The sequence below is a fragment of the Opisthocomus hoazin genome, chromosome Z, assembly GCF_030867145.1.
Source record: "Opisthocomus hoazin isolate bOpiHoa1 chromosome Z, bOpiHoa1.hap1, whole genome shotgun sequence".
In the NCBI taxonomy this organism is placed as follows: Eukaryota; Metazoa; Chordata; class Aves; order Opisthocomiformes; family Opisthocomidae; genus Opisthocomus; species Opisthocomus hoazin.
In genome coordinates, this window is record NC_134454.1 from 90,414,209 (window position 1) to 90,696,906 (window position 282,698).

A 282,698-nucleotide genomic window follows, 5' to 3' on the forward strand; every position below is an offset into this window, starting at 1 on the left:
GGTGTTTTCAAGGGATATTTGAAATCCTAACCCCGTCAGAAAACGAAGCCGGGCAGTAACGCCCCGCTCTCCGCTTCCCCAGCAGTGGGAAAAGGCTGCCGGAGCCGCGCTCCTCGCTCCTCAGCAAAGCACGGAACGCAAAGCACCGAGCATTAAGCCCTTCTGTTTTACACCGCACGCTGATCTGGAAGCAAATATTTTTCCAACAACATCACCAAATTGAAAGCGTTTCGCAAATCTGAAACCTTCTCACAATATCGTTTCGGGGGGGGGGGAAGCAAAAACGCTGCCTGAGCGCGCGTCGATCTGGCAGCGACAGAAGCCGCCGCTGACAATTCAGCTGGAAAGCGCTAACCCACCACGCCAACCCGCACGCCCGGGCAGGCTGCGGGCGGGCGCCGAGCCCCCGGCGCTGGGCCGGGGTGGGCCAGCCAAGCCCCGGCACCAGACACGCGGGCTGGCCGCGCAGGAGCCACCAGCCACCCGTCCCATCCAATGGCCCCATCCTGTCCTGTCCCATCCCACGGCCCCATCCTGTCCCATCCCATCCCAACCTGTCCCATCTCACAGCCCCATCCCGTCCCATCCCAACCTATCCCATCTCACGGCCCCATTCCATCCCATCTCCCTGTCCCGTCCTGTCCCATTGCCCCGTCCCTTCCCAAACTGTCCCATCCCACGGCCCTGTCCCATCCCATCGCCCCGTCCCATCCCATGGCCCCATCTCGTCCCATCCCATTCCATCCCATGGCCCTGTCCCGTCCCATCACCCCATCCCCTCCCGAACTGTCCCATCCCACAGCCCTGTCCCATCCCATCACCCCGTCCCATCTCACGGCCCCATCCTGTCCCGTCCCATCCCGACCTGTCCCATCTCACAGCCCCATCCCATCGCCCTGTCCCTTCTCGAATCGTCCCATCCCACGGCCCTGTCCCATCCCATCACCCCGTCACATCTCATGGCCCCATCCCATCCTGTCCCATCCCACAGCCCCATCCTATCCTGTCTCTTCCCAACCTGTCCCATCCCACAGCCTCATCCCATCCCATTGCCCTGTCCTGTCCCATCCCACAGCCCTGTCCCATCCCATGGCCTCATCCCATCCTGTCCCATCCCGTCCCATCGCCCCATCCCATCCCATGGCCCCATCCCATCCTGTCCCATCCCGTCCCATCGCCCCATCCCATCCCATGGCCCCATCCCATCCTGTCCCATCCCGTCCCATCCCATAGCCCCATTCCGTCCCATCCCATAGCCTCGTCCCATCATGTCCCTTCCCGACCTGCCCCATCCCACGGCCCCATCCCATCCATGGCCCCATCCCGGCACAGGGCCCCTCACCCAGCTTTTTTGGGGTGAAACCCAGAAAAGCGGCGTCTCATCCAGCTGTGTCCCCCTCTGCCAAGCCCCCCGCCCTTCGCTCCAGCAGGAGCGATGCCCTGGCACCGCGAGGGCGGCCGGCACTCGCTGCTCACCGCGTCGCGGCTTTATGAGAACGTTTTTCCGAATGGGCACAGAGCGCTACAACTGCAAACACAAAAACCAGAGGCAAAGCCATCGCAGAAAACAGAGAATGACAAGAGTCAGAGGCACAATCCCGTCGCAACCGTGCGACGCCGCAGCGCGGATACAGCGCCTGCGTCGGTGGTGCCCACCCGCCGAGCATCCCCGCTGCGGGCTGGCACCCCCGGGCACCACCGCACCTCCCAAAATGGGCACCGGGCAGCGGGTCCCGGCCAGCCGGGCAGGGTGGCCACAGGGTGCTCTGCAGTCCAGCTGGGGAAGAGCCCTCCCCTCCATGCCACTCGCCTGGGGCGAGCTGGGACCGCAGCCCCGCCGTGGGCACTGTGAGAGATAGATCGTCTCGCAGCAGACACAGGGACGGAGCAGCAAGAAGAAAGGCAGAAAGCAGCAGGTTCTGCCTTGCCAACCCAGCAAGGCAGGCTGGTTCTTTTTTTAGCTGCTTTGTGGCTGAAGGAACTTCCAAGAAAAGCAGGAAGAAAAAAAAAAAAAAAGGCCAACATTTTGATGGAGATTAGCAGAAAGAGAGAATCGTTGAAGGGCCAAGGATGGAGCCTCGAAGGACTGTGACATGTTGGCGGGCAGGGTTTAAATCTAAACCCAGATGATTCTACGATTCACAGCTAATAATAAAAATTATTTAAAAAAATAAAGAAAGAAAAAAGCTTCATACTGCAGAAATACAGAGCCAGACACCCTCAGGAGCAGGAACCGTGCCCGCATCCCGAAGCCCCGCCGTGTGCGGTCACAGGGTGCTGGGGCCAGAGCTGGACCCGGAGCCTCACCCGGGGGGCTGCGCCCGCCCGCCCAGGCCCTCCGCGGAGGGGAGCAGCGGCCCTCCGAGGCGGGAACGAAATATATGACAGATGGTTGGAAAAAAAAAAAAAAAGCAATTATCAAAGGGGAAGATTTTGGAACATATCCTTTGAAATAAAAATTTGTTTAGCATTTCTAGCAGCTGAAATAATTTTCAGAACATCTGATGAGAGATTTAAGTGCTTCATTTCCTCCTCTCACTCGCCAAGCCATCCGTTTGAAGACTGTCTGTGGCACATCTCATTCTCTGTTTTATTGGTATTTCTCATTGGGTAACGGTATTTTCTCTGCTATTGGTATTTTTCATTGGATAATGGTAGAATTAGAGATCAATGGAAGAGAGGTACGAACCACAACATTCCCGTCCGTTTGAATGTGCGGGTGCTTCTGAAACCCTCCGCGGCTTTGCGGAAGATGGAAGAAACGTCTTCTGTGGTTCTTTAAATACAGCTACATGAAAGTACGTCTTATTACATCTCGCCTTTCTTCCCCACTTCTCTCTGTTCTTCTGTTCTCCCTCCACAAAAAAAAAAAAAAAAAAGAAAAAAAAAAGAAAGAAAAGGGAATTAGCCATCTACCTTGTCCGTTATCCATAGGAAGTGCCAGATCGCTGGAAAAATTAATAATATCATGTACCTGAGGGCGAGGAGGTGCCCTTGTACCACAGGCTGCAGCCCGCTGCCCAGCGACGCGGTGGAACTCCCCCTCTGAGCTCTGAGATGTGATCTTCATTTAAAGCAACTGCCACTTCATTATCTGGATGCGAAGGACAAACCACAGTTAAAAATTTGCAATTTCTCTTTAGCCTGAGCATGTTAATTTTCAGTTTCAAACTTTCTGGCATTTTCCTGGCGGCTGCAAGCAGCTCCGGTTGGAGTCGGGGCCATACTGGTGTGTGAATGCCATTGCATTCACCAGAGCTGCCTGCAGCCACCACTCCAGGTGATCAACGGTCAGAGGGCAGTCCAATAAGCATTTTTGTGTTCAGAAGATGCTCCTTAAGAGCAGCAAGAATTTAATACGGAATGCTTGCTAAGTTTTTGAGGACTCAAGTGAAACAAAACAAGGTTTCTGCCCGCTGCACTCGCCCAACGCTGATTTTCAGCATTTTCTGAAACTCAGGACTAATGGCTAAAGTGTCCTGGTGTTCGACAACTGCTCCACAGCATTCCAGCCTGCACAAGGAATCCGGAGCGTAAAGAGTGAATGAAGAGCTTTACGGCCTCAAAGAGTTTCCAGCGAAGCAGACCTGGAGTCACGAAGCGTTCTTCCAGCCTACCCACGCAACCCAGCCATGGGCAAGAGCCAGCTCATCTGTCACAACTTCAGGACTCAGAGTACAAGCAATATTCATAATAAGATACTCACCAATAAAAACCCCGCAGCAGTAGTAGGCACTTTCCCCAAATTCAGGTTCAGTTGCTATGCAAACAACAGCACCCAAGCTCCAGACGAGGTCCCAGCTGCTGCGGATGTTCTGCCCGAAGACGGCGGCCACCTCCCCACGGGGCCCACCCATGGCGGGTGCTGCCCGCCGCGTGAATTGGGACGTGGTGTCGGCAGCGGGCTCCCCGGTTCTCCTGCGCCGTCCGCCTCCGCGCTGGGGATCTCTGGGAAGCGTCTGGAGATGCTTCACGTTCAATGGGATGAGTCTCGGAAAAGAGGATAACAAGGCCCTGAATGAGATTAAAGAACTTTGCTGCTTCTGGTGCGAATTTGGAGGAGAAATACACTCTAATCTCCCACCGAAGGGTGATTCAGCGCCTCTAAGTCTCTTAAGCCGCGTTCGCTCGGGCTCAGCCGCGAAGCCCCTCCAGCTCTGCAGCTCCTTCCCGCGGAGAGGCCGAGGGGAGGGAGGGTGCACCGGGGGCTCTGCGCTGGAGACCCCTGCCCGGCTGAGCACCCTGCGGCACGGCAGAGCTGCTGCACCCCTCCGCTGCTCAAGCCTCGGGGTGCTCGGGGCTGCTCACCGCTCCCGGCCCCCTCCCAGCGCCGCGGGTCCTTCCCGCCCGCAGCCCCGCACCGTGTCCAGGGAATCACCGCCCAAAAAGGGGGGCAAAGCTTGGGGACCACGCGCTGAACCGCCGTGAGCCGCGTGCTCCGACAGGGTCAGCTGCAAAGGCTGCTCTTTGTCTGGGAAAAGGAAGGATAACTGACCTTACAACTGCACATGACTCACGAGAGACGAAGAAGATGCATTTGGAATTCCCAGTGTGGTTATATCGAGGTCGAAGGACTTTTTTCTATTCAATCATTACTCTTGCAGCACAGAGCTGAGTAGAAAAAATCCCAAACGTCAACGGGTGGATCTCAGCACTGTGGAAACCAAAGGAGAGGCCGCGCAGATCAAAACTCACAGCTTATATTTTTTTTTTTTGAGAAATAGTGTACAGGAATCAGAAGGGGCCAAAGCGTGCGATGCCTGCCGGGGTTTGCTCTGGGAGCTGCTGCCGGTGGCTGCGGACCCCCTCGGGGCACGAGGAATCGGTCCTGCTCCTCGCGCTGACCCTCCGGAGGAAATCGCACCGAGCGCTCCTCGCTCCCGGCTACAGCACATGCGATAGGAATTCATCCCCCGGCATGAGAAAAACAGCTTTCCCGGCCGGGCGGGGGGTCAGGATGCGGGGGAGCCCGCAGGAAGCCCGCTCCCCGGCCGGCGGCAGGCGCAGCCCCGCGACGCCGGGGAAACGTGCGAGAGAGATGAAGCAAGCGCTTTCAGGGGAAAAGGGAGGAAACGGCGCGCTGGAGTCCGAGGGATGATTTAGCAACCGCTGAAACGCAGCCATGGCGAGGGGGGGCTGGGGGATGCTGCTCGTCCTCCCGCTCCCTTTCCCGGGCGGACGTGGCGAGGGGCACGCGGGCACATCACGGGAAGGGTCCTGCCACGGAAAAGGAAATCCTATTTTTTTTCCTCCCTGATTTCAGTTAGCTGAGAGTCAGTGCACAGGCAGCGAGGAGCTCCGCGGCCGCAGAATTCAACGCCCTTGCTCTGGCTGAAGGGCTCGCTCGGCATGGCCTGGCCGCAGAGCACGCGGTGCTCCCAGCCCCGCGAGCCACCGCAGCCCTCGCGATCCAGCATCCGCCCCGGGAAAAACTTCACACAGTCTCGGGGCAACCTCCCAGCTCTGGGACTCAGGTTTTTTTCTTTTGTTAGGACTCTGATGTAGGCAAATCTGTGGTTTCCTAGGACTGAGATAAACTAAAGATGATTTAGTCAAGGAGACTCGGTCCTGAAAGATGAGTGCCAAGGGGGGTCATGTCTGGGAGTGCACTAAATCTGTATGGATTGTGCTGCGCAGCTCCAGCAGGACCCGAACAGGCAGAAATGTGAATCACTCCAGGGGCAGGAGGTTCTCATTTAAGGTTTCCACGCCTGTCATCCTTCCCTTCCAATTTTTGATTTTATTTAAATTTTTTCCTGCCATAAAGACTGAAGTGACTGTCTTCATCTATTTCAATCATAGATTTTTCTGATTAGACCCCCAAGGAAAGCAGAAAGTGCACTGGGCATCTAAGAGTGACTCGCGGTTCCTTACCCTGCAGACGTGCGTGCTCGCAGACACGCTGTGGGAAACCAGCGTGGGCTGGAGAAACGCCTCTGCCCGCTGGCAGGAGCGTGCCCATCCTGCACAGGACCGCGCTGGGAAGTTTGAGGGTTCCGGCTCCAGCTCCGTTTTAACCCGACATCCCCGGCAAGTCTGAGGAGGAAAGGGCGTTTGGTGGGCAACGCAGCAGCTGCTGCAGACGCTGCATTTAGGAAACAAGGCGCTGGGCACCAAGCCTGGGCCTCGGTGGGCTGAGGCTGGAGGCACAAGGGGCCACACGGGCCGGTCCTGAGCGCCAAGGTGCAGCCAGGGCTCGCTTTCTTCCGTTGGGAGCTTCCCATCCACCCGAAACTCCCGAGAGGCTGTGAGCATCACCCAAAGAACCCTCCCCATTCCAATGAGCAGCTGCAGGGGATGGAGTGGGGCAACATCTCCTCAACAAGCTTTTAAACTCTTTTTTAAACACTTAGTACTGATTTCCCTATAATTTTGTTTGCCCATTTCTTATTTGTAGATACCAGGGAGGTCTCTGTTTCTCACCCCAGACAACGCCGGCCCCGGCAGAAGCCTTGACCCTCAGCACGTGGTGCCAGCACGGCCGCTGCTGCCACAGCGGTCAGAGGGGCTGCTCGTGGCACCATCCCATGGGAAACACGTCCAGCTTCAGACTCGGTATGACAGCAGAACATAGAATATAGAATAACATAAAATATTAACTGAAAAAAAAAGCATGCCTTTACTGGCAGTGGGGGACTGCCTCCTGGAAGCGGTCGTGGATGTGCTGTAACGCAGTACGGGGGGCACAGAACCGGGCACCCCCCCCCCGACAGCAGCAGGAGATATTAACTGCCCCACTTGGAGAAGTTTTACTGGTTTCTGGTGCCTGACTTGTCCGCAACACTCAGAGCTCTGAATTAAAAATGGAAGTGCTATTAAGCAGTACAGTTGCACATCAGCTTGTTGAATCTAAGATTTCCTTCGTCCCCACATCGTGCAGGACGGTGCGTTCCTCTTCCTCGAGTGTCAGAGGATTTTACGTGCCTTTGAGAGGAAGGGACACGAGGCACAGTGCTCTACCAGGCAAACAATGTGTGTTGCACCCTGTTCCTGAACATTCTCAGAGCCTGGGCTGGGCTACAGCAACCCCAGCGCAGCCCCTCCAGCCCGACCAGCCCGTAACACGCGGTTTAAAGCCCACCAGAGGAATTGCTGCAGACCCCTCGCTGGCGGTCCCACCAACACCCCTCCAACCACAGAGACCATGGAGAAGCATGGAGGTGGTGTGGGGGAAGCTCACCCTCTTGGGAGGTTTTCCCTCTTTTCATGTGTCCAAGGGGTTGACGCACGCGGCATCCCTGCCATGCGGCGCTTCGAGACCTGCCGACGGTGGAACGGGCATCCCTGCACTGCTTTGCCAAGAGCTTCCCGTTCGGACACGGCTACCAGCCCCGGTCTGCTGCTCCTGCAGCCTCCCCAGAGACAGCCGGAGCGGCCCCGGTGGGAAGCAGCCAGCGTGTCCACCCGGGACAACGTCGGCCAGCCCGAGCCAGCCATGCCCAGAAACAAGCGGCTTTGCCCGTGTAAGAGGAACCACTGGGCTGAAAACCAGGGCGCCCGGTGAGAAAGCTGAAAGCTGCTGCCTGGTGTGGGGCTTCCTATCTGCAAACAGGCTGAAAAATAAAAGGGTCTACGAAGAAAATTCGTTGAGCTGAGCCAATATCGGGAGAAGTGAGTCCAAGGAGATGAAGCATGTTTAATGTAATTACACATCCACTCCTTGTGATGTACGAGCATGCGAAGCATTACTAATCCCCAAACAGATACCTGCAGGGAGGACGATCACAAACAGCTGTTTGGGCAACAAGAAGTGAACCACACGAACTCCCAGTTCTGCAGGCTTTCGGCAGAGACGCTCGGGAGTCAGAGCTTGCCCAGTAAGCACAAGATTTGCAAGGAATTAAGCAGTGCTCCGTAAGAAAGTGCACTAGTTCCTTATATAAATCGCACCGCCAGCTCATTTATTATTGCAATAACCTTCAGCATTTCCATTATTGGAGAGGACTTCCCCTGAAATGAAAAATGACTTCCCTAACTCGGCGCGTGGAGCTTGCCGTCATACTTGGTTTGGCTTCCTAGCTCAGATGGCACGGAAGACGACGTAAGCCCTCATGCCCAGAGAGTGCTATTGATTGCAAACTAATGCGTTGTGTGAGCCCATTGTGTATTCAGGAGTTAATAAATAACAGAGATAACAAAGCAAACAGTATCTCTCCTCTTGGCTTACTCAAGGAATCTCCTACTTGGTGGCTGCCGGTACCGTTGTTTACACGTAGGCCATTTAATTACCAGAAGCCATAAGCTTTTACAGAGAAAAGTACTTCAAACCTATGTCTTATTTACACCTAGTTTCCGAGTCCATCACACTTATTATCAAGCATTCACTGAAGTGAATAATTAGAACAACTTACCCGAGTTTTTGTTGCTTGCAGAAAGCTGCCTGGGTGAGGAGCAGCCGCTTCCTCCGCCTGCTACGAGCTGGAGGACGGACAGACGGGGCTGCTGGAAAGGCTCCTCGGAGCACGGAGGGAAACCTCACCGTCATGAAGGGCTGGCAACACACGAGGGCATTTGTCCAAACAGTCTATCCGTGCACATCTGAACGCGTGGGTCGAGGCATGGTCCCGTGTCCCGGCACTGGACCCTCGGGGCATCTGCTGCTGCTTCCCAGGGGGGAAACAGAAAAAGAGCAAAACATTGGTACACATCTCCCAACAGAGACATCCACGGCCCTGGGCCGCAGCGGTCAGACCATCACACGGTTCTACCAAAGGTACTGGAGGCTATTTCACAACTGTTTATAAAACACCTCCCATTTCTGCACACGCAGCAACGCGCAGGACGAGACCCAGGCGACGCACAGCGGTTTCTCTCCTGCACCGTGAGCAACGCAACGTGGGGCCGTGCCCTGGCACCCGGGAATAGCTTTCCTGATGTGTGTATTGGACCAGCTTTGTGTCCCCAGCCGGCAAAACGGGAGCCTTGCTGCTGGGCTGAAGTCCTCAGTTGGTGAGGGTGTAGGCTTTCGATCATTTCTAGCATTATTAAAGTGGTTTTGGAGCACACGAAGCACAGCAATCAAGTTAGCGGCTCTTTGAAACAGGGATGGATCAAGTATGGCTCATACCCATCCAGGACACGCTTGCCACAGCAAACACGTCCCTGTGGCCAGCAAGATTTCCCACAGGGGTTCTTCACCGCCTGGACTTGTTCAAAACGCAGGACTACGGCCGATCATCAGCTTGAACAAGACCACGTACGTTACAACCACCGAGTGCTACGATGGGAACGCGGTCCTGCACGGCGTCGAGCTGGCCGTGCCCCAGCGCTGCCACGTGCCGAAGCGGCTGAGCCCCGCGGCAGCCCGGGCACGTGCAGCCAGCCGCCAGCGTTTCCCCTGCCGCCGCCGTCCGTGCACGCTGTAAGCGGTGGGTACAGGTCAGGGAGCCGTTAGACAGGGGAGAACTCAGAAAATCGGGATTGGTTTCCAAGAGAGAGCTGATCAGTTCAGATAAAAACAAAACCTAGCCACGTTTGTATAAACAACTCGCACGTAATTATTTTTGAACTATTGGCCAATGTACATGAAGCCATGTGTGTCCTGCTTTCAGGAATTAATGTCTTTTACTCGTAAGCCACCTACTGCTGTTTACTTTATTAATGACATTCTGGTCATCTCTCCTGAGGGCAGTAAATGAAAGCTAAATTTGGCTCACTGTCTTCATTTCAGTGATTTAGTCTATCAGGCACTGGCTTTTTATAAAGCTGCACTAAACGTGGACAAATATAAAGAGAATTATTGTTTGCTGCTAATGAGCAATCATGTGGCAACAGCTCTGTTTTGCTGCAGAAATGAAGAGAATTTTCCATTGTTCCTTCCCAAAGGCAGGGCTGGTGTCCTACGTGTCTGGTGGCTCTTAGTCACGGCCTCCAGTAATCGCCGCCGAGCGCAGCCATCGCCCCACACACGTTGCAAAACCCCCAGAACCACCCATCGAGAAGTTTGGGGGAGGCTGGATAGTTTCACTGTGAGCAAAAATCAGCGAGCCCTCCTAAAAGAAAACATATTGGCATCCACTAAACAGGTCACTGCTATGGTAGATGCGAGAATCCGTCTCAAGCTACACATTTTCTCTAGTCCTTTAGATGTTCGATAACGCGTGGACCACCCAAGTTAATTTAATGCAAATGTACTTTAACAGATTCCTTGTGTTTCTCTTCGCAACGTCTCCAGCTCCTTGCAGAGCATCCGTCTATAAAGGAATGGGATCTGACACTACCTCGAGACTTTAAAGACAGGGGTGAAACGTACAGTAAACATGTATTATTTCTTCCTCCCTCCTCACATACTTCTCCGGGCTGAGACGTTGCTAGCGGTTGGATCCTTCCCACCACTGCTGCACGGAGGAGATCCCAGTGGATCCAGGAGTGGGCACCCTCCGGCTGCTGAAGCATCCGGAGCAAGCAAATCACAGCAGCATTTTCACTTCACACAACGGGAACCAGCTTGACTCACCAGAGCAAGCGTTTCAGCTCGAATAATGATTGCCATTAAAGGGATGACAAGCCCGCCGTATAATGCGTGGTGTGTAAAGAAAGGCATTTACAGTATGGAAAACTAATTGGTTCAGGAATCAAATTTGAAAAATGCAACATCTTCATACAGCAGTGGGAGTGCAAACACTCCTATTTTAATGAGCTTCCTCTAAAGGAGGCTAATGTGTAATATTTCTCCGTACGAGTTTGCATTAGAAATCTGCTGAGATGGGAATACTCATTACCTGCCACTATCTGAGCGCCGCACAAAGATGCTGCCTTCTCCCGAGCGACCTGACGTGATGATCAATGGCTTGGGGAAGGCGTCGTGTGATCGAGGCCCGACACAGCCGTCGTGACACACAGGTGTGCGGCGAAATGCGTGCGAAGACGCAAAGGCTCCTTCGAAACTACGCACGGAGAATATTAAACGAATCTGGGAAACGCTTAGTCCCGATGCCTCTGCTCAGCCCCGTCTTTTCCACTTGCTTTCTAACGAGTCTCATCTATACTGTCGCAAACATATTTTTCTCATCACCTCTCTAAATCTGGAGTACGCGCTCCAGGTTCCGTGGGGCTGAGCACCTCCCGCGCCCATGCAAGATGCAGCTGCGCCGGCCGGGCTGACGCTGCCAGCGGGACACCCCAGCCACAGGAACCACCGCGGTCCTCGGGATCCAGCATCCACCCCAGGGAAAATGTCACACAGTCACGGGGCGACTGCCCAGGGCGGGTTCTTTGTTTTGTCGGGACTCCGATGTAGGCAAACCTGTGGTTTCCTGGGACTTCGGCTGCGCGCGACGGGGTAACCGCACCGCCAGAGGCAGGGTGAAACACCAATCGACATCTGAGAATAGATCTCATTAGGGATCGTGCCTACAGGTTACTCGCTCTTATCTTTCCTTGTACAAAACCCCGGGAAGCCAATTTAGACCGACCTTCGAAAAGCATAACTAAGGTTCCACAAACGATACCTTCACAGCCGTACCCTACTGTGGCCAGCCACCTCTCGCTCCAAGGCGATGAGCAGGGGCTTTTGGCGTTACCGGAACCTGCAGCACCTCCCTCCGCGCGGCTGACGAGCCCGCGACGGGCGGCCCTGCCTGCGCGCTTCTCCGCGGGGCTGCCAGGCCGCCGGAGTCGCCGCGGCTGCCCAGGTCGGAGGGCCCGCCGAGAAACCATCAAACCGTTTCTACGCCCAACAGCTCTCTTCAAGCTGATGAATTTCTGAATTTCATTTCTGAAGGCTAACTTTCTGAAGGCTAACTTCCCAGCAACAAACTACAGTCACCCAGCACATGCAAATAAAATGGTTTGAGACAGAGGATGTGAGCACAAAAAGTCCCGCTGTAATTGAGATGTTCATTGCATACAGAAAACACCATAAAAAAGGAACCTTGAATATTTCTGTCGGCCACTTCAGTGGGCATTTATTAAATAAATACTGAAACAATAAACACGAGCTCCTGCTACTCTGACTCTGTAGAGCAAAGTGAGGAACCTGCCCTGCCAAACCCTGGGAAGCCCCTGCCTGACCCCGCTGGCCCAGGGAGACGGCGTGGGGCCACCGCAGGGACCCAGCCCTGCGCGTGTCCCCCCACTGCGGCTCTGCTCCCCAGAACCGACGTCAGCGGGACAGTTCGGAGCCGTTAAACATTCTGATCCACTTCAGAGAGATCACAAATCCATCAAGCCGCAAAAACCGCGGGCGTTTTGCCAGCAGGAGAGCGTACAAGGGTGGGAAAGGTTGGTTGCTTCTGGTGGGGCGTTTGCCTGTTGTTGTTTGCTTTACAGCAGGGAGGACCCCAGTGTCCACCCCCATATCGGAGGGGACAAGAGGAGCTGTGCAATGCAGCGGGGCTCTGGCTCTTCCCGCAGCTCCGCCCGCACCCGGAGAAGCGGAAAAGGCGATGTCTGTGCTAGCAGGGCCTCGTACACATTTATATCCCTTGCTATTTAGGACTAAAATCCCCCTCATGGTGATCATACACATTTCCCCAAGTAAAATTTAAGAACTTTTTCCTTACCTTATCTTCAAAAGCTGGAGCCAGAACTATTCATGAATATGCTACCACGCTTATTAGAGTTGTTGTTTGTTTGCATTTAGCTAAAATAAATTTGCAGAAAGGCTTGCCAGATGCTTTTTTTAAAAACAGGGGTAGAAGAAAACCCACTTGAGCACTCATTTGCATGCCTTCATTTGTTTTCCTTTCCAGCTTGCTTTTACAAATGTTGAAAACCACCGAGAAATCTGACTTTGCTAGGGCTCCTTCTCCAACCAGCAGCGCTGCGCCGAGCGGTACGTCATACCCACGTGTCACCACGAGAGCTATTTATTCATCACAATAAACCATGAATTTTTGAGCAATACTTGAGCTTTTCCAAAGCAGACACTGCTCTTTACCCGGACGCGGAGTTTGGAAGTGCTTCTTCCAAACCACGTTGCAAACCCAGCGTAGCTGCTCAGAACCCAGGGGAAAGCCCCGCTGTGAAACGCTCATGGGGCTGCCCGGCTGCCTTACCGGTCACCCCACCCTCACGGGCATGGGAAAGCGCAGTCTTGCCACCCCGCAGCCCCCACCACAGTGATGGGGCTGGGGTCTGCACCAGCCAGCGCTGGCTAGAAGGTGGCCTGGCTCCTTTCCATCACATCTGGCAGTCTGGGGATGGGGGGCACTCGCCTGCCCGCAGCCAGTGGAGCCCCAACTTCTACTCCCCGGAGTGTTGATGGTGCGTGGACAGCGGCGTGGCAGCCTTCATCGAAAACTGGAGCCATCCAGACGAGACACGAGGAAGCATTTCTTTACCAAGAGGGTGGTCAAACCCTGGAACAGGCTTCCTGCAGAAGCGGTTGATGTCCCACACCAGTCAGTGCTGAAGAGGCATTTGGACACTGCCCTTAAGAGCATACTTCAGCTTTTGGTCACCCTGCAGGGGTCAGGCAGCTGGACTGGATGATGGGTGTAGGTCCCTTCCAGCTGAAAACACTCTATTCTATTCTACTCTCTTCTATTCCTGTTGGCAGCCATGACTACAAAAGGCAAGGGAGCATCTGCCAGACGTTTTGGAACGAGGTGACAGTGGCCGTGCTGCCGGCACCGTTCCACAGGCTGCTGCTCCTTCCTTTCTGTCGCTGGTCGGGGAGCCAGGGGCGGCAGCGGCCTCGTCTCCCGGGCAGGGCACAGCGAGGGCCCCCGTCCCTCTCGGGGCAGCAGGCAGCCTCGCAGACGCAGAGCTCAGAAGAGCAATCGGAAAGGTCAGCAGCATACATTAAACCTGCCTCCCGCCGCCTCGGCATATGCCGGTGGGTCTTCTGTGGCTGGTCACCTCGGGCAAAGCTGACCTGGCAGCCGGGACCCGCCGCGTCCCCTCGACTCATCCCCTACCTGCCCGCAGAGCAATGCCAAGAGGGACACCAGAGCGTCAGCCTTCGCGGCAGAGGGAAAACCAGGCATTTTCCTGAGTGGGTGGCAGGAAAAGAGATGAGAAAGAACAAAGACAGGACACTCAGTCCTGAGCGACGGCAGTGGTTGACTGATAGCACCCAGATATGACACCGCTATGGAGCCCCTGGCATGCATCCTCCCGCACCCCACGGGCACCGCGCTCTGCAGGGCACCATCCCTGCCCACACCAGGGTCCCCCCAGCAGCCCGAGGAGGGGGCTCCGGCCCTGCTGGGACACCCCAGCTCTGCCAGAGAAAGCCCCCTGCACACAGCTGCCAGCACTGTGAAGCAAGAAGCAAACCCATAACACGCTGCAAGGACAGCAGTCTGGGGGGGGGACGGACAGCAAGGCAGCTTTGACAGTGAGAAATACTCATTTAACAAGAAATGGGAGCTCCAGATCCTGCTGCCAGCCAGCATTGGGAATTCACTGAGTTGCAAGGGTTAAGGGAGAGCAGAATTTGGCCAGTGGCTGAAACAGATAAGCCATATGTCTGCACACTCCCGAATGTGGAACAGAAATAATTACGTGACATTCCGGCTGATAATAAACCTACTATATTATCAGCAGAAATTAGAGTTTTTCACGGTATTTATTTCTTCAATGAAACACATTGCAAGAAAATGGGTATTGTGTTGAAGCTTTTTGTTTCATAAGGAAAATGCAAAGAAGCTGCCACTGCGAGGCTCCTGGGCTTTCAGGGCAGCCGAGCCAGCCGGTGTGGCGAGCTCTCCGCCGACGTGGGGCTGGAGCCACGCAGCAGGAGTGCGGGGCTCTGAAAGGTGCCCATGACCAGCCCTGCCTGCCCCCCGGGGCCCGGCTGCCCACCCGGGCGAGGGCTGGCCAGGCTGCGGCAGGGTGCACCCCAAGCCCGCACCCAGCCCCTGCACGCAACGGCGAGGGCATCCTCCGACCGACGTGCAGGGCGGCTCTTTGTGCAGGGCGAGCCGCGCGCCAGCCATCGCCAGCTACACGTGTTTACATTCCTTCTGCTTAATATTTCTGTAATCTTCTCTGGCATCATACGCTAGTAATTTTTCTCCTCCTACTTCACACTTTTGATAAGCCTTCTGGTCCCACAGCAGATGCATTGTGAATCTTCTCCTTCTAAGTATCTTGCATATGTTTCATTAAAAGTGTTTGTTTCTTTGATCAGCTTGAAGTTCTGATGTGAAAAAAAAAAAAAAGAAAACCCAACTTTTTGGACTTAGCTCGGCAGCACCCGGCCCCGAGATGAGTAGCAGCGCCTCGGCGCAGGCCGTCGCTCCGGTGCCGAACGTCAGCCGCTCGCCCTTTGCCCGTGGATCGGCCGGGCCTCCCGCGGCTGGCTACAACGCGCACTGGCACCCGAAGATAGAAAGCGGGCGCTTCATCCGCCACACCGTGCGACTGCACGGGAAAGAACATGGTGGGAGGTGCCAAATGGGAGCAGCAGAAATCGGGAGAGATCTCACCCGCCGTTGCCTAGCGATGGGAAGCGCGGGCAGGCTGGCATCTCCGGCGGCGGGGGCACCAGCCCCCCGCGCTCCCACCCACAGGGGAGAGGGCAGGCGTGGGGCACGCCGGGGGGCTGCCGGCACAGCACCGGGGGCAGGCCCTCTCCCCATCCCCTCCCGCAGCTTTCGGGGCACCTCTCGGGGGTCCTGCCCCGTCCCCCGGCTGTGCCAGCAGCCAGGCTGGGGGCTGCAGGGCCAGCGGCCACCCTCTGCCCCACACCCAGGGGCACAGAAACTCACCCCCGAGTTCCCAACGTGAAGCTGCCACCCAGGCCTTCACACCTCCGCTCCCCAGCGGGAAACAGGAGTAATAATTACAATAATAACAGCAACAATAATATTTCCTTTTACACTCATACCTAGACTAGCGAGTGTGGCGCGTGCAGGTCCCACAGCCACACTGCTGTTTGCCTTCATATCCCTGCCTGCCACTTGCCCCACGTGATTTATTTATTGCCACCTGCATCACCATCCCTGCCACGTGGTGCAGACATGAGTCCTTTCCAAGACAAACCAACTGTAAAAATCAGTTCCTCCAATTATTGCTCAAAAAGGTGCAATTTAAAGGTAAGAAAAGGGTTGCTCCTTCTTTCTGCCTCGCCGGCAGACCCCCACGTCTCCCCGTGCTTTCAGCCAGGAGGAGTCAACGCGCTCTCACCAACCTCCCCTCCGCAGCGGGAGGCCGGATGATCCCACCAGTTTCTGCACGGACACCATGAGAACATCCCCCCCAGATGTCCCCGGCATGTGCCGTCGGGAGAGCCTGGCCGAGCTCCGGGGCCGGTGAGACACCGGCTCGGACAGCGCGAGCACCGAGGACTTCGACTCCGCTCCAGGCAACCCCGCGCAGCGCCGGCAAAATTCCTGCCTGGATTAATAGCACCGCATACGTATTTTTATCGAATCACTCCTAGCACAGCTGCCATTCATAAAATACCTAAGCCTGCACTTTTACTCCTGTTGGAAAACACATTTAGTTACAAATCCTACAAATGTGTGGATGTTATAAATAATGCAGCATCCCACAAGCCCGAACACATACAGTATTTTAACTTCCACCCGTGGGCAGGGGTGCTGAGGGCGAGGACGGGTCCTGTCCTGCGTGGTCTCGGATAGGAACTCGCATTTTTCCCACCTAAACCTGGGACTGCACCTGGCAAAGCCCTGCCCTTCACCCAGCCCTACCAAACCAGCCGGGAGAGACCCGCGGCGTTTGGGCAGGCATCGCCCAGCTCCTCGGGGCACAGCGGGGTCTGCGCCCACCGCCCCGCTCCCTTCCCCAGGGTGGCACGGCCGCTTCTCACGGCAGCTCAACCTCACCTTGGCTTCCTAGCAGTGAGAAGTTCGGAGGGAGCTCTGTCCTTGGCAGTCCATCACGGTGGCTCCAGCGGGGAGGAACAGATGCTACTCGCTGCTCACGCTGTCCTGGAGGTTCCCAAACAATTTGGGTGTGATGGAGGCGGTGCTGCGAGCCGATCTCCAGCCGCGCCGCAGGCAGCCCCGGGAAGGGGCTCCATGCCCTGGCCACTGCCTGCCAGTCTCCCGGTGCGGCTCCTCCAGCCAAAGCCCCCGGTGCGGACCCGTCAGTGGTCCCGGGAGCAGCTCCAGCGCCCGTGTCTGCTCCTCGGTGCAAAGAACGTGGCCTGCTGCAAGCCGTCTGCCCCGCTGAGCCCATCCGGGAGCAGCTCCGGGGGGTCTGCCCTGTCCCCTTCCCACCTGGAAAGGACCATTTTCAGAGAGTGTTGGCTCAGTATTATAAAAACCCCATATGTACTTACCTCACTTACAATATTAAGACCAGTGCAATACTCAAGCTTAAATTTAATTAACCGCAATTCTTTGCACAGAAGTGCAAATCTACTCCCATCCCCAAACACGTGATACAACCCTTGAAGGAAGCGAGGCCTCCATCCGCGCAGCACGTTTCGGCTGGCTCTGGCTTTCAGCTGCCCCTCTTGTCCCCGTGCCCGCTACGGCCACAGGTGGGTTCGTGCAGTGAAGGCTCTCCCACCCGTAGCTACCCCGTTTGCACCCAGGACCGGGCGCCTGCGCCCAAATTGCTGAGGAAGAGGCAGGACAGCGCAGTTTGTCACACGCCGGCGGGCGCAGGCGGAGCCCTCCCTGCCACCGAAAGCCACCATGCCCCTGAATTCAGGAGTTACACACAATTTTTCTGATGCCTTTCATGAAAAATGATGTCTCCTCACCCATCACAGAAGATGTTTTCCCCGGCAGGTACGCTGTCGAACACGTTGCGCTCACAACATGACACACAGCCTAAAAAAAAGTCACAGAGAGACTAATTACTGGAGGAAAATGACACCACAAGACCAATTTCCCGGTGACGGGGATGACAGCGCGGCGCCCGGCCCCCCGGCCGCTCTGGGCAGCGCGCCCGCGAGGTGCCGTCACGGCCCGCGGCTCTGCTCCCCTCCGCAGCGCGGCGCCCGCGCCAGCGAGGCTCCCGCTGCCCCGGCCCCACCGAGCGCTCCGCGGACTCCGAGGTAGGAACGCAGTTGAATTCACGCTGCAATAGCGACAAATACAGTGAAATAATCCTCCAACTGCGAGACTTGGTATGAAAGCAAAAATGCCACAAAGATAATTTACACGGAAGCCGAGGTATGGTTGACTAACTCGTTCATATTTACCTAGATTGTGTATAATAAATGTAATGTACATCATTTATATCTACATAGTTCTAATTTAGCTGGAATCGGAAAATAATGCAACATGAATTCATATAAAAACTATTTTGTACGGGAAAACTCAAATGGTAGAGCATATTGTTTTATATGAAATATTGAGCTGCGCAGTCGTATTTGTTATACGCTTTAAGCAGACTTCAGTAGGAAAAACATATTTGTTCCCTTTGGAGCTTCTTTATAAGTGTATAAAAGCTTTAATTTCATATGGTCATAAACAGTGGAATTTCACAAAAATGCCATGAACATTTTTCTCCCTTTTTCCATCAGCATTGAAATGCGATAAAGAGATCTTCAGGAACGCACACCACCTCACACTTTGTTTCTTTTGGGAGAAGTTACTCAGAGACCTATTCTACCTTGTTAAAAAAAAATAATTTTTAAGAACTACCAACAATTTCCAAGAAACATTTTTGTGGAAAAAAAACCCCAGCACATTCTGCCTGCTCTGCTGCCGCGCCCGAGGCTTTGAGCCCGCGTCCGTGCCCGGGCTGGGCTCCGGCACGTGTTCAGCCCTGATGCGCGCGTTGCACCCAGGGCCGCGGCGGCAGAGCCCAGCCCCGGCACCCAGCGCGCCCGCAGCCCAGCGAGCCCCGGCTCCTGGCCACGGGTTGGCTCCCCCCGCACGCAGCCACTGCAACGCACTTGGGGAGTCCGCAGCTCGGGACAGGGGTGCCAACAGGGACTGCCACCTTTCCTTGCTACAGATAGTAGCAGCACCACGCCGTTACTCCTCAGGGGTTTCCCAGGTGGCTAAATCCCAGCAGACGCGTCCGGGCACCCTGCACCCGTGCATCGCGTCATCCCACCGCGTCCCTCGGCTGTCAGGCGAATGCTGCTGAGCAGAACCTGCTCACCCGCGGGGACGGCTCACACAGAATCACAGGATGGTCGGGTTGGAAGGGACCTCTGTGGGTCACCCAGCCCAACCCCCTGCCCAAGCAGGGTCACCCAGAGCAGGCTGCACAGGACCGCGTCCAGGCGGGGCTTGAATATCTCCAGAGAAGGAGACTCCACAGCCTCCCTGGGCAGCCTGGGCCAGGGCTCCGTCACTCTCAGAGGGAAGAAGTTCTTCCTCCTGTTCAGCTGGAGCTTCCTCTGCTTCAGTTTGTGCCCATTGCCCCTTGTCCTGTCGCTGGGCACCACTGGAAAGAGTCTGGCCCCGTCCTCCTGACCCCCACCCTGCAGATATTTAGAGGCATTTCTAAGGTCCCCTCGCAGCCTTCTCTTCTCCAGGCTGAACAAGCCCAGCTCCCTCAGCCTCTCCTCGCAGGAAAGATGCTCCAGTCCCCTCCTCATCCTCGTAGCCCTCCGCTGGACTCTCTCCAGTAGCTCCTCATCTTTCTTGAACTGGGGAGCCCAGCACTGGACACAGCACTGCAGATGGGGCCTCACCAGGGCAGAGTAGAGGGGAAGGAGAACCTCCCTCGCCCTGCTGCCCACACTCCTCCTAATGCACCCCAGGATCCCATTGCCCTTCTTGGCACCCAGGGCACGCTGCTGGCTCATGGCCAACCTGTCCTCCACCAGCACACCCAGGTCCCTCTCCACAGAGCTGCTCCCCAGCAGGTCAGCCCCAGCCTGTACTGGTGCTGGGGTTGTTCCTCCCCAGGTGCAGGACCCTGCCCTTGCCCTTGTTGAACCTCATCAGGTTCCTCTCTGCCCAACTCCCCAGCCTGTCCAGGTCTCGCTGAATGTCAGCACAGCCTTCTGGTGCATCCACCACTCCTCCCAGCTTTGTGCCATCAGCAAACTTGCTGAGGGTACATTCTAACTCTTTATCCAGGTCATTGATGAAGAAGTTGAACAAGGCTGGGCCCAGTACTGACCCCTGAGGGACACCACTAGTTACCGGTCTCCAACTAGACTCAGCGCCGCTGACGGCAACCCTCTGAGTTCTGCCATTCAGCCACTTCTCAGTCCACCTCAAACATCAGCAGCTCCTGGGACATTTCCAGACTTCAGTAGCCAACACCATCCCCTTCAAGGAGACAAAGTAAAAGCCACCCCTGCGAACACCACCAGCTGCGGACACTCAACAGCCTGCACAACACTGGCCTAGGTATGGCCAGAGCCTCCGCCGCTGCGGATCGGTGGGGACAAAGTCAGTGAAATCCATTGCCTGGAGGAGGATTCTCCCATAAGCTCCATCTTGAAAGGCCTCCTTCTGCCCTGCTGCCTCAAGGGAATACTGCAAGTGCTTTAGAAACCAGTTACGTGGAGGTATCTGAGACAAGGGGTGGCTTCCAGTATCACATGGTGCAAAAAATACCTGAAAGAAAGAGCTGAAGCAAACCGCAGGCCAAATTGACACACAGAAAATGCTAACGAGGCCCAGCGACGGGGCGCGTCGGTCACGCACCCACCCAGCAGACGGCCACGCACCCACCCAGCAGACCGCCTTGGGCTTGCGTCCGGCCAACACACTTCCCAGGTCTGGGAGGTAGACGCACCTCTCTCAGCTCCCGCCGGGGGACGGGGACACCCCAGGGTCCCCAGCCACTGCCGCTCCTGCCCCCGGCCGGCCGACAGCCCCCCGCACCCAGCGGGAAACCCCGACTCCTGCCAGACTGTCGTGTACGCTCGGTAACGCGGTGTTCGGGGGGGGAAGGGAGCTGGTGGCATCGTTACAGCCTGCGCCGCGTGCCAGGCTGCCAGGATGCTGCCAAAGATAACGGAGCCTTTAAGATGTCTATTAAAAACTCCTGGTATTATGAGACGCAACAGAACCAGCCTTGTGCAGAGGTAGAAAGTAATTATGCAATTCTTATGTAAAATATGCATGCTTATTTTCAGGGAATGATGCATGGCCTTAAAATGACGTCTCGATTTCTTCCCGTTCAGGAGCACACCGGAGATGTCTCACTCTTCCAGCTCTCCAGGGCTAGAGCTGGCTTTTCCACCAGTGAAAACCAGAGCCAGGAGGACTTGTCAGAAAAAAAAAAATAATTCATAGATCAAATAAATTTTTAAGCAACCTGCATATCTGCGCGCAGTGCATAGAGCCGATCCAAAACACGTGCATGTAACGCAGACAAAGACTAACGTAAAAAAGAGTAGTTCCATATTAAAAAAATATATATTAATACAGATAAGGTGTGGGACACTGAAACAGCGCCCAGTTCAGAAGTGCCATGAGCAGGGTGCTGTGGCTGCTGCGGGGAAAGGCACAGCGGCCGTTCCGCACCAGACCCCCGGTGCCTCCATCAGTGCAGGGAACCGAAAGCCGTTGCCCATTGCTCACGCCACAGCTGACACCTCGTGCCCAGGCTGCGATGGATTCCCAGCCACCGGCTCAAACCCCCGTCTGCCGCAGCCTGGATTTGCCCACGCTTGAGCCGCTGGGTGAAGCCACCCCTCCGCCAGAAATTCCCATTTTCCAGCCCTTCGGGAACAGCGTCAGAGGGGTCGATAGCTCCTTAACACCCTCTGCTAACAAGTGGGTGATGCCAGGTACAACTCACCGCGGAAACACGTGCCGGACCTGCCCCGGGAGCTTGCAGAGAACGCGCTCTCCCAAGCTATCACTCGTTATTTTACATTATGCATAACATATCACCCGATTGGGAAGAACACGGTTTAGCACACGGCACTAGCTAGAGCCACACGGTGAACTAAAATGATGTATGAAACATGTTTCATAGGGACTTGTAACGCAGATTGCTTGCAGTTACAAGCAAGGTCTAGCTCTTCAGACAAATGGACTGATGAAATACTTATTTTAGATCTCCAGATAGATCTTGCCAGCTCTCATAATAGTCCACAAATTCATCCCACAATTACAAATCTCCCTTTTCTTTGATTTCGCACCATCTCCTTCAGGAAGGAATTTCCCCAGGCTAAAGCACTTCAGCAAATATTCCACAGATGTGCTCACACATCGTTATGTTCTGCTGTCTCCAGTCCCTCCTTCACCCCATGAGTCCTCCTCACCTCACCAGGTTAAGTACTTTCCTCTGTCCAACCTCCCTTTGAAACCCACCTCATCTGAGATGCCAACAGCAAGGAGCAAGGGAAGGACTGGGGGGGAAGCACCGGTGCAGCATACCCGGGCAAGCCATGGCACTGATGATCCCACGAGTGACCAGCCAGCACAGGGTTCGCCACCCAACTCAGCGAAGGTCTGCAGAGAGACCTCGCAGACACGCAAAGCAAACCCCGCCGCAGGCAGGCACAGGGGAGGGGGCTGGGAGTCCTGTACTGGGACATCGGTGGCCACGGGCTCCTCCAGCCCTGCAGCACCCGTCCCATCAGCGTGGCTTGGCAGGCTGCGGCGTCACCAGGGGGTACCCAGGCACTAGCACAGATGGTTGAGGAAGGGCAAACAGAGCAAAACCGTTAGTTTTCTATTCAGAAAATTAATATAATTCACAGGTGTTAGTTTTAAAACCAAGTACTTGCTGCTTTCATGCTAAAGGTAGGTACTCAACTAAAAACCCTAAATTGTTCCCCTGCTGAATTCATCTCCTCCTCTCGCTCTCTGCCAGTTGTAAGAAGTTTCTTCGTATTCCTTCTCTAGTTGCCACTACTCACAACTCTGCAAGGAGAGAACACAACCCTTATTGTTTCTTGATGGTGTAAGGACTGAATATAAGAATAATTATTTCCACGTACAGCAAGAGTCATAATCACCGCATCTACCTCACAACAGCATTTCTGTTCTGAATAGAGCAGGATGGACACTTACCATTACAACGTTCATTTTCAGTTGTAAACTATCCTTTTCCAAACCACTTTTTTTTGTTTCCTCTCACAAGCAGTTTCCTAGTCTCCAGGTTCCCTTCTCGTTAAAGTCCTGTGGCCCTTCCCAGCCCGGGACAGCGACTCTTTGTCCGTCGGCGGGACTGCGTCGGCTCCGTTTATCGCCTTTCCTGGCTCGGGAAGCAGCCCCAAGACGTCAGGCTTCTGCAGTCACCAGTTTCACACCCAGGTGTATCTTGCAAAGATACAAACCATGAAAAATGAAAGAGCAAAAGATGAAAAATTTTTCCTGAAAGTTCACTTCTGAGAAAAAAAAAAAGGCACTTTCCCCGTCCTTCTAACCTCTCGGTTTTATCGCCTGAGCCCGCGGAGAGGAGAAGCGGTGGTCTTGGTGAGTAAAATACATGTTGCAAAGGTTAGGAAAAGTCACCGAGCAATTTTTATTGTCTGTTTTTTTTGTCAAGATGCTGAAAGTTGAGAATTTCCCCCAGTGCTAATAACACAGTATTAGTTACGCATGACTGCTTTACTGGAGTTAAACCAACGTGACTCCTGCTCACTCAGACCTGACCTTCTCCAGCCGCCAGCTAGTTCAGAAAACCAAAGGCTTCACAATCTGCAGTACAGGTCAGTGCTCAACGCAGGCCACGCGCTGTTTTGAACTCTGAGCATTTGCAAAACATACCACAGGAATATCTGCTCCGAGGGGAAAATTGGGGAAACGGTGGGAGTGGGTGCTGCAGAGGTACAACTACGGAATTCCTGCTCGCCCACAAACCACGTGGCAGCAGCAGCCCGACACCCCGCTGCACAGACACCCACCGGCACACCAACACCACTCAGGTGGGTCTGGTGCATTGGCTTTGATAATCTGGGGGTTCCCGAGCGAAAAACCACCACCGAGACTCTGCCTGGGCGGCAAAACACGGCCGGGAGTTTTGCTCTGAACAGCGCTGGAGCTCTGCTTTGCCGACCCGGGATTTGGCAGGAGCTTTCACGCTCAGGAGTCACCCGTTTCCACCCCTCGCACCACACACACCAGCCTTCGCATCCAGTACAACTTTAAAAACACATTTGCTCATCATTAGCCCTGCTATTCCACGTGGAATCCCTTAAATTACAGCTGCTGCTAGAAAATTAAGATGTATATAGGGAAATCATTCACAAATCCTGTATCTGTTACATCTGGAAGTTCTGGAGTGTTGATTAGTTAAATACATAATTATGAGATAGCCTTAAAGGCAAAAAATTGTAAGCAGTGACTTTGGCTAAGGAGTCTCTTGTTGGTGTTATCATACAAAATATAAAATGCTGCGAGTCTAAAGAAGAAACTTATCTTAAAGAAAAAAAGTTGAAAGGCTTGCACTGAAGATACGACTTCTTCAGAACATTTCTTCACAAGTTAGATAATAATAAAATACAAATTAATTACTCCCACCAAGCATCCCATTTAGGCAAAAGCCTGCGCTGCTGAGGACTGTTAGCACCCTGCTCCCCAGTTACACAGCTTGGCAGCATACCATTCGGTTCCATTTTTGTGCTACGGCTTCTAGACTCCGCACGCTCGCACCGATTTCCGGAGAAACCACTCATTTCCAGGTCTGACACGCCAGTAACGCAAACAACGCCTTGGCACAGGCCAGACCAGGCGGCACTGAAGCCCAGCGACCCAGGCCGGGCGCTGCAAGGCGATCCAGCGCCGGCAGCGCGGCGGAGTCCGGGCCGCAGCTCCCCGAGGGCAGCGGGACTGCCGACCAGCTTGGCGTCACGTCCACGCCGCCGCTCTCCCTCGCCCCGAAACCTACAGCAGCAACAGCAGTCGGATTTGAAGTCCTTCCTGATATATATATATATACACATTTTTTTTTTAACTAAAAAGCATCTAGCAAGGCAGATATTCTATTTTCCCAAGAGTGCCTGCAGAGGGGGGCTCAGTGACCACCTACGGGCAGCCCACCTCGCGCCCAGCTTCAGAGCGGAGGCCAAGACTCACGCAGCGCGTGGATGCAGGGCAGGCAAGGTGACAGCACAGCGACCGAGTGCATCCAGAAAAGTGACATTTTTGCCTTTAAAGGAATTCCTCCATTGCAACATTTGGCTTTGTATTAAATCAGGAAAAACCAAATACTAAAGATATTTGCATAATGGAGACTCCCAAATATTTCAGTTTGAAAATATCAACATAACTTTACAAAAACAAAGCGTTTTGACCATTCTACGCTATTTTAGATAGCACAAATATGCAATCCTAAAATCAATTTGAAAGGTAATATTCCATTTTGTTTGTGCATCCTTCCAAGATTCTTTCACTGAAAATTTTATGAAAAGTGCAATGTTCCCATAAACTCTTTCAGCTTCCACAAAAGTATATTTTCCAATAAAAAATTGTTCAGTTGTTCTTTTCTGCCAGCTTTAACCGCTCTGACTTGTTGAAAAAAGCCCTGGGAATTTCTAGGGGATAATTGTTTTAACCATTCAGCCTCACAGCTCATTATCACGAGCTCTTTACCTAGAGGAAAATCTCTGCTAACGCGAGGAGTCACTGGGAACTCTCAGGTGCTTTGTGCCTTTGAAAAATCGAGCTCTTTGATTGAATTTCTGAATATGGGGGGGGAAGGTTTCCCCCTCTGCCTCCTGTATTGGAAGCAGAATTCCATTAAATCACATCATATGACAATTTATTGTTTATGCATGATATTGGGAGTGCTGATCCAACACCCGGAGTATGATATTTGAAGTCACATCTTTATTTCACTCCACAGTAATAAGGGACTATCGTACCCTGACACATTTATGGCCTCGAACGGAGGAGTCTGTTAGGTGCCAGGTAACTGTCGGCTCAGTCCGCAGGCCCCGAGACTTAGAGGACAGAAGCCGTGTGGATTAATACGAAGCTGTATCTGATGATCAGCAACCCATCACAAAACCTAGCACACAGACCCCGGCATCAGCCCTCGCCGTGCTCAGCCTCCACCTCCCACCTCCCCACGAGCAGCCGCTCACGCAGCCCCCCAGCAGCAACCCCCTCCGCTCATCACCCCTCTCCCGACGGCGGCAGGCAAAGCTACCCAGCATTTCTCCACCGCACCGAAAGCCGTGCAAAGGGGACACGAGCAGATCCTTGCCAAGAAAAATGAAGATCTCTGCAAAAAGCTTACTCATTTAAACGAATGACTCACAAAATAGAAGTAGTTTCCTGTCCGTATTTTCTTTTTTCTTTCAGGGAAAACTGATTATTGCAGCTTTTTCATACCAACAGCTTTTTAACACATATTTAGTTATAAATTCCTTTTCCCCCTAAAAGTCAAAACTCAAATTAAGTGCTATAGGGTTCACAGAGGAACATTTTGGTAGCTTTCAATGTTTTTTGCTTCACCTTGTCAATCCATAGGATATCCGGGCAGTTTTTGCCCCGATTTGGGCTCAGGGCACGGTTGGAAGCTAGAACGCTGTGGTGGGACCAGGAGTGCGCTCCCTGCCCAGGTCTGAAGGAAGCTCAGGGCTTATGGCTGCAGCCACAGCGGCACTGCCAGCACTCACCGAGCACGAAGAGAGCCAGGACAGGCACCTCCGGCAGCGCGTTGGAAGACGCGGGGCTGCACGCACACGCAGTGAGCTTCCTGCAGCGAACCTGGGGTGGGTGACGTCCCCCTCCCCGGGCCGAGGCTGCTGCTGACCCCTTCGGAGCCGGCCAGGCACAAGGACGCGACGCTTCCACGGGCAAAGGTGCTCCTGCAGTGCTCCACAAGCGAGTGGATGGGAAGGATCCGATGAAGGGCTAGATTAGGGCTTTTAAAATAATTGTGATAAACGATAGCATCTGCATGCACTAATTTCCCTCAAGATGTGTTAGATGAATTTTAAGAGATTAACATCCGGACTAGCAAGCCTTAGCCATTTGCATGACCAACGCTTTGCAGCCAGTTGAGCTCTCGCTGTTTCGCACGTGCTTTCCAGCCTTTAGAAATCCGGGAACAGCTCGGATGTGGGGGGAACACGCGGAGGGAGCCCAACACTGGCCTTTCTGACTCGGGAAATTCATGTTACGTGGGTAAACCGATAACGTGGGCACAGTTCAGTGTCTGCCGGAGCTGAACTGAGCAGCTAACCAGGACACCCAACTCTCGGGGTTTGGCACTAATATTTTATAATATTATTCCTCTGCATCAGCATAGTGCGGTTGCACGCCATGCTGCTCACACCAAGGGCCCAAGGATCCTTTCATCACGTCTGCTGCATGCTGGGAGTGACTCACAGCTGAGGACAGGCAGTTCTCAGAGCTAAGTGGGACCTGACCTGGGCTTTTCAGCACCGCGCACATTACTCACTCCCACATAAGAGACAGCTGAAGGGGATGGTTCACTATCGGTTCACTTTCCTTTTGACAGACTGCAGGGAACAGAAGGTGATTTTTACTGTCCAGAGATGTGTGAAGCGCTGCAATCCACTGCTCCTCCTCTTTCTCAAGATCTGGGACTAAATCTCCAATGCCACCAAGTTGACATGGGTGTTTGAACACACACCGTTTTCTCATCTGGTTCAACGAGCTTCATCACAAGGAACGAGATGTCTGTGAGATACGAGCATCTGGAGGAAGAAAGCTGAGCTGAAATTCAGCCCAGAGGAAATGGAAGTTGGAAGAAATATGGTAACACTTAGCAGAGCAAGCCAAGACCATGACTCTCTCCTCTGCTGAGGGAATCCACACTCCCGCTGCCAAAACCTGGTTACCGCAGGCAGCCTACTCTGCTGGTAGAGCTGGACCGTCAAGGAACAAAGAGCTGATCCGTGTCTTGGTCCTGTCCCTTCCAGATCTACCATCCCCAGCAGCTCACGCAACATCTACAGGATGAATCAGTCCTTCCACCTAACCAACAAACCCATCAGCCCTCTGCTGAACAGCAAGTGCAAGGGAAGCGGAGCAGGTTTCATAACGTTGTCACAGAGGTGCCCGAGGCCTCTTTTGCTGTCCTGCTTCTGGACCTCACCAGATCCTTTCAGACCCTCCGAGGAAGGAGGTTTTGAAAACAGCAAGACTCCCAGGACTCAGAGGAGAGGCTCCAGAGCAGCCACAGTCAGGGCTTCCCGTTAGGCCCGTGGAGAAACAGAGAGCCTTGAGCAAGAGATAAAGCAGGGGTTTCGATGAAGAATGGGAACTTGACCCTGTTACTCTCCAAAATGCCCCTGTACCTGCGTGTACAGGCACTTAGGTTAGGAGGGAGTTACCAGGAGCTCACCTACACCAGTGTGGGCTGCTGGCTCTGCAGAGAGGTGAGCACTTCTGCACGCCCTGCAGCAAGCTGCTTCACCACCACCTTCACACAGTGCTTCCAAATCCAAGGACATCAAAAATTTAGAGGAAAGGGAAAGAGTGAAAAATAAGAAAAGACGTATTCCCATGCCAAGATGAAAGACACTCAATGGCCTTAGCTGCGTACCACAGACCTACCGGCACCTGGAAAGGGCTCCACGTTCCACCCGCTCAGTGTCAAAGGTGTTACGGCCAGGGCCACCTCCTGAATCCCTGCAGGCTTTCCAGCTGGCCACTTTGTTCTGAGGAAGAACAGACACGAGGTACCAGGATGACTCCATCTGCACTCGACTTCACACCTCCAACACAGACCCGACAGGACAGGCCTCAGTTTCAAAACTCGTGTTTTTTTCCTGCCCATTCTGTGCATTTCATCCCGAGTCTCCAGATGAAGCAGACTTCTTGCTCAGGGAGAACTGATGCAGCCCTGAGCCACAGTGTCCAAACATAATGCTTAACTGCAGTTATTGGTGTCCAATAACAATTATCAGCTCGTGTTACATATTCAATGCATTGGGCTTTGTTATAATTTTAAAATATTTCCGTAATTTGACCATAAGGATTTTTATTTTTTATATATATTACACACACACAAACATTTATATAGATGTGTGTATATATGTATACGCACACCACGACTCTCACACCTGTATGAGCACATTACTGAGGTTGCACCAGGGTCCCTGTCAGCTCTCTCTTCAGTGCAGGCTGTGACCCCAGGCCCCGAGCTCACCCTCAATGCCCCTGTGTGGTCCCCAGCAGCTGCAGGGGTGTCACCTCAGAGCTCTCTGCGTACAGAGCTATTCATCAATAAGTCGACAAGATTTGTCAGTAAGTCAGTAAGGGCTCCGCTCTTTGCAAACTCACAGATCTGTACCAAATTAATTGTCATTTTGCTAATTTTGAGGAGAGGAAAGCTGACTTATGTAGAAGAACTTGGGCTTGGGAATGGAAACTGACAGCAGAAGAACGGATTTGTAGAGTTTCGGGGTTTTTTTTTTTGGCCAGATTCAGTCAACAACACACTGACGACAGAACAGAGTGACACAGGTACCTGCCCAGCCCGGCTCAGCAGTGGCCTGATGGGTCATGGGGATGAGCTGGATGAGCAACTAACTGTTAGCAGCAAGAGCATGCTGCAGCGAGCCGCTGGGCCCGGATCCAGCGAGGGCCAGGCGTCCAAAGGAGCAGATCGTTTCACAAGAGGCGAGGCTGGTGTGCAGCAGAAAGCACCGACGCAGTATCAGCAAAGCCCCGTTTGCTCCGCGGCCTGAGGGGCTGAGGTAAGGCAAGTCTGCTTTTCTTCGGCCAGCTTGGGCACGAGAGGAGCTGCAGGGGAGAGAAGTCCCATAAGAGAACTGCACAGGCAGCACACACCAACCAGGAGGATGAGGGGAGGATGCAGACAGCTCGTGTGGAGCAGGGAAAGCTGCAGCCTACAGAATTAATCTTCAGCTTTTGGGATGCTTCTGAGTTTTCTAACAAAATATGTACTTTAACCACAGTCACAGAGGCTTCAGCAAAGTGGATGAGGACAGGAGCCAAGAGAGGGTATCTGGAGCGCCCTCACCAGAGCCAGAAGGATGAGGGTTTTGCAGGAGCAGCAGCACGAGCGCATCGGAACAGTCTCCCTCTGCCTGGTTTTCTAACCTCGCCTCCACAGGTCGCAGCAGTGGAGGCCAGGAGTTACGCCGGAGAAGGCACCAGCACAGCCTTTGCCACTCACAGCTGTGGGGTTTCTCGTACTTGGTGGCCCCGTACAGCCCCAGTTCCTCACATCAAGCCACATTTAACTCCCTCTTTTGGGCTCATGGCCCAAAGAGAACACATGTAGAAATAGAATCTTGTTCTACCTTAAGAGACAGGGCCAAATACATCAGAGCATATGGTTTTTAACTATCACCTCTTATTTATTACCCTATTGCTTTCACGGGAGTACCTCTCACTCAACTTTTGAATGCTGGGAGCAGCAATACTGCAACAGAGAGCTCTCCTACCTGGCCAATGCAAGGAACAACTTTTCCTTCCCCAATGCAATAACAAAGCCAACCCCAGCAGCATCCCCCCAACAGCCTCAGACACACCTCGGAGCCGGGCAGGCGTTGCTGGGAGCCCAGGAAGACCTTCCCCACCCCGCCATCGGTACCAAGGCACTTTACATACCCACCGTCAGAGCAGTCCTGCTGCCACGGAGCTCGCGGAGCACGGGGCTGGGAGCAGGAGATGCCGGCTGCAGGCAGTCGCCCTCCCAAGGAACACACCAGGATGAAGCTGTCGGTCTGAATTAGAAAAAGCAATTAGACAATCTGTCAGAGTGCCTAGTTGAGAGACAGGATTCAAATACCTCTGCAATTTAGGTAAATTAATTTAAAACTACACAGACAGGCAAAACCATACAAGTTAACCTTTCAACCGGATACATATCATTTCCTCTCCTTTGCATGTCTCCAAACCCAGAGGAAATTTCCGGGATCAAATGTAGCTGCCACAGCACAGCCGAAAGGAAACACGATGGTAATGGAGCCAGGGCTATCCACCATCCATCCACTGGCAGCAGTTCTGGCTCTCCCAGTGCTGTATTTTCAAGGAGTTCCAGAGATTTACCCGTGTCTCCCACTGCTTTCACCCCTGCACAGAACGCAGGGCCCTGAAGCAAGCCGCTCCGCCATCTCCCCCTCCTAAACCGAGCCCTTTTTCCTGTCAGAGCAGCAGTGTCGGCTCTTCCTTGTACGCTAAGAATACCGGCAGCATTCAAAACAAGAAATAACACGTTACAGGTGCCATCGGCTCAGTGTCTGTACGTGCTGTCTGCTCCGCTCCTGTCAGCAGCCAGAGCTCAGCACGCGTTTACGAGCGTTTTGATTTGGTTTCTCCACTGCTTTCAATTAGAGGCTTCTTCGCATGTGACCCACCGAGGGAAAAACAACACTTCGAGTCAGAACTAAGGTACTCCCCGAGACAGATATGATTAATGGGATGATCTCGTAGATTACAATAGTTAGAGGCAGTTGCTGCCATCTCCCACTCTCCGAGGACCGGTTCTACTCACATCCAGCACAGACAGCTGCAAATTCCTCGGCACCGTAAGTATCCGATGTAGGACTGCGGTCGACGCTCTCAAACTCCTGTGATGTGCATCTTCCATGATCACGTATTGTCTAGACTGAATTTTACAAATTTAATCTTAAATAAAGGGAATTTTTGTGGAGCTAGTCACGCACATGCTCGCCTTCACATGAACAGATGCACACCCACGGCAGACAGCGTCCCGCAGTGAATCACGGCCTGACGGAACGACGACGGAGCCTCCCCGAGAGCCGCGCGGTCGCCGAGACGGCGTGCGCATACCTGACGGGCAGCGGCTCCCGGCTGCCGCCGGCCATCCCGGGCAAGCAGAGGGCCGCAAGCGCGCGGCAGGAGGCACCGCCTGAACTTCGGGGCAAGCTTCTCCAGCTGCATGAGCGGACACCACAGGGAGGATGAATAGGGATAGCTTCTGTTCAGTTAAAACTCAGGTTTCTACTGGATGAAATACGGCCACAGCCCTCTGCTGCTGGATTTGGGTTATTTTTCTCTGGCTCTTTTCATTCTGCACCACTCTGAAAATGAATGAGAAGATAGAATACGCTTTATCAGGGAGAGATCATTTTGGCAAACATCTGGCAGACCCCCAGTTTCAGATTCTGGCCTAAGAACACAAGATCAGTATTTCCCATCAGGCGATCAGCACGAAGAATCGCCCTGCGAGCACCGGCACCCCGGGCTGCAGTCGCGGCACAGCGGAGGGAGCGAAGCCGAGCCCTCGCTCCGGGGGTTTGTTTCCGATGGGCTCGTAACAACTCTGGCAGCACGCGCTGTGGGCAGCCACCCCCAAAAAAGCTTTGGGGCTTTTTTCGTTTTTAGAAGTGTTCAGATCCAGCCATGGGAGGTGGTGGGGAAAGCAGACAGCAAGCCAGGACAAAATTCGGCGCGAGACCAGACGAGCTGCGCAGGGCATTGCCCACTCGCAGAGTGTCAGAAGGCACAAGGCTAGGATGACATCTCAAAGGTGGCTGTCAGGAGGATGGGGCCCAACTCCTTTCAGTGGTGCCCAGCGACAGGACAAGGGGCAACGGGCACAAACTGAAGCAGAGGAAGCTCCAGCTGAACATGAGGAAGAACTTCTTCCCTCTGAGGGTGACGGAGCACTGGAACAGGCTGCCCAGGGAGGTTGTGGAGTCTCCTTCTCTGGAGATATTCCAGCCCCGCCTGGACGCGGTGCTGTGCAGCCTGCTGTGGGTGACCCTGCTTGGGCAGGGGGTTGGGCTGGGTGACCCACAGAGGTCCCTGCCAACCCCTGCCACGCTGGGATTTTGTGACATTTCCAGGTAGCGCAATTGACTGAACCCAGCAAAACCACCCAAACCTCTGCAATGCGTCGCGGCTCTGAGCGCACGCAAACGGACCATGACACATGCGCCAGCCCAGTGGGACACCGAGCAGCCTCCCGACCCGTCCCACCCCTGCGACGAGAACGTGCTGTTCGGTCAGAGAACCGAGCACTGGTTTGGAGCATTTTGAACTTTTTATTTAGTTATTACTGTGCATGATAAAAAAAAAAAACCCTTCACATGTGTTAAGTTATATATGCAGAGTCTTCCTTCAGAGCTACCGGTACCAGCTGTCCCACTGCTCCAGCAGCCACCCCTCCCAGCTCCTGCTCCCCATGTAGAACCGGGGCATCCTGGAACAGAGCAGCAACACAGAATCACAGGATGGTCGGGGTTGGAAGGGACCTCTGTGGGTCACCCAGTCCAACCCCCTGCCCAAGCAGGGTCACCCACAGCAGGCTGCACAGCACCGCAGCCAGGCAGGGCTGGAATATCTCCAGAGAAGGAGACTCCACAGCCTCCCTGGGCAGCCTGGGCCAGGGCTCCGTCACCCTCAGAGGGAAGAAGTTCTTCCTCATCTTCAGCTGGAGCTTCCTCTGCTTCAGTTTGTGCCCATTGCCCCTTGTCCTGTCGCTGGGCACCACTGCAAAGAGTCTGGCCCCGTCCTCCTGACACCCACCCTGCAGATATTTAGAGGCATTTCTAAGGTCCCCTCTCAGCCTTCTCTTCTCCAGGCTGAACAAGCCCAGCTCCCTCAGCCTCTCCTCGTAGGAGAGATGCTCCAGTCCCCTCCTCATCCTCGTAGCCCTGCACTGGACTCTCTCCAGTAGCTCCTCATCTTTCTTGAACTGGGGAGCCCAGCACTGGACACAGCACTGCAGATGGGGCCTCACCAGGGCAGTGTAGAGGGGAAGAACACCCCCGGGGCTCCCCCGTTCCCAGGCCCCCGGCACGGCGGGCCGTCCGCCCGTCGGGAACGCACCCGGGCAGCGCGCTCCCGCGCTGGGCACGCGCGCTCCCGCCACCGCCCGGGCCGCGCCCCGCCGGGCCGGCAGCGCCATCTGCTGGGGGCGGGGGGGGGGCAGCGCCCGGGCCGGGCCAGCGCGGCGTGCGGGGTCGCCAGGCGAAGCCCCCGGCCTGCCTTAAAGCGAGCAGAGCCCCGTCCAACGGGGCCTGGCGCGTCCCCAGCGCCGGGGCAGCCACCCCCTCTGCGTTTAGAGCCATTCCCCCTTGCCCCGCGGCCAGCAGGCCCTGCGAAACCGTCCCCAGACGCGATGTTCTGCGCGCTGCCCGCAGCCAGCGTTGGGCAGGGCCACGAGAACCAGGTCCGCGATGAGGCCCTGGGGCAAACCGTGGGGCCAGGGAAGGGTGACGGGCACCCAGCGCATGCACCCGCACAGCCGGCCTCAACCACCGCGCTGCTCCGGCTGCAACAGGCTGTTCCTTCACACAGGTTTCCAGCACAGAAAAAAATTGTCCTTTCACTTTTAGGCAAGGTCCGCCATTATCAGAACGCCGCAGCCACTTCGACTTGGAGAAGCGATATCCGCCCAGAGTTACGCGCGGATGAAGGACATCTCTGTCCCCCCAGCCACAGGCAGCAGCGTCCAACCCGCATTTCAGGGCACGAATTCAACACCGCATCGCCTGCGCGCCCGCGCTGGGGCTGTTTCAGCAACGCCCCGCGTTCCAACGAAGGAAAAATCAAGAAGGGAAGAACTTCCAAAACTCTGCTAATACTCATGGCCAACGAAGCGGGAGTCGCTTTGACATCGGTCCTGACGCACAAAGCCCCAGAACAACAGAAGTTTGAGGATTACCTGTACTCCTGCCCCTTGATGATCTTTTGATAGTGCCAGTCACAGTTCTATAAAAAAAAATTAGGCCTTACCATGCAAATTAGTTCATTTGCACATTGCTTAGCGAGACTGCACGCTCAGGAAGGGAATTCAGGCATCTCTCCAGCCCTGCTCAGCCTTCTGACAAGACCTGCCCTGCTGACAGCAGTGCAGCATTGTCAGCACCTTTAAAACACGTCCCACTGCAACCAGGCTGCCTCCCGGCCCCCCCGTGTGCCCCCCAGCAGCTCAGCTGCGACGGCAGCCCGCGGGCACGGCCGGCGGCGCAGACCAGCGCCCGGGGACGAAGCGCTTCGCAGAAGGATCCGCTCGGCAGCCGGCCATCGCAGCAGAACGCCTCTCCGGACAGCCAGCTCCGACCCAGCCTTCCCCCGGCACGGCTCCCTACCTGCATTCTTATTTCTGAACGACGACCTTGCCCATTTTGTTCTGTTTCGGGCAGAAAGCGCGCGGAGCCTCGACGGTGGCAGCGAGGAAGGGCAGGGGAGCAGCGGTGCACCCGCTCACACCACATCAATCTCATCTCCCGTTCACCGCAAGCCCGACTCCATCGCTCCGCGTTTTCGTGTTGCGCAGTTCTTCAGGGGGACTTCAGTGGAGATTCAACGTCAAGACAACCCTTCCGGTGCTGAAGGCTACAGGTGAAAAGAAACGACACCTACTTGTATGCCCTAAACCACCTCTGCAGCGCGGCGGCATCCAGCAGGGGATGCTTCCCCGAACTGCGAGAGAAGCGCTCGTTTTGAGCGTGACGCGTAGAAGAACAACTCGCTATTTTCAGCGCGTGCGAAAGTGCACAGCGTGAAGGAAGATGCTTTGTTAAGAAACACCCAAGCGGAAAAGACCCTTCCATTTCAGCCACAGGAAAAGATACAGAGTCAAATGGTTAAGAAACCTAAAAGTGAATAGTTAATAGTCACAGAATGCACTGATTTCACCCCAAACCAGGCTAGGAATTCAATTCAGTGATAAATACTCCTGTTCCCCAACACAAGCGGATTTTACACTACGCAGAGCGCTGATATCCGAGTCAGTACCCAGCTATTTTATTGGCACATCTCAAAGGTACTCTGAAATCCAGTTACAAACGGGCTGTTGAAGAAAAAAAGACCTAACTTTTTCAAAAGTGGAGTTTGCTGGAGGTTAAATTGCTCACCCTGTGGGCATTGGAAGGCCCCTCTCCTTTCATTACTTCTGCGATTCCCTGTAGACACAAAGCATTTGAATGATGTACCTAAAAAAGCCCCGCGTCCACAGAAGCACCCGCGAAAGTCCCCTCGGGGTACCTCCCCTGCCCAGGACTTTTCGGACCGGACACTTGCCCCAGAGTCAAGCCTGTGTCAGACATTGGTACGGGAGCATCACGAGAAAGCACCCATGGGTTCTTCACCTACAAATTCCACTACGGAGCCACTCCACTGCTCCCAGCACTGCAACGCCGACCCAAGCGAAAGGAGGAGAAAAGTCTAAGATTTCTGCTTCTTTGTCACCTCTGATGGTACTCCCCGTTTCCTCCTCACTCCATTTTAAAAGGATTGGTCACATCTGGTCTCCCAGTGCCTACAGAACATCACAAGCATCTCCAGCGAACCGAGCAGTCCGAACTGTGGTGTTTTGAAGGAATCGGGCAGATTAGAGATGTACCTCCTTGACCACAAGCACCTTCTCAGGCTTCAGCTTCTAACCCTTGTTACTTCTTACACTTTCTCCAGTAATTTAGAAGCCAAATGATATTTAGAGGTTAGTCTTCTAACGCCTCAAACCCTTATCAGAAATAAAAACATTGAGGACTATAAACATGAAAATAAACAACCTCCCTGTTTGAGAGAAAGCTGTATTTGCTCTCTCGAGCAGTCTTCAGATCAAGTCCAGCAGCTCTCCGGTAACATATGCTTATTAATCTCCATACCCAAGTAACACGCAGGATGAAGACAAGACAAGCCTACATCAAAGGCTCCCAGTGTACAATCTCTGCTAGCAACCCAAGCCCCCCTCCTCCGCCTTTTCAACGCATCCACGCAGGAACATTATACACGGCAATACTCTAATTACGGCCTCACACTGCGGATTAATCCTGTTACACAATCCCGGACGTGATACCCTGGCCGAGACACTCAGCCCTCGGGAACCCGATGACTACAGAGCTATTTCAGGTTTAAAGCCGCTAAGCAAACCTCACGACCGGCTCGCCAGCCCCAAAGGAAGCGAGAGAAGACTCCAGGTAAAACTGCTCTTCCCGCTACCAGCTGCGCTGGGACACGTGCTGTACAACACCCGCAGATTTTCAGCCACCTTCCAGTATTTCACCGCAAGTTCAACAGCTCAACCTTCGCTAGAAACAAAGCGGCAAGGGGGGGCACAGCTGAAGGGGGACAAGGTGACGGGACTGCTGGCAAAGCTGGGTCAGACCTTGCCTCTGCACCAAAGCACAGCACTCTGCACACACACACCCCTGGCCTCAGTAGGGCTTCCGAACAACACAACAGCTTATTTCACCCTCCTGCCCCAAACAAGCAACAGCCTTCGGATGTATAAAACGTACGGAACTGAGCAGGGAACAGATTTAACCTAATGACAGAGAACATCAGTCATCTGTAGCACCGACCAGCACCAAACCTCAACTATCACAGCCTCTGCATTACCAGAACATGAGCACATTACGGCCCCCTCCTAGGGCTCCTGTTAGGAAGCCAATCACCTTCTCAGAGCGACTTTACCCATCAAGAACAACACTCAAAAGCCAGAGGCCAAGCAGCTGCATCATGAGCACTCATTCTGCAGGGTCCACACACACCTGGGAACACCATCCAAGAGGAACATCACTCCAAACAGTATTGCATCACAATTTCAGTTCTGTGCTTTTCAGCTCCTTGTGCACAGTTCTACCCATTTTGCATTCAGTGAAACATGTGACAGTTACCTCTAAACATTTATTTAGATCTATGTACATAGAATCATTATGGAAGGTATGCATCATGCAACCAAGGAAATCACAGAAGAGTCTCATAAACAATATAAATTTGACTGATCCTTTACAAAGATGAGAATCACTAGGTTATCAAATCTCTCAGGTATAAATATTATGAGGTAAGCAATACTTAGGATGAGGCACTTCAACAATAACCCAAAAGGTAGTTACTGTACAAAACTATAAACAGGAACAGTTATTCATATTGTCCCAATTATATTTAAAAATGATTTATGTTCTATATACAGTCTGTTACATGCCTTACACCCCCCACTGAAGCAAAACATTAAGGAAGTAGGAAAGAAACCGAATCATCGCATGCCACCGACTATCATACAGGTAGATGACTATCCTAGAGTACGCAGTGATACAGTGGGGGAAAAAAAAAGTGCCTCTAAAAATGTTTTTCTAGACAATCCCCAGTTTTCCATTCGGAGAAAATATCTATGCTAACAGCAAGCTGACTTGGTATTAACATACAAATCTGCCAAGCCAGAAGAGAACCACCCTACTGTGTTCAAGGAAGGAATGCCAATTAGGACAGGATTTAAGCCTTAGTGGGATTTATGGTAATTAGAAATGTAACAAATTTAACTTTACAAAGAAATTAATTATGCCAATTAGAACACTTAGCAAGTTTTACTGGGAATTTATACAGTATTATATGTATATGGTGCTGATCAATGCCCAATTTATTAAAATTACTTAGGGCACACTTCCAAGAAAATTTACCAAAGTAGTACTGGAATTCCAATTAAGATGTAAAATTAGTATTTGCAATAAACATTTCCTTATCAAGATCCAGAGAGAGGAAAAACACCCAATGACAGAAATAAGGAATTTCTGTTCAGGTGGGGTGCACAAACATCTAAATCCTCCTAACTGCACAGCTTGCTAGAGTCTGCCTGGGAAATGAGGTCAATATTTTCTAATATTAAAAAAACCCAAACACTTCACAGACCCAAGAATTCTCCGTGCCGAACAGCTTGCACCAGCATGCCATTTGTGACAAATCTGCAAGTCAATGGAACAGTAACTTAAAATACACTTCCTCCTCCTATGCTTTTTGAAAGGGGAACAGAAGTTTCCAAAACAGGTGAAGCTATTCCTATTTGAGACGTTATCTGTATTTTGTGGGAACAATGATCCTAAGTTCACTCAGTCTAACAATAAAGTAGCTCGGATTTTATTTTTTGATGGCCTCCGAAGGCCATCTATGTTGTACTTACATTTGACATTCTAGTCTCTGAACAAATGCAAGCCACATTATGTCTTCTGTTTCTAAAGATAAGTCAGTCGAGTTTTGGATTTTAACTGGAACAAAGGAAGAGCCACAGTTACTAGAAAAAAAAAATTAATCTTGGCAAAAGTAGTGGATTTTATTTACAAATACATGTACGAGGATTACAACAGAAACACACTAGGGAAACTCCATCTCAACAAAAGCAATGATTTATTGGTAATGGCATTAAATGAAACAGATTGACAGTCTCTGGTTATGGTCAAGCAATTATCCAGGAGTTGTAGGTAAAAGTGAAGATCTCTGATTGCGATAAGGCCTTCCAGTGTCTTTTGCATCCTAGTGGCTCTCTCCTTTTTTGCCAACTACCTGGTAAGAGAAAAAAGAAAAAGAGATAACGTTTAACCAAAAAAGTCCCACCATGGATTTTTTAAATTAAGTCTCAAAATAAACAAGTGCAACTCAATTTTCAACCAAGTTAATGCATTTAAGCATGCATTATTGTAGCACTTACAGAAGCTGTGAATCCCTCTACAGGGTTATGAGAGATGCAAGACACAAGAAACCTTATCTTTAGTACTCATACAGACAGCAAAGCATCAGTCTCACTTTCAGTTATAAGATAGTAACTGCAACAGAACAGACCACACTTCAAAATGTGTTATATACCAAACATTCAACCTTAATAAACTATACAAAATATTATAGTGGGAGGAACACCACTGGGTGCTCATTTGCCTTGGCATCCTTGCCATGTACCTCACTGAGAATGTTTACCTTGCAAATCAGCTCAAACCTATAAAGAAACCTTGCAACCACCTGATTTTCAGTTATTCCTTGTCAAAACATTATTCCTTACCAAGTCTCCTTGCAATCTCCAATTCTGCAAACTCCACCTGGAATCAGAGCCAGCTTAGTGCTTCCCTTTTCTGAAAGGATCACCACTGCCACCAGACTTTGGTGAGTTGATCTGCCAGCCAACAGCGAGTGCAGCTCCAGCACTCTATATACTGCTCTGCAGGTTTAAAGTTAGCTGAGTTCACTGCAGAAGGGTATCCAGTTCCCTTCGTTAACTGAACACAAACTCCTGAGAGCAGAAAACGATGCCATTTCAGTCACTTTTCTGAAAAGATTCAGACATAAATCCAGAGCTCTTGAAGACCCTTGAAAAAATATCCATTTATAAGCTAAACCAAAGTAAAAGAGAAGTAAGTCTTAACATTTAGGACTTCAAACTGCAGGAGGGACCTTGGGCAAGGCACCGATTCCCAGTTCGTTTCCATCTCACTGGAAAGCAGCACTTACAGCTCAGACAAGGTACAGTCAGAATTCACATGACCAGAGATTTGAAGATCACACTAATGGAGCAAATAATATACAATAAAGCTGAAAACGGAGGAGTAAAGCCTCTCTTGTGTTCTAAGCCATTGACTCCTATAGCAAATGTGCTCAGTATTAATCACCTCCACAGTTACGTGACAAAATACCACACAAGATTCACACAGTCAATACTGCAACATAGAACTAGGGGGAAAAAACAAAACAAACAAAAAATGAAACCCCAAAACACCCACAGCCCTGAAATAGGGAAGTCTCACGGACCCCCTGGAAGTATTCTTCCTGACCCTTCCCTTTTTTCATTTCTTGTTGAACTTCAAGAGGGAGAATTTTTCCACTGTCCAGATGCTTTTGGTTAGCCAAGTTACCACCATTACAAAGTAACTGAGATCTACTGATGGAAAGTACTTTTAAAGACCATTCGCACTTCCAAGGAACCCTTGACCAGGAGCATTTACCAAGCTTTAAATTCAACCTAATGCTTAAGAGGTCAGGAAATTTCCAATCTGACAACATGAGGAAAAAAGTAAAAAAAAAATTAGAAGCCAAATCACTTGCATTAAGATCCAATTAATCAAGTTAAAAAAGTTAAACTTGTCAAGAAGCAGTATTTATTCTTTGTGTATTTCCAAAGCACCAAACTGTGTTCACACACAGATTAAGCAAAAGAGAGAGAAAAAAAAACACGATTAAAAGATTAAAGATTAGGTGTTAGCAAGTGTGGAACATCAATGAAAAATATTGCTGTACCAGTCTGAGGCAGAAATGGACAACTCGCCCATGTGTATTATCTGTGAAAATCAACCACACTGATATGGATATTTTGTCACTGCAGGTCAACCCAACCCATTTTCTGACCACCCCACTCCACTTCCCCAAAACCAGCTGCGCTATTTAAACTTAAACCAAACAATCATGATTATTCTTTTCTTAGAAGCAGAACCATTTTCCTTCCTTTTACAGAAAAAACTGCCATCTACTGCATTCTAAGGTAGTGGTTACAGCCTGTAATTCCCACACAAGAGATGATGGTTTTGGAGCAGCCTTTTCTTCAACCATTTGGCTTTTTCCCCAAGCATCAGGCCAGAGCCTGACAGTGAGAAAAACCACAACCAACTCCATGGTTCATTACCAAGAGTAGGATGGGAAACACTTTATTACTGAACCTTCTGGAACAGAGTTGGTCTTGTTTGTTTGTTTCAAACACATATAAAGAGGTCGAGCAAGTAAAATTAGTAGGATGCTGTCAGAGAACTCTAATGAGGCCACACATGTACAAACACTCACCAGCTCCTCACTGCGTCTTCCCTGAGCAGTTACCCAGTGCCACTAAGGGACAACAGAGAGCAGTACTTCACAGCCCTTACTGGCTTGCCTACTCCTTACTGAAGCGTTACAACAAAGAACACGGCGGAGCTCCGCTAAGATATTAAAAAAAAGTCGAGTCTTGGTAGAGCATTTCACAAGCTGCATCTCAAACAGCTTTACAAATCTCAATACAGGCTGAAAAAGGAGTTACAGGAAATCATTTGTAAATGTACTGTATGGTATGCCTTTAAAATGTCAAGTTCAGGCTAACAGTGGGAAAGAAATGTGGTAAGACCGAAAGGTAAAGGTGTTTAAGGTAAGATTTGGAGCGGGCAGTGGAGGGGAAAGATGAGTTGAGGAGTCAGAAGGTAGAGAAGGCTTTTCCTGATGGCAGAAGGTGCAGAGAAGGCAGCTCTTGCATCAGTGCTGAGATTGTGGAAAGGGCGAAAGAGATGCTAGATGAGCAGAGGGAGCAAGGGAGTAGTGTAAGACCGCTTCAATCTTATTATTACTTTTTAATTTCTTCTGCCTTTTTAGTTCTTTAGAAATGGGAAGTTAAGCTGAAAAACAAACAAACAAAATGTTACAAGAGCGAGCAGCAGGATGTAGTGCAATTAAGCAGTTCTGAGTAGAAAGAAAGCCTTCATTCAAAAAGGGACAAAAAAAATCCACACCACCTGTTGATATTCACCTATGCCCCAACCTCAAAACTGAGTGGCACTAAGTTTTATTCATTAGTACCAGAAACAACCAAGAACTAAGTTTTATTCATTAGTACCAGAAACAACCAAGAACTACAATGGACAGCAACAGTTGCATGCTCTTCAACAAACAAAAGCACGTTTCTAAGTTCACCACAAGCTGCACAGGAGCCTACCCAATAGTAAACTATCACTCAATAGTAAAAAACCCATAGAACCCGCACCTTTACTCTACAGTTTAGCTATCTGCCCAAAGCAGTCCAACTGAGCATCACAAGCAAACCTACTACAACCCAAAGTCTCCTACAGCAGCTGGCATGATCAGTTATGCCTGAAGTCAGACCCTGCGTGGCCAAGAAACAGCAGTATGAACACTTCTAGTGTTAAGGATTTTTTTTTTTTTCTTCAAACAAGCATGCCTTTAAATCAAAGCTTTCCCAAAAGCATTTCAGAATATAATAAAAATATCTAGGAAGGGAACATTCATCCTAGTTGCCTGCTGTTGAGGGCCTCCTCATTTAAACAGGGCAAAGAACAGGTCATTCCCACTACTCTCTGTGCTTAGCTCACTACACTGCAGTCAGTTCTAAGCAGACATTTTTTCCTCAGTGTTCCTTTTCCATCACTCCAAAGACGTCCCTCCTTCCCAGAGGATAAAAATCAAGTTGTACAAGGAGAAGAATACACACAACCTGCTAAAGCAAGTTAGAAAGCAGCTTTTGTAACCTTACTCACTCAATCCAGCAATACCAACTACATGCAAGAAAATGAAAGATTTCTTTTTTAACAGTGAGGCCAATCAATTACTGCAACAACCTCCACAGGGACACGGCAGAGACCCCATTGCTGGAGGTTTGCAAGATGCAACTGGGCAGGGGGCTAGACAACCTCATCCAGGCTCCCCTCCCCAGGCAAAGCTGGATCGGGTGATCTTTTCAGGTCCCTTCCAACCTGGGCTGTTCTGTGATTCTATGTATGCCCAAACTAACTTGAAGCCAAAATCACTGAGGAAGCACTGACTTAATTACACCTACTTAGCACTTCTGTTATTTTTCAGAGTAGATGAATTTCAGCTTTCTGTTTGATAGTGCAAGTACTGGAAACAATGCCTCGTTTATATTAAACACACCAACCGACTCCCTGATCAAGAAGTGACTCTCCTTACAGCCCTCTTGGTGTTAGCAGAGCACCACACACACAAACATGAGTCTTCATCAACTGTCTGAAGGACCTGGCAGCTGCAGTTATGCACCTTAATAAGCAACCGCTAAGCAGTAAGCTGCTATAACTAAAAGCAGGCATTCTGATCCCACCCCAGTTAGGAAGCAAAATACATTAGCCAGTCCCTTAGCAGCAGTCATTCCAACCAATGCGTTGGTTTTATTTTTCACTTTGCAACTGAACATGCATACAGTCAACTGAGCAGTGATGTGATCAATCATAAAAACATGACAGGAATCACATTCACATCCACTTTTTAAAGCCCTTCAAATAAGACACCTAACAGATTCTTACAAACGCTTCTCAAACTCAGGGAAAAAAGCATTCCCCCATCTTGTTAATCATATTGCAATACTATTGCTATTGTAATTAGAAGAGAAATATGAACAGTAGAGACAGAATGAGATGAGGGAGCAAGACAGATGAGAGCAGTGAGGAGTGGTGTGGGTAACTACTCTAGGAGATGAAAAGAAAAATAAGGTTTCCCAGTTAATCTACAGACCTAAATATAATTAATGCCCAACGCTATATTAAGGTTTCATGACTGACAGGATCACTGGAAGAGAGGAAACAAAAGTTAAAATTCCCAAGAGCACTGCAACTCTGCCAGACTACACATCCCATTTGTTATGATGAAATGTTTTCACAGCCTAATATTAAAACTACATGTTCAGGAAGCAAAACAGGGATATTAAATTTAGTATCGATGAGTATCTGAGCGCGGATTAGCCACTTCATAACCCAGTATCGCCTGCTGCTCCATTTCAGGCCATTCTGACCAGTTCGTTAACATCCTGACATGAGCAGTGCGATGCTAACACCACAGGACTCTTCGGTGCATACATCGTCTTGTGGGTTTGCGCCCCTCCCCGTCCATTTAAATGGATGTCACAAGACACAAAGGCACTCCTTGGTGGTGCCAAGACATTCACCTGAAAACTCTGAGGAAACCAAAACTGACATAGTATTTACCAGGCCATAGAGCAGCTTCCAAGCACCCACGCTGCATCTAGAACCGAGAGGGATCTCTAAATCCCTTCTAACTGCAGCAGAGGGCTGAGACACCTGGAGACCCATGTTATTTTTAATGCCTTTATAGGCTTGTGTGAGGGCACATCTGAATTAAAGAGCCCACTCTCTGGAGCTCAGATTGTTACAGTCAGCACTTCAGTACTGCGCCCACCAAACTAACATTTTGTCCACGCAACTTAAAACACTGTCTCAAACCCATGTAACACTCTACAGAAACCCTGAATCGCTTTACCAAGTGCACCCCCATCAGGATTATCAACTAAAAAAAAAAAATCACTACTTCAACAATCAGAAGGTCAGCTTTAAAGAGTGCACTTGTTGAAAAAAAGCTTCTGGTTCTTTTGAAAGCAAAACTAATTAACAGAGTTTACAGAGAACTGAAAGTGAGATAGAGCTCAAGTACTGAGTCAAAGTCCCATGCCCCACACTACACTACCAGAAAAATTAAGGATGTTAAAATAGTAATTGCACAGCTTATTGGAGGGGATCCCCTAATACCATAACTACTGACAAAAAAAGCTGTATAGTACAAAAACATAAACAGATTGTAAATCAATTAATATATTTCTAGCTCTGGAAGAATTAGAAGTGCTACCTTAGAAAGGTCTCAAATTGATATCCAATTAGTTTTAGTACATTAGAATAACTTTTTCAATTGCTTCAAGTTTCATTGAAAGGCAGCAAAACCTGTTCAACTTCTGTTTATAAACCTAATTATACCTGCAAAAATATTAAGTTCTACATGTAGAAGTTCAGATCAAGCTCTAACATAAAAATTCCAAGGACGTGACACGTTGGCGAGTGTTAGTCTTTTTAACCTTCTGAAGTTATAGGTAATTCGTAGAATAAATTCTGTGATGCTTTCAATGTTACCCGTCACCTACACAGCAGTTTGTAGGCAGGTGTTACAGCAGTACTTGCCCTTTTACAAAGCCTAGTAAGTTTTAAAGCAGTTTATTTTAAAAAGTCTTATTACATTTCACAACAGTTGTAAGTAGCTTTAAAGTTTCAATCCTTTCAAACCCATTTCACCTTCTCAAAAAAAAAAAAATGACTCCAGTGCCTTTCATACTGTAACAAGTTGTCTGCTTCTTCATTTCCTCTTTATAAAAGAGATGTTTAATAGTAGACATCTTGTGACCAAATATTTTTCAAATCTCAAGCTTACTTAACGCTGCGCAATGAACCAAATTCTTCAAAGGAGAAGTCACATCAATCACACGGAGTCTAATTAATTTGTACATGCAATTGCTTCTCTACTTCCTGAGCACCATCAGAAAAGAAGTTTCAAAATCGAGACAAAAATCTCACAAGCACCAAAACCCCCAACGTTGTCTATAGCACATATAATTTGACAGTCCCTCAACTTTTCATATATACATTCTTATCAGTTATTTTTACAAAGCTGGTGAACAAAAACTTGTAAGCAAAACCAAAGCTACACATGTTCTTCTGGACGCCAAAACTACCTTCAGTTGTGGAACTGTAGTAACAACCAAGTGCATTTGTTCTGTCAACCCATTTTTAAGTAGGTTTAAAACATTCAAAAGTGCTTTTAAAAAAGCGGACTCACTCGCTTGAAGTCATTCATATTTGTTGCTTGGACTGGAGTTCCAATAAACGTGAAATAGGTAATTCTTGTTGTCTCTTCATCTCCGTGATTGGATTGGACGAACAACTGAAGAAAAAACCCCAAACACAAAGACTTAAGGTAAACTGTCCATCCCTGAATTAATACATAAAATATTAGGTGCCCAGTATTTTCGAACTAACCAAATTAACACTTTTTCCAATTATATAGACCTCTGAAACCTTTAGAGAAGCTACTGTCCTCTTATTTTAAATAACAATTATACAGAATGCTACTATTTTTCCTGGTAGTTTGTTAAAAAGCCACACAGCTTGGATTTTCCCAGCTTCCACTGTCGACCTGCGACCACATTCAGCAAGCAAAAACAGGATCTAGGAAGTCACAATTCACTATTCACTCGAATCTGACTTGCAGTATCAATTCCACCATGCTTGCTGAAGTCCCAAGGACTGTTTACCACCTAATCACAGAATGATTTTTACATGTAAATTACTACTACTACACGCATAATTATGTTTTTTACAGCACGAACACTAGATTCAAGTTATTCTAGAGTTTCAAACAAATATCAAGCTTCTTTTGAAATACAAAGTAAGGAATTGTTGCTGGAACCACTACACTTTGTAGAGCAGACAAATGAGAGAACAATTTCTTTGTGTGAAATAGTATTAGCAAGGAACTTGGAGTCAGAAGAGCAATGAGGTGTTTGTGAATCTTTCCACACTTTATTGTGAGCATGGAGAAAGCAGGAACGAGAAAGCAAGCGAGAAGTGGCATGGGGAGCAGAGGGAGGCCAACAGGTGGGCAAGGGACAGCACGCATCACGCCCTTTCCACACGCCGTTGCCAGTATCGATGACGATGCCCGTTCTGCCTCAACCACTGCCTGTGCCACAGACCACTCAATGGTGGCAGGCACGCATCACTACATACAGCCATGGGATGGTGTGGGTGGGAAGGGACCTTCATTTAAAGCGCATCTGCTCCAGCCTCCCTGCCATGTGCAGGGACATCTTCAACCAGATGAGGCTGCTCACAGCCCGATCCAACCTGGCTTGGAGAAGTTCCAGGGATGGGGCATCTCTCACTGCTATGGGCAACCTGTGCCATGGTTTTGCCACCCTCGTCAAAAAAAAAAATAATCTTCTTCCTTACATCCAGTCTACATCTCCCCTCTTAGTTTAAAACCATTACCCCTTGTCCTATCCCAACAGGCCCTGCTAAAAAGCCTGTCCCCATCTCTTAGAAGCCCCCTTTAAGTACTGGCAGCTGCTCTAAGGTCTCCCCACAGCCTTCTCTTCCCCAGGCTGAACAGCCCCAGCTCTCACAGCAGAGGGTTCCAGCCCTCGGATCATTGCTGGGGCCTCCTTTGGCCCTGCTCCAACAGCTCCAGGTCTGTCCTGTGCCGAGGGCTCCAGAGCTGGACACAGGACTCCTGGTGGGGGGGGGGTGGTGTCTCAGCAGAGCAGAGGGGCAGAATCCCCTCCCTCACTCTGCTGCCCACACTGCTGGGGATGCAGCCCAGAGCACAGTTGGCCTGCTGGGCTGCCAGTGCACATTGCCAGGTCACGTCCAGCTTTTCATCCACCAGTACCCCAAGTCCTTCTCGGCAGGGCTGCTCTCCATCCCTTCATCCCCAGCTTGTACTGGTACCAACAGGTGCCCTGACCCAGATGCAGGACCCTGCACTTGGCCTTGCTGAACCTCATTAGAGTCACACAGTCCCACTTCTTGAGCTTGTCCAGGTCCTTTGCGGGGAGGCAGTACGCTTTCTTTGACCTTCCTCTTCTGGCTGACATACCTGTAGAAGCCCTATACTTAGAATTTTTTTTGTAACAACACTAGTACTTGCAAGTGTGTGATAAACAAGCTGGACTGCTGATCTAGACCAATACAGACATTCACCCCTCCAGGTGGCTTCACCGTAGTTGGAAGACCATGTATTTTCCTACACAAACAACATGTTCGGAAGGTGAGGGTTGAAATGCTGAAGAAAATACTCTTCAGACAGAAACAGAACAGCATGTCAAGGACTGACTTTTGTCAAACAGGTGACCAGCAATGTGTTCAGCAATTCTGTCTCAGCAAGGGTACAAGAAGTTCAACAAGAGCAGAGAAAAACGAATGCCACTGAAGTAGCAGTAATGCAGAGACGCAGACAACAGATGAAGAAAAACAGCATTAGATATGATGAATTATATGGATTAGAAACTGCAATGTACAGAATTACTAATAAAAAAATCCAGCTCAGTTCAGTAACAAACCTAGCAGTGATGTATATAAATGAAGTATGAACTTGCCAATGTTAACATGGAAATGGTCAATAAGTATTTCTGACTACACATGGCAGAAAAGCAGGACAATTTGTGTATATGACAACTGTGCCTCCTCCAGTTCATTAGGAACCAAATGGAAGGTTTTTATCCATAGGACTACATAAGCGAGCAGAACTTCATCATCCGGACTGAAAACACAGGTGGTGGACAAGATGACTGGCCACCTCGTTTTTAGGTCCAGCTTCAGCTAGGAAATTAGGGGGGAGCTACTCTAGTGCCCACATGCAAAGACTGCAAACAAGCAGAACATCTATTTAATCACCTTATTATTTGTCTGGTGCTTGCACATCATCCTGTCTAAAGCTGACACAGGACTTTAATAAAGAAAAAATATGCAACCTGCACCTGTCAGCACAGCTCTGTAGAAGGTAAGATGAAGTTGGTCACAAAGGTAACTCCATAGAAAGACATGAAGAGCAGTTATTTAGGTTCACCTCCCATTACATTTAAAATAACTGCTCGTAAAACATTGTTAAGTATGAAAGTAGCTGACTGATCTACTATGTGGTCCAACTGTAGTAATTCAGAAATCTACCAGAAACGTTTTCACAGAAGAAAAAGTGTGATGAAAAGACTGAGGGTGGATCAATGTTTTGGAGCTACCTGTAACTCAAACTGGTGATTTCTGTGGCCAGCCCACTCAAATATAGCTTAATTTCATCAGTTGTAAGTCCATACATTTGCAAACGCATAATTCGGGCCACAAAAAGCATTTCCATGGAAAAGAATTCAGGGTTCATATTTGAAAAACAGTTCAACGCAATATTGCAGGAGACAAGGCTAGCACAGTACCAGGATAAAGCCAAGCATAAAGCAATTGCACACCAATTTAGTCATCACATATATTGCACTAGAACCTGTATTTTTAAAATGAAAGAGGAGAAACTGCACCTGCATTTAAGAGCCAAAAAACCTACGTGAAATCTGTGGAAAGTCTCTTAAGAGCAAGAGAATTAGAGAGCTCCTTAAAAGACAAAGGTGCTTTGATTACAGCATTTAAGAACCCTCACAGAAAGCAGGCATGGAGTTTAAAGACACGGCAAGTACTTCACTTGATATTCAGAGAAATCTCTCATTTCTGCAATCAGATTACTGAGAAACTGGATTCCTTGTCTCCTCAACTCTTCAAACGGAGACAAGGTACCTATCAAGAAGATATGTTAGTAACAACACAAGCTGTGTTAAATGGCACACTAGCTCATGAAGAGGTAAAAAGCAAACCTTACGTCTCATACTAGGTCATAAGAGACATGGCACACGCATGGCTTTGCCTCACTTTCGATTACTGAAATGCTTTTGGCATAAACATACAGTATGCAATCAGCAGAGAGAAGCTAAGAACAGTTGCAGTGAAATCAACAAACATGCACAGCTTTAAAAACCTATGAAGTTCTCAGCCTGCACAGACCTCAGAACAGAAAATTTACTTACAGTTACACTGTTAACATTCTGAAATTTTACATAGCGAAGCTGGACAATGCCATCTTCTTTAATATCATCTGGTGTCAGCTCCAGGGCTTGAGTTGGTTCACTTCTTTCTGCTTCTTCAAAATCCATAGATCGAGGGAGGTTGATAAAGATTTTTATGTACTTTGGACCTTGCCCTGTGTTAAAATATAGGAGTCGTATTCCACTGTTTAAATATACTCTCAAACTGCTTGAGAAGCCCTCGCTTATTGCGGTCTCTAGACAACACAAGGAAAGGTGAGCTTCTACAGTTCTAATATATTATCTGTCAATCCTACATCACCACCCTGGTTACTGAAGGGCATCCATCTGCCTCCATGTCAGAGATGGAATTCCACAGAAAAAAGCCAATAAAAAGTCTAAAAGTAATAGTTTTAATGAGTCATAGCACCCGAACACTTTACGTAATTTTGTAATGTAAACTAAGTCACCATAACAACAAAGTTATGCCTTTCAGTAGCTCTCACATTAATTCCTGAAATAAACACAAGTTTCTCTTTGCAAGGTATCCAACTATAGCAAGTACTCATATTTGTGTCATACCAAATACCCATGCATGAGGTTAGTGAAAAATCAATGAGATCATTTGTTGTCATTCATTTACAGTAAATTTTCTGAAGCTACTGTGGGATTTTCAGAAGGTAAAAGGCTCCAGGAACAACAGTGTTATTTTTAGAAAATTCACCTAAACATAGACAAGGTTTTGGTTTCAAAGATGTGATTAAACAGACACCTCACTCACCATTATCTGGCCCCTGAAGTTTCATAGAATAAAGTTTGACAGGCTGACTAAAAGCTACAGTAATAAGCAGCTGTGGAGAAAAAAAAAGTTGCTGTTAAATAGTGTTTTCCTCATTCTTAAGAACAAACACAGCACAGTAATTAACTAGAAATAAGTTTCAGTTTTGAAATAAAATTAAGTACTTACCTTCACTATATTCCACACATGCACTAACTAGTCTGTCACTTTAAAATATCAGCTAATGCTACTCTGCTTGGAATCTTTTCCATAAATAAAGGGATGTGAAACTGGAAATGCTACAACGACCTCCAAACACTAGTTTTACCTATGGCCTACTACCATCTCCCACTCCTTCTTACACTACCATAACAATATATAGCAGACAAGTTTTTGAAAAATATGTGTGCAGACCAGATCATCATTAAAAATATCTCACTTAAATATCTACTGTACCTGCTCATCACAGTCTGATTCCAAGTAGGTAGAGTCTTTACGTAAACAATTGTCAAATCCGTGCTCATCACTCTCATTAAGACATTCACAGCCGGCTTTATTGATAAATGGCATTAAATCCATCTGAAAGTAAAAGCGAGAGCATTGCTGAGTGCATAATAAGTGCGCCATGAACTCATCTGGGATTAGTAAACACTGGAATGAATGAAACTCTTCATTCAACAGATTAAAATAACGAGACACAGAAAACCTCAGGGGTTTATATCAAAAGACATTACAAACAAAAACTACAAATACTATAGTACTCAGATGTATCCTGTTCATAACTGAATGACATTTTTCGCCTCCATTCAAAACCCCATACCCCTGCAACACATGCCTGGCATTCTGAGAATAAGAAATTGGGCACAGGGAGAATTTTCAGATACACTTTTGATAAACAAGGCTACATCATCCTAAGTCACAGTACAACACAGACAAACTGACATTAGACTGGAGCTACGATCAACTTAAAAACAAAATGGAAATCAGCCTCCCCACAATTTACCATATATTGCAGAACAAATGAAAAGACCATCACTATAGTTCTTATTGGACTTTATATGCAAGCTAGTCTTACTTTATGTCTTTTTCAGCACTGCATAAAAATTAACTTTATGAAACCTTTTCCTAATCCTTTCTCCCCATACTTCAGTAAAAACACAGAACAACAGAAAACAAAAGCTACACAATTCACCATGAACCAGTTTGTTTTATTGCTCAGCTCTTTGGTAAAAGGTCAAACAAAAAGCTTTACCATATATGCATTCTCAGATTAAAGCAGACTGTTATCCATGCTCCAAGCCTCAACCATTTAAAAGGTAGTATTATTGCAGTGGCAGAATAATCTGTAACAATTTCCAGATAACCAGATTTTTTTGCCTGCAGCTGAAGTAAACCAAGTCCAACTGAAGCATAAGCCAGGCCAAAAATCAAGTATTTCATGTATTTGGGCCTGAAGACAGAGTATTAACATCTCACACCGTAACAGTACAAATACAAGCACAAGCTGCTGAGAGAACAGAACTCATCGCCTGTATCCCAATTCTACATTGCTCTGAGCAAAAACCACTTTCCCCCTCCCAACATCCAAATGCAGGCTTAGCTTGCAACTCACATGCTCAGAAGACACAAGGTAAGAAAAAGGAAGGAACACACAGCTGCACAAGAGGATGAAGATGCTTTCCCGGAGCCAACGGCAGCCCAGTCTGGGTCAAGCATATCCTAAAGCTGCATTTCAACCTACCACTTCCAGGTCAAACAGAATTCCTGCTTGGCTCATACGGCCCTGAAGATACTGAGGCCTAGGTTTGCAGGGGTAAGACACCATCTCCTGCAAGATTAACTTTCAACAGAAGATGGTGTGTTCATCTCAAAACCAATCTAACCAAGCAGACCTCAACTTGCTGCTGGCATGATTTTCAGTGCGTTTAGGGCTCCAAAGCTAACAAGCTGACCCTTTGTCTTCTGACATTCCCGTAGTGCCACAGAGGATTTCATGATAATTATAAATGTAAAGCGTTCACAGATAAAGCGAAGAGTAACACGTGCCATGGAACAGTTAGGAAGTAGCTGAACTGCTAGAAATTCAAGTGACCTGTGCCCTTGGCAGTTTATTACAATGAGAAATACTCCACTGGATTTGCACCTTGCTTACACTTGCCTGATAGGATATGGCTAGCTATGAATTTAAAATACATCACCTCCAAAAAAATCCGGTTTTACATTTAATAATGCAATCTGGGGTTCTATAGATACTCATCACAGCTAAGTTTAATGTACTAGATTTGCTAATGCAAAGTAATGTGCACACTACAGCAACTAGCTAAGCACTGAACGGTGACATATGACTTAGGCGAAATGTAATACACCATACAACTAACTGTGTTTATACTTCTGGTAGAACAACAGACATTTGCATTTGAGGAGTAATACTACACCAAGGATTGCTTGGAGAATACCACCTAAGACAACAGCTCTAGTAAAAGTGTTTTGTCACATTAGACTTCTCATTTACATGTGTTTGTTAGTACAGCTGTCAGACAGGCTTATAATTTGCAACGCACAATTGCCTTGAGGTAACACGAAAAACACGCAGAACATGGTGAAAATAATTTCCTTGAGAGCACCAATATTTCTAAGCGGATTGCTCCCTTACTGAGATTTCAGCCAAAAATTCAAGCATCCCTACAAAGTTTTGATTTACCTAGAAGACAGGCAAACCATGCAATGATAAAAAAATCTGTTCATGAATATCAGTTTTTAAATTCTTCAAAAAAGTTAAAAATCAAGCGTTACTTACAAGACATTTTGATGCAAGGTTTAAAAAACATTCAGTCTAAGAACATATATTTAGAAATGTTCACTTTTCTTTTTTGCAAAGTACTAAAAAGTTACAGGTTATTTACTTAGTTTACATTATCTGCGAATGCCTGATCCGTGATCACTGGAGTGATACACAGTACCCCTACAGAAGCAAAATGATACACATTAAGCATTAAATTGAAAGCAAATTCACAGTTGCTCAGACCAGGCACGTAATCTTTTCCAAGTATTCCTCTGACATTTTTTATTTTATATTCTTCTACGAGCAAGAAAAAAAAATCCGAAGAGAGCACTTTGTAGTACCATCCACTTTTGCAAACATTAGCAATCAGGCAAAAGAAAATATACCAGGAAATATCGCTTATCTAACAATACCCTCCCAAAGGCACTCTGTTTTCAGCTCCATCTTCATCTACAGCAGCTTGCCCTGAACTGTTACAAAGATTAATTCCTTTGGCAACAGAATCTCTCCTCTCCCCGGCCTTTTTTTTTTTTTTTAAAAAAAAAAAAAAAGATGAAGCAGAGAGGATTGAAAAACAGGTAAGGAACAAGAAGAAAAAAGGAAAAACCTAAATGAACCTACCACCACACAAATAACAGAGGATTTCTTCAGGAACAAGCAGAGCAACTTTTCAATGTTTTTGACAGCTGTGCCTAACAATGTCTTTTCCCCTGGACATTTTTACACTTTAAAAAAATGTTTTGGGAAGACAGGTTGGGAAGTCCGAGAAGAGGAAAGCAGCAGGATAAACAGCTGCAGCAAAAAGTTCATCATAAAACATGAAATTCATTATTTTAATGGCTACGCGTGAAGATTTTTCTTAAAACATTTCACAGTTCTATAACCATACCTACTAAATCCATACCCGTTAATTTCTTACTTGTGTCTGAAAAAGGAAACCCAGACACATGCTCTCTCAAAGCCAAGGGAACTAGCAGTTTTGCCTAAAGTAGTATTATTTGACTTAGGGTATGTTTCAAAAGCAACAGATCTTTTTTTTAAACATTCAAGTTACATAAACATTAAAAGAAATTAGCTTCAGATAAGAGATGCATACATATCCTTTTGGAATATCTGTATCTTCACTGTTTCCAGGATCATTCTCCAGGTGCTGTTTAATTTTTTCTTCTAAACCTACAGCATCTGCTCCTTGATATTGGTCAATTCGCACTTTGTTTCGGAAAAACAGAAATGTTGGTGTTGCTGATATATTATTGGTAGCTGCTGTTCCCTGGAATGCATAAATTAGTTACAAGTGTTACATAACAGTATTACCAATATTAGGCAGAAATTTTAGCTTGCTTCACGTAGATAAGAAGGCACACACTAGACAATAATCAAGCTACATCACCTCAAACATCACAAACAATCTCTTCTTTTATAAACAGCTTTCACTCAGATAACAATTTTAAGTTAATTTAAATTCTTCAGATCCTCCTAATCCTTTACACATTTGGGCATTCTTTGAATGCACTTTGTGTTGTTAGTAGATTTGTTGGTACACCGTAAAAATCACATTACTCATTGGCTCTCGCAAATGGAGGGTGGCTTTGTTTACCACTTATTTTACAAGTTGTTTTTTTGTTTGTTTTACACCTGCACTTCTTCCTCTCCCAAGCCACATTCATGCACACCCAGGAACTGCAGCCTGCTGCTGTAGAAGGCAAGCTCCATCTGATTTCTACCAGTGCTCAGACCTGTTATCCACTCATAGTAGTTCTTCCAAAACTCTCCACAATTTAGCATCATTTGCAACCATTGTTACCACTTTAATGTTCATCTCTCTCCATTACAATATGCAGTAATTCAAGACACTTCCTTCCAACCTGCCGTTCTTAATTTTTGTTAACAGCCCTTAAATCAACCAATAGCTCATGTGCAACACTGTCTCTTAAAAACACTTGAGTAGTACTCAGGAGGAATCTAGGCCCACTAATCATATCAGTTCACCGCATTTTTCGTTTTGCTCAATAATTATGCCAATATTTGTTTGGAAAGACTTACTCTTTTTAATTCATACTAGTGCTATCTTCTACATTTAACAGTATTATCTAAACTGCACAGGCAGGAGGAACTGTTAAACTGTCTGTACACAGCTTAAATGAAGGACATCACAGTGGTAATTACAAGAATATTCTTCTAAACAAAAGCGTTGTTTGTTCACATCTTTGAGCATATTCTAATTTTGGAGAATTTCACAATATGGCTATTTGTGATTCACCAAACATGCCAATCATCACAGGATACTACCCTTGGTATACTGTCTGAACAGTTTTTGTTCAAGTTTCCCATTCACTACATTACCTGCTCTTTCTCTTAAAACTGAAAATATGTTTTTGAATACCAACCTGGCATTGATGTACATCTACTTCCAAAAAAGTTGCCTGGGGGTATTTGTTACTCAGAGCATTGAAAGCTGGGGCTATCCTTAAACAAGGGCCACATCTGTGAAAACAAAGTACAGTTTAAGTTAACTGAATTTTTTCTGAAAAATGGCTGCCCCAAATAGAATTAGCACATTCACATTTTCACCGATATCCTTGATACACATAAAAATAACCTTCCTACCTGGCTGACAGATGGTGAACAATCCTGGTGATACAATTAAGAATGACATTTAGAAACACATCACCAAGTGTTAATTCCCACTTCCTCAGACAGCTTCAATGTCACATGATTAGCTATTAATTAATACTAGCCTCACATTTTCATCTAATAGGTTTAGCTCCAGCACCTTTTACCACAAGCCAAAGTCCTGCTAACTAAAGTGACATAAAGGAGGGCAGAGTTGACTGCTTTTCCTGGAACAGCAAAAAAATCTCTTAACAGAAAACTAGTACTATCTCTTCACCTTACCTCCTGTGAAAGCATAGTATCTATAGGGAAATCTCGACATAGGACTTGAAATATCTAGCAGTAATAATGTATCAAACCCTTAGCAGGAATCACTAAACTCTCACTGCCTTAAATCTCACTCACTACAACTGTAACCAGTTGCTACCATACTTATTTGACCCTGGTAGAACAGACCTGACTTCCGCTGATGTAGCTGTATCGCCTTGGCTGAAAATATGTATTTGTTCATTATTATACCTTTGCTGGCATATATGAAGTGTACAGACACAAGTATTCCTGCAAAGGAATATTCTCACAACTCAGCTTGCTGTGAAAGAAACAATTAAGTAACAAAAGAGCAAAAAAAACCCAGTGGAAACTCCCTCCAACAGCATATCAGCTTAGGCCGTATCTAAACCCGAGAGCTCTGTCAGCGCTAATCAGCCAACTCATATGGCTGCAGAACAGCACCAACGAGATCTGCTCCACCTTCCCTACTCTCTCAACAGCGAGGGTACAGACCCACAGCAGCGCAGCCAGCCAAACTCATATGTATCTACACGCTAAGACATCAGGCCATTAATCTAACTGGAACCACATATATTGGGTTGTCCGTAACCAAAACATTTTCATGCACGCAGTATTACTAAGATCACTAACAACTTCACAGTTATCGGTGAAGTTGACTGACCTTAGAAAAAACAACCACCCCAGCCCCATAACTAAGCAGCAGTAATCAGACATCCGATGTGTGTATATCGATGCTTCTCCCAGCACCCATTCAGACACACAGCTAGTGACTGCCGGGGCCTCTTCTACCCCAGCATAACTCCTTCCACAACACCAGACCTGAAGCCTCCTGAGCTCCAAACAGCTATTGGAAGTGGAATAGTTCAACTGTACATTGAAATATGGGGTGGAAAAATGAGGAAAAAGAATATAGGCACTAAGAACTAGGACTTCAACAATAACAAGGTGCACTTTGAAACTCAGGACCACCAACACAACCACAACTCTCCCAAATTCTGCAGGTTACTGTGAATAACTGAATTGTGATGAACTCCTCTGGTCACCAAGTCAGCCAGATGACACCACAGCTGTACTTCAAATCCCCACTGTGTGGGGGAAAAAGGGCACCTGCTTGCCCTGGGCAAAAAGGACAAGGATTCAGCAAAGCTTTAATAAAGCGAAGATGTTTTTAACAGGAACCGAGCAAGACGCAGCTGTCTGCGCCCTGTTAACGGGGCCTCTCTGACCTGCAACCGGCTTGTGAGCCAGCGCAGTGCCCGGCCCCCTCAGCACACCCGAACAGCGGCAGGTCCAGAGGGCAGGGGAAGGTGGCTCCGCTGCCAAAAGGTGAATTTCACAGCAGAAATGGGAAACATCACCCTGACGCCGCGACTATATTCACACGCTACGCACAGGGAGGGGCACTACCGCTAAAAAAATAATTAGTTCTGAGTTCTCACCGGCAGCAGCTGGCTAGGGACCGAGGCGACACAGCCTTTCGCCAGCTAACTGCGCTTCTGAAGTTTAAACTCTGCCTCGCTTTGAAAAAATAAATAAAACCACCAAAGCTCCCTCCAGGGCCGCAGCGGTTCCCCGGGCCCCAGGCAGCCTCCTCAGCCCCAGGGCGGGGCGGAGCGGTGAGGCCCAGCGCCCGCTCTCCGCCACCCCAGCGGGAACGAGGCCGCGGTGGGGAGCGGCCCCCGCCCGCCGCGAATGGAACCGGGCGCCCGCGTCCCGCCCGCACTCACCCCCGCATGGTGAACTTCACCACGGCCAGGCGGGAGCCGGCAGCGCTGAGCTCGGGCTGGAACTCGGTGTCGTTGGCGATCACCTTCACGCCCACCATCCTCGCCGGGCGGCGACGGCGCCGGTGCCGGCCTCGCTATCTGCAGCGTCACGGCGGGAAGCTGCGCCCGGCATGCACCGCTCGGCTCAGGGCGCAGGCGCGCCCGCCACGCCGCTCCCCGGCCGAGCCTGCCGGGCGGACACTTAAAGGGCGGGGCGGGGGCGCGGCCTCTCGCGAGAGCCGCCACGCCGCCATTTTGGGAGCGGCGCGGTGAAGCCGCCGCCCGGCCGTCAGCCATTTCAGTTAGGGGCAGGCGCGGCGAATGGCGGGAGTGGAGGCGCGCCATGTTGGTCTGAGGTGGTCATAGAGGAAATTGTAAGAAACGTGAAACTGTAACAAAACAGCCTTAATATTTTCTAGTTTTTAAGTAGTCCTTAGTACTGTAACTTGTATTCCTGCATGCACAGTGATCTAATGATATAACTGTTACGCTAATTCCTGTTTTCTCATTAAAGAATATAGCGGATGAACATAGGCACAAGCTATCACTTAGTCGTTAGACAAAATAATTAAGTGAAACAAAAGTGGTCTTGGTTCTCAGCAAATAATTGGGATAATTGTGGGATAAAAAGAGACTCCTAAATAATTCTACTCCAGACAGCTTGGCCTTGGGAGGGCAAATACACCAAGCTCCAGAGATAAGGAGGCACCCAGAGAGCAACAAGACCAGAGCCAAACAACCTGAAGGACACGATGGACGTGATCCTAGAGCTGAGTCTGCGCAGAAACAAAGGTCAGTCAGTGAACAGCGTGATGAAGAGGATGGGCCTTCATCTTGGGACCCCCGAAGACCACCCAAAGATGCTAACAGACATGCGTGAAAAATATTTACATATGCTAACTAGTTCTTAGAAATACAATTAATATTTACATGTGTGATTGTATTTAACCTGAAGTAATAGGGTGGCTGGCGCACACATTTGGAGGAGAAATCCCCCGTGTGCCCGGCGCCGCAATGAAGAATCCCTGCTCAACAGTGTACATTGTGGTGTTAGGATTTTCCTACCGGATCTTCGAATCAGCGGGAGGTGATGGAGAACGGTGGCGGCAGCCGCTGCCCAGGCGCAGGCCCTGCCAGTGGGAGAAGGGTCATGTACCGCAGGGAGGAGCAGCTGCTGAGCTTGGTTGGGCTGTCGAGGTGCTGGCTGCCATCCCCTCGCAGGAACAGGGAGGAGAACCTGCGCACAGCCTTCCTGCTCCGGGGCCCACGCCAGCACTCTGGCTGGGACTCGTTCTAGAAACATGGGAATTAAAAATAAGCCGTGTTTTATCCTTCAGGACTACCGTTAACAAGAGCTGAAGCAGAGGAAAAGAGATCGTGCTGCTCTGCTGTGGTTTCTGAGGATGAGCGGAGCAGTGCTAGCTGCTGAAGCTGCCTTTGAGACTGCTAGTACCAGGTGTACAAAATCGGCAAAGAAACTCACTTGGTTGTCCAGGTACCCCATCCCACCTCTCCAGCAAGCGTTGCCTGCTGCGCCTGAAGCTCATGAACTTGTTGTGTATTGTAACAACGCAGAACCGAGGAACTGCTGCCGCTGGAAGGCACCCCGGGAGGCTGCTCTTGCCCTGGCAACTGTGGGCCTGCCCAGGCGGCTCCGAGCATCTCCAAGCACAGGTTCTCTCTGGGAAACCTGTCCCAGTCCCTGACCACCCTCAAGGTAAAGCAGCTCCCCTACTGTAAAGAAGGTCCCCCCTGAGCCTTCTCAGTGTGTACACTGGTGACACAGATAAAACAGTATAATTGTTTAAAGTAACATAATGAAAATGTTTAACGCTTTTATTAGCACCTTATTTTAAGAAAAGTTAATGCTTTCCGTAATTCAAACAACATTTATAGCAGCTAGTTTAAAACAATCCCTCTAAACGTGAGAGCACGAAAAATAATATAAAGATGTATCATTGATATGATATATAATTGATATGATATATAATTGATATAATGATATATAATTGATATATAATATCATTGATATAATGATACATCATTGGTATAATGCCGTATGACTTTGACCAACATTGGCTTCAGGCATTTATTACCATAGGACAACTGGAGAATCTCCATTCTCCCAGCTGAAAGTAATTCACATGCTAAATGGGCTGCTGTTACAGACAGGCATCTGTTCTTCTTGGATGGTGGGGTAGCCATAGTCACTTGCCAGGAGTCACGTGGCTGCATGTCATTTGCATATCTCTATAGAGATGTATTGATATATCTCAGCACTAGTTTTATCACCAAGAATACACCAACATAGTAACAACATTTATCCATACTTTTTATGTTTCGCAGTTGAACTGAAATGGCTTACTAATTCAACAGCAATAAAAATTTGGAGTTGCTTTCTCTTTAGGGAACTGGTGGTATGGGACATATCTGATACCACGTCCCCATATAGGTAATGTGTTACTTGCCAACACACAGTACAGCAAGTTGTGAACTAATTTCACTATTTTAATTACTTCTAGCCAAGAGATAATGACCTCTCTGGTTTCAACTGCAGAAATAACTTTTCCTTTCTGTCCTAAGCAGCTGGGATGTATTGATGTGTGCTGTTAAACAGCTGATAGGAAAAAGAAAACCATCATTGCACTGCTGTTAGAATCAGCACCTTTGATGATTTGTGTGTAACTAAACCCAAGTATTCACACATACAAAAACCTAACAGTAAAAATCTTGTTTCAGTTGCAAAGACAATAAAAAAATCAAGTCAGTAACCTACCACACCTCCTTAGCACGATCCACTGACTAGGCCCAGAGAACAAATCCAGCTTATGTAGGTTGCTGTCTCCAAGACCTCTCCTTTGTTTCACCTAAAAGTTAGAAAATGTGTAGGATAGGAATTCCCTCATGCTAACTTATTTATTGTCCTAGTTTTGTCATTGACTATTTTTTGTGACATGGGACTCTTTTTTTTTTCCCAAGTTTCTTGATGCTATGTTTTTTTTAATAAAGCAAAGTGAGCGTGATAACAGCTGAAAAAATTAGGAGGCCTAAAAGCTCAGCAGCAGTAAGCGGCAAAAATAGGGACGGATTAGTGACATCTTTGTATTAACCCCGCTCGAGGATAAACTAAGTAAAACCAGAAGTTAAACCCGCAACTTTCTCGACCCCGCTCTGTCACGCTCAAGCCCGGACGTATTTCCGAGATAACACCCCACAGCTGCTGGCATTTACGAAGCCCTCTCATAAGCCGCTCCTCCCAGCTCTCCTCTCAGCGCCGCGCCCTTCTGCGGGGCTGGCCCGGTCCTTCTGCGGGGCCCGCCGTGGGTCCAGGCCGCTGCGGTGGGGCCCGCGCTGCCCGGCCCGGTCCAGGCAGCCCCTCCCGCCGCGGCCCGGCCCCCTTCGCCGTGCTTAGGCCCGTCTCCCTCTCCCGGCCTCGCCACAAGGCCCGGCCCGGCCCGCCTCCCGCCCGGCACCCCGCCGCCGCCGCGCCCACCGGCTCCGCCGCCCGGTTTCCATGACGACGCCGGCTGCCTCTGCGTGCCGTCAGTGACGACGGCTGGCGGCTTTGCGACAGTGGCGGCAGCCGGCCGTGTCAGCTGGTCGGCGCGCCGGGCGCGGGTGTGGGAGCGCGGCGGGGGCGCGGCGCCCGGGGACGGGACCGTGCCCACCGCCCCGGCGGGGACAGGTGAGTGCCCGCCGGCAGCCTTCGGGTAGAGGGCACCCTCCCCCCTCGGCGGGCGGGTGGCGGCGCCGGTGCCCGGCAGGGCTCGCTGCCCCGGCCCCCGCACTGCCCCGGCCCCCGCACTGCCCCGGCCCCCGGCGGGCGGCGGCTCTCGCCACCCCCCTCCCCGTGGCGGAGCGGTGACGGGGGCCGCCATGTTGTGCGGGGTCTGCGGCAGCCTCCGGCCCGACGGGGGGAGCCCGGGGGGCGGTAGCAGGTGTCGGCCCCGCGGCGGCCTGCGGGCTCCTGGCCCCCGCCGGCTGAGGCCCGGGGCGGAGGCGGGCCCGGCCGCAGGGTCGTGCGCTGGGAGGAGGGGCCCTTCCCGCCGCATCCCCGCGCGCGCCCTGCGGCGGGAGGCCGGGGCGGCTGCAGCAGCGCGGGCAGCGCCGGGTGCCGGCTCCGCACCGTAAGGCTTGCGGGGCTCGGGCTTGTGCTGTCAACAAGTACCAACCCAGAATGCACCGCCGGCCGGTGCACGCCGCGGGCTTGCGCCGTGTGTGCTGCCGTGGATGTGTCACGGGAGTCGGTCGTGGGCGGCCGGGCAGGGGTGAGGTGGAGAGCGGGCTCTGTGAGCGGGAGCTTACCCACGGAGTGACTCTGCACAGGGGGGTAATGCTGTGTGGGAACGGCGGTTTCTTTTAATGCCACGTTTTCGTGGCCCCTCTATAATAATCTCTTTCCTTTTTCCATGACAGCCGTGATATTATTGGCAGCTAGGGATATGGTTTAGAGTTTCCTTTGCAACTGCTTTGGATAACTGTCCTTCATGTGATTGTGATGGTTTGAAACGGGAAAAATGTATGTGGATTTAATGTGTCATCAAATGAAGTGCCACAAAAACCTCCAAATGGCTTTCCAAGGTGTCTGCTAACTATAATGAAGGAGTTAAGAGTCCCAAATTATTGTTTCCTCTTCCTTCTTGTTTACAACCTTCTACATATACAGGGAGTGGCGGGTTTGGTTTTTTTTGGGGGGAGGGTGAGATAACCAGTCTTTCCTTTGTTAAATATTTTTAGATCAGATGTTTGCAGTCATTCACTCAGCTGGGGCAAGGGGCAAGCAATAACCTTTTATTGGATTGTAGCTGTTGTTATTGCCACCTGAAGGTTAAGGAAGAGTTTATGTCTTAACTAGTTACTTTTCAGTTTCTATTTTGGAAAACAAGTTTGTATTTGTTGAATTATTTTTGATCTTGAGTGTATTGGGAAGGTTTAACAGTGATGTTTACGATGCTTTTATTTAGATTGCTGTAATGCCTAATGGCCAGCTCAAGACAGAGACACCTGTGACAAGTGTTGCCTCAGGGTGCTTGAAATACAGTTATGTTTGGAGATCGTTGTTATAGATAAATTGACTTAGAGGGATGTAGAGATACCTGCTTCACAGTGTTATGCAGAAGCTCCTGATTTAGGGGAAAAAGCAAAGATGAATTGAGGTGATGAATTTTTGAACAAAGTACATGGGGATTAAAGGCCAGGTGCCATTAATTTTTTAATCCTTAATCAGCATAATGAGAACCACAGTCTGGTTTGTTAACGGTTATTATCTGGATTGAAATCACCTTTTCACCTCATATAAACTTCCATGTAGCCTAACGGTTGGGACCAAGTTGGAAATAGTAGGTTAGTACTCTCCTGCAGGTATGCTTAGTTCTGTTTGAATGAGCGGGGTTGGTGAGGTCAGTGTGAATATTCATAACAGTATGATGGAGTGTGCTGTGCTTACGAAAGTGGGGCCTTTGAAAAGTCCTTGCACCTCCTTGGTTACGCAGGGCTGAGTCTCTTCTCGTTGGTAGCTGGTGGGGGCTTTTTTGTGTGTATTGAAACAGGTAAAGTGGAGTATGAAATGAATGAGGTTGCCACTTTAACCCCCCAGCTGCTATCCCGTTTTGTGTGTGCATGGGGATGACGTTAAAGCTAATGGTTTACCTGTCTTTTTGCTAAGTCAGTTTCCTGACTTTGCTGTCATCATGAACAAATTGTTTGTTGGTTGTACAGCTAACAAAATTGATTGCATTCCTCACCTGTTTCCTCATAATACTCTCTTAGTGAAAAAATACATTTCTTCTTTTCATCAGTAGTTTTTAGCATAGTGTTGCAATAATCTTTTTGTAATTGCAAGTCAGAAACCTGTACTGTTAATTGGATAAAAATAAAAGTATGGTTGTTGTTCTCTAAGTTTTGTGTTCAGTGCTTATCAGATGCAAGCTGAAATGATAAGGATTTACTACATGTGTCAGTGTAAGACCTGACCTAGTAGATTGTTTCATAGTATTTTGTGTCCTGCAGATACAGTCCAAAATTTTTTAGCTTAAAAAGAAAAATATCAGGGATTTGTGTGCTGGAAAAGTATTACCTTTTTAAAAGCTTTCTCAGACGTCTTGGTTGGCATGGATTTACAAAGGGCAAGTTGTGTGTAACGGCCCTGATGGCCTCCCACGATGAGACGACAGGCTTGGTGATGCGGGAGAGCAGTGAGTGTTGCCGCGCTGGCAGCGTGAAGCCCAGCTGGAGGGTGGTTGAGCACTGGAACGAATTGCACAGGGCGGCGAGGCTGTGGAGCCTCCGTCCTTGGAGATACCCAGAACTCCAGCTGGACACGGTCTAGGGCAACCTGCTGTAGCTGACCTGGCTTTTGCAGGGCCTTGGAGGGTGTGACCTCCCGAGGTGCCTGCCAGGCTCGGCTGTTCGGTGATGCAACCTCGTTTTGTTAGATTCATCATAGCTGAAGAAAGCAAACGTATTTTGCATTTGATCCCTTTGTAGTGTGTCAAAACTAATTCCAGAAGACTCTGAAAATTACTGACAGGCCTTCAGAAACAAGTGGAATGTAATTGACATAGCAAACTTTACTGACCATTTGTATTTAATAATGGAATTGTTTGTTTATTCACTGTCCATTGAGAGAAAGGTGTAATTGTCTAAATATGTGGGTTCTGATAGTGAAAGATTTCTGCAACTCTGAGTAAAGCACTTAATTTTCTTCTTCCTACCTCGTTAATACTTTTTCTACATCCCCAAGTATTAAATGGAAAAGGCATTTGTAATTAAATTTCAAATAATCAGATTTTTATAAAATGCATTGGATAGCTTAAATGGAAACAATGATGTAACAGAAATGAGCCTTTACCATAAATATATGATTATCTTTATGTAAATGGTTTTAGGAGGGCTGTTACAATGCTTGACTAATGTCTTGGAATGAAAGATCCTGTATGCATGACAAATATTAGGCGTAAAAATTGCTGTTCACTTGAAAATATGGAATCCACTTAGAAGGTTTGTCCTGATGTCATGGATGGCAGCCATCTCTGTACTTATTGGTGGCAAATCTGAATAATAACGTAATTTAAATTCTGCTGAAAATACAGAAAAATGGCATTAACATGTGGTAAACATTGATAGGGAAAGGAATGATTTATTCTTAACCTTTCTGTGTTGCTTTGTTTGAACATAAGCGCAGTTACATTTTTTTAAAAGCAAATGTTCATTTGGCAGGCTTTAATGGTTCATTTTGGAGCTGTTACATGCTGAGAGCATATATGATAAAGAAACAGTCAATTCACATATGATATTTTTTTTTGGCAGATTATTTTAGTGTCCACACATATCCTAAGATTATTCATGCACGTGCTTTAATTGAAATAAATGTGTTTGGAAAAAGCTCTTCTTGGCTTTTGCTGTGCTCTGTTAAGACAAAGATAGATTTACTTGCCTTTTTTACTTCTTTCCCAAAAGAAGCGTTTCTTTCTCCTGGCCTGCCTCGCATCTTCCCTGTGTGCCTGGTGTCTGTGGATCCGTCTCCTCCAGGCAACGGGCTCGAGCGCAGCACGGGGCTCGCTGAGCTCGGTCTGGGCAGCGTCGTGCCACAGTGCTGCGATGGGACATGAAAGTGCTGAAGAGTTCCACGACTCTGGCAGGGTCTGTGTGTGGCTGGTACTCTGTCTCTGGGAGACACCAGTGGGACCACTCCAGAGCAGAGCGATCCGTAGCACCTAGGGGTGCAGTGCTTCCCGAAGCGCCCAGGTACCTGAGAGTTCCGGTGAGGTCGCACGTGGCAGATCAGCAGTGTGGTGGTTTGTGCACATCGAATAAACATAACCAAGTTTCTTTTTGGTGACAGAACTGAAGTTACTCTCCTGTTTTTGTACTTCTAGGAATATTACCAATGTTTTAAAGTAGTGTGTGCAAACTGTTAGGGCTGAGCCGTGTAAGGGGGCAGGGAATTTGTGTGCTTCTGTCTGCCTCATCGGTGCTTTGAAAGTCACCAGCAGATCAAAGGAGTTGGGTAGTGTGGTTGGTCAAACGACGATGCTGATGGTACCTTCTGGTTACCTCGCACGGAGACATCTTCAGTCCTACGTTCTGTTCTTCCTTCCTTCCTTCCCGTTGGCTTTGTTTTCTACTTGTGCAGTCTGCAGCATCACTGTCCCTGCTTCTTCTTAAACCTTTCCTCATGCATCTACCCACTGAAATATTTGAGGGCAAGGAAATCTGTATACGTACCAAATGCTGTACTGGCCACAACTGTTTCCCTGCATGTAGGGCATGGAAGTAATACCAGCTAGAGAATTATATCCACTCGCTAGTGATCAGCATGGAAGGAACCTGGTTTTAGTGTCTCAGGGCAGTGCAGAGGGGAAATGTCACTCTCTGTAGCTGCTGGGCTTCTTCCCGTAAGTTAATTTTGTTTGAGTGCTTATTCTAGCCGTAAAAATCCTTATTATGGATGCTGTTTTGGGGTGAGTGACTTGAGGCTTAGAAGGTTTAATGAGGTCTTGAGGCTTCCCATCATGACTGAAAGCTGTGGGAAAACTTGAGGAAATTGCAAATAAAATGTTCCTGTTGCAGGAGCAGTTTGTATACAGGAGGAGGAAGGCTTGTGGATGTTTTCCTGTCTGTTGCTGTCACTTGGAAAGATAAAAGTGTATGCAAAAACTGGACGGACAGGAATGCTAATGATTTTTAAAAATACTGGAATTAGTTTCCAAGCCTGATTTGTGGCAGAAGTTGGTAACCCGTATGATAAAGGCTTGGAGTCCTGCTGTGGTTTGTATGCAGAATGTTTTTGTTTAGGTATTATTCTGATTTGCTGCTGTTAGGTTTATTTTATGTTGCAGATGAAGCTGAGGATGAGAATCATTGCATGACTCTACCTTTAATCTGTTACAGAAACAATTGTTATAAAGCTTTCTGACCAAGCATCTGGCCTTTGTCTTTGTGGCTGTGACTGTCCTCCCTGGTCATCCCCCTGACTGTACTGAACAGCAAGCTGCTGTTAACTGCAACATTTTCTATGCATCTGCCTTGGACCTTCATCATCAGACTTTGATTTGAAATTGCTGTTATGTTTTCTGATTGTAATTTGGTTCAGCAAGTTAGCTGCAAATAATTTACCATAGTTCACCAGTCCTGAAAGTGTTAGTTAGTGTTTAGAAGACTATGGCTTGGTAAAGGTGTTCATGTGAGTCTTTGATTTAGTATTTAATACATTGTACTTAAGAAATCAGTTTCATAGCTTTACTCAAATAGCAATTTATCCCAGATTATGAAGTTTTCCTAAATACCAGTCGTAAGCAGTGCAGCTGAAAGTCACTTGACTATTCTACCAGATTAGCATATTATTTTAATTTTTTGGATCATCTGCTAATCTAAAGAATCGCTCTCGATTTAAATACAAAGACCATAACTGAGATGTATGCATATGTAACTCTAGATTGTATTTCGATGATACAGCAGACCTAGTAACAAAAGCCTGAAAAAGGCTGCGGTACCATTTTTGCCTTGTTTGTTATGGGGAAAAATAAAAATCCATAGGACCAGACAGTGGCCAATGTGGCTGAGGGACTGCTCTCTGTGGTTGGAAGGTGGTGATGATGGCGGGAATTTCCTGATCACTGCGGGAACTCCTGCATCTGAAGTGGCCCCCCAGGCTGGGGGACGAGGGCTGGGGAGCAGCTGGGGGGTCGGGAGCTGGGCGTCCTGGTGGGTCCGGGGCTGTGTCTCCGCACGGCCGCGGGAGCTGCATGCTCGACTGTGCTGGCAAGGCTGTAGGCAGTGGGCCAAGAAAAGGAATCACTGAGTAGAGGGGAAGGTTACGAGGCCGCGCTGCAGTCCTGCGTGCGGTCTGGGGCTGCCCGGCACCAGGAAACCATCGACATGTTGGAGTGAGCCATGGAGGGCTGTCGGGGTGGCTCAGCGCTTGTGTCTGCAGTTAGGTAAAGATACAGTGTCAGGAACGTGGAGACCTGAGATAATTTAGGTCAAATGAAAAAAATACATCATATTTTATGTTTCTGTGTCTGGCAAAACATGGCCTGCTACTCTGGGCTGTTCTGGTGCCTCCTCAGAGAGGCGGTGGCTTACAGCTAGACGCAGCGGTTATCCGCTGGAGGCGATCCACGAAGAGCCGGCTGTGTTCAGAGGGACGGTGGGAGACTGGGTTTGGGATACGGAGTGGCACCTGTCAGGGTTGTGCAAAGGAGCTGAAGAAGAGGGGCTTGGACTCCAAAAAAGTGAGTGGAAATAACTTCCTGAGGCCCTGCAAATGATAGTGATGCTGTGATTTACATTGCAACTCTCACCTTACGAAAAAGCAAATGTTAGGAAGAGAAAAGATCCTTTGTGGTGGGGCAGGGAACAAAAGAGAGCCTCTGCTTTTGTCAAGTCTTTTCGGGAAGGACTTTTCCCACGTCCCTGCATCCATGCATTTGTTGTCTCTTTGAGAGAAGTAATTTGAGAGTGAAGCAAAATAAATACGAGCATGCTTTTGTACATAATATACGTATACACACGCACCCCCCTTCATACCCACAGTAACGGTAACTCATTCTTTTATTGGGTGTTTGGAGGAAGGAAACTGGGATTCTGGCACTCGTGGAAGTGATACAGCAAAACTTAACAGGCACAAAGAAGTCAGAGGGCTGTTAAGCGGGAAGAACTCTCCTCAGTTTGGTGTCTCCATTCTCCAGTTCAAAGTTCCAGTTCCCTTTTCTGCAGAAATAGTTTATTTTAGCGAGGTATAGATAACTAAAACATGGGATTTCATTTGTAATGGTTCACTGTGTGCTTTTTGACCGTTTGTCAATGGTACAGTGTTTATTTGCTGCTGTAGTTTGTCATCATTGATGTAAAAAAATTATTGATTGTTTACAGACAATAAGTGAGTTTTGTTTTTTGCAGGGGATCCATTCAGTGGTTGCTAGTGATAGAGGAGGGTTGTTCTTTGTAGACTGAATTCCCGAACTGTTAAAATGAACTTGTGGTATTTTCTGAAAATGAAGTTTTTAATGAAGGCATTGCGGTACCATAATAAAAAACTAGAAGGAAAGAGGTAGTTTTTCTTTTTGCTCTCTCTCCTAATGATTGGTATGAAATATTCTAGGATTTCTGTTTCTCTTGGAGGAAAGTTTTGAAATGTGAATATCTGTAGTGCTTTAGAAAGTATTTTGCTGTTAATGTTTTCAGTGCTTTCTCTCACATTTTTCTGCATGGAAATGTAAAATACATTGGGTTACTTGTATGTGCTAGTATATTTGCATGTTGTAATACACTTTGCATTTGTTTTGAAAATTCCGTTTGTTCAGTATGTATTTATAGTGCTGCCGATTTTACAGTGTTTATAAGTAGTCTGGAATAGCATTTAAACTGACTGCAGTATTTCAAGTAACAATTTCAATTTTGTGCCCTTCATTCTTGAGTTGTTCAAAAGTGCAGCCGTTTGCATTACCAAAACAAGCAGGTGACGGGTAAATACTGTGCCTTGGTCCCTGAACTGTGAGCAGGAGGAGATGAGAGGAATGAGAGAGATTTTTATGTTCCTTATCAGCATTTTTACCCCTAGATTTTTGAGCTCTGACATTATTGATGGATTGCTTGATTCATCATTAAAATTTAGTTCATAGATTACACTGATCAAATATTATTTACTGTCATGAAATAAGCCGTGGTGGCGGTGTGGTCAGACAAGTACTTGGAGCTCCCTGCGAGCCGGGTGCCTGCTGGTCGGGGCGAGAGGGGTGCTTGGAGTGCGTTACCTGCGGGGCTGCCGGCCGGGCGTCTGTCGGGATTCATTTGGGCTCAGTTCTGCATTTCCCATCCACGGTAGTGGAGCTGCCGAAGGGAGCTTTTTGCAGGTAGCAAGGGAAGAAAGCTTTGTGAAGAATGTGTACTCTGGTATTCGAGTGCTATAATATATACAAAGGAAAGAAATTTCCATCTCTCCCCACCTTTCCCAGCGTGCCTTTCATTTTATTTCACAAGTGGGTGGTGAAGGAGTTAAATGGGTCGTTTTGTTTATTCATTTTGATGGGGTTTTTTTGACTGTTTTTTGTAGTACATCTAGACATTTTATTTCTGGTTTTCACTATATTTTTATGATCATTTCACTATAAATCAAGTATTTTTAGAATCGTAGCTCTTCAGTAAGGTCACTGTATTCTGTAAATTTTCTAAATTATTCTGCAGTTCTGTATTGTGGTCATGCAGACAGAACAATTGATCTACCGTTGCATAACAATTAACACTACGTTTACAGGCATGTTTTACAGCAGCTAATTCCAGGGTACCTTGTAGCATGTTGATTAAGTGTTTGATTGTTGGTCTTTATATTTGTTCATTAAATAATAACACTTAATAAAATAAGTAGTTGGTAATAGAGATAGTCCAGCTGGGTGGAAGAAGTGAGTTGGCATAAAGTGGCACTTTGTAGTAAGTGATATTGCCATGTTGATCGTACTGATTTTGTGAAAACCGTAATGTGTCTCTTGCTTTTTGGATGTTTGAGGCTTGGTACGTCCAGCTGGCCCTGTGAGCTGTTGTACAGTTTGTAATACTTAGCTATGCATTATTCGGCTCTTGCTGTCTTCCCTTCCCCCATTTTTCCATGTACATTATCAGGTTCGATTTCTCTGCCTGCAGAGTTGCTTCCTGTAGGAGCATAGGCAGCCTTTGTCTAAAAAGAAACTACTTTCTTGAAGAAATTGCATTGTAATTTTTATGTAGATGAGAGCTAACATTAATCTGTGTTGAACTCTGTGGAATCACGTAGGTTGGAAGTATAGTAAAAACCAAAGTTTTGCAACGGAAGGTGTTTTTGATGCGGAAAGCACTTCTTGGGGTGTGGGAGTCACCACTGGGGATGGCCAGGGTAACGTAAGATCGAAAAGCCAACTTTGTGGTTGATGCAGGCAAGATCTCTGTGGTTGCCCGTGTTTATATGAAACGGGAGTTTGTCTCCAAGGGGAAGCACTAAGCCTTGCGTGATAGTTTTCAGTAGACCTGCAGGTTAGGGAATTAAATTCTCACAGCCTCCGTGGAAACCTGGAGCTGGTGTTTGTCCTTGCTTTGGCAGGAGGACAGGGGGGATTGTTCTGTGGCGTGGTGTCCAGCAGCAGCCGGGCAGGGGGTCAGCGTGAGTCTCCTCGTTTCCCGGGTAGTTCCTTACAGCCCTGGCCGTTGTCTGGTCGGGGTGTCGGGGACGCGGAGGGGACCTGCGGTTATCGCAGTGGGGAAGTGGAGTTGTAGTGAGCGTGGCTTACAGTCAGGATGACCTTTACTTTTTTTCCGCTTGTCGTAACTCAGAATTTTTTTCCCTCTCTTGAAATGCTGTAAAATAAGTTGACATGTCTGTGAACAAATGCAAATATTGCTGGATTGCTCATGTATCTATGATAGGCATCTATAGAAAGACAGCAAAATATGCATTTTGAAAAATATTTCTTGAATGAATCCTCCCTGTGTTTGTTGTGTTTATACTCCTCTAAATCAGAAATTCTGCTCTGGTTTGGGCTATGGTAAGTTCAGAACATAACCCTCTACAAGATAATATATAAGGAGCATTTATTTATTTCACACGACCATTTTGCCCACTCATTTATCACAAAATGCTCCAAGCAATAGCTTTCCATAACTCAAACTTTTACCGCTGCGTAGTAGAGCAACTCTTACAACTCCAAATCCAGAATAAGAGACCAATAAGAAAATAGCAGTTATTCTGGCATATTTTCTTCATAGTTAAACATACAATTTTTCAGTTGTTTGAGAGTGTAATAGTAACTGGAATGGGTCTTGCATACGTCTTATATAGATTAGCCATTGGTACAATTGAAATATAACTTAAATTCCAGCATTTTTATTTATGAAGTGCAGGGTATACCCACAAAGGATCTCCAGAATAATCATGAGCTCAATCGGTTACCTGGAAAGCAAAAGAAAGTCTTGTATTTGCAGTTTCCTCTTCCTGCGCGGGACCTTGTCGTGCCCCCTGCCCTGGGGGGTGCAGGCAGGCGGGGGGGCAGCGGGCAGGGGTGCAGGCAGCCCCCAGCGCTGCTGCTTGCGTCGGCCCCTGCCCAGCCGGAGCGCTGACGCTACGCTGACAAGCTCAGTGTGCGCAACCTCAGCTTCGAGGATCTTACGTTATGGAAACTTTGAAGTGGTTGGCAAGCTCGGAATGTTTCTAACAAAAACAGTGGTTTGTTTTGGTGTTTAAGTCTTACGCTAATCCTCCTAACTGTGTTTTATTACTACAGCTTCAGCTTCTGTGAGGTTTTCTTTCTCTCTGAAGTTACAATTCAGCCACCTTTGTTCTCTGTTTCCCAGTCACCAAGAAAGTCTTGGCTTTGTGACAGATGAAAACTTCTCCATGTCAGTTGTGTCAATATATTCCTAAGATAATAAACATTGCTACAAAGATAGTGTTGCATCTATTTCTCGTTGGATAATGGCCAGGATCAAGTTGGTATGGCAAACCATGGTGATCAGAACTACAGAATCACAGAATGGTCGGGGTTGGCAGGGACCTCTGTGGGTCACCCAGCCCAACCCCCTGCCCAAGCAGGGTCACCCAGAGCAGGCTGCACAGCACCGCGTCCAGGCAGGCCTTGATGCAGATGCTGCGTAAGCACATCTAGTGCTACCGGAGTTCCTCAGCAGCCCGCTGTTGGGGTACCTGCCTGGTCCCTTGTTGCTTTCTATTTCAATACAAATTGAGTTTGTTTGTGTGTTTGTTTAAATAAAGGCATTTTGGGTCCACAGCTGAACTTGACAAAACTTGTCGAATCTGCTGAACCAGCAAGTTTGCCCGAAGTCGTACTGCAGTGCCACGGAGTTTTATTTGCAGGGCTTTTTTTCTTGTTTGGGTTTCAGCAGTGCAGCAGAGCTCGCACAACACCAGGCTCGATGCCCGCTGTGCTGTGCCACGCGTCCCCGTCGGTGGGAGCTGAGGTCGGTCTGTGGGGAAACGGGTCACTGGGCAGCTTAAAGCTGGCTGGGGCATGGGGAACCTGGGGAGGGGAGAAGGGGTGTCCATTGTCACAAAATCATCAGCATCAAAATGACTGGATTACGTGAGACTGTCAGCATTTATGCAGAATAAATAAAAATGCAACCTTTATTGAATAGAAGATGACAGCATGGATCCTGCAGTGCCGTGAAGCAGGGGGTCACAGAAATAAGTCAGTGCCTACTTGTCAAGTCTCGGTCTCTAAAGCCCTTCTGTTCTGGTTTGGGATCCAGCTTGTGGTGCTTGGAAGCAGTAGAGAAATGAGAGAGCATAAGAAATAATCTGTACTTGCTGTATTTATTCCTTTCCTAGCTTGCTTTAGCTCTAAATAGCGTTGATAATTCTAGTGAGGATTTTTCCCCTCAAACCACGTCTCCTGAGATTGCATGTTCTAATTCCTTTTCCATCACCCTGTCTAAGCATCTTTTGCTTGCTTGTGGCTCTGCCTGCTGTAGAAGGCAAGCTGTAGAAGTAAATCTTAAGCCACCAGTATTAGAAAGGTGACACTGAAAATATTTACTACTCAGGCTTAGCAACTAGAAGCTGAAAGGTTCGAAACTAACATAGGTTTTAGTGAGGCTGTTTCTAATTAGTTTTTGTTTGCTTAGTTAGCCTCTTTAGCTGTGTGTGTGAGGTGGTATGAACTATCAGAGCAAGAGTATGAATTAGGGAATGGCATTAACCTTAAAACGGTTTTCTGCCTCTAATTTCACCTGATGCAGGATACTACATGTTCCGACATAAATACACATTTGAAAAAAAGATGTCCCTGTAGCACTGTCCTAACAGAACAGTATTTTTGAAAAGCACGTAGTCACCCGTGGAAAGCTCCGGAGCCTATATTTGACTAAAGGTGGTTGCATTAGCAAATGAGGATGAACTCTACTCTCAGGCATGTAATAGTTGCCGTAGCCCTGGGACTTAAAGCATTTGTTACTTCAAAATTCCCAGCAAAGGAATGACTTTGGCAAAAGTACCTGTGTGCCTAGGGAGGTGCTCGTGGTGAAAGTGCTTATACATGTAGCGAAATGCCACTTTGAAAAACGTCTTTTGCAAAATGTGCAAGAAATCCAAACTGTGAAGTTATAATACTACCACAGTTCACTGTACTGTTCCAGTGACTCTTAAAGAATGTTATTTAATCCATATATGAAAATAATGCATTCTCTGATGAGAGATGATTGTATACAGTATTCTATTTGAAGAATGGCACACAGAGTGACTATGTGTCTTTTGTGTAAAACGTTTATGAAGTCGCTTTGGACTAATACTTTAAGGTTTTGTGAGGAGAACGTGCGAAGTGCGGGAATGGCATATCTGCTGAGACGTAATATTTATTATCTTGGTTAAATTGGCAGGTGTGAAAGCAAAATGGCGGGGAACAGCCTTGTCCTGCCCATCGTCCTGTGGGGCCGGAAAGCCCCCACGCACTGCATATCCACCCTGCTGCTCATGGAGGACGCCTCAATGATCGTCACGGGCTGCCACGACGGACAAATATGTCTCTGGGACCTGTCCTTAGATTTAGAGGTAAGACGAAAGTCTGCATGACCGTAATTTTCTCTGTGTTTCAAGTATGTACTGGTGTTGCCAGTGTGATTTTATTCTTTGATATTGTAGTCTCCGTTCTGGTCTTCAGCTCTTTCTACACCCCATTTGCTTGTCCTGTCTGCCTCTCTCTCACAAGGCCTGGATGTGACACTACATGCTTCCCGTAGTGGGTATTTCAGATTAGAGACATTTTTGCTCTTGAACTTTGCTGCTTCTGCAGAAATTTTTTTTAGCAATTACTTCCTCTTTTCTGGAGCTGCTCTGGACGAGTCATTACTTTCAAGTTTAGCTGCTTCATGTTGTTTTGTGAAAACAGATTCCAGTGATCAGAGGACTGTACTTGGAGAACTCTTTCAAGTTATTATTTTATTCAACCATTGGGTTTTTTTCTGTGAAAACTGAAAGGGAAAAAAGGCTGGTGGCAGAGATAAAGGTTGATGATGAATTGCTTTATGCCAGTGACTGCCCTAGAGTTGAAATCTGCTAGTGTCTATTTTGAATGTCATCCTGTAGTTTGCCTTGGTACAAAGAGTTTTAAACTCTTGGAATGGAATAGCAAAACAATCCTTTCTTGTAAAAAAAGCAGTTCAGGAAAAGCTTGTACTGAAAACCTAAAAATCTCAGTGTCTGTGAGTTACCCCCATAAATTGTGTTTATCTCTGGTGTATTTAAAAGAAGGAATGTGAGAAAGTGACTGGTCCTTTCTAGAAAGGACAAACAAAGGGCAGTCATCTTTTTTATCTTTAATCTGTGCATGGGCTTTATGTAAACTTCTTTATGTATGTACAGTGTTATGAACTGTACTTGATTGGGGGGAGGCTATTGTTGCAGTAAAACACATTTTTTTCATTCAGGGTTTAAAATTATTGATAGTACGAGTTTGATGCAAAATGCATTTTTTCACAAATTTGCATTACAGTATTAGGTAGAAGCTCTTTTTTGCATAGTGTAGCAGAGTTCTCTGCAAACGCTTTCAAGATTATATATCTGCTGCTATGCTAATTGAATGTGTCTGTGTATATACATTAACACATATGTTTGCGTAATACTTAAAATGGAAATCTGGAATATGTATGTTCTGGTGAAGTAATAGTGCCTATGTTATGTTTACTTCACGTTTTGTTTCCCTGATTCTAGATTAATCCCAGAGCTCTGTTGTTTGGTCATACAGCCTCAATTACTTGTTTGTCAAAGGCCTCTGCTTCCAGTGAAAAGCAGTATATAGTGAGCGCATCAGAAAGCGGGTGAGTTTCCTGGGGATTTATTAATATGCAGATCTGTTAAACAACGGAAATTGAGGGTGGAGCAGAGATCACAGTACACAGTATTTTTTTACTTAATCTGTAGTCTATAGATATTCCAAATGATGGGACTTCGCCACTGTAGATAGTGAGCGTGGTGTGAATTTTGGGTTCATGGCCTGAAAGGAGCCTGGGGAAGTGCCCGAGGTCCTGGGGGGTTTCCTCTGTCACTTCTTGCACCCTGGCAGTCGGTGGCCGGACGCTGCACAGTTGTACGAAAGCAGTGTGTGGAGGATTGGATGTGATTTACCTCTGGATGGGCGATGAGATGTGTGACGTTGCTTCTTTCAGCCAAGGCACTTCTGTGCTTTCCATCAGCTTTTTGCTCGTGTGAGTTTGTCGATTCAGCTGACGGTAGACCCGAGTTTTGCTCCTTTTTGTCTGCTTATCCAAGATCTGTTTCTGGAGTGGAAGCAAGCTGGAGTTGCACTGGAGCTTGTTGGCAGGAAATTATGCCCAGTACATGTTTTGCAACTTGGAAACTTGTCACACAATTTATCGTTATTTCTGTTGCAGTGTTTGATTTTTATCCTTAAGAAAAAATACATCAGAAATACATTTACTGTTTTAAGAGGTTTTATTTACTAATTGGAGCAACTGTTTAGAGGGCAGAAGGGGCAAGAATTTCTCATGCGATTGACATTAATGGGGATTTCCGTCAGGTAATTCAAAGGAATAAAAGTCATACTCCGTAACTTTTTGGTGAAATGTACTTTGTACACTCACATTGTAGCCTAGATTTTGGGCTAATTTATTGAAAAGATACACAGTTTGATAAATTATAGGCCAAAGCTTTGGAGCCAACTAATTTTGTCATCCATAACTCCCACCCACCTCTTCTCCTTCCTATCCTCTGCTTTGGGCTGAGTCTGTGATGAGCCTTGGCATTTCACTGGTTTCCCTCTACCTTTGTAGGGAAGAAGAGGTTGTGTAGATTCAGATAGAAGGACTGGAAATTCAAGTGGATTTTGAGTTTCCTTTATCTAAATATAATTCGAATAGTCAGTAACCAATGGTTAAGTTTTTCCCCAATGTAAATGATTTGTAAAGCCTTGGAAGATTGAAGTAGTTTCCATGTAGTTTTAGTCTGCCTTTTATATTTTAGGGAGATGTCTCTGTGGGACGTGAACGATGGGAGGTGCATAGAGTTTACTAAACTAGCCTGCACACATACTGGCATACAGGTTAGTACCTTGTGTATGTTCCAGAGGTCCTATTCTATACTGCGAAGCGTGGATGACTATAGAGCAGTTATCAAAGCAAGGCAGTTTTGTTTCTTTTTAAGCTTATTAATGACATTGCATGCATACTGAAGTGTGTCATAAATAGTTTATGTTGTATCATCAAATGCCCTGGAGCTGGAAGTATGTGCTGTGCTTCAGGATTTGAAAAAAATGTATCATGATTAATGAGAGAGGCTGGAAAGAAGGGAGGAAAAGGAGATGATTTCTGGAGGCAAACTGCCAGGGGAGGTGGGAGCGTGAGGATGAGCCTAGCAGGGCAGGCTGAGGCAGGTTTCCATCAGCTGCGGGAGCTGGGTGTGCAGGACAAGGATTGCCTTGGGAAGATAACAGCTCCCTCTCTCCTCATCAATGCAGAGTAGTCATTTTTACACGTACAGGCATTAGAATATATTTACAAATTTATGGTTGTGATTAAAAAAGAAGTAATCGATGCCTCACATGGCATATAACTTCTGTATTTTGTTTATATCCATTTAGTTCTATCAGTTTACAGTTGGGACACAGCGTGAAGGGAGGCTATTATGCCATGGACATTATCCAGAAATTCTTGTTGTGGATGCTACCAGCCTTGAAGTTCTTTATTCTTTATTATCAAAGATATCTCCTGACTGGATCAGCTCCATGACTATCATTCGATCCAATAGAACACAAGGTAATTATTTTTGTTGCTTTTATTATGGCTTTGCCTGGCTATAAGAGAAACACTGTTTTCAACTTTCTCAAGAACCTGGGGAGGAACTGGAATGTTGCTTCTTGTGATCTTGGGCGACACCCAGCAAGCACTAACCTTTCTGAAAAGCAAAGCATGCATGGTTGTTTCTAGTCCCTGAAAAATAGGCTAGGTTGACATCTATGCAGTGTTGTCTCTGCTGTTCTGTCAAATGGGAGTTCTGACTCTGGCTAAAATGTAACTGCTTTCTCATGAGCAGAACCTAACATCTAGCCAAATCACTGAGTGTGCGTGCTCGGCAGGATCCAGGCTCGCCTATGAAATGGATTCAGTTCTGTCATCTTCAGTGTGTGTGTGTGCTGAAACCTGAAGGACAAGGAACCTTCTTGCCGAAAGAGTGATTTTTTTTTTTTTTTTTTTTTTTTTTTTTTCTTTTGCATAAAAGCACATCCCACTAGGGTGATAACTTGTTTTCTCTAAGAGAATTGCAGAAGATGCAGAAGAGTTCTGGAGAGCGCTCTGACAGCGAGAGCCTGGAAACTGGCACAAGAGCAAAGGAAGGGGTGCAAGAACTTTAAATGCTAAGGCTGTCATCTGCGTTACTAAAGTGACGTGTAGTGTACGTACACATAGAGATCATTTGGCAAGCTATACATTGTAATTTTTGACAAGATCTATATGTGTACGAGTATTTCTTGTGATTAATAGCTTTACAAAAAGCGCTGTCGTAACATTTTCAAAGCTGTTATTATAGGAAATGTGTTTAAGGAATGTGCTGATTAAAGTACACAATAGGATTAAAACACCTGAAGACTGTAGAGGGAGGAACTTCTAAAAGTGATGACAGTCGATGTAGTGGAGAGGTGTGGGAGTAGGCTCAGGTTCAGTGGTGGATTCGCTGACATGGGTTGAAGCGATACCTGTCCGTGCATCTGTGTTGCTCTGCTAGGTTGTCTTAATTTGCTAGGCTTTAAATTCTGGCAGCCGAGGCAGAGAGGTGGCTCGTTCAGGTTGTCCTGTTGTGGAGACTGTGATTCCCTGGAGGTTTGGGAAACACTAAGGAAGAAGGTCCTGACAAAAGGAGAGGCTTTTACCTGGAGTTAAGGCTGCCAGCAGTTGGTAAACTGAGGATTCCCAAAGTCCTGGAGTGGGAAAGCTCAGTTGCTATCCCCACAACATCTAAGCTGCTGGAACAACTGGAAGTGAACTCTGGTATTACGTGTTTCCTGATACTGCCTTTATTTCTTTTGTAATCCTTTTTATCTTGTTATCAAGAAATTACCCCTTGGGTTTTGGCCTTGCACCAGACTAGTCTGGTAGAAACAGGAGTGTCTCGAAAGTTTGTCTAGCACTCCATATACTTTGTTTTTTGTGGAGGCTATGACTCTAATGGAGTCCTTCTGCAGGGATGCGCTTTGGGAAGCCGCTGCCCGGAGATGCCTGGGCAGCTGTACAGCTGGGGCGTGCTCCCCACCGCGCCGGCGTGTCCTCGCGGGCTGCTGCGGGCAGGCACCGCGCGTCCCTCCTCCTGGCAGAACAGCCCCTTCCTTCAGGGACAGCGATGGGACAACCCGCAGTGTCCGACAGCAGTACTGGAAACCACTGTGACTTCCCTTCCCCCCATTTAATTTAAGCCCTCGTGTTAAATAAGAGAGATGGGAATGAGACTAAAACCGTGGAATCTGTGTTTGTGTGTATGTGCTTCTGGAATACCACTTTGCAAAGAGAGGTTTGATTTTGAAGCAAACACTTCAGGAATGTTTTGATAAACTTTAATGTTGAGGTACTCTCGGTATATTTTTGTACTTGGATATGCACAAGCGTACAACAAAATGAAGACGTCCTTATACTTATCAGTCTAATGTTTGTTTCTCCCCAGAGGATACTGTTGTAGCAGTTTCAGTGACTGGCATCCTGAAAGTATGGATAATAACCTCTGAAGTTAGTCGGATGCAGGTAAACAAAGGCTTCTGAATTAATGATATTTCCTGTTGTGATGAAGGCAGAGCTTCTATTAATGCTGTTTCCTGTTCTTCCAGCTACCTAATGATATTACAGTTTTTTTCCTCTTTGCCATTTGACAATCAGCTTCCCTAATTTTGCTCTACTGATTCTTGAGGGTACCAGCAGAACTCAAATCGTTCTCGTGTTTGACTCTGCGAACTGATTTCAAAATTAAGAGTAGGATAATCTCTGATTTCTACAAATCTGTGTTTTTATTTGTACCATGTAATGATTGATGATAATATACAAATATTCTTGTTAACATAGAACATGCTTATTTCCAGATGAACATGCTTATTTCCAGATGAACATGCTTATTTCCAGAATATTTATAATGCAAAAGGAACGTGGGTTGCATTAGCTTGGAAGATCAGTGTAATGGAATTCTGTGCTTTTGACCCCATCAGGGGACAGAGGGGGTATTCACATTTTTTTGTTTCATAGTTTCAAACTTGATGAAATTATGTTTGTTCTCAAAGCGTTTTCTGGAAACCCTTGTCATGCAGCTAATAATGTTTTAGCTAACATCACCTTGCACAGTTACACTTAAAAAGGGAGCTGTGAGCAATGGAAAGTGTTGGCTGTTATGAAAGTAAGAAACAGAAAGATGTAACTAAACAGGAGCTTACAGTCTAGTCTGTTTGGGACATGGGGAACCTTCAGAGAATGAAATGTGAGCTGAATCTGCTTGGGTGTCTGGGTGCAAGGTGGTTCATTGGCAGTGATGATACTAACTGGGCACTGTTAATCTGTCCAGCCAGGGAATTTGTTAGACTGAAGTGACAAAAGGGGATACCACGTGCTCTTGCAGATCTTTATATGAGGAGCAGTAGGATAAGAACTGCTACCAGCGTGTTTGGGTTTTCCTTGGAAGTTGGCCAGCTGGTGCCTCATGAAATAGTGTAGTCCCTTTCCTATCACGTGGCCTCTGTCATGTTTCTAAGTTCAAAGTGAGCGAGAAAACAAATCAGCTGGGTGTTCTCTTGTTATCTGATTTCGATCTGCAGGTTGTTCTGTGTAGAGACTCTCAGTTTCAGACTGGGGTGGTGGTCACGCTGTCTGAGCACTTCAATGGTGTCTGTGTAGCACAGAGTGCTTATTGCCCACCTTGAAGATGAGGAAATAATAATTCGGGAAAATACTGTATTGCCAGAGATCTATAACAGAATAAGGAGTTGTGATCTAGGATGTCCGAGTCCCCACTTCTGCCTTCATTGCCTGGCTGTCCTGATTTGCTCTGCCCTGTCTCAATAAGGTTTTTTGTGAAAGCGAAGAGCCCTGTGAAATGGGTTAAAGCAGCTGGCATTGCAGATAGGTCCTTCTGTAGGTCTCCTGTTTGTACCTGCAGCAGGATATCTGCAGCCTTCGCGTTGTTTCAGCCAAGTTTTTGTAACTGTAAGCCAGAATTTTCAAATGATGAATGGCTGGCTGTCCCTCCTTCCTTCAGGGTGTCCCAAGTCAGGGTGAAGATGGATAGTCCATCAGATGGACAGCTCACAAGGGAGGATTAGCTCACAAGGGAGGATTAGCTAGGGAGCTGGTTCATGCGTGTTCTGGATCTGGACAGCTTGGCAGTCACCACTGTCAACACAACCAGAAGAGAAGGCTTTGCTGTGGGTGGGCCCAGATTAATCAAGGTTCAGCACCGATGTGATAGACCCGTCTGATACTCAGACTCAGGAGAGGGTGTTTGGCCAAATGGTGAAGATCCTGTGCTATTGGACAGTGCTAGACTGATCTCAGAAGAACGTGGTCAGCAGTGGCTGAAGCTTAACCTCTGGCCAAGGGTCGGTCGACAGCTGAAGACTTTGAGACATGATCATGCTGGTTGATGTGAGGAAGGGAACAGGCTCAGGTGTTCAGCAGTTCAGCTCTGTGACTCCACTGACGTGCTGGTTGGTACTTGCACCTGATTATGGCTATATACATACGCTCGCTAAATAAAAGCGATAACCTCTTGTTGGCGTCACTTTTGGCTGTCCCTACAGGTCAGTTTCTTACCTATCACTTCTTTAGTTCTGCTCTGCTGCATATGTGCTACCCTGGTACTTGTGACAGTTTGCAGACTTGACTCTCACAGGACAGTTGATATTTAACATAGGATATACCCATAGGAGTATCAAAACAAAACAGAAGTATTTTTTTTTTCAGTTAAAATTTACAGAAACACTGACAAGCTCTTGACTTGAGCAAATTTAAAACCATAAAGAAATGCCATTTTTGAAGATGTTGTTATTACGGAAGGTAGTATGCCTCTGTTTAATTTCAGAGTTATAAATTTAAATAAAATGCCATTAATTTATTGTTGATTTTGTTTGTTTGTTTAGGATACAACACCAGTGTTTGAAGAGGAGTCAAAACCTATTTATTGTCAAAACTGTCAGAGCATTTCCTTCTGCGGGTTTACCCAGCGGTCGTTGTTGGTAGTGTGCTCCAAGTACTGGAGGGTAAGGCGAGCTAGGGGAACGACACCTGGCTGCTTTTCTCTGTAGAAGCTGATCTGGTTAAACTGCCAGTCAGACATTTAGATCAGGATGCTCAGAGTGCTTTTGGTGTGGCTAGACTGAAACCAAAATTAGCCGCTCTCTGGGCACTTTAATCTGTAATTGCTTAATGACAACAGACTTTTCTGTTTCTTTTCAGGTTTTTGATGCTGGAGATTATTCCCTCTTATGTTCGGTCCCTAGTGAAAACGATCAGACCTGGACTGGTGGCGACTTTGTGTCAGCTGATAAAGTGATCATATGGACGGAAGATGGGCAAAACTTCATATATAAGTTACCAGCCAGGTAGTCAACAATCAAATACTCCATTTATTTGTTTTTTTGAGATAAAAACATGAGAGACTTTGAAGAAATATTGAGTATCTTTGGCTTTTGTTTTGCTACAAAACCATATGGATGTTGCACAAACTAGTATTCCATGAGATATTTTAAAGTGCGTGTCCCCTAAATGTATCGGTGCTCAGTAATTTGGGTTGCCTCAACCAAGCTTGCTTCACTATTTTCTGGTATTACACTAACTCTTTTTCACTTCCTCGTGGAGCTGTGTGATGGGAAGAGGTACATTTTCTGTTGGGCAAGAGTCATACGTTAAAATAAAATGTGGTTGAACTATTTCCTTAACCAAAATCAGGTCCAAATCAGGAAGAGGTAAGATTTTGCTATATGGAGTAGAACATAAATGATGATTGTATTATTGTAACAGAGTACTCTTTCAGCCCTTTAAGGGAAGGCATGAACAGCTGAGTGTGCACGTGTAAATGTCAAAACATAAAATTAATTTAAAATTGGGTATCAAAGAGGTTAAATAAATGTGGAACAACAAAAGTAAAATAAAAAACTTTTCTAGTTTTCTTCTGACGTTTTCATGACATGCAGCCATCTCTCTGTTCTGGGTAGAGATGCAGCTTCATCTTGGAGATCCTTAAATGGGATCAATACAAATCAGGCGAGGACTCTTTCCTCACCCTCTTCTGTGATTAGAGCATAAGAATGTGAGCAGATTTTTCTGGTGATCTGTCAGAGGAATCCTTGGGTTTGGTGTGTGTTGGTCCTGAGTGAGGCCACATGTTAAGTCCAAAGCAGGGCTAAAGCCAGGCTTCCTTCATTCTGTTTTCCTTCTGTTCTGAATCCGGGGGGAAAGGGAGCTGGACACATTTGGAGCAGCTAGTAATTGACACAGCGTACCCTGTACATTAAAATTAGAGTAATGATCTGCTATACACTGTATTAACAATTGAAAAAATATAATGTTTAAGGGCTTGGGGGTTGTTTTTGCTTAGTATTATTTAGTTAGCTAGTGATGTAATAGTCACTCTCTAGTAATACAAGGAATTTTATTCCTTTCTCTTTGTTCTTAAACCCAGCTGTCTACCAGCTAGTGATTCATTTCGCAGAGATGTGGGGAAAGCAGTGGAAAACTTAATTCCACCCTTATTGTACAGTGTGTTGGACAGAGCAGATAAACAGGTAAAATTTATTTCTTTGAGCTTTCTTTTATGGACTGCATTTCTCTTTTAGAGTGTGGAAACATGCATACGTCATGACCAGTTCTTCTCTTCCAAAGCAGGCCTTTAGGATTTCTTCTCTTCCTAGAGCAGGCAGACAGATGCAGTTTCCCTGCTGTTTGGTTTGGTTCTCATTGGTTTTCAGATAAATGCAGAGGTTAGTCCCTGGTCAAGTGACTCTTCAGCTCCTGTGTACTAACAGTTTATCCTGCATCAATGCCTGGGGAATCAGAAGCCAAGTTGTGATGTGCGTGATGATTAGGCAATAACTGAGCAAGAGCTTTCAGAATCAAAGCTTTGAATTTGAAAGCTTAAATCCTTGCAAAGTAAAGAAAATCAGATTTGGTAGGCCAAAGTCCTCTTTGAGCTGTATTTGATTTTTGCATTGTACTGTGAACTGTGTCTGCTGTAAACTAATGTATCTAAGACTGCTGTATGATACACGTAGTACTTACACCTATACTACTATGCATAAGTAACTGTCCTAGTTACAAATGCTGTTACTGTAAGACTGTTGTAGAAATCCTTTTTTATTGTAACCATTTAAAGTGTTGCCAAATTTGGACATTGAAACCTTTTTTTTTTTTTCCCACTATGTTGTCCATCAATGTTAATATTTTTTTGCTTCTGTTGTGGCCAACGTTCCTTACTGTGTAGTGGAACTTCAGCTCACCATTGCCGTTAAAATGTTAACATTTTTAGAATACAGACACATAAATAAAATATTCTAAATATGAATATATTCAGAACAGATCCAAATTGATATAAAAATCTCTTTTCCTTTCCCCTAAACCTGTGACTTGTTTTGTAACTACCCACAGCTGCTTCCAATTCGTGTTGCTATATTTATTCTTTCTGCTGCATGAAAGATAAAGCATAAAGTAGCTACTTTTTGTCCTGCTTTTAAAAAGGTATAGTGGATTGTGTGGGGAAGGTAAATTTTGAGGTTAGTACATGGTTTGCATGTGTTCTGAAGTTGCTAATTTTATTTTTTTTTCCCCAGCTACTAATATGTCCTCCAGTTACTCGATTCTTCTATGGACACAGGGAGTTTTCCTATAAGCTGCTAATCCAAGGAGACTCTTCAGGGAGGCTGTGTATTTGGAGTGTGCCTGATACTCTTGAACAACAAGACAGTGCAAAAGGTATATCTAATTAACAGGCTTGTGGCCAGGTCTTTTAGCAGGCATCTCTATTTTTTGTTATGTATTTGGTTGCTGGATAAAGCACTGCTGCTTTTCCTGCAGATCCACAAAGTTGTCTTTTTTAATCGGTAGCTTCTCGTAAGAGTTATAGTAATTTAATATTTTCATATGTGATCAAAATCTTCATTTACTCTCAGTATTTTTCAGGTATTAAGTTTTACTGCTTTATTCCAAAGACTAGCTCTGGTCATTGCTGTCTGCCTGTGTAACTTCCTCTGGTAGTTTAAAGCATACGCTTTTCCAGTTCTCATGTGTATTATTTCCATGTGGTGCTGCAGCTGTGCTCATGTAGTCAGTAAATTAATCTCCAGTATGTACCTTTTACTTTGTTCAAAGTGTTGTAACATGGTGTATTTAATCTTTGAGATCTTTTCAGAAGAGCATTCCTAATTTTCATTCTTGATTTTTGGGGGTGTTTGTTTTTTTTCTTTTAAATTCTCCTCCTACCTCACCCCTTCCTCTTTTTTTTTTTTCTTTTCTTTTCGAGCAGGACTGCAAACAACAACTTCAGTATCCCTCCAAGAAGCTTTTGATAAACTGACTCCTCGCCCTGCTGGGATTATAGACCAGCTAAGCTTAATACCAAACATCAACGAACCGCTGAAAGTTACAGCCAGCGTGTATATCCCGGCCCATGGGCGGCTGGTTTGTGGCCGTGAAGATGGGAGCATTGTGATTGTGCCGGCCACACAAACTGCTATCGTCCAGCTGCTGCAGGGAGAGCATACGCTGCGGAGAGGTATGCAAACAGCTTTTGCAAAGCATGGCTGGATTACAGGGGGCACCTGTCCTGAGACTTGCTGAAGTAAGAAATCACAGAATCACAGAATAGTAGGGGTTGGAAGGGACCTCTGTGGGTCATCTAGTCCAACCCTCCTGCCGAAGCAGGGTCACCTACAGTTTCACGAAGAGAACCTTGAGTCATTTTATGGGTGGAAATCATAGAACATCAGACTTGTTAAGAAAATGGTTATATTATGTAATTAGAAACCCAAGTAATAAATGAACTGTGGCCGGCTTGCGTCTGTTCTGGGGGAGGTCCCTCCACTGGAAAGTCCTGGATATTCCTCCTGGGTTTTTGAGAGGCAGCAGCAAAGATTTGGTGGGGGACGTGTCCTGGGCAGTGCCTTTATCCCTGGGTATTGGTGTGCCTGTGGAGGTCTCCTTGGGAAAATAATGCATCTAATAGGGAATTCCTCTTTGTGTATGGTGGAGCTAGTGGAGTGTTATATGTTGGCCTGCTGTTGTATATTTTGGTTCCAGATAATGTTACTTTAATACTTTGTGGTCATAGTTGCAGGACAAATATTTGTGTTTTTCTTTTTACAATTGCTGATAAATGAAAAAGACATGTAAATATTTTTCTGTAAATATAGGTATGAGTTTGTCAGTTACATACAAGGCTGTCAGTTGTACTCTTTCCTTTGTATAACTGATTTACTTCATACAACTTTATACAAATGATTTTTTTTCTTAATGTGAAGTTGGATTGCTTCGAAGTTGATACGTTATTCTGCAAATAAGTGTTTGTGATTCGTACCCTCATAAAAATGCAGAAGTGCCTGTGCATGTTCTACATAAGGTTTGCTGTGCTTGCTAGAAGGCATAATCATGTAGAGCAAAAAAGTTCAACTGTATCATGCAGGTGTTGCATAGAATACTTGATTCTGGTATTTAATTTACTGGGCCCACTCTTTCAAATTTGCCATCTAAAAAGACAATTTTTCGAAGCATCTTTTGCAATAGTTTGAAGGTTAGAATGAGAACGATTTCACTCATGTGTTTGATCTCAGTGAACAGAAGGCTTGCTGTTCTTGCTCTGTGTTCACAGAAATTGTTTTCCTTTCTAAAAACCTATTCTGTGCAAGCACCAAATGCGTAACACTCCAGACTTGCATGCCACTGTTGTGGCCAGTGCAGAGTAAGAGTACGTGATTTTCCTGGTACTGGTCTTTTTGGTTAAAACCTTGGATGAATTCATGTTTGATGGGGAAGGGAATTTATTTTCTCACATCTTCATGGCCTTTTAAATTTTTTTTTTTAATGGGATTTTGCAGGGGGGGAAGCTGTTTTAAGACAGCTGGATTACTTTAGAGTGAGATTGTACAGCAAGACAAAAGGAGTTATGCAGTCTAGTGAAAAAAAATGAGCCATTCAAAAAAAAAAGACAGGGCTCCTTTGATAAGAACTTCTGTCAAGAATTGCAGTACATCTGTATTTTTTTTTTTTAATCAAGGACAGTGTTCTGGATTGTTAACTGCTCTAGTGAATTGTATTTTTTTTTTCTCTCCTTTTCTTTTCTTACCCCTGTCACCCATTGCCCAATTTCTCAGGTTGGCCACCTCACCGGACTCTACGAGGCCATCGAAACAAAATTACATGCTTACTGTATCCTCATCAGGTTTCTTCTCGTTATGATCAAAGGTATTTGATCTCAGGTGGTGTGGATTTCTCAGTCATCATATGGGATATATTTTCTGGAGAGATGAAACATATCTTCTGTGTACATGGTGGAGAAATTACGCAGCTTCTAGTTCCACCAGAAAACTGTAGCGTAAGTTTTACGTAATGTGTCTGATAAACTGTCTCACACTTCCTGTAAATGGTACAGCTCTTCAAATCCTTGAGAATGTGAATGTGATAGGAAACACTGAAGATGTAACCCTGCCCCGATCTGTAACTCTCGCAGACGCTTAAAAGGAGCTGAATTGTTCTGTTAATCTTGGTTTTGCTCGCATCATGTTTTAGCTACGTAAAACATAAAAAATTGTGGAAAAACTGGACATTAAAACCTAGCTAGCTAGGGGAATACTTGGCATTTTATGATATGCAGCATTAACAGTGGGAGAGGATTTCCAGGACCTGGAAGCCGTCTTTCCCCTGCAGGTGCTTAGCGAATGTGATAGGCAAGCATTCCCCACCAGTTAGCCCAAAGGCAATTTTGTCTCTCATAACTTGGATGAGTGGGTAGAATTTAATGAACAAAATGACATTGATTTACTTGAGAACCGTGGTTTCTCTTTTTCGCTTAACAAAACAGTTTCTAATACCTGTTTGCTCTTTATGATGTGCAAGAGGTTGGACTCACGAGAATTGCTGCAAGTGCAATTCTGTTTCTAGGGCCCGCAGTGAATTTAGGCATAGACTTATGTGCCTGGTTTTTGGTTATAAAATAGGTTGTTGGTCACCATGCTTGGTCCAGTGAAGAAGAGACAATTAAATGTAAACTCTCTGCATTGTGTTAAAGATTTATTTTTTTTTTTTCCCCTTGTTTTCTTTTATTAGGCAAGAGTCCAGCACTGTATTTGCTCTGTTGCCAGTGATCACTCGGTAGGTCTTCTGAGTCTGCGGGAGAAAAAATGCATCATGCTGGCATCCCGTCACCTTTTCCCGATTCAAGTCATAAAATGGAGGCCTTCCGATGACTATCTGGTAGTAGGATGTTCAGATGGGTCTGTGTACGTCTGGCAAATGGATACTGGTAAGGTTAAGTTCAAAGACGTTGATTAAACAATTTTTTAATACATCTGTATTTGGTTATAGTTCTGTATAAGTTGCATCTGAGATGAGAGTTAAATTTTTTTGCACATTTGTATATGGAAACTTAGCACTCCACTATTCCCAAAATTTGTAGATTATATAAGCTTTTGTTAGATACATATTTTAGTATTGGGTCCTCTCAGTTTATTAGCATCCGTGCTTCCTCGGTGACATTCTTGAAACGTTGGTGTGAAGTGCCGCACCTCAAATCTACAACAGTTTCCTCATCTGCGGAGTGAAGGAATTGTTTGGGTTTTTGTATTGTTTGGTTTGTTGTTTGGTGTGGTTTTTTAAAAAGGGACTAGTGCTTAGTTTAGAAGAAACCAAAAACGAGCCTTAACAGAATGGGCAACAAGGCATAAAATAAAACCAGCTTTGTAGAAAATTTTGTGATATTTGAAAAGGAGAAAGTGAGGAAAAAATGCATCAGAATATATGTAGTATGTTATTACCTGTTAATTCCTTAACTGACTTAAGAAAAAAACCACAAACCTGCAATAATGTCTGAATATTATTTTCAGCTTATTTTGAAAACTAGAGCAGAAATGTTTTTTATTGAAGCTCTAGGAAGCAGAGAGGAATCTGAGATTCATCGCGGAAAATTCAGTCTGCACTGGTAGTTGGGTGGGAGGGGGAACTCGAAATGGTTGGGAACAGCCTGCCACTAAAAACGCTGAGCAGCTGCAGTCGTCGTGCTCTGATCATACAGAATCACATTGTTGGTTTTCTAAACTTGTCTTGACTTCTGTCAGCGTGGTTTTTCCTTGCACACTTCATCTTCATGAAAATCTAGGAAAATTCCATCCCTTTAGGAATATTAGTTCTAAAATAGCTATTTACACAATGGAAAGTTTTATGCATTGCATCCTGTAGTGTAAATTCTTCTGGCCCATTGTTGTGATATTTTGGAGGTTCTGAATTGTTTCTGCTTAAACCCATGCTTTTCCAAATATTTGCAGGTGCGCTGGACAGGTGTGTGATGGGAATAACGGCGGTGGAAATCCTGAACGCCTGCGACGAGGCAGTCCCGGCGGCTGTGGACTCCCTGAGCCATCCCGCCGTCAACCTGAAGCAGGCCATGACTCGGCGTAGCCTGGCTGCGCTGAAAAACGTGGCGCATCAGAAACTGCAGACTCTTGCCACTAACCTGCTCGCTTCCGAAGCATCGGACAAGGCGAGTTGTGCTTCAGTTTGTGCAGTACCTCAAACTTTTATTTCCATAAGGAATTGAATAAAATACGGGAAGCCTCTGATGTTGGAACTGAAAGGGCCTTATCCAAAGCTCTCTGAAATTTTAATAGGAAGATCTAAACTGGCTTTATCTGGCCTTAGGTCGGTCCTAGGAGCTTACTTTCCTGGAACCAGAAGTATCAGCCTGCTTCAGCATCATTGTGCAGTTTCTAATGCAGGTGGTGTTATCTAGAGTTACATTTTAAAAATACATTTAATTTATGGGTTGTTTTCTGGTTTGTGCTCTCAGTGGTAGTGGTTTTCCTTGCTGGAGTCTAAGGCTTCTAAACTTCCTCTTCACTGCCTATAACTGGACTGCTTTCACTGTCCTTTACTCTAGGTTCAGTAAGAGCAAAGGTTATGCACCAAATAAACTTATCTGTTTCCAGATAGGTAGTAATATATTTTTAGTATCAACCAACACAATCCCTTCCATGTCTCGTGAGACGTCTTTCCCAATTTGTGTTACTGTTTATGATGCTACCGCCCACTTCAGCATGCATTCTACTGTTGGGTTTTTTAGGCCGAGTTCATTTGAGATCTGGATTTAGCTGCATTTCATAGAATCTGGAGTATTTGCTCAGTTGTGTATGTTCTGTTAATTTGTAGTATTGATGGGTAGACAAGGAACCAGCCTGTGTGATCCGCATCCATCAGAAGCCAATCTCCCCCTTTTTGTTTTGTCGTGACTTTGAGGAACGGAATCGGCATTGATCTGTTTTTTCTTTCTTCCCCCCATATTGAACATGTTTTATAGGTTCCTGCAGCTCTTGCTAAAGGTGGAGCTAGAGCTTGATTTTCTTTTATTTTGGTAGTAGTTGCTGTGTGACAGTTCAGAAAAAGTATTACTAAAATATATGTACAAATGGATATAAATGGAGCCAAAGTAACTTGAAATATTTCTCAAACCAAAATTAATTTTCAGCATTTAAGTGTTCAATGCTAGAAGATATTAATGGGCTTAGCTGATTCCTAAATATTTCAATGCTTAATGTTTAAGGACTTTTAAATTGTATTTTGTGATTTAAGTGGTGAATTCAGATAGAACTGGCTGTAGTAACTTGCTGAAAGCATTCATTACTGTTCCGGAGTGCGGTGTGTCTGTGAACAGAGAGAGTGCGTGAGCCACGGCGCGTTTACGCCTGTTCATTTAGAAACACAACTTTGATTTGTGTGGATGTTGCTGAGTACAACAACAGGCTGCTTACCAAGCTGAGCAAGAAGTGAGTGCTCGTGTTAAGAACCCCGCTAAGCAGACCTGTCTGATAATATCACGATGGTGAGAGTTCTTCAGGTGTTGGAGCAGTAGCTGGATGGTGAGCTTGCTCTGTGGTCCCCAGAGTCAGAGGGTGACTTTTCTCCGTCCTGGTTGGTACTGCATAAACTGGAAGCACCTTAAATATTCTGAGATGTGGGGAAGTTCCTTTTTTAGCAACTAGTAATTGAGCTCTTCTGTATCGATATCTCGCAATAAGAGATAACTTGGATGTCAGACTGTGTAAAGAGTAGTTTTTACGTTTTAGCGTGGATTTGATTGTTCTGAAGAGCAGATGGGGTACAATATGGCATGCATCCCAAGGAAAGCTAGTACAGTGTAAAAATTTGAAGGAATTCCAGTGTGGAGGTAGAACGGTACAGGAATTGGTTCTGAATAGCCTGTTAATTTTAATGTGCCTAATTATTGTGAAGTCTGACGGATTTGGACTGACCGTAAGAGGTGGCAAACAGCATCACGTTGTAGAGATGGAGTGAAGAAGCAAGCAGTGCATTTCAGATGCAGGCTGTGTTGTTGGTGGTGGGTTAGGCGGTGGGCTCAGCAGCACGTCAGCGCCGGCTGCCAGAGGAGAGCTGGAAGGAAGAGCTTGCTCCTGGGCTTTGCGTCGTGCGGTTCTGTTTTGGCCAGACGCAGGGGAAAGGTGTCCTGACCTCGTGTGAGGGGTTGGTGAACTTCGGTGCAGAAAGAATATGACCCCTGACTTTTAAATTCTTATCGTTCTGTTAAAGATTAATGGAAGGAAGTGCAAAATTGTCTTTCTGCTTGCCCCCAGCAGCTGGCTCTAGCGGATGCTGCTTTGAGCAGGGGGTTGGGTTAGGGGATCGCCGGCCGGAGCGATTCCGTGGCTGTGTCCTGCTTGCCTTTGCCCTTCCAGCACTCCACCGCTCATCATCACCTTTTCCCTAATAAAGACCCGTCAGAATAGGCAGGTATTAAATCTGTTCAGCCTGTTGGCACCGCTCGGAAGCGTTACCCGCGCCCGAGCAGGAGGTGCCCGCGTTTGGGTTGCGCTGGGGCAGGCGGCTGGCGCTCGGCAGCCTGGGCCGTCACCGGCAGAGAGCGGCAGAGCCCCGCGCCGCACGCCCGCTGCCGCCGCCGCCTCTGCCCTGCGTGGAGGCATCTGCCCTGCTCCGCCTGGATTCTGTCTGGAACAGAAATGTCACCTGCAGACATTTAGAAGGTTCCTTAGAACAACACCATGGTGTTTCTGCCAACACACGGGCGCGGCTGTTTCCGCCGCCTCCGGCGTGGCGGTTGGCGTCCGTCGGGACGAAGGCTGCGCTCGTGCGTGCTGTGCGCGTGGCCGTGCTTCACGCGCAGGTGCCTCGCAGCTGCTGGAGGGGTTGCTGCCTACGCAGGCATCATACATAGCACAGCAAAACCTCTTCTGTACCGGAGGTCAGCGATGATCTATAGCTGAAATATTTTGGGTTTATTGTTGCTTTTAGTTTTACCACTGTGACCACTGCCAGAGACTATTTCATAATCAATTAGCTACGTTTACATTCTGAGGAAATAACTAGATTTTTTTAAATAAGGAAAATGTGAATAAATCAGTGCATTGCACAACACAATTTGTAACTCTTATTTATTGACATTTAATAATTGCTATTCTGGTTTCAGTTATCCATTATTTGCTTCTCACGGCAAATTTATTTAGTGAGCATAGTTTCTGCGTTCTCAGAGTCGACCAAAGGGAAAGGAGCAGAATGTGGCTGATGGCTGTAGCGCTGGTTGCCTTAGGCCCTGGCTGTTTGTCAGGTGAGCTAGCCACTGCTGCAGCTCCTCCGAGAAACGCAAGAGCAGGGAGCCAGGAGGATGCTCTCTGCTTAATTTTTCTTTCAAAATCCCCGTGACCAGATGTGAATTTTCCTTCTGGTAGTGCCCTAACTTTGTTACGTGAGTGAAATTAATTTTAATTTGAGGAAAGACAGGAATTAAAAATTATTTGATTCTAGTGAAATAGTAGATGGTATTGAAGATTTTGCCAGGTCTGCATTTCATTGTTGCAGAATCTTTTCATGTTTGGAATATTGCGTCCTGTGTGTGCTTTTGGTATCTGGTTTGTTTGTTTGGTATAGAACGAGTGCATTGGAATAACATAAAATATTTATGTGTATTTATTGAGATGTGTGTATTTGTTGAGGAACTAGTGAGTGCAGCAAGCAAACCAGTAATTGTACTTGCTCTTCTCAATTTTAACACCATACAGTAAAACATACGTGGGTATTCATTCCAACCAAGTGAAATATTAACAGCCTTAAATGAAGAGTCTGTAAATGAAATAAAGTGTTAGTGTGCTAGAAAAATGAAGATTAGAGTTTCGGGTAAGACTAACGTGGTGGGTTGCTTGCAATAAATACACTTCCTGCATGTTGTATGTAGACGGATTGGAGGAGCGGTTTCTTACTCTGTTGGTTCCCCTGGCCTCTGGCTGTGAAACAGTCAAGGGGAGAGGCTCTCCCTGGGTTGCTCCAAAGTAGCACTCGGAAATGAACTGCGAAGCAGCCGTGGCTGGACAGTCAGCGGAGGGCAGGTGAGGGTCCTGAGCCTCTTCTGGACAGATCGGTTTCCAAATACAAAGCTCATGTAAAACTTTGGAGAGGTCTGTTTTGCTCTGAAGACTTTTACTGTAAAAAGCAATCTTATGCTCTGCAGGGATGTACGGTAATTAATAGCCACAGAAAAAGCAGAGTGCTTCAGGAGAGACAAATCTGTCTAAATGAGAACCTTGAGAATTAAAATAATATGCTAGTTTCAAAGCCAGGTTCATACAGTGATACAGTAATTGAACGTGATGTGGTGGATATTGTATTCTTTCATGCCAACAGCATTTTGGGGGTCTTTACAGCTGTAATGGAAAAGGACTATAAGGAAAATTATTTCAGTTTTCGAACACATGCTATGACATTTATGCAAAACTGAAAGCAGCCGAGTAGTTGTAGGTCTAGAAATGCCTACTGTCTTGAAAAAAAGTCCTTGAGAGAAGGTCAATGGTACGTATGCATGTCCAGTTTTCCAATTAAGAGATGTTAAAGAGAATATACATTTGTTTCTCTGATTTAGTGATAAATACATTTGTTAGTGTTCAGAAGTATAACGGAAAGGGGTTAAAAAATGCAAGATAATGAGCGTTGGTAGAAATAACGTAGTTTTACAGCTCGGCAGATGTTCAGTGGTGACCACTCCTATGGCCCAGGGTATTTAAGGCTTCATAAGATGCACTCATTCCTTCAAGTCAGTGAACAAAGGAAGCAGTCCATCAGGATGTGTATAGGATAGGGTAAAAACCTGTTAAAAGTTAGTGTACGTATACAGAATGTTCAAATTTTTGGATGATATATAGAGTGTATGCTATTTGTATACTCTGTATATATTTATAGTGTTAAGTGTGGGTATGTATGTGCGTACCTATTTGTATATATATACAGTGTATATAAAAAAACTGTACGCCTTGCTGATTTCTAAATAACTATCCTGCTGTAAAATGTGGTTTAAAAAAGGCCACAGAGAATGAAGATTTTGGAGACTACCAAACTGGAGGAGTTTGTATTAATGTAAGGCTGTTGAGTTATAGAAAAGACCTAGGAGCCTCGACTGTATTGCTTTTATTGATCATGTATTAAGAACTTTCGGGTTAATTCTGCATTCAGTAAAGGTTGATATTTTCTGAAGAAACCCTTCAGCCTGTATCAGCTGTGGAAAAAATACCTTTTCTCCTGCCGCCTTTCTCAGACTTGTGCAGGGTGATAGTTTTTCTGTGCTCCCTTAGACTTAGCTGTCAGCTGAGCACAGGGTTTAACTTCTGCAGGGACTCGCACAAGCGTCAGGAGTGCCTCCCCATCGCCTGCTTCTCCTGGAGGTTTGTGGTGCTGTGCATCAAACGTGACTATTCAACCTTACGTCGTTCAGGCTGTTAATTAAATTGTAGAAGAGGAGAAATAATATTTTACTTACATTTGAACAGGGTTTATTTCTGTTTAAAGATTCTCTTTTTCACTTGTTTGAGGAAACAAAGTACTTGAGCATAATTTTGTGTTGGTTATGGAGAGAATGAAGTTCAATGTATTTTAAGTTTGATAACAAAATATTGAAATTTTATTGTTCCTTGGAGTATACCTATTATATTTTAGAACTCACGAGGAAGAAATGTGAACTTCTGTCTTATCTGGAGAGCTCTAGCTGGTAAACTTCTGTAAGTGAAATTTCTGTATTTTTAGGGGTGCAACACTTGATCACAAGTCTGGCATTCCTGACGTTGTGAAAAGTGCTGTGAAATTCTTCACTGGTATTTTCATAATGTTTATTATAACATGCTTTGTACCCACGTGAGTTTCCCAACTTTGACTATCCAAAGCTTCCTCAGTTTGTGAATTCACTTTGTGCAAAGTGTTGAAGTACTGCAATTAAAATTTCAAAACTCTTTTTTTTCTTTTTTTCAGGGGAATTTACCTAAATATTCGCATAACTCCCTGATGGTTCAAGCTATAAAGACTAACTTAACAGATCCAGATATACATGTGCTCTTCTTTGACGTGGAAGCCCTGATTATTCAGCTGCTGACTGAGGAGGCCTCCAGACCCAACACGGCGCTCATTTCTCCGGAGAACCTACAGAAAGCCTCTGGCGGGTCTGACAAAGGAGGCTCCTTTTTGACTGGCAAACGAGCAGCCGTCCTCTTCCAGCAGGTCAAGGAAACTATCAAAGAGAATATAAAAGAGCATCTTCTCGATGATGACGATGAGGATGAAGAATCAGTAAGACAGAGAAGAGAAGACGGTGACCCAGAATATCGCTCTAGCAAATCTAAACCGTTAACGTTATTAGAATATAACCTAACCATGGACACAGCAAAGCTTTTTATGTCCTGTCTTCATGCCTGGGGCCTGAATTCTGTTCTAGATGAGCTTTGCCTTGATCGCCTTGGGATGCTTAAGCCACACTGTTCAGTGTCCTTTGGCCTGCTGTCTAGAGGAGGCCACATGTCTCTGATGCTTCCTGGCTATAACCAGCCCGTAGGCAAACCAGCGTATGACAGCGTGGAGTTAGGAAGGAAAATGTCCATTACAGAGGGACTGGGAAAGGGGACGTATGGCGTGTCACGTGCCGTCACCACGCAGCATCTCCTGTCTGTTATCTCGTTGGCCAACACGCTGATGAGTATGACCAATGCGACCTTCATCGGAGACCACATGAAGAAAGCTCCGACCAGGTACGGCAAATACGCACTGGAACTTGTGGTAGCTTGGTTTCAGAGTCTCTCTTTTGATACAGCATTTTAATTTGTTTATTAATGTGGGGTTTGATGTATTTAATGGCTGTGAAAACCTTTGGTAGCTAGATGGAACCGAGTGTATTTCTTCTTTCTTGAGTGTAGTATTTTTGTATGCCAAGATGACTGTATTGCTTTGAATGGAGTTAGGTGACTTGCAGTGTTAATAGAACAAGGAGTTGTGTGAACACATGCACCAGTAGGTCTGAGGCCATGTTTGTCCTCCTTTTTAGTGCTTGTTGTCTTTAAAGAGTTTTTATAATGTGTAGGTGAAATTTTAAATAAACGAAAACTTACAGATGAACTTTTTATCACCAAAAAAATAAGCTTACTTAGGAATTGTAAATACGAGACTTTATTTTTTTCTCTCCTGTCAAAGTGACTTTTTTATAGGATTGCTTTTCAAAGTTTGTTTGGTCACAGTATCTTTAGCAAATAACTTTTTTTTTTCTTCTTTTTCCCTATCCTTCTCCTTCTCCCCCATCATATACATTTTGTGTTTAGACCGCCTAGGCCAGGCACTCCTGAGATGTCGAAAGCGAAGGCACCCCCTTCAATTTCGAGTCATGCAGCCCAAGGACAAATTAAGCAAGGTAAAAATTCACTTGCTTTGGGACAGTTGGATACAGCATTTCAGCTCTTAAGACTGAGGTTATCACTTTCCTGTGAAGTGATAAAAATATTGCTAGCTTCTGCGTGGGAGGAAAAAGTAGCGTAATATTCAAGATAAAAATTTTAATCACGAAGAGCTATTTAAGAATCAGGATGCTAATACGGTAATGACGTCATTCTCTGACAATGAATTGTTGCATATTTTAAGGGCTCCCAAACATTCTGGTGCTGAGGTGATGGTAAGAGGTTTGAAGTCTGTAGCTGTGGGCTACGCAGACTAATACAAAAATGTTTGTGTTATAAGCTAAAGCATAAAGGTAAACACGTCTGGTACGTATACATTTCCTCTCCTTTTTATGAAGGAGGAAGATAATTTAACTCTACTGCTGCGATTTTCATCGCTTGCCGTTATGAAAGATGGCAGTGGGTGACACTGAAAGATCCTTGATTAGTTTGCATTGTGTCTTTCATAAGTATGATGGTGAAATACAAGACACAGAACAACACGTGATGTCAAAGAAGGGTATACACAAGATTAGACATGAATTTTCTGCTGGAGTGGAGTGGAGCCGGGGAGAAGACCTCTCTCCAGGCAGCAGGAGCACACAAATGGTCCTGCTGGGACTGGAGAGGTGGAGCAGGCTGTGGCGATGCCTTGCTGCTCACTCTTTAAATTACAGCTGCTGTGTGATGGGGAAAAGGAGCTGCTACTCTGAATGCCAAAGCGATTGTAAATGTAAACCAGCGTGATGTGGCCCGTTCTGACTCGAGCTGAGAGCTCAGGAGCAAGTGAGCTGTTGGGAGGCTTGTGGGGCGACTGGTGGGGAGGCAGTGAGGGCAGGGCAGTCTGTCAGCAGGGCCTGGAGGAGGAGGAGGAGGAGGAGCAGTGCTCGCCCCCGGGATACCAGGGTCCCCTTCGGCGTGGGACCAGTGGAAGGTTGTGTGTGGCTTGAGGGGAGCCTATGTCTGCAGCCTTGGTCATACCTGTTTTGCTGGGTGAGAAAATGAAGAGGGGAGGTACACACATTGCTGCTCTCTTTACAGTTCTGTGGGATTTTTGAATGTGAGCCCAGCTGCGTGCATGTACTGTAGGGCAGAAGAGGAAGGGTTTCTCTTATTTTCCATGTGTTTGGCATTGTAGTTTTGGGGTTTTTTTTTAATTAGTCTATAAAGCAGATATCCTTCAGTACTTACTTAAAATTTCCTTTGAAGATGGCAATTGTCTTTCTTTTTAACTTTTGCCTGTGAACTATTAAAACTTTGTCTTTTCAAGCTATAGGAACATGGAGAAAGTTGCGTTTTGTAAAAGGATTGCATTTTGCAGAATACAGACGCTTTGTGGTAGTAAATCCCACCGTGTACAGTGATCAGAGGTACACTGAAGGTGTATGTACATCCTTAAATATATCTGTAAACTATGGAACTGCTCTTGTATTAGAGAGCTGGTAAGCACAGCAGGTAACTCGCACATCATCTGTGTGACTTTCTTCAGTCCTGTGCACAAAAGGGTGCTGTTTATGTCTGAGGAGGAAACTTGCCCAACCGCAACGTTTCTGTGTATTTATTATTTTCATAAGTACAAGTATTAATTTACTGTGATCTGTGGTTGGAAAGGGAAAATCGGTTTCAGGAGTGATATGTGTCAAGCTTTTTTCGTGATCAAGGCTGCTACATGAATAAAGAAGTAGCAGTCAGTAACAAAAAACAGAAAGAAGAAAAATCAGGGCTTTTGTCTCTACATGTGGGGCTGTTTTGTTTTGGGTTTTTTTACAGCCATTTACTCTTCCTCTTTGAAAGATAATTATTTGAAAGGCTAGGATTTCTCAGAGATGGTGTCTATATGGCAAATTCCATGCAAGAAAAAACAGATTCATCACAGAGAGGGTCTGTGCCTGTGCTTGGTTTTTAAAGCTATAGTGCCATTATGGTTTTTCTTTCCCGATTGACAACTACATAATTGTTCTTTGAAACAGCTTTGCTACTGTTGGTGAGAGACACACTTTAGTTACCAGTGGAAATATTTAGAACTTTATGAGAAATAAGTGATAAAAATGAAATTGTTGTTGTCAAAAATACAGAAAAATACTCCAGTTCCTAACCAGTCGCCTTTTTGTGTGCCTGGTGGCATGTCTGGCATGCTCCTGGGGGAAGGTGGGTTTGTTTCTCAGGGGTACTCTACACAGGTAGTAAGTTTGCTCATTGTCTTACCTTTACATCCCATTGTGCACTACTTGCAGTGTCTTGCTACTCATAAATTTCTAGTGCTGTTGTTCTTAAAAATCAATTAGCAATACAATTACTGCATTTTATGACATCCTTGATCTCCATCAATTTGACCTGTATTGGTCCTGAGATGAGCACAGCTCTGTGCTACCCAGCCCTGGGCCAGCTGCCTCCATTACAGTGACTGTTGTAATCGCTGGCCTTGGAAGAACGCAGACACCTACAACGAAAGGAGGCAAAAAACCCATTCGGAGTAAGATTTTAGTTTCAGTATGGGGTGGGTTTGTGTCTTTGCAAACAATCACAAAATAAATAGCTTTTTTATCCATCTACTGAAACTATGTTTTGCTGCCATGAAGTGATGTCCGCTGGTCATCCTGTCACTGTGCGCGTGCCATCGTGATGCGTTTGTGTGGAAAGTATGGAAGAAGTAGTTTGGATGCAGATGTCCCACAGTGACAAAAGAAGTTCACCGCGTGAAAAGCAAACAGACCATTCAGAAGACAACGCTTAATCGGTTCAGGAGCTTGAACCCATTGTTGTTCTGCAACGGAATAAGAGAGGGGGATTAATTTGAAGATGCTTGTGCATGACATATGGTAATTTCTCTGTGGGGAGGAAGTGTCAGATAGTGACCTCTAAATCTCCACGTTGACCTCGGGCTGTAGCATGTGTATGCCGTAAGGTCTGCGCAGCTTTTCATGTGATAATATTAAGTCCTGAAGCATTAGGGGAAGTACAATGTTTAGAACTGCTTTTAAATTACATTTGCACCAAGAAATGATGCAGTTTACAAAATAAACGTCACGGATACTGCTTTGAGTCGCCTGCTGGAACAGCGCTCGCCTGTACTTGCTTGCCTGTAGCCTTACGGGGAATGCTGTGTATGCTGCGGCTTTAGATTCTTAGTGCTTTCTCTGGTGTAGGTTTAAAATTATTGGAATGGGGGCACATATAAAATGAATGTATATTAGAACTAACCATCAGTAACACATTCTGTGACATGTCAGAGTGACAGGTGGGGCAGCCCAGGTTTAAGAGGGGTGATTTCTGGGGTTATTAAGGAGTAGTGCGAATTTCAAAAATCTGTCTAAATATAGGAAAAGCACAAGAAGCGGTGAAACTCCTTTTTTTAAAATTCATAGTCAACCGTGCTGTCAAACCAAATCTTTCTATCTAAAGACACGTTTGTAATTGCTGTGTTTACGGGCACGTTTGTCTTTCAGAAGGTGCAAGTTTCTGTTGGTGTATCTGTGTTTCTCTGCAGCCGCATGTCTTCCTCTCACTGGCATTGCACTTCTTGTAAAACCTAGAATTTTTTTTAAGTTTAATACTATCACAGTTTCCTCCAGTTTTGTTTTTCATTCTTCAGTAATACTAATCTGTTTTTCAGAAGCTGCTATCCTCACTCTCCTATTTTTTCTCTTTATTTCTTCTTCTTTCCTCTGCAAGTCGCTCCTGCTGTTTCTTCTAGCACTGAAGCTGGGCACTCTGGCTCTGACACTGCTCCTACCTTACATACCTGTTTCTTAGTCAATGAAGGTATTCTTTCCTCACTTTTCTATCTATTTGTCTTTTACTTTCAACTGATGTCCCTTATCATTGTTATGACATGACTTTAATTTGATCTATGTAGGAATTTTTTTCTTTGCAGAAGAGAGAGGCAGTGAGTTGTTTGTATGCTTTGCCCTTAACGCTGGCAGAGGGTGGGCAGACCCAGTTTGTGTGCCTTCAACTGTCGGTAAATTCAGTTTTCAAATAGCATGTCGGAGATGTTTCGGGTCTGCTTTGGGTTCATGGTTGTCTTCTGGCAACAAAACCTCAGCCCCTGTTCAGTGGGGAGAGCAGCCGTGCTGCTGCCCCTCGGCAGGGTACGGCGGGGCGCAGCGGCCGTGCGCGGGGCCGCGGGCCCGCTCCCTGCTGCTCAGCACCGGGGCCCAGCCCCGGCTGGAGCCTTCGCGGGCCCGCCGGGATGAGCGCGGGACAGCCTTCCGCTGCGGCGGGGGGTCAGCCCCGTAGTCCGCGTCGCAAACGGGGAGACTGAAAATGCAATGCTCTGCCTAAAAGGAATCAAACGAAATCAGTTTCATGGCATGTACATTTTATTTTTGGTGCTTATGGAAACTTGGTGTTTCTTTAAACCACTTGGGGTTTGTGTTGGGGATGTTTTTTTTCTAGTAAATAATTATGAAGAATGTCTTTCTGCCAAAAAGACTGGCACAAAAACAAACAAGCAAACAAACCCTCTTGTATCCCTGTAGGCAAGTTGCTTCAAATCAGAATTTTTATGTCTTTGTTACTAAGCCATAAATTCCTGCTTTCATGCATCTCAAGTGGTAGAAACGGCGCACTCTTAAATTTGAATTTCCTCTTTCTAATCCATTTTTCTTTAAGGAAAATTGATGTAATGATATCTTTGCTTGTAGCACCATGAAGAGCTTAATTAGTTAAAATATTTAGGTTTTTATGCTCAGTATTGCTGACAATCTAAAAATATGGATCTATATGCTCACCTGAAGTATTTCTCCAGTTTGTCAAGTCAGTGTAGAGCATAATACTGAAGGAATTCTTTTGCATAGAGCACTTCCCGAGCATTTTTACAAGCTCTGTTGTTTGAGCTGGATATGCTTATCTTTACTGGATTTACCTGAGCGATATTGCAGCCCGTAGTGCGAATGCACCTGAAGTGAGCACGCTGAAGTCAGGTTTGGATGGGAAGATAAGGACAGACAAACTGTGCTTGTACATATTCACACAGCCTTTCAAACAGGACAGAAAATTCTGTGTCATCTTTCTAGTGGTAATTCATACGCTGAGTTTCCTGTAATTGAATTACATCACACTTTCATGTAGGGCATTAAATATCATGCCAAGGAATGCTAATTATTGTTTGAACAGGCCATCTAAATCTTGAGCACAGAACCAGGCTTATGCTTTTGAAAAAAGTTGGCCGTTATACTTTTGGGGATTTTTTTTTGTATTTAGTATGTATGTTGAGTATATTCTGAAGGCTGCAAGTTTAAAATCCAAGCATGCGACTAGATCCTGGAGCCTTTTTGAGAGGGGATGGGGAGGAAGAGGGATGTTTGTGTTTAATCAGGACTGGTTTGAGGCAGTCTGCTGCTGATGTCTCGTTTGACCCTGGCGTGTGTCTAAGAGATCAGAGCAGCGAGTTGACGAGGCGTGATTTATGCCGGGAAGAGCTCATTCCCGTCGGAAGCAGAAAGCGCGTGCCCTGTGCAGCCTGACCGGCGGGCAGCCGGCGTCGGGGACGCCGGGGTGGGCCCGAGTTCCCGTGGCAGAAGAAACAATTCTGTTGTTCTGCTGCAAAATTGGTTCTGGTTTTGTTTTGTTTTTTCTCATCTCCCTCTTCGTCCCACCTTCTCCTGAAGACCTACTGCATACCAGGCCAGTGGCCAGTGTAGATTTAGTGGATGGCATTTTGAACTTAAAATTTTGCTTCAGTGTTCAGTATGTTTATCTTGCTGTCGTGCTGTGTTTTAACAGGGTGGAGCCAGCTGGCTGCTATGCACTGTGTGATGCTCCCCGACCTGTTGGGACTGGATAAATTCAGACCTCCTCTTCTGGAGATGCTGGCCCGCAGGTGGCAGGATCGATGCCTGGAGGTGATTTCAGCAGTAATTTTGTACAATGTTTGGGTCTTACATTGTCTTTTACTAATCATATTTTCCATTAATATAAAAAAAAAAGATTTCTGACACAAGTTTCTGCAGTTCGTATTTCAGATTTAGTAAGTTAATTTTCCAGGTAACCTGTCAAATGTTGGAAGAATTTTTTTTAACGTTTTGGATGCTGTACATATTTTTTAAAAGAAATTATTGGATTAAAAACTTTCATTATTCCATTAAGAATCTTACTAGGATTAAAAAACCCCTACACTATATTTTTCAAGAGACTGCTGAGTTGCTTTATTTTTTGGAGTGTGTATACAGCAGTCAGTAAATGGTTTGTCACCCAGCGGTTTGATAAATGACTAGTGGGCCTTAACACCGCACCTGTGCTGCTGTGGCAAAAAATTCGTTGACTGTGCAGCTTTCCAAGTAGGAACGGAGTAACAGAGCTGGCTCGTAGATGGTGGGTCCTCCGCGGGCCTGCGACTTCGTGGGGAAGAAGTTTTTTGCTACCTGGTAGCCTGTTCTTTTGCTAGCTAGGGTATACGGCGAGGTGGCTTCCGGAGAGGGTCATCGCCTTGAAACTCATTAAAATTTGTACGTGACGGAAGTCTGGTTACGGGGCATCCTTAGGTGTCCACAATTTTTTTACTTTACCGTGTCAGATCACTGAACTTCTTCGTGCATTAAGTCTTTTGGCCCAAAAATAAGGTGTGTGTTTATGAGTGTGTGTTTATGAAGGCTTCAGGTGGAACAAGTGGTATTCATGGTGAACAGATAGCACATGATGGTATTTTGTATTTGTGGGTTTAAAAGCCCAGATTTTTTTTAATCTTTGGGAAAACGGTATATGTGTTTTCCTTGGCTTTCCTTTGCCGGCCTCGGTCGGCGCTGCTGTCCGTGCTGAGCAAGGCCCGGCTGTGGAGGCTGCGAGGAGGTGGGACGCGGGTTGGCTTGTGCCGGGGGCTGCCTTGCGACGTTCATCCCCTCGGTTTCTCGAGGGGCAGCACAGCTTTGCTGTGTCCTGAGCACGTCCCGTCCGTGGTTCTTTTGCTTCTGGGTTTATGGTGGAGAGGGCTGGGGAAAAAGGAGGGTCTTTAGAAGCTTAGTTTAATTTTCTCTAGAAGTTTTTTTCTTTTGTTCTTGCTGAATTCTACTGAAAGCATACTGATAAATATTTGATCTTTGTGTCTGTATGTCATTCCTGTTGGCTTTACAGGTACGAGAAGCTGCCCAGGCCTTGTTGCTAGCAGAGCTGAGGAGGATCGAGCAGGCAGGTCGGAAAGAAACCATTGACGCGTGGGCTCCTTATTTACCACAGTACATAGACAGCGTTATATCACGTGAGTAATGCTGTGTTAAACCTGAGAATTACTTGGTTGCTAGACGAAAGAAAAAAGGCATTTTGTACACAAAATTACGAACAGTACTACCAATCTAGGGGAAAATTCTATATAACCCTGGATTTTTCCCCTAGAAAAGTGTCTTGAAATTTTCAAAGTAATTCCACAATCATGAAATCACTTAAGGTCACTAGTGTTAATCAGGTAAATGGAACAGTTCAGTACATCTCACTGGGACTGGAGTGTCTCTTGCAGAGGCTGTCCCTGCTGTTGAGGGACTCGGCTGCAGTTTAGAGGTTTGGAGGAAGAAATCTGCTATGAAAAGGGCTGATAAAATGACAACGTGGTGAAGCACTGACATGCCTTTATAATTAGACTATAGAAATTGGTGTAAAGGGATCCTTAGGCGTTGCAAGAGTAGAAAAGGGTTCTGAAGGGAGCTAATGCAGAGGTGTGCAGTTATGTCCGTCAGTGTCTGCTAAACGCTTGATGCAGGGCCTGCCCAGTCGGGTGTTCAAAGCCATCGGTTACCAAGTGCTGCAAGGAGATACTGCATAAAGATTGTTCTCCAAATAAGCAAAATAGCTGCTGACCACTATTTAATCTGCTGGGTTTTCCTCCAAAATAGCTGTTTTCATTCTGTTTGTTGTTATTAAAGCAGGAGTTGTGCAGACACGATAAGAGTATATTCTTGGAAGATCTGTCAGCGTCACGAGATACTCCATTCAGTTACCCATCTAGAAGCCCGACTTTATAGAATAAAGTCTAAATGCATCTGCCTTATATAACAAACCAGTAAAATAATATTTTCATGAATGAGAATGTTTGCTTTTAAGTTGTAGGTGTTCATCTTTCTTACAATGAGATCCTTTTTTCTGCTGAAGAAAGTGCTTTCTATTCAGAGAAAGATCTCTATTAAATACCCATTGATTTTTGAGAGATGTGTAATAAGCTTATTAAATCTAAATTGAATGCATAAATTACATGGAACACAGTCCTTTAAAGCGATGTTGAGAATTTGTTGGCAGGACTAAGCTGTTGTTAATGACAGCCTTTAGCCATGTAGCATTTGCCTTATTACGGGATGTTGTTGCAGTGTTAGATGTGCAGCCAAGCAGTGAATAATAAGTGAAAGTATGTTGTATGTACGTGTCAGAGAGCCTTGACTGGTACTGGTAGATGTTTGTGCCATTGGTATGTTAGGATGGGATTTTTTTAATTGATCTTCTTCGGAGGTCAGTTATACTCGGTTTGTAGAACACGGCTATAGTTGCCCTTTACTCTCAGGAGTAGCTGCTATAGCAACTGTTGATGGTTGCTAATTTCTCTTCTCTGGAGTGATACGGAATGACCTTGCTGGGTACGAGGTTATGGACATAGTTGTGTTGGTGGAGTGTATGTAAACCACTCTGTGTGCCTGCTGTAGCCAGCTGACTGCTTCCAAAAAAACGAACTTCTTTTTCACATAGTTGGAAACAACTGGTAATTCATGTTAGTTCCAGTAATTTGCTGTTTCTGGTATTCCTCATTGCTTAAACAACTGCATTTGAAAGTTTTAGAGAAGAGTATGCAATTCTGTTTTACATGTGCATTAGTTGGAAGCATAATATTTTGCTCTGCCTCTTGTCCTTATGTTTGTGCTCAGGTTAGAAGCAGGGCTTGCATTTTTACAGCAATCGTCAGGGACTGACTGGTTTAAGAAAAAAATTGAGTATTTTGTAAACAGTCCATTCAAGTATGCATACAGCAGTATTTTGGCCTTTATGTTAGTCATGAGCAAATCAAAGCATAGTATTTGTTTTACCTCCAAATTAGGATGGGCTTATCTATCAGATCAAGGGAGTTTTAAAACGCAGGAAGAAACATAAAATAGAGAAATCAGCTGAGCATGGCTGAATGAATGACTGGAATGTAAATGTTCAATATTGTGAAAGCACTGATACTGAAAACCTTTCAAACAGCTCATGACTAGCAAATAGGAATAATTTGTTTTATATTAATAGTGTTGAAATCTGTATGAATTAAGGTTTGTGGTTCTCCTGAACGACAGGGCTGAAAAGGCGTTTAATAGTGTTATTGTCTGTCTGAACATACACGAGGATGCTGACACCCTGACGAAGAATAATTCTGATGTCAGAAAGGAGGAACAAAATAAGGAGCTAAAAATGTTGCTGTTGTGGGTAAAGAGTAAAGCGTATATACTAGTTACATTGTAAGACATGATTGAAAAGTTATGTTTTTTAAGGTCTGGGGAGGAGTTGAAGGGGAGAACAGTTATTTAGGATGGCCGAAATGGATGCAGTGGACTTGCTGAAATGTAGAGTTTTATGCTAGAAAGATAAGGAGAAGAAATATGAAAGATAAAGAAATACTGCTTTGATTACCTCATCCTCCACTTCTCCTGATTTTGTCCCTTGATATAGGGCCATAAATTATTAGCAGCACATTTTTGTGTCCAGCGTATGTTGTTACTCTGCAGTTGTTCTTTACATGCATGATGTAGAAGCAATGCTTCTCTTGCACATTCACAGGTTTGTTTTGCTTAAAGCAAGTGGTAATCGCTAGTAGAAGCTTGCTGCTGGTATAAGATGCTTTGTCACGTGCATGTAGTTGGCTCTGGAACGAATCAGGTGTGTGGCACCAGCAGACAGAGATGAAATCTTTCTGCGTTTGTGCATTCAGTGTGCAGATCCAACAGCAATTTTGGGACATGACCTTACTGGCACGGATCAAGCGACTGGCGTGTCTCCCAGCGTTTTGATGAGATGCGTGCAGGAGACTTGAAAGACGGGCAGCCTTGCACAGGGTTATCTCTTAATAATCTTTTAACTGATGCGAGAGAGATTATTGTCTCCCTGTAGACGGTGGGGTGGAGGAGCAGGGAGAAAGCCAAGCAGATCTCATTTTCTCCTTTGCGGGTCTGCCAGCACGCTGCTGGGCCCGATGCGCTGCCGCCGCTCCGAGCTGCCTGCTCACAGCTGCCTGCACGGCTCCGCGTCGCACCGTCTGCGGCTCGCATGTTTGGGCACAGGAGGCTTCGTTTCACAGTGCCTTGTGGGGGGAACAATAAATCTTCGTTTTTATTTGGGCCTTCAGCTCCAAAACGGGCATGTTGGCTTGTTGACCCCGCATCGAATGGGAATGGATGTATAAGTGATGCTGTGAATTAAACCTAGGGGTGATGTTGCAGGTGTCAGTGTTTTTCAGGCTCCCCCAGGGAGGAGAACAGTGAAGCTTTCAAAGCTTCATCTTGTATCTGCTAAGATTGTCATGCGACTGTAAATATTTGCCATGACCTTGCCTGCTCCTCATTTTCACAGCGTACAATTGTTTCTGAAATGCTGCGTGGTCCGTGGGGCGTTTGCCTCGAGGATGTGTTTTCAGGTGGAGGTCAAAAAGGGAATCACAGAACCACAGAATGTTCCGGGTTGGAAGGGACCTCTGTGGGTCACCCAGCCCAACCCCCTGCCCAAGCAGGGTCACCCAGAGCAGGCTGCACAGCACCGCGTCCAGGCGGGGCTGGAATATCTCCAGAGAAGGAGACTCCACAGCCTCCCTGGGCAGCCTGGGCCAGGGCTCCGTCACCCTCAGAGGGAAGAAGTTCTTCCTCGGGTTCAGCTGGAGCTTCCTCTGCTTCAGTTTGTGCCCATTGCCCCTTGTCCTGTCGCTGGGCACCACTGGAAAGAGTCTGGCCCCGTCCTCCTGACCCCCACCCTGCAGATATTTAGAGGCATTTCTAAGGTCCCCTCTCAGCCTTCTCCTCTCCAGGCTGAACAAGCCCAGCTCCCTCAGCCTCTCCTCGTAGGAGAGCTGCTCCAGTCCCCTCCTCATCCTCGTAGCCCTCCGCTGGACTCTGGAAAAATGCTACTGCCTCTTCCTACCTGCTTATTTTTAAGAGCAAAGGTGATCTTCAAACGGATTCTGCAAATTAAATTCTCTTTTTAAAGGGTTTCCTTTGCTGAATATTGTGTTTCTATTTTGTTTATTTACTGATTTTCTGTAGGCCAGTGTAATGTGTGCTTAAAATGCTGAAGGCATCAGTGTGGGGCTCCGTGCAGTGGGACACCCGCAAGCTCTTGGCGATGGGTCTGTGCACCAAGCCCGGAAGGACAGATAGCTTTTTTTAAAGATGTGATGTTACTGCAGTGGAAAAATGGCCACTATGGCTTTAATGGAAAGCAAAAGGTTATCTTGCCCCGGCCTTTGTGCGCGTGTGGGATGCGGATGGAGCCGGCACGCAGGCAGCGCGCGGGGCGGCTGGGAGCTGCCCGGATCGATCGCAGCGGTGTGGAGTGAATTAATGCGAGGCAGGCAGGCTGCCTGTCGCGGGCTGCGGGGCGCGGGGCGGTCTCGGCAGAAATCTGTTCTCCATATATTCTGCCCCGAAATGAAGTAGAGGCACTGCTCTTGCTTCCCGTGTTGCTAAACCCCAGTTCTTTCGGGTAAATGTTTGTGCCAAGTTACTGTTTCTTTTTAAGTGAAAATCTTAAATGTGGCAGCATGAAATTAAAGAAATTTAAATAGATATCCTTAAATTGTGTCTATCTTTAAACTACTTCAAGTAATAATCCATGTTATCCCTGGAAAGCAAAATGAATATGGAAAGTCTATAATAAGGAATATGCAATTGTCAGTTTTCATGAATGCATTCCTCGTAGGCTTATATTTCTGTTAGAGAGTTTTATTTAAAGCCAGATTAATTGAGTAAAACTTAATTAAACTTACATCGATTTAAATGGAAGTCTTCATTGAGTAAGGATAGTTTGATTGGACCCCAAAGACTGCTATTTATGTATGTGGTTGATCTTACCCGTGCAAGGTTTGACTAAAAAGAGCACAAGGAAGTAAAGCAAATAATTTTCTGCTGCAACATTTTAATGTATTAAATGAATAATGAGTTTAGGATGCTGCAGTAAATAGTAAATGGTAATAATGGTGTAAGTTTCTAATACAAGTATATCTCACTTAATTTTCTAGCATTTTCTAATAGGTCAACTGGCTTATTTCTAATACATTCAGGGTTTTAGGATCTTTTCACTTCCAAAATGTGGTTCTAAGAGACTTTTGGTGAATTGTGTAGAAAAAACTTGAGGCCGGGAATATGTGTTTCTTCTTACTGGATTTTCATTGGAAGGAAATGATAGTTTATTGCCTCAATAGTTGTGTGATGGCTGTTTTGTCCCCCTCTTTTGGCTTTATCCATTTGCTGTTTTTTGGGGAAAGTTTAATCAGTGTGATTTAAATAGATTTCTACTTCGATTTTTATTTTAATTGTAGAAAATTGTAATGAGCTTTTTTTATGCACTGTACTTAGAATTGACTCATGCAAAGGCCCTTATTTCCTTCCACTGCGTTATAACTAGTTTTGCTCAGCCCTTTAGAAAAGTGTAGCACACCTAATATGGAAAATCAGCCTCTTTTCAGCAACTCAGGGCTAGAAAGCAGGGAAGGAGGTGAGGTGATAATTAAATAAATGGAAGGCTTTTAATTTTTGCCTAGCCTAAGCCTACCATTTAGGCACTGCTAGACCCTTGGCTTCTACTGCATTTGGGTGTGCAACCACAGAAAATCCTCACTCCGAGATGAAAGCTCATCAGTCGGAGCCTTCATCCCATGCTGTTCAAAAGGCACACAAACCCTTCCCCCTTCTCTGGGGGTGGAAAGAAGTCGAAGCATTTGAAAGGGTGGAAGTGATATTTAGGGAACAGCTAGGTGCTTGAGACTGGCAGCTGATTGTACTAACTGCAGTGCAAAATGTAAAGCAGTGCTTAAAAAATAACCTCCCTCCCTCCCCCCCCACCCCACTGGCTGACCCCGGTGGGTGCGCACAAGTGAATAGTCGTGTTGGGACATCGTCGGTGCTTGAAGATGCAGACCAAGAAGTGTTTTGGCAAAGTGGTGCTGGAATCCGAGAAGTTGCCCCCTCCCTGGCAGGGCTCAAGGCCAGGTTGGACGGGGGTCTGAGCACGCTGGGCTGGTGGAAGGGGTCCCTGCCCATGACCGGGGGGTGGAACCAGATGATCTATGAGGTGCCTGCCAAGCCAAACCTCTGTGAGTCTGTGATCCTGCTGTCTGTCCGGAAGCTGGTGAAGACCCCACGGAGAGATGCCCGCGGGCTGCAACAGCTGCACCAGAGCAGTGAACTCCTTATTTTTAGAGATGTCCAGAATAAGGTTCAGGTGCAATTTGTAATTGTATGTGATGGCTGTGCAGTCATGCCAGCTAGCTTAATGAAGTGAGATGCTATTGATTCGGCAGTGTATTCCAGTCTGGTTGTGTATTTGTTGTCACTGGTTTTTATACGTGTTGACACGAGAAGGACGTTCAGAAAGTTATTAAAAGGTACTAGTTTCCTTATGAAGAGGTTACGCCAGAAGAAGGTTAGAAATTGCTCTCAGACAGTCACTGTGTTATCACAAGGTGTGAGTAATTACTTTGCTGTGAATACTTGGTATTTTAAAACAGTACTGAAGTAAGTACAATCTGGAATACTTGCGAGCGTGCTAACGTTTCTGGACTGGTTTAAAGATGACCCAGAGCTGAATGGCTTTCAGGTGTGGATTCACAAACCTTGTACGCAGCCAACAGATTCCCCCCCGGTGATTTATTACGATACCATCATCTTTTCATTAGTCAATGACATCCATATGTTTGGAGAAGGCTAGGAAGTTGCTAGACGAACTGAAGTAATGCACGTTAGTGATTTCGTGAAGGCGAGCTAAGAGCAGGAGAGGAGCAGCAGCAGGGGCAGCGGCCGTGCCCGGTGCCAAGCCGTTGCTTGGGGCTTGTGTTGGTCAGCTGGAGCTGTCTGCCTTCCGCAAGGCAGAGTGGGTTACAGAGACTGGATTCCTTGCTGAAATTGGGGTGGTGCTGACAAGGGGCCAGGGCCCTTTTCCCAGCAGGGCCTTAATGCCCCCATGGACTGCAAACCCGATGCCACGGTCGGTAAGGCAGCAATCTTCTGTAGTATAGGCTGACACAGGGAATGTACTGGGAGGAGAGAAATCTTAGCAGGACATCCCTTCAGTCTGCTCTTCAGCTTTGCTGAAGCTCTTTGGGGAGACTGTTGGTGAGGCTGTTCTTTTTCACCCATAGCAAAACATTTCTTTTGATGATGCTTTGACTGGATCGTGGTAAGGCTCAACTGCTAGATACCAGGGAATTATAACTTTAATCATGTGGCACCATTTAGTCTTTGTGATGTAGTTTCCAATAGCAACTGACAGATGCGTCCCAACCCAAATGACGTGGAATGAGTCAGCTGAATTAATGCGCTCTGAAAGTGGCGTAGAAAAACTGCACTTTTTTTGGTGAGAGAGGCGAACTATGGAGAGATGTAAGACAAGTTCTGCTGGAACTCTGTATTTTGTGGCTGAATAAGTCGTTAGTGTGCAATATATGTGCCTAATATTTTTAAGGATGCAAGAAGATGGCAGCGAAAGAGGAAAATACAAATTTTACTGTTTGGAAAAGACTTTTAAAGGATAGGTTTGTGAAAGGTCTGCATGCAGTACGAAGGGAAACCAGAAAGTAGTCACTCTGTGCTTTATCTGTGTTGCATAGAGTTACATTGCATGGTTTAGAATACCAAAAGATAACTACTGTTCTTTTTCCCTGATCTCAGGATGTTACCTACCAAAGTCGCTGACTTCTGTGGGTTTCCGGTTGTTTCTTTCAGCTGGAGTAACCACGGAAGCCATTCAGGCTGGCAGCGCAAGCCCAGATTCGTTGGGAACAGAAGCAAAAGTTCAGGAAGAAGATCATGATCTGGCGGATGATGACATCGCGGCAGGTGAGCATTAATCTAATGAATATGTTATTTTTTGACATACCAGGAACTGTGCAGAGGAGATGGAACGCTTTCTGCCAAACAGCATATTTTTCATGAGAAAATAAAATACTAAGGCTGCTTATGAATACGTGTGTGCCATTAGACATGAAGTTATTCAAAAGTGGAAAAGAGCTGTAGACAAACTGAACACCTGCTTAACTGTTACTGCTGTAATATTCCTGTTACTTCTGAATCATTACCTGTATTTGAATAGATGTGTCTTGAGCTTTTAAGTCGGCCTGCAGCCAACATGTTTAGCTTGCAGTTCTTGAGTATAAAGGCATTTCTATGATCCTTTCTAGTTATCCCTTAAATTATTTACCTTGGTGAAAGATCTGATATAAGGGTGCTACCGTCAGTCTGCTTGACCAAACTGAGGTTTCTTTCAGCAAGTAAGGGCCTCTAGTTTTCACACATAGAATTGGAGTGTGTTTCATTTCTGCAATATTCGTATAGCTTTCTACTGTTGTTGTAGCTTACTCTAGACTGCCAGATAAGGCCAAGAGTTCTGGTCCATCAAGGCATATTCTGAAATGACAGATCATACAAAAATATGCATTTAATTATAAGCAGTTATCTTTTGATTCTTTATTTGTGCTTATTTATGCAGTGTCATAAGGAAACCATGTTTGATATAAATATCCTTGGAATTTGAATGACTACAGCATGTATTTTAGCATAGCATACTGCAGATTATAGAGCGTGAAAGCAGTCTCTCTTTTATTTTTTTTGACTGAGCTTTGTATAGATTTTTGTGAAAGTCTAAAAGAAAACTGGTTATTTCTATTGACTTGCAGAGGGTTAGTATGGCAGGTCTAGTTCTGGGTCAAGTCTCTGGTTGAAGGTGCCTGACACAGGGGTGCTGCTGGCGGAAGAACAGCCTGTCTTGAGCAGGGAGCATGAACACAGGCTGGGAGTGAAAGGCTGGCTGGGAACAGCCAAGAGGGAGGTAGGATGCTGGGGACGTCTTTAGCAGCTGGGGGACGATGCCAGACTTGTCAAGAAAAAGTAACAAATAGAGCATGGACCCTCGGAAGAAATCAGTGAATGAATGGGCTCGGCATACCCTGGAACACCGATTTCCGCAGCGTACTCAGGTCAGTGTTCCCTTCGGAGCGTTACACCGTCTCCTTGGCTCCACATCTGTTAGAGGCCTTCTGGCTCTTTTTCTGAAGCTGTAGCAACAGCAGAGTTACAACACATGCTTGTTTGTATCTGGGACAGCTTTCTGCCCTTCGATGTCATCTGCTCTTTTCACGGGAAAGAGACTGAAGCTGGGATGCTTGAACGGAGTAAGCTCCAAATTCGGTGCGGTGTGCGCTAGGCGGTTGGCTTCTGAGGTTTTGGGGAAGGCGTCCGCTACGTTGCCACAGTCTGCTGGTGCCAACAGCTTTATTTACAGAGAAAGCGGTTCTCTTACGAAAAGCAGTTGAGCTTTGAAAAAGTATCTTCAGTAAAGATGACATTTTGGTCTACAACTGAATACAACTAGTTTTGTGCTGGTAGAATAAAAAAAAAAGTTTTGAGACAATTTAAACTTAACCTTATCTTCAAAAAATGGTGCAGCTTGTTTCGACAGTGGTCCTACTAAGGTAATATTTATTGATTGACTGCACAAAGTACTGCTGGTGTGCAGTGGTCAACAGGATTTTTTCAGTTCAAATTGAAATTCACCAAATGCTTTCATTTATCCAAACAATTTTTTAAAAGGATCACTTTCACTTCGGTCCTTTTAGAGATTAAAGCATTTTAGCTTAGCTGGCTGAAAAGCACTGAAGCCTGTTTCTGGAAGATACTTCAGTAATACACTACGGTGCCTCTTAAGCATTTTAAAATACACACAGAGGAGGTATTTAGAAAATTGGGTCTGTCTTCAAATGCACTGAAAACACGTTCAAGAATAGTCTTGTGATGTAGTAGGAGTATTTATTGCTGTCTGTAATGCCTGAAAGGCTTTTCTGGATAACTGAAAGTAGAGCAAATGTGCGTAAATAATTCACATGTGAACAGCAGCACTTTTTCCTAGTTGGGCATAAGATCTACTGGCTTCAGTGGTCAACATTTGCAATTAATCACGATCATAAATTGGATTTTTCAAATTTTTTTTTCATCCTGTAATTTGCAATCTGCTTTATTTTCAGTGCGATTTTAGGATCCAAGATAGCATCTAAATTTTATTTTAGAAATCCAAATTTCCTTTATTTACTGGAAAAAAGATGAGCAAGATACAAGAAAAGAAAACAAACACCACTAACACAGTACTGTTACATATTTGGAAATACAGAGATCTGTCTTTGTGTTTCGACACAAGTGCCGCAGCACCTATGGGGGTCGTGTGACACGGGCATGGCTGAGGTGGCAGGGATAAATGACCCAATGTCACGGAGGCTGTGGAAAAGGCAGCCCTGTAGTGCAGCACTACCTTTATGGACAGATTTTTTTACTTACAAAGAAAATGAGAGGACAGCATAAACAGACTGTCTTTAAAAATCCACCAAGTTTACCCTGTGGAGCTGGTCTGGACATGAAGAACTTCCAGGACGTAACTTTTAGCTTGCAGAAGTGCTTGCCTCTGAGCTGTGCAACGTTAGCTTAGTAATGGAAATAAATAATGTATTGGGGCACAATATGATATAGATATTCTGAATATTGTATGGGTTGCTCTTATCCCTAATCAAGAGAAACTTGTAGCAAGTTGAGGATTGCTTCAGTTGTAATGAATTCCCAGGGTACCTGTAGGCGTTCCCAGGCTTACGCGCGTGCCCCGTGGGTGCCGTTCGGTATTGCTGGGGTAGGAATGCCAAGTTTCGGTGAAGACCTTGCTGCTGATGGTGCCATGCACAATGAAAGAAGGCTCGCCATGAAGAGCTGATTCTCAGCTCTGTTCTGTGAGTTTAGACAACACCGCCAGCCTCTTCGGCTTTGCGTAATCACATTTTGTAGCGATGACCTTATTCGCATCAGTATTGACAATGACACTTGCAAAGCACAAACCCACTCCTGGTGCTAATTAAACAGTGGATTTTTTTAAATACTTTTTCCCCTTCTGTGAACTCTGAATGGCATGTACAGCCAGCTCAGCTGCAAAGGCTGGAGAAGTGCAGTCTGCCTTGGTTTTCTAGATACAAGTTTTTCGAAATACACCTCTCTGACTGTTAAATCTGCACGTGGATGGCTTCATCGCCCGTGCTTCGCCCTGCAGCGAGCTCAGCCGAGCCGCTGCTGCTGCAGTGCTGTGGTGGGAGAGAAGGTACGTGCTGGAACTCGTTTGGGCCTTGCTCTCGCCATGGTTCGAAGCAGCGGTGCCCCGTGTGTGTGTGCGAGGCGGAAGCGGTCGCCAGCCCCAGGAGTTGTGCTGGAGGGTTTGGTCTGCTTCTGAGAGAGTTGGGGGAGTTTTGTGTAAGACATGGGAGAGAGGGTTAGATGTCCTTGGAGTGTTGTTCTGACCTTAGCCAACAGATTTTGTGCCCCTTGGTTGGTTTGGTTACAAAATCTGTTGTCTGCTATTAAACAGTAAACAGTTTATGTTTTTTCTATGCTTTGTTTTGAATAGCTGTATGAAAATAAAATGTCGGTGGGTGGGAAATTCGAGGCACAGGCTGCTGTGACTGCTCTTGTGCCTGCTCCTAGGAGGGAGCTCTGCCCCGAGGAACAGAAACCTAGCACTGACAGCTCCCTTTGACAACACTCCCGCAGGTGGCCTGACAGGTAACCAAACAAAGTTAAATACACTGTTACTGGACCAGTTATTCTGTTTTGGTATTTCTAGAAATAAAAGCAGTAACAGATACAATGTTCATTCTATTCCACTTGAGCCAACATAAACATTTATCGTGTTAGGAAGCGCTGTGATGTGGCATAGTCAGTCAGTGGGCACTGAGTTGAAATGCAGTTTATTCCGAAGGATCTGCCAGTCCGAAAAGGTGGGAGACAGGGAATGTGACCTGCTTTAGCTACAGAGATGAGGCTCACTGTCTGGTCCAGCCTGTCTTCTCCTGCATGCTGCTGTGACACAGCAGTGCACAGAACGAGAGGAAAGAATGGTCAGCCTGCTCCTTGTCCCTTGGTGATCCCTTGCACAGAGAGAGAAAGATCTGTTTGAAAATGTCTTGTGGCGGGGTAAGGCAGCAGACAGATGCTTTAAAAATACTCTTTGTTTGGCTGTGTAACCAAGAGGGGTCTCGGTCAAGCAGACTCTTACGTCTGACTTGTGCATTGTACAGACACTGCGATGGCTGATACGAGAGGGTGCCAGCAGTCAGTAGTGCACAATGGGAGGAAAGAAAAAAATCTAGGAATGCTACTGATTAATGTTCATCAACTTGAAAATTTAATCTTTTAAATCTCTTCTGCCAATATTCACAGATCTATTTTTGTGCATAATGAGTAGTATTTTTAAGCAATAATTATCCTTTAACTGGCAAAGTCAGAAGCAAGAAATATTGCTGGATTAACCTGTACTCTGAACTGAAAAATGGCTCTTTAATCGGTGACAGCACTTGTGTGTGTGTGTGTGTCTGTTTGAAGTAGTTTTAAATTAGGTGATGTCTTATTTTTCTCTGTGTGTTATTACAATTTTTTATTCAAAGGCCTACACTGGAGTAGGAGAAGATATTTCAACCAACTGTGAACTGGAAGTTGGGGACAGTCATGTGTGAAGTCATACACTAGGCTTTTTTTTCTTTTGTTAAATTTTTGAGGATATATTGAGCTTCTGTACTACTTTGGTGATTCAGTTTCATCCTCTTTCTTGCTGCTGGAGCTGGACTTCTTTGAAGCAGGAGCGACAGGTGCCGTTGCCCACTGTGTCCCTCCCGTTACCAGCCAGACTTCCACTGAAAACTTGGGGTGGAGTGGAGGTACCCAACAAACGCAGCCATCTGCCATCCCCAGCAAACACGCCAGTGGCCCGCTGTTCAGCACAATGCGGGTGCCAAAAGAGTCAGTCGCTGGACAAGGCTCCTGCTGGGTTTCTTTTAAGTAGGTTGGACTGAACCTAGGCACCTTCCACAAACCCTGTCCCCATACATTTTTGTATCTCCAAAGCCCACCGTTGAGAGATCAAAGAAGCTTTTAATTTATATTTAATCACTCACTGGAAAACTGTCTACCGTATCATGCACTGACTGTTGTGTAAAACTCCAGAAAAGTGAGGTTTTATCATCTAAAGCAAACTTTATCCCTTTCAGATGCTAATTACGAAAACAGAGAGAATACACCCTGACTCATTTCTGTCACTCGGTCTTTTCTGTTACAATGAAAAATGGAATGTGAATTCACAGATACAGGTTATTTAACATGTAAAGGTTGTTTTTAATGGGAGTTTTTGCGTGTACTAACAGGAATTTTGAAGCACCTTGAGAAATGTGTCTAATAGATAAATGTATACCCAGTTAATTGGGAATCTCGGTTCCTACAATTTGTAATAGTCCACAAGGAGGCATGAAGTTATGGGTGGTAAAATTCTGTTCCTTTTTTTTCCCCCTTAAAAAAAGGAAACGTAATTCATGTAAAAACACGGGGTTTTTTTCAGCCAAGTTGCATGTGTTTGAAAAGATAGGGCATCTGCCAGTCAAGCAGATGTCGCCCCGTAAGCGCCATGAAGAGCCCTGCTCTGTGTGAGGGGGTTGTGGGCTTGACATCTGTCTGAGCGGCGTCTGTCAGCGCTGGGAGAGCGCTCGGGTCGTCGTTAGGGAAGAGCTAATCCGCGCAGGCGGGGTTCTCGGGGGGCTGGCGGGGTGGCTTCCCGTGAGCGGAGCGGAGCAGAGCGCTGCGGTGCCCGGCGGCAGTGCCCGTCCCAGCCGGGGCTGGGCGAGGGCTGCCAACCGCGCTTCAGCTACAGCGCTTGTACCCGGCACTTCTAAAATGACCGTAGACTGAAAAAGAGAAAAAATAATTCAGAGTGCCTGGGGTGAAAAAGCAAGCAGACTTGCATAAAAATTTCAATATTAGTTGCTTAACAAAAGGCAATATAGGTAGGTTTTAAGCTCCAACTCGGATTGCAGCGTCGTTACAGATCCTTGTCCCCCGTGGGGAAGCAGCATCCGTTCTCCTTCAGCTTGAGCTGAGCGCAGCAGAGCCCGGCCGGGCGTGCCAGCGCGGTGCTGTTCAGCAGCGGGCTGCCAGCTGGAAGGGGTCATCGCGGGAGCCCCTTCGCAGGGGGTGTGCAGACCCCGGACTGTGGTCGCTGGTCTGCAGCAGGTGATGTGTAGCCGAGGTTGAGACATTAGAGCTGCTGGCTGGTGCTGGGACAGCCCAGCCCCTCTGCCTGCCTCCATGACAGCCCCAGTCCGCGGAGGGTGCAAACCGGGCCCAGCTGCTGTGCCTGGAGAGCAGGCATTTCTCTGTGCTAATTGCATTTACTATCTCTCTATTCTTACGTGTTTACAGAATCACAGCATGGTTGGGGTTGGCAGGGCCCTCTGTGGGTCACCCAGTCCAACCCCCTGCCCAAGCAGGGTCACCCAGAGCAGGCTGCACAGCACTGCGTCCAGGCGGGGCTGGAATATCTCCAGAGAAGGAGACTCCACAGCCTCCCTGGGCAGCCTGGGCCAGGGCTCCGTCACCCTCAGAGGGAAGAAGTTCTTCCTCATCTTCAGCTGGAACTTCCTCTGCTTCTGGTTGTGGTGTGGTGTACTAATTTAGAGGCCACAACTTATATCACGGGAGCGAGAAAGCGGTATATTGCATGAAAGCTGCGCTTGCAGACAGGGTGGTTTTGAAGAAAGGCTGTGTTGGATGTTGGTCTCTTTAGTGGAGCACAAGAAGCGCTCTTTAACACACATTCATCTACAAATGCTTACTTCTGCATTTGAAAGAGAACTTTTTTCGTTTAGTTTTGTACACTTTCAGATACCTGGACTTGTTTGGTGGTATACAGCTTAATACAAAGCTTTGCATGGTGTGTCTAAGTGGTATCAGTCCTTACACCGCCGTATTTTGTGTGGGAAAGTGGGAAGTCGGGGTCAGCGTGTGCGTGGTATGTCAGTACGTTGTGAAAATCCATCTGGGACTCTTGTCTGAACTTCTTTTGTTGTCTTGATGGCAGATGTCTTCTTCCAGCGCTGTGCAGTCTCCCTTTGTGCCACCGTGACTCTGAAAAATCGTATTAACTTGGGAAAAGTTGGTTCTCTTTGTCTTAGAAAAACATTTATACCTTAATTGTGGTGTTCTGGCTGCTCATCTTTTCTCAGTGACGTGGGGCAGAAATGCTTCAGTGTGATGTTTTCACTTGGTCAAAGACTTTTGAACTGTTACTGCAGTCAAAAAAATTATTTAGAATAATCTCTTCAGGCACAGAAGGGGAGTTTGAGAGGCACAGGTGCCAAAAGCAATGCCTTAAAATGGGTTTTTTTCTAGTGTTCTGGAGAGTCCTCATATTTTGGGTTTTTTATTCTGTTACATTTCATGTTTGGCTAGCGTTGCAACCAAAAACTTCGTAAGTCTCCCACATTTTGGCTTTTCTTTTTTTGGTTGTGATCGTAGCGTAATGACGTTGAAGTGTGTAGCAGGGAGATGCTTCCATCCGTACTCCAGCCCCGCAGAGCCCAAGCAGTCGCCGTAGCAGTGGCCGCTTCCCCCTGAGCAGCAGCTTGGTTAAAGGCAGCCGTGAAAGGAGAGGTGTAGTTGTGACCACAGCATTCCTTTACCTGCGGTCTCTTCCAGTGCTGGGAGAGTAAACTTTTCCATCACTGGCAGATCTTTTTCACGAGTTCTCAATAATTTTTCTGAAGGCGTTTTTTAGATAGATACAATTCTTCAGTTTTTACGTGCAAACCACGCTACTTCACGCAGGTTTTGCAGGGCCTGATGACAGGAGGAACATAAAACATGGAGGGTGTGGACTGAGGTCGCTATTGAGTGGATCAGGGAGCTGCTACCACAATTTTAGATGGTGAATCTTCCCCTGGGGTGACAGCAGCAGTGAAAAGCCAAAGCTGTACGAGGGGCCAGGCTGGCATTTAGAACAGCAAGCGGTGGGTACCAGTCTGCACCTGTAGGCTCCTGGCTTTGGGCCGCTGATTGATGAAAACAACTTGGAAGTTCTGAAGACCCGTTCCTGTGGGTGCTGTCTGATGGCAGTTTATTCTGAACGAAAGTATTTTTTGTGAAGATAGACATCTGCTTTGAAATTTATAGTGGGGTTTTGCAACATGTTTTAATAGCAGCTGATTTTGTAGCATTTTTCTGTACCTTCTTCTGGATAGTCAGGTTTTCAAGCTAGCAGGTTCAAAACGTCAATTGTCTACGTTGTATATGAAAAACCTGATAGAGGTTTAGAAAAAAAAAGCAAAACCTTATTGCTTAGGAAATTGTTTTCATATTTCAGCTGTAGTTTGGACAGCTGTAACTATTAAAAAATGAAACATAATGCAAACGTATTGAACTGTTAAAAGATTATAATTTCAATAGTACTTTTTATATGCACAAACTTTAGCTACTTAAGCAAGGGGGAAGGTGATTAAAGTTCATACATTTTGTTCTTTTATCGGTCTTTGCACTTTGATAAATAAATAGATCATCGCGGATTCAATAGGCCAATTGCAGCATATAATAGCTATTCAGAGGCAATTAAATTGCCTTTTTTCATGCCGGCGTGTGAGCCTGCCCTTTCACAACCTTCAACTTGATTCGTGGTGATTCAAAATTAACTGAAAAGTCTTGTTTGCTGACAGCTTAAAGCTTAATTGACTGAAAGCCAAATAGAGTGTGTTCTGTATTCAGCGCCGGAGCGTGTGCTGGAAGGCAGCGCCGGGGCCCCCTCGGCCCGTGCCAGGGTGGGGACCCCTTCGCGGCGCCGCGCATCGCGCCGACCGTGGTGGATGGCCTGCGGTGGATGGCCTGCGGTGGATGGCCTTCGGCTTGTGGGTGGCCGGCGCGGTTCCGGCACTGCCCCGGGGCTTCCTCCCTCCCGCACAAACCTGCCTTTCGAGGAGCTGCTTGGCTTTCCCGTTTGTAGCTGTGAGAGGGGACAGTGAACCAGAAAACGAGAAATGCCTCGTGTTGCTTTCACTGTTTGGTTGAAATGATCCACCGGAAGGTAAAGTCTGCTATAGCTTGAATAAAATTTTTGTGCCTGTTAAAGAATATTCGTATAAAGACTCTCTAGATGGCTAAACAAGCAACAAATAAATATTAAAATGTGTCTTAGTGGAATTCCTGTCCATCCGTAGGCGCAGGGGGAGATCTGAAATGTGTTGATGTAGCTATCCTGCTGTATCAGGGCATACCTGGAGCGCAGAGCCTGTACGGGGGGCTCTGGACCGGGGCTGGAAGCCTTTCAGTGTGGGTTAACCTGGGGGAAAATTCCTGATGAATTGTAACCTCAGCTCAGTCCGAATCCTCTTTGTGATGCTGCTGAAGGCTTTTCTTTTTCCCTCAATACTTCTGTCTAGAAGAACTGGTTTTGTTGAGGGGTGCTGCTCAACGCGACCTGCCATCCTTCCACCAGTCCCCCACCTGCAGGCTGGGGCCTGAAAGCCCCGCCTGCCCCTCCCGGGGACGGCGGGGGCGAAGCAGCGCAGGAGATGCCTGCAAATAAACATTTGGTGGAGGTTTTTTGTGTTCTAGAATGTTCTTAAGTATGTATTAAATAATTTCAAATTCAATAGTGTCTTTAAGCATTGGGAACGCATTTTCATCTGTGAAAATCAGAAAGGTCTTAAAAGCAAAATGCCTCCAATTGTCAGACAAGATATGATAGGTAAGTCAGAAAAATATAATGGCCCCTCACGTGTTTTCTCCTGTAAATTCTTAAAGTTCTGTTCATATCCATGTCAAATTTTAATATGTAGAAGTTAAAGAACATGGGTTCTGATGTTGCTCTATTTCTTATTGATTTCTTGGCAAATCATAGCTATCTAATTTCTTCTGCCTTCCTATTGATTTCCAATAGGAACAACATCTTTTCATAAAGCATCAGAAAAGTTGCCATTCGGTTTCAAAGTGACTGTAATGTAAAAGAGCTTTACTCTTAACGTTCCTTTCAATAAAATAATCATCATACTTCCGAACGCGAAGTCCGGATCGGCACCGGTTTTACTGAAGCCCTACTTCTATCTAGGGAGAGATGAAACTCAACAATAAATTTCTTTAATGTCTCTTATTAGCAGCCTATTAAATGCTGTTGAATAAAATATATCTGACGTTTACATTTAGCTGGCTTCACTTCTGTGCAAATTGGTTACATCCCAGTGTTAGCAGTGCAGCCTTCCACTGTTCTGTGAGATTTGGTTTCCCTGGTGGAATTACAAATTGCATATAATTTAATGGTAGAATTATTTAAATGCTCAGAGTTGTCATATGTTTAGAAAGCTTTCAGACAGACATCACTCCAGTTTTTCATAAGGCTGCTGGGCTCGGGAAGAAAACATGCTTTTCTACATAGAATAAGTACTTTTGCAGCCACCAGTCTGATCTGTTGCCATTTACTGGAATTTTCTCTGCTGCTGTGCTGTTCCTTTTATGACAGAATATTTCACAGTGCTGCAGGTCTGGGAGCACAAAATGGGTGAGGATGCTGCTTCCTCGCAGAGCCGAGAGCAGGGAGACAGTCAAAGACAAAATGGATTCTCTGCTGTGCAGGTGGGGGGGGTCGGGCACCTCTGATTTGGGGTGACTCGCTGGTTTTAGATTGCTGACTAAATGTCTCAAAACTTCCCTTATCAGAAGTGATATCTGAGAGATTATAATCAAAAATTTGAAGAGGTATGCTGAACATTTAAAATGCTTTTGTTTATGACTCGTTTATGTAGACAGTAATGAAAAGAAATACAGAGTTCTGGAAATTATGGCACAAAATTACATCTAAAAATTGAAATAGCAAGGTTAGAGGACAACTAATATTTACATCACTGATTTCTGTGGTTTTCGGATGTGGTATGAAACAATGAAATGTCACTGTGGTAAAATTTATTCTCAAGTTACTAGATACTTTGGGCTATGTGGCTTTTGACAGAATTAAATCAGTTTAAGATAATGATTGCTTAGTCGAGGTCATTGGTGAAAACCCACGCGTACCGAAGAGAACAGCTAATCTGTTTGCGTGCTGTTTGAAAGCAAACGGACATTTTCAGCGCAGAGTTCACGAAGCGTTGGGGAAAAAAGGAACATTTATTGCTAGGAGAAAACAGGGTAACCTCTATGCCTCTGTTTTCCGGAATGAAATTTATTGTTGCTTAACTTGCTTCAGGTATTCAGTAACTGTTGGATGTTTTGGTGGGGTTTTCTCGTTAGCACCTTACAGCCAGGCAGTGACTGACGACGGCAGCTTCGGCATTTGCAGTTGCGTAGGTGAAATCGGTTTGCTGCTGGCGTCGTGCAGCCCCGTTACCAAGGAAGAACTGGCGCTCAAGTTCATGTTTCCTACTGCAGAAGAAGTTGCAGCGAGGCCAGATGAGAACCTGTAACTGTATGAGAGTAATTAATGCGTGCCACCTCTCGCTAGTAGGAATCTGCCCGCGTGGAGAAGCAGCGGGGCTTTAGGCAGCGCAGCTCAGCATTGCGGGGTGCAGAACGTGTGTGGTAAGTCCTGTGCGCGTGGGTAAGCACGAGTAGAGCTGCACTACGCACCTGGCTTTTGCCTTGTTGCAAGATAAAGCCGAGTCACTTACACACTGTGTGTAAACCTTGCGGTGTGCTCGGTGCCCGCGCCGGGCTTGTCCGGCGGGGAGCGGTGTTCCCAGGCGCGCTGGGCCGCGGCGGCACGGTGCGGCAGAGCCGGGAGGTCCCGGGGCGCGGGGGGCCGCAGCGATGTCTGGTGGCTGCCCGGCAAGCTCAGGCGTTCAGCTTTTTAGGAAGAATGAGTGATGGCTAATGATTATTTAATGGCAGATCTCTGGGCTGAGAGGCACTTAGCGCTCGGTGCGTCCTGCAAAGCCTATTTCTCAGCGCTTCCGACAGGTTCATTTGGTCTCACCTTGAGTAGAGCAGTGCTGTATTGATCTCATTGGGGTGGATTTAAACACACTATCGGCTTAAAATAGCACCACCTATGCAGAAGAACATCAGGGCCTTAACCCTTCAGGCTGTCGATAGCTGCTGTGTGATGCTTTGGTTGGAGGCTAACAGATTCCTGGCGGGTTTCCTTCTCCTGAAAACTGCTGGGTTTAATTAACAAGCACGCCGCGATGCTTCGGTAGCGCGTGTTGCGCGGTGCCCTGTGGGGCTAAGCCCTGTGGGGCTAAGCCCTGTGTGGCTAAGCGCTGGGGAGTTACGCGTGGGCTCTGACCGCCCCGGGGGTCTGACCGGGGGTCAGCCGAGGGGTCAGGCCCTGGGGTTTGAGAGAGGGGTTGAAATGACACGTTCAACGAAGATGAGCTGTTTGTCTTTTTTTCAGTTTTTGTAAGTGTTTGGATGGCTGCAACAGTCTTTTCTGAAAAGAATGCTCTGCACTACCCTAATACGAATTATTATTCACCGTGGGAGGTTTTATGATTCTCCTCTTTGTCAGAGTTGCTGCAGCTGGCTACCTGCGTAAACCACATTACTGACATTACACAGGGAATAGGTTATCAGCCAGCAAACCAGGAAACATCCTCCCTTTAATCATACAGCGCTATGTGACATGCTGGTATTTAGTTATTAAAATTGTCTGTTGTAAGATCTCCTATGAAATATTGAAAAAAATAAGGTTTAAACGCTTCACGTTTGTAGAGTAGTAACAAAGCTCCGTTATTCCAAATACTTTGCTGCAGACACGAGAAGAAAATACCAAGCCAGGCATTATGAAACAAATCAGCTCAGCATGCCAGTAGGGAGGAGACCTTTGGGGAGGAAAACCAAAAAAAACCCACAGCCCCCCGAGAAACAGCATTTGCTGTTATTCCAGAGCAGTTCTTTTGCTCATCCTCACCTAAATTTATTTTCAAATGGTGTTATCAAGTCCTCTGTCACTATCTAAGCACGTACCTATCTCTTTTTAAAACATGTACCTTATCAGTGAGAACAATAAAGTGCAGGGAATTTTCATGGAACGTATTGGGTGTTTTCTTGCGTAGCACTCTGCCCTGTATAGTAGTTATTTAGCAGATATCTTTATAAAACACAGCAAGAGATTGAATTTAGAAATATGAATTGTTACGGCACTAAAATGCTTACACTTCTTTTCATGAGTAAATTTTATTCAAACAGTGTGCATCTCAACTACATATGGACAATGCTGTGGTGCAGTTTGTTTTTTAATCTTTTCTAGTTCTCAGTTACAGGAATAGTAAAAAGATTGATTACCCAAGGTGTGATGCCTTAATCGACAAGCTGCTGCTTGAGATCGTGCTTGCTTTTCCCCTCTCCTGTGTGCTTGCTGGAACAGCCCAATTGGAAGTACTATGAAAACAGCAAAAATGAAAATGATAAAAAATGCTTAATAAGCATGGAAGATAAATACCAGGTTTTGGAGTTGGCCATCGCAGGTAGTCTCCTTACCCGCTGTCCCACTGTGGTGCCAGATTTCTGTGTGGTGTTCACCTGCCACATATTGACTGTCATGGCGGCAGTCATGGAATTTTATTTTTTTTTTTAATGTGAGAGGGGAATAATATTAGTTTTGCAAAATATGTGAGCTTTCAGTCTGCGCTCATGTAAATCTCATCACTATAGTGAAGACACTGGAACTGCTCTGGCTTACGAGAGGTAAGGGTGACAGCTTCAGGAATGTGTCACTTTTCCGTATTCACAGATATTTTTTCACTGTCAATGAACAAAAGGCTGAAAATAGCAAGAAGTTTCTCCGCAGAGAAAAGCTTTTGGACTAGATGACCCACAGAGGTCCCTTCCAGCCCCTACCATTCTGTGATTCTGTGATTTGTGTTTTTCTTGTAAGAGGCAGGAGAATGAGTGCAGAAGTTACAGCTTGACAAAGGTAGCTTTGGCTTTGGCACGCACCTGGTGACGCATCTCGCCTCGGCGTGCGTGCCTTCTCAGCTTGTCTTTGTACGATGTTCTACGTGAAGAGGTTTCTCCCTGGGATTTAGCACTGTCCTCAGCACAGGTGATCGGAATGTGTCTGGTGAGGGGACTGGAGCATCTCTCCTAAGAGGAGAGGCTGAGGGAGCTGGGCTTGTTCAGCCTGGAGAAGAGAAGGCTGAGAGGGGACCTTAGAAATGCCTCTAAATATCTGCAGGGTGGGTGTCAGGAGGACAGGGCCAGACTCTTTCCAGTGGTGCCCAGCGACAGGACAAGGGGCAATGGGCACAAACTGAAGCAGAGGAAGCTCCAGCTGAAGATGAGGAAGAACTTCTTCCCTCTGAGGGTGACGGAGCCCTGGCCCAGGCTGCCCAGGGAGGCTGTGGAGTCTCCTTCTCTGGAGATATTCCAGCCCCGCCTGGCCGCGGTGCTGTGCAGCCTGCGCTGGGTGACCCTGCTTGGGCAGGGGGTTGGACTGGGTGACCCACAGAGGTCCCTTCCAATCCCTGCCATTCTGTGATTCTGTGAAATAGGGAAAGGCACTGTGAGAATTCACTGTGCTGGCACTGGGCTGGCAGAGCTCGCCCGGAGAAGTTCCCGACCCTCCGCTGGTGTTGGCACGTCCGGGCAGGAGCTCTGGCTCCCGCAGGGAGGCTGCACGCTCGGAAGGGCTCGCAGGGAAGGTGGCCGGGGGCACAGGTTTACTTTTCCTGCTGTTGGACCAGATTTTCTCACGCGTGTTGCGTTTATGCTGTGATAGTAGGAACAGATAATATTTAGGAAAATGTATCTGGAGTTACCAGCCTGTGTCGGAAAGACCTGTGCCCAAAAGCCATGGGGGTTTTTTGGGGGGGTTTGGGTGTGCTGGTGGTTTGGTTTGTGTTGCTGCTCTTGCTGTGATGGGAAGGTGCTTGGTTTTTTTATACAAAACCAGGTGGTTATTCTGAACTAAGCCAAACTGTTGAGAGGAGAAGTGACCATATGGAGTGACTTCACGTTTTTCTCGCGGTGCGTTGGGGGTAAGCTGGCGGGAGCTGGGCCAGGCAAGGCGGCCGGAGCCCCCGGCAGCACCCCCGGTCCCCGGCAGCACCCCCGGTCCCCGGCAGCACCCCCGGCCGAGCGGGGCTGGCGGCGGGCCCTGCGCGGCGGGGCCGGAGGAGGGAGCTGCGCGTGCAGGAATGGCTGCGCTGCGCGGCCAGCTTGGCAATCGGTCAGCGCAGGTCGCAAAGGGTGAGGTGATGGACGTTGTTTCCTCTCTTCCCACCTTATCCCCCCGGTCACTTTGAGTGGTGTTAGTCCTTCAGAACGTTTTTCAGTTTGGGTTTGTTGAGCTCTCTGGCTTTGTAAGCTGTCAGGAGGTGCAGATGTGACTGTAATTATTTTTCTGTGTATAATATTAAGAACTAGAAATGCAGACAAGCTCATAGCATGGCCTTGGCTGGTTGAAGAATCCCAGACAGTTAAGGGTGAGTATCTCTGAGGCATGTTTAGGATTTAGTTTTCTTAAAGTGTTTTGCTTTTTCCTTTTTAGGTTACAAACAGAACATTATACAAATTTATTTAGTGTAGGAAAACAGTCAATTGACACGAAGAAATATTTTAAATTGTTGACAGCCAAGATGAATGTAAGCAGAACTGCATTCCCCCCCGCAGCCCTTGTGCGGTCTGGTATAATATCCCGTATAGCGCAGAGGAGCGATTACCATTCCAAACGCGAGCAGTTTCAGTGGCCGTTGCCAGAAGTCCTGTCCCTGCCACAGTCTGGTGTGCGTTCACTTCCTCCCTGGCATCTGGGAAAGGACTGTGAGGATTTTCTGTATTATCTAACTGTATATTTTTTTAGGCATGAAAGAGAGGAAAAGGAAGGAGAACAGAAATCCTCATCCCAGCCTGCCCGGTTACAAACCTCCGCTCCATGTATAAATGGAAACCTCGACAAAAGCAGGGCAGAGAGGGGGACCTGGCAGGCAGGAGGGAAAGGTGATGGTGCCCTTCATGGAGTTCAGTGTGCAAGCTTTCATCTACAGATAGCAACTTCTGAGTGTGTCCGTTCGGCGCTGGGAAATGTGAGCTGTGACAGCAGTCGAGAGGGCTTTGGTTGTCAGTTTTCTTTGTACCCTCCAGACAGCAGATTGGGATGCGAGGTCTGAGTTCTATGCCACGCTTAGTATGAAGTACATTTGTGGTCTCGAGCAAATTACTTGATTCATTTCAAATATGTTCTATATTTTCAAAGTATTCTCGGTTTGAAGAGCTTACCGCCACCGACAGCCCGCAGAGCCTTGCTGTGGCACGCTTGACGCGGTTCGTCTGTGCTGTCTTGGAGCAGCTCTCGGCTGTCGGAGCGTATGGCCGTGGAAGTGGGGCTGCTGCAACATCTTTCCTGGGTTTTTTTCACTTTAAAGAACATTATGCACATGAAATGTCGTGAGTAAATCTCAGGGATGACACATTGAAATTATTGGGCGTAATCGCAACCCCGTAGTTAACTGTGGTGGGCTGTGGTTCCGCACGCTGGGGCTGGGTGGCTCGCCGTGGTGGTGGCCCTTTGATGGAGAGGGCTGGGGCTGCCTCAGGCTGCCCTTCTGTGCTGAAACGCGTTCAGGCAATGTGTTTGGTGATAATAAATGGGTCTGGCACCTACTTCTGCAGGCTTTAGTTCCTACTACAGTACGGGAGCCCCATCAGCACGCGCCTAAGAGCAGATCTGAAGTACCTGGTAGCAGTCCATCTCTCATAAAACCGCCTGCAGCCTTAATTCAAATCCATCGATTCCTATTCCAGTTAAACCTGGAGAACTTAATTTGTCTTTTAATCCTTTTATTGTAAGCTAGGATAAAATTAATTTTACCCAAGAACTGTGCAAAGCCAATTAACATGATCTTTAGAGTTATTTAGTAAAGTGCTTCAAACTGTTAAATTTATCCTGACCTCATGGCTGCACTCTCTGACTGCTTTTTAAATGAAGTAATCAATATCTCGCAGCCTTTTAAACAATTTGAACTTCTGAAATATTTTACCTATATTTTAAACACTTCATAAATACGCTTCGTGGGATCTGTAAAGCTGTCTCCTCTGAGCAGCAGCGTGTGTGTTTCAAAAACTGATATATTTTGAAATATTTCATGCGGTCGTTGCGCCTGAAGAAAACCCCGCGGGGCGAACGCATGGGCATGATCGGTTTCTCCGTTGGCGCGGATCCGGAAGGGTGGTATTGTTACAACTGAAATGCAGAACGTTTTTGTCCTTTCATCAGTGCAGCTTCTGTTTTCCACACAGAGCTCTTTGAGGTTATTAATTTTCTTACTGTGATAGGGTGATCAACCGTCCTGTCAAGAAAATGGATCTCTGTGTCACCCTTTCGCATGATTAAATGGAGGCACGTCGCTGTGAGAAAATACCAAATTTTCATGAGACAAATGAAACTGTAGAAAGGACTACTTCTGTAGACGTTATTTCATTTTAAAATCTCCCAAATGGCTGTCAGTTTATTTGTAGGAAAACATTGCAATTAATTGCGCTTCCACCAGTAATGGGGGGGAAGGCAAAAATATTTAAGGTGGTCTTTTTCCCCCTCCCACCTGGAGATTCTGAGGAGGGATGTTGCTGGGGGGGGCGACGGGTGGAATGTTGTTGGTTTGGGGTTTTTTTTTTGTTGGTGGTGGTGGTTTGGGTTTTTTTTTTGGTGGTGGTGGTGGTTTGGGGTTGATTTTTTTTTTTTGGTGGTGGTGGTTTGGGGTTGTTTTTTTTTGGTGGTGGTGGTTTGGGGTTGTTTTTTTTTTTTTGGTGGTGGTGGTTTGGGGTTGTTTTTTTTTTTGTGGTGGTGGTTTGGGGTTTGTTTTTTTTGGTGGTGGTGGTTTGGGGTGGGTTTTTTTGGTGGTGGTGGTTTGGGGTTTTCTTTTTGGTGGTGGTGGTTTGGGGTTTTTTTTTTTTGTGGTGGCGGTTTGGGGGTTTTTTAGTTTCTTGGTTTTCAGGTTTTTTTGAGGTGGAAAATCGTACGCTGCAGCAGTGAGTCGGAGAGCGACTGCCGTGCGCCAGATTGCGAATGCAACTCTGTAAGAACATTTCCCACCCTGTTCTGGCTGGAGCGTGTTGTGTGGTTAACAAAGCCTTAGCTCCTCGACATCTGGGTGCCGGCGCAGCGGGGTCAGCGCTCGGCGTTCGCCTGGCTGCGAGCCTGTGTGCCGAGGCACTGCTGCCGCGCTGGCTCCGGGGTTGCCGGCGGCCCAAGGTGTCGCCGCGTGCTGCCAGCAACGCCGCTCGTCCCCGCGCGGGACGGGGCCAGAGCTGCGGGCGCCCGCTGGTTCGGGGCGCGCTGGTTCGGGTTGGGACGTGGAAGTTCTGCTGAGCCAGGCGGGTGGTGTGAAGGATGCTCCAAGATTGGGGTTCTAGCGAAGGGTTAACGTCATATCGCTGTCGTCAACGGCACGGCGGGCCCCCCGGTTTAATTTCCTCCTGGAAGCAGCACCTGTGTTCGCTCTTCCTTTCTTCCTCGCCTGGGAGCCGTGGCTGGCGTGGACAGCGCGGCCGGGGTCAGCGCCTCGCCTATTGATCAGCATCCCGCCGTCCCCTGCTCCAGCATCTGCTCCGCCGGCCGCTCCGGCGCCTGCTGCCGCGCGGCGGAATGGAAATCCATAACCAGAGCTGTGCTCATCCAAGCAGGGGAAGAAACTAAATTAAATGGTATAAAACCATCTTGGATCGGGAGTTGGTGCCAATTCATCTTGATCCGAGATGTCACAGCGGGCTCCGTGCGAGCACCTGGGCCGGGAGCTGCCATCAGTCACCGGCAGCGATGCCCCTCGGCAGGGGCACCCCGGGAAGCGGGGCTGCCGGGCACCCGCTGGCGGCCCTCGGGTGCCGGGGCAGAGGCTGCTGCAGCCGGGCGCAGCGCGCAGGGCGGCCGTATGCAAATGCTAACGAGAAGCTGGGGGCTGCAGATGGCGGGAGGGGGACGAGCCCTGGCTGAGCAATTAAAACTGTTACGTTTCTTGCTTTGTCTGTTACAGCCCGTTTTCATCCCCCTTCCTCTGAAGGCAGTTACTATTGATTTTTTTTCTTTCTTTTTCTCTCCTCCCCCACCACTGTTAAGCTTTCTGTTGTTTTTCTTTCCTTTTGGCCGGCACATCGCTGTCACAGCCGCAGCGTGGTTGCCCGGACAAGGGTGGTCTCCTAACGCAGCTTCTGAAATCTGGGGAAGGTTTCGCCTGCTGTCGAGCCACGTGAATGTCATTAGCAGAGCGCGCCGTAGTGTGACTCCCTAATTCACCCGGCATTAATCTCCCGGGCCGAGAAGTCTCGCTCAGTGCCGGGTGGTGCCTTCCGACTTCTCGGCAAAGGCTGAGCAGCGGCGTGCGGTACGGAGGATTAGGGCTTCAGTATTTTTGTAGGATGTGTAGCAGGGCGTTTCCTAGTATGCTCTGAATTTGCGTTGTAGGTAAAAGTGAACTCTGCTTGTCAGAGTAAATGAACACAGTATTTTCATTGCAGTCAATTTCTTCTAATATTTTGTTTCTTTACTGAAAAAAAAAAAAACCCAAACTTCATCTGCTTAGTGAAATTAAAAATCCCTGGGCTGTATTAGTCTAATGAGGTAAATTTCAGCTTTGTTTAAAATCCATAAAACAGTGGGCTTTTTCCACTGTTTTTGAGAATGTTTGTTAAAATACTGTATGTGGTGTTGTAACGTACAAAAACACTATTTCTGTTTAATGGCATACACTGTTGTGCTGAAATTCAGTAAGAATTTGAATGTGATGGTAGCTCCTAAACCAAAAAGATGATTTTATATAATACAAATAAGTTATCCTAAAAATTTTTTTATTTTTTTTTTAAATACAACTTGTTATGCAAATTCAAAATTAACAAGAAGCAAACCAAAAACCAGCCTTCACAGAAAGGAGACAGGCACAGAATTCCACAGATCTGTTATCAAGCGAGCAAATGAAACCGTGAAATGGGACAGTTTTCTGGTGGCTCTTTTCTCTGAGATCTTCACCGGTTTTGAAGGGTGGGATTGGTTGAAGACAGATTGTCCAGTGGGGGGGTGTTTATATTTTTCCCATGCATTGTAGGCTTGCAGAAGTGGAATGGAATCATCTCCAGCAGCCGAAAATCCTGGCAACAGCAGGAACAGTCCTGAAGACGTGATTTCAGTTAAACGGAAACGTCTTTTGTTTTCTCTGGGAAACATGGTGTTGTTTGGAGTATTAAAGAACAATCCCTCCTTTTGATTTTTATCATATTTCTTACTTTTCATTTTAGGTTGTCTCTCTGGTCTCCCACAAACAAAAAAGATATCTACGTCCTATGAAGAGAGGCGGAAGCAAGCCACGGCCATCGTCCTGCTGGGGGTGATCGGAGCAGAATTTGGAGCTGAAATCGAACCTCCAAAACTTCTCACTCGGCCACGTAGTTCCAGTCAAATTCCCGAGGGATTTGGACTGACTAGCGGTGGATCGAACTATTCCTTGGCAAGACACACGTGTGAGTATCCTGAGCAGTGGTTTCCCTTGCTCTGCTGCTGGGGCCAGACAGGCAGGAAGGGGTGTGGTGTTATCAGCTCAGTTCATTTAAAATATCCCGTCACTGGAAAAGATCAAGATTAGGAGTTCTGAACACACAATGAGCAACGCTATAATCGGAGGCTGCCAAGAAGTCAGTGCTGGTGGAGCGAGCGGTGGAGCTGGTGACTGGGCGTGGGATTTGCAGTGGTGCTGCTGGGAGGGAGGCACTGACCGTGGGCAAACCGGTCCGGCACCGGCTGGCATGGGCCAGCTCTTCAGCTGCAATTCTGACGTCCTTTATTCGTCTCCCAGTTAAACCGAAACACTTGCATTTAAGACTGCATTTATGTAATTGTTTCTCTTTGTTTTTGTAATCCTGAAAACATTCCTTGGGTTAGTTGAGAGAGAGGGAGGAGACCGTCAGCGCTAGTCCTGCCTGCTCCTTTGATGAGGCTTCGTTTTCAGCACTTGGGAGGTCTTGCTCTGAGTGGAGTCGTTCTCCGAGTAACTGAGCACTGGCGAGTTTGCTGTCTTCCCACACGCGCCTTGGGGGGTGTGGGTCCGCAGGCTGGAGACAAACATACTTGGTGATGAGGGCGGGGGAACCATGCAAGGTGTCTGATGTAAAAATCAGACAGGTGAATTTAATAGAAAATGGTGGAATTCGAGGTGTGCTCTACACAGTGTTACATTGTGGTCCTCTGCCAGGATTAGTACCGTGGTGTTGCTGTAAATATCCTTAGTAAATGCGACCTTGTCAAAGGTGCTTGCATGCCTGTGCATTGGTTATTCAATGTTAGCACTGAAAAATCTAGTAGAAGCAAACGCAAGTGCAGTGCCCTGTGCTCATACGATGCTTGTGGCCAGGTTCCTGAGCACGCTGGTGTGTGTGTGTTTTATGTTGAGTCTGGCAGAAGTCCCCTGTGTCATCTCTGTAAGATCTCTCTGAAGTGCTGCCGGTATTGCTTGGAAAGCCATCCACTATCTGATTAGCTATAAAACAATTCCACAGCAGTGGATTTCTCCTCCTGCACTAGTTCAGTCTTCACCCAACACCCAAGTGCCTTTGAGAAGTGGAAAAAAAAAATGATTGCAAGCCAGTGTATTGTGTGGGCTCAGAGCTGTTACGGGGGGAGCGCTGGTAGTAACGATGAGAGGGGACCGTCCTGCCGTCGGGAGCCCTGGTCACACGAGCTGCAACGCTTCCTTCCAAGGAGCACTGTGCAGTGCATCAAGGCTGAGAAGGGGTTGGAGGAACGCTGACGGTCTCACAGAGCAGCGTTCTGTCTGTTGAGCACCAGGAGTCTTGAAGGCCTCATCCAGCACACTGTGCTTTGGGCTGGTTCTGTTTCTTACCTTTCTGCTGCTTGTACTGGAGAGTAGTCTCACTCCAGTGTCAGTACCAGGCTGCAAAGACGTCTGGTCAGAAAAAGTGCAAAATTTATTCTGTTTTTTTTTCCTAGTCATTTTTTACTCCAACTCATTTTCCTACAAAATATGCAGATTGTGAGTTTCATAATGGTGACAGATTTTGTATTTTTGTTTTAATGAAGTGCAGGGAAGGTGCTGCCTGCTTACTTACACATTAGCGTAGTACCGTAGCAGGGTAGGTAAGCGTAGCTTCGTTACTGTACCTACTGCTCAAACGCATCGTGGGCCGTGCCCTTTTGGGCTTGTTCAGCCTGAAGAGGAGAAGGCTGAGAGGGGACCTAATATATACTTAGAAATGTCTGCAGGGTGGGTGTCAGGAGGATGGGGCCAAGCTCTTTTCAGTGGTGCCCAGCGACAGGACAAGGGGCAACGGGCACAAACTGAAGCAGAGGAAGCTCCAGCTGAAGATGAGGAAGAACTTCTTCCCTCTGAGGGTGACGGAGCCCTGGCCCAGGCTGCCCAGGGAGGCTGTGGAGTCTCCTTCTCTGGAGATATTCCAGCCCCGCCTGGACGCGGTGCTGTGCAGCCTGCTGTGGGTGACCCTGCTTGGGCAGGGGGTTGGGCTGGGTGACCCCCAGAGGTCCCTTCCAACCCCTGCCATGCTGTGATTCTGCTGAGGCCTGTGGCATGGGGTGGTGTGCACCTGTGTGGATTGACTCCCTTAGCCTCGAGGAAGGGCGGTGGGGAGCAGCCTGCCCACGGGGAGCGGGCCCGTGCCCACGCAGCTCCGCGCCATGCCTGGGGCTTGGCCGGGAGGGAGGGTGTTAGCTGGCACCAGCAGCACGGGGCTAGCAGCCGTTTCCACTGCGTTGCAGAAGGTCGTGCTCAGAAGCTCAAGAGCTTCGTGGAGCACTGCTGAAGTCACTGGTGTAGGCACAACCTCCATCTTCCACGCAGTACATGGCTGGAATTCATCTTCCGTGGAGCGTGGCGCTGCTTCCGCTGACTTTGGAACGGCAAAGGAAAGGCCCCGCACGGTGCTCGCTCCTGAGAAGCGTGCAGTGCTGGCTGGGACGGTGTGGCCGTGCAGGGCTGGCTGTGCAGCGCTGCACAGACCGAGCCGTGTTTCTCAGAAGCCTGGGGACAGGCCGTGCTGGGTGGCTGCCCTGGAGCCCCTCTCGAGCAGTGCGTCCTTGCCTCGGCGCCCTGCCAGGGGCTGCTGGCGTGGGCAGAGCCGGGGGCTGCTGCCCGCCGGTGTGACAGCGTTCCCGGGAGCCGCGGCTCGGGGTGCCGCTCCTCCCCGTCGGCCGAAGGCGGGATACTGTTTAGGAATCATGTTTTGTTATCATAAACTGAAGCTGTATGCTGTGAGGGGTCCGGAGTGATGGGGGAGATGGCACAAAGCCTAAAATCACAATATTTTCCGTTTCAAAAGAAGTTATCAAAATGAATTGCTTCATTTACACTGTTAAAATATACAGAGTTTTTGCTGTACAAATCATGCACGTTGTGCTGTACTGTATTTACAAAAATAATAGTTGTGATAGTGCCTTTTTGAGAGGGTGGAATTCTCTAGAAATCCACGTGGTGACCTTGCCTGACATCCCGCATTAATCTCTGTTGACCTTACAAATAGTTCATGAGATATTTAATTATAAAATGGCACCCAGAGAATATCTCATTACCGATGCACCACATCGCGCTTAAACTGCAGCTAATGCTGTGTTTATGAAGTTAATGGGCTGATAAATCTGAATGACTGCTCTGTCCTGAATATGAAAATACCTGATTCTGTTGTTACTGCGGCGTATTTTTCAAAGCATCTGCCATCAGTGTAGTTATTAATGAGAAGCGTGTTGCCCTTTCGCGCAGCCGGTCTCACGTGCGACAGCGCGTTCCCGGCGTGACGGCAGTGATACCGCTTTTGCAGGCTGTGTGTGCGAGCTTCATCCGGAGCCGGTGCTGGGGCTTCCGTGTCCCGGAACCCGCGGCAGTCGCCCGGGTTCTGCTGCTTGCTGGGGTAAAGCAGCTCGCCAGCGGCTGGGTTCCCGGCGCAGGCTCAGGGAACCGTTGTTCATTTTTTAATTATAATGTCTCAAATTCAACGCAGCTGACCGCCTTGGCTGTTGGGCCAGGGGGAAACCAAGTGAAATTTTGTAATAGAAATACACCCATCTGCATAATTGTGTAGGGGTGCCTGGTGGTGGGATGCTTTTTCCGTTACAGAGCCACTTTTGTGTAGTGTCCCAAACGTATTTAATCTGAAAACAGAATTTAACGCGGGCTAAACTTGGAGCTCTTGGGGAACATAGGATATTTTTACTCGGTCAGCTACCCTGTAACAGTTTCAGATGTCTCTTGATCCATTAGTTCCGTATGGTGACAATATTGAAATCGCCGCTCCCGGCGAGGAGGAGAGAAGCCCTGTGAGGAGGAGGTGGCTCCCGCAGGCTGCGGAGCCGACGGGCTGAGCTGGCAGCGGCGGTTAGCACGGGCGAGCGCGGCGTCACCGCGTCCAGCAGCAATAAATCAGCGGAGCACCTCAACAGCAGCCTTTCGGAGCACATTAGGCACACTGGCTCGGTAACTTAATTTAAACAAAACCACAACAGCGTGATTAAAGCGAAGAACTGATTTTATTGCTCACAGTGAGCCTGCTAACCCTGCGTGCCATTTTGTCGGCTGTGATTTTATGCTACTCAGATTTGCATGGATCCTGTGGTTCGTGGCGTTATTCTCCTTATTTGGGGCCTTACGGTTCAGTCAGCATGCTGTGAAATTCAGTGTACTCGTAGGTCTAAAGCGTGCTATTTCCTGAGTTGGTGTGATTAGATCAGTGTCTTGAGCAGAATTTTGTCCCTGAAGGGGGGGAAAAAAAAAAGGAAAAATGGTGCTTTATGAAAATCTATATCTTAGCCTCAGAGATTATATTTAGAAAAAATAGTCAGTCTGCGTGGCAGAAAACGGTCAATCTTTGTGGCAGATATTATGCCCGAATTTAAATCTGTTTTTTGGATTCAGCAACAAAATCAAATCTTAAAAATGAAGTTCAGCTTTTTCCCCAAATCTTACAGAAGGTGAGTGACATGAATTCTATTTTTTTATTCAGACATTTCCTTCCTGTGTTTTTAACATCCCAGCTGGTGTAGCGGGTTGGGTCTCGGTGAACGGAAACCTCTCTCTGTTGGGTTTGGGCTATGGGGAAGGCTCAGCACCAGACGAGACCCCGCAGTTATGTTTCCCATCCGTCTGGACGCCTCCGTAAGCGAAGGCTCGACTTGGTGACTGATACCCCGTTTGGGGTAATAAAAATTCCAGTTCCTGTGTTTGTCCTCCACCGTCAGCTTTCCAGAGGCTGCAGGCTGCTCGGATGAGCCTGCCGAGAAGGGTCTTGGTGACGGCCGGCCGTAACCACGTTTGTGTTCATCGGCCTTTGTCGGCTTTCTGTTTCCAAACGGTCAAGCGCAGCCTCTCGTATCAAATACTGGGCAAAACGAGACCCCATCCACCTGAGAACACTTGCGGTTTTGTCTAAACCAGCCCAGGCTTGTCGCCTGACGCACACCGAGGTGGTAAATCCAAGCAGTTCAAGCTCAGCCTTCAGCACCGCTCCTCCGCGGGTCGCACCGGTCGCAGGCTGCGGTTTCACGGTGATCCCCACGCTCACCCCGTTAAGCGAGCGGAGAGGGCCCGTCCTCGGGGCGAGCCGGCGCCGTGCCACGAAGCGGGCTTTACGCCGGGTGGGCAGGCGCGTGCGTGTCCCGCCGTGCCTGGAGCTGGTGCCCGCTGCCCACGGGCCCCGCGCTGAGCACCGCGGGTCCATCCCTGTCTCCCGCGCTCTTCCTTGGTGAGGCTCGGGTCCGCTTTGCCAGCAGCTGAGCGTTTGCAGGAGCAGCAGGTCTTCGGGGAAGCTGATTTACAGAATCACAGAATAGTAGGGGTTGGAAGGGACCTCTGTGGGTCACCCAGCCCAACCCCCTGCCCAAGCAGGGTCACCCAGAGCAGGCTGCACAGGACCTTGTCCAGGCGGGTCTTGAATATCTCCAGAGAAGGAGACTCCACAGCCTCCCTGGGCAGCCTGGGCCAGGGCTCCGGCACCCTCAGAGGGAAGAAGTTCTTCCTCCTGTTCAGACGGAACTTCCTGTGCCTCAGTTTGTGCCCACTGCCCCTTGTCCTGAAAGGTGCAAGGTTCGGTGTAGTGCCTTGTTTAATGTGCAAGTACCTTGTTTAAGGTGCAAGGTTCGGTGTAGTGCCAAATATCCTGAAAAATCTGCTCTACAAATGTCAGATACGAGTGCGGTTTTTTTAAGCTTAAAGGGACAATGTTATTCCCATTTTACAGATGAGGAACAGAAGGCTTGCTTGTAGAAAGATGTGAGGATGACTCCTCAGATACTTGATATCATGAAGATATAACAGAGCATCGCAGGCTTTGAAGACACTGCTGCTGCCAGCACAGTCAAGAGATGGTTGTTTTCTGCAGTTGTTGGGAAAATGGGTGGTCGGGCAGGTGCGGGGACTGTGTAATGTCCGATGGAGAGGTACGGAGAGCACAGGCGTGGTGGCGTTGGTGGTGTGGATTTATGGTGGTGGACGGCTGAGAGACAGTTCAAGTGGGATCCTCTCATTTTGGTCCGGACACAAGAGCTCCCTGCTGACGTCCCAGAACCCCTTCCCTGCTCCAGTCGTGTCTGACTTGAGCCCCCCGTGCTCCGAAATGTGCCTGGAGTGCCTCGTGCTGCACCGGGACCCGAGGGATCAGCCTTGTGGGGTCAGGTCCAGCCCCCTGCTCTCCACAGCCCTTCCTCGAGCCCAGTGAGACACGTAACGTTGCTGGAAGCCGCACGGCTTTGTGGGGTGTGTAATTCCTGCTTTACACTTTTATAACTTCAGGCTTACAGCCACGCGTTTCCATGTCCTGAGGGACATGTGTGTACGGGAAGCGGCCGTGGTTCAAGAGGAGAGTACCTGCCCCAGTAAACATAACATCAGGCTAGCGGGGCGCACCACGAGTAATTGGAATGCTTTTTTATTTCCACATTTTATGTCTGTGTGTCTGGACTGCTTGGCAGCAGGAGTTCTGTGGAGATGGCAGCCCCGTGGCGAGCGGTTCTCCCGACCTGCCAGGCTTGCTCTGTGTGCCACCCCAAGGCAGTAGCAGAGGTGCCCACCCCGTCAGCGGGGCTCCCCGCTCCTCCCCGTCTCCCCAGGGACTGTCTTTATCAGCAGTCCTTGCCTCGGAGCAGCTGAACATTTAAAAGCTGTTTCTGTGATCCCAATTTTTGCATTTAGGTAGGAAATTCAGAAAAATTCATACTTTTTGTGGTGGGTTTTTTTTTGTTTTTTTTTTTACTTGCACAGCTTTTTTGCTTATTTTTTGTTGAGAAGTTTATTCTCTAAGAAACAGAACTGATGCTGCCAGTACTGTGCGCAGCTGGAGGAAGGTACGGCTGCAGTGCCAGGGACAGGTAACACAGGGAAGCAAAGCAGGGGTGCTTACCTGTTGTCTGTGCTAGGTCACAGAATATCACAGAATAGTAGGGGTTGGAAGGGACCTCTGTGGGTCACCCAGTCCAACCCTCCTGCCGAAGCAGGGTCACCTACAGCAGGCTGCACAGGACCTCGTCGTTTTTAGGTTTTGCAGCCGTGGTTCATAATTGCAATAGACGTTTTCTGGCCGCAGAGCGCCGTGATCGGGTGTATCAGCTGAGATTCATTCTTTCCTTCCTGAGGTGGGTGGTGAAAGGTCCTCTCTAGTGGAATCTGATTACAATTTCCATTTTGCACAAACAGCCAGCCGGCTGGGAGGCTGATGAAATGCACTGAGTGCTGTCAATGGCACAACAAGCAATAACAGTCCTCAGTAAGACAGATCATGTGCAGAGTCTAGGTTACCGTTCCATACTGGTCACACGTGTTCTAGCTGGCGTAGCTGTCCTAAAGGGAAAAGAAGAATTCTTTCCCTGAAAAAATCGTTGGTTTATTTTGCTGTGTTTTGTGTGGCTGATACGTGCTCTTAAATTAATGTCACATTTAAAGATGGTGTCTGTCACGGCAGGTGAGTTGTATTTAAATGTTGCAGAGGGCTTAAACAACCAGCAAGCAAGACTGTGTTTGAAGATTCAATTACACCGTCTACGTGCAATATTACCAACTGAAAATATGTTTTCTTCATATGCCAAATAGGAAAACCAAACTACGTATGCTTTTGGCTGTTCAGTGTCTGCATCTAAGAAAACAGTGCCCAAACATTGTCAGTCAATAGTCTGCATGTTTCAAAAGAACACTTTAGAGTAACTTTTTTATGAACTGCTGCTTCATAAGCTGTGACAAGTCAATATATCAGTCTGTGTTCGCCTTTGTAATGAGCGAGATGAAGAGAAACTGAGAAACTGATTGAATTCACCGTACGAATTAACATTACTGCCTCATTAGGGTTGCAGGCGCCAAGCTAAGCATCCTTACCTTAAAAAAACAGGAGAGGAATCGGAGTTGTACTGTCTTAGAGATGTGTGATAAGAATAACCTCAAACCCAGGAAAACACCTGTGAGACATTAGACTTACTCATTTTAGGACAGAGAAATTTGGAGAAGATGTACGAAAATAATCAGCATGTTGTTGTTTTTGAGGCAGCCAGCAGGGATTTGGGTTTACAATGGGTGGATGGGTTAGTGCTTAGTATTAGAAACCTTGGAAATCATTTCTCTTAACTGTTTTGGAGTTTCCCTGGACCTTTTCTTTAATACATAGCCTTTGCTGAGAGGTTTTGCTTTCATTGGGAAGAAGGTGGGATTTGCTGAGTAGGAAAGGTGCGAGTATCGTAGCTGTCGTGTTGTTGCCCTTGTCCCTCAGGGCGGCACCAGCCGGGTGTCAGCAGGAGGGCTCTGGTGCCAAGCTGTGCTCCTGCTGCCAGAGCCCCGCCAGCGCTAGGGACGCGGTCACTTCAGGGGGCTGCCGCCGCTCCCCTCTTGCTTCTCCAGCTCTTCGCCCAGGTCACTGCACTGCTCCAGCACCGAGCACGTGGGTCTGGCCCGGGGAGCTCGTTGCTAGAAGGTGTCAGCAGGGTTGGGCATTGATGGACTAACAAGAAGTAGTGAAAACTCCAGTAGATGTAGGAGATGCTGGAGCTTATAAGCCTTCATGCAGTCCAGCCTGCTGACCAGCAGGGAATGGGAGCCCAGGGGTTTGGGGCAGTTCCCCCCTCTGCTTGTCTGCAGCAGGGCCTGTTTCAATATCAGTGGCTTACGGCGATAATCCTGGATGAGCAGTCTTTCCAGTCATCCAAAGTGGCACGTCTTGTCTTTGTGCGTATGCGAGTGCATATGTGTGACTGTAAATTTTGAAGTGTTTTATTTTACACGTAGTGTATCAGTGTTAGTTTCCAACTTTTCATCGTGTATGTGCTCTTCCCAGGTAGGCAGCAGAGTTGCATCGTTGTGCAGCTGGCTGTACTAAGCACTTATGGGCTTGTTTAAGTGTATACATCCCTTGTTCACTTCGAACTTCTTAAATTTTATGTTTCATAAGCGTTTGCATTTATCTCTGTGAAATGTCATAGCCTAAGAGCACACAGTCAACTCAAACGTGTGTGACGTGAGTGTCATGTTGGGCATCATCTCCGAGGTGATGGCTCACAGCTGCTTGGAGTAAATTGCTGTCAAGAACAGCAGTAAAAATTAGAGAATCATAGAACAGCCCAGACTGGAAGGGACCTTGGAAGAGCATCTGGTCCAACCTTTTGTGGGAAAAGGAGCCTAGATGCGACTATCTAGCACCCTGTCCAGCTGTATCTTGAAAACCTCCGGCAATGGGGACTCCACTGTGTCCCTGTGGAGGTTGTTCCAGTGAAGGATTTTTCTCATTTTTTTTTTTTTTAAAAAAAAAAAGGTCTGTTTTATGTCACTATAAAACCTCTCATGGTGCAACTTGTACCTGTTGCCTCTTGCCTTCTCCATGTGGCTCCCTGTGAAGAGAGACCTTCTGTCCTCTTTGTAGCCACCCTTTGAGTACTGGAACGTTGTGATGAGGTCCCCCTGAGCCTGCTCATCTCCAGGGAGAAGAGACCCGACTCCTTCAGCCAGTCCTTCACCTAGCCCTTGTGTCCCTCGCGGCGTAAAGAGGATGGCTCATTGTCTAGGAGTACAATTTCAACTGAGCAATCCGCCAGCACCAGCACGGGGTGACACCGCGGTGAGCTCTTTGGGAGATGGGTGTGTTGGACAGCTGATCGCTGCGTTTGCCGTTACCTTTCTGTTGCTGTAGTTACTGGTTTAGCATAAGAGATGTTATTGCCAGCATCTTTGTTTCAGGCTGTGGCTTGGACAGGTGGTAATGTAAAATGTGCTACAATAGCCAAAAAAACCCAGGAACCCTTGGAGAGCTTTGATTTCAGCTTCCAAACTGCTCAGGTACACACAGACGTAACCCCTTGCTCCAGGAATGCCCGGGCACTCAGACTTTATTTTGTCCAAAAAGAAATCTGGTTGCATCAATTAGAGTTGCCCTGTAAAGACCCTGGTGACGATGGCATCGGCTGCAACGTGGACCTGCTGTAGGCGTGCTGCCAAAAGTGAGGGGACAGGCACCTCTGGGGTGGCAGAGCCTGGGGAGAGGGAGCAGCCGAAAACAGTCGGGCTGCCACGTAGGGCTCACGTGGCTTGGCCGTAGCTGAGAGTAAAATACACATCGGTGTTGGTACGGGTACGTTTAGGTATCGGACACGGGTGCTGTGGAGAAGGTTAGGTTGTGATCCCCGACTCCTACAAGTTGTTGCGTTGACTTGACTGATTTTCTTGTCCTTGTGCATCTTCCACTGTCGCGTAGGTCACAGGTTGTCCAGACTGCTTACAAAAATTCATTACAATTGTGTGTAACAGGAGAAAACTTCTGAGGTTAAACTACAGTTTGGTCATCACTGTGATGGAAAAAAACAGCTACTTCCTATGAAATGATGGTCATTTTTATGGAAATAGCTTTATTTAGAAAACATTATGTAATTTAGGTTAAAATAAATAGCGTGGTTTAATGGAATTACGCAATTAACAGGAATGAAAATACAAAGTTTAATGCACCGTTATGACCCGAGTCATATTGGCTTTCTCCTTCCTGCTAGATTATAAACAAATTTTGGATTAAAATAACGATAGTTTACTCTTTCTATAGCACTGTAATACAATTTCATAGTTAGAGGAAGAATGCATTTGAGCCAGCGTAGTTGGGTTTTCTCTGTAAATTGAAACAAGTCTGATCTGAAACTCATTTACTGTCTTGGAACAGAATTGATCTTGCTTTCACCTTTGATTCCCCCACTGCAGATTCTGAGAGGAAGAAAAATGGCGTTGTTAGGCCAGTTTAACTGGGCCGGAGTGAGACTGGAAAGGCTGGGAAACCAGCGCTTAGAAACACTTGCTGCTTTTTGCTCTGCCTGCCTTCCTAATGCATTCTGTAAAATCTTGCAGAATTTTGAGAGGGGCAGCGTTTGGCCCCACTCACAAATATTCTTTGCTGTCTGCTCGCTTAATGCAAAAAGCAATATGTATTACGCTGTTTAATAGAAATGCTGGGGATTTACTGCGTGTAGGATTGGTTCTTCTGACCTGTTAAACCTTGGGTAAATTTATGGAATTTACATAGATCATTAACGCGGAGAGAAGGTTCCCCTTACTGCTAAATAACATTACTGATGTGTTTAGGTCTTCTCAGTGGACGGACGCTTCCGTTCTCATCAGAGACGAGGCAAAGAAAATGACTTTTTTTTTCTTATATTGTTAAAAAATGAGATCTTAACTGTCCTGTAAAGCACCAAGTTGTCTGTCTGCCGCAGATCCATACCATTTTCAAAACCATGCGAGGTTGTGATAGATTCCAGGGCAAACTTCGCATCCTCGTGGGGACGGAGGGCGGGCAGGAAGCCGGAGGCACGGTGGGACAGCAGCGCGGGCGTAGGGGCTGCAGAATCATCTCTGCTCCAGCTACCCGTCTTCCAGCATCTGTACCTCTGCAGACATTCACCTTTTCGATCCAAGTGAGAAAAAGGACTTGCAGCAGGAGATAAATATCATCTTAAATGTACGTTTTTGCTAATTCCAGCTTTTTCTCGTTTTTCAGCTCGTGAGAGCCTCAAGTAACAACGTAGGTTTCCCGACAAAAGAAGCAGGGATTCCTTTAGCTATTTTTCCAACTCTGTTACTTCTTGCATGTTCCTGATGGAAGGGTCTGTCCCTCGGCCCCGCGCGAAGCCGAAGCTCCGGCGGCTGCGTGCGGAGCGGCGAGCCCGGGAGCGGGAGCTGTGTCTCTCCCTTGGCAGTGGCTATCGATCGCCGGCACGGCGAATGTCCGATTGTGCTCGGCCGCCCCGGGAAACCTCACCGCATCGGGAATATTCAGCATTAATTCCGAGTCGTTGCCCAGCGGGTGAAGCAGCGCCGGGCGACCGGCCGGCCCCGGGATCCAGCGAGCCGCCCGGAGAAGCCTGGCCGCTGCCCTGGCCGCTGGGCAGGACACAACGGCTGCGAGGTCCCTGCTGCTCCCGCCCGGGCAGCGCTGCCGGGCTTCGGCGCTGTCCCTCGGGCTGGCCGGGACCAACCAGTTATTTCTTTTATTATTTTTCAGCCTCTTTCTATTTCTCCTTTTATCCAGGAGCAACTCAAATGCATTTCTAAATTGTTTTTTTTTTACTTTGAATAAAATGCAGTCTCGTTGCTGTCATCTGCAGTAGCTGCTCAGCTTCCGAGCGTACGGTGAGACCCTGCTTTTGCCGAGAAGCTCCTGACTACTGACTCCTGGCAGTCCTGGCATTGCCCTTAGAAGTTGCAGGCACTGCATCTGTTGTGAGAGTGGTGCTTAACTGGCTGGAGGGGGTCGTCAGCAAAAGGGAAGCCTCTCCTAACCCAAGTTCAGCTGAAAAAATGGAAGCGTCAGAATTATATTCAAGACCAGGAAAAATGCTGAAATTGAATTCTGTAAAAATTGGGAAATTTGACATCGTGATTGGGGGAAGAAAAAAATCTTTTCATCATTACTTCTTTAGAAAAACTTCTTCAAATAATATGACTAGCTGATTTTTAATTTAGGCCTAAAAATATCCTCTGGTTTTATACCTGTCTGAAAGATGAGAGAAGATGCATAATAAAAATTTACTGTGCTAGAAGTAGGAAGGGATTCAGGGATACTTTAACCCAGTTGTCCAAATTTTTTATATTTCTGTCTTTCTGTGGACATTTCACACAGATATACGTCAAATCAGGAAAAAAACCTCCAGAAAGGGTCACAATTGGGTTTAATTTCTTGTAGAAAAATGTTGTGCCCACAGACACACGGAGAGAGGGCAGACTGAAAAAAAATAGAGCTATGATTCTTCTTTTTTTTTTAATAAAATTGGAGCAAGATGCAAAGCAAGTTAAATCATGTTCTTGGAGTCCATCATTTAGTTGGAACTTGATCTCGTGGCAAATTACAAGAGTGGGAATCAGAGTTATCAGTGTCTCGTTCATGCCTGCGCTATTGATTTTCCTGAGCAAATTATTTAATTTTTTTAAATCTATCGGCAAAATGGGGATAACGATGCTGACTGATGTAATATGGTCGAAGCTCTTGAGACTCAGCAAGGGAAGACTTTTTGGAAACGCAAGGGACTACGTGCATTGAAAATAACGGATAAGCTTTAGTATTCATATCGCATTTTCATTAATGAGAAGGACAGAAGGATCAAAGCCTCTTCAAGTAGTTCTTTCTGGTAAGTTGCACCCTGATTTTTAACAAAAGGAGCTTTTTTCGGTTTGTTTTTTAATGACTTTTTCTAACAGAAGGTACATGTAAATCATCCAAACTTAGTCTTTGCTAGGGCAGATTTTTAATTATTTTTTTTCAAAGACTCTGATGGTGGTTTCCAGCAAGAAGGACAGCCCCCCTGCTTATAGGGGTCTGGGTACGCATGGAGTAGCCGAGCCCTTCCGCAGGCAGGCGGAGCAGTCCGGCTCCGCGTTGGCAGGGTCCCTGCCGTCGCACCGCCACGCTGGCCCGGGCTGCTGCCGAAAGCCCTCGACGCGGTGGGGCCCTTGCCGGTCTGAGGGCAGCGCGGGCGGGTGGGTTCGCTGGAGGGTGCCGTGCCAGCGCCCGGCGTGAGCGGGGGCCCTGCCCTGGGCGCCTGCGAGCCCCGGCTGCGCCCGGTCCTGCTCCGGCTGGGCCACTCGGAGGTGACGAGCGAAGGCTCTCGGCAGCCCCGCTCCGCAGAGCTTTTCCGGGGCTAATTACCTCTTTACTGCGCTGACTCTCATGTGACGTGTTTATTGCCTTAACTAACAACTCATTAGCTTAGTTGATGTTTTTGTCAATATTAATTCGTTCATTTAAGCCAAGTCAAAGCTTAAACAAAGATGTCCGGGCTGAGAAACGGGCAGCAGAAGGACTTTTGTTTCGTTCATCTTTTGCCTTAGCTCCGTTTTCACCAGGTAGGTGTGAGCAGGAGCAGTGCTAGGAGGATCTTATGAGAAAGGTAGGCGTATTTCATTCTAGTAACGCCTGGGGAGTCACGCTTTTTAAGAAGGTTCTTATATTTGGGATGTAAAATTCACACAAGTTAGAGCTTCGTGGCTTGCTATACACTTTGGAAAGAACCTTTCAGGTTTTTTGTTGCACTTGTGTAAGGGGTTAGTGTGAATGGACTGGAAAAGCGTGTGTGTCATTGGCTTTTCTGAGTGCTAAAAATGCCAGGCAGTTTATTTAGAAAATAAAACGAGCAACTCATACCGGACAGTTCCGAAAACTGAAGAAAAAGAGAGACCTCACCTGGAGCCCTGCGTTCAGCTCTGGAGCCCTCAGCACAAGAAGGACATGGAACTGTTGGAGCGGGTCCAAAGGAGGGCTACAAAAATGGTCCGAGGGCTGGAGCACCTCTCCTATGAGGACAGGCTGAGAGAGTTGGGCTTGTTCAGCCTGGAGAAGAGAAGGCTGCGGGGAGACCTGACTGCAGCCTTTCAGTGCTTAAAGGGAGCCGACAGGAAAGATGGGGACAATCTTTTTAGTAGAGACAGCAGTGACAGGACGAGGGGTAATGGTTTTAACTAAAACAGGGTAGGTTTAGGCTGGATAGAAGGAAGAAATTCTTTACAATGAGGGTGGTGAAACACTGGAACAGGTTGCCCAGAGAGGTAGTGGAGGCCCCAGCCCTGGAAACATTCCAGACCAGGTTGGACAGGGCTCTGAGCAACCTGATCTCGTTAGCGGTGTCCCTGCTCGCTGCGGGGGGGTTGGACTAGATGAGCTCTAGGGGTCCCTTCTGACCCAAAACTTTCTATGATTCTATGAAAACATGTTGAAATCAATAGGTTATCTTTATCACAATAGCAAGCTACATGAACATTATTAAGAGGTAAAAAAGAATTATGTAGAGGTAATGATGAATTATCTTTATCTGGGAGCATTGCTTGTTGTAGCCGTCCTTTGCATTTTTGTGTATCTAATTATTGAAAAACTAGTCTATTAAATGAAATGATTAATCGCATTTCCTCAATGCGCAGCACCTGGGTCAGAATTCAGTATGCTGGAGTTGTCCGAGACATCGTTTCTCTCGCTCTCCCACCCCCCGTACGCTTTCAGCAGGGAGGGGGATCATTGCCAGCTTCTGTTTGCTTGCAGGAGGTGACGTGAGGGGACAGTGCTGATGGCAGAGGCTCTCTTCTCCAGAAATGTCTGAATGGGCAGGACTCAGATGTGACAGAAATGACCCAAAATTCAGTTCCTTCACCTGCAGGAGATAAGTGTTTGCGCTTACACCTCTAACTGACATACTGAGTCCTTCAAAGGTGGAGATGTGTCCAGCAGTGCTTATTCTTTAAAAATGCAGAGTGCAGCTCTTCAGTCTGGAGGTCTGGAGCCTCCCCCAGTACAGGGCGTGCTCTGCCCTTTCCCGAGAGCTGCCTGCTTTATCCACCAGTGCTGGGTATCGCTGGGACAGGGAAATGGCACGGCTCAAAACAAACCACAGCGCTGCAGCTGCCCTGCCCAGAAACCGGAGAGCACTGCATCGCTAATGACAACTTTAAAAACTGTTTAGGACGTGCTTCGTGTAAGATGTGTGTGAGACCAGACTGGCAGTGGGCCTGTAAAAAATGGGCTAAGTGCATCTCCAGTTTGAATGCAGGGGCATGGCACGTTGGGGAACGACAGCAGTTGGTTTGGTGACTTATTTTTGCTGTTTCTCACTCAGTTAAGCACATCTAACATGAGCTGCTTCGAGCTGTAGCCAAGATACTGATTAGAGTGTCATCTCAGCATTGTTTATTTTAACTGATTTTCCCAAGTTTGATCTTTTAAGCTTGTTTTTTTTCTTGGACATCCTTTCAAAATCACAGAATCACAGAATGGTCAGGGTTGGAAGGGACCTCTGTGGGTCACCCAGTCCAGCCCCCTGCCCAAGCAGGGTCACCCAGAGCAGGCTGCACAGGACCTTGTGGACCTTTTTTTCTGAAGACCTTTTATTACCTATGTTAATATCACTACAGATTTTCACCATTTTCTCAGAAAGCGTCGACTGAAGAGGGAATTTTTTTATCATTCTTTCCGTTTTGATTTGTTCTCCCTTCTTTGGACGGTGTTCAGGCATGGGCCTGTTCGATTCGGATCACTGTGCCGTGTAGCCTGGTTGTCCGGTGTCAGGCTGCCCTCGCTGCTGCTGAGAACGCCGTGAAATTCTCCCAGGCAGCGACCGGCAGGGTTGCAGCGTCGCTAACGGGGTGCACGCTTCCCATGCAGAACGGCCCCCCTGCGTTCTGCTGCTTGTGGAGCTGTGCGTGGTGACGGGGAGCGTGGATACCGTTGGTCCGAGACAGCTCATGGCATCCCCTGCCTGTCCAAGTGGCGTTGGTGTCCGTGTCGGAGGACTGCTGTGGGCCGCCGTCCTGGGTTCTGTAAGAAACCTATGGCCCAGGGAGTCTCTGGGCATCACCTGAATTTCTTCCTTCTGAGGGTGACGGAGCCCTGGCCCAGGCTGCCCAGGGAGGCTGTGGAGTCTCCTTCTCTGGAGATATTCCAGCCCCGCCTGGCCGCGGTGCTGTGCAGCCTGCTGTGGGTGACCCTGCTTGGGCAGGGGGTTGGGCTGGGTGACCCACAGAGGTCCCTTCCAACCCCGACCATTCTGTGATTCTGTGATACCCGCAGAACCACGCCTTGCTGTGCTCACTGGCTTTGGAGAGGCCCTGCAGTTGCAAGCTTCTGCTCTGTCTGGGTGAGATAGAGCCTGAGTATGGTGACTTCGGCCCAGGTTTCCATACTGTGCATTCCTCAGCAGCAAGCGTCCGGAAACAGCAAGGCAAACCCGGTTCTGCCGCTCCCTGCTCACTGTCGCGCTCTCTCCCGCTCTGCCCGGCAGGCAAGGCGCTGACGTTCCTGCTGCTGCAGCCGCCCAGCCCCAAGCTGCCCGCGCACAGCACCATCCGCCGAACCGCCATCGACCTCATCGGCCGCGGCTTCACCGTCTGGGAGCCCTACATGGACGTCTCCGCCGTGCTGATGGGCCTGCTGGAGCTCTGCGCGGACGCCGAGAAACAGCTTGCAAAGTAGGTGCCTCGTTTAATCACTGGCAAATGCTTCCTTGCGTCGTTTCCGACCCGTGGCTCTAGGTTTTGCAGCAGCTCCTTCAAATCCTGACGGCCGTGGTACTTGGCGAGAAGGTGGGACAAGGGATAACTCCCTGCTTCAGGTCTGGCACTCGAACCAGTCCCACCTAATGGCGCATTTCGGGTCTGCTGTGGTCTGGCTCGGTGCGCCGTCTCGGGCGGCTCCGGTGGGCGGTCTCAGGAAGGAGACAGCTCAGCTGTGGTGGGAGAGGTGTGGTCCCTCGTGTGCTGTGGCACTGCCGAGCCGGCTTCTCCTGGAACAGGGAGTCACCCCCTCTAACACTGGGAGACGCCGAGCGCTCGGTGGGCATTGCCTGGGACCATGCGGCGTTGATCTGGTCACGTTGCTTGTGATTTTGACAGCAGAAGCTAGTCAAACATTTTTATATCTAAAATACGTCTGTCTCATCTTTAACACGCTATTTTTTTACCCTTTCTTAACTGTGAAAATAGTATTCTCAGAAGGTATTTTCCACCTGCGTGTCTGAACACGTGGATTTTTGTTCCATGGTTTCACAAGCCGTCCCGTCAGGGTGTGAGCTGTTTCGCAGAGGCGGTTATTTTAGCAACAGCATCGCTATTCGTAGCGGCAAGGTAACTTGTAGGTTTAAGGGCTGCGAAGAAATCATAAACTCAATAGACCACAGCCTGTCTCCAGGGTCAGAGAACAACTTATTAAAGTGTCCTGAATCACGATTTATATGCTATGCTGTCTTGTACCTCTGTTCTAACCTCTTTGAAAGAAAATCTTCTTTCAATTAGGTATTTGTAATTGAGGTTGGGGGAGGCAGGATGGCTGACGCTTTGACGCAAAATGCACGGAAAAAATGTAATTTGGGGGGTTTTGTGGGGGTTTTTTTGGTGCGTGGAACTCCACGTGCATATTGGTTCCATTTCTGAAAAATTACTACAACTGTATGACTCCCAGTTATATATACACAAGTATGCATGCAGTTGTTACACCTGATAGTGCCAGGTATTATCAATCACGTCATCAAATAATTATGGCCACATCAAATAATTACAGCTAAATGCATGAAGTCATTAAGACATGTGTAATAAAGGTAGCGTCTGGCCGGATTTTTAATGCATTTTGTGTGCAGATAATGGGATTCTTGGATATTAGCGTTTGGGAGTTATTCAATGTGTGTAACTTTGCAGGGCATGAGCAGCGTTTTTGTTGAGTAGCCACAGATTTTGTGATCTGAGGCCTCAATGCAGCAGATCTCAGGCGGGGCCCCGACTCTCAGGCGAACAGTCTGTACTCACACCGTTCGTCTGATTAATGAGAGCAGGGCTGTTGGCACAGGAAAAGCCTTTGCAGTGTAGTGCTTGGTTTTATTGTTGTTCGTTGTAAAATTGATCATCTCGTCTGAAACTTATTCTAAATCTCTCTGAACAATTTTTTCGCTATGTAGTTTTTATTAAAAAAAGCAAACCAGTTGAACTTGCAGAAGGAGAGGCTCTGATTTCTATGTATTATTAAAGAAAAAAAAAAAGTCACTGTAAAAAGCAACCACAGTAGGCTGTTTATATGAAATAAAACAATGATGCTATTCTTTTTGTAATTGGCTTTGAAGGCTATTTCAAGCTTCCTGCTTTTAATGGCAAACATTGAATAATATAAAGGGGCAGACATTGGTGCCACGGAGACAAGATTTTCATGTGTAGGTGCAGTGCTCTTTTATAGGAACGAATTAGTCCCCGGTTAGGACACAGGAAACGTGTTGCTCCTGCTCCAGGTGGAGGATTGCCCTCAGCAAGTAGAGATTTCCTATTTATTTGGCTGTCAGTATCAATTAGGACTGTACTACTAAGGTTCTGCAGGCATCCGTTTGGAAAATGACTTACTAAAAATATTTAAATTCCATAATAATTTTCATCACATGAAATATAGAAATCGTCGATGGTGGCTGTTGTTAAGCGACTCTGTGTTCCTGAACGCATCGGCTGTTGGCGCGTTCGCCGTTCTGCGGTTTGGCTCTGTCCTGGCGGGCTCAGCTTCGGCGCAGAACAGAAACGGAACGGTCAGCCCGTGCGCACCGCAGCGTCTGGAGTCGCCGAGGTCATCAGAATTGATTATTTAGGTGTTAATTTTCCTGCATTTCTTTGCCCAAAGCGCAGGGGTTCGTTTTTCAGCAGGTGGCATTTTGCATGATGGTGTTGCTGATCACAGAATCACAGAATAGTAGGGGTTGGAAGGGACCTCTGTGGGTCACCCAGCCCAACCCCCTGCCCAAGCAGGGTCACCCAGAGCAGGCTGTAGAGGACCTTGTCCAGGCAGGTCTGGAATATCTCCAGAGAAGGAGACTCCACAGCCTCCCTGGGCAGCCTGGGCCAGGGCTCCGTCACCCTCAGAGGGAAGAAGTTCTTCCTCGGGTTCAGACGGAACTTCCTGTGCCTCAGTTTGTGCCCATTGCCCCTTGTCCTGTCGCTGGGCACCACTGAAAAGAGCTTGGCCCCATCCTCCTGACACCCACCCTGCAGATATTTATAAGCATTTATTAGGTCCCCTCGCAACCTTCTCTTCTTCCTCCTTCTTGCCCTTTTTGAAGACTGGAGTGACATTGGCCTTTCTCCAGTCCTCGGGCACCTCTCCTGTCCTCCAGGACCTCTCAAAGATGATGTCCATCGAGCGGTCTGGCTCGGTCCCGACGCGGGCGGGCGAGGAGGCGGCAGCGTCTGCAGGGCTGGAGAACGGCTGCAGAGCGGCGGTGGCCAGGCGGCTGCTCGTCTGCCCCTAACGCACGCTGCTCAGCGGGCCAGGGGCTTGGCTCAGCCCACAGCTTGTTAACAGCCTTGCAGTAAGAATATTATTTTAGGTATTAAAAACCAGTCCTTAAGCAATTAACGGGTTTTCTGGTTTGGTCTGAGGCTATTGTTTGCTAAATTGTAGTGAACACTGGTCTTTTCTGTCTCACTATACAAAACTGTAGAATACCCTTAAAATTAGAATTAGTCAGGTGTTTGAACTATGTAGTTATATACCTAAATATATTTTTAGTTACTTTGCTATTTTAATCAATTTCTTTTGCTTGTAGCAATAACATTTAAAGCCATGAGCACTTTTACACGCCCGTAGCATTTGAGCTTAGAATTCAGTTTCAAATCTTACACTTCTGAAAACTGGTCTGTTATGAATGAATCACGCTTTACAAATGTATCTACAAATGTTTGTTTATAAACACACCCACTTGAAAGGCCAGAAGCAATAAGGAACTGACCGGGGCTGTCTTCGTGCCATCTGTGGAGGTGTTAAGGCTTCGGGCTTTCTTTCGCATCATACTGCGGCAGATGTTGCCCATTTTATAGAACAGTTTTAATTCCCTCAAGATTTAAAGAATGAGTGAATGACCGCCGTGTGTTGGGGCGGTGTTAATGGAGAAATGTGTCCACACTGGATGAATATTGTTATTTGTCTGGACTTCAGTTATTTCTTGTAGTGTGACAAAAGAAGCCAGGATGTCGTGCCTGCGCAGAGGCTCTCCGGAGCCCCACTGTATGTAAATGCAGACTTACAGAAGCCGAGCGACCGCCGTTCTTCAGAAAGTCATTTTCATCTTGCCATTACATCCTTAGCTGTCATAAAGATTAGTATGGCTCTCTCTCCACAGAGCACTGAATAAATGAATGTATCAGCATGTAGCCTTGAGGAGCCCAATGCAATTTTCATCATGATAAATTGTATAATAAGCGAGAAAGTGTTTGCTTATTAATCCATAACAAGATTTAGATTGAAAATGGCCTGTTACCTTCGTGACAGATACAGTACCGACTGCAGACAGCCGAAGATGGAAAGAAACAGAGCAGCAACGTGTGCAGGGGGTTAAGTGTGCATCTTACCCTCCCGGTGCCCTGCTGAGCTGCCCCTTTTTGTGCCTGATTTACCGTGTACACAATAACAGCGCACAGCTGCCTGGCTTCTCTCCCTGATGTTAAGAACGTTGTATGAAAGAGCTTTTATGTCAGGCTTCTGCTTTAAAAGAAAAAAAAATCGCTTTACATTTATTGACCAAAAAAAAATAATAGCTCTGTTTTTCTTTTTTCCCTTCTGAATTGAATGAATATCTGAGCTGTTATCCAAAACTCTGGTATTTATAACTCCTCCGCTCTCCCAGTTCATCCTGGTCCCCGAAGATTATCCTGCGCTAGCCTGCCATGCAGAATGAAACTGCTCAGTGGTGAAGATTAAGAGTATTTCTCTAGCATTTATTAGGCTTTGATTTCTTGGCGTGGATGACGATAGGGATCAGTGCTGGCCGTTATCTTTGCTCTTTGCGTTACAAGTTACAGTTTGATATAGATGAAGATACAATATACCAGAATTAGCAAATTTCGATCTAATCAATCCATGTGTTTTTATGTATGTGTGTAGGTACTAAAATAATTGGGCTAAATCTCTTCAGTTTGGGTTGTGTTTAGTGGAAAACTGTACTATACTTTTATATTCTTATGGCTTCTGTGGGGCTGTGGGATATATAGTAGGGGCATCCCTAGTTTCCAAGTACGGTGCAACATTTTTCGAAGATTGCCTGAGCAGTTGCTGCAAGTGAGGGTTTGAAAGGAGAAACGTGAGCTGGGTGCTCGGTCCTAGAGCTGACGTGGCAAGTTAGCGCACAGAAACGGTGCAACCCTGGAAACAGCGGGGTTTGTGTCAGTTCTGGGTGAGAGCTCTGGTGCCGGGCGGCTGGAGCCCAGGCTGGATGCGTGGCAGCTGTGTCCCAGCAAGGGCAGTGGGCCGGCGGCACCTGCGGCCTCTCGCCGAGCCCGAGGAGGAGGAGGAGCAGCACCGCGCTCGCCGGCTTTGTGCTGCAGGGGCAGTTTGGTTCCTCCCGTTCATGCAGCCATCGCTCCAAGGCTGCCTGTACCAACAGGAGCGTTGCTGAGCTGTACTGATGCAAAGGGTTCTGTTAAGTAAGATGGGATGTACCCAGCTTCCCTTTTTCCCCCTCCCTCTGAACTCAGAGCATGAAAGCGCAGTCTCCCAGCAGAGGAGGGAAGGGCGGCTGAAGGTCCATTGGGAGAGCAGCGGCTTTCCCCGGAAGGCGAGATGGCCCCAGCTCTGCGCCCTTCAGCAGATCCCTGGGGTATGTGTGAGGGCTCTCTTGGATCTCCGCGCGACCGCTGCGTCAGCGCTCAGCTGCCTGCTCACAGTCCAGTTAGTGGAGAGATACCGGTCAGGATCGTTACCTTTTATGCAGAGAATTCCCATTCTTGGTCCCGTGAAGTTTTCATCTGGCATTGCTTTATGGAAGTCAAGAAACGTAGAGATCCAGGTGCTACATTTTCCCTTCATCGCCATCAAAACCTTTTCCATCTGCCTTTTTCCTAGGTGTGACCTACAGCTCTGCCCTGGTAGCTTGTTCCTTTCCACTTGTTTTAAGAATCCTAGGTGTGACCTATAGCTCTGCCCTGGTAGCTTGTGTTTTTCCACTTCTTTTGAGAATCCTAGGTGTGACCTACAGCTCTGCCCTGGTAGCTTGTTCTCCTCCACTTGTTTTAAGAATCAGAACTGGCTGTAGAACTCGATGCCTCCGTGCCAGCCGGCTGGTGCTGCTCCCTTCGACGTGTTGGGGAGCAGCAATCCTCCTGTGCGGCGTGGGAGGCTCCGCTCCCTCTCCGAGCCTCGGGAACAGCGATTGCTGCGCGTCGTCGTGTGCAGAAAAGTGCTGCACCTCTGCAGAAAGAAAATAAACGTGTAGGTGTTGTTTACAGGCTGATACCTGTTACCTGAGCTCTGAAGTGGCCAAGAGAAGGGGTAGCCGAGGGGGGGTTTCAGTGCCTTCCCAAACATGATTTTTCATGACTTGGCAAAATCCGTGGGGAATTGCGGCGTACTCAACCAGTGGACCAATACCAGGAATGACCAAAAGAACCAATCTTTCTTTGGTTTTGTCTTTTTCTTATTTAAAAAGGCTTGAAGTGCTGCTGCGTGGTGGAGGGGTGGTCACAGCAGCAGGGTTGCTCAGACTGTTCACTGTGACAGGTTCACAGGAAAAGTTTCAAATGTTTTCGAGCTGGTTTGGGGCTTTCCCCACCGTTTCTTCCCGCTGTACTGCTGCCACTTCCCCTTGGCGAAGCGTCCTGGCCCGGGGAGCCCTGCGTGCCGGCCGTGCTGCGTGCGTGTCGGAGCCAGCGCTGCCACGCTGCCTGGCCCCAGCGCTGCTCTTCCCTCGGCCGTGAGCCTCGTGGTCCCGGTGCCTTCTGCACACTGGTGTTCCGGCACGGATCGGGTATCTGTGCGTGTGCTGGGTGGCTGACCGAAGGCACGAAGCTGTCAGCCCGGAGAGGGGCCTGTGGCTCTGGGCCCGTGGGTGGGAGCACAGGAAGGGTTTTGGAGTTGCTGGAGAATGGACAACCAGCCCAACAAAGCTGGGCTCTGCTGTGATGTGCACAGCAGTGGTCATTCAAATAGTACACTTTTAAGAAAGGAAGTTTTCAGATAGAAGTTAGCCTGTGCATCGTCTTTATCAAGTACATATGCCCTTGATTACTAAATACTAGATTTTATTTTTGCTTAATGTAGTTATTGGGTACTGACTACCATATTGTTTCTTGCTTTTATCTTGTCATAGCAAATAAGAATTGTGTATGGAAAATTGAGATGCTGGTTAATCCTTTACTGTTATTCAGAGAATTGTAGTTAGAACCTCAGTGTTAGAAATTCTAAAGAGCTTTTAAAGAATTTCAGTAATTAGAAAGCAGAAGGTGTGGGGCTGCCTGTCATCTCGTCATGCTGCTGCAACTGAGTCACGCAGCAAAGAAAATCAAACTGAATAGATTTGGTGGGTTTAGTTCTTCAAGAAGCTTCTTGCTTTTCTCTCCTATAACCAGAGCTTAGCCAAATTAAGGAGAATTACCATGAACAGGGTATTTTTCAGCCTGCTTTTGAAATGTTGTAAACGAATAAACCATAAATTCGTAGGAAGACATTCTGTGTTTGCCTTGTCCTCCGTTGGGTGATATGTATTCAGCACATACAGATAATTTGTTAACAAGGCCTCTTTAACACTTTGGACAGATGCACATACTGTTTCCAATCTTCATGGTTAATTATTCGATTTTGTATTTGATGACAGAACACCCTGACTCCTAATCACTGCTCATTGTTGGGAGTCCATTATATTCTAACTGTCGGAGTGCTCCCGTTGACCTTGAACTGACATTATAAGCTGTTTCTAATCTTTTCACTCTATATTTCTAATGCTCCTTTTCTTTCTCCCCTCTTTGTCTGGTGCCCGTTTAGCATCACAATGGGGCTGCCCCTGAGCCCAGCCGCCGACTCGGCCCGCTCGGCGCGGCACGCGCTCTCCCTCATCGCCACCGCCAGACCACCCGCCTTCATCACCACCATCGCCAAGGAGGTGAGCGGGCCGGGCGGCCCGGAGCGCGGGCGCTTGCGGACAGACAGAGAGGATCAGGCGGCCCTCCCTTCCTCCCCAAAACGGGAGCCAGCAAGTGCGATAGCCAGATGCCTGCGGGTATCCAGATCACCCCTCGTTAGTGGCAGGAGCGATATTTAGCCGAGTCTGATGAGGTCGGTCTGTCTGAATGTGGTGTGTCCTGGCTGTGTACGCTTCCAGCAGCAGCGTGTAAAATCCTGCCTTCTCTATGCCAGGCAGACATGACCCCATGAAGTACGAATTAAAGCGGAGTGGAGACGTAGGCTGGCGGCTGGGAGGGGGAGGAGGAAGGGACGCTGCGGTGAGGGTGGGGTGAGCCGGGCACGGTCGGTCTCAGCGACCCCGGGTACAGCCTGGAGCTTCGGCTGAGCTAACGCAATAGGACGGGCCACGTTCAGTGGCTGGCCAAGAAAAGCCCGTTAGAAAGGAGCCATCTAATGCCTAAAGATACACGAGTACCTGGAAATTATGTAATCAAACCCAGGCATTTGCTTATCTCGACCTTTAGTTTTATGAGATTAGAAATTACTTAAAGCAGGCAAGCCCTTGTTCAAAAAGTAAATCACAGATAACTGTTACTGGCTCTGCTGATGCTGAGTAGTGGGGGAGGGAGAAGTAATCCCTAGGTCTGACAGTGAAGCCAAGCCTTCTGCACAGTACAGACTCTCTTAACGTAACGTATGCGTATGACTAAGCGCAGACGGAGGGTGTTTGGAGAGTCTGCGTCCCCGTGTGTAACCCTGCTCGTTGGTAGGTGCACAGGCACACTGCCCTCGCGGCGAACACGCAGTCTCAGCAGAACATTCACACCACCACTCTTGCCCGGGCTAAAGGAGAGATCTTGAGAGTCATTGAGATACTTATCGAGAAGATGCCTACCGACGTCGTGGACCTGCTTGTGGAGGTAAGGCGCTGCTGCCCTGTCTGCTTTGGGTTTGATGCAGCAGTGAATAGCGTGTTGGCCTGGAGTCAAACTGTAGAAGTTCTTTCTGCGTGGATCAGAAACCTTTTTGTCTGCGAAGAGGGTTTGCCTTACACCACCTAGCTCGTTTTTGGAACTTTAAAAGCTTAAATTGCCTTCAATTGCATTGGTGGGGAAAAAACCCCAAGCCAGAGGAATTGCTGAAGTACGGTGTGCTCATCACGCTGGTGCTTGGATGCACTGGGGGGTCGCATCGATGGCTTCATCTCTTGTGTCTGTTGGTGCTGAGGAATATTGCTGAAGAATGGTACAGATGATGTAACAGAGTTGTAACTTGGATACTGATGCCCGGAGGCCTTTTTCACACCTGAACTACTTGCAGAGCTCCACCAGCTTATGTTTACCAGTAGTTTGTTGGTTTATAGCAGTTTTTGGGTACTCTGAATGGTTCCAGTTGCCAGTACCATTGCTGTTTTAAACTCTGTCATGTGCTAGACAGTTTTTCTTTGTTTTTAATTTCAAAGTTAGATGTCAAAGATACGGTCAGCACAGAAATTCTCTAGTTTTGCCTGTTAGAGCTTTTATTACAAAACATGAAATATGGTGCATCAAATGATTCTAACTTTTGTTTCGCAGGTGATGGACATCATCATGTACTGCCTTGAAGGATCTTTAGTTAAGAAAAAGGGTCTTCAGGAATGCTTTCCAGCCATCTGCAGGTGAGCTCTTCCTCCAGCAATACTGTGAAGTGAATTGTAAGGTCACCAGCAGGGTATATTTCGTACTTAACAGTGGAACAGTCTTTTACCCGATGCTCGCCCCTTAAAACAACAGATGTGAAGAGTGTGTTTAGCTCACCTGCAAGCCCTCCTAGGCTCTTAGTTCTCTGGGCATCCAACAGAGATGTGGATCAGCAAAGAAAAGCGTGAACAACTCCTTTAAGTCTGGATATTTTCAAAGTCCAGAAAGAGGAAGATGTTGTGTAATCTCGTGGACCCAGGGTGCTGAGGACCCAGGGCTTGTCAAAGCAGGAGCTCTTTACTTGCGTTTCGTGATCTGTTGTCAGCAGCGTGGTCCTTCAGCAAAGCATGCTCTCACACCAGCAGTTCAGCCAAAGAGCACGTAAACTTTTCATTCTCAGGAAGCCTAAGCCTGGCTTCGTTTTGTTCTCCAAAACATCCTCTACTACTGGAGAATTTTGAGAAGAAATATTACTTCCTTTATGGTAATAGCTGAGTGCTATAATCCACCTAGTAGCTGGCAGTAGAGCGTAGTTATTGGAGATTGTCTCCTGAGCAGGCACTTCCAAGTCCTTCTGAGCTTTCACAGAGGTGCGGAGCAGTGCATCCCCCGGGAAGGGTCGGAGAAACGCAGATGATAAGCAAGAGAAAGTACCTTCCTGGAGTAGGTGCCTTCCTGGAGTAGAGCCGTGCTTTCTCTGCCCCGTGACTGGCTCCATGGCTGGCACCACGGGAGCAGGGTGCGCTCCAGAATTGTCGTCACAGGCAGCAAACGTCACCCTCTGCCTCGTGGTAGGAGGCTGTCCTCCCAGTGGTTTGAGAAACTGTTTTGGGGTGCTTACACTGGGCGCAGGAGATGCCACAGCAATTAAACCTCACCAAGTGTAGGGAGCCCTGCTGCTAGCTTAGAGCTGCCCCACGCTCTGCAGCGCGTGGAAACGTCGTAGGCAGCGTTTAAAGCTCTCCGTCTGTGGCAACAGGCAGCTTGGTGAGATAACAAGTGTGGATTTGCACAAAACCACAGGGAGACACAAGCGTGGTGGCTGTCTGGTGCTGGCGTGGTCGGTGGCTTGGCAGCTGGGAGCACGCCGAGAGGCACGAGAGGCGGTTCAGCCGCCGGCTCCCGCTGCCCCTCGGCGGGAGCTCAGCAGCATCAGCTGCCTTTGTCTTGGGCCAGTTCTGCTGCACCGGTGAGGTGGAGCTTTGACACAGTGAGATCTGATTTATAAAATGGGAACATTTACAGCATCTTTAGACTAAGATAAGTATCCCAGGTATACCATTAAACTGGTCAATAAGTTATAATAATCATCTGTGGACTATTAAATTTTAATTTAAGAAGCTATTAAAATATTGAATAGTTTCAAGACGAGACCGATTATCCTGTTGACAGGTAGCATACTGGCAGAGGTAACCTGCCTTCTTCCTGATGCTTTAAAAGGCTTACCTTAAAACGTAAATGCAAGGGTAAGTGGGAATTAGTGCAAAAAGCTCCCTATTCCTGCTGTATTTTTATAGTGATACGTTATCTTAAAATGTTGTTAAATTACTAGTAATATTTCCTATTCTACATAGTTATAGCCATTGTAAAAATGATACAGCACCCCTCCGATGCGATCATTCAGCTCAGTGGCAATTTTCACGAGATTTTAGCAAATGGTTGAATCTCTGGAGAGCTTCCAAGTGGAAGCACTTTGACAGAGTCCTGTTAATTCTTTTAATATCGCAGCGCTCTCGCTGCTGTGCTGCCTTCTGCGCGCCCCGGTTGGGGCAGAATCCTTCGGGTGTCTCGGGGCTTGGTCTGCAAGCCCTGCTTCCTCGGAGGGCGTTACGGAGGAACCCACTCGGGGCTTTAACGGCAAATGTTTGCTGGTGCCTCTGCTGTCTCTTGGAAGCGACGTTCCTCCTTCAGCAGAACGTTCGACGCGGGGCTGGGAGGAGCGGGGCGCTGGGCTGAAGTACCTGGTGATCATTCCTCTCGGGTAACTCCATCGCTGTGGGTGGGTTTGGATAGCGTGTTCTTACAGCATACAATTATGGTGTCTATTTGTTTTTCCCAGAAGTGTTCTTCTTTATAGAGGGTCGTAATACCTTGTGGTGTGCTCTGCGCAAACCCGTTTCTTATCAAAATAAAACAAGTATTGAAGTACAATGCAACAAATATGAAATATTTCCGAATTTCTTTAACGTTGTGAAGGATAATATTGAGGGCTGCAGAATTCTGTTTGGCTTGAGCATTTCCCAGATGCCGCTGGTGCGTTACAGGTGAAGGGTCCCTGGTGGGCTCTGCCTGATCGGGTCATGTGCTTGGTACAGGCCACGGAGTCAGAGCAGTCTGTGTAACGGTGCAGTCTCGCACGGGAAGCTAGGTTAAATTCAGAATAACAAGTGGTTTATATGGCTGTATTCAGGCTTTAAAACTGTTGGTGGGCCTTCACTGAACCACAGTGTTGGTCTTGCCGAGGGCCTGAAGGCACGTGTGGGAGAGGCTGGTGAGGGTGGTCACAGCGGGAGGCCCGGCCATCCTTCTTGCTTGGTACCCAGTTGTCATTTGGAGAAGGTAGGAGGGCAGGGTCATCCTTTCGTGGGGAGGGTTAGCTGGTACCAGCAACAGCAGCACAATCCTGCTGGTCCCAGCGGAGTTCCTCCGAGAGCTGGAAGAAGTCTGCTGGCCGACAGACGTCTCTCCGCAGAGCGGTAACGGGGCGGCACCCGGAGCAGGGTCTGCATGAAGGTACTGAGGATGGATACAGACACCCCAGCTGGGCTTGCAAAAATGCGTTGGTATGGTAGTCTGAATCACAGAATCACAGAATAGTAGGGGTTGAAAGGGACCTCTGTGGGTCATCTAGTCCAACCCTCCTGCTGAAGCAGGGTCACCCAGAGCAGGCTGCACAGGACCTTGTCCAGATGGGTCTCCAGAGAAGCAGACTCCACAGCCTCCCTGGGCAGCCTGTTCCAGTGCTCCGTCACCCTCAGAGGGAAGAAGTTCTTCCTCATGTTCAGACGGAACTTCCTGTGCCTCAGTTTGTGCCCATTGCCCCTTGTCCTGTCACTGGGCACCACTGAAAAGAGCTTGGCCTCATCCTCCTGACACCCACCCTGCAGATATTTATAAGCATTTATTAGGTCTCCTGGCAGCCTTCTCTTCTTCAGGCTGAACAAGCCCAGCTCCCTCAGCCTCTCCTCGTAGGGGAGATGCTCCAGTCCCCTCACCATCCTCGTAGCCCTCCGCTGGACTCTCTCCAGTAGCTCTTCATCTTTCTTGAAGTGGGGAGCCCAGAACTGGACACAGTACTCCAGATGAGGCCTCACCAGGGCAGTGTAGAGGGGAAGAAGAACCTCCCTCGTCCTGCTGGCCACACTCTTCTTGATGCACCCCAGGATGCCATTGGTCTTCTTGGCAGCCAGGGCACACTGCTGGCTCGCGGTCACCCTGTCGTCCCCCAGCACACCCAGGTCCCTCTCCGCAGAGGTGCTCTCCAGCAGGTCCACCCCAAGCCTGTACTGGTGCTTGGGGTTGTTCCTCCCCAGGTGCAGGACCCTGCATTTGCCTTTGTTGAACCTCATCAGGTTCCTCTCTGCCCAGCTCTCCAGCCTATCCAGGTCATGCTGAATGGCAGCACAGCCTTATATATATGAATATGTGCTGGCGTAGCATTCTCTGTTGGACTTGGCGGTATAGAGATTTAGAAAGGGATGCAAAGAATTAAAACATTCAAATCTGTGTGTGGTTGTAACAGTGCTAAGCTAACTGAAAGGTAAAGAATGAGGCTAGAGAGCTGACGACTGAAGGTCTGCTTAAGGAGTAATGTTTTTTAGAAAATTAAACTCAAAAGCTGCAGTTTCCTTGAAGCCTTTTTCCCCCAGACCCTCTGTTGTTATGTAGTCTGATGGATTCTTCTTTTCAAAGAAAAACACTGACTCGGCACTCTGTCTAAATGGGCATTTAAATGCAGTAAGGAGGGAAATGCTGTTTGCTTACATATAGTAGTGTGTGGTGTTCTCTTTCTAGATCTGTTGGAGGAGACAAGTGGACTGTGCCCGTTCAGTACTGTGATAGAATTGATGGGCATATAAAACATTTTTTATAGAAACTTTCTGTTCTTGTAGTCCATTCTAGCCGTGATGATCAAGCAGCCTGCGGTTTTTTACTAGTTTGTATATAAAACCTGAGTTTGCTGGTTATAGAAAATAGCCTTAAAAATAACCCCCTCCCTGTTCACCTGAGGCACCACTTTAACTGTGCGGGTGATGGCAGTTTGGCACGAAATGCTGAGAAATGGGCCCGCTGTCCTCTTGGGGCCCGTGCCCCCTGCAGCGGGCATGGTGGGCGTCAGACCCTGCGGGCCCCCGCCTGCCCCCACCCTTAGCTCTTTGCTTTTTGCTGGTGACCGGCTCCTGCCTCTCCTGCTCCCTATTTCCCAGCCGCTTCTGGGTTGGTTCCTGAGCGCTCCTTTTTGTCTTCTTAACAATAAATGAGAAACTATTATTATTATTATAATTATTCAATAATAAATAAGTTGTATGGCCGCCACTGACCAGGAATGTGAAAAGCAGATGGACGAGGCAGACGCTGGCAGCGAAAGAAAGTAACAGAGGCGGTACGTGGCTGGAAATATTTCCCTCTCCCAAAAAAAGGGGGTGTTAAAAAGCTGCCCGTCGCCCTACTGGTGTGCTTTGGGAAGGCTCAACCTGAGCTGCCAGGTCTTTCACAGCGGGCACACCTGGGGCTGTTGGGAGAGGGCAGGGGACCGTGCCAAAGGGCGAGGGAAAATATTTCGTGGACGGTGCCCCGAGAGCGACGCTGGAAGCGGCAAGCCGGGGGGATGATGGGCACGGCAGGCGGCCTCGGGGGTGCGAAAGCGCATCCCAGCTGCTTAGTCTCGCCCTTGCTGCTGCAGAACAGCTAGTGATTTTCTTCCTTTTTCCTGTGACACCGTGTTTCTTGCTGTTTTTCTTCGTGACTGCCATCCCGCGCTGTAGAAACAAGTGTATCATACCTGTGTGAGAGCGGTTGCTATGGCACTCTGGGAACGCTGAAGAACAAGGAGAGAGATCATTGTAAGATGTGTTGTTTGAAGCCAGGAATATGGTCAGCAAGATGTTTTTATAGAGGGATTCTAGAAATCTCTGGCAGACGTGACAGCAAAATTAAAATGTAATTGGAAATGCAGTTGGCAGCGTCACAGGTCTGCTCCCCCTTTTAGAAGAAAGGCACGATGGTATTCCCAAATATTTGAATTTGATACAAGGATTTTAATTCTCTTGTGTTTCAAGGTGTAGAAATTCCTTGAATTTTGCAGTTGTTTGGGTTGAGACTGATGCCTGAACGTTAAGGACTGTTGCGTGCGTCTCGGTTCCCCTTCACCTGAGGATGCTGTTAGACTGGCGAGTGTTTGAGAAAGTTGCCTCTTTTTTTTTTCCCCTAATGCCAAACGACAGTTTGTGAGTCTGCATATTGTTCCCTGTGCTCTCCCTCGTTCTTCCCGATTCGATTCCCAAGGAGAAGTGCTCTTGAAGCATTCGGGGTGTTGGGATTGTCTTGTTTAACCCCTCGACACCCAGCGTTGTGGCGGTGTTCGGCTGTGAGCACGGCACGCACGCGGACAGGCAGTGTCACACAGGCTATCCCCAAACTTGGTGGAAGTGCTGGACACCGTGTAACAGAAATAAATAAATCTGCTCTGATTCTGCAGTAACCTATCGAGCATCGGTGTGCTCTGTTTGCTGAATGCCAACTGTGAAACCTGGCAGCTGATGGATTTTTAGATCAAATCTCTGTTCTAGCGCTGATGTTAATTACCCAGTGGCATTGCAAATTAATTTGAACATCATGCAAGCAGCTCATATCTCACCTGTTACTTGTTATAATGTTCAATTCAGGTTCTACATGGTCAGCTATTACGAGCGGAGTCACAGAATAGCAGTGGGAGCTCGCCATGGTTCAGTGGCCCTCTACGACATCCGGACTGGGAAATGTCAGGTAAATAAATCATTGTGACTTCCTCCCCATAAAGTGTGGAAGTTATTGAAAGGAAAGAGCAGCGAGCTCTGCATCAGTTGACATGCTGAGCTGCTGGAACATTATGGATAACGCTGAGGGGATCAATAGTTTAATGAAGGGCTCAAAGTATATAGAGCCCTACTGTCTTCATTCACTGGAACTGAATGGGTGCCACAGATGGGTTAATAATGAAAGCCTAAAGATACCCCTGGTCTGAAAGAAATGAAAAATCTGATTTTCAGAAGTTAGTTATTCCTTCTACTATGTGATCAGCTATTATTTCTTATCGAATTTCGATAGTCTGTATGTAAAGCTCGGATAAAATACCTGTATTTTGAATCTGCCTTATTCTTTTTGTGTGTGTAAATATAATTTGTTTTGTTGTTTCTGAAAGCTGTTATCAGTAGTCCATACAAAGTGTGCATGGTAGAGAAGGCAGCATAGGCATCTTCCTGCTAGATCTGCAGTGTCAGTACTCTGCTGGCAGAACCACGTGCTTAGCTATACACGGCTCGTTCCTTTTCTCTTCTGAAGTTCTGCGGTTCGTTTTCCAAATCTAGTAGCTGACAACATGGTACGTGCTGGTATTTATTGTTTGGACTGCTGTCTTATGGAAGCCAAGATGGCCAGATTTATTTTATAAATAGCTGTATAATGCAGGCAAATAGGAAGTGAGGACTGCTCTATCTTGTTTTAGCTGAAGTCATTTGGATCATGATTTATTAATTTAACTATAAAACGGGTGCACAAGAACTGCCGCATATTGACGTATCCGATGTCACTGAGCATTTTTGCGGTCCTGCAGTCCTACGAGGATGACCTCTGTGCTGCAGGGCTCTGCACATCCCTCTCTCCAGCTACGTTCCCGTGATTGCCTGCGTGTGTTGCCTGACTGCTCCCCTCCCCGTTCGGCAGCCGGCGCGAGGAGCCAGCTGGACATCTCCCACCAGCCATTAGGAGACGCTGACCACAGCCCCTTTCAGTGTGCGTCATCGCGCTGAAAATGGAGGCTGCAGAGTCCAGATGGGTCTGCAGGTCTTGGCATCTCAAACCGATCGCGAGCTCCTGATGCTGTTGGCGAGGGAGAGGGGAAGAGCGCGGCTGTACGCTTCCTTGCGTCTCTCTTTCCAGAGCGCACGGGGAGCGGTGACCAAACCTGTCCTCTGTTTAGCAGCAGCATCTAACCCCTGCTGGCAGCCTCGTGCTTGGGTCCAGCTCCTGAGCTGGCTCCCGGGGGAGCCGAGGAGTTTGTCGGTGCACAGGGTGATGCCGGCACGTCTGGCTTCGCCGCGTGAGCTCCGTGTGGGTCTGCAACACGTCTCGCACATCCCGGTGATCCGCAGCGGGTCTGCGGAAGCCCGGAGGTGTCTGTGTGCCTGGGGCTCAACCTCCCGTGAAAATCACCCCTCTGGCTTGACCTGCCCTTGGTGTGGCAGGCGTGCTGAAATACCCAACTTTTCTTGTCTCTACTTTTTCCTTTGGTTCGTTTAAAGCGGGTTCAGTGTGATACCTGCCCGCTGTCCGACGGGGGTTGTGCGTCGCTGACGTTGCCAGCCTTTTCCCCGAAGCGCGCTCTCCTCCGTGTCGGCTGGCAGCCTGTTCTCTGGGGCTCCTGGAACTGGCTCCAGGTTTCTACCAGTAAATTATCCAAATAACTTGCTTGGTTAATTTGATGTGTTGGGGAATGTTCACAGCACTTGGTTTCTTACTTAATAAGCTTCCACGTAGATCATGGAAAGCGGAGATGGGGGTGGCTGAAGGGGCTTTTGGGATAATTAGGGCAGGGTCCTTTGCAGAATTTATCATTATTTGTAAGATGGAAAAATTTGATGAGGGCCAGATATGATTATTAGGGGGCAACGCCATCTATTGGATACAGGTTTCTTATTCCAGATCCCATCTTTTAAGTTATTTCTCACAGCTGCAGATTTCAGGCTGCTCGGAAGACACGGAATAACTTCAGGATTGTGTAGAAGAAAAAGTTTTGAAATGGGCAAAAAGCTCAAATTTTTAATTTTACTTTCTTCCAGAAGTTAAAACCTTTCAGAATGTTTACCAAAATAGTTGAATTGCCTCGGTATGTTTGAATGGAGCTTGAATTAGGACACGTACCGGGGGAGAGCCCGTGGGGTCGGGGCGGAGCGGGGGCTGGGGGAGCAGGCAGGACGGCGTGCTGGAGCCCCGGGGCAGCCGCCCGCCCTCCTGCTCTCCCCTTGGCACCTACCCACTCGCTGGACCCATTCCCGCTTCCGCGCTGCCGAGGGCAGGGTTTGTCTGGCACAGGCCATCGCCGGCCTTGAGCTCGTTCTGTTTCTGTCTGTAGCGGGTCTTCAACAGTGCTCCCAGAAAAGTAGTATCAAAAAATTGCTTAGTCATTCAGCCTTTAAAAAAGAGATGATGCTTTGAATCTTTTGCTGAAGCCATACACATAATTTTGCGTTTAGCAAAGATCTTAGTGTTTTGAAAGTGAAAGTTAGCGATATCACAGAATCACAGAATAGTAGGGCTTGGCAGGGACCTCTGTGGGTCATCCAGTCCAACCCCCTGCCCAAGCAGGGTCACCTACAGCAGGCTGCACAGGACCTTGTTCAGGCGGGGCTTGAATATCTCCAGAGAAGGAGACTCCACAACCTCCCTGGGCAGCCTGTGCCAGGGCTCCATCACCCTCAGAGGGAAGAAGTTCTTCCTCCGGTTCAGCTGGAGCTTCCTCTGCTTCAGTTTGTGCCCATTGGCCCTTGTCCTGTCGCTGGGCACCACTGAAAAGAGCTTGGCCCCATCCTCCTGACCCCCACCCTTCAGGTATTTGTAGGCATTTCTAAGGTCCCCTCGCAGCCTTCCCTTCTCCAGGCTGAACAAGCCCAGTTCCCTCAGCCTCTCCTCGTAGGGGAGATGCTCCAGTCCCCTCACCATCCTCGTAGCCCTAGTGTGAAAGTTTTTATTAGTTGCCCCATCATAACTCACACATAAGCTGTTTTTAATCAGGCATCAGAATTGCTTATCGGATAAGAAGAGGGGGAGCTGCTGCCCCCCCCTTATACTCATCATTAAGGGTAGGTGTTAATTGGGATTAAGGCCGAGATGAGCAGGAGGGGAGAGCAGCAACCTGTGGGTGCTGCAGGTGGGGCCTCCCTGGGCCAAGGCTCGTTCCTGCTGCAGCCGGTGCCGCGTGTTCTCCCGCAGCAGCTGAGCAGGCACCCTCTGCCAGGCCTGGGGCTTCTTGACACCCAGTGGGAGGTTGTTCCAGAATAGTGATGCGTTGAAATATCAAGGGTTAGAAAGCTTTTATTTTTCATTCCCACACCAATATAGTTATGGCTATCTGAGCCTTTGTACCACCGCTGACCTTCAGTTTAAATAACTGGTTCCTCTCCTTGGTTTTTACCCTTCTGCCTTATTTATAGGCAGCCTTAACGCTCGCTTTCACCCTTTGTTTTGAAAGGTGGGAAGAGCAGAGGGCTCTAAAAACTCTGTGATGTGCTCTCTCCTTCATCCTACTTCGGCAAAACACTTATTTGTGTCACGTGCCAAGGTAGCCATCCCTCTGGAGACGGAGGAGGGCTTTCTGCCTGCCTTTTCCCAGAACTGAACATGTTTTCCTTCCTAGTCCAGTCTGTGCAGCATCTCCGCCCCGGCGCGTCACACTGGAAACGTGCGGTTCGGGGCGACGCTTTCCATCTCTGAGCTGAGGAGAGCGAGCTCAGGTGAGCTGTGGTAGCTCAGGGACCCCTGTGGCAATGGGGCGTTGGAGCTGCGTCTGCTGGAGCTGCTGGGGGTCCCCCCGCGGGGCTGGGCAGCGGGCCCGAGCGCGGCTCGGCGCGGGAACCAGAGGTGCCCCTGGCTCCCAAGCCGCGGGGGGCGAAGCCGGCGGGCGTCGGGGCGTCCCTGGCACCGGCCGGCGCTGCGCCCAAGCCACGCTGCGCTGGAGAGGCCCGACAGCAGAAATCCGCCTCAGAGGAAGAGATTTCTTTGTTTGCGGTTGCTTTGGGTTTCGTGATATTTGCGTTGAATAATTCATGACAATATTATCTGGTGACTGGGCACTGCGCGTGCTGGCATCGTTCTGGGGAGGAAAATAACGCTGAAAACGCTGGGTTTCCTGTCACGCAGCCACGCTCAGAAACATTAAAACCCTTTTGAAGTTCAGTGCTGGCAGGATCCGAGCGTGTGGGGTTTTGTGTTACTGAAATTATGTCGTAGATTTAACGCAGGTTATAGTTGGTGGAAAAATTTGTAGTCCTTGTCAGCAGCGGAGCAAACTGCTGGCGAAATCTGGGCTCTGGATGCGGTTCGTTTATTTTTGCACTATAGGTGAAGTAGGGTGCTGATTGACAGGAATTTTATCATCAGCTTAAACAAAAAAGGGAGGCTTTTTAACTGAAATAATAGGAAACAAAAACATTTTGTGTGGGTTTTTTTTCCTTCCAGCACAGTTTTATTTTGGTTTCAAGAAAGTGGTTGTATGTACTGACTGAGAAATTAGATGTAATTATTAATAGAATGATGGATGTCAAGAATCACCTTTTTTAACAAATAATAAATCAACATTTATATATGATAGGTTTTTTCCAGTAAAATTTACAATATTAGTATCACTTATTTAACAAGCTGTCAGTTATTACTACTACCAGTAAATGTTGCCTCAAAGCCAAAGTTGTCTCCGTTTCAGCATTTTGCTTTAGGTTTGCATTAGTGCTGTTGTACAGATCTGCCTGTTAACATGTGGGCTCTTCCTGATGGTTTTTACAGATGGTTTATCAGTTATAATGTTTAAACTGTTCTACATTTAATCTTACTTTCAAGCAAATATCTGCTTGCAGGGGGTTTGGGTATTCGTTTATTTTTAAAACATCAACTTGGAATGAAAATTGCAGCCCTTTTGTATTACATTAGGAGAATTCCAAACACATATCTCTTTTTACCTATTTTCTGTCGTAATTTAACCCAGCGATTCGGTTCTTTGTCATTTTCTCTTTCCTGTTCAGTGATTGATGAAGCGTTGTCCGAGCGTTCCTCGGCGTCCCCACCCTAGGCAGAAGCGACGCTGGGATTCGCGGGGGCTCGGGCTGCGATCCCGCGGCGGCGTGGGGAGCGGGGCCGGGCAGTGCCCTCCCCGTGGCGGTATCGATTTGCCCTTCAGCTGTGCGCAGCGCGCAGGGAACCCGGGGCCGGGCGGTTGATTATCCACACCACGTCTCGGGGAACAGTATTGACCCACGGCCGCGCGCTGCCTATGGCTCTTGATTTTTCACGCCGTCTCCATGACACTGGTAATAAAACATCGCATCTTACTGCTCGGCAGCTCGGGAAGCCAGCCCACCCGCCCGGGGAGCGCGGCCGCCGTTCCGGAGAGCGTTTCGTTGCGGGGGGAGAGGCGGCGGGGCTGGCTTTGGGCCCCAGCCCTGCACTGGGCTCCATCCTGCCCGGTGGCCCCGGGCTTGTGGGAGGGGGCTGGTTCGGCGGTGCCTCGCTGCCGCAAATCCCAGAGAAGAAGGTTATGTGAGGCTCCGTCAGCACGGCATTTGAAATGTTTGGAGAATTAAAAGAATCCGTGTGGGTTTCAAGGAAAAAAACCAAACCGAACAACCCTGTTATGACAAGTGAGACAATGTAAAATGTCAAGGTCACTTTTAAAATTCTAAATGCTTTCATAGTAAGTTCTAAAATAATTATGACAAATAGAAATATCAACAGTTTAGCTGCTTTGTTTTAGCTAGTAAGTATAATGGTATAATTATTATATTATATTATGGTATAATTTACTGTTAAATGGCCATATCTTGAAGGAGATTATGGAGTGGAATGCTTTGCAATAGTTTAATCTTTTACACTGATATTATATTAGTATATTACACTGTGCTTTAGATTATTACTGCGAACTGCTGCTATGGGGGGACTTCTTTGTTTTTCCCATAAGAACTGTTCCACAATGAGCAATTTCCTAGTATTAAGCCGCACTGGGAACTCCGTTCTGAAGTTTGAATTAGAATTATTTCAAATTCTAGCTCAACTTCGGTGTATTTTCATACAGTATTTGCTGTTGAATCCGCGTAGCGTTTTCCGTTGTTGCTGAAGTAGTGGGTTTGTGACCAGAATGTCTCAACTCCTCCAAGCCACGGAATGCCGGGGCAGGTGACGGCTCGGCGGAGGCTTTCCCGGGCCGGCGGTGAGCGGAGCAGCCCTCGGGGAGATGCCGAGCCCCCTCCACGCCGAGCGAGGACGATGGCCCAAAGCTCCCTGTCAGAGCAGAGGGTTTATTTTTGCGTAGCGCCTGGTGCCGCGTCCGTCAGCGTGACACCAGCGGTCTCCGGAGCGGCCTCCAGCAGCTCGGTGTGTGTTCCTCACAGGTGATGGTCTCTCTTGGGAAAGCAAACTGGCAATGGAGGGAGCTGCTGAGGGTCTCTGCGGTCGCCAGGTCTGACCCCCTACACCTGAATCCCGCACCGCTGGGCGATGGGTGTCTTCAGGGCATCGTCTCGTCCTGAGCTTAAATCTGCCAGTAATGGAAAATCTGCCAGAATGATCATACTTTGTTTCAGTAATCAGTTGTTTTCGTTATTAAAGCTCTATTTTGTTTCCAGTCTGACTTTGCTTGAGCCTAAAATTCTGAGCAGTAGGTCCTGTTTCACACTGAACTATTAATTTGCAGAAGAAACTGTTGGTTTATTTTCTGCACGCGGCTGCTGCGGACCGTGGGTGAAGTCCCGCCATGGTACGTGACCAAGCGCCCCGCTGGGGCCCCTCCGGGCTGCAGGGACGCTGGCCGGCCCCCCCAGCCCCGCGTGCTCTCGGGGGTTGCGCCCTTCGGGTTTTCTTGCCCAGCCCCAGCCCCTCGCCGTGCTCTCCTCGGGCTCTAGCAGCAGCCTTTAGGATAGGACGGGCCCTTGCGGGGCTCCAGGAGAAGGGCACCAGGTCAGCAGTTCTTCTGTTTGCGGCTGCATTCCACACGACAGCGATGAACCAACGGTTAGTCCGTCTGTCAGCCAGCCTGGTCCGTGAGTCGTGTTTGCCTTTCTCACAGGAATGTATGAGGCTGCGCCAAACACCGTCCAGAAGTCTTCTGCGTCAGGGTGTGGACTTTTATCGTCAAACCCAGACATTTCAGTCAGCTGGCTTGATACGGCCGCTTTTCTGTAAAGCTACACGGTGGACAGTGTTTACCTTATTTATATTATATATATTAATATAGCTTATATTTATATAAATGTTTAGTTAGTATCAATTCATATGAAACACGCCCTTCTCTGTGGGGTTTCACATCAGGTAAATAAGGCTGTAATTCTTCAGGTCTTTGTCTTTGCTCTTTAAGGTACAAGCAATACCAGAAGCTCTCTTGGTTTCCGTGGAACCTCCTTGTTTTTCTGACGTTCGGTGGGAGGCTGTGTTAACAGCCCATGGGCTCTCGGGCTGCTTCGCTCAAAGCTCCTACGTTTGGCTACGACTATCAGCGTGCATCTTACTCGTGAGGTTTTTATTTGCAGATTATTCTGTTGCAGTGTGTTCTTTTGTGTGAAGAGAAAGCTCAGCAGTTTTAGGCCAGGTTCTGAGAATACCTGGCAGCGGGTATGAAGAAGTCTTTCATCTTGCACGTCGGCTCTGGTTTTGCCAGCAGAAAGACATGAATTATCGTTTTAGTCCTCCGGTGTCTGCGTGTGTCGCTGAGAGGTTGGGACTGAGACCTTGAAAGGGGCGAAGCGATGTGACAGGGACTGGGTGTAGGGAAGGGACCACAGGTCTGGCGGTTTGGCAGCGGCTTCCTGAGTGGAAATGCAGATGTGTTCTGAACTGGTGGCTGGATTGGCATCAGGTCTCGTGGCCAGAGAAACCTGAGGAGTTAATGCCCAAGAGGCATGTATTTTTTTTCTCCTGCGGGGTGCCAGTGACTGGTTTTGAGCTGAGCTGCAGTCCTGCGTGGGCAGGCAGGGTCGCTGCCTCCCCTGCAGCTGGGGCGGGCAAAGGCTTCCCCGGCTGCAGAGCTCGGGAGCCCTGGCTGAGTTTCCCTGCTCGAGAGCTGGTGGGATTGCCCTGGGAGCAGCCGGGACTCGCTGCGAGCGAGGCAGTGTGAGGGCCGCCTCGTCCCATCGGGCGCCTTGGGGTGGCCCGGAGCTTTACGGCCGGTTTTCCAGGGCTAATGCTGAAACTTTGCGCTTACGCGTGGTTGTCTGGTAGAGCTTCAGTTTCCACGCTCTACCTAAACACTGTTCCAGCCCGGAAAATCAGAAAGGTACGCTCTGCCCAAAATTCCCATTCTGCTTGTTCGTGTGACTTTGGACAAATTTCCTCCCATTTCCATTTCTAAACTGATGGATGGCTGCAAGGGAAGAGCGCATGGCTGCATCACCTCTCCACTCCTCCCGGGGAGCTCACGTCCAGGTTGCTCGTGCTACACTCAGAAATGAAAACCCAATGCGAAATGTTTCCAGCCTCATTCTGTGCCTGATTTCTATTTCAAAAAGAAATTATCATAAGGGCTGAATAACAGCTCTAACAGAAAGGCTGCTGTGCAGTTAGCCTAACGCGTGTGTGTGTTTGTACTTTTTTTTTTCCTGTACCTGTGTGATCTCCTCCCACTTCTGTTCTGGCTAGTGGAAAGCTGTGTCCATTTCAACAGACAAATACTCGCTGGCGATTTTTCTCCTGTTGCTGTTCGTTGTTACGTACCGGTGTCCTTGCTAGGCTGACCTTTTCCCGGTGCTGCGTTAGGCCCGCGTGTGGCTCGCCCTGGGTGGGAGCCGGGGGGTGCAGAGGTCTCCCCGCCGCGGGGGCTGTGTCTGCTGAGTGGCTCGCTGCGACGAGGGGTGTCTGACGGCGCTGCCCGCCGCGGCCCGGCGACTCCCGCCGTCGCGGGTTTTACGTCTACGCGGAGCTGCCTTCAACCGAGTCACAGAATATCACAGAATAGTAGGGGTTGGAAGGGACCTCTGTGGGTCACCCAGTCCAACCCTCCTGCCGAAGCAGGGTCACCTACAGCAGGCTGTAGAGGACTTTGTCCCGGTGGGTCTTGAATATCTCCAGAGAAGGAGACTCCACAACCTCCCTGGGCAGCCTCTTCCAGTGCTCCGTCACCCTCAGAGGGAAGAAGTTCTTCCTCATGTTCAGACGGAACTTCCTGTCGCAGTTACCAGGTATTGCAAAGGTTAAGCTTTATCAGCTGCGCGAAAAAAGGTTGAGGGCTCATCAAAAACTTCCATCCTCACAACCTGTCGACCACAATTTGATGATGATTATTGATTATTTCGCAGCCTTTCACTCACTCTGGCACTGCGGCCAGCCTTGATATACAGATAGGGCTGCGGTCCGGCTAAAATAAGACTCCATCTTGATAATGGACTGAGATGAGATACTGTTATTTGATAAAGATAATTGATGTTTCGCAGTGAATTGGAAAACAGCTGGGAGTGCAGCAGGTCGGCGGCTGCTCCACCTGCGAGCGTGGCCGCTGTTCACCGACCATCGCAGCGGATGCGCTCGGCCGCGGGGCTCTGCAGGCAGCGCGCCGGTGCGGCGTGGCTGGCAGCTCCGAACCAAAAAGAAAAGACTTGCCCCGAGAAGCACAGCTCGATTTTGCAGTCACGATGGAGTTTCTCAAACCCATCTCTAGCTTAGCTTAGCATGCTTTTGCTGAGACACCCTGGAGATTTTGGTTCTGCTGCTTGGGATGTGCTTGATAATTTATTTCAGGTGAGCTGGTAGCTTAAAATCCTTCTTTTTTTTGAGTATTTATGCATGGCATTTGAATTGGGCAAAACGCTACTGGAAAAAGTTGAAATTTGCTAAGGGAAAATAAGGCGTAGCATGTGTCCAGATTTCTTCGTTCTCCTGAAGTTTTAGCTCATTAACTGAGAACACAGCGCATGCTTATGGTCTCCCATCTCTGCGCCTCTGTTGGCTACGCCTGTGCAGCCCCCGGTTTTGAATTGATCAAGGTATCACTCACGGCGAGCTCTGTTTGCCCGAGTTCCTTTAGTCCTATTAGAACCTGTGTAACCTCTAATTAAGCAATAGGAGATGGCAGGGAGGGGGTTATCGTGAGCTAATGACAGCCCAAGTGTGTTGTGTGGCAGAGGGTTCATCTGTGTGCGGCTAATCCTCGCGGGGAGTGATTATCTCCTGATAAACGTGCCACGCCGCCGCGTCTGCTCCTGCCGCTGCCGGCGTGGCGGAGGTAGGCTTCCATCCCCAACGTCGTTTTTACCATCGATTTCTACAAACTGACAGTTTTGAGGTTTTCTGGAGCGACTTACCTACAAAGTCGTGACCCAGGAGACGTGCTTCTTGCTTTTTTATTTTTAAATAAATGTATTTATTAAGAATATGCGAACCAAGAAAAAATGCAGAGTCATTTTTGCCAGGCTAGAAGCAGTCTCAGCAGGTTGAATGCAACTGAAGGTTCGTGTTCAATTTAATATTTTGCGTAAGACTGTAAATTACCATCAACATGCAGTTGAAATTCCTTTCTGTGGAGGCACATTACATTAGAGACAGCAGTGACAGGACGAGGGGTAATGGTTTTAAACTGAAACAGGGTAGGTTTAGGCTGGATATAAGGAAGAAATTCTTTACAATGAGGGTGGTGAAACACTGAAACGGGTTGCCCAGAGAGGTAGTGGAGGCCCCATCCCTGGAAACATTCAAGACCAGCTTGGACAGGGCTCTGAGCAACCTGATCTCGTTAGCGGTGTCCCTGCTCGCTGCGGGGGGGTTGGACTAGATGAGCTCTAGGGGTCCCTTGCGACCCAAACCAGTCTATGATTCTATGCTACAGAAAGAGAGTGATACTCTGCTCCTTTTTTCCAAATTGAACCAGAAATCAGTGTTGTCAGACTAGAGGAATACTTCAGGTGACTAGATTTTAGGATACGTGATTGTCGTTAACTTTGGAATGATGGGACAATATTCCTATCTGAAAGCTGCCTAATAATATTTTGCTGATCAGAGTCTCTAGCGCTGTTTTAAAGCCAAACCAGAGTTAGTGTCATTAGTCGTTACTTCTACTCGTGATGATCCATAAGCATTATCTCCCCCACCCTCTCTCTTCGGGGGTTTCCCTCGTTGTGCAGGTCAGCAGCAGGCATTTCGTGTACTCGTGCGAGGCATCGACCGCAGAGGGACGCGTGAGCTCCGGCACGAGGTCTTGGAGTTTCTCTGCCTCTCCCCGGCTGTACGTGAAGCCCAGAAACCTGGGTCGTTATCTCTGTGTGAAGTTATGTTGGGTAAATTCTTGCTGGGTAACAAGAGTCCACCCAAAAATCCCTCGATTCCTCCATCCCTGCAGGCCATCCGATAGGTTTTTCTTTTCGCTTAGGAGTGTGTTTGGGCGTCTAATGAGAGCCTGGCCCTGACGGAGTCACTGGTCAAAGACGTTAAAGCGTGAGCAGCGAAGCTGCCGGCTGCTGTTACATCTCCCGCGCCTCGTAGCAGCGTAGGAGCTGGAGCCTCTTCCAGAAAATACAGCCGCTGTTCTTCCCCCCGAGAGGGCTCCTGCTGAGCAGGTCCGGGGATGTTATGGGAAGAGAGCAGCCTACCTCCAGTCCTGTGCTCGGTTTTAGGGGATTTTGGGCTGGTGACCTCAGCCTGGGTACTCTTCATGCCTGGTGGCTCCGCTCTTGGAAGCGTGGAGAATTCTCTCCGCAGACAGAAGCTCTTCACCAGTATTGAGCCATGGATGTGGCAGGGTTGTATATGCAGCTGTATATTTTGATGTGTAATGTGTGAAAACTTTGTCTTCAGTAAAGAAACCTGCTGAAGCCAGTGTCATTGCTGTCCCCGACAGGGTTCCAAGTACACGAGGGGTTCCCAGGGTCTGGACGCCAGCTGGGACTTGTGTCCCCTGCACATAGAGAATGGCTTGGTAAAGTGCATGCAGGGAAAAGCACACAGTCAAGGAAGCCCTAAAATGCTCTTTATTCATTGATTAAATCCTGGTTTTCATCGTAAATATTAGAATTGCATTTCATAGAGATACTTGTAACTGATACTGAAGTGAGCCATGCTTAGTGTAAACCTCCTGCACACCTGTAGTACTGGATGTGTAAAGGGCTTGTCATGAAAAGAAGTGGTTCGTTTAGCTGAGTAGTGTCTCATCCTTTAGAAGCTTTCCTCTGTCGTTGCTCCTCGCCCTGGCGCTGGCTCCTGCCGGGGCGGTGGCTGCGGGGAGAGCGGCCGGAGGAGCAGGCGTAGCTGGGGAGCCCCAGCCCCTCCGTGGCATCGCTGCAGTGAGCATCCCTGCTGGACGTAAAAACTGGCATTTTCATTGCAGGATTAAAGAGAAGCCTGAGTTTTGGTCCGGTTTATTTCAAAGCAAAAGATGCTGGTTAAACATCGGCTACAATCAATACTGTTTGGTCCGGGATGCTTAATGTGGCTCACTGCAGAATGAAAATCAGAGCTTCAGCAGTCAAAGCAGTAATTGAATTGTGCGTAGTATTATTTTATTTTGGTACCTAGATGCCTTTGCAAATTTTTATTCTTAAATAAGGCACAAAATGATTTCATGTTGTATTTGGAATGAAGAGTTGCTGATGTCACGTGGCTCGTTTTGGTTAAATTTGATTACTGAATTAAAGAACCGTTCTCAAATACGGTATTTTAAAGGGAGGAAAAGAAACATAGCTATCCTGCAACTGAAGCTGTAAGTGCCTGTACTGGCACTGTCGCGCTGACAAGCTCAGATGCGGCAGGAAAACTCGTCAGTGGAAATGTGCATCCTCAAACCACAGGTATGAGATAATTAGCGAGTGTAACCTTTTAAACAGGCCCAAATCCTTTCCTCGCTGGAGGCGGGAAGGGAAGCCCTCAGGCTGCGGAGCCAGTGCCACCGTGCTGTCCCCCAGGCCCGCAGCCCCCGTGCCCGCGCCCCGGGGGCGGCGTGCTCCTGCTCGGAGCACGTTACTCTGTAGTAACGTACACAAGGTGGTAACAAGCGCTTTGCTGGCAAGCGGGGCAGGGGTTGAAGGGGCCGTGCTGCGGCTGCCCCGGGGCTTGTGTTTTCATGTCCTCGTCGATACGGAGGCAAGCCTATAGCCTGCAGTAGCTTTATCCCGGTTTTCCGAACATGCCCCATAATACAGTGGAGGGATTTTAGTCTTTTTTGTTGGAACAAGAAATGGGCTTATCCCATCAACAGCAAATCCCAGGTATGCAATAACAACATAGCCACTTCTTGCAAGCTTCTCAGCTGTCTTTTAAGAGCAGTGTTTAATTACGCCCCGCTGGTTAGCTGCTGGTAATTTAGCAGCACACTGGATGAGAGTAAACCGTGCTGACGCGCTGCGGCGCAGGAGGCTGACGGGGATTTAGCCAAGGTGTGAATTTCCAGCACGCTGACTCCTCCGCATTAACTCTGCGCTTGGATGTTGTTGATTTGCGCCAAATCTGCCTCTGAGTGTTGCAGATAAATCTACTTTGCACATATAAATATATGCATTAAGCTGCGAGGAACACACGCAGACGGGGAGTCCTGAGTACAGCCTAGCGAGTGCGCTGGAAATTCACGCTGTAACTCCACTCCAGCCTCCCAGCCGCAGCTGGCCGAGTAATGAGGCCTCGGGAATCACTAAATTTGCTTTTTAGGTCACGCTCATCGGCAACACTAGTTTGCTAAAAGGCAGGTTTTTCTCTTTCTGTACTTTTTTCTCGTTGGTTTGGAGGCTGGTTCAAAGCAGCTCGCCTGTTCCGCCTTTGCGGGCGTGCTGCGCTTGCAGGTGCAGGGACATCTTGTTGGCAGCGGGAGGGCAGGGACAGATGCCAGGGGAGGACTGCGAGTCCAGGCGCAGGCATCGGGAGTGCTCCTGAATAATCAAAGTTAGTAAAAATGAAATTATAAAGCGATTCAGCTGCAGCTTTCTGTGCAACTCTTACGCCTCAGCTGTCGGCTTCCACAGTGGAGAGCCAACAGCGTAATCCGTTCCACTAAGGGTTTTTTCCTTTTTGAAGTGGTACAATTCTGTATACAAAAGTCAAATAGACTGGAAAAAGGTATTAAACTTGCTGACCAGCCTCAGCGGCCACAAGGCCCCCGCTGCGTTACAGATTTATTACAGCGCTGAGTTGGTAGCATCCCTTCGAGCAGGGACAGAAAAGTAGGGATACGGATTTTATACCAACGTCTGTAAAGAAAATTGAGTTTCCATGTATCTAAAATTAGATCTAATTTAGCTGTTACTTCCTATTCAGGCACTGTTTCCCCCACAAAAAGTGGCCTCAACTCTGCTTTTTCCCCTGTACAAAACGCTTTTTTCTTCAGGTGCTGCTAAAGGAGATCTCTGGAGCTGCCCGAGGAACCATCCAGCTGGGAAGGGGAATTAGGATATATATATATATATTTTTTTTTTTTTTTACATTGTTCTAATAACTTTTTTGAGAAATAATTTCTCAGAAATGCTGTTTTTGGTAAAGAGAGAATCCCTAGGTTCCCCTGTGCAGATTTGGCAGCGTTTAGCCAGAGCGTTTGTTGTCAGTCCCCTCTGCGTGTAAGAACTGTCGTCCTTTTTCCTAAGGGACTGTCACTGCCTTTGAAGAAAAGCTGGAACAAGAGCGTATGCAAATACCGTTGAGAAACAAAGTGTAAGTCTGATGTTCATAACTTTCAAAAATCACATTTCATTTTTTTTCCATATTTTCAGTAGAAATAGAGCACTAATGTGCATTAAATGGCGATGGTCGAGCCGGGGTTTCTCCCCGTAGGGCTGCCCGTGGCCAACAAGCACGTATTTAAACACGAGTCTCTCGCTGTAAACGTGCAGAACTGTTTAAAATCCTGTTGCTAACACGTTTTTTTTTTTTAGCTGACCTATTTCTCCAAGCTAGACGTGACCTTTGTGAATGCGTTTTTGCTTTCAGGGGTTTGTTGTCTGTTAGGGAAAAACATGGTGCTGAGCTCAGGCTTTGTGCCCGACTGCTTTCGGCTTTGCTTCTCACAGCCGTGAGCACCAGAGCGGTGGGTGTCCCACCACGGGGACGGCCGTACGCTGACGGAGCAGGGACTCGGCGAGACCCGCTGAAGCCGGGGAGAACGCTGCTGCCGGGGCACCAAGCGAGGAAAAGCTGTATCCCTAACGTATTTAATAACTCATAACCAGAAAAATTTGTGAACATATTGTCTCTTATACTTTGTCAGTTATTTGGTAGTTGTTCATCATTAATTGTTTTAAGATTTCATAGCTGTAAAACAGCATCTAATGCTCCAGGGAGGTTGTGGAGGCTCCTTCTCTGGAGATATTCCAGCCCCGCCTGGACGCGGTGCTGTGCAGCCTGCTCTGGGTGACCCTGCTTGGGCAGGGGGTTGGGCTGGGTGACCCACAGAGGGCCCTGCCAACCCCTGCCATGCTGGGATTCTGGGATTACTGTTACCATGAGTGAATTTTCCTAAAATGTAGAGCAGTTGTGTGAATTAAGCAGCCGTGATAGTATTCACAGAACACCCAGGTGCATTTTGGCTGCAAGGCCCAGAGCACTTCATCCTCTTAACTTTCCACCCATCCCAACCATTGTTTAGTGATGTTTTAATTGCAAAATATTGTGGAATATGCTAATGTCCATGGTCTTTGTAGTATGAAAATACATGCTTGCTTGATGGTAGAGGAGTGAAATGGTTGTTAGTTGGAGGACTGTTGTCTCAGTGACCTGGGAGGTGCCGGCGAGGAGGGTGAGTCCCTACGCGCTGCGTTCCTGTCTAACACCGCTGCGGGGCCGAGCGGGCGGCACGGCGTCCTCGGGGAGATCCCTGGCCGTGCGTATTGCACTGGGAGCCTCGCCAGTCTTCCCAGTTAGGTAAGGCATAAACAATTTAAAAACCAAAGTCAGAAAGCTGCTGTGTTTTTCAAATACGATGGCACTGAGTCACCACGTGTCAGCCATCGTACACAAACCGCTCCGTGTAGATTTAGACTTGTGAGAAAAAGTTTTCCAAAAATTTTTGAATTGAGGACTGCGATTGCCAAGTTTCCACTCGTTTTGATAATCCTGCTGCTGATGCTTGTGACCCTTGGAAGAGGATGTGAATGGTAACTGTGGAAAGAACCAGCAGCATCGGGGAGTTCTGCGGCAGGTGATGGTTTGCCGAGGATCCCCTGAAGATCTGGAAATACGGCCGGTGCTGATGAGAAAATCAGAGCGAGGAGCGCTGAGAGTCGGAAGGCTGGCTTCAAAATGACAGCAGAGTTGCTTTCCCAGAGTCCGCAGGGCAGAAGACACTTCTAGAAGGATAACGAAGTCCCCAAACCCCACTGTCCTGGCGGGAAGCACTGATCTCGTTAGCTTTTCCGACTCCGCTGGAGTTGCTGAACACGTTTCTTTAGTCTCGGGTCACTTGAGGGTTACGGATTTGTGTGTTTTGCAAATGCATTGAGGGTCTGAAGTCAAAGGTTAAAAATACTCTGGTGCTCCAAATACGACCGTGACATTGTTCTAACTGGTTTTTCTTTAAAATTTGGGTGACTAAAGCTGGAACTGGAAGGGAAGAGCTGCATCTTCACGGAACTGTTTGAGGACGAGCACTTCTCGCTGTGCCAAGAATCCCATAGCTCTCACAGCTCCGTCTCGGCCACAGCTGAGAGGAATTTTGGCCAAAGGGTACTGAGCAAAATACACTTTGACTGGAAAGAGTGGGAAACTTATGGGAACATTGTGCCTGGCTGCAGATCTTGTGATGGTTCCTCGAATACGAAAGGAGACCACCTGGGATTGCTGCGACCACGTCTAGCTCGGCACCGGAGAATTTTCGGGGGCTGGAAATGCGTCGTGCTCCAGCGGCTATGTACTCTGATCATCAGCTGTCAGATAGAAGTCAGTGTGTGTAGGCAGGGGAAAAGCAGATTTTTGATGGGTTTAACTCTCTTTATGAAGCAGTAGTTCCCCAACGGTGAGTAACTGCGTAGGAAGAGGGGATGCCTGGTGTATTCCCGTCTCCTGTTAACTCACTGTAGGGCAGCGTCTTGTCCTTGGTCCAGTTAGATTTTATAACAGCTTTTTCTTTCAATAGAGGCTGGTTTTTGATGAGAATTACGAGGTTTTGACAAACAGTATCTGTAAGAGAGCACATTCTTTGTCTGTCTGATCACTGGCTGGTGCTGTGAGCCATCCAGGGTTATCTGGGTGACCGTTTATTTCTTCACCGAAGTTTCTTACGTTTGAACAAGGCTGCTCTGTGAGCTCGGCTGTTTCAGCACAGTTCCCTGGTAAGAGTCATATCAGACTGCTGTGCTTGCTAGGAAAAGAAGGCCACCTCTCCGTTCTGCTCCCGAAATCTGTTTTAATAATTCTGATTTTCACTCTCACTTTTTAAAATCGCGGCTCACGCGTGAGCCGCGTGGCCGGGATCATCGCTGTGCTCGGTTCCCATCACTGGGCTGTGTTCCCCGTGGCTGAGCAGCCGTGCTGGCAGGGTGTTGCTGGGAGCACTGTTTCCCCAAAATTAACTAAATGAACTTACTTTGCCTTTAAAATTGAAAAGCTGTTACATTAATTTCACCAAGCATTTCTCGCGCTCCCTTGAACCAGCGCGCTCCTACCCTGGGCTCTCTCCGCGCGGGGCTCTGCTGTGATGCACCCTCTGATCACCCTTACACCACGCGGCCTGGATTGCTGTCATTTATTGTGGTTTAATCTTGTCTTTTAACAATTTCTACGGCCATTCCCACTACGGATGTGATTTGCATTTTGGTAGTTGGTTAGATGCAGTCTGTGTAACAACTGGTAAATCTGGTCCACGCTGGGGTTTTTTGGGGAGCGTTCAATGTCTCTCCTCCCTGTAAAGTGCTCTCTGGCCCCGGGGCAGGAGCCCAAACGTCCTCGCTGCCACTGAATGTCGGCCTTCAGAGATTTGTGGTTCGAGATCTAAAGCTTTCCGGGGCTTCCCGCAGTGAGCCTGTGCAAATCCGGAGGCCTGGGGTTTGTCCAGTGTGAATGTTGTCTAGGTTCCTACCTATGGTTGTGGGGTTTTTTTTACATAAACTGCTTGTAGTTATTGTTATACCCCTTTGAGTAGGGATTTAAATCAATTCTTTTAAATCCCACAAAATACTCTTTAAAAACCTAGAAAAAACAGCAAGCACTTTCTTCTTCCATTTTCTTTGGTGAGAACATCTGAATCATACTCAGAATTCATGTTTTAAATTATTTTCCTAGCAGCTAAAGCATAAAGCTGAGCCTATGGGCTGCTGAAACCTCTTTTAAAACGGTGATTGTTGAGGAGGTGTGGATCTCCATCACAACACCAAGCTGTCTAGCGCACACTCACGTGGAATATTCTGAGGTCACATCACAGCGTTCTAAACCTTTCGATGAAGCACAGCAGCGTGAGTTTCGGAGGAGAAACCCCTGCTGATACTGCGGAGTGGCCGGGTGGTGTGGTTGGGGGGGGCAGTTCACAGGCGTGTGGGTTTTGGTGGTCCACGTGCAAGTCGTTCCTGCGGTGGGAGCGTAGCAGCGTCGTGAAGTGGCTTGGGGCTGGAGCCGGACGGTTTGGGGACGGTTTCAAACCGTCCCGTGACACTCGGGTGGCTCCAGCTGTCGCCTGATTTCTTCTGGATTAAGTTCGGTGGAGAAAGGAGCTGCCTTATTTTCTGGTTGTCATTTGCCCAGGAAGTAGAAGCAAATTGTAACGAGGGGCTCGCAGCGGGCGAGCCTCCTAACAAATGAGAGGCAGATATTGACTGACAGCCGGCCTGCCGCTCCGTGATAAATGTGTTTTCGTAGATGGCCGTTCAAGGGCACTTTCTGCTCCCGTCGAGTGCTGCCGTCAGATCACGCACGGTGCGTTTGAACACTGAGCAACTGTAATGGCTGATGCACGACTGTGTTACTGTAAGGTTAAAAATTAAGTTATATATTTTACTAAGCTTAAAAAATGCAATACGTATGCTAGGACTTTATCTTGATATTATTGAGAAGCCACTTAAAGGAGAGGAAGAAATTAATTGAAAGATGCAAATATACTCTTTTTCTCAGTACCATCCTGAAATTTTTACTGCAGTTATTAGTATTCCCAGAACTAACAGAGAAATTAAGTTATTAAAGATACTGAAACTGTTTTAAGTTAATAGTATTTCAGATATTTCCACTAAATTGCTTGGAAAGTAGGGATCTTTTTTTTTTAAAGAATTCATAAAAGCCTTTGAAGGGCTATCTTGAAAGAATTTACTTTTGGTATGAAAAGTGAAGCAATATTTTCAAGTGAAGCCGTTTAGTTTTGCATCGCTTTGTTTCTCCACAACCTGCTGCTGCAGGCAAAGAGGAGATGCACGTTCGGGGAAGCAAACAGACAAATGGGTCCCGGGCATCGTTGGGCGCAGCCCGGCGAAGGGGCTGTTCATCGCCTTGCGGCTGGAGTGAGAGCAGCCGAGCCGGCGCCCGGGGCTTGGGCTCCCCTTTGGGGCACTGCTCCGGAGCGTTGATTTGGATAGAGTCACTCCGTAGTCTGGTTTTCTGGTCAGCTCAGAGGCTGATACTAATTCCTCTGCACCGTTTGGGCTCTGTATATGTTCTGCAGGGTTTTGCACCCTACGTTAGCATTAAAATCCAACTTGTAACTTTTAATTAAAGAAATAAAAAAGGCCAAGTTATGTTTGCCTGATGTGGAATCCCGCGGTGCATGCCACTGGTAGGGAACCTAGAGAGGTACGTGCGTGTCAGTGCGGCGCTGCCAGCCTGGTTTTCTTCGTGGCTCGTTTCTAAGGATGGCTGATCCGTCAGACCGAGCTCTGCTTAGTAAGATCTCTTCTAAAAGTGCATGATCTTTGATTTAGTTGGGGGAGGGGGAAGTGTTCTCAGTAGTGCCATCAAGACCAATGATTCTCAGCTTAATATTTCAGTTGTTATCTGTCTTAAATTAAGCTTTGCCTTTAGCGTGAGGAGCTTTAGATCTGTGATGTGTTTATGTTCTCGTATAAAGTTGCATTTGTACCTGCTTTGGAGAACACTTCTGGGAGGTGGCTGCAGCAGATGGCCCCGGCTTGGCTGCTGAAGCTGCCCCTGAAGCCACTGCCAGTGGCTGCTCGCTGATCCACCGAGGAGTCACAGAATCGCCGCCTCCTCCGTTTTCAGGTAGCAGCTCCTTGCCCAGGGGTGGTTTGTGTCCCATGCAAAAGTTGGAGCTGATCCTTTCGTACTGCTCCACGCTAAAAGCAGGCCCATCTCTTTAAGGGCATTGCTTGGCCGTGGCAGACCTCTGCCGTTGAAGGTCTTTCGCGTGGTGGGTGCTGGCAGGGCAGTGCTGCTGGGGGGTGCGTTAGGCACGTGGCTTTCTCCGTAAGAGGGTGGTTTGTTTTGCTTTAGTGAAGGTAACCCTAGAGATTGGGGTTATCAGTATCTAATAATAAAGACAGTAAAATATTAGTATGTCTCTATAGCAGTACATCAGTTACTTTATCAATTTAGAGTATGCATTTCAGTATATTTATGAAAATAAAATTGCTGCAGTGAAACAGTATTTGTTTTTTATGACACCTTTAACAGAATATTGCAGCGCAACGTAGAGTTCACCAAATATTGGACTTAGAATTAGATTGTCATAGCTTCGGTATATCATGTGTTACAGGACAGTGATGGTGGCAGGTGCAGAAGTCAAATGGTCTCCCAGGAGCATCCGCCCATTAAAAACCAATTGCTTGGGCAGAGGGGAGCTGCAAACAGCTGCACGCCGTCCCACCCTCTCTGCCGTGCAGGATTAAGACCATTTCCACGCTGGTATCGCACAGATTTTTTGCCTACTTTTCGTTGTGTGCTAATATAACCGTTTTGGAGCTGAAAAATTGCGAATAGTAACTTGGTAGCAGTGCCAAAGAGCCCGCATTCTGTGTGGAGGCGTTGGTGCTGTAATCCCGTCCTGCCGCGCTCAGCACCGCAGCAGAACGGTGCCAGCCAGGGCAGCCTGAGCACCAAAGGTACGCGGGCAAGCAGAATATTTTGAAGGAGCAGCAATCATTTGTTTTCGATACGCTTACTCGCTGGCCTCGGAAGTGCAAGATGAGCATTGCAAAGCAGACGTTTAGATAGTGCACTAAAAAATAAATCTTGGCTTGAAAGGATTAGCATCAATTAGAGAAGCCTTTCCTTTAAATAACAAAGCAGATTAATTCCCTCAAGGATCGTACTTATTGGAACACATTTTCAGTTGTAAAAGAGCAACAAGTGTGCTAGTGCTATTGATTTTCTACCTTTGTATTACCAAAACATATTTTATTGACAAGTATTACTTGCTTGTTAAGTGCTAAAGAGTTTGATGGGTCTAAACATCGGATCATCTAATTAATTGCCCTTTCAAACTTTCAGCCTAAGCTGTGGTGATTACATTCAAGAGGTAGGTTTGGGGTTCTGTTGAAGCTCACTCGCCTTTTAGGTGAGGAACAAGGGGTGGATATATTGGTGGGTTCCTCGTAGATACGGCCAGCTTCAGATGTGCTGTGCCGTTCTGAGCAGGTCTCCATCTCCAGCGTCCCGGTGATGGGCACAGGAGCACTGCTGCTAGTTTTGCAGCCCAGTGAAGCCCTGCCAAGTCAAAGCTGGCCCGGAGCCTCCTAATGCAGAAAGAGCTGCTGCTGGGTGTTTTGGAAGAAGCGCTTCGTGCGCTTCTGATGGCAGCCCGTCCTGGGGAGCCACGCTGCTGCTGGGGGGGGGGGACCAGCCCTGGGTGCTGGGCAGAGCGGGGTCCCAGCCGCGGGAGGGGCTCGCATCGCTGGGCTGGGGCTGCGAGGGGGGGTGAGCTGCCGGGGTATGCCCGTTGTAAGATGGGCAAAGTGCTAGAGAAGATGTGATACAAATGAGTCTGTCTCATGACAAGCATCCACGCCCCGTGCCGTTGTTAAGAGGTAACCTCAGGTAACGAGCAAATGAGATCTTAGCGGTGAGTCTGACCGTGGAACAGGTGAGTTATTTTTCACGGTGTTTCTGACATACACGTTTATATTGTTGGACATTGCACAAAAGAAGTATTTAATGCTGGTGAGACCAGGGCTGTAAGTGTTGTGCGTGAGAAGGCCCTGTGGCTTGCGGAGCTGGCAGAAGCGGCCAGCGGCACCGGCACAGCCGGGGGGGGTGCCGATCCCCTGCCTGGCCTGCGAGGACCCCGCCACTGCCGTAGCGCTGCGCAGAAGCGGGTGGTACCGGGCTGGGTGGCGTTAAATATCATCGGTGGTCGTCCAGAGCTCGCAGTCCCTTCCTTGGCCTCGGAAAATCTTGTGGTGGCAAAAGGTGTGCTGGTGAACGCAGGGGTTGGGTTTGTGCCGCTGGCGTTCCCTGCCCACCGCCGAGCCAGCTGGAGGCTCCTGGGCATCCCACTTACAGCCTGCTCTGGGGAGGGCCAGTATTATGGTTTTTATAATTTCCCGTTACAGACACATTGATGTTCATATACCTGACAGATTACTTTGATTGAAAAACTGGGTTTGGCAGGGAGTGTGCTCACATGATGATTTAATTCTGGTTTATTGGCGAAGCAGCTATTAGAACACTTAGAAGAAACTGCCGTGGTATTTAAGACTGAGCGGCGTGTGCCTGGGTCCCAGCTGATCGGACGTTCCAGTGACGTGCGTTCGTGTGGCGGGTCATCCGGAGGCACGCAAGTGCCGCGCAGAAAGGGCCTCCTCCATATTTATTAGTATTTAATTTTTACTGACACTAATGGTCACCCTCAGCTTTCCAAAAAAGGCTTCATGGACACGTGCGTTTGTGTCACTGAGAAGTCTGTTCCGCACCGTTGCGGTGCCGGGCACTGAACCCTCTGCTGTTCTCTCCCTCTTGCCAGACCATCCTTGGCCACAAAGGACCCATCACTGCGGTGGCGTTCGCCCCCGACGGCCGGTACCTCGCCACGTACTCCAACTCCGACAGCCACCTCTCCTTCTGGCAGGTAAGGGAGCGTGACCGGCCGGCCGGCTGCGCCCACGTCGTTAACGAGCTCACGGCTGGGACTTCCTTTAATTGTTCAGTAATGGTGCGGTACGTAAGGACATACTGACAACAGGCAGGTCCCAGAAGCAAAGGCAGAAGCTGAAACCTCAGTGTGGAGTTCTGTCACTCACCCATCAATTCCAACAGAGAACGAGCTTTGTGAACACCTCTTTTTTTAATTTATTCTTCTGTTTGTTTTGGTAAGCCTGATGCAGAAGTCTCGGGGCAAACACTGGCTCCCAGTACCTACGTTCCCTAACCACACTGACAGCAGGGAAGCCAAGGTACAAACAGCAGAAAGAGAGTCTGAAACAGAAGCAGAAACGGAGAGTCAGCCCACCGTTTTGTGAAGTGTCTAGAGGTTTCTTTTTTGTAAAATATGAGCAGTCATCGTCTTTGTAATCTCACGTCAGTAGGAGTACATTTTGTTAGTTGTAGGCTGCTGTCTACATCCCCTAAGCAGGATTTATTTTTCTTTCTTCAAATGGCTTTAGACTTAAAAATTTGTTATTTGGAAGCAACTGATCCGCTGAAGCGATGCGTGCTATGGAAATCATGGAGTCTCACAGCAATCAGACTACAAAACAGAACTGGGTGTCCCCAGAAGTCCCAGCCGTGCTCTTTAACATGCCTCTCCGGTTTTCGGTGTCATTCGGGAGTTCTACAGGTGCCATAAAAAATTACTAAATTATTATCCATCACTATATCGTGCGCTTTCAGAAACAGTAAATGAGAACAGCAAGAATCTTCATCCATCAGCTGCGTTTATGCAATTGAAGTACTCGGGGAAGATCTGGAAAGCAATCAGAGCAGATCTTTTAGAATTGGCAGGAAAAGAAGTCAGGCGTGAGTTTTAAATTGTGGCCTGCCACACTCTGCTGGGTGTAGGAATGGTCACTTTCAAGTGGCTTTTACATAAAGAGTTAAATATTACCTACACATTTAGTTTTAAAATGTGACCTCGTGCACTAGTGATTTTTCCCTTCTGTGTTCTATTTGGCACTATTATTAATGCAGAAAAATCAGTAACATTAGTCATCTTAAAAGGGTTATTACTCAAGATGATTTAAATTGTGAAAATGTCAGCGGTGCTTGCATGCTCCCTGCTAGAGATGCCGTGATTTACACTCTCTGACACCGCGCTGCTGCCGAGAAGAGCCAGGAAAAAGTAATGGCTTCTGCTGTGCCCTGCTCAGAATTCAGGACGTGGCGTCAGCAAGAGCGCGCCTTAAATGTCCCCGGATTTGCCAAGGCTCCGTGGGGCGCGTCTCGGGGATGCGGCCGCCTGCGGATGGGAGTCCTAGGCTGGCGATGCGTGCCGCTGGGAAGGTTTGCCAGAGCACAGCAGCGCTGCGGGAAGTGGGGGAGTTTGTGTGTCTGGGTGGGTTAGATCAGAGCCTCTCATATTTAAAAACGTGGAGCTAGACAAGATGCATCAGCAATAACCGGCCTGCTCTCCGAAGAGTGTCACTCGGCAGATCGCTGGAATGGCCTCCAGGTCTACCAGACAGCAGAAGAGCTCTTGCTGTGGGGTTTTTTCTGTTCGTACCTATCGTGACGACTGCTCTCTATTCTGCATATCTTACTCTGGTGTTTTTATGATTTTGATAAATAATATTCTAGCATAAATATAGTCTTCACAGAATCACAGAATGTTCGGGGTTGGCAGGGACCTCTGTGGGTCACCCAGCCCAACCCCCTGCCCAAGCAGGGTCACCCAGAGCAGGCTGCACAGCACCGCGTCCAGGCGGGGCTGGAATATCTCCAGAGAAGGAGACTCCACAGCCTCCCTGGGCAGCCTGGGCCAGGGCTCCGTCACCCTCAGAGGGAAGAAGTTCTTCCTCATGTTCAGCTGGAACTTCCTCTGCTTCAGTTTGTGCCCCCCGTTGCCCCTTGTCCTGTCGCTGGGCACCACTGGAAAGAGTCTGGCCCCGTCCTCCTGACACCCACCCTGCAGATATTTGTAAGCATTTCTAAGGTCCCCTCTCAGCCTTCTCTTCTCCAGGCTGAACAAGCCCAGCTCCCTCAGCCTCTCCTCGTAGGAGAGATGCTCCAGTCCCCTCCTCATCCTCGCAGCCCTCCGCTGGACTCTCTCCAGTAGCTCCTCATCTTTCTTGAAGTGGGGAGCCCAGCACTGGACACAGCACTACAGATGGGGCCTCACCAGGGCAGAGTAGAGGGGAAGGAGAACCTCCCTCACCCTGCTGGCCACACTCCTCCTCATGCACTCCATAGTCTTGTTAATATTTCATGGGTTCTCATTAAATTCTGATTGTGCACTCTTATGTTTAGCGTGGCTTTATCGCTTCCCCCCAGGGAGCGCAGTGAGGTCTGATCCCTGAGCCCATCAGATCTGCCGTTGTGCCTGGTTGTGCGTCGTGGTCATGGACCACCAGCCAGACCACCCAGAGCTGCTGGGCCCCGCTCTAATGACTGTAACGAAGCCTGGTTAGAGGCAGCCCGGTCCTGGGGATGGCGGGGATGCTGAAGCCCGGGAGGAGGTGCGGGCGCGTGTCGCGGGTGGTGACCCTCCGCAGGAGCCACGGGCAGGGTGGCTCACCCACGGGTGTCTCTGCAGATGAACACCTCTCTCCTGGGGAGCATCGGCATGCTGAACTCCGCGCCCCAGCTCCGCTGCATCAAAACCTACCAGGTGCCCCCCGTCCAGCCGGCCTCGCCGGGCTCCCACAACGCCCTCCGGCTGGCGCGGCTCATCTGGACCTCCAACCGCAACGTCATCCTCATGGCCCACGACGGCAAGGAGCATCGCTTCATGGTCTAGGGTAAAGTTCCTCCTGGCTGTCCCTCTGTCTTGTCCCTCTGCTCCTCACACGGGGTGCCCGCGGACTGGGTGGGCTCGGCCGGGCTCTGCGGGGCGGCTGCGCTGACGCCGGCCGCTTTCTCCTTGCAGCCGGGAGGAGGAAGGCGACGGCGCGGGGGGAACGTGCTCCGTGCGTGGCGCAGCAGGGCGGGGGATCGGCGGCACGGCGACGGCGCTCCTCGGCCGGACCCGCGGCGGCAGGGATCAAACCAGGCTTTGCAGCCGGGCTGAACCCGGCCCGTCCGCGCTGGGCGCGGGCTTGGCGCAGCAGCCCTCGCGGGACGCCTTTTCCCTGCAGAGACTCTCACGGAATCCCAGTGTTTACCAAAAAGGCTCGTGTTTACATGGACTTTCTCCTAGTGCCCACTGAACGGTGGCGGGTGAGGCGTCTTGGAGCGAGGCGCTTGGGTTTCGTAAGGAGGGGCTGATTGCCTTGGCCGGGGAGGGTGGAGTGCCCAGGGCGGCCGGCCTGTGTTCGGGTCTGAAGGGGACGTGTCCTCGGCAAAGGCTCAGTCTCCAAGAGAACTGGGAGTGCTGCTGTGCCCAGTCGCTGTTTGCTGTAGTCTGGAAGGAAGAACAGTAGTCCACATGTAAATAAAATAAACAAAAAAATCTCTTTAAGATGGAATAGCAAACTTGAAAAAAAGAAGTATTTATATATAAAGGTGTTTTTCGCTACCAAGGCAGGTATTTATTTAACAAAATAAAAGACACAAAGCTTTTTCTTCCTAAAGCCGCTCCCATCGGTGCCGGGAGGTGCAGGGCAGCGAGAGCGTGCCCCCCGCCGTGCCCCCTGCGCCGGTGCCGCGGCCGCAGCTCCTGCCGTGCCCGCACCGGGGGCTCTGGCTGCAGGAACGGCGGCCAGCGTGTGGGCGGCGAGTTGTTCGAGCGGACGTGCTGGAACGTTTTCTTCAGTGGGAATATTTCTGTGTAACGGTAGCTGTGACTGTGTTCCCCTCCTCTTACATATCTAATTTTGTGACATATTTAATAGTGTGGAAGTATGCTGGTTTATGCTCACAGTAAAGAAAAAAAGTCTATAAAATACCATTTTATTTAAACATATTGATGTATATGTTTGTATAGCTTTTTCTTTGCCGTTTTTGTCTGAAGAGCTTGCAGAAGTAAGAAGGCTGTCTTTACACAACAGAGTAAAAATGGTACTTATAGCATCTTCCCTTCCCCAAAAAGGAATAAGTGAATTTTTAAAATGCCTTCTAAATATCAAAAGCATTGATTTTTTTTTTTTGGTGGTCTGTGTAGTACACTGTATATGAAAGTGAGATTTGCGCTCCAGAAGCTACATATCTGTTTGCTGTTTAAAAATAATTAAAAAAAAAATAAATCTAAGAGCAAGAAACTAAGACCATTAGGAATGTTCAAGGCAAACTGCCGTAACGTTTCATCTTTTTCTCTGGCGGGGATGTAGCGTGGAGTGGAGAGCTCTGTCGCAGAACAGCGGGACCTTGTCTCAGCGAACTAATGCAGCGTGCACGTACGTTGTGTTCGTGCGGACCTCCGTGTCACCTGGGAGATCTGGAGAGCCAACAGGGACTTCTCGTCTGCGGGACGCCGCCTGCCGTGCTCAGCGTAGGCTGCCGAGGGGAGCGCGGCGGCACCCGTACGGACACCGCGGTGTGGCGGGACCCTGTGCCCCGGGGTGCAGCGCACGCCGCGGGTACGCGTGGGTGCGTGCTGGCGAAGCGCGGCCCGCGCCCCTGCAGTGATTTCCTTGGTGGCACGGTGAGCAAACGTCTCGAATTATGGATGTTTTGAAATGTTTGGTTTGAGCTGGCAGCGCAGCGGGTCTGCTCAGACGCCCGGGGGAGCGGGCAGCTTTCCTCCCGGGCCTGAGAGCCAGCCCCGGAGGCAGGAGCGGTCGGTGTGCCCGGGGGCTGCGCGGCTCTGGCCGCGTTTGGGCGGGGGGCCGGGGTGTGACCAAGAGAGACGCCTTCTCCTCTCGCTGGTACCTGTGTGCTGCTTAAACCCGAGCCCCGCCTCGGCGGCTCCGCTAAACCCTGTCCTGAACTTCCACCCAGCCTCGCGCGCTCAGCGCTGCCGCGAAATGTGTATTGTCGCTCCAGCGTGGGCTTCGAGCGCTTTATTGATCTGTTAGTACTGTGTTTGGACTTGTCCTTGTAAATGTGGAGATGTATGTGGCTTGGCTGGCAGTTTACAAGCGGGAGATGACACGACGAGGCACCCCTGTGAAAGCGCTGTGGTGATGGCTGTCGCCATGCCTGGTGGCTGGTCCGCGGGTCTGCCTCTCCAGCATCTCCGTGGCAAATCCCCAGCCCCTGGATGTACTCAACATCCCGCTGTCAATACACTTGTGAAATAAAACTGAGTTGTACTGGAGAGGGTTGGTTTCGTGGCATCAGCCTGGTGGCATGTCAATGATTTCCTGCTGCGGGGCGCCTGGCCGCCACCCGGGAGTTTTCTCACCGTGGCAGGGGCTGCGTTCTGTTCGTTTGTCCATCAGCGCGAGCGAGGGCAGAGCCAGTCGCTGTCGGAGTGGGCAGGGGTCGCGGCGAAGGGACTTCAGCCATCGTCACGAACCACAAAGGCAGGAGATGGCAGAGAGCAAAGCTGCGTTAGGTCCCAGAGCGGTGTGCCCAGGCAAACACAGGGACGCTCGTCGTCCCGAACCCAGCAGCACAGCCGTGTGCGGGGGGCTGCCCCTTCCTGTCCCCTGCTGTGCATTCCCCCCGGGAAGGTCGGTGGAATAAATTCAAGACGGGGATTTTTCTGAGCTGCAATGCAGGATTGCCAGAAGTATTTAGCGTGACGCTGTCCCTGGGCTGGGATTTGCCATCTCCGTTATTTTTGCAGTGCAGCTGTGTTTGCCGTCAGCAGAAGCCGCAGAGAGGCAGGGGGTGAGCCCGGGAGGGTCAGACGTGACCTCATCTGCCTCCGCGACGCAAAACCCACCAAGGAATGGTGTGACTGCCCGATTTTTGAGGTATGTGGGTTGAAACGCCAGCGGCTCCGGCGTCGCCTGCCGGGTAAGGCGCGCGGGGGGTGGGCGACGCGGGGCCGCGGGCGCGGCGGTGCGGCAGGCACGGCCAGCGCCGGGTGAACTCTCGCCTCTCGCCGCCTCGGCTGACAGGCAGAGCTGAGCCTCGGAAAATCAATACGTGGGAGCCAGGAGGGAAATATTTCCAACCTCTAACTAGGGAATGTATTTTGACAAGGCCAAGATAATCCAAGCTGCACGGGAGAAAGAGAAAAGAAGACTCATTTTTAAAGCTTGACACTTCAAGGTGGTTTTGTGCGGTGGTTTAGAGGGAGCGTCGATACGTACAAATACCAGAGGTCAAAAAGAGAAGCCAGAAGAATTTCAAAAATCGGATGCGCTGGTTTTGCTGTTTACTTCGCAGCGTAGAAACTGTTTGATGTGTGTGGGGAGATGGGCAGATGCAGGCAGCTCGGTGTTTGCTGCCTTCTCCTCGCTTAATGGGAATGAAAACCTACTGAAGCCTCGTTACGCCTTAAGCAGTTTACCTAGAAAAAGTATGTGCCCATTTCCTCCTATGTATCTGCGTTCAAGGACGTTCATTGGTTTTGATTTGGTATGATTGCATTTTGCCACAAAAAGATCAATAGTTTTTTCATTTAGGCAGCATAATTTTTTGATAATTAAATATCTGGCAGTGTGCTCGGGTCCGACACGAAGTGGTTAAAAGCTCTTGGGCCCTTCTTTCACTCCTCGACCGAGGTTTCGCTGGTGCCGAGCACCTGTGGTTTCTGCTGGGTGAGTTGGGTCTGACCAAGCCGTGTCAGCGCCGGCAGTGCTGCCCGCGTCCCTGCGGTGCCTGGCGCTGCTGCCCACGTCCCTGCGGTGCCTGGTGCTGCTGCCCGCGTCCCTGCGGTGCCCGGTGCTGCTGCCCGCGTCCCTGCGGTGCCCGGCGCTGCTGTCGGTGTCCCTGCGGTGCCCGGCACTGCTGTCGGTGTCCCTGCGGTGCCCGGCGCTGCTGCCGGTGTCCCTGCGGTGCCCGGTGCTGCTGCCCGTGTCCCTGCGGTGCCCGGTGCTGCTGGTGTCCTTGCGGTGCCCGGCACTGCTGCCGGCATTGGCTGCGGTGCCCTGCGGTGCCCTGTGCTGCTGCTGCCTGTGTCCCTGTGGTGCCCGGCACTGCTGCTGGCGTTGGCTGTGGTGCCTGGCATTGCTGCTGGCATCCCTGCGGTGCCTGGTGTTGCTGCTGGCATCCCTACGGTGCCCAGCGCTGCAGGCACCTCCGCCTTTGGTACACGGCATGGGCAAAGCGAGTGAGCGGGGCAGACTCCCCGGGTGCCCGGTGCTGGCCCCTTTTCGCCTGCGGCTCCGGGCAGGGCGCGGGCGGCAGAGCTCGCCCTGCGTGGCTTCACGCTGTGCTGGCTGGGAATGCCCGTCCTGTCCTGGCGCTGGGCACGAACACGCCTTCGGCCGAGAGGCGTGAAACCCTGGCGAGGCGGCTCTGCGTGATGAGCATCGCCGGGGACGGAGCGGCGGTACCCGCCTTCGGAAGGCGGCGTGCGGGGCACGGGCTGACGGACGGCCCTGGCAGAGCGGAGCGGAGGGAGAGGCAGACAAGATGGAAGGGGAAGGGGCTCCCTTCCCCGGCTGGAAGAGCGGGCATTAAGGCCGAGGGGAGTGAGCGATCCCTCCGCGCTCCATCCCGAGAGCCAGGCTGCCCGTCCCGCGGCGAGGGACCCGTGCTCGGGCAGCTCCTCGGGGCACGCCTCGCGTGCTGGACATGGCCCCGCCGATGCGGGCAGGGTAAGGCCAGCGCTCGGAACATGGGAGGTTTGCGAGTGGACTGGATTGGGTTTCAAATAGTGATTTTTTTTTTTTTTGTGGCCAGAATACTTTCTCAAATTGACAGGTCGTACGCGAGTGAAGAAGTGCGAGCGGAAGGCCTTTAGCGTGCTCACCCGGAGCTTACATATTTAAAAGCCAATGCATTAAGAGCAGGAATTGGAGAGAACCCAATTTTGTCCTCTGGATGCTGCAGGAACTTCCGTGAGCAGCCAACGTGCAGAAGAACCCAAAGGCGGATTTATCTTCCGAACATCACCCCGCAGGCTCCCGAAGCTCTGGGTCCCTTCTCCCCTTGGAAAGGAGACCTCCTGGCCAGCTGCAGCCCTGGCAACCCTCCCTTGGTCTCCAGCGCCGGGAAAGCCGACCCGCAGACAAAGCTCCTCTTCCTCCTTGCCTCCCGTGGACAGGCAGTGAAAGCGATGGCCAGGTTTGTCTCGGGAGCTGCGGGAGGCTGGCGGGCACCGGGGAGCACACGGCAAACCCAGACGGGCGGTGGCGGGCATCCAGTCCCCAGTCACAGAATCCCAGAATGGTCAGGGTTGGAAGGGACCTCTGTGGGTCACCCAGCCCAGCCCCCCTGGGTCAGGACCTGTCGCGGGACGTCGGCTCTGTGAAAGTCAAGAGCGTCTCAGTCGGCAAATCAAGCTTCTCAGATGGTCCTTGGTGTGTTTGGGGTCTGGAAGGAGGACGCGGGCGGTAGCATCCGTGCCGCTGGGATTTCAGAGCGGCGTTTCCCGGCACGCCGTGTGCCGAGGGAGCTGGGAAGGCCCCCCGTGCCCGGCCGGTGTTCGGAGGAGAGAGGGAGATGGGGGTCTCTGCTGTTCACCCCAGCAGCTGCCTGGGCTGTGCCCGGCTCTTGGCAACCAGCGGAACTTCAGCAGAGCTAACGCTTTTGTCTGAACGAAAAACACCAGCAGGAATCTGCGTCGGAGCCGTCAGCGTGATGAATTGACACTTGATGGCAATAGCTGCCTGGAGTGCTCTTTGAACGGGAGGGCTCCTGGGGAACTTCCCTCGGTCTCTGATGTCTGAAAATTAAAAATTAATCCTGTATGAAAAATTAAAAGGTGAAACTTTCTGCTGCAGCAGCATAGCTTTTTGAATGTTGATTTTCAAACGAAGGCTGAATGACATCTACGGGAAGATCGTTGTTGGTTGTCATTTTTGAAATACGCGATCTTAATTGATTTTCGTAAGTTGGAAACCTGTTTGCAAAGGGCTGGAGCAGCTTAAAATGGGGGGTGGGGGGGTGAGTATTTATTTACTGAAGTAACTGACTTGAAGCAGGCGTTTATTTGCTGCTGTAGAGCTACTCCCAATTTACAGTACGCTAAAAGAAAACTGACGTTTTTATCCTAAAAATGAGGGTGGAATTTGCACTCTTGAAAGCTTAAATTTGATTTTTTGAATTTTTTTTCTGACAGCTGACATGCAGGAGAGCCTCCTGCCCCTCGCTGTGGTGGCACCCTCTCGGGAGCCAGGTCGTGGCCAAGCCGGGGTCCCACTGTCCCGGGTGGGGCTGCCCACTGGGGAAAGCTGCCGTGCCTGTCCCCCCCCGGGATCAGTCTCCCTCTGCGGGCAAAGCAAACGCTGAGGTCAAGTCTGAGCGATTTTAGCAAGAATATTTCTTCCTATGAGCTTATCCAGAGCCGAGAGCGAGAGAAGCTGTCTGCAGTGCTGGACTTACCGGCATCCACGTTCTGATCTCGCCCATCGCAAGGTTCTTTTAGAAGATGGTTTCTTCAGCTTCTGCGCGGCCCAGGGCTCCGAAGGCGCCGGCGGCTGGCTCGGGCAGCGGGCTGCTCTCCAGGCAGTCCGGCTGACTCCGTCCTCGCAGGGCTCGCGTCCCGTCTGCAGAGACACAGCCGAGGAGAAGACACCCGAGTGACGGAGCTCTGACGCTGTGGGGGGGGCAGCTGGACCCAAGGTGCCCTGCAGGAACCCGCGCAGGACCCGGCGCGGCGTTACAGAACTGACATCTTCAGTATCTCAGAGGTTCCTGGCTTTATTTTTTCTGTTCCTCGCTAACAGACCCTGTTCTTACTCCTTGGTGTCTGTGAGCGTTACCTGCGTTGCCGGCTGGGATCTGGGAGCAGCGGGAGCAGCACGGCAGCTGCGTGCGGAGCCAGCCGGGAGCGTGCTCAGCAACACACAGCGCTGGTGCACAGTCCCGAAAAACACTGATTTCTGCTGTAAAGGCAGAGAAGTTGCTCAGAGGGGCTGCATATTGTCGCCGTGTTGGCAGTTTGGCCAGGCAGTGGATGAAAATCCATTTTGGGGCAGTCCCGGGTTTATTGCAGCAATAAACGCAGCGGTGGTTCTGCCCGCGGCCGGGGTGCCCGGTGCCAGGGGAGGGAAGGCGGGAGGGAGGTGGACGGGAGCAGGGGCAGCCCTGGCAGCCAGCGCCCGTGTGAGAGGGACCCGGACCGTCGGAGAGCGGCTGCCGAGCGTGCGTGGCTGAGCAGGAGCCTTTGGAGCGAGCACCGGATGCTCCGGGGCCAAACCCAACCCCAGCACGCTCTGCCGAGACACACGGAGCCCTTTCCCCGGGCTCGCGGAGCCGTGGTTTCAAACGTGGGTCATGGTTATTTTATGAGAGCGGACTGCTGGGCCTCCTGCGAGCTCTGCCAAAGGGCTCGGGCCAGGCAAAGGCGTTTCAGCAAATTGCTGTTTTTCTGGAAAATGCGGTTCAGCGCAGCCAGGCCGTGCGCGCTGGCAAAGGGCGCTCGCCATCGGCACCGGAGGCGGAGGGGTGCCCAGGGGCGCTGGGGAGGGGTCTCTATGAGAGGCTGGCGAGGGGCTGGGATGCTCTGGGCTGGGGATGGCAGCCCTCAGCCTCCCCGAATTCGGAGAGGACGCTGGGACTGCGACGTCTGTGCGGCAGGGCGGGAAGAAGCTTTCACTCATTTTGCGTGGCTGGAACGTTTTTTGGAGAAAAGACCGGCAAATACGCTCTGAAGAAAACCTTGCCCAGTGCTTGCTGTCCCCAGTGCTCTGAGATAACAGGCAGCCCAGTTTGTTGGTGTGCCCGAGCAGGGCCCTGGGCGTCCGAGCCCGGGTTTCACGTTGGTGCCACCTTTCCGACCAGAGCGCGGCAGCCGAAAGCGGGGAGCAAGGGGCAGGAGGCGGCTGGGGGGAGCGCAGTGCCCGTCTGCCGGGAGGCCGTGCCCTCTCCATCCCCAGAGACGCGCCAGACCCTCTGCCGGGGTCCCAGCGGGCAGCCCCAGCGCTGGGTGTCGGGGCCGGTGGCTCCGGGGCGGCCGAGCCTGGGGAAGGGGTCTCTGAGGGCAGCGGGGGAGCTGGGATGGGCAAGGTGGGGGCAAAGCGCAGAAGGAGACGAGGCAGCTTCTGGGTAAGGACGTGCTTGGCTCTGCTGGGGACGGCGGCTCGAGGGACACCCTCGCTCACACGAGGCGCGTGCGTGAATGTGGTGCGGTGGCACGGCGGGGCGCGGGGCCGTGGGAGAGGGTGGGCGGTGGGGGCTGCCCATGGTCAGGCAGCGGGAGGGCAGGAGTTGCCGTGAGAGCCCGGGCAGCATCTGTCGCAGAGGGGCGAGCCGCAGGTCGGATCCCAAGGTGATGGTCACCCCTGACCTCCCCTGGTCCTCTGCCACCAGCCGTCCATCTCCCCAGCAGCCCCTGCTCCATTCTGCAGCCCGTCAGCGTTCGCCATCGCTCTCCTTGATCACAATCTGCATCTGCCCCGGAGTGAAGGGACCCATTGGTGGGCCCAGGCGTTTTCTTTCCCCTCCTGGTGTGTTGGTGAAGAACAGGTCTGTTTTCTGCACGGAGGCTACATCTGAAGAAAATTCATTTTGGGGGTGTGAAAGATGCGGTACGTTGGGGGGTCTCTGCGATGCCGGGGGCCGAGGAGAGGCACAGCAGCCTGCAGCACCCTCTCCCAAAGGCTGCTCAGCGCCAAGGGGTGCGGGGAGGGTCTTACGCCCCGAAACCATCACTCCCAACTCTTCCCAGTGCGTGCTGGTGTTGAGCCATGCGTGTGCCCAAGGCTGCATCCTGCTCTGCCTGGGCAGAGGCAGGGGTGGGGAGCTCAGCCCCGAGCAGCAGCACGCTCTGCCCGTCGGGCCCCACAGCCCGTGAAACACGCGCCGGGGACCCGGGCGAGCCCAGCCAGGCTGGGAGCACAGGGCCTGCTCCTGGGGTGGGGATGGCGTGGGAGGAGGCGGGAGGTGGGAGACAGAGCTGGAGGAGCATCGCTGGAGGAGCAGCATCGTCCGCCGTACCGCGGTGCAGTGCTGGTGCCCGGCTGTTTGACTGCAGGGACCTGGAAAACGGAGCTGGGCGCGCGGCGGCAGTTGGAGAGGATGCACCAGCGCCTGAGAGTCCTCTGAACTGGTAGGGGAACGGGGACTGGGAGCGGAGGGGGACCGTGGCGGGGATGGGCCAACACTGGGGTGGGCAGGGTGGGCAGGTGGCGAGGCCGTGCCTGGGGGGGTGCCCCTCCCCGGGGTGGGGGTACAGCTCCCCGCACATTGCAGAGCAGTACCGATCGGTGTCTCTGCTCCCGCTTCCACCCAGACAGGTTTCCTTCCTCCGAGGCCGTCCCGCTGTCCTTCCTCGGGAGGAGCGGTGCCGAGGCGTGGTCCCAGCCGGAACGCGGGGCAGGGAGGGCAGCAGGCGGGAGCCATCCGCCCGCACGCCAGCGCCATGCTGGAACGGCATCCCTGAATCGCAGAATTAGTTAACGAAGCGGACCAGAGCAGAGATTAAAAGCTAACCTGACACGAAACCAATCAAAGCTATCAGCAAACCATTAAATTGCTTCCAGAAATAAAACCCCGCTCGTCTCAGCCGGGAGAGAGGTGAGATGGAGGTGCCTCCCTGCTCCTGTCCCTGCCACCGTGGCTGGGGATGCTCCCACCTCCCACCAGCGCACACCGGGACCCCAGCCCCAGTGCTCCCACCGGCGCGGCCGCCTCGGCTCCCGGCTGCAGCGAGGTCGTGCTTTCGGCTGAGTCTCGGTGCGGTTTGCTCCTTGCAGGCAGCATCCCCGCTCCCCGAGGAGCCGCTGGGAAAGCCGTTCTCCCCAGGTCGTGGCTCTGTGGCCCCAGAGCCGCGCGGCACAGCCTGATGCCCAGCCATGGCACGGCTCGCTGGGTGCTTTGGGGTTTTTAATGCTTGAGCTCTGCCGAGCCCGGAGAGCGCGGGTCGGGGACCTGTGCAGCATCCCCAGCCGGGCTTCGCTCCCCGCCTCGGCACGCCGAGCTGCCCGCGTGCCGCTGCGCTGCGGATGGAGCCGCCGGGAGAATCCGGATGGCCACACGCGTCTGTGGAGCTGCTGCTGGCGCTTGCTGGCATCGCCAGGGCTGGGTACAGGCACACCATGGCCCGGCGGCAGCAAAGACCCAACCGGGCAGAGGAAGAAGCCGAAGCGCCGGGATCCCGGTCTGCTGCGGCGCTCAGCGCTCCGGAGAGACCCTCCGCGAGCCCGTTGATCATCCAGGGGAGGTGAGGTGGCGTACAGATGGGAACACAGGCCTATTGATCTTTACTAGCTTGCTAAAAATTGAAAAGGGGGGCAAAACCCCTTAAAAAGCTGGCACTAAAGCGTCGTCTCCGGAGCGGTCGTTCCCCAACGTGGGTTTGTTTTAAAGGAAACTGAAGATGTGTATCTGTGTCTTCCGTGAGGGCAACGCCGAACGGCATTTATTTCACCGGCGAGGTCCAAGGAGCAGAACCGAACAAATCAAGCCCAGAGCCCAAACCCAGCCTGCAGAAAGCTGCATGAGGGGATCGGATTCGGGCAGCGGTCCCAGCCCTGGAGACCCGCGGGGTACGCAGGCGGGGGGAGAGCGGCGAGATGAGTTCCCATCAAGTGCACTGGCTTGGAAAATGGGGAAAGTTTAGGGTCAGGCGCACGTCTTCCCGGGGGAAATGGGGAGCGGAGCGAGCTTCAGCCTGCGCCGCAGGGATTGCTCGTTCCAGTGTCAATTTTCTGTGCTTCTCCGCGTGCTGCAGGCATCCACCTGCTCACGAGGTGCTGCGGGAGGGAGACGCTTCCCTTCCGCGAACCGAGCGTTGGTGAGCAAAGCCTGCCCAACGTCACCGTGGCCTACGTGCGTGTCCCGCCCCAGCCCGCAGCTCCTGGCAGCGCATCGCACCGTCTGCGGATAAATTCAATGAAAGCCTCACTCGGCGTTCTCATTGTCCTCGCTTGTACCCCGGTGTTGTTTTTCCCGCAGAAGCGATACTTTGGCTATGTACAGCAATTCATCTTCGCGTATAAGCCTGCAGGTAAGGATAATACCAACTCCCTACCGGCCTGCTGTCTTACAAATGACACAGGGCATTTGGAAGGAGCAGAAACGGGTCTCGTGAACGTGGAACCCTGAGCCGCCTATCAGGGACAGCTCATTTATTCCGCCTGCGATCACTGGTAATTATTCTGCTGGGGAGGGAGTGATGGCTCCGGCTGCGTACCTGCCTGTGGCAGCGCTGGCAGACCCTCGGCACCCCAACCCTCACCATCCCCAGGGCGTGGAGCGATGGCTCCGTACCTGCCTGTCACAGAGCTGGCAGACCCTCGGCACCCCAACCCTCACCATCCCTGGGGCGTGGAGTGATGGCTCCGTACCTGCCTGTCACAGAGCTGGCAGACCCTCAGCACCCCAACCCTCACCATCCCTGGGGCGTGGAGTGATGGCTCCGTACCTGCCTGTCACAGAGCTGGCAGACCCTCAGCACCCCAACCCTCACCATCCCCGGGGCGTGGAGTGATGGCTCCGTACCTGCCTGTCACAGAGCTGGCAGACCCTCAGCACCCCAACCCTCACCATCCCTGGGGCGTGGAGCGATGGCTCCGTACCTGCCTGTCACAGTGTTACAGACCCTCAGCACCCTAACCCTCACCATCCCTGGGGCGTGGAGTGATGGCTCCGTACCTGCCTGTCACAGTGTTACAGACCCTCAGCACCCCAACCCTCACCATCCCCAGGGCGTGGAGCGATGGCTCCGTACCTGCCTCTGGCAGTGCTGGCAGACCCTCGGCACCCCAACCCTCACCATCCCTGGGGTGTGGAATTATGGCTCCGTACCTGCCTGTCACAGTGTTACAGACCCTCAGCACCCCAACCCTCACCATCCCTGGGGCGTGGGTCGGGCGCCAGCGAGTCTCTCCCAGCAGCTGTGGGCAAAATCCCCTTTCCTGCAGCTTCGGGTGCGCTGGTGCCACGAGGATGCAGGGAAAAATATACAGGAGAGACACCAGATCGTGCCACCTTTTGCTATTTTGAAAGAGATTAGCCTAAAATTTGAGCGTTTTTCCACATTTCTGTTGGGGTTTTCCTTCCAGAGCTTTTACAATCATTCACCAAAGTCTGTGTTCACCCAACAACAAATAGTGAGTTTTAGTAAGCTAAAGGAGCAGCAGGCAAGCCAAGGGCTGGGCTCGCAGATGCGCGGCAGCCCCCACGCAGCTGTACCTGGGTTTATTTTGCACAAGGTAACGTCAGCTTTGAACTACGCAGGCGAGGGACAGTCCGAGTCGTCAGAATTGATGTCAGTGACACATCTGATAATGTGCCACGAGCAAGGCGTACACAGCACCCATCGGGGTCTGACGGCCGCTGGCTGCAGCAGCTGAGCCCGGGCTCTGGGATGCAGCGGGGGCTGCCGTGCCCCAAGCCGCCTGCGCCCACGGTCGGTTTGCCAGAGCCCATCCTGGGAGAGCTTTCCTGGGCAGTGCTGCCCGGGATCTATGGAAGGGCTGTGTACGAAACAGCGGCCCTGGCTCGGCTCTGTCCCGAGGGAGGCAGCGGGGGATGCCGAAGGTCATCGTTTTCAGGTCAGAGGTCGGAGTCACGAGGGATTAAAAGAGATTAAATATCTTCTTCTCTAAAACTGGAGGTTTGGATAATTAATTGCTCCCTAAACATGAAAGCTTTAAATGATTGCCCTCCGTATATGCCAGATTCATTCTCCTGCCCTCGTTATTTGTCTCTGCGGGGACAACGCCTGCAGATGTTGAAAAACATTTCTCTTTTTGTAAAACGTGATCGGCGTTATTTAGAACAGCGGCTGACTCTAAAAAGTTAAAGTATTGCTAGTTACATTTACTTGATTTTCCAGGTAAACCAATACTGTGCTTAAAATTAAGAATTCCTACAAATTCTGCCCGACCTGCTCAGCGCTGCCTCAGCGGAGCCGTGCCCTGTGAAGGACAAAGGCCGGCAACCCCCGGCCCCGCTGCCCTCCCCAGCACCACCGCCTTGGACCCAACGCACCCCTTCCCTCAGGGAAAAAAAGACAGAATCCCCCCAAAGGCACATCGGTGCTGCGGGCTGAGCTCTCGAGGGTGCCAGCGTCCTCGGGGACCGGCCGCGTGCCGGGTGGGAGCTCTCCGGTGACGCCATGCGATGCCCGGCGTGGACGTGGACCCGCTCTCGCCCAGCCGAGCTCGGTGCCGGTCAGAGGTGGGTGCCCGGCTGATGGGCTTCGCCCTCCGGGTCTGCTGGGCAGGGCGGCCGTCCCCGCGGCTTTGCCGCTGAGCATCTTGTCCAGCTCCGCTACGGATTTAAACACACTTTGAAATTAATCTGCTGGATAAAACCTTTTCTTCGTAGTCTTTCATTAATCACCCATCCTTCCCTTATTTCCTTGTAGGAAAACAGATTTTTAAACCTGTCACATGTGGTTTTGCGGGATTCGTTTTGTGCCTTCTCTGTCTGTTCTTCTGCGCTGCCAGGGAGGAGGGAGACAATTAACTGATGTTTTAAAAATGCAGAGCACTCATTACTGTACTTAGCTAATAGACGTGAATTATGTAACTATTGGATGCGCTTAGGGGATTAAATATAGATTTTTATTTTGGGATGTTAGGCTTCCCAGCAAGGCAGGGGATTGACACAGCTGAAAATTCAGTTCCCGGTCGTATAGAAAATAGGGAGCTGCAAGATCTGGGCCCAAATTTGGGAAATAAGAAGGACAACCAGCAGCAAAACCGGCGTTCGAAAGCCGTCTTGGCTTTTTTCTCAGCCAGGGCAGCCCTGCCGCCTGCGCTGGGGTAGCTGTGCTGCGTGTTCGCGACGCAACCATTTTTAGACCAAAGTTGATAGTTTGCAGCTAAACGCCCTAATTCCGCGCTCTCAATTTGTCCCCTCTTCTTTCTGGGTTAATCTAAATCCCGGCAGGGGCTTAAACTGCCCCGACCAAATGCCGTCTGCCCTGCTCGGCGGGGCCCCGGGGCTTTGGCGGGCGCGGCGCTGGTGGCAGCGGGACGTGGAGGGGGACCTGTCCCAGGGCCACCTTCCCCGGAGACGGCGGGGACGCTGCCAGCGCCGTGTCCTCACGTGCCAGCGGCCGGGACGGAGGGAGTCGGGGTCTCCCTGGCAGCCCCGGCCGCCTGCCCAAGCCCTTTTCAAGCCTGTTCTAAGCTGTCGCAGCATCCCTGGGAAGCGAGAGCCAAGGTTTCATTCTTTTTTGGTTGCTTACAGCCTGCTCTCTGCTGAGCTCCCCGAGGAGCGGCCACCGGTGCTCCCCGTGCCGACGCTCTGGCCAGCAGCCGTGTCCCCACTGCCCCGTGCCGGAGCCTTCCTCCCCAGCACCAGCTCCGCATCCGCAGGTCGGGCTTGGGCCAGGCGCCGCAGCCGCGTCCCTCGGGCACGCCGGGGGCTCTGCTGGCATCCGCCGCCACCACCCGCAGCTCGCTCGCCGGCCGCCTGGACGTGCCGTCTCGCAGCGAAGCCGCTCCGGTCGCCGAGCCTCGCCGTTCGCGTCGCTCTGCGCGCAGCGGGCGCACCGGACGCAGGTTTCTGTTCAGAGATGCGCACGTACGTATCGCCCAGGTGTGTAAAACGGGCGCGGGGGGAGGGCTGCGCGGGTGGTGTCAGGATGCGGTCCTTCATCACCGCTTCCATGGCATGGTGGCACCTCCGAACGAGTCACACCTTGGGATCAGTGATGGGTGGATGCGAAAACGCGGGGCTCAGGGGATGAAAAGCTTCCAGGAAGGGCGGCTGCGGAGCCCCTGGGGAGGGGTGCGACGTGAGGGGAGGGAGGCTGTCGCTCCCTAACGAACCGGGAGCGATTAGCGGCTGCCGCTGACGGGAAGGGCGGCTGCTCTGCCAAGCTGGCACGGCATCAAGCGCTGTCGTCTGTCGGGAGGGCGAAGCCATCCCCCAAAGAAGCTGCTGGGGAGTCGGGGGGAAGGCAGAGGGACGGAGCGGGTCCCGGAGGGTGCAGAGTGGGGTGACCGGGGGGCTGACAGAGGCACCTCGCTGCCAGCCCCCTGCACGGGGTCTCGCCCACCTCGCTCCAGCCCCGGTTCTGGTTTGGATACCGGGCGTTGCACGGCTGCGTGTTAACCTAGGTGGTCACATTTCTGCAAAGTAAAGCTGAATCTGCGTTTTCTGGAGAAAAAAAGCCCAACTTTTTGGTCAAGAAAAGGCTTTGGGGTGTTGGTCAGCGTTGCTGTCACGCTGCATGCCCTGCAGCCAAGCTCTGCTGTGCTGCTGGCTTGGGAGGGCCCTCATCGCCCGGGGCAGCCCTAACGAACGAAGACCCTAATGATGCCAGCTGAGAGCTGGAAGTACTGGAGGGATGGAGCAGGCAGGGGGTAACAGAGGCTCCGCAGGGCCCCGGGGCCGCAGCGATTAACGGGACTGGGAGCTAAAACAACACAGAACGAAACGAAACCTGGCTGGGAGAAAAAAGCAGCCGAGGATCCAACAGAGCTGGAGAACGTGCCCAGCTTGGGCTCGGAGCCGCGACAGAGCGACGCAGAGGCTGGCACGCACCACAACAGCCAGGACGAGTCGGGAGAGCGTGTCGCGAGAGGGGAGATGCTGGGAGTGCCTGGTAGAGGTCTGGGAGCGTCTTGCAAGAGGAAAAACGACGTTGCAGCATGAGGGTTTGCTGCTGTACGCAGCCGCAGGCGGACGGGAGCATCCCTGTGGAAGCAAAGGGATCGTGTGTTCGTCTCAGCAAGCCCCCGGGCTGGCAGGAGCAGCAGTGCTGTCGGGAAAGGAAGAGCTGTAGGTAGCCAGAGTCCAGCGGAGGACTACGAGCATGAGGAGGGGACTGGAACATCTCCCCTACGAGGAGAGGCTAAGGGAGCTGGGCTTGTTCAGCCTGGAGAAGAGAAGGCTGAGAGGGGACCTTAGAAATGCCTCTAAATACCTGCAGGGTGGGGGTCAGGAGGACGGGGCCAGACTCTTTCCAGTGGTGCCCAGCGACAGGACAAGGGGCAACGGGCACAAACTGAAGCAGAGGAAGCTCCAGCTGAACCCGAGGAAGAACTTCTTCCCTCTGAGGGTGACGGAGCCCTGGCCCAGGCTGCCCAGGGAGGTTGTAGAGTCTCCTTCTCTGGAGATATTCGGCATAAAAATCAACATCAGAACCAAGGGCAAAGCACCTGCTGCAAAGAAAGTCGAAGCCCTGGCCAGAGCGACTCTCCTCAGGGAGAACCATCACGGAGGAACACGGGGGCAGCCCTCAGCCGATGACCCCATGCTCCCACCCGTGGGAACTCCTGCCCCGAGTCCGGGGCTGCGGGAGGGCTGGCACCAGTGCGTCGGAACCAACACCACGGGCCGCGCTGGGCTGTACTGGGCTGTGCTGGGCGGTCTCTACACCCCACCAGGGCCAGGAGAAAGAGCAGAGCCTTCCCTCAGCCGCGTCCCGAGCAGCGTGCGGTGGCCGTGCCGGAGGAGGCGTTCCCCAAGGCTTACGGGCAGCTTCAGATATCGTCTGTGCCGGTGCTCCGGAGCCGTGTCCCGAGCTGCCGGTGCCATCGCTGCCGCCCAGGACCCTGTCACACCGCCAGGTCCTGCCTTGCTCAGTGCTGTTGTCCGCGGTGGGGGGGACCAGGTCCACCCCCCATGCTGAGCCGCTTTTATTCACTTTAAAATCCAGAGCGTGAGGTAGAATCTTGATGTGTTTATTTTCACCCCGCCGCAGGAAGCGCAGGCGGTGGGGAGCATCCCCCGGGCTTGGCTACTGCACGGTGAAGGCGTCCAAAAAAATGAAGCAGTTTTACCCTAATTACCACCCTTCTGGCACAGCTCTATTAACTCGCACACGTTACTCCCCCCTTACTGTCCTAGGTGGGAGAGGGGGTCCAAAGCCTGGGCAGGAGCAGTCTGAAAACAGGAGCAGTTAGAACCTGCCAGATCATCAGCGACTGGGAGTTATTTGTTCGGCTTCGCTGGCCTCGCCGGCGCAGCCCGGGACAACGCTCCGCACGGAGGCGCAGGGACGAGGATCAGAAGGGCAGAGGAGTCGGGAGCCCTTTTCGGATCTGACCCGTTCTGGCTACGGAGAAGGCAGAGGCTTCTAACACAGTCTGCGATCTGGAACCAAAGGAGATGAAAAAACGTAGATCTTGAGTTGTGAATTGGCAAAAGGGCACGCGTGGCTGTCGATGCGTCCGCCCTGCGGCTGCGTTTGGGGAGCCCGACGTCGGGCAGCGGAGCGTGCACGTCGCTTGCGAGCGCGCTCCCTAGCAGGGGGGCTCTCGGCGGTGCTGGGGTGGGGTGGGGGCTGGCCCCATGGCAGCGCTGGGAGGGGGCAGCTGGTGTGCCCACGGCCGAAGCTCCAACGCTGGCCCCGCTCGGGGGGAGCACCGCCGCTCTCACCCGGGGCAGGGGTTCGGGCATCTCAGCAGCTTTCGGACTGCAGGGTCACCCCTGGGCGGCCCAGGCATGGCTGGGTCTAGGCCAGCCCTGCTCTGAGCGGGCGGTTGGGCTGGAGACCACCAGAAATCCCCACCAGCCTTGATGGGTCAGGAATCTGCGATTTCAGCCTTGCCGCGAACCCGTGCCTCTCCGCAGTTCTGCTTCGGCAGAGGGCTGGGGGTGGCCATCTCCCCTGCTCCGCGGTTCTTCCAGCGGGCACCTCCTGCTCCCTGGGCTGCGAGACGGTCCCTGGCACGGGTGCAGGTGGAGCTGCAGCCTGCACCCCGAGAGCAGAGACCACGCAGGGTTATCTGCCCCGTGGGTGCGGGAGTGAGCTCTCGGGTGCAAAGCGTCCTTGCGCCCGCAGCGGGACTCGGGGCCACGCAGCCACCGCGCGTCCAGCAGCTTCTGCCCCATCATCTCCCCTACGAGGAGAGGCTGAGGGAGCTGGGCTTGTTCAGCCTGAAGAAGAGAAGGCTGAGAGGGGACCTAATAAATGCTTACAAATATCTGAAGGGTGGGTGTCAGGAGGATGGGGCCAGACTCTTTCCAGTGGTGCCCAGAGACAGGACAAGGGGCAATGGGCACAAACTGAGGCACAGGAAGTTCCGTCTGAACATGAGGAAGAACTTCTTCCCTCTGAGGGTGACAGAGCCCTGGCCCAGGCTGCCCAGGGAGGCTGTGGAGTCTCCTGCTCTGGAGATATTCAAGACCCACCTGGACAAGGTCCTGTGCAGCCTGCTCTGGGTGACCCTGCTTCGGCAGGAGGGTTGGGCTGGGTGATCCACAGTGGTCCCTGCCAACCCCTACTATTCTGTGATTCTGTGATCTGCACCCAGGACGGGCACGGTGCCCCAAGAGAATGGCTGGAGGCACGGACCCCGCTCCGGGCATGCTGCTCAGCCCCAGTTACTACAAAAGGAATTTCAGATGCTCCCAGCAACGCTAGATTCCATGTTACATCCCCTGTGAACCTTCCAGCAGGGTCTGCCGGAGCGGGCCGCGGGCAGCGGAACAGCGGGCGGCTGTGCCGGCGAGGCACGGAGCGCCTGGAACGCTGCGACGCGGCTCTGCAGACCGGGCAGCGGAAAGGGCGTAAAGAAAAACCCCGCTGGCATCGCTGGTGCTGGGGGATGAACTGCGCCGTGTGCTGACACCCCTGCTGCGATGTCAGTTGGCGGAGGGGCTCAGTGGTGAAGAAAGTGCCATGATTCAAAAGCTGTCACCGCGAGGACCCTCCGCTCCGTATAAACAGCGCACAAGTCACCTGCTGTATTGGGATGCAAACAACGCTGTCGGGTACCAGATGAGGCAGGTCGCAAGGCGAGCTGTCATATGCTGGGACAACGGAATTGATTTGTGTTTGCTATCTTGTTTTGTTCCTAAACGGTTTGCATGGGGAAAAAACCTGAAGGTAGCGAAGCTGCCGCACGCCGCAGCATTGGCCTTTGCAGCCAGCGGCCGCGGCAGGGTTTGTCGTGCCCGCTGAAGCCGCGGCCGCGGCGCTGGGCCTCCCCGTTGCCTTTAAATCCAGCGTTTGGCCAGTGCTAAAACATGATAGGGGAGAGGGGGGGAAAAAGGGTGCACAGAATTAATCCGGAGAAACCTGCCCCGCTTTTCGCTGTCTGAAGAATAAATGTAGATCATGCTTTGTTTCAGAGGCTGCGGCGTCGGGGAAGAGGAGAAGACGTGCTGCAGGCAGAGAGCAGCGAGGAGACCCCCGGAGCAGGGAACGCCGTGGGCTAGGGGCTCCTGGGCACAGTCCATGGGTACGCTGCCTTCGGATCCCGCGTTCTTGAGACAGATCCCTGAGGTCCTCAGCCTGAGGTCCGCACGTGAGACTACCCGGGAGAAGGCTGAAAGCCAGGAGGGTTTTCCAGAAGCAGCGGTGCCATGTAACGCGGCGGCAAACCCCACCACGGCCCGTGGCGAATCCGCTGGGGTTTGTGCGGCCGCTCGTTCCTCGGTCCCTGGGAAGCGTGGGGAGGACGGGAGACGGTGAGAGCCGACAGACGGCTCCTGGGGCGGGCGTGCGGGGGGACGACGCGGGGAGGGAGCCCAGGGGTGCACAGTGTTTTGAACCGAGCTGGCTTTGTGGCTGTTCTTCCCACCTCGGCGTGGTGCTCCGGCGAGGGGACAGCCCGCAGCGAGAGGCGGGCTCTGGGGAGTGGTATCTGCAGCCTGACCTTGCACTCTATTTCCTATTTATAATCTATTTTCTGCCCTAGGTAAATACGGTCTGCAAAAATCTGACGGCGGGTAATCCCACCCGAGCCCCCTCTCCTTCTGCTGGAGGTGGGACGGTGGATCACGCTGTCTGTCCGTGTCCATCTCCAGGGGTCCAGAGGTTCCTGGCCGGGAGTCCCAGGCCCCCTCGCTCCGGAGGACGAGCCTGGGAAGGCTCCGGGCGGCTCTGGGAGAGAAGCAGGTGATCGCTGCGCTCGTTTTCAGCAGGGAGAAATCTATACACGCACGGTGACATTTTTAGGGCACGCTATTTTTGCCTTATGAGTGGGCTGGAAAAATCAGAGTAGCTTTCAAGAAATGAAAGCACCTTATTTATTCTGAGAAAATAGCTTTTGCTGATTAACCTCAAGCTTTTCCACGCTGTCTCTCGTAAGACTTAATCCCACGAGAGGGAAGGTTAAAAGGACGGGTTTAGGGGAGAAGGTTGAAGGCGGTGTGCTGGAGAGCCAGAATGGGTTTTGCAACAGAAAACCTCTTGCAGGTGCTGAATGTGGAGATGTATTGTAACGCTGTAAAGCGCTTACCCTGAAGAGTAACCACCCCAAAGCTGAGTTCAGTAGCTGTTCACCAGCAAAGAGCAGTGTGACAAGAGAAGTTATAAAAATATATTCTCCAGTGGAAACCAACTAGGGATTTAGACGGACCACTGAAAATGGGCAGCGGGGCAAAAGGCAGAAAATAAATTACCCCAAACTTCTCCTCCTGATACTTCATTTGCTCCAGAGTTTGCAAAATTTCTCATGTGCATTGATTTTTTTATGCATGAAATTCCATGAAATTTATGACAATCCTGGGAAGTGAAAAACGGCGCGGATCGCCCATCTCTGGGGGCATATATACGGTGAGGGGAATTTAGCTCTTCCAGCCTTCTCGCGACGCAGAGCCATACAAACTGCGGTGCGGAGAGGCTCCCAGACTTTCTTTTTTCTTTCTTCCTTTCTTTTTTTTTTTTTTTTTTCAGTGGGGATAATAATAACAGTGTCAAGGACACCATTCAAGTTGATGCCTGGAGAGCTATTCAGTATAGACCTATTTACGGCCATTATAAAATGCCTGTGGATAGTTCAACGACCGATTTTCAAGAGTCTTTTTCTACCTTTTGAAGGATCAGGAAAATCTATCAAACTGGAGAAATTAAGCTATTTTTCTTCAGGGAAGAGAAACAGAGTAGGGAGCTTCTCACATTAAAATGCTGCCGTAGATTCCCGATGAATGAAAAATTGGTCTGCATAATAATGAGCCGGAAGATGGATTTTTAAACGGCTTAAACCCACTCTTCACAGCTGCTGCGGCGGGGTGGGGGATTTGGGGCGACCTGCCTGGCTTTTGCGTTATGAAGTTGAAAGATCGCCCTTTTCCGGGCGGCTGGCAGTGGATTTTTCTGCTCCCGCAGCCCGTCCGGGCGGGCAAGGAGCAGGCAGGGGAGCAGGCAGCACTCGGGGGATGCGGGCAGGCGTGGGCTGGGCTTCAAGCGAGCATCAAACATCGAGTGCGGTGTGGCCGGGGCCGTCCTTCACACGGCGCAGGGCGAAGGGCAGCTTCTGCCGCGGAGGATGCCTCTCGGCTTCGGTGGCGGCTGAGCTGTTGTCCCCATGAGCTGGCTACCGCCTGGCTCCACCGACACCGACTCATGGACCCGGTAAGAAGGAAGCACGCCTGTGCGTGCACGTGGCTGGGTCTTACGAGGGGCGAGAGTCCCGAAAAACAGAAAGCTGCTGGGGTGGGAGCACACCTCGGCGTGTCCTTGTGCCGCCCTGCCCGCCTCGCAGCTCTCTCCTCGCCGCTGCTGTTCCCCTCCAGCTCTTTGCCAGTGCTGCCAGCCGCTAACACGCGTCGCTTGAAAATATCATCGGAAGTAGCTTGCTTCAGAAAAATGCAGAGTTTGAGTAATGCGCGCTAATTACTTGCGCGATAAAAGTCAATCGATATGCTAAACAAACAACTCTCTGCTCAAATGGGCTCCCGTCACAATTTTGTTATCAAGTGCTTGCCCTCCTGCCATCCCGAAGCCATAAATGGAAGCCCATTTTCTTTTCCAATGCCTTAAGTTGCATTTAATTGAGTGGGAAAGACACTTATTTTTTCCCCTTAAAAGACGGCGTCTCCCTCCTGCACGTAACCGCAAAGAGCATCATCTCCCCATCCTCCGGGCAGGCGGGAGCTCTGCTGAGCCAGCGCCGAGCCCCGGCCCTGGCCTGCCTCCCTCGGGCTGGGGCAGCTCCCGGGGGAGCGCAGTGGGGGGCTGCGCTTGAAGGATCGCGGGAGACCTCCTCCCCTGCGTGTACAGCACGTGCTGCTTCCCCCCGGGTGCTCAGGCGGTGGGCAGGATGGTCCCAGCACCCCCGACCCTTCCTTTCCTGCTGCTTTCTGAGACGCAGCTGCCTGGCTAGTGCTCAGGGACTTCCCACCATCCAGTCTGCTGCTTGGGCCACGGCGAGCCGAGCGGGGCCGCAGGGGACAGCCGGTCACCCCAGAGAGGTGGCGTGTCCCTGCCTCCGAGGGTGTGCTGCTCTATGGTACTCAGGGCTGGGCGGTGCTGCGGTGCCTGCTGTGTGGTACCCGCATGTGGGTGATGGTGCGGTGTGTGCTGTGTGGTACCCGCATCCAGGCGATGCTGCGGTGCGTGCTGCGTGGTACCCACGTCTGGGTGATGGTGCGTGGTACCCACGTCTGGGTGATGCTGTGGTGTGTGCTGCATGGTACCCGCGTCCGGGTGATGCTGCGTGGTACCCGCATGCGGGTGATGCTGCAGTATGTGCTGTGTGGTATCTGTGTCCAGGCGATGCTGCGGTGCGTGCTGTGTGGTACCCGTGTCTGGGTGATGCTGCAGTGCGTGCTGTGTGGTACCCGACTCCGGGTGATGCTGCGGTGTGTGCTGAGTGGTACCCGCATCCGGGCGATGCTGCATGGTACTCGAGGCTGGGCGATGCTGCGATGTGTGCTGCCTGGTACCTGCACCCGGGCGATGCTGCAGTGCTTGCTGTGTGGTATCCACGTCCGGGCGATGCTGTGATGCGTGCTGCCTGGTACTCACACCCGGGTGATGCTGCGGTGCGTGCTGTGCGGTACCCACACCCGGGCGATGCTGCAGTGCTTGCTGTGTGGTATCCACGTCCGGGCGATGCTACGGTGCGTGCTGCCTGGTACCCACACCCGGGTGATGCTGCGGTGCGTGCTGTGCGGTACCCGCACCCGGGCGATGCTGCGGTGCGTGTGTGTGCTCCCGCCCCGTGGGCTGGGTGTGCTGCCGTGCGGCGGAGGGGCTCTACCCGCAGCCCCAGGCTGACCCTGCCGCACTGAGGGGACCAGCACACCACAAGGAAGGTGCTATTTGCAGACTGGATTTGACTGCAGGCTTTAGAAGAACAGCTCTCGTGGTTATTCTTTTCAATTTTTACAACACTTCAGTCATCATTCACATTTCTTTTTTTGCGGAAAATCTGAAATTTCACTTTCAGTTTCCAGCGCCTGGTTTGCAAGCTCTCCTTGCCATTTCTCCTTCGTTTTCCAGCCTAATCCTGCAGAGCAGGTTTCCTTTTTTTGTGCTTTGTGAGAGGTAGCAATCGATTGCGTCTCTCTTACAAATCAACAGTATGTACAATGTGAATATTAATAAATAATGACGTTTGGATGAAGGGGATTTGGATCTGCCACATGCTCTTTGGGTAAAATTCTTTACTTTAAACATTAGCCTTTGCATGTGCCAATTCTGCATTTTATTTTCTGCTGCGGAGGATATTGCTTCCCGTTAGACTGTGTCTAGGAAACATTTTCAAGGCATTCCTGTGGGACGATAACTTGGACGGTGAATTTCCACAGCTGACATTATGCTGTAAGTGCTCCAGGACCCGCAGCCTGATCTTCGTTTGCTCGCTGTGCCGTAGTGATGGCTCCGGCCGCCCGCGAGCGCCGAGCCCCGGGCCCTGGGCTGGCACGGCTCATGGCAAGCCCCGTACCGGAGGGGAACGCAGAGGGGAGCATCCTTGCCTGGGGCCACGCTGCAGGGCGATGCTTAGCTGCAGGGGCTGGGGTTTGCATCAGGCCAGCGTGCGTTTGCACCAGTGTGGGTAACGGGGACGCCGAGATGCTCTGCCAGGGCGTATCTGGTCACCCAAATGCGGCGGTGGCAGGGGCTGGGGCAACCATCACCTGCTGGGGGGGGTGTCTGGGGCAGAGCGGCGGCACGGCCACGGGACGAGGTGCCTGCGGGAAGGGGCTGAGCTGGGCTGACTCCGTACTCATTTTTCTTTCTCCTTTTGTCATTTTTCATGGGCCGGTGCCCTGCAGAACCGTTCTGGGGAGAGGAGCGTTCCTGTCCCACCAGACCAGTGTGCTGCATCCCGCCCGGCAGCGTCCTTCTGCAGCACAGGGCTCCCAGGGACTGCTGTCCCAGCCCGAGAGCCCTTGCCAAGGGCGCAGAAAAGCTTTTAGCTCCTGGCAAGGTGAGGTTGTCTTTTCTTTACTGTGATTTCTGTCACTGCTTGCGCAGCCTCCGGATGCGTTTTCTCCAGGGGAAAGTCCAAGCGCCGCGACGGGGAGGGCTGGGCTGGGTACCCTGGGGAGGGACGAGGCGTTGCAGCCCAGCGGCTGGCAGCGCAACGAGCTTTCCTCCAGCTTTGCACCCTCTCCCAGCTCCTGAGCGGCTTGTCCAGGATCTCCAGCGGCGATGCGGACACTTCTACCTTGTCTTAACCTGTAAAACAAAGGGAAAACCCCTTGGCTTCTCGGGGTCAGGCAACAGAATGTCATCGTCACCAGCTGTCGGCTGGGTGCGATGCAGCAGCAGCCGGGGCAGATCTTCCTCCTCCTGCACCCAGCCTGCCTCAGGAGCAGGTTTCAAAGCCCTTCATGGAGCTACATCTGTCCAACAGCTGGGGAAACCGGGGCTCAGGGCAGGGCTCTGGCTTTCCTGGGGACCAGGGGGGCTGAAAAATCTCCGGTGCCTGGCAGCCAGCCGCGCCGCAGCGAGGGGTGGGCGAGGGCTGGGGCAGGGCAGGGGCTGCACCGGGGAGCGGGTCGGGGCCCCCCGGGGCAGCGCAGCTCCGAGGAGCCTTGACCGGTCCCCGCGGGGCAGCAGCTGGCCGCTCCCGTGGGAAAGGCACGCTGGCGCGCGGCCGCCTCGGCCGCCGTCCCCTTTTCTGCCGCCCTCCCGTCGCACGACTTTGTTCTTTGTTAAAAGACACGCAGTTGAGGAGATGCAGCCGCTCTTTGTGCCGGCAATTTGAATTTGACCCTTTCCAACACCAAAAAATCAATACTCCCGTGGAGAAGCAGTGGGTGCTATTTTTCTAAACCCTGTTTACAGCAGTACAGTCCTTGAAGGCAGATGTTATCTGCTCCGGAGTCCGCTGCATACTTTACCAAATTTTACAAAGCATTTTCTGAGCACATAATGACAGTATTATCTTTGTCCACCTGCTGAGAATAGCAGTGGGCTTACAATAAATATCTGCTTCCAAGACGTACAAGTAAGAGTCCATCTTATCTGTCCAGATGGGGAAGAAAAGCCCCTAATTTACATCCCAGAAAGCACTGGGGTGTGACAAAGGTCATCGGCTGACACTGTACCCTCAACTGGGATGAAAAATATATGAGCCAGGGCTGCATTGTTTGAAGGGGAGATAACCGACGCCGACCGCTCCTGCCGGCTCTCCTGCCTGGCGACGCCAGCCCCGTGCCCGTGTGCCGCCCGACCCGGCAAGGTCTGGGGACACGTCCCTGGGAGCATCATCCTCGCTCAGGACATGTCCCCAGGGCTGCCTTCGCCTCCCTGTCACCCCCGTCACGGGGGTGAAGGGGGTGACGGGGAGCCGAAGGCAGCCCCGCGCAGCTCTGCCCGCATCCCTCCGGCACTGCACGCCCCGCAGCATCCCTGGTCTTCCTTCTGGAAGCCGCTGGGTACTCTAGCAGCGTTGCTTCGCTGAAAGCCCAGCTGGGTTGGGTTTCGGGGTGGCAATGCCGACAGGAGGGAGGGAGCTCCGGCCTGCCGGAGGATTGCCACCCCTTGCACTTGGTTTAGCAGAAAAGCGCAGGTGCAAAGGGCTTGAGCGTGACCAAACCAGCGTTCCTCCAGCACACAGCTCAGCTCCGAGCACCCTCTTTCATTCCTCCCCTTGATTCCTTATGACATGCCATGTCTGCACAGGTCCTTTCCCGCGAGGACCCCGGGACACCTCTACGCGTCAGCGACGGCGGAGCAGAGAGCAGGTCCGTGCTTCTGCCCGTGGGAGGGGACCGGCCGAGCTGTTGGTATCTGCACCATGTTTAGCTGGTCGGAGCATGGACCGCGGGCGGACCCAGCCCTCCTCCCAGCAGTGACAACAAGGTACGATTCGGGCAGTGCCTTCCCCTTTTTGGGGTAGAGAAGACCTCTTCAGACCTTTCCAGCACAGGTGCCACCTCCTGTGGAGGACACGGGACCTTGTTCCTCCGAGCTGGGCTACTCCCTCCATTTCCTCCCTTTCCAGGAAATTTTCTGGGCTTTACCAAATACCCCACGATTAGCCAGTTAATGAGCTAACGAGGCGACTCTGGCCGGCGTCCCCCGCGTCTGAAAGCCCGGCAGCATCCTCCCCCTGCGGAGGCAGACCCCCCTGTTCTGCCTCTCAGCGCCAGACCGAGGAGAACCGCCCCAGCGAGCCCCGGGAGGCCGCAGCCCATTACGGCGCGGCCGGGTTCCTGGAATTAGTCGTGAGATTAAGAAACGCGGCCCCGGAATTAGCGACGGCGCGTGTGGTGCCGAGGCGGGGCAGCGTGGCGGCTCCCGCGGGGCCCGGAGGAGCGGAGCGAGCTGCGGCACGCTGTCCGGCAGAGCCGGTGACACCGGGGCGGGCGGTGGGTGCTTGGCCCCCGGGGCCACCGAGCCTCCGGCCGCTGGGGCGCCGCTGCGGGAGCGCGTCCGCCGCCCCATTAAAAACGACAAAAGGACAAAGAAAAATGAGTACGGAGCCAGGGCGGATACGGAATCATTAACAAAACTGCTAATACGGTGGGAGAAATGTCAATACGGACGCTGAACTAATGGGCCAGTCTCCTCAAAAATTTTATTATCTCTGAAGTTTTAAATAATGCATTGCGTTCAGATTGCTTGATGTCCCTCCTGACATTAATCTTTGATCTTCCAATTCAGCACAAGGAAAGTGGTAAATCAGAGACACTGACCCTTGTCTACACATTTTGAGGGTAGTAATTGATCAAAGATTTATTTATTAGCCAAGTCATGATTGATTTATAGGAGTTTTTCTTGATCGAGTTAATTACAAACAGTAAGCTACCGTCCGGGCTGCCTGGGAAGCCCGGCAGCCAGGCCCCGCTCGCGATAGCGCCGGCAGAGCGATGAGACGCTGGCTCGGCTCCGGTTCACCCCAGGGCTCGGGAGCTGTTCCCCGCGGCAGATAAAATAGCGATCACCATCAGTGATCGACCGGAGGTGGAGCCGGAGGACGTAGCAGGGTCAGAGTTGGAGCGTTACTTCCTTGGGATGGGCTTCAGGACTTCATTTTCAGACAATAGAAGGAGATGGTTAAATGGTGACTTATTCCAAAGGGGAAAAAAAACCTCGGTGAGGTTATTCTACTCCACAAGAAAAATTAGCCCACAGTGTCCCCTGTTCAGAAGCTGGCTGAGACCGTGGCTTAGCGCGACGGCTGGCCTCCTGCCTTCCACCCCGCGGCATGACTGCCAGCCCACCAAGCACATCTGCGGGCTTGTGGTGTTCCCCCCCGGGGACCCTGGCTGGGCGGGCAGGGAAGCCCCACTGGGACCGGGGTGCTGTGCTGAGGGTCCCCAGCTGCAGCGAGGAGGATGCACCCGCGGCAGAGACCCCGGGCAGGCTCCCTTCCCCGGGGAAGAGGGGCAGGAGGAGAAAGGAAAGGAACCGCCTTGTTTCTGGGCCAGTGCACATCTGAAAAATTTATTTGGGGCTGGGATTTTCATGATCCTGTGGGAGCCAGGCACTTAACCCAAGTGAAACGCTGGCGGCTTTGACATCTAAAAGCTCTTTTAAAGATCCTAGTCTTAACTGTTGGGATTTTTGTCCTACCTGCCAGCTGTAATTCAGACTTCCAGCCTTTTCCAAACAAGTTTATCCATCCTTAATTACCACTAAGAAAGTGACCCCGCGCGAGCCCTGCCACCGCGCTCCCCTTGGCTGACAGACAACTGCCAGCCAGGCAAGAGCTACTAATTAGTAACTGATAAATATAAGCGTGCTGTCTTCCCCGGGCAGAGTCCCGCTTGATGACACTAATTAATTGTTCATTGATCCCCCCCAGGTTGACGGCAGAGGTGCTTCCCAGCCGCCGCGGCTGGAGGTGAGGGCTGCCAGCGAGGGTGCCCAGGGTGCCCAGCCCCGCGGTGGGAGCAGGGCCACCAGCCCTGCCCGCCCTGCCTGCAGTGCCCACCCTGCCTGCCCTGCCTGCTGGGCTTCTCTGGCCGCTGGCTGTAACCAGAAGCGCGTGGGCCAAGCGAGGATGCTGAGGAGCATCAGCGATCGAAACAGCGATGCCAGAGGACACTCCCACAGCGCGGGGACGCAGTTCGTCGCAGAATCGTGGTAAAGCTTAAAGCGGGCACTTATTTTAATTCTTCACCTTTCTTCCAGCCCTTCATCATCGCATGTATTGAAACAATGAAAAATTAAAACCACTCAAAAAATGGACAGGGATGTTAGAAAGGACAAAAGAGGCCCTGGGCATGCTCAGAGCTCGCTGGGTGCGTGCGAGCAGCCCCAGCATGGCCTCCTGCGTTCGCAGAACCTGCGGTGATGGGAGGTGAGCAGGAGGGAGGAGAGCACCCGTCTGAAGAGCAGCTATTCCTGTGCCCGCCGCGCTCACCGGGCATCTGCTCGCAGCAGGAACAGAAAGGAGGCCCAAAATGCTGACCTGAAAACGGGTCTGCGTTTTGTCAGGACCCAAACACATTTTTTTCCAAGAGGAAAAACAATCAAATCACTTAAAAAAAAAAAAAAAAAAAAAAAAAAAAACCACCACACCCAGCTTAACTAGATCTTTAAATTACATCTCCCAAGGCAAATACTTGAATGTCAAGTATCGATCCCGAGGTTTTCCTGACCCTCGTTATCACCCCATAAACCCCCTGCAAGAGGGGCTGTTTCCTGGCCGGGCACTGGGGTTGGCCATGGAAAAGCCGACGCAGCCGAGCAGGAGCGGACGGAGAGCCGTGCACCGCGCACTGTCCGGCTGGGACACCCTCCCGGCGTGTGGCTGCTGGGGACGTCGCCCCTGACAGCACCCGAGGGAGCTCGCTCCTTCCCCGGAGAGCTTTCGCCATTCCACCCCGGGTCCAGCACCCCGCAGCCCGGCTGCAGCGCCCGGGTGCCTCAGCGCGGCTCGGGACCACCCGAAGCGCACCCCGGGGTGCCCTCGAGAGCGGCACGTGCACGGCCGCCGCGCCTGGGTGCGTCCCCTCCCGCGGCTCTCGCGGGATGTCGCGCTCTCAGGATTTAATTAATTGTCTTTCTTTTATTTTTTTTTTTTTGCTGTTTGGGTCAGGCTCCCAAGCGCCGATCTGCTTGATGACACCCCGGGGAGCCTTTTGTTCCGAATAGGTGAAAAATTGTACCCACAAAAAGAGTTCCCCCTCCGATCAATTCCCTCTAACAACTTTATTGATTAGCTGCAGTAACGTTTTTCATTTATTAATTATGAAGAAGATGTTCCAGTGATTTCTTAAAGTTAACCGTTGTGCTGTTTGCCCTCCCTCAGCCCTCGCAGCCCGGCCGGGGCGGCCGCGGGGAGCCCGTCGCTGCGGGGACGGACACCTCTCCTGCGCACAGACCTGCTCGGCAGCACTCAGCCTGCTCAGCCTCAAAAAGCAGCAGCGGCTTTGGGGGCTTTTCTCGGCGTGGGTCAGCCAGATCCCCCCCGTCCCGAAGGCAGCCGGCACCGGCTGTGAGCCCGGAGCGGGCATCCCTCCGGTGGGACTTGCCCCGGGACAGAGCAGGGCAGCCCGTGCTGCGGCTGCCTGGAGGGAGAAAAGCAGGAGGAAAAATCCAGCCGCGGTGGTTGAGGCGTGCAGAATCAGCTGGGGACATGGGGGTGGGGGACAGAGGTGTGATGGCAGCCCTGGCCATCTCCGCAATCCGCTGCTGCGCTCTGCTCGGGTTTTTGCTGCTCTGGGGGTCCTGGGCTAGGTCAGCACGCGACAAAAAGTAGCATCAGAAGACGAGCTCCACCCAGGAGCATGTACCATCACTTGGACACGGCAGAGAGAACGGCTGGCACCGTTTTATAGCTACATTAGGACTACAGAAAGGGGACATAGAATGGTTTGGTTTGGAAGGGACCTTAAAGATCATTGAGTTCCAACCTCCCTGACATGGGCAGGGACATCTTCCACTAGACCAGGTTGCTCGAAGTCCCATCCAACCTGGCGTTGAACACTGCCAGGGAGGGCGGGCAGCCACAGCTTCTCTGGGAAACCTGTGCCAGGGCCTCACCACCCTCACAGTAAAGAATTGTTTCCTAATACCTAATCTAAATCTGCCCTCTTTCAGCTCGAAGTTATTACCCCTTGTCCTATCACTCCATGCCCTTCTAAAAAGTCCCTCTCCAGCTTTCCTATAGGCCCCCTTTCAGGTACTGGAAGGCTGCTGTAAGGTCTCCCTGGAGCCTTCTCTTCTCCAGGCTGAATCACAGCATCAGAATGGTAGGGGTTGGAAGGGACCTCTTGGGTCCTCTAGTCCAAAAACAACCCCAACTCTCTCAGCCTGTCCTCATAGGAGAGGTGCTCCATCCCTCTGATCATCTTTGTGTCCTCCTCTGGACCCGCTCCAACAGGTCCATAGACATGCATTGGCCAGTGTCACACAGGAGGTCTGAGTTAGGGCTACAGATGAAAGTTCTGCCCCACGTCTGCAGCCTAATGATTTAATTACCACGCTCTCGCCGGGCAGCCTTGGAAAACCAGTTTTGTCTCCGTGCTTTGAGGGTTTCCGCTGGGTGAACATAGAGGGAAGGAAACTCAGCTTGATAAAACCAAGCGACCCGTTCGGCGCAGGGGGGACAGCCAGCGCTGGAGCCCTCCGCAGCCGCGGTGGCTTCAAGGACCCCAATGAGTGATTCTCCATGTCCTTTGCTGCGGGTCTTTGTCAAGCATCGTGCCCGGCTCCAGCCCGGCAAGGGGCTGCTCCCGCCTCCGCTCCAGCCTCGGGAACACGCCGTCCCCCAAACCCCAACGTCACCGGGGCTCGAGGGCGTTCACAAACCATGCTCACACCATAGGTCGAGAGAAGGATCCAAGTGAGGGCAAGGAAGACCAAGAGCAAGCTGGAAGAGGGATAAGGAAGGAAAAGGAAGGTCAGAAAGAGGGCAATTAAGGAAATGCAGCAAGGAGAGATTATGCAAGAGAGGATTAGAAACGTACAATTGGTGTCAGTACCTGGGAACATAAATCACAAGGAGCTGGAAGGAGATCACACAGTGCTGAAAGAAACCTAAGGGTGATAGTGGACTGATTATGAGTTTGAAATATGGCATGCTGGCAAAAAATCTGCGATGATTTATCTTCTGTCACGGGCTGCCCTGGGAAAGTGGCAGGCCTTTCCCATATAGCTCTTCCGAGACTGAAGCTCCAGCGCTGAATTGATTTCTGAGTCTACCAGTCTGTGCTCGGCTGAAGATGGTAACAAATAACACAGAGAAGAGAAGAGAAGGAAAAATTAGGAAATCAAAAAGGAGATTACAGTCACGGGAAAACAAATGCATCAAGCGCACCCTCGGCGTACGAGATGGAGGACAGAGATTTGGGTACCAGTTTGCCATTGACACCCCTATAAACAAACCCAACCCAGGTGATTACCCAGAGTTATCCTTTAACCTGGTACCGTGGGTATAGGAAGGTTTAAGAACTCCGTTTTGCAGCCCCAGGCAAATGCACCAGTGATTACCGGTCCATATGAAAGTCCAAGGTAAAAATCTATACTTTTTGCAAATATCTATATCTAAAAATAAAACCAGAATACAGATCCAAGTAATAGTGATACGGAAGAGCTAGTTACAAGATGAATTAGGTATCTGGATTACAATATGAAAGGCTGTGTGAGCACGTGCCGTGCTGTAATTCCAACTTGGAGGCACCAGCAGCACAAACCCGCGCCGTTCGCAGCTTGTCGGCACGGTCTGGGACCTGAACCCGAGCGGCCGGGGCCAGGCCTGCACGGGGAGCTGGCAAGGAGGACCGGGAAAGGGCTATCAGATGCTGCAGTGATGGTGGGAGGCAAATCAGGAGCCTGAGAAAAGCTTCAGAAGGAGCTGCTGGCAAGAAGCATAAACCAAAAATACGCAGTGGCAGGAATAAAGCTGAGAGTGGGGAAAATGGAGAAGACGATCAATACCTGAGGACCAGAAACAAAAAGAGAACCGTGAACAATTTTTATTCCTGACCTATGCAACCAGGGGCCTGAACAGCAGACCCGTTTTCTCTCAGAGAAACTGTAGGCATAGTCAAAAAACAAGAGAGATGTGGGCATCGACTTGGCTGCTCCTCCAGCACTTCTGAACCGCTCACGCGGCCACCCTGGATGGGGACCTGGCACGACAGCAACGAGCCCCCAGCCCAAACCAGTGACCCGCTGATGGCTGCTGCCAAGCATTGCTGTTGTGAGAATTCCCCACATTTCCCAGAAAATTAACCTAAATCTTCCCTGCACCTCATTAGCAGCAGTGCAGCATCCCAGTTTCTGTGCTGCCCCACTTCCACGCTGGCCCCATCTGGGTGACAAGAAGGTCAAGGGACCGGCTCGTTCAGCGTCACCGAGCGCCTCGTTGGCACGGTCAGGATTAGAGTCGGCGAGTCCCAGGGTTCACGGTCTGCTCCTGAACCAGCCTAAGCACGGGACTCCTGCTGCAAAACAGATGGTAAGGAAAAATGATTGGAGGAGATTAATAATAATACTGATAGAAAACTAGATCAAAGGGATCAGGACATAACAGAGGGGCTGAACGATAATTTGATGCCTCTGCGGTAAATGAAGAGGACAGATGCTTGCTTAAATTTGTGGATTAGATTTCGTAGACTAAAGAAGATAATAAATGCAATGATTACAGTATTAAAAGGTTGGCCTTCCAGTGGACAAGCAGTTTAGAAAGACCCTTGTCATCAGGAGCTGGGGATGAGGGGACAGGTCCTTGGGAAAGGCAGGGCTGAGTCTGAGGGCACTGCCGGCGGGTGCGGTGGCAGAGCCGGCATCCCCCGCCCAGCCGCTCAGACCCCGGCAGCCGGGAAATGCCGAGGGACAGCAGCAGCCTCCCGTGCTCCCCGCTCTGCTCCCCACCGGCAGCACCCCAATGCTCGCTGCCTTCCTGCCTGGGGTTTTGTAGAGGGATTTGCCAGGAAAGCGTCCTGAGCCACCCCTGGCCCCTCTCTCCTCCCTCCTCCTGGGTCCCAAAATCCGCCCACCGACCTGCACCTTCCACCCAAAGCCGGGGAATCTGGGCCCGAGGTGGAGCGTCTCCGCACTTGGAGGATGCTCGTGCCCTGGGCTGCTGTCAGGCGAGGCAGACAGCCATTAAACGCTGCTTGCTTTGAAGGGAGTCCGATCGCGGGAATGGTTTGAGCTGAATGTGTAAAACTCCACAGCTTGGGCTGGGTTCTGCAGTTGTTTGTTCAGCGAATTGCTTGAATATTCATGCAAAGAGTAAATTAATAAATGAGAGACATGAGAGAGGTACTTTAGCCCAGAAAACTCATTCTTCAAGGGTTCCCTGCGGCGTGGGAAGAGGATCCAGGCACCCGGCCCCCTGCTCCCAGCAAAGCGAGCCTCCGGGGAACAGGCAGGGCACAGCCAGCTCGGCTGGCTTTAGGCTCAAAGAGGTGCCCTAAAGAAATAGGTGCTTTCAGGGTGGTTTTTTTCGTTTTCCTCGCTTTTGTCACAAGCTTTGGGCAAGGAAATGGCCCGAGTGTCATCACTTCCCATCAGAGCTAGACCCAGGGTGGGAACCCAGCCCCAGGCCCGTGCAGCTCCCTTCCAGGGGTGCCTGGACAGCGGTGGGGGTCTGGGGAGGCTCCCACAGGCTGGGGAAGGCAGCCCCGCTCTCGCTGCCGTGCCTGGGAAGGCTGGTGCTGCCCCCGAGATCGGGAGGGATGGCTGCTTAATCCCTCTTGTGTTCTCCTTTTTGGCTCTCTGCTCATTGTTCGTCTAATTGGTACATCGAGGTTTATGATAAAGATCAAGCCCACCGGGTAATGGCAAGTGCTGTAGCTGCCTGGGGTTCATTTGCTGCAGTTCCTGTGTTTATTATTGCTAGAATTAAAGAGTTTCCCGTGGAGAAATGGCTAATGATGTCACTAAAATATGAGGAGGGAGGAGGCAATTACAGCCGCTCCCCACCTAGCTGTTCTTGCTCAGGCAAACAAAACCGCCTGGCTGGCCGCGCGCGGTGGAGGAGGCTGCGGCGGTGGGTTTCTCCTGGGGGCAGGAGGCGGCGAGGGAAGTGCTTTACGAGGGAAGAGTCTCCTCTGCGCGCACAAATATCTAAAAACTATTAATTTCGGGCAGCAGCTAGGAAGAAATACATGAGAGGGAAATTGATTTCTATTTAAATGGTATGTTTTCATCACCTTTTTCCAGAGCACGAACATTCGTCTTTGAGTACCTGTGCTAATTGATTTCGAATGCAATTCAACACAATCGCTGTAGAATAATAAATCTGGGGGCGAAGCAGCAAAAGGAGGGGCATCAGCGAGGCGCGCGGGCAGCAGGTACGTCGGCCAGCCCCTCTTCCAGGCAAACGGTGCGCGGGCAGCCTGCGGAAGGCGGGTGCAGTCCCGTTAGAGGAGCCCTTCGGGGACCAAGGAGGTTTGTGGCCAATGCGAAGGTCCCTGCTAACCCACGTAAACTCTCGGAGAGAGAGGAGGTTTCGAGGGAGATGGGCACAGAGCTGAAATGAGGAACCGGAGCCCGAGCTGGCCAGGCGGTGCCCAGGCTGCAGAGAGCTGAGCATCCCCGGGCACGGCAGCCCCCCAGCCCCGGCCTCGGCACGGGGAAGGAGGAATGGCGGGGCTGGGAGAAGGCCTGGCCATGCGGGGAGGCAGAGGGGATGGGCAGATGGCAGAGGGGTCTGAACCACTGCCAGCTCCTGGAAATGGTCTTTCTTCCATGCAGGGGTTTGTGTGCTCCTGCGCGCTCCTCGGCCACACCGCTCCGTGTCGCGCTGGCTGCTGGAACACTGGGATGTAAAATGGGGTGACACAAGCCGCTGCCAGATGGAGAGCGTCAAAAGGAGCCCTTTGAGCACTCACCCCGTGAGCTGCTCCTCTCAGGAGCACCGTTAGTCCTTGCAAACACCTGAATTTAATTTATTGCTGGGGAAATCGGCTACAGTGTCTCCCCGTGCAGGAGAAAAAGTAAATAAAATTTCCTTCAGGCACATTGATTTTCACCATGAGCCGTCTGGTGGTTACAGAGCAGGTAAGAAACGAGATGAGGCACCGACCCGCGGGCAAGACGGCGGCCGTCAGGGCAGGGGAGCGGGCTCTGCCCTCCCACCAGCACCCAGCCAAGGAGAGGAGAAGCAGGGAGGGAGCTGGAGAGCTGCAAGGCAAGAGGTAAGACCCGAAGATGAAAATAAGCGGTACGCGCCGTTAAACATTTACAACACACCCCAGTCAGGGCTCCCGGCAGGCACGCAGGGTGCCAAGCACGGCACAGGGCTGGGCTCTGGTTTCTTTTCTCATGGGCTTAGGAAGAAACCCAGGACTGGAGCCGTGTCAAAGCGCGGATCTCCTGCCATGGCAGGGTCACTCGGACCGACGCGTTTCAACGTCCTCTACCGCAGAGGACGCGAGCAGGAGTGTACGCGGAGGCAAGGACTCTGGGGAGCAATGGCTCTGAAAAACACCTAGCTTTTAGGTGTTTATCCTCAAATAAATAATGGAACATGATACCCAAAAAGCTGCTGTGGAAAAATGGGCTAATGGAAGCCCTGGCTAAATGTGAGCACGGTGGGTGAGCAGGAGGTGAGCTGCTCCTATCTCAGCATGTGGCACTTGTAGGCAGATATTGCAGTGCTACAGCCTGTTGTGGTGCTTATGTCCCAAAAGGATGTTGAGAAATTGGGGAGGGAACAGAAAATAGCCATAAATATTTCTTGCAAGCCAAAAATACACTGCAGAGAAACCAGCTAAAAGAGTCTGGCATGTCGAGCTTGTCAAGAAGAGAGTGAACGATGCCCTGAGTACAGAATATGGGAACTTCTGCAGGAAAAAATGATGGAATAACATCTGTAACCTGGGCCAGCTCCACAAGGAAAGAGGGCCCCAAATTAAAGCCGTGGGGACAAACAGCCCGAGGGGGTGGTAGCCTTGGTGTCTTCTGCCAGGCTGGATGCCCTCCCCCACAGACCACCTACACGGGTACAAGCTGTTGGGCACGCCATAGGATTAAGGAGTGAAACTCAAAGACTTTTCATAAACGAACAATCTATGAACTTCTGTACGGCATTGTAGTGCAGAAGCTCGATAGCAATATTCATATTGAGTTATCTCCCAATTTATGGTGCGTAAGATTGACTGGTTTGACTCTCATTTAATCTGAGTCATTTCATACATCCTTGGAAGCAGACGTATGTAGCAACTGCCCAAAATTGGGATTATGCTGCAAATTATCTTCTCTTTTGCGCTCTCCGCTGCTGGGAGGGAGATGTGCGTTTTCACCCACATAGTAGCTGGCCCATTATGAAGCAGTATTGTGTGGGCATCATCTTTTCCAAATCTACTTGTCCCGTTCGCTCCCATGCCCCGTGACTGCAGCGAGGAGCGGCGCCGGGCGAGGCGAGTGGAGCCAGGGCTGTGAGGAGCCGCGGCGGCAGGAGGAGGCTGGTGCTTCCAGGGATGAGGAGCCACGGTGCGGCAGGACAAAGCTCGGGGAGCGCGTTGCTCCCTCCTTTCCACAGCCTCCTTCTCTCTAGATGAAGGACCTGTAACCTTGCCACGGAGAGGGTTAGAGCCTAAATAAAAACCTCAAACCACCCTGATCACTGCTCTACCGCAATTAAGCCTGGAAACAGCTGGAATGCTTGTATGGAGGCAGCTGGGATGATAAGCAAAATAAAACCAGTAAAATAATGGTGAGTGGACAGTCGGAGACCATGGAAAGTCTATTGATTGCAACAGGGTGTCTTTTCTGTACGGCAGAGTGATCTCAGAAGAGCGGAGCTTCGGGTAATTTCCAGCGAACAATGTACTGAGCACCATTATCTGTGGATCCTGGAAATCGAACCGGAGCACCTGGGTCTCGCTAGCGCCTGCTTATTGAGGAGCAGGCTCTGGTGACAAGGAGCTGGTCGCTGCCAGAGCGCCTTGGCTTGCTCTCTTGGTGCACAAACGCTTCTGGTCGCTTTGCCGGGCGGATCGGGCGGAGGGGGCACACGGAGGGAAGCAGAGCCCCGTTGGAGCTGCCGCCGTGCCCAGGGGCTCTGGGGCAGCAGGACCAGGAGCAGGAGCAGCCCGAGAGGTTGCCTGGAGTTTAAAACAAAATCCTCATCCTCTGTTTTACGTGAGAACTGGGAATAATGAGGACTGTTTTCCTTGATGCAGCGTATTAGTTCAGGAGGGTTTCATTGATTATCGTGAGACAAACAGCATCCCCCGCTAGCTCTGGCTCCTCGCTTCATCCCTGGAAATAAAAGAGGGGAAACGCCTGGGCCACCTGGACACGACCCGATCCGGGGTCCAGCCCCGATGCCCTGCGGGGACTGGGACAGCCCTCCCTGCACACGGGGTGCGTTTAATTTGAAAGGGGGCTTGCCCTGATGTGTCTGCCGGAAAGGTGTATCCGTCACCCAGCGCTGCGGCATTCGTCGCACGCCGACCACCGGCACGAGCTCACCTTTCAGCCGGGGCTGCTTGCACAGCTTGGGGACCCCCCAACGGAGGACTCGAGAGAACAGGGTGGTACAAAACAGAGGGAGGGACGTGTTAAAGACTGGACTAGACAGATGCGGCCCCATGCCCACCAGCATGGCCCCACACCAGCCAAACAACGTTGGGTAAAACTTGTTTATGGCTTCACGCCACCAGTCAGCACAGAGGAGGCCAGCACAAATTTACGGTGACAAAAGAGAGGACCTAAACCAGAGTGAAAAGGCAGGGGTAACAGTGTCAGCGAAATGAAAAAGCCCAGACCAGGAATTCACACCGTTATCGTTCCCTGTGTCAACAGAGGGAAGAGTCTGACAGTTAATTTGTACACCTGACCGTGGGTGCCAGGGACAGCACAAAACCACCAAAGACAACCTCAGGATCAGCACAGAGAACGCTTATAAATTGCCGAGCGAAAACTCCGGTGCGATCTGTGCACCACCGACCACGTTCTCTGTTTTCTGCAAAATCCATGATCAGTTCAAGCCATTAGCTCCGTATTCTTTAGGTCTCCGTGACAGCCCGACCGAAGCTCCCGCCACGCCGCAGGGCTGTCCCAGGATGCTCGCAGGGCCCGGCACAACGTGAGCCGTCGCTCACGGTGCGGCCAGTGGCCGTTCCCCAGTGTGCGCTGTGCCGGGGAGGGGACTGCTTGCGGCTGCTCCGTGCCGGCTCAGAGCGATGATGTATCCGCGAGGTCTGCTTGGGACGGTTATATACGAGCAGTTGTCTAACGGGTCTCTGTAGTTACAGCTGGTAACCGGTGCCTTGAGAAAAGGCATAAAAGCAACAAATCAACCTTGAAACAGAATTAAAACCAGCGTGCTTCGTGGCCCGGCGTGGGCTGTGCACGGCAGAGGGGATGGGGCATCGGGGTGACAGTGGCAACCTCCCCTAGCTCTGTATGCCAGACTCTGCCCCACAAAACCTTCGTCAAATCATAAGCGAAGCGAAGTTACTGGGCCACGGAAGCTCGAGGAAGGGCTGCTGGGAAGCGGCAGGCTGGGAGGTGGGACAGCCGGGAGCAGCCGTTCCCAACCGCGAACCTTCCTGGGGTCCCTACACCAGCACGATGGAAGCAGATGTATTTATTTATAATATTTACCCAAGCTGCTGACATCTCCTGCCAGAGGGTTTTGTAGGCTGAATACGTCTGTCCGTGTGGGAAAGGCTGCCAGCAGCATCGCTAACGCCCGGTCCCAGCGCAAGCCCTTCACACCAGCTACCCCCCGCCCCGCGGGTAACAAAGAGATTTCGCTGCCAGTTCAGAGGTTGTGAATTTGATAAACTGTCTCATATTTTTAAATGAAAAAATGATACTTCATCTTTCTCGTGACAGAAAACTTGGAGGTGGTTTACAGTAATATATGCCTCTTTTAATACATGGCTTGCAATCTCAGGCCAGCGGCTGTATGAAGAATGGAGTAGCAGGCAAAAGGTTAATAGAGCATTGGTCCTTTTTTAATTGAAAAAATGACTGAGGGACCACATAGCAGACCGAGCAGTAATATTATTACAGGCTGTAAGTACTGTTCCAGAGACTTACTGTCCATCTGGGAGCAGAGTAATGAGCGCCGGGCTGGGTCTCCTGCCTCGGCAGGAATGCGGGCTCGCTCGCAAACAGCTTGCCTTCGAAAGTGGAGATTATTTCACAAATGTTTGTCTTCCTTAGCGAACTTTGCACGTGGCACGGTCCCACGGAAAGAAGCGTGCGGGATCCCTGGCAAAACGGACTCCCCAGATCACACCTCGGCAGCATCGCGCCCGACCTGCCCCGGCGTGAGCAGGGGCTGGGCTGGGCTTTGCGCTCACGGGCCAAGAGGATGCAGCGGGGCGCCTGCTGATCTAGCGTATTTGGCAACGCTCTCCTGGGTGTAAATCAGCGTGGCTGTATTGATTTCAGGCGAACTACAGTGATTTACACCGCCTGTGGATTTGGCCCGCTGCCCTTCCCTGGCACTGCCCACCCTCGCTGCCAGGAGCCCGGCACGGTGCCCGGCATCAGCAGCATCCCCACGGCACATGCAGACCCTCCTGCAGCTCTGCCAGGGCTCCTCGAGTGGCTCTGGACCGCTCTTCAAGGTGACCCCTGGATTTTAGCTGCAAATTCACCCTGCTGGGTACCTGAACGCGTGCTGTGGGCGATGCTGGCAGAGCCCCCGCGGCCCCCGCAGCCATGCGCCTCGTGGGCTTCGGCTCCTCTCCTCCGCGGAGGGAAGGGGCTTGGTTCGCACGGACAAAATAGAATCGCTTTGCTTTTCCGCTCTAAAACATTTACGAAGCTTTTACACACCAGTCTTATCAGGCTTGATGCGTCTCGTAGAGCAGGAAAAGCACAGCAGCGGTTTGGCTGGTAGAGCAGCCGGCGCAGTGCAGGTCGCAACCCGGGTACCGGTGCAGGGTGGGAGAGGCGACGCGTGGTCCCTCAGCGGGCACCCGCAGCCCCGGGGGCAGGCACCCGGCTGGCTCCTCGCTGCACGGACCCACCGCCACGCAAGGCAGGGTGCACAGCTATAGGTGACGCGTGCCCACAGCCCACGTGTACCTGTGCTGGAAGAGGTGACCTCGGTGCGTGAACCAGAGGTTTCTGCTCCAGCGGCTGGGTTTGAGGCCCCAGGGAAAATCTGTGCACACCAATAGAAGAACTGAAAATAATAAATGAAGCCAATAACAATGGGAAAGCCCTCTGAAATCCTGCAAAATTGGGTCTTGAGACTAAAACTGCCCAGAAATCCTCTGGGGGAAAGATGCTCAAATAATAAATAAAAGCTGAAACTTGTATAAATTATGGCATTTAATTATAATGTGAGGAAATACTGAGCTTAGTGTCCTGCTTAGGCTACAAAGGGGAGGAGCAGGGCTGAGGGTCACTAGCTGCTGAGCCCCCCGAAGCTGGGGGTGTTGCTGAAGGCATTGAAGACAGCGGAGCCGGGGAGGATGGAGAACCAGAGGAGGTGGTAGGGGACAGGGATTTCTTTTTAAATACATGGATGCAGCAGAAAGCCAGAAGGTTGAGGTCTGTAGGGAGGGTGGGGGTCTCTGCTGCGAGAGCACCCGACCCTGAGCTGGGGCATCCCCGTCCCCACCGCCCCACGGCAAGGGAACGCGGTGGAGGCAGAGCCTGGAGAAGTCAGACAGCAGTGGCGGAGGGCTTTGGTGCTGACCCCGGTCCCTCGGTGGCGGCTGGCACAGGGCTGGCCAGAGGAAGGGATGGGTAACACTTGGCGGAGGTTTATTCGGGAGCTGGGGTCAGCACCCAGCTCAAGCCACGGCGAGTCCCGAAGCAGCGACTGCGGACGGGGCTGATGGATGAGGAACTGCCGTCCAAGTCAGCGCCCTGTCACCCAGAGGAGCTGAACTGCCGGCTGGCTGGGCAGCAAGGCTGTAGAACAGGTTGTGGCCGTACTTTGGGCTGGGGAGGATTTATGCCGCGGAGGAGCAGCTCTATCCTTCATCTGTGAAAAGCCTCATTTACAGAGAGACACCGTGAGGAAAGGCAATCAGCTTGAAACCTGCTAAGCTGGGAATTTACAACTGCTTGGCAAGGGAGAGCTGGTCCCTCCGCTCAGCAGGAGCCGCAGAAGCCGCAACGGGAGGCAGCCCAGGAGCTGCAGGGATCCCCGGGCACGGTCCCCCGGGAGCTCGCCGGTCCCCCAGCAGCCCCCTCCAAGGACCTCTAAAGCAAGGCAGCAAAAAAAGGCTCTGGGCTTCCTAACCAGCCTCTGCTGGGAGACGGCCATCTGTGGAAATGGCTGGGACCACCTCCACTAGGAATACGCCTTCCTGTCTGCAGCCGGCAAAAGGGAATTCTGACGGAAAAAAGAGGGAAAAGGTGCATTTGGGAGGTGCTGTGTAGCCCCTGGGCTCGGTGGTGCCACCCGGGCTGTTGCCCCGGAGAGCGATCTGGCATGGGGTTGCCCCCCCGGAACAAGTCCTGACAAAACCCTGGCCCTGTCCCCTCGCTGCCGGGCTGACAGCCTGGCCCCGGACGTCGACGCTGTGGGGAGAGCGAGGGGACCGGGAGCGGGCAGCCCGCTTCCCCCAAAAACCCTGTGGGGTCTGAAGTCTTTTACCATCTGTGAATATTTGCTGGCAACGGATTATTAAGGTTGCACAGGCACCTGCATTAGCAGAGCCCACGCTCATCCCACGCTCGAGTCCTCCCGTGATGGACCTCCATCTAAAACCCCTGACTGAAGGATGGATAGCTAACACCGTCATTTGTGCGGCATTTTTCTCCCCCGTGGAGGATGAGCTCCAGTTACTCCCATCCATCTCATTCTTTCAAGTCATCTTCATTCTGCAATTTCCCCTCACCCCGAAAAGAGTAAAAAATCGATCCATTTCTTTCCAATTTCAGACCGGGAGAGGGAAGGAGCGCGGTGAGAGGCAGCGGATGCCCGTCGCCTCTCCCCCGGCACGGTCCCCGCTCGCAGCGTGCGAGAGCGGCTGGGCAGCGGTGCCGAGCCCTCCCCGCAGAGTGCGGGCGGCAGCGCTCGCACCCTGACCCCCGGCTCACAACACGCAGCCTCAGCTCGCTGCCAGACAGAAAACCGTGGTTTCTCTGCCCGAGGAGGGGACGGCTGTCCCAGCCAGGACAGGAGCTCGAGAGCGTGCGGCTGTGCGTGCCCCGCGGGATTGCCACCGACACCGGTGACACGGGCCACGGCCAGAACCACACTTCTGTCTTTCCTCTATGTCCTCACTCCAGTGACATCCCCCATCACATCTTCCTGGGGCGCAGGGCAGCGACCGCAGCACCGCGGAGAGGAGTTGGCAGGCACATCGCAAGGAGAAGGACGGGCCCCAGCCCTGGCTTCAGTGCCTCGTGTTTGATTTCAGCCCGCGAGACGGGCCCTCTGCTCACACCAGCAGCGTGTGCTCTGGCAGACCCCACGGCGTACGCTTCTTCGAGGGTTGATGAACTAAAAGTCAAATACGTGCCAGAACACTCTCGAGGCAAATGTCTTTGCCATAGCACGGTCGCTCTTACACGAAATTTACGCTATAATACATCACTATTGTGCCCTGTGCCATGTCTGACAGCAAATATGATTTTCGGTGTCATGCAGCAGGCATTTAATTACGGGAGACATGGGCTTAACGGTATTTGTGTCACAGGAGCGAGCAGTGCAGATGTGTCTCGACTCCAGGAGACTGAAGTGCTGGCTTCAAAGCTACCTCTGCTGATTTTAAAAAAATGATTTTACAAAAATGGTTAAATGAATCAGATTCAAACAAGGTCTGTTTTTTTCATCTGATCAATAGATCCGAAAGAAACAATGCCAAATATCAGGAGTTATCGTGCAGCACTGACGACTGTCAGGACAACGGGAATAGCCAAGACAAATACACACCTCTTCCTCGGTTATTACTTTAAGCCTTTTATTATCATTATTATGGGTGATTAAAAATCCCATTAATCAGATGCTAAACAGATTAAGCTCTATGAATTAATTTTCTGGAAATAACTAAGACAAACATTCTGCGCAGAGCTCATTTAATGAAATAGAAGCTGTTTGTCTGCAAAACGAGGGCTCTCGCGTATCTGAGCTTCAGCTGGAAAAATCCACTGCCGTGTGGGCACGGCGGGTGCAGGCTGGAGGCACCACCTATTTTTTACCCATTCTAAGTAAAAGAAAGATCTTGCTCTAAGTAATTTATGATTCATTACACAAAGAGCTCATTAGCTAGGACTAGAAAATAGAATTACAGTCATTTAAGAAATAATTCCGTGATTTAGTGTTTCAGACAGGGAGGCTGCAGGACAGAGGAAGCGTGTGCTGCCCAACGGGGACGGCGGAGCTGTGCCGGGGAGCGGGCTCGGCGCGGGGTTTGTGCCGCCCTGGCACAGCTCAGCCCCGCGGTCGCCGCGTCCCTGCCCGGTGCCGCGCTGTGCGGCTGGCGTGCGATGGGACGGCACCGGGCACGCTGGCTGGTGTCCCGGGGAGCATCGTGTGCTGGGGGAGGGATGGGTCCCCTGGGCACGTGCTGGGCATGCCAGCGCACGGGTAAAAGCCAGCGCCGGGCATTGCCGCGGGACCAACGGCGGCTGAGGCAGTGCCAGCCCCAGCTCCAAAGTCCTCCTAACTGGGAGCCCTGTCGTGGCTTGCCAGCGCCAGAACCTGAAGCCTCTGCTTTATTTCACCTTTGCACTTACCTGTGCTATAAAACTACCATAAATAATTTGTTAAAAGTCGTGGGTAATAATAGGTAATGTTTTAATTGCACGGCCATATCTCTGCGGGTTGAAGTTTGGCCTGTTATTCACAAATGTAAACAGGAAGGTGGGGAGCAATCACAGCAGCCGCCCAGGAGCCCACGGAGATGCCCGTTGCCTCATCCAGGACCGTTGGTGCCTTCGGTGCCGCCACGGTCGAAATCCCCTCTCTCCGCACCGCCCTGACGGTCCCAGCGCGTTCTCAGCACGGGGCATCCCAGCGTCCCCAGAGCGGCTGCCTGGCGGGACTGGCAGCAGCGGGAGGGCTCAGCAGAAGGCATCTCCAAGGCAAGTTATGTTGTCTTGGAAGCAAGTTCGTAATCATGTTCTTTCATTCTCGTGAATAATTGCTGGCATCTTTTTAACGCGATCGTACCTCGCACAGGCCCTCCCCATGCCCCTGCTGCTGCGCCCGCACAACGTTCTGCCTGGTGCTGCGATGGGGGCCAGGAAGGATGACCTTGAAGGAGCACCCCAAAAATAAGATGTCTTCTTCTGGTACGCCAGCAAAACAGAGGTTGAGGTTTACATAAAAGGCAACATGTTTTTCTCTAGGCTGCAGTGCTGAAGGGAGTTGGAGGCACGCAGTTTCATCAGATTAAATTGCTCAGCAGTCTCAGCTCAGCCCCTGAAGCCCACTGACTGGAGAGCGGTGAGGTCTGAAGTCAACCGGAGGAGTTTCTTGTTGGTTTAGCTACGTCTGCACTCCTGTGCTAGTCACATCCTCAACCTTTACCCTGTAAAAGAAAGCACGGAAGGAGCTTTGAAATCCAGTACCCAACTCTCAAAGCATCGTCAGGGACAAGCGGACCTTCTGTTTGCATTCGTTTATAGCCCTCTCTAGAAATTGCCTATTGAATTGCTATTTCTTGTGCCTGTTTAAATAAACAGGCATATTTGTAATTGCTGTTGAAAGTTCCATGTTTGGCCTTTTTAAGTCATTTGATTAGGAAATAGAGAGAGTATTTTAGCAGCAAAGGCAGCACTGACAATCAGCACTAGTAGGAATAATCCAATTCTCTTTGCGAAGAGGGGCAAAGGGTCCTCCTAGGAGGTCAAAGCTCCCTTAGCACAATTAGAACTTTAATTAATGAAATTGGCTGAGCCTCAGCCAGCAGAGGCATCATGTTTGTCCCTGCCCGGCAGAGCTCGGTGAGGGGAGACGCCAGCTCCCCGTGCCGCGGGGCGGTGGGCTCGCCTGGCCGGCACAGCCGTGGGCAGAGCCCTGCAGACTCCCCGCTCCCCCCCAAAGGCTGCCGGACCCCCCGCCCCGCCGTGGTGGCTGTTTGCTCTAGAGATGCCTCTTTTGGGCTCTTCGTCTGACGTCAAGAGCAAAATTGGCTTTCTTCAGCGGCTTTGTGGCGAGCGGCACGACTCTCGGTATGTCGTGCTGTTCAGACACGCTGTCTGCAATTAATATTGCATAACGGCCTCCTGCTTCCTAAATTATGTATTTCTCTTTCTCAGCATCGTGTGTTTTTGTGTAGGGTTAATTATTTTCCCTTGTTTTGTCTTTAGCAATAGTTATCTTAATTAAAGGGCCAAGTTCCGCTCTCATTTCTGCCTGGCACATCCTAATGAAATCAATGGAGCCACACCGTGTAAATGGGAGAGGAACAACAGCCATCTACCAAAAAACAAAACGTTCCCTCTCTTGTTGATTAATGTGTAAAATTAAACCGAGCCGTCATCTCCAACTTCTGACTAAATGTCACAGAGCAAATTACTGCAGAAGCCCCACTCGGCGTGCTTCTCCATGCGCAGTTCAGCTCTCGCCCGCTCTCCTCCAGCCGCCCGGGAGCACCGCGGCGGGGGACCAAACCACACCAGGACGCTTGGGTGAAACCCTGCCTCTGTGGAGACCAGCAGCAGCTCTGCCATCGTGCCGGCATCTCAGGGGCTTCTGGGGACTGAGAACGATTGCAGAAGCTTGCGATGAGACGCTGAGGTCCCTGTCACCTCTCCTCCCTGAGCTGCTGGACACTCAGCCCTGGGTGCTGCGGTGGGGGCCACACTGGACCCCTCCCTCGGTCCCACCCAGGCTGTGCCATGGCTCCGGGCAGCACCGCGCTGGGCGTCCCTGGCCCCCGCTCATGCCCAGGGCTCTGCCAGCAGGCAGCCCTCCAGACCAGTGCCCTGGCTTGCTTCAAGGCCAGGAATCACACAGCTGGGGGGAAAAGGGTTTTGAAAGGACCAAGGGCGCCCATGCCTGCCAGTGTGCCCCCCGGGCTCAGCACAACGGGTAACCCGTGGTCTGCCCTTCCCCGCCTCTGAGCAGCCCCCCGCTGCTGGCAGCAAAAGGGCTTACCTCGAGCTATTCCTCCCTCGCTCCCATTTCCTGACAGCCGCCGGTTAAAGCAGACCCGGGCATCCACGCCGCGGAGGCTCCAGTAAGTGGATCCCCATGCAATATTGATGGCTGGCTTCAGAATAGTTACAGATCCATCACGCTCGGCAGCAGGACGGCGCGCGCTCCTAATGCTGGGCTTGAACCGGAGCCCTGAGGATGCCCACGCAGCTCGGCCCGGAGAGCGATGGCGGCAGGGGCCAGGGGCACGAGGAGCCCAGAGCCTCCTCTCACGGTGCCAGCGTGAGACGCCAGGGTCCTTCCTGCCATCCTTGCCCTAAGAAAAGGCACAGGTCTCCGGGAGGGGACGAGGGCCACCAGACAGTGCCACCAGCCTGTCTCGCCTGTGTCCCCATGGACACCGCACTCAGCACTGGGGTGCCCCGCGCCGTCCCCACCGGCGGGCATGGCTTGTCCCTGTCAAAGCCCCCTGCCCGCCCTGCAGCCCCCCTGCCTCCATCGCAGCCTCCGGGGAAGCCCTGGGAAGCCCTTTGGAGGCCTGGGGTGGTGGGGTGTCCCCGGCCAGCCCCATGAAGCCATCAGCCAAGCCTCCACCGCGTGCCGAAACCAAGGGAGACCCTCGGAGCTCAGCTCCTCGCCCTGGGAGAGGTTTGTTTACCGACTTCTGACACGTCTGGCCAGCACCACACCGCAGCTCCAAACCCGACCTCATCCCCCAAGATTAATTTTTCCACAATCATTCCAGAGCCCGTGATAATCGCTCCATAAAAAAATGAGGAGATTTGGGATTTTTTTCAACGCAGAGGATTAGCTCTAAATACGAGCAATCTGCAGGAAGCTCCGCTGCATGCACACCACTAATCACTCCCTGACTCTCCCCAGCTTCAGCCCTTTCACCAGTGTTTTCCGACGCTGGGCTGTTTGTCCTTGGTGAGGTCAGGCCGACGCAAACAGCCGGACGCGTCCCCGGGGGCCACGGCCGCGTGCCAGCTCACGGGGGCTTGCACGGGGGGCAGGGGACAGAGTCCACAGAGCAGCTTGGGCAAGCGGCAGCGCCGCGTGTTGCTTCGGCGCCACGCATCGCTGCAGTGCTGGGCATCACTGCAGTGCCATGCATCGCTGCAGTGCTGGGCATCACTGCAGACCCACGCATCGCTGCAGTGCTGGGCATCGCTGCAGTGCCACGCATCGCTGCAGTGCTGGGCATCGCTGCAGTGCCATGCATCGCTGCAGTGCCACGCATCGCTGCAGTGCTGGGCATCGCTGCAGACCCACGCATCGCTGCAGTGCTGGGCATCGCTGCAGTGCTGGGCATCGCTGCAGTCCCACGCACCGCTGCAGTGCTGGGCATCGCTGCAGTGCCACGCATCACTGCAGTGCTGGGCATCGCTGCAGTGTCATGCATCACTGCAGTGCTGCGTATTGCTGCGGTCCCATGCATCGCTGCAGTCCCATGCATCACTGCAGGGCCATGCATCATGGCAGGGCTGTGCATCACTGCAGGGCTGTGCATCACTGCAGGGCCATGCATTGCGGCAGGGCCATGCATCACTGCAGGGCTGTGCATCACTGCAGGGCCATGCATCGTGGCAGGGCTGTGCATCACTGCAGGGCCATGCATCACTGCAGGGCCATGCATTGCGGCAGGGCCATGCATCACTGCAGGGCCATGCATCACTGCAGGGCTGTGCATCACTGCAGGGCCATGCATCGCGGCAGGGCGGTGCATCACTGCAGGGCCCTGCATCACAGCAGGGCTGTGCATCACTGCAGGGCCATGCATCGCGGCAGGGCGGTGCATCACTGCAGCATGAAGTGGAGCGGGGCCAGGGGCACGTCTGGGCTCGCTGCATCCTCCTGCGCCCCAGAGAGGAACCTCTGATGTGTGACCGCTGGCGTTCTCCGCTCGGGGATCTTTCCGGTTTGCTTTGGGAGGGAGGTGCAGTAATTAGCACGGGAAACTTCTGACGCAGTGCCACAAACCAGCTGGTGGGATCTTTTTAAAGCACAGCAACAAAAAGAGATGACTAGCTTAAATCCTGAAGCCTTCAGTAAATTCCTGGTGGCTTAACTAGGCGAAGCGTGAATAACAATCTGGGCGCTGGCGATTTTCCCAGGCCCGGGGCAGCTGTCCCCGCGGTCCCCGGAGCCCCCAGGAACCTCCTGCGGTCACAGCAGCCTGCCCGCCTGCCCACGCCGCCTCCGGCGCTGCGCCTGGCTTCGGAGCTGGAGGTGGGGACGAGGAGACGGAGCCCACCACGCTGGCGCAGACACCCGCAGCCTTGCTTTCCCATGCCTGGCGTGCCCGTGAGCTTCCCCCCACTGCGGGGCTGCCGCTCCTGCCCAGCTTTCACCCTGCAGGCTTGCGGAGCCCCGCTCCACCAGCCCCTGCCTCGCCTTTATAGCAGCGGTGGGTGGAGGAGGCAGCCGCACGCACACCGCTCCCTCCCCGTCGGCACACCGGGATTATTCCCGGGTTTTGACGTTGTTTCCCGCTGAGGCTTGAGGCTGAATTCCCGCAGGTTCCCGGTGGGATGCGAGCAGCGCGTGGGCTGGTCGTGCCTGGGGCTGGGGGGGATGGGGAGAGGGCTCCTGGGGCTGCCAGAAAAGTGAGGGCTCAAAGGCTGAAAGAAGATACTGTACGTAGCAAAGTCAGAAAGAGATGCGTGCCCTTTATGTCCAGCAAGCGTTTTTGCAAATATAATTAAAACAAATACATATCTGGGACTGATCTGACCGCAGGTATAGGGATGCAGTGCCAGATTTTTAAAACAAACTAACTTAAGCACTTAGAAAAGGACTCGAGCAGACTTTGGGTACTTATGTTCAAAATAATTGTCCCAGGAAACCCAATTCAGCAGCCACCCAGGCTGAAAGCACTTAGGCACACTCGGGCAGGCGTTCAACAAAGCATTTAGCCACCCCGGCGCTGCATCAGCAGAAACCTCGGGGCCCTCGCTCCGGGGAGTGACTCAGGGAAAGCACGGGGGCTTGGTGCTCAGGGGGTCCTGCCGGGGTCCCACCAGGCTCCAGCCCGGGTCCCACTGGGGTCCTACCAGGGTCCAGAGCACCCGGCGTGGTGCTGTCCCCTGCACCGCTCTGTCTGCATCCGGCCCCTGCCTCTCTCCACTGCTGGAACTGCTTTAGGACGTGGGGAGAGGGCGGCTGGTCGGCACGGCAGCGTGACGGAGCCGCAGGGGCCTCGCTCCTCACCGCCTTCCCCTGGGAACGCATTCTAAGTGCGAGCGGAGATGCTGCAAAGCGGCAGCCTTGGCTGCTAAACGCGGCGGAGGAGGGAGAACGCTGCTGATAATAAATTCATAGATCTTCACACACCAGCAGGCTGACAAGCACCTGGTTTTAAAGAGACTTTAAAACTATTTTGGGTGCAGTCCATCAGACCGAGACCTCCTCATGCTTGGAGACCCCAGACCCCAGCTTCAAAGAAGGGAGGGAAACCGCAAAGCTAGCCCAGCAAAGGTCGATTTCTTCAAAGCACAACCTTCCTGTAGAGTTAAAAACACCATATCCCGTTTCCATGAAGAAGTCAAAAAGTGGGAACCTTTCCTAAGCGCCCACCCGACCCAACGGGTGTTGCCTCCGTCGGGCTTGGAAGCGAATCCATGGTCCTGGTTTCTTTTCTGTGGTGTGACTGTGCAGCTTCTCCGCTGCAAGGCCATCTCTCCTCTGCTCCGGCCGATTGGATCCTTGTTCCTGTCTCAAACACATTTCTTTCCTAGCAGAGGTATAAATCCCGTCAGATGCATCTGCTGGAGGTTGTTTTCTTACCAGCAACCGGGCAAAGGCTGCTTGTGACGGGTGGCTGGTGTGGACTGCAGGCTGGTCCTCCCGCCCTGCCCGGCACCCACCGCTCCCTGCAGCTGCCCCGAGCACGACGCTGACGCCGCTCGCAGTCACAGCCAGACCGTCTCCCTCTCCCAAGGCCCTGCTCTCTGCAGCCAGGGGTGGAAGCTGCAGCAAGGCACCGACCGCGACCGCGGGCTCCATCTCCTTGCGACAAGCAGCCCCGGGGCTGTGCCGGCGGTGCCAGCCCTGCCCGCCCGGGATGGCCACGGGAGGTCCCACGGGCCGCTCTCCTCCTTCGGGCACAGGGAGGGAAGTCATGGCCGGGTTGTGTTTCACTGCAGCAGATTTGATGTTTTCATGACTTGGAAGCAGTCTGGAGGAATACTCCATGCAGCGCTTTCCAGGGACGCATCGGCTGCAGGGAAATCCAGCTCCTCCTCGTGGGGCCAAGCCCACGGAGCACACCAGACCCACTGGGAAGATCGCTCAGCCCTTACCATCAGTCGCTCCGGGCCGGCGGTGGCATCCCCGCTCAGCATCCCCCAGCCCGGGCGCTGGCCACCGAGCGCCCAGGGAGCAGGGTCTGTCCCACTGCCCGCGCTGGGGCACGGCTGCTGCAGGTGGAGAGCTTTCCTGCAGAAGGCTCGTTCCTCCTTGGAGACCCTCAAATCTATCCCGAGCAGCAATTCCAACAAATTTCCTGCTGCGTGCCGCTGTTGTGTTTTCTAGCAAACAGGCTCACTTCAGGACAGTTATTTGTCTCCAGCCAAGGATTTGGTGCAGCCTGCGTGCTGGGGCTGTCACCGGGGCTGCAGGGGCGGCAGGAAGGAGCTGGCACCATGAAGGCGCGGGACACGTCCTGCTCTGCCCCTTGTCTGCAGCGCGGCTTGCAAAGCACCCTGCGAACAGTGAAAACACTGGCTCACCAACCCAGCACTTCCTCTAAAGCTTCACATGAAAAACAAGCCTCCTAACCGAGGAGGAATGTTCCCGGGATCCGGGGCAGGGAGCTCTGTACCTGGGCCTCCCCGCTCCTCTCGCCCGCAGCCTCCGGCGAGCCGAGCTGCCGTGTCAATTACGGGAAAATCAATGAAGATACTGTTCAGGACTCCTTTTCACCATTCAGCGCGGATGATATCCTTCACTTTCTAGCACTGATTCATTTACTTTCGGCCTCTCCAGGGGCTCCTGACATATTGCTATCTCTGAAGAATCTGAAGCAAGAACTGCCTTTGTTTCCACCGCAACTTGTTGGCGTGCACAGGCTCCAGGGACGGTGCTGCCGGCGCTGGGGCTCGCACTGGGGTCAAAAGGAGAGCGGCTGCGGCGTGCAGCAGGGTTTTTCAGCGTATCTTGCCAGAGCACCTTTCCAGTGTCCTCTCGGATCTCATTTGCACAGAAAGATTGAGCAGGGGGAAAATGGGTCCAAACCCGGGGCTGGCGTGCCACCGAGCCCCTTCCCCGGGCTCCGCGCTGTGCTGTCCCCAGCAGCGGTGACCCAGAGCACGCTGCCTCTCCCGCCACCCTGCCGTCACCGGCACGTCCCTCTCCCAGCACCAAAGGCAGCGGCTCCTGGCAGGGTTCAACTCTCTGCTGCCGGGGGCTTTGCCCGGGCCACCGGGACAGTGCGCAGCGTCCCCGTGCCGCTCGCCCGCTCACGACAAAAAGCCTCTGACCCACCTACGGCTTGTGACACATCCAGTGGGCTCCAGGACACCGCAGGGCCAGCGGCGGAGCTGGGGAAGCCCCACTTGCCCAGCAGCCTGCTGGCCGTAAATGCTCTGCTCTCGCTCATTAACTTTCACGGAGGCAGCTGGCAGTTTTGTACAAAACGCCACGGCTGGGAGCCCTTCTGCCTGAGGAGTGCCAGAGGAGTGGAAAAGTGTGTGACACGAGGGCTGTACGGCCTTACTCTGGGGTTATAGCCAGCCCCAGGGTGCACGGTCAGAAACTGCACAAGACGATGTTGAGTACCACAGAATTGATTTCCAAAATACGTGAAGGTGAGAAGTTGTGGGTGGTGCATCCTGGGACACCGGGGCGGACGTGTTGATGCTGGTGACACCATGCTCTGGGTGGACGACGACAGAAACCATGCAAAGAGTCAAGTAAGAAATCTGTCTTCTATATCAAAACAGTGTTATTTCCTACATTCCCATCCTTTTCTCTCTCCACCACAGCCACAGGCATCCCGCTGGACTGGGATGTAGACCTCCAGGCCATACTCAGGCCGAACTCCCACTGAAGGCTGAAGAACCACGCTGTGACGTAAAGCCCAACCCTGCAAGCTCCTCATGTTCCTCCTCTTCAAAGAGAGCTTCATGCATGGAGAGTTTGCAGGATATAGCCCAGAGCAAGGATGGTGCTACAAAGACAGTATTTATTATTTATAAGGCACTTCTGTGAACTCAGGGCTCCGAGGCAGAGCTGTCTATAGGGGCAAGCTTTGTAAGGGAAAAAAACATCGCTTGAAGAAACACTGAATGCATTGCAGCGTGCAGAAGTCATGTTCGTAAGAGACGTTCCTCGGATTACAGAAGTCAGGCTCTCTTGGAGCTCACGTGAGATCTGCTGTGTGATTTACGGGGCAGTTTAATTAACGGTAGGGTTCTTTTAGGTGGTAGTGTGCCCGAAACGCCAGGCCGTTAAAGAACGAGGGGTCTGCTGAGCCAGCATCGGGCTTGGCACTGCCTGGGTGCGGGCTGTGGCGTGGGCTCCCGCAGCGCTCTGTGTGCCACATGGAGATCTACAGGGCGACAGGGACACGCTGCGGCCCTGTGCTGGGGAGCAGGGGGATGTTGTGCACCCACCCGAACACTGGTGCCCCAGTGAAGGCGTGCTGGGCTCCCCACTGCCCAGCCACGGAGCTCGGGGCTCACCACGGCTCTGGGGCTGCTGGGGGGTCACTGTGGCCGCCAGGCTCAGCCACCCCCCGTCTTTTGGGGAGCAGCTTCAGGGCACCCCAAGGCAGTGGGAAGGGCACTCCGGGCACCCCAGGGCTGTCAGGGGCACCCCAGGGATGTCAGGGTGGGCACGCTTGGGATGCCAGGTCATGTACCCAGTGCTACTGGGGGGCACACCCGGGGGCTCTCGCGGAGGAACCCTGGGGCTATCGGGGGGCCCACCAGGGCTATCGGGGGGAACGCCGGGGCTGCTGGGGGCCACGCTAGGGCTATTGGGGGCACACCGGGGCTATCAGGGGGCACAAGAGGGATGTTCGAGGAATGCCGGGGCTATCGGGGGGCACACTGGGGCTGTTGGGGGGCATGTTGGGGCTATTGGGGGCACACTGGGACTATCGGGGGGCACACCGGGGCTATCAGGGAGAATATCAGGGCTATCGGGGGGCACGCTGGGGCTATTGGGGGGCACACTGGGGCTATCGGGGAGAATACCAGGGCTATCGGGGAGCACGCTGGGGCTATCAGGGGGCACACTGGGGCTATCGGGGGGCACACCGGGGCTGTTAGAGGAATGCCGGGGCAACCGGGGGGCACACCGGGGCTGTCGGCGGGCACACCGGGGCTGTTAGAGGAATATCGGGGCTACTGGGGGGCACACCGGGGCTGTCGGGGGGCTGCTGGGGCGTCACAGGAGCTGTCGGGGGGCCCGGGGGCTGCCGGGGGTTGGCCGGGGGGGGCCCGCCGGCGCTGCCGGGGTTGCCGGGGTTGCCGGGGCTGCGGGGCGGCCGCTCCCGGCTGCCATTTCATCGCTCCGCCGCTCGGTCCCTCCATTTTCTCTCCGGCTGCCGGCGGTGCGGGCCCGGTCCCCACCGCCGTCCCGCCGCCCACCCCCCCCCCATGTAGCCCAGCGGCAGCCCCCCCCCCCCGCACACGCCCAGCCGCGGGGCCGCCTCCCGGCATGAGGAGCTGCAAGATGGTGCGGGTGGCCAGCGTGCTGGGGCTGGTGATGCTGAGCATCGCGCTGCTCATCCTCTCCCTCATCAGCTACGTCTCGCTGAAGAAGGACAACATCTTCGGCGCGCCCCGCGCCGCCGGCCCGGGGGGACCCCGCATGTACATGTTCCACGCGGGATTCAGGTGAGGGCGCGGCCCGGCGCGGCTCGGGGACGGGGCCCGCGCATCCCTTCCCTTCCCTCCCCGCCCCTCCCGCACCCCCAGGCCCGCTCCCGCCGAGACCCCCGCCCCGGCGGGCAGCCTGGGCAGGCCCCGCCGCCGCTGTCCGAGCGCTCGCCCGCACCGGAGATGCGGCTCCCGCCGCGCCCAGCCCCGCCGGGGCGTCCCGGGGGGGCGGGAGGGACGGCGGTACCGGGGCGGGGGTCCCGGCCAGATGCGGGAACCGCGATGCCCCGGGGGTGCTGAAAGGCGGGGAGCAGCCCCGCCCCACACCCTGCCCGGCGAGGCCCGGCCCGGTACGGCCTGGTACTGCCCGGTACGGCCCGGTACAGCCCGGTACAGCCCGGTAGAGCCCGGCACAGCCCGGTACAGCCCGGCAGAGCCCGGCAGAGCCCGGCAGAGCCCGGCGCGGCGGGGAGCGGGGAGGCGCGGCCGGCGCTGTCCGTGGTGCTGATGCCGGGCGCGGCGGGGGCGCGGCGGGCAGGGCCAGTAACGGGCTGCGGGTCTGTGCGTGGGTGTCTCTCTGCGTGGGTCTGTGCGTGGGTCTGTGCGTGGGTGTCTGCCTGCCTGCGTGGGTCTGCGCGTGGGTGTCTGCGTGGGTGTCTGCCTGCCCGCGTGGGTCTGAGCGCTCGCTTCCAGGTCCCAGTTCGCGCTGAAGTTCCTGGACCCCTCGTTCGTGCCCATCACCAACTCCCTGACCCACGAGCTGCAGGAGAAGCCCTCCAAGTGGGCCTTCAACCGGACCGCGTTCGCACTTCAGAGGTGAGCGCGCGGCCGGGCCTCCCCTTCGTGTCCTCCCTGAGGCTGTCCCCTTCCCCCCAGGATTTAAGAAAATACAATCAGGGGCTGCTAAATCCGCTGAGCTTGGAGTAATTTGCCAGCGGTGAGAGACAAAGGCTGAATCAGAGCATTTCCCCAGACGGTCACAGCTATCTGGGAAGAATTAATTGTTTCAGAGCAGGGCACCAGGCTGCAGCACGCACTATTTTACCAAACAGAACATGACCCAGTTTCCCGGAGTGCAAGTGAGATTGTCATTACTTCGAGATAAACGGCTGGGTTTTTAAAACTCGAAACAAATCAGGCTGTGGCAGCCATGAAACGCCGTGTTCATGGAGGCCAAAACACGCCCAGCTGAACTTGCCAGCTAACGGCAGTTCTGAGCAAGTGCAGTGCCGCTCTGCCTTCCAGCACCGCGCCGGGCGAGGGGCGGGCGGAGCGAGGGCTGCGGATGGGGGGCTTCCCGCCCGCGTCTGCCGGAGACGCTCTCCTTGCGCGTCGCCTCCTGCCTCCTGTCCGCAGGCTGCGCTGGCTTCCCTGCTCTGTGGCAATGGAAGGGGCTTCTGGGTTCCGTCAGCTTCCTCAGGGCTGCTCCGCGCTTAACGAGAAGTAAAATGGGCTTTCATTTTTCTCACTGTGACGCGAACTTGGTGATGTCTCCCCAGCCTCTTTTGTTTGTTTGCTTTGCTGAGATAGATATATATGTATATCAGTAAATACATACTTTGTAAATTTATAAATATATTTTTTTTACTGATATATATATATATAAAGTTTCTATAAAAGAAAAACAAAGCATTTAGCCACCTGAGCTTGCTACTAGCATCTTGGAGCGACAGTGCCTGCTGTTTCTGAGACCGCCTTCTGACGCCGCTCACACGTCCCACAGCAGGAACCCAGGCCCTCGGCTCTGCAGCTGCGCAGCTGCCAGAGCCGGGACAGGGCTGCTGCACCCCTCGGTGCTGCCCGGCGTGGCTCAGGCTTCTCTCCTCCCTTCTGGTCGCTTTGCAGGCACAGGTCAGTGCTGCTCCCAGCACAGCGGGCAAATAATGCCCTACTAGTGCTGACAAACGCTGCCCGCTGCCCCAAGAAGCCATGGGCCACAGAGAGGAGACAGCACTTTGCCCGCCCCGTCCTTTCCCCGGTGTGACAGTGGCCACCCCTCAGTCTTGCTTCGTTCCTGGCACCACCGGCTCGTCCTTCACAAGTCTAGCTCTGTGCCACCCCTCTGAAGACTTTAGCTAATGCCTCAGGATCTGCCTTCGCGCTTGTCCGTTAGCCATAACCCATAATTAGGGCACCCAGTGGGACTCCATTAATGCTTAGACATTGGAGGATGCAAGCTGGAAGAAAGGTTGTTTGTTTTCCATAAACATGAGCAAACAAAGTGGTATTGGTTTTCTAATTTTATGCCCTGCAAGGGAAATTCCTGAGCAGGGTAGGTTTTGTTTGGTTTTTAAGTATCCCTAATAACTTTTGAAAAAATGCCAGCGTGCTTGCCCAAGTAAGACTTTAAGGAATTATATTTACATAAATGGAGGCAGCGACTGTCGCTTGCTTTTCTGATTCAAAGCTTCTTAATGAGAACACAAAAAATACATGTATTTTAAAAATCAGCTACTGTTGATTCAGCTGAATACCCTGGACTGCTTGGTTTTGCTTCACCACCTCACGGCAGAACCCGTCACTGCCAAAGGTCCGCAGTCCCATACCAAGAGCGAGGCGGAGGTGGAGAGCACCGGCAGCAGGCTCGCCCGCCGGGCCTGTCCCACAGCACAGGCCGAACAGCGTCGCGTACCTCCCCTCGGCAGGGTGACTTACGCCCTGGGTCCAGGCGTTTCATCCTGCCCCTGTTCCAGGAGACACGGACGCACCCTTAGCGTCCATCAGTACCGACCCGTAAAACCAAGCGGAGCGCTAGGTGAGGAGCCAGCTCCGTAATTCCTGCCTGTTGGTATTAATTTAGAAGTCACTGCAGCACACTGCCCAGGAAGGTACTTTACTACTTTTTTTAAAAAAAGAGAAATGTAAGTTTAGCTGGAAAGAAAATCTCTCCACCACAGAAAGAGGGGAAATATAACTCCGTGTTTTCCTTTCCTTTTCTGTTTTATTTTAGGCAAGAAATTCTTCAGCACGTCGACGTAATAAAAAATTTTTCTTTGACCAAGAACAGCGTTCGGATCGGGCAGCTGATGCATTACGATTATTCCAGCCATAAGTATGTTTTCTCCATCAGCAATAACTTCAGGTCGCTGCTTCCCGATGTGTCGCCGATCCTGAACAAGCATTACAACGTCTGCGCCGTGGTTGGAAACAGTGGGATCCTGACCGGGAGTCAGTGCGGGCAGGAAATAGATAAATCCGATTTTGTTTTTCGCTGCAATTTTGCTCCAACTGAGGCTTTCCAAAAAGATGTCGGAAGGAAAACCAATCTTACAACCTTCAACCCCAGCATCCTGGAAAAGTATTACAACAACCTTTTGACCATTCAGGATCGAAACAACTTCTTTTTAAGTCTGAAAAAGCTTGATGGGGCCATTCTTTGGATCCCCGCTTTTTTCTTCCACACGTCAGCAACGGTCACGAGAACACTGGTTGACTTCTTTGTCGAGCACAGAGGGCAGCTGAAGGTCCAGCTGGCTTGGCCAGGAAATATCATGCAGCACGTGAACAGGTGCGTGGCTGTGCCTTGCGTTTAACTTGTCGAAAGACATTTTTGTATTTTGTGTTCTCCCTCTGTACAAAGACAGCTCTAGTTTTCTATTCATGCCTGGTCTGGTCGGCACCGTCTAGCGAGTCAGGACCTTGGCACTGCTCCTTGTCAGAGCAAACGCAGTTTTGTTACTGCTTCGGTGAGTACGTCGGCTATGTCTTCGCAGGCGTGTACACGGCGCAGCGGAGGTGGGCTGGCTGCGCGCGCCGGGGCTCGGGCCGTCCCCGGGCTCTGCTCCTGCCGCCGCTTCGGCAGCCGGGAGGAGCACGGGGAGCCGAGCGAGAGGCTGCGAGCGAAGCACGGCTCATGGAAAGGCTTGCTCTGCTCAGCCAGCGAAGGGGGATGCTGGCAGGCAGCTGCAGGGCGCTCCAAGGAAAACTGTAATGAACCAAAGGAGGGCGAGGGTGCCACCTCCTCAGCAACCGCGCGTGCGAGCAGGAGCCAGTGACCCGTGCTGCTCTGGAGAAGGCACTGCCTCTCCTGGGTGAAAACCCAGAAGGGGACCGCACCACAAGACGTGGTCGATCAGAGTGCTGCGAGGGGGGTTCTGCGCTTGCAGACTGACCTGAGGAGCAGCCTTGGCCTTGTGCAGGCTGTCGGCTGTCGGCACTGACGCTCTCCAGGCAGTGATTTTTTTTTCTTCGAGCAGACCTGTGGCACTGCCCGCGCCCCAGACTAACGCGCCTTTATTTTTTTCACAGATACTGGAAGAACAAACACTTGTCGCCCAAGCGGCTGAGCACAGGTATTCTCATGTACACCCTGGCTTCTGCCATATGCGAAGAGATTCACTTGTACGGATTCTGGCCCTTCGGGTTCGACCCCAACACGAGGGAGGACCTCCCGTACCACTACTACGATAAGAAGGGAACAAAGTTCACGACCAAGTGGCAGGAGTCCCACCAGCTGCCTGCAGAGTTCCAGCTGCTCTACAGGATGCACGGTGAAGGACTGGCCAAACTCACCTTGTCGCATTGTGCCTAAGAACCCAAATCTTGAAGTGCCAAATGATTGTCTAAAAAGTGCCCAAAACCGAATTAAACGTTCTTCAGATATAATTCTAAAAAAAAACCCCAAACCCCACCCTAAAATATTTTCCATAATAATAAGATGCTTTTTAGTCGCCCTTGTCACTGCTCATCAAAGGGTTTAAGCATAGTTAGCAGTGAGGAAGCATTTCTCAATTTCTGTGGATGCTGTTCATGCAGCAGCAAAGTTGAAATATTTTGCATTTATAGATATGCTACTAAGTATGTTTTAAGGTATTTTCATATTTTAGCATTCCACTAAATGCCCTAAATCTCTTAATTTTATTGTCCCTTCCCAATTAGAGTTAGAAATGCTAAGTTTCAAAGGTTTTGCTTCTCTGGTATATGTTGCTATCAGTAGCCCAGCATACCGATATCGCCGTGGCCAGCCGAGCAAGCCACTCGGAATTCCAGCTCATCGTCACTTGCAAGTTCTTCGGTGTGGATCCCGATTTCCACCGCTTGCGTATTTTCGTATTTACCGAATTTTACATTTTTTTAAGAATAACGTGCAGAAGAAGGTCACGATACGGCTCGTACCTTAGCTAGGCGTTTCTGTCGCTCTCAGAATGCTTCAGCGTTGTAACTCAGAGTGGGCCAAATCCTAGTCCTGGTTAGCCGGGCTGAAGCGTGGTCGTTCCCATCCCCGTGGTACTGTTCGGTCTTTTGGTTTCAAAGCCACGTCACCAGGACAAGGTTTCGCTGGAGATGTGGTGGGGGAGACGAGCCCCAGGCCCCCCTGCGCCGGCTCTCGGCACCCTCCGACGATGAGGGCTCCTTCGGGAGGGCGATCCCCCCGAGCTCCCACCCGTCCCTGTGGCCCCACCGACCCCGTCAGCCCTCCCCGTCCCCCCTCCCACGGCCGCCCGGGTTCCGGTATGTCCCAAAGTGCCCTCCAGCCCGCGGTGGCCGTGGGGAGCGTCGCCCAGCGATGCCGGCTCTGCAGGGAGCGGCAACGGCCTTCATTAGCCCAATTAACAGCGCTGGGGCAGGCGGGTCGGCGAGGCTCTGGGTGTCCCCCACTACAGCCCGGGGGTCTCGCTGAGGGGCAGGGGTGCGAGCCTGGCAAGCGGGGCTGGCTGGGCAGGGACCGACTGGCAGCAGGGTGTTTAAAAACGTTTTTTAAAGGGAAGTGAGCACGGCAGGAGGGCAGGGAAGAGGAAATACAGCTACCAGATTTCCCCACTGACAGCTCCAAACCCACGCTAAATTGGCAGCCCCGTTTTCTGGTACTGGCAGCCGTCCAAGGCAGCCAAAGGAAGGCACGGCTTCCTGGGTGCCGCTGGGAGCCAGGCTGCGTGCGGAGAGGACAATCCTTGGGGTCACCTACGGTTTGAAAATGTTGGCCGTTACGTCTCAGGATAAAGGAGCCTGTGAAAGAACTGGGTTTCTTGTTACAACGAGTATGGTTACAAGTATTTTAACATTTTTCTACTATTCTCTATGATGCTGAGAACTGACTATACACTGAAAGAAGATGCAAAATCCAATTTAAAATGATACTTTAAAATGGCACATTGCGATTTTTCTCAGCCTCTTCACCTCCAAGCAGACGTAGGAGGTGAGGAAGGAGATCTCGAGTACCACACCAAACCCGAGCAGCCCGGAGCATCTCTCGGTGCCTGCCACCGCCCCACCATGGCACCGCAGCTCCGCCGGCGCCCGAAGCTGGGTCCTCGCTCTCCACCATGCCCTGGGTGGAGAAGGAGCCGGCAGCTTTCTTCCCTGTTTTAATTATCCCCCATTTTCTGGCTTTTGCTTTCTCAAAGGCTGTTTAGGGCTGGGGGCGTGGGTCTGCACGGACCGCAGCGCTCCCCTCCCCAGCTCCCGGGGCTCCGGCTCTCTGTGCTGCCGTGTCGGTCCTGCGCTCATCACCGCTCCCGCAGCAGAGTACGACCTCTAGCAACCGCTGTTCCGAAGACATAGTCGTGCAGTGGTGGTGGTGTCTCATGCCATACGGTGCCGTATGAGTTGTTCTCGATGTTATCACGTCTTGTTTGTGTCGTAGTCATGCGTGAGGGCCGGGGCCAGCGAGCGGTTTGGCTGTGCTGGGCCACAAAAGACCATCCTGCTTCGATGGCTGCCTGTGTCCCAGGGCAAGGACCGAGCCCCCGACCCCTGCGGGCCCTGGTGCCGGGGTTGCAGGATGGCAGGGGAGCTCCGGCCCCGACCGAGTCCTGCGGGAACCCTGCTCGCAGTGCTGGAGCACGCAGATCGGTTTTGCCCAAAACTAGAAAGAAAGAAGTTGCAGAGGGAAGGAGGAGCTCTGCACTAGTTGTTAGTGAAGTGCCGTAATTAATCATTTCTGATACCTTTTTGTATTGAGCTGCCCAGCAGCTGCGTGTTCGCTAAGGCAGGTCCCTGAGGTGCGTGGGGAAGGGGTGCCCAGCGGCCAGCAGCCAGCTCGGCCAGGAGCCCACCGGGCTGCAGGGCTCACCCCGAACCCCGAGTGACGCCTGCTGGCTTGTGGTTAATGCCAGGTATTGCAATTAAGAGGCTTTTTATCAATTTCATGTGAGGAGTGGTCATTTTTAATCAGCAAATTAGAGAAATGTGAACTATTATCTTTATATTGGCATGAAAGCGGAGGCCAATGTGCTCTGTACAGTTTTTGCTGCGGGCTCCCAGCGGGAGAACGCACTGCTGGACCCGGCGTGGCTGCTGCTGCACGGCGCTTACGTGACACAACTACTTTAAATCAGACGGCGTCGCAAGTAAACACTGCTTAGCCTAAGCAAACGTGTTCCCGTCCGTGCCCCTCGTCCGTCTCCAGGAGGCCGTGTCCGCAGCGGGGATGCTCAGCCCGGGGCGCGGTGGTTCTCCGCGCATCTCCCCGGCGATGCCGCGCGCCTCGTCGGGGTAGTTTTTTAATTTGTCATAATTTATTTTTTTAAATTTGATTTCCCTTCATAAGCACAACGAACTTGGGAAGTTGCCCACAGCTGGAATTTCTGTTCTCCCCACGACTTGCCTCCCCAGCCCGTTTCCCACGGCTGTGCTCGGGGGGGTCTGTGACACCCCCCTCGCCCCCAGCCCCAAGGGCACCGGGGACGCAGCGCTGCGTGTGCCCCCAGGTTGTGGAGGGGATGGCGACGGAAAGGTGCTTTAACGCCCGGTATCTTAATTTGGTCTTGCTTAATTTAAACAAACGGATCGTCCCTCTCAGTCCACCCCGCTCGCAGCGAGGTCCTGTTATGGCTGAAGGCAGCAGACCCTGCTGGGTGGTCTCTGGGGGGGCCCCCCAGAGCTCTGCAGCCCCCTCTACCCCCAGAGAGGGCCGGGACCCCCGTCAGCCCCGGGGCAGAGCCCTGGCAGCGCAGCTGGAACTTTCCAGAGGCACAAAGAGGCAGAGGAGTGCAGAGGAGGAAGCACAAAAACAACTGCAAAGGTTCAGAAATGGGAATACAGAAAAATTACTGACAGAGCGCCATATTGTATCATTGATTTTTAAGCAAAACTCCCCATCGATTTTTCAGAACCACATTGAACATTTCAGAATCATTGATTTTAATAGGGAGTTCTGCCCCAAAATCGATGGTGCGATACAGCCCAAAGTAAATTGCTTCTTGGTATCAATATTTTTGGTCCGAGCAGTTGCAATGTGGAAAACCATCTTAAAATGTGCATCTTTTGGTTTTGCCTGTTTTCTTAGACGCTCTTTGGATTCTGCTTTCACAGAGAGCCCAGAGGGGAAGGGCAGCTTGTGCCGAGTGGCGGGACCAGCAGCGACCCGGGGTGGGCTCTGCTCCCCCGGGCCGGGAAAGACCCTCCTGATGCCTCGCGGTCAGACCGGGCTCTTCCCCAAACCCCCAGTTTCAGGCTGGTGGTCTTTGTAGAACCTCGTGTGAGGGGCACCGTGCATCCCAGAGTGGCGAAGCGGGGTGACCCCCCACCCCACTCCGCGTTCGCTCTGACAGGTCTGGGCTCGGCGTCCTTTTCCCACCGCGCCGGGGTTCTGGCACGTCTAAATGTGGCTTTGCAGAAAGCCAGGTCTGAGCTGGAGGTGGCACTGGCTGCCCCGAGGAGGGGTCCCCGGCGCTGGCTGGGGTCCCTCGGCTCAGCCTGGCGTGCCCTCGGAGCAGGTCTAGGCTGGGCTGCCCGCGGTGGGCTGCTGCACCCCGGGGGAACGTGTCGGGCTGTGCTGGGGTCTGGTGGAGGGGTGAGGGTGAAGGGGGCAGCCAGGACAGCGGCTGGGGGGAGAGGCCCTCGGGACCTGCCTCTCTCCAGCCGAAAACGCCTTGCCACAGAGCGCACGAGCTGCTCTCGGCTGGCAAATGCGGGTCCCCATGCTGGGGGGTGCCGCAAACGGCACCCGCGTTCGGCATCGCCTTGGCTGGACTCGTCCTTCCCTTCTGTCCCGCCCCAAATGTCCCTGCCTCTGCTCCCCAAACCGATACCTGGCGGTTCAGGGAGCACCCTCGCTGCCCTCACTGAATGTCCCGGCAAGCAGGCACAGCGAGAGGAAAGCACGCGTAATGCAGCCTGATCAATATTGGTAAGGACAAAACGTTGCAGTTTACAAAACCAAGAGACATCTTCCTGGCGAGCTCCACGGGAAGGGGCCGGCGGGACGCAGAGCCCACTCGGCCCGGGGCTGCCGGGACAGCATCCCACACGCCGCGGGCAGCCGACGGCCGCATCCCGCTCCGGCCCCTCTGCTGCTGGGATGGGCGCCGGGACCCGCAGCCGGGGGCACCCACGGGAGCCGGGCAGGGGCTGTGGGGAGGGGGGGACGTAGGGGGGGACGTACCCACGTTACCTTCTCCGCTGTTGTACATCGTGGGTTCGTGTTTTGTTGCTTGCATCTTTTCAGTGAAGGGTAGCAAGATGCATTAAAACAAAGCCATTTGGGGTCCCGGTTGTAGCTGTGGAGTGTACCAAAAAGCAAGCGTCTGTGAAGTAGAACTGACTGCGAATGGAGGCTGTGGGAAGAGACGGGTTAGAAAAAAGCCGTTTTTCTGTAAATGAATGTGTCTTTATTCTAATGGCTATACAGTTCAATGCCTGATGGAGTTGTTTTCAATTAAAAAAAAAGATAAATATTTTAAAAAAAAGAAAAAAAAATGCCATTATTGTAATAAAGGATTCGTTGTTTAACAGCCATACTAAAAGCATTATTTATTTTTAAATGGCTAATGTTCACAAGGGGCCAGGGCGCAGTCTCAGGTGAACGGCAGAGCAGCGCGTGGTGTGGAACACCCCGCGAGCCAAGCCGGCGTTCAGCCCGGCTCCCACGAGAGCCTCCGCGGCGCCGGGGGTCCGGGACGGGCTGGCGTGCGTCGCAGAGCGGGGCCCTGGCTCCTCTGGTGACGGAGTACCACGTCCGCGTCGTGAGCATCGTTTGCGGAGAACAACGCGACAACCCATTCGGGATCTCTCAGCAATGTGATTCTTTGGTGTGAATGTGCCTGCAACCGTTGACTCCTGTGCCAAAACACAGCATTGAATGCGTTGTTTTTAAATAAAATGTTTTACTGTGCATTGAAAGTCTGTAAAACTCAGCTGCGTCCGCTTCTTCCTTCTTATGATTTCCTGAACTCTTTATTGCTGATAAAATAACGACCGGCCGGCACCGGGAGGGTTTCTGCGCTGTCGGCACGCTCTGCTGAGCACCAGAGCGTCGTTTTAACCAGAAAACCTTCCGTATTTTGAAGGATACGCTGTGGGGTGGGAAACGTGCTCAAACTGCATCAGAGCATGCCCTGGGTGCTGCACCCTAGCAGCATCTGAGCACAGCCTCACGCCGCCCGGGTTTGATTTCAGGTGCTGGACTAACCGGAGTCGAGGCGAGAGAGGTTGGGGTCTGGTGCTGCGCCCCGCCGTCGGTTGCTCTCAGGACACCGGTGACGGATGCTCCGCAGTCGACGTGGCGTGTGCCTCGCTCAGCCCCGCGTCTGGCATGCGGGTCTCCACGCAGGGCCCCGGCACTGCCCGAGCTGCACCCCAACGCCCGCCCGGACCGGCTCACCCGCTCCATCCCCTGGCCTCAGCCCCGCGTCGTCCCCGCGCTGCGATGGCGGGCTGCCGAGGCCAGAGGAACATTGTGGTAGAGCTGGCGTGGATGGGGCTGACCGAGACCTCCCGTGCGCCCTGGCCCTGTTTCTCGGAGCTTTTCTGCTCTCTGGATGTGGCTGGTGCTCAAAGCCACCCCAGGACGTCTGTCTCTGGGACAGCTTGCTCTGGGCTTGCTCTGGCACGCGTCAGGCACCCTCACCACCAAAACAGATTGAAACCCCACACTTGCGCGTAAACGGGACGGATCGCTGTGCTGCTGCACCTGGGTGGGTGTTTCCAGAGCAGGGCGAAAAGCCTGGGCAACCAGTCGCTCATCTTTGGAAAGTGTTTTAGCGGGTAATATTCAGTGCCATACAAATGAAAAACCATTTTCTTCCCGTGTGACTTGCGTGCTTCCTACCACCAGGACGCGCACAAATAAATCCCTCGACATATCTATCCTTGAAGCGGTGGTGGGAGAGCGGCAGGTGCCCTGTCCCCATCCGGGAGGCAGGACACCGCGCGCAGCGGGGGGAGCAGCCACGTCCTCACCCAGGGGTGCACCCGCCGGCGCGGGACCCTCCCTTGGGCTGCCCCCCATCCTGCCCACGTCCCAGGGCCGCCGCGTCGCCCGCTCGCCGTGCGGGGACCCCCGGGACCCCGCGTCCCCAGCCCTGCCGGGTCTCTCCACGCCGGCGTCGCTGTTTCCCAACACTTCCCACAAACCAAACAAGCCGGGGCCCTCCTGCTCCCAAGACAAATATTGCAAACTGGGTCCGGTTTTAATCGTTAACCACGGTCTTCGCCAGCCAAGTGTGCCATCAGCCACGCCGGGACGGCCCCGACTCCCCTCTTGCAGCCGGGGCCCGCCGAGCCGGGGCTGTCCCACGAGAGGGGCAGAGCAGAGACCCCCGAGCAAGCAGCCCCCCTCCTCCGCAGCACCTCCAGCTTCCCCATCCTGTGCCTCGGGGGCTGCGACCCCCATCCCCAATGGGGCTGCTGCTTCTGCTGGGCAGGGATTCCCGGGGGGCAACGGGGCTGGCGGCCGCTCGGGGAACCCCTGGCAAGAGCAGCCTTCTCGGGCTGGGATTTGTTGCCCCATAACCCGACTTCTAGCGTACTGATGGGGGAGGAAAAACCCTTTGCTCCATCTTTCCACTTATAAATCCGAGGAAGGCTCCCCAGAGCCTCTGCCCCTCGGTGCCGGGGCCGGAGGGTGCTGGCGGCGGGGGCAAGCAGCCCAGCCGGGGTCTCGCTTCCCCTGGGCAGCCCCTGAGCCCTTTTTCCTGTTTATCCGTTCACGCTGGTAAAGCTGGATTCAGCTTTCTGAGGCCTGTTCTGCCCTCTAAACTGCCCCCTGGCAAACCCAGGGGGAAAATCCCGTATTGTCCGACTTGCCTTTAACTACTACGTAAGTGAAATCCTGCCTGGGAGGAGAAAAATCACAAGGAAGGTTGGTTCTGCTTCCCGTGAGCAAAGCGTAGTCCCCGGGCAGCAGATACACCCGGGGCCAACGCAGGACGAAGTCCCCTCTGGACCCGCGTCCCGCCGCGCTGCCGTCACGGGGAGGACGTCACGGGGGGCCGGAGCCAGCCCCTCTGCCCTCCGCAGAGAGGAAAGGACTTGCGAGAGCAATTTCAAAACACCGAAAGAAAACACTTGCAATATTTGTTTAAAAGCAGGTTAAAATTCTGTGTGCTGTCGCCAGTCGGTTTGCGCTCGCTGCTTGAAGGGGCAGCCGCCCCGTGCCTGTGCCACGGCCCACCCCAGCGTGAGCGGGGAGTGCGGGGCTGTGGGCGCGGGTGATGCACCCCTGGACGTGCCCTTCCGCGGGCGCTCGGGGTCAGCCAGCCGGCGTTGCAGCCCTTCTCGTCCCCACGCTCAGAGGTGCGTGTGGGTGCTGCGGGAAACGGCGGAGTCGAACCCCTGGTGAACAAAAGCGGAGAGGAATTGAAACTCAGACAGCCAGGGGGGCCTCAGAATCACAGAATCCCAGCATGGTCGGGGTTGGCAGGGACCTCTGTGGGTCACCCAGCCCAACCCCCTGCCCAAGCAGGGTCACCCAGAGCAGGCTGCACAGCACCGCGGCCAGGCGGGGCTGGAATATCTCCAGAGAAGGAGACTCCACAGCCTCCCTGGGCAGCCTGGGCCAGGGCTCCGTCACCCTCAGAGCCAGAAAAAAAAGAGGGATGCTGAGCAAGAAAGCCTGGGGTGAACCCAGCCAGGCCAGGTCAGCCCCCGGGTCCGTCCCATCCCACCGGCCCCTCGGGCACTGCACGGCTGCTTGGCCCAGGGGAAGGGGCAGCGAGGGCACCTGCAGCGTCTCGCGAAGTCCAGGCGGCGGGAAGGGAGCAGGAGGCAAGCTAAGAAAGAAACCTCCCTCCTCCCTCCCTCAAGAGCGGAGGCAGAGGGAAAACCTCTGGCAAAGGCAGCTGTGCCGGCCGGGAACGCCGCTTCACCAAATCACCAAATCACAGAATCATTGAGGATGGAAAAGACCTCCAAGATCACCAAGTCCAACCACCACCCCAACACCCCCATGGCTGCTGAACCACGTCCTGAAGTGCCACATCTACACAGGTTTTGAACCCCTCCAGGGATGGGGACTCCCCCACTGCCCCGAGCAGCCAAAGCCCGCCAGGCTGGGAGCAGCCACCGGCCGCCCCGGCTCGGCTCCCACCAGCCCTGCCCGCGCCTGCTGTCAGCAGGGGTTCGGTTTGCCGGGGTACCACACGACACCCGAGCACCCTCCATCGCACCAGGGCACAGGTCTGGCAGGCACAGGGGCCTCGGGGAGCCCGGTGGAGGACGCCGAAGCAGGCTTCGCAGCCCCCGCCACGACGACGCAGCACCCGGAGGGCGGGCGCCGCGGCACGCGAGCAGCGTCGCGGCACGACGTACCCGCCGCGTCAGTCACAACCGCGCCGCGCGCTGGTATTGGTAGGGTTGTGAGTTGACCACCGAGAAGGTTTGGACATCAATTTGGCGAGGGGCCAGCGTTCGACACTGCCGCGGGCAATCCAACACAACGACGGAGCGCAAGGGGCAGGCGCAGGTTGGAAAGAAAAGGCCAAAGCCAGGCCTTCTCTCCTGAATCTTGAAAACATCATTTTGTCAGAAAAAATAATCAATTTCCCACCTTTCCCACATTAATTTAAAGAGAGCGTAATGGAGCGAGACGACTGGTGCGGCCGAGCCCTGGGAACGCGCCCCGTCCTGCAGCCAGCCTGCAGCCCCCCGGGTGGGCACACGGCCGCAGGAGCCTCCATTTCTTCATTTTTAGGAGAGAAAACTCTGCAGCACTTTGAAGCAAATGAAGTAACCCAAAGACAGGCAAAATGCACCCTGCAGCGAACAGTCCCAGTAACAGCAACCAGTTCGCACAGGGAGCAGCTGCCCAGTCCGACTCCTGATGCTCAGCAAACCAGCTCGGTTCCATCATCCCCACCTTGGGGCTGGGGGAGGCTTCGGCTCAGAAAGCTGGGAGTGACGGTCCCCGCCACCAAGCGATCCGTGTTCACCTGCGATTGCAATAAGCCACCAGGCCATCCACAAATCTCGGGGTTCCTGCTGGGCTATGGAAGTTCCAATCCCACACCCGCCGGCACAGACCCCACGAGAGCCAAGCACCACCCCGCCAGCAAACAGGGGTCCACGCGCCCACCGGGAGAGCCGGACGCAGCTGCCTTTTGGGAAGAAAAGGGGATCAACGCACAGTGAAGTTAAACAGTGCAGTTCATTTCTTGTGCAACCAAAAAGCTGTAGTTCATTGAAGTTACGAAACGTGTCAGAAGATCTTTGCAAACGTGTGGAGCTAAAATTCAAAGCGTGATTAATCTGATTGTTTGAGTAACCGTTCCCACTCTGTAGGAGAGCACTGGTAGCTCCCAGGAACGGCGGGAAGGGACGGAGTTCAGTCCCTAAAAAGGCACATCCCACCGCAGCTCACATCACGAGGCACGGCTTGGGCAGGGGCTGGCGTGCCGGGTGGCCAGGGGCACCTTCCAACCTCCGCTCCTCTGGGAAGGGCAAGGAGGCAGAGGATGCCAGCCGGCACCCGGCTGCCAGGGGGGTCTGCCCACCCTCTCCCCTCCCGCCTGCCCGCCCCGGCACCTCCGCCTCCGGAGGGCTGCACTTGCCTCTCTTCCCCCCGGATCAACCCAACTTTTGCCTTCCTTTAGGAAGGACAAAAAGATTTCACGCATAACTTGCCCTGAACAAAGGCACCTCACGGCAGGGCTTTCTTTTTCTTCTCCCTTCCTTTCTCCTTTCCCACCACAGGCTGGCGACGGGCAGGGGTAGCCGGGCTGGGGGGAGCTTCGTTTTATACCCACCTGGCTGGAGCTGAAGAGCAGCTTGGAAGAGACCTGAGCTCCAGAGGCGCACAGGGATGGCAGCGTGGAGAGAAACGGGCCGTCAGCCTTTGGGATGCATAGGGGAAACCTGTAGGAAAACTGGGTGCTATCACACGCAACCTGTTTGTAGGAGACTCTGCGTGCCCTGGAGAGGGGCCTGCTTACCTTGGACGAATATAAAATACAGCCATTTCTGGACTGAGCTCAGCTGTTTTCAGTCACCAGCTGCATTTCTGTGCAAGCCCCACGGTATTTTTGCCTGTCCCGATGCAGAGGGATGCCCAGCACCCATCCCTGCCTGCACCCGGGCCCGGGCGGGCTGGCTAGGCACGCTGCCCACCCCGCACTGCCCACCCTGCCCATGGCTCCCCGCAGCCCCCTGCCACACCTCCCCGCACACCCCTCGCCCTTGGCCCTGCTCAGAATTTTTCTCCCCAGTGCCCAGCCCAGGCTGAACTCTCGCTATCAAGAAGGTGACATTTCTCCCCGCTTTCCCCCCCGCTCTGTGACCGGAAAGACACCGTGGGGGTGGGACCTTCACAAACACAGCGATGGTTATCGGGGCCCGAGATAAGGACGACATAAAACGCAAGTCTCTGCGTTACTGATTAAAGTGGAAGCGGGGGGGTAGCAGAGGGAACCACGCTGCCAGGAGCACCTGCACGGCCTGGCACGGGATGGCACAGCACAGCATGACGCAGCGCAGCCCGACAGCCAGGCACAGCGTGGCACGGCACAGCCCAACACTGTCGGGCATGGCATGGCTCAGCACGGCACGGCGCAGCCCAACACTGTTGGGCACGGCATGGCTTGGTGTGGCACGGCACAGCCCACACAGCCTGCATGGCACAGCCCAACACTGCCCGGCACAGCGTGGCACGGCACGGCGCAGCCACGCAGCATGGCACAGCCCAACACCATTGGGCACAGCGTGGCTCAGCACGGCGCAGCCACGCAGCATGGCACAGCCCAACACTATTGGGCACAGCGTGGCACGGCACAGTGCAGCCACGCAGCACGGCACAGCCCAACACCATTGGGCACGGCGTGGCTCAGCATGGCACAGCCCAACACCATTGGGCACAGCGTGGCTCAGCATGGCACAGCCCAACACCGTTGGGCACAGCGTGGCTCAGCACGGCGCAGCCACGCAGCACGGCACAGCCCAACACCATTGGGCACAGCGTGGCTCAGCATGGCACAGCCCAACGCCATCAGCCATGGCGTGGCTCAGCACCGCACAGCACTCTCCGGCTCAGCGCAGGAGCCAGCCCGGCCGACGCGGGTGCCCGGCAGTGGGGTCCATCGATGGCGCAGGGCCTGCCCGGAGCAGCTCCATGCCAGGGGCTCCTGCCCCCACGGGCACCGCTCCGAGCCGAGCCGGCTGCCAGCAATGCACCGGGTCGGTGTGGAGCCCGCGGCGCCGGATCGATGGCCCCGCCATCACGCGCCGATGGCTTCGGCAAGGGCAAACGCGCCAGCCCCCGAAGCCGCTCGCTGTGGTGGTGCGGGTTGGTGCCTCCGGGCTGGAGGCGCGGGGGTCCCGGGGGGCCGAGTCGCCCGCAGAGCGATGGAGAGGTGCGCGGCGGGGGGAGGACGCGGGCCTGGTGTGCGGGCAGGCCGGCGCGGGGACGCTCCGTCCTTTTGTCACCGCACCGGCCGCCATGGGCTTGGCGGTGCGTGCTCCCCGAGCCGCGCTCCGCGCCGCCTGCAACGCCACCGGCACCGCGACCAGCGCCGCGCCCCGGTGCAACGAAACGAGCGGGCGGGCGGCGGGGACCGCGCGGCTCTGCCCGCACCCCGCGCGCAGCCCCGCCGCGACAGCGCGGCCTCCCCGGGGCGCGGCGGGACCGTGCGGCCGGACCCCCCGCCCGGCAGCCAAGCGGGACACGAACGGGTCACAACAGCTGCGGGGCCCGGGCCGGCTCCTCCCGCCGGGCTCCCAGGGCCGGGGGTCCCCTCCGCTGCGCCCGCGCGGCTACAAAGGCCCGCGGCGCCTTTAAGGGCCCGGCCGGTCCCCGCCGCCCCGCCCCGCCCTGCGCCGCCATTGGCCGGCCGGCGCGGCCCCGCCCCGCCCCGCGCCGCCATTGGCCGGCCGGCGCGGCCCCGCCCCGCCCCGCGGCCCCGCGGGCGCGCCCTGGACAGCTCCCGCCGCCCGCAGACCGGCGGCGGCGGCGGCGGGGCGAGGACATGGCGCGGGGCGGGCGCGCCCCCGGCTGAGCCCCCGCTGCCCGGCGGAGCGGGCGGCCCCGGGCCCCGCCGCCGCCCCCCCCCCCCCTCATGGGTGAATGAGGAGCGGCCGCAGCGCCCGTCGATGCCTCGCCGGGGAGCCGGGTGCCTGCGCCATGAACCCCGAGATGGCGATGGAGCCGCTGGGCAGCCTGCACGGGGGGGCCGGCCATGAGCCGGAGCTGATGGGCAGCCCCAGCCCGCACCACGGCGGCCGCGGCGCCGGGCCGCTCCGGGTGCCCCCCCCCCCGCCGCCGCCGCCTCCGCCGCCGCCGCACCAGGATCTGGGCCCCGCCGGCGCCCGGCCGGCCATGGTGCCCGGCATGGCCTCGCTGCTGGACGGCGCCGCCGAGTACCGGCCCGAGCTCTCCATCCCGCTGCACCACGCCATGAGCGTCCCCTGCGAGTCCTCGCCGCCCGGCATGGGCATGAGCGGCACCTACACCACCCTGACGCCGCTCCAGCCCCTGCCGCCCATCTCCACCGTCTCCGACAAGTTCCACCACCCGCACGCCCACCCGCACGCCCACCACCACCACCACCACCACCACCACCAGCGCCTCTCGGGCAACGTCGGCGGAGGCTTCGCCCTCATGCGGGACGAGCGCGGGCTGCCCGCCGTCAACAACCTCTACGGGCCCTACAAGGAGATGCCCGGCATGGGGCAGAGCCTCTCGCCGCTGGGCAACGGGCTGGGCCCCCTCCACGGCGCGCAGCAGGGCCTCCACGGCTACGGGCCGCCGGGCCCCGACAAGATGCTCGGCCCCAACTTCGACGCCCACGCGGCCATGCTGGCGCGGGGGGGGGGCGGCGGCGGGGCGGGGGGCGGGGAGCAGCACCTCTCCCGGGGGCTGGGGACGCCCCCCGCCATGCTGCCCCACCTGAACGGCGTCCCGCACCCCGGCCACGGGCCCGCGCTGCCGGGCGGGCGGGAGCGGCCGCCCTCCTCGTCCTCGTCGGGCTCGCAGGCGGGCGGCCCGGGGCAGCTGGAGGAGATCAACACCAAGGAGGTGGCACAAAGGATCACGGCGGAGCTGAAGCGCTACAGCATCCCGCAGGCCATCTTCGCCCAGCGGGTGCTGTGCCGCTCGCAGGGGACCCTCTCGGACTTGCTGCGGAACCCCAAGCCGTGGAGTAAACTCAAGTCCGGCCGGGAGACCTTCCGCAGGATGTGGAAGTGGCTGCAGGAGCCCGAGTTCCAGAGGATGTCGGCGCTGCGGCTGGCGGGTAGGTGCGGGGGGCGGCGGGCGGACCGCGGCACACACCCCCCCCCCAGCCCCTGCCGGCTCCGCAGGCCGCTTCGCGCCGCCGGTACCGGCACGGCGGGGACCAGGGTTCTGGGCCGGCCCGTCCCCCGCCTCCCCCCGCTGCCCGCAGCCGGCGGGGCGCGGGGCTGGCGGCCGGGCCGGGCCCTGCTGAAGGGCCTCCCGCACCGCTCCGCGCTCCCGGCGTTGCGGGGGATGGCGGGGGGGGGGCCGGGCGGAGGGGGGGGGGGGCAGTCCTGGCCGCATTGTCCGGTGCGGGCGCTCGGGCGCCCCCTGGCGCGGCCGCGGGGCGCCGCAGCCCCCATTGTTCTGCGGGCGCGGCGGGGGGGGGAGGGGGGGTGTCCGTGTTTTCCCCCCAAACGCAGCCCCGGGGTCAGCACCGGCGGCGCAGGGGGGGGGGGCTGGGGGTGGCCCCGCCGGCGCGCGCCGTGACGTCGCCTTCCCCTCCGAGCGCGGGTCCCGGGGGGGGGGGAAATCCCTGCGGGTGGTGCTGGGACGGGGAACGGGGCTCCAAGGCTGGCGGAGGGAGAGCGGGGCCGGAGCCGGCTGGTTGCCAGCAGCGCTGCGGGGGTTTCCCTTCCCCGCACCGGTCCCGCGGGGGGGGTTCCCGCCCGGCGGGCGCGTAGGGCCGATCTCTGGGTGTCCGCCGCGCACACGGGGTTTACGCACAGGTTACTCCGCGTTCTCCTCCTCCCCGGTTCCCCCCGAGCGCCTCTGCAGCCGGGAGTAAAGTTGGGGGGAGCTCGGTGGCCGAGCGGGCGCGGGTTCCCCGTGGGGCGGGAGCCGGAGCGGGAAAGACCTTGGCAAATTACCATCCCCTTTGGAAAATCGATTTTTTTTTTCTTTGTTATTATTTATGATTACCACGTGTAAATATGCAGCCTCACTGCCTCGGTGGTTCCCGCTTCCCCGCTACTCCCCTGCTGAGACCCCTCTCGGCGAGGGGAAGAAGCCGAAAGCGCTTCGGGCTGCTGACAGCCGGCCGGTTTGCCCCCTGCTCCTGTGAGTTTTGTCCCGAACGGGACGCAGATCTGCTGCCCTTTGAGGGAAATCCCCCCTCTCCCCGTGGGAGCTGCGGCAGCGGGGTGTGCTGATTATTTCTTCTTCTTCTAGAAGATACCTAATAATATTCTATATTCTGTATATAATATTCTGTTCCACGCTATTCTGTGCTATTCCGTTCTGTGCTATTCCATTCGTTCCCGTTATTTCTGTGCTGATTATCCCCTCCCGGGAGTCTGTGAGAGCCTGGAAGGGGCCCCTGAGCCGGCGGATGGTGCTCCGGGGTCCCGGTGCCGCAGCCACGGCGGGTGCTTGGAGCGGGGGGGGGTCACTGGGGGGCTGCCCGGGGCTGCGGACCGACGACAGGCGAGAAGCCCCGCCGCTCCCCGCGTTCTGCGGCTGCCCCGGCGGCGGCATCCCCCCCGGGACCCGGTGAGCCCGCACCCGGCAGGGCTCGGCGCCGCTCTCCCGGGCCGAGCGCACTGCGGGTTCGCGTTTCCCGAGCGCTGAATTGCGTCGTTGGCGGTCAAACGTTTCTGTCCCGAGAAACGGGGGGGGGGGCGTCAAACCCCCCCTGCGGAGCGGCGGGCGGGGCCCCGGGGGCGGCGGTGGCGGGGCCGTCAGCACCACGGACAGCGGCGGGGTGCGGGATGGGAGCGGGAGGGGAGCGGGAGGGATGGCGGGGTTGGAGGGGAACGGGGGGATGGAGGGGAACGGGGGGATGGAGGGGAGCGGGGGGGATGGAGGGGAACGGGAGAGAGATGGAGGGAGCGGGAGAGGGATGGAGGGAGCGGGAGAGGGATGGAGGGCAGCAGGAGAGGGATGGAGGGAGCGGGAGAGGGATGGAGGGAGCGGGAGAGGGATGGAGGGCAGCAGGAGGGCTGGGAGGGCAGGGCGAAGGAGCAGCGAGGGCAGCAGGGCCAGGCAGCCCGGGGCAGGCGGTGGCCGTGGCCTGTCCCTGGCCCAGCCCCTGGTCAGCCATGGGGGGCCGTAGGAGAGGGGCGAGGGGTGGGGGCTCCGTCCCACCAGGGCCAGGGCTGCAGCAGCGCAGCTGACCCCCCCGCGGCCTCCGGCCTCCAGCGCCTGGGAGAGCCCTGTGCTGCAGGGACTGCGAGGGGTGGCTGTCTGCAGGCGGGCTGTTGTCCGTCTGTCCTCCGCCTCCTCGTGGCCTGCCTTAACGCTGCTTTCCCTGGGTTCTGAGGGTATTTTCTCGTCTGTAGCTACAGCTAAAAATTGAAGGCGTAGTAACATCTCTTATCAAGTGCGTTACCTAGTTAGAAAACTATTTCTTCGTGTTGAACTGAATATACAGGTACATAAAGCTTCTCTGAAAGGTGCTTAGCGGCTTGAAATATTAGTACTCTCTTTAGCGGTTATGTTTGAACAATCCATGCGCTAAATTGTGGTGCTGGGTGATAAATTATATTTCTCGTGTACCAACTTTCCAAAATAATATCCCACCCTATCTTTTTGTTCCACGTTATTTCTGAAGACATTTCTGCCCTGCAGAAGTTTGAATACCGTTTTTGTTTAACAAGCAGCTTTTATCAGTTTCTTGATCGGCTGATAAAGATAAATCTGACCACATGTGTCATTAAATGCGTTTCTGTCTTTTTTTTCCTCTACTTTTTTCAAGAAACAATTAGTCGATCAACGTGTGTTACTCATTCTGAGCTTTCCCAGTCTGTTCTTCACTATTGCCCTATTGGATTTTTTTCCAGCATCTCATTTTTTCCTAGTATCTCTTGGCCATCACCATTTGAACTGAAATATCCCAAACTCGTATATTCTTCTGCGTCTGAAAGTTGCCAGAATTTATTTGCAGCGAGGAACACGTAAAGGAGAGGGTTTTTACCAGAAGGATTATTTTCCAGTAACTGGTGCTGTTTCTTCCCTCCCTCTTTACAGGGGCCTTTTGACTCAACCTTTGCACTTTTTTTTCTGCACCCTGGCCCCGGTTGCTCATCCTAAGCGCTCCTCCCTTGTATTATTCACAAAATCTTGCCCTAGATATCCCCGCCATCCACCAGTTGCAAGTGGCTTTTTCATCCCTTCCAGTTAGACGTCGCTCGGAGATGACAAGCTTCTTTGCCAGTAACCCAACGCCTCTGTTCTGAGTCTCCAAGCACTGAAAGTAACAGGCTCCTCGCATCAGAGGAGCTCCCCTGTGGCTGCCTTCAGAGTGGAAACAGGGCTCTGCAGGTGTACAGAGAATTACTCGAACAGGGAAAGCAGGGCTGAAAAGCACCTGAGACATCGCTTGTCCTGACAGCCTGCCCCCTTCTTCAAGAATCCCCAGTGATGGGGGTTTCTCAGGCTACCTAGGCAATCTCTTCCAGGGCTTACAGGTACAAAAAAACCCTTAATGACTAGCCTTAATCTCCCTTTTTGTCTTTTAAATCCTCTGCTTCTCATCTTATCCTCACTAGACACAGCAAAAAAATTGCTCCCTTTCTTCTGATAGCAATCTGTTGTATTTAAGACTCCTATCTCGTCTCCTGTCTTCTCTAGAAAAAGCCACATCATACTTTGGAGATGAATATGCGGAGAGAGCATTATGTCCAATGGGACAGATAATACATCTCTTTTTCCAAGGTAAAAGATTTTGTATCCAGCTCTATCAATCTTGCAGACTTTTGCATAAAAGACTCTCTGATTTATAGAGGGTTTTTGTACGCAGAAATCATACAAAACAGACTCGTCTCAAATGGGTTCAGTGGTCAGATCAACCAGACAGCTCACTGATGGCAGATAGGAATGCAATCAGGCAAGATATTGGAGTGTTTTGGGGGTTGTTTGGGGTTTTTGAGTGATGAAATCAAACTACTCCGTTGTGAAAAAGGGGGACTCAAACCACTGGTAAATGCTGCACAAAGGAATTATTAGACAAGCGATAGAGGCTGGCAGTTTCCCAAAACGCAAATTGTCTCTGAGACCAAAATATCTCTAAGTAAGCAGGGAACGTATTTATGAGTAGTGGTGATTTTCCAGCAGATCTCATCTGGTCGTAATGGGCATTTAGGAGCGGGGGCCCGCGCTGAGGCATTAAGCTTTGGCAAGCAGCGCCCGGCTGAAGAAGATAAAGGAAGAGCGTGAGGAAGTCTTCCTCGGAGAGCTTCCCACACACCTCCTCGTCCCTTCTCCTTCTCCTCTGTGCTTGTCGTGCCCGCTCGCTCCCGTGTCGGGTGAGGACGCTGCTGCTTTCCTGGGCAGCCGGTGTCACCGCACATCTGTCCTCCGGCTGCTGCTGGCGAGGGCTGGTGGCACCACGGGACCGTGTCGGCCCCGACCGCAGGCTCCCAGTGTGGAGAGGCTCACACAAATTAGGTATAAGCTCCCAAAGCTTTCCCGCTGTCCTTCCGGCATCTTCAGTGCCGAATTTCTCCTCCATCACACCCGAATCCTGCCAGGGTGCAGGTCCAGCCCTGACCACGCGCGGCAGAAGAAGTGTCCTGCGGGGCACGGCCACGCGGACCCGACGCCAGGCGTCAGCTGGCTCGTACCCCCGGGGTGACAGGGGCACCTCTTGCTGCCACTGCTGTCACCCACCTCGCCCGCTGAAGAGCCGCCCGTCTCCCACCCACCAGCTGCATGGCGGCACGTTCGCTGCGGAGCTGGGAGACCCCCGGCCCCCTCCTTCCTCGCCTCCCCACGCCACCGCGCTGGTGCTCGGGGAGGAGGGACGCTCGCCTCTCCGGCTGACGAAAGCCCCTGGGAAGAAGGAGGTGGGAACCGGACCGGACGGCAAAGAGCATCGCTCCTCGCAGGCCTGCTCTGGCGTTCCGCGCTCGGCGGTCGCCGTCTGCGGTGCCAGCAGAGCTGGGAGAGCAGCACGGGTCTGGCTTTCCCAGATCAGGGTCAGGATCCCTGATCCCAGATCAGATCAGGAAAGCTGCGCTCCTGTCCCCTCCTGCTCTCTGCAGTCATGCCCTGTCCGTAACAGCCGTCAGAAGGAAGGAGTCGTGTCCTGCTTTCTCCCGCCAGCCAGGATTTCTGAACCCAAGCTGATGCTGGGGGCACACAGCAAGCACTCGGCAGAGCCACGCTTTCCCTTGCGGTAGGGCCCGTGGGGCTCGGCTCGCGACTCCGGCTCGTCGGTGTGAGGTGCCGGGAGGGAGCCGCAGCGCGGGAGCGTGTCAGAGGGACGGAGCTCGGGGAACGCTGCCAGCTGCGAGCAGCAGAAAGCAGGGCAGCGCGCTTCAAAGTCTGATCCGCTCTAAGGTGTCAGGCTCCCGTTCAGTGCTTGCTCGCCTACCTTTAAATTCCCAGTCACAGAATCACAGAATCCCAGCATGGTCGGGGTTGGAAGGGACCTCTGTGGGTCACCCAGCCCAACCCCCTGCCCAAGCAGGGTCACCCAGAGCAGGCTGCACAGCACTGCATCCAGGTGGGGCTGGAATATCTCCAGAGAAGGAGACTCCGCAGCCTCCCTGGGCAGCCTGTGCCAGGGCTCCGTCACCCTCAGAGGGAAGAAGTTCTTCCTCATGTTCAGACGGAACTTCCTGTCCTTCCTTGGAAAAGATGCCTGAAGCGCTTCCCTTCTCCCCGGGGAGAAGGTCCCCGCCGTGTGCTGGTACCCGAGGGGACGTGCCGGTGCATCGCGTGCGGATGCTGCTTCAGCACGCGGGGCGCTCGGTGTGGGGACCGCCTGGCCTCGTGCCCTGGCGAGGGCCACATAAATCCTTGTTACGGAAAAGTGTTGTAGCTCAGCTGGAAGATATTCTGGGATTCAGCAGGGAGGCTCTCCAGAACAAGAGGAGACATCCATCTCCCAGGCGCTAGAAGGGCTTGCAGGGTGCAGTGTGGAGGCTCCAGCGTTCCTTGCTGCTGCGAGGGCTGGCGGTGCCGGCAGCGGCGTGTCACCGCGCAGACGGGGTGACACCACCGTCGGGGGGGATGCCGTCCCCCTGCTGCTGCTTCGATGGCTTCCCTTGGCCAGAGAGCCGCTGGGTCTCCGAGCCGGCGTGAGGGTATCTCGACACCTTGACGGGGCTGGTTGCAGCCATGCAGGGCGTGCGTCCGTCTGTCCCTGCAGCCCCGCAACGTCCCTGGTGCCAGCGGGGTACCCACGGCTGCGTTGCCCCCGGGGCCAGGGGTCTTGCCGGGAGCTGCGGGCGGTCGCACCCCTTCTTGTGCAAACAGGGGTCCGCGGAGGGGAGGCCGATGCCGTCGGTGCCTGCCCTGCAGCAAGGCTGCCGGCGGGGTGGAGATCCCGGCGGGAGCGACGGCTCGCTCGTCCCCCGGCGGCACGAGCTCACGGTCAGCTCAAACACAAGTCTGTCAGAAATCGGGTCTGTTCCTTCTGCGGCTGGCAGAAAGGCTTCTTTGTAAAGAGGGCTGGATGGCGGGGGCCGGGGGACACCCCCTGCCTCGCCGCGGCAGAGGAGCCGGGGGGCTGCCCGGCGGGAGCTGCTCCGGCGCGCGGTCAGAGCTCGCAGCGCTCGGTGGCGAGGAGCGGGCTGGAACTGCGCTGCCCGCTCACCGAGCCTCCGCTGCGCTCGCCCTGGAGTGCAGTAAATTGGCCCTATCCCATCTATTATTTATGATTCTGTATTAATGATGGAAGCGTGTTACAGTGGTACTGAGAGGCCTTTGTCAGAGACCCCGCGCTAAGACGGGTGTCGCAGCCCCGCGCGGGAGGAGGCAGCCCCCGCCCCGCAGAATTTACAGCCCGGTTTCAGCCACCCGGCAGATTGACAGGAGATTTGACGCAAATAGCCTGAGACCTTCTGCATGCCAAAAATAAATATAGAAGAACCAGGTCCCCAAACCCCTTCATCTTCTCTTCTCAGCTAGCTGAAGGAGGCAAGACCCAGAGCGGGGAAGGCATTCCCTCCGTGGCAGAACGAAGGGGGAGGAAAATCGGGTGGAGCGCCCAGAAAACCCCGTCCTGGCAGGAGGCGGCGAGGCCGTGTGCTTCGTTCCCGGGGCATTGTAGGAATCCCCGTGGCTCCAAGCAGGAATCGTGGTGTAGGGAGCATCTTGCCGGTACAGGAGGGTTGGCTTGGGCGAGCAGAGATCTTCTTCCACAACGGCAAATCTTCTCTGGAGGAACAGGCTTAACGCTTTGTGCTACGCTTCTCATTTGCAGGCATGTCCTGTTCTGCTGGATAAACACCGTCAGCGGGCATTCACGGGGATGACGAAGCCCGGGGGGTTTCGTGCGCGTGCGGCCGGTGGCAGTGGGCAGGTGACGGCGCGCCGGCTGCACGCCCCGACGACGTGGTTATTTGCATCTGCATTCAAATTGTTTCGTGTTACGTAATGATTTGGTACACGGCGGAGTACTTAACCTAATTTGTATTGATCTCAGTTGCTTTCATTTGTGCATACTTAATTCAGAGAGGTAATCAAATTGATTTTTGAGGCCTAGTTTTTAAGAGATTGTAGTAACACAGATATGCAAGAGGTTGCTTTAAGTGAATCATCGCGAAAGAAAAACATTTTAAGCCTTTGGAAAACGTTCCGATGGTCATTTCATTGTGTTCAGTATTACTAGCGTAATTAAATTTCCCTCACATTGAGTTCTCTCCGGAATCAGATTGAGGGACATTTTTTAGTTCCATCAGACAGATAACTGGGTTTAGTTGACTTTGTGCTACGCCCGTATGAAACCGCATACGAGGGATCAATATTCATGGCTTATCCTTACGAACGATGGAGAGCAATGACTCACTGCTGGGTTGAGGGAGTGTTGTTCTGCGCTTGGCTCCTTCCTAACGTCTGCCGTTCGTTTCGTACATCCCGAGGCACTTTTGCCCTTAGAGTGAAAACGCCATAAAACCAGCGACTGTCTGAGGGCCTTGGGTATCTTGAGAAACTGCAGGGAACCAAATTTAGAGGAGGTGAGGGCGAAGGGAGGCTTTTTTTGGCAAAAGGAGACCACGAAGTGTGGCCTTGAGAGATTTCAGACTGCTAAATAGTCCTCCAGGATTTCTTGATAAAACCCCCTCGCTAAATTGGTTTAAAAGTGGCGATGCCTGAGTGGGGAGACGGACTGACGTCAGGCTTGTGTCGGGGGTTGGTTTGCGTCAGGAGCCGGGCTGGCACAGTCTGTGCGCTTCCCGGGACACAAAGTCACACGAGCCCTTGCTTCAACACTTCCAGTGCCCACAGGAAAGTGCTGTCCGGACGCGGGATGCAGCGGGGAGGGTCTGTCATCTCCACGGGACCCTCTGCACCTGCCTCTGCAGCTCGTGGCGTTAAAGCCTGGGTGGCAGAGCCCCTCGGCCATGGCCGTCACCGCCCAGGGCCCCTGGCAGACCAGCTCCCACGCTGCTGGACGTCGCTGTCCTGACTCGGAATCACAGAATCAGAGAATGGCAGGGGTTGGCAGGGACCTCTGTGGGTCACCCAGTCCAACCCCCTGCCCAAGCAGGGTCACCCAGAGCAGGGGGCACAGCACCGCGGCCAGGCGGGGCTGGAATATCTCCAGAGAAGGAGACTCCACAGCCTCCCTGGGCAGCCTGGGCCAGGGCTCCGTCACCCTCAGAGGGAAGAAGTTCTTCCTCCTGTTCAGCTGGAGCTTCCTCTGCTTCAGTTTGTGCCCGTTGCCCCTTGTCCTGTCGCTGGGCACCACTGGAAAGAGTCTGGCCCCGTCCTCCTGACCCCCACCCTGCAGATATTTAGAGGCATTTCTAAGGTCCCCTCTCAGCCTTCTCTTCAGGCTGAACAAGCCCAGCTCCTTCAGCCTCTCCTCGTAGGAGAGATGCTCCAGTCCCCTCACCATCCTCGTAGCCCTCCGCTGGACTCTCTCCAGTAGCTCCTCATCTTTCTTGAACTGAGGAGCCCACAACTGGGCAGAGTACTCCAAAAGCAGTTCGTACAAGAAGGACGGGTCTTCCTGTGCGTGCACAAAGAGCTGACGGGCGCTGCCGCTGCCTACAGGGGTACGACACGCTGCTGCTGGCGTTCGTCAGGCCGGCGTTACGCACTGCGGCTGGGTTGCTCCGAGCCGCGCGCTGTTTCCGCCATCAACAACGGAGCCCGGTGGGTGTCTGTCGGCGGAAAAAACTGCGATGAGAAAATGCCAAATCCTCTGAGCTGAACCGCTGCGTCTCACCGAGCCTCCGCCAGCTCCGCGGAGGGCTTGCTCCAACCCCGCAGGGACCCACCGGCGCCGGCAGCTCTGCTGCGTGGGACCCCCAGCGTGCTGGCAGCGAGGCAGGGCCGGACTGGGGTGCTCTGGGTGCTGGGGACCACGGCAGCTCCTGGGGGATGAGCGCTTCTGCGGCAGAAGGGGGGTGGCAGTGAATCCACCGCCTTGCCGGTAGTTGCCATGCGTTCGTTAATGACAGAGCAGAGTTCCCAGTGCTTCAGTCTCCATAAACAGACGTTTTAAACACAATGCTTACCGACTGAAATGCTGCTAGATATTTTCCAGGATTTATAGCGATTTGTAATGCACGGGCTGGCGAGGTGGTTCTCTTCTGATGAAGAAAATGGAAAATCGGAGTTATTGTTGCAGAAAATAAGACAAATGAACTATCAGTAGGAATATTCAATTTAATGATACTATGTGACAAAAAAAAAATTGAGCTTAAACTAGAAGCACGCGAAGTTCACAAGGAAACCAAAGCTCAGACAGTCTTGCAGAAATAAAATTGTAAAAATCGCCCCTGTTCTGTGGGTGCCTGTCGAGCAGGTGGGGTTCCCGACGCTGGAGCTGACGCAGTTCGCGTCCGTCACTGCAGCTCCTGGGTACGGCGGGGTCCTGGTTCTTCCGCAGCGCTGTGATCTGATTCTTTTCCGGACGTGAATGATATTGGAAGCTATAAAACGTGGGCAGCCTAGAGCGTCTTTTCTTTGAGAAAGAGTTGCGTCCCGAGACGCGGTGGAGTCTGTGGCAGGCACAAGCGGAGGCTGTGTCCTTCCCCGCTGCCACACGCTCGCAGCGAGGCGTCTGCCTGCAGGAGGGGGTGCAGCCAGCGGCATCCCACGCTGCACCCGGCTGCATCCCACGCTGCGCCCGGCTGCATCCTACACTGCGCCCGGCTGCATCCCACGCTGCGCCCGGCGGCATCCCACGCTGCGCCCGGCTGCATCCCACGCTGCGCCCGGCTGCATCCCACGCTGTGCCCGGCTGCATCCCATGCTGCGCCCGGTGGCATCCCACGCTGCGCCCGGCTGCATCCCACCCTGCGCCCGGCTGCATCCCATGCTGCGCCAGGTGGCATCCCACGCTGCGCCCGGCTGCATCCCACGCTGTGCCCGGCTGCATCCCACCCTGCGCCCGGCTGCATCCCACGCTGCGCCCGGCTGCATCCCGCGCTGCGCCCAGCAGCAGGGGAAGCCGGGACGGGGGATGCCCGGCTGTGCCCTCGCTAAGGTCAGGTGAAACGGGTGCCAGCCTTGGTGAGGGGGGAGCTGGCTCATGGGCGCAGGGGGTTCGGGGAGGCAGACCCGCAGCCAAGCTCTGCGCAGACAGAGGCGGCCGAGCCGGGAGCAGTGGGGTTTTACCCGGTTCCCAGGGCAGCCTGGAGTGGTGGCTGGGTTTTGCTCCCCTGGGTGGCAAACAGGGCACGGCGCTTGGCCGGCGCGTTTCCTGACTGCCGAACGCTGGCGCGGAAAGGTGGGGTTGGGTGAGACTCTCTGGGCGCTGCCGTACCTGCTGGCCGGGAGGGACGCCTGCCTGCCCGGCTGCCTGCCCCGCGCTCACCCTCTCCGCAGCTCGCAAAACATCCCGCACGTGCTCGGCCTCAGGCTGGCGAACACGCTGATACAAACATCGATGGCGCTGAACATCCGAAGAGTTGTTGTCTTTGCGGAGAGGAACCCGCCGGGCGCTGAGAACGGCGGGGCTTCTGGGGCTCGTCCCCGCCGTCTCCCGGTGCCGGATGCTTGGTTTGGTTTTCATTTATCGTGCCGTGTTTCTGAGCAATGCCTAATTCAGTCTTAAAGCAACATTTTTTTAAACGTTGCCTTAGTTTTGGCCGCGGGGCAAGCCCGCTCTCGCTGAAGAGGGCCTGTCGCTCCCCGGGGACGCAGCCCTGCGCTGCGGTCTGGGGTCTCCGCGCCCCTCGTCGTGCCCTGCAGACCCCTCTTCGCTCCGCGTTGACGGGGGAAGTCCTGAAGCCGTTTCTGAGCTGGTTCCGTGCTGTTGCTGTGTAAAGCGTCTTTAGTCTGGTGCAGAAGAAAAGGGAAGATTATTTTTCCCCCCACACAGTTATGGCTCTCGATTCTTGCCCGTTGTCCATTTTCTTCCATAGAATATGTTCAGTGCTAACTGCAGTTAATAAATCAAAATGTTCTGAGAATCAAGATGGCTGCTTCCCTTCCCTCTACTACTAAAACGTTTCTCTTTCTGTGGGCAGGTTTCCTGGATAATAACTTTATTTTATTAGAATGCTCACTCCGTTCCTCTCTTCTGATAAATGCACGTCAAGGAACAACATTTGCCTTTATGGTGCCTTTTCAAGAGCAAACCTAACAGTTCAAGGAAAGTATTTACTGAATGCATTGAAAAGCACATACCTTTGCATTATTTATTATAAGATACCAATAACTGTAAAACGCAGAGCATCTCTGGACATAAATTAGTGCTCTTAGGAAACACTAGACTCTTCCCAGTGTCCCGGAACCTATTAGAAACTGCAGCAAAGAGGCAGGCGCTCGTCCCATCCCCAGTGCCGGGGGTACCGCCGCATGGATTCCCGACAAAACGCGAAGCAAAGCCTCCAATGCACGAATCCAGCCTAAGATCTGCTTTTTCATCTCAGGCAGGCAGTAGAACGTCACCTGTGGAGTGTCTGAGAGGTGCAGTCGGAGAGCCCCGGTTCTTCCCGTGTGACGCCTCTGGGCTACCCACCTCCGGAGACCGGGGTCCAGCCGTGGGGCCGCGGTTACGGGCGCACCCTGAAGCCTCCGACGTGCCCACGCAGGAGCTCCTCGCTGCCGCCCTGCTCCCACGGGTGCCGGTGCCGCGGTCTCCGGGGATGCCGTGCTGTGAACCGCTCCCGGGACGGTCGCCCGTGACCCCGAGTCTGGGGTCGGACCCGACTCTCCGGAGCACCCTCCTCCTGCGCTTTGGCCCACCGGGGGTGCTTCGAGCGGTCCGACCCTGGTCTTCCTCAATAGCCCAGTCTCCTGCGGAGATGCTGTCCTGTGCACAGAACTACGCTGATGGGTGTAGCCCGTTACGCACCCGCCGGGGCCGGGCTCCCGGTGGGGCCGCGCTCAGGCACAGGTAGACAGGAATGGGCCTGACTTGGGGTTAAGCACAGACATTTCCACAGTTTTACTTTTGGGGGCAGGTTCTCATTTTGCATTCTAGACCCGCAGAATTATTTAATAGGGCTGCTTAAAAACCCGTCCGCTTGTCAATTCACTCTACTTATTTTGTCCCAGCACATTACCTAACCATGTCAACATATGGATTTTTTTTATCTTACTGCCCTGTGTAGACAGCCTTATCAGGCTATTTTTAAATCTGGGTATGCTACAGCAGCGGTATCGGTTTCAGCACTTGATGTTCTCTCTGTGCTAATAAATACAGACCAGCTATTAATACGGATTTTTTTTTTTAGGATCCATTAGCATCACTTGGCACAGCGATGGTCCGGCGCTGCTGCCCCGCCTGACCTGAGCTCTGACGGGCATTCGTGGCTGTCTCTTAAAAGAGATTTGCGATCCAGGGTGGTTCAGACTATTTTGTCCTCCTGGAAGGAGCTTCAAAAAGCACGCTGTGAACCCAGACGCAGATCAGCCCAGGTTCCCAGGCAGCTCGGCTGACTTTGTGCCTGGAGCCCGCTGCACAGCCCTGCCGCGCCGTGGCTGGAGCAGCATCTCCCGGGGTGCCGCGGTCGCTGCGTGGGGTGCAGGGAGGAGGGAACGGTGCCGCGGGGTGGTGGCACTGCCGGGAGCCGGGCTGGGGCAAAAACCCTGGGGCAGGAGGGGGAGAAGGTCCCAGGTCGACCAGTGTGTCTCAGCAAAGCTGCGCGTTCGTAGAGCATCTCCGTGGCTCCACGTGCGTCGGGTGGCAGCTGCCCGCGGCTTTGGAGCGGGGCTGCCTGGGTGTCCGGGCGACCCTGGGGCGCGTGGAGGGCTGGTTGCTGGCGAGGGACGTTGTCTGAACAGCAGGCACTGCTTCCGTTTCACCTCCGAAAGCTGCGGTTTCACCTCTTGCTTATTTTCCATAGCTTTTCAACTTTGTTGTCTGTGAGAGACCACAACTTAGAGAGCTGTAGAACTGGAGACACGCTAGTTGGTCTGGTGATGTCTACACCAGGCCGTAAGCGAACGGTCTCGCAGCAGAAGCGATGAGTTTGTCTCACAGCAGATGTCAGAAATTTTGGCAGCCTTTTCAGGCAGCGGCTGTTGCAGCAGCGGACAGAAATCACAAATAAATCGGTAAATGGCTGACAAGTGGCCACAGAGGTCTCCTTCCGGAGAGAAGCAGCAAACGGAAGGGTCAGCCGGGCGATGGCAGTTGGTGCGGTCGAATGTGGTTTTTCCTTCATGGTCACACGAAGTTGCTGCCGCAGGAGCTTTGACCGGGGTTTGCTTTGGGGTGTTTAAAGCAACAAAACCCCTGTAGAGGCGTTAGACCTGGCTGCTGGGGAGGTGGAACCCAACTTCCTTTGGGGATCATAGAATCGTAGAATCAGAATGGTTTGGGTTGGAAGGGCCCTTAAAGATCATCTGGTTCCAACCCCCTGCCATCAGCAGGGACATCTTCCACCAGACCAGGGTGCTCAGAGCTCCATCCAACCTGGCCTTGAGGTTGCTCAGAGCTCCATCCGACCTGGATGGAGGAGATGACAGCGGGGAGCGGAGCAGCCCGTCCTGGGTCAGGCAGAGCAGAGCTGGGAGCGCAGTCCCACCGCGCGCAGGGAGCGGGGACACGGGTTCAGCTTGCTCAGCTGTTCTTGCCCCTGTACCAAGAAAGCTGCTTTGGGGGGTGCCTGCCTTCGCGTTCTGCCCACGGTAATTGTTCCAAGTGTGTGTTTGGAATGGCAGATCAAAGAAAAGGCTCGCTGTCCCAAAATATGGAGAGATTTTAAATGCAGGAACAGGCATTTCCAGTTGTGTTTCTGCTGTCCTGTGCCTTGCCCAGGGGTTGCAGCTGACATTATGGAATAGTGGCCAGCACAATTTTGCTGAAAAATACTAATCTGCAGTTGTTCTATGCTACGGCACATGAGAAGTTTCTGCAAAGAATCTTTGTGTTAGCTATTGAGGGGAAACAAAGGATGTGCTTTGCATTTTCTTTCTTAGACTGACACCAGATAAGCTAAATTGATTCTGATGCTGCTGTAACAGAAAAGCATCGCGTTTCTCAGACGGTGGCCTTACAAAAAGCGTGCGAAAGCTCAAAGCTGTGCCCTGCCCAGAAATGGCACCTGAATCCGGGGGCTCTGCCTGGGGGTGGTCGGGGGGAGTGCCCCGATTGCCGCGGAACTCCCTGCCCAGGTGCCCATCGGAAATGGTCTCTGAACACGTGGAGGTCTGTGGGGTGTGAGCGCGGACCCCGGCGTAGCCCGTGGGCATTCCTCCACAAGCCCTGGGGTGGGGGCCATGACCGGGGGCTCCGCGGGCAGCCACGCGCGCCCTGACGCCCGCTCCCTCTCTGTCTCTGCCCAGCCTGCAAGCGCAAAGAGCAAGAGCCGAACAAAGAGCGGAGCAGCTCCCAGAAGAAGTCTCGCCTGGTCTTCACGGACCTCCAGCGCCGAACGCTCTTCGCCATCTTCAAGGAGAACAAGCGGCCCTCCAAAGAGATGCAGATCACCATCTCCCAGCAGCTGGGCCTGGAGCTCACCACCGTCAGCAACTTCTTCATGAACGCCCGGCGGCGCAGCCTGGAGAAGTGGCAGGACGACCTGAGCTCCGGGGGCTCCTCCTCGGCGCCCAGCACCTGTACCAAAGCGTGATGGCGAGTGGCCGGCGCGGCACGGCATGGTGCGGCGGAGAGAGCGGCTTCGCGGCGGGGCCCTTCACTGGTGACTTAAAGCACAATCCTCCCGGCAACGAACCCCAGCCCAGCTGTACCAGAGGACACTTCTTACGGCTTTTAGTCAGTCTCGGCAGGCGCAGGTTAGGAATCCACCTCCCTCCACACAACGCTACGCTCAGGACAGGCGAAGCAGGTCCAAAACCTCGGGGAGCCGTCCGTCAGGCGAGTTTCTCCGAGCCCCAAAGAGCCCCGTTCGCCGGCAGGGCGCCGGTGCTGGCCACACCGCCCTGCACCAGAGCTCGCCGCCGTGGCGCGGCCGCGCGGGACGCAGCACAAAGTCTGACACGTAGACGCTAAAGAATCCGAGAACCTGTTTTTTAAACTCAGGCATGGTTTTGTTTTAAGCATTTTAGGGAACAAAAAAAAGATCAAATTTAAGTTTTTGGTTGGGTTTGGGTTCTTTTTTTTTCGGTTGTTTAATTTAATCCGTGAGCATAGCTTGATCTTGGATCAGAAGCATTCAGTTCACTTGAGCTCAAAGTATCAAGCACAAAGTCAGCAGCCGTAGGCGCAGGCTCGATCCCGGCCGCGCTGCGGCGATGGTTTCCAGGTGCAGTCCAGCTTCCAAGGTCGGTCGGGAACACCTCCGGGACCAGACGAGCCCCAAGCACAGCCTGCGGTTTGTCACAAGTTCTGTGTTTGTACCTGGTGCAGATGCACACTCAGGAGGTCAATTTGACTGCTACAGTACGTGGAGCAAACACAACGTTTTGAAAGATCTAGATTTTTTTAGGTCATTACTACGTCCGCTTTAGTTACCAGGAATCTCGTTTCTCCTCGACAACGTCCTTGTTACTGAAACGTATTTAGCGTTTAATGTAATTTTGTTCATTTTTTCGGTATTTTATGGTACTTTTGAGCAGGAAAAAAAACAGAAACAAGCCCTTCAGATGCCACTGACCAGTTTAGATGTGCCGCATACAGCTTCAATACGCCATGTAGGTCTATCGCATCCCTCAGTTCCTTCTATCCACCAGTTGCCCAAGCTGGCGGGAACACAGCACACCAAAGAGACAGGATTACTGCAAGCCAAAGATGTTGATAACTTGCCATTTTCCTTCCGTCATCGCTGGTGCGGGTGGTCGTTTGGCGCTGGGGAAGCCTCGCAAACTCCAAGCCCTCTCTCCAGCTCCGGCGACGGCCGCGCAGCGCAGCGGGCAGGCAGCGCGGGCAGCCGGCGTGAGCAGAGCCCCGGCCGCAGCCGCCGCGCTCGCCGCCGCGCCAACGCCGCACTTCCCGGCGAACGGCCCGTCCCGGAGCACCGGCCGAGGCCCCGGCAGCGAGCCAAGCGCGGTCGTGGTTCTTTAGAGTCACTTGAGACTTTTTTTATGTACTCCTTAATCGAAACCAAAGAAACGTTTTCTGCACCTACTTCTTCTGCAACAAACTGTTCCGTTTAAAAATGAAAGAAAAATAAAGAAACCAAGGAAGCACGTCAGGAAGCAAACGAGTAACACACTGTGTTTTGACAGACATCTTGGACATTTTAGGAAGCAGATCTCAAAGAAAGGGTTGACAAGAACGAGAACAAAGCAAAGCCAGTACAATTGCTGCTTCATTTGACAACTCGGTAGTCTTAAAGTTGAAGATTGTCTTTAATTTGTGCCTATGCAGTTTTTTCAAAAGAACAAGGAACAGAGCAACCAAAACCTCAACAGCTACAATACCAAAGATGAGGATCCTCACTACTTGTGTTTCAGTTCGTTGTCTCCTCTTGCACGACTGAATGCGTATAGCACCGTTGATCTGTGTGCAGGTAACCACTTCTGTTTCTCCGAGCAACCAAAAGGGTGGGTTTATTTATGTTTTTCCTGTTTCTGCCTCACACGGGATCTCTCCAAGAGCTGCATGGACTCCACATGCAAGATGTTGGGATACTACGCTGGTACGCCTCCTCTCTCCAGAGCCACGTAGGGAAAACGTGTCCGTTGGGTATGAATTGTTTTGTCGGGTAGAGCTGGTCTCCTGTATGTCTAGAGCTTTGAACACCCATCCTTCTGTATGTGAAATCGATGGAGTAACCTACACCCTTCTTTCTCTTCCCCAGGGATAAAACTTGCAATACGTGTACCGATGTATGTCACTGTAGGTGCTGAGCACCGCCACAGCCTGGCTCACCGAATCAGACCCCGACCTGAACCGAAACTGAGGTTTCAGCGGTTCGTGTGGCAGTTCGGTAGTTTGTTTTGATGTACTAGACACGTGGTGTTGGTTGGTCAAAGTCACGGTGATCCGAGTCCGGACACACAGACCTAGCTCCAAATTCGCCTTCAGAGCAGGAGCGCCACGCTACCATTTTGCTCCATCTCTGTGTTTAAATGAAGGCTTCTTTTTAACTACTCTGCTAAACTGCTGCAGTCATCTTCTGATTTTTACATTTAAAAAAAAGAAAGAAAATCAAAAAAGCCTTGCCTGCTCAGGACAGGAAAGATTTCTGAAAAGTAAATTCAGGATCCGCGCAGCAACTAAGCTGACAACACGTACTCGCTCTGGGAATCAAAACATCCTTCAGCACAGATTTCCCAGGCAGGTTGTGCGTGATTCAAAAACGACCCAAAGAAACCTCGTAATCAGACGTGCAATAAAGCTGCCGTAAAATGGTTCAGGTCTGGGCTGATGCGTACCGACACCTCCGGGTGCTCGAGTGAGCCGCTCTGAGTCAGCTCGCTGTGGAGCAGGGCCCCGCGGAGGCGGGGTGGTCGCGTTGACGTTTCACCCTCATTCCCACCCAGGGGGGACCATGTGCATTTTGGACGTGGCCTTGTCCCTGTTGGGCAGCGTCTCATTGTGAAAGTGTCCTCCCGCAGTCTGCAGCAGCGTCGGGCGAGGCCGGGTTTCAGCCGCTTTTCTCACTCTCCATTCCCTGGTGCCCTCGAGCCGCAGCAGGAGATGACACAGTGCCAGGGACCCCAGCCTGTGACCTGTGCCTGGGGCCAGGAGCCTCCCCGGTGTCCTCGGCGGCGGGCGCTCGGCAGTTGGGGTCCCGCCGCAGAGAGGGACACGGGTGACGCTCCCCGCTGGGGACGTCCGCAGACCGCTCGTGCCACTGTCCCCAGGGGCCGCGAGGAGCCTCTCCTGAAGTCAGTGCACAAAGACCTGGGCTTTCGACTTCTGTTCAGGGATCATCCTGATAGCCGTAACAAAGTAAGTCCAGATCAACTACTGAGTTTTAAAAATATGTATATTCAATGAAATCATTAATTTTCTCCAAATTGTGGAGGTTCTTTTTATGCAATGTTACGGCTTAAGCTCTTCCCTCCATCTTTCAAACACTGATCCGCAGTCTCGCGCTGGGAGCAGTAGAATTACTGAGCGGTACCGAGCCTGATGTCGCTGCCCGCACTGCATCATTTGTTTAGCAAAACACGTGAAGCTTCTCCGTGCTGGGGACTGCAAATATATCAACGCCCGTGTTTCCTCCGTATCTGACAAAAATCATTTTCATCTGAACATCTGAAAATACCGCTGCGTTTTTTATCCCTGCATCTTTCATGGCCCTGTGTTACGTCTTCCATTACTCTGTCAACTCGTGTAGGCTTTTATGTAGCAGCTTTCTCAGAAGAGGAGTGTCGACAGCATATACTGTGGCTAGATATATTTGTATGTACATGTATGAGCAGAATATATGCTATATTCTGCCCATACTAAAAAAAAAACTCAAATAGATATGTTATGTTTATATACCGTATATTTATGAATCTGTAGAGCCGTATAATGTAACTTGTTCCTTTTATTTATTCCGATACGAAAGACTAGTATGTACGGATAGTATCCCAGCATCTGCTGTACCGTGTGCTTGGAGTTACTACCATGGGCACATCCAAGATGAATTCAACTTTCAAGAAACCTTGGATATTGCTTAATCATCCGTGAAGGAACAAAGAATGTGCTTGATGACTTCGGTTGAATAGCTTTACTCTGGATCTCTCTTACCTAAAGCTGAATCCAAAGACCTGAGAAGGACTAAACCAGCAAACTGCGCTCAAACCTGCATGAGGGAATAGGGATCTCCTCTTCCAAAGCAAGACACGGTAACGACATGGTATTGCAAAGGGTGTGCTAGCTTCGGACAAAACCCAATGTTTTTCTTGCTTGTCACAATACCTGAGTATTTTCAAGACATGGGGAAACTTTATACTTGGCCTCCTTTATATTTATTGAGGGGAATTTTTATGGTTTAAATTTTTTAAAAAAGGCAAAGCTTAAAATGGTTTTATTTTTTTCCAGACACTTGTGGGGTTTAACCCAATATATTATCTATCAATAATGTAATTTATTTAATTTAGTCTTAGAGTAGGTCCCAAAATCTCTGTTCAGTCTAAATCACGTTGAGTTTCATTTTAGCTTTAAAATTCAATGGGAGTTTTGCCTGAATACAGACTGCGGGATCAGGCTCCAATGGTAGTTGTTTGTAACTATTTAATGCAATGATTTATGAATTAATTTGGGATTCATTTTGCTTATTTATCCATTTTAGTGTTGTAGCGCATCAGAGATGCGAAGCCTATGTTAGTAGATACACTTAAAAGTTAAGATTGCTTCATAGAGCAGCCAGGTTCTGTTACAGGTGGGAGAAAAATAACAAGCTACATAAAACAAGAGTCTAGTTTTAATTTCTTCTTTTAATTGATTTTAATAGTTTAAATATCAAAGATTAAATTATTTAAGTTAATCTCTTCCCATCTGATTAGAAAGTGCGACATACCTTTATAATGGCACATAAAGCCTTCATAATATAACTTATTTATTTAACTTATTCATCATCATCTGAGGATACCCTTGTATAGTTTTTATTTTTTATTTAGAATTACGTTTAAAGCACTACAGCTGATTTTCTGTAAGAACAACAGAGCGAATTTTGAGGACAAGCAATGAATATTCAACCCCAAACTGTGCATTCAGAAACAACAGGAAAAAAAGACACTGGGATACTTTGCCTGAACTTTGTGGCTTCTTAAGCTGGGGGAAAAAATAATACATGCCAAGCAAAAAGAAAGAAACCCTTAAACTAGCTGCTTCCAAGAATGAACTTCTGTGTGTGTAAAAAAAAAAAAAGAAAGAAAAAAAAGAAAAAAAAAAGGAAAAAAAGAAAAAAAAAGAAAAAAACCTTTCTATTCCTAGTGAGAACCAAAGAGGCTACCTCACTGACTTTTTCCATTTGTAATTTTAATCGTGTTGATGATACCAAAGATACCAAAGATTTCTTTCTCTGTGCGGTCTGCATTTTGCTTGTGCTCTTTTCTAGTTTCGACTGTTCTCTCCTACACACGGCAATGTACAGTTGCAACCCAGACACCCAAAGAAATACTTCTCGTGGAAGCTGCCAGCTCTGGTGATGACGTTTTCTGTGTTTCCCTTATGCCTTCCTGCCAGCCGACCATGTCTGGAGGCGTGAAACCACCTCACGTCCTTCCCCACGCCAAATTCCAGCCGATGGAGCCTCTGCGTTGAGCGGGAGGCGGACGCGGGCTCCGTCCGCCAGCCGCTTCCTTGGGGAAAGGCCACCCGCGCCAGCCCTGCGTCGGGATTCGTGGGCGCGCGT

General features: G+C 51.1%; 4 protein-coding genes and 1 long non-coding RNA gene across 12 annotated transcripts; 3 read left to right on the forward strand and 2 right to left on the reverse strand.

Moving 5' to 3' along the window:
• Nucleotides 1-37,277: 37,277 nt before the first annotated feature.
• On the reverse strand, nt 37,278-57,930 carry LOC104339068 (thioredoxin-like protein 1). Of its 2 annotated transcripts, none has more exons than XM_075410830.1 (8): nt 57,719-57,928; nt 55,475-55,571; nt 54,184-54,357; nt 50,762-50,884; nt 50,309-50,378; nt 49,531-49,703; nt 45,747-45,851; nt 37,278-38,942 (listed from the first exon to the last, which is right to left on the reverse strand). In XM_075410830.1, the coding sequence occupies exons 1-8, from the start codon at nt 57,814-57,816 to the stop codon at nt 38,913-38,915; spliced, it is 870 nt and encodes a 289-aa protein (XP_075266945.1). In that variant the 5' UTR covers nt 57,817-57,928; the 3' UTR covers nt 37,278-38,912. The 2 variants fall into 2 exon arrangements, with proteins under 2 accessions (XP_075266945.1, XP_075266946.1); XM_075410831.1 differs by lacking the exon at nt 37,278-38,942 and adding an exon at nt 40,623-41,779 and having other exon boundaries at nt 57,719-57,930.
• An 898-nt stretch (nt 57,931-58,828) lies between these two features.
• Nucleotides 58,829-61,275, reverse strand: LOC142358875 (uncharacterized). Its single transcript, XR_012761915.1, has 3 exons — nt 61,251-61,275; nt 60,534-60,624; nt 58,829-59,050 (listed from the first exon to the last, which is right to left on the reverse strand). It is a non-coding gene; the product is annotated as an uncharacterized LOC142358875 (long non-coding RNA).
• An 86-nt stretch (nt 61,276-61,361) lies between these two features.
• On the forward strand, nt 61,362-190,049 carry LOC104339069 (WD repeat-containing protein 7). Of its 2 annotated transcripts, XM_075410819.1 has the most exons (29): nt 61,362-61,442; nt 74,117-74,288; nt 75,447-75,553; nt 76,716-76,794; nt 77,332-77,506; nt 79,404-79,480; nt 81,856-81,975; nt 82,172-82,317; nt 83,397-83,499; nt 84,541-84,682; nt 85,233-85,481; nt 87,076-87,296; nt 88,028-88,223; nt 89,242-89,456; nt 95,231-96,000; nt 96,565-96,653; nt 100,348-100,437; nt 102,403-102,521; nt 103,747-103,870; nt 111,549-111,662; nt 131,868-132,089; nt 148,849-149,035; nt 156,342-156,459; nt 157,253-157,402; nt 158,057-158,139; nt 164,047-164,146; nt 186,906-187,010; nt 189,630-189,834; nt 189,963-190,049. In XM_075410819.1, exons 2-28 carry the CDS (start codon nt 74,130-74,132, stop codon nt 189,831-189,833), a joined length of 4,464 nt encoding a protein of 1,487 aa, XP_075266934.1. In that variant the 5' UTR covers nt 61,362-61,442; nt 74,117-74,129; the 3' UTR covers nt 189,834; nt 189,963-190,049. The 2 variants fall into 2 exon arrangements, with proteins under 2 accessions (XP_075266934.1, XP_075266935.1); XM_075410820.1 differs by lacking the exon at nt 100,348-100,437.
• Nucleotides 190,050-243,441: 53,392 nt separating this feature from the next.
• Nucleotides 243,442-253,080, forward strand: LOC142358855 (alpha-N-acetylneuraminate alpha-2,8-sialyltransferase ST8SIA3-like). Its single transcript, XM_075411049.1, has 4 exons — nt 243,442-243,803; nt 244,479-244,601; nt 246,736-247,293; nt 248,034-253,080. The coding sequence occupies exons 1-4, from the start codon at nt 243,625-243,627 to the stop codon at nt 248,314-248,316; spliced, it is 1,143 nt and encodes a 380-aa protein (XP_075267164.1). The 5' UTR covers nt 243,442-243,624; the 3' UTR covers nt 248,317-253,080.
• Nucleotides 253,081-260,990: 7,910 nt separating this feature from the next.
• LOC142365746 (one cut domain family member 2-like) lies at nt 260,991-278,344 on the forward strand. Of its 6 annotated transcripts, XR_012766608.1 has the most exons (3): nt 260,991-262,165; nt 268,998-269,193; nt 269,297-270,592. XR_012766608.1 is itself a non-coding variant. In XM_075446959.1 (2 exons), the coding sequence occupies exons 1-2, from the start codon at nt 260,998-261,000 to the stop codon at nt 277,071-277,073; spliced, it is 1,455 nt and encodes a 484-aa protein (XP_075303074.1). In that variant the 5' UTR covers nt 260,991-260,997; the 3' UTR covers nt 277,074-278,344. The 6 variants fall into 6 exon arrangements, 5 of the variants coding, with proteins under 5 accessions (XP_075303074.1, XP_075303077.1, XP_075303076.1 ...); XM_075446959.1 differs by lacking the exons at nt 268,998-269,193; nt 269,297-270,592 and adding an exon at nt 276,787-278,344; XM_075446962.1 differs by lacking the exons at nt 268,998-269,193; nt 269,297-270,592 and adding an exon at nt 273,924-273,975.
• The last annotated feature ends 4,354 nt before the right edge of the window (nt 278,345-282,698 follow it).

Bases quoted from the DNA above. Each gene is read 5' to 3' on its own strand.
- LOC104339068 (XM_075410830.1), bottom strand. From the start codon at position 57,816: ATGGTGGGCGTGAAGGTGATCGCCAACGACACCGAGTTCCAGCCCGAG. The intron at 50,379-50,761 runs GTACAGTAGATA...TTTTCTCCACAG, and splicing joins AATCAGACTGTGATGAGCAG to CTGCTTATTACTGTAGCTTT. The intron at 45,852-49,530 runs GTAAGTAAATTT...TTTTTTCTTCAG, and splicing joins AGAATGTTAACAGTGTAACT to TTGTTCGTCCAATCCAATCA.
- LOC104339069 (XM_075410819.1), top strand. From the start codon at position 74,130: ATGGCGGGGAACAGCCTTGTCCTGCCCATCGTCCTGTGGGGCCGGAAA. The intron at 96,654-100,347 runs GTAAAAATTCAC...TTCCTCTGCAAG, and splicing joins CCAAGGACAAATTAAGCAAG to TCGCTCCTGCTGTTTCTTCT. The intron at 158,140-164,046 runs GTGAGCTCTTCC...TGTTCAATTCAG, and splicing joins TGCTTTCCAGCCATCTGCAG to GTTCTACATGGTCAGCTATT.
- LOC142358855 (XM_075411049.1), top strand. From the start codon at position 243,625: ATGAGGAGCTGCAAGATGGTGCGGGTGGCCAGCGTGCTGGGGCTGGTG. The intron at 243,804-244,478 runs GTGAGGGCGCGG...GCTCGCTTCCAG, and splicing joins ATGTTCCACGCGGGATTCAG to GTCCCAGTTCGCGCTGAAGT. The intron at 244,602-246,735 runs GTGAGCGCGCGG...GTTTTATTTTAG, and splicing joins ACCGCGTTCGCACTTCAGAG to GCAAGAAATTCTTCAGCACG.
- LOC142365746 (XM_075446959.1), top strand. From the start codon at position 260,998: ATGAGGAGCGGCCGCAGCGCCCGTCGATGCCTCGCCGGGGAGCCGGGT. The intron at 262,166-276,786 runs GTAGGTGCGGGG...GTCTCTGCCCAG, and splicing joins GTCGGCGCTGCGGCTGGCGG to CCTGCAAGCGCAAAGAGCAA.